The sequence below is a fragment of the Prionailurus bengalensis genome, chromosome B4, assembly GCF_016509475.1.
Source record: "Prionailurus bengalensis isolate Pbe53 chromosome B4, Fcat_Pben_1.1_paternal_pri, whole genome shotgun sequence".
NCBI lineage: Eukaryota > Metazoa > Chordata > Mammalia > Carnivora > Felidae > Prionailurus > Prionailurus bengalensis.
This window is the reverse complement of record NC_057358.1, coordinates 85,116,250-85,404,607: the sequence shown is the minus strand read 5'-3', so window position 1 is coordinate 85,404,607 and position 288,358 is coordinate 85,116,250. Positions and strand designations below refer to the sequence as shown.

At 36.9% G+C, this 288,358-nt stretch overlaps 1 non-coding gene across 1 annotated transcript; it reads right to left on the bottom strand.

The window, feature by feature from the left end:
- Positions 1-201,941: 201,941 nt before the first annotated feature.
- LOC122474154 lies at positions 201,942-202,045 on the bottom strand. Its single transcript, XR_006294836.1, has one exon. It is a non-coding gene; the product is annotated as a U6 spliceosomal RNA (small nuclear RNA).
- Positions 202,046-288,358: the final 86,313 nt, after the last annotated feature.

Here is a 288,358-nt window from a genome sequence, read left to right as displayed (position 1 = left end):
ACACTCTGGAAGAAAATATTTGTAACAGACACATCTGATAAAAGACTGTTATCCAAAATATACAACTTAAAACTCAACAATAAGAAAGCAAACAGTCTGATTGAAAAGTGTTTGTGAGGTCAGAGCCCTTATAAATAGATTTAATGCTCTTATAAAAGAGATGCCAGAGAGCTCCCTAGCCCCTTCCACTACTTGAGGACATAGTGAGAAGATGGACATCTATGAACCAGGAAATGATATCACCAGATACCAAATCTGCTGGTACCTTGATCTTCTTGGACTTTTCCAGAATGGCGAGAAATAAATTTCTGTTGTTATAAGCCATTCAGTCTGTGGTATTTTTGTTATAGCAACCTAAATGGACTAAGACAGTCATTTTGCAAAGAATTAATTTATATCAAATGCGTTGTATTCTTTTGTGCTTTTTTCCCCTTCATCTTGCTCAGTTAGAGAAGAAAAAGGAAAAAAAAACTATTTCTCAAATGAGACTAAATTCTCTAGAGAAGTTTTCTTAAACACCTGCTCACTCAGAATAAAAGACTAGGTAGCATAGGATCTTGAGTTTAGTCTCAGCACCCAGATTTATTACTCTTGTCATTTGAACCAGGAAACCTCTCTGAGCCTTAGTCTGCACATCTCTAAAACAGGGACAATTAAGACCTTAGTTATATATAGATATTTGAGAGCTTTCATGAATTGTTAATTTGTATATGTAAATATAAGATGGTATTATATTACTTGAATTGATAATATATATAATGTTTCTCAAAATGATCTCAAAGTGGCATTGGAAGGAATTAACACATTTAGAAAATACCTCTTTCCAATATCTCATAGGGGTAATTGTATAGGTGGAGAAATCAGGTTCAGTTTTTCTAAGTGTTGAAATTCAGGGTGCTTTTACTGTATAATAAAGGGCCCTGAGAATTAGCTAATACTTCCAAAGTAATCCAGTTTTCCTTCTGTAAGCCAGTCATCAAGATGGAGCCTAACTTGTTTCAAAGAGACCATATTTTCCATCAGAGGATGTTATTTTTTTCCAAACCAAGGAAAGAATACTAGTACTACTAATAATGATAATAAAAGTAGATATAATACCAATAGACAACACTTACATAGACTTTTTTCGTGTCAGACACTATCTTTAGCATTTTACATCATCGTACATTGTATTTGGGCCACCAGTCAAACGTTGTGGTCTGCCGCTGTCTGGGTTGACATTACAATTGAATTGACATCATTCATTCATTCATTCATGAATATTTATAGAGCGTCTAATATGTGTCAGACTTCTACTTAGAAAGTTGAAGCTCGATATTCCTCTTGTGCCTCACACCCCAGTTATTTTTAGTTCTGCAAAAACCTAAGCTGCTTCATTTCTCAATCTTTCACAGATTCTCATCCACAAATTAATTTGTTGTATTTCTCTGCTTCCCTGTATTCCTACTCTTTCCCTGGCACGCCTTGGACATTTTTTACATAGCCAATAAACTACCTTATATTCTCTAATTCTCTAGAGAATGCTTTTTTTCCAAGCTTAACTGAACTGGACTCAAATTTCAGGACTAACTTTGATCTGTTACCACCCAGGATATAGAATGTTCATGTAGGGATAGGCCACAAAGCACAGAGACAAGTCTTTGGGTACAGAATCATCATTTTTCTTAGCTTCCCATTAACTTCCTACATCTTTGTTTTTTGTTTTTTTGTTTTGTTTGTTTGTTTGTTTTAAACATCATCTTCATTTGGTAATTGTATCATCTGGTTCAATTTGATGTAAACTGGATTTTTTAAAAACAAAACAGGTAACAGATATAAGAGGAAGTCAGCTAATTTTATGTTTGTTTATATTCAGACAGAAAATTACAGATGACAACCATTTAAATTATTTTTCACTTTTAAAAACTTATTAGACCTGCATGCAACATCTAGTACTAGAGTCAGAGGACCATATCAATAAGCTTATGTCAAAGGCAAAGTATTTCATATACCCCATAGATAAAATCACTATCCTGCAATTTTTTTTCTATTCATGAAAGTTTCCTGCAGAACCAAAATTAATTTGTTTTAAAATGCAATCAATACATGTTAAAAGATGAACAAACCCAAAGTGAAATGAAGGGTTATTGGAAGAATAAATGATAGGGTCTTGGACTCTTGCTATCAGATCCATGCAGCAGGCAGCAAAAATAATGAGACTATTTTGTCCTAATAATAAATTAATAACTCCTAATCATGCTCACTTCTGCTTGGTTTTCCCTCTCTGAGCAAAGTCAGCACATGGTTCTCCACACTAATGGAGAGCAGCATTAACATCCCTAATACAGAATAGATGACCATCCCTTTGGGAGTTTTCTTGCAGTCACAGCAGTTTCCAAGCCTCAGAGAATGATTAAAAAAAAGAAGAAGAAGTAAAGAAAAAAAGAAAGAAAGAAGGGGTAAACACTAGCTATGGGAAAGTAATTTAAACTTTTTTCCAGCAACTTTAATTTCTGAGCTCCAAAGACCCTTTCAATTTCTTATTTTCATTCCCTTAATTGAACACACATTTATTGAACCTTTGTTTGCAAAGTAGTGATAAATGCTATGAGGTATACTACTGCAGAGGATAACACAGGAGGCAAACTACAGGAACTGAATAATTATCCCCAAACTTTCAATTCTATAACATCATGGAGAATGTCTGTTTCATTCACCAGCCTATATAACATCCAGCAGAGTGCCTACCACATTGGTGGTGCCTAATAAAGATTTGGTGAGTGAATGAATAAATTAGAAACAATGTCAGAAGGGACTGAGAAAGTCTGGATAACTCAGACAAGGGTCAGGTGCTTAGTCCCGTGCTACTCACCCACCTGAAGGCTTTAAGAAATAAGTAGCAAAGAAAGCAATTACATATTTAAATAAGGCTCAAACATGCCCTTGATGGTGAATTGAGGGTAATGTAGCTGGCAATCTGATATTAACGTACGTGTGGGTGAGAAGGACATTTACAGAGTCCCTTCCTTGCCATCGCCGGGGAAAGGTCCTAGTATATGCCTCAGACAGGGCTGCTATTTGGTTCAGAGGTAGTCTCCTGAAAGTGATCGGGAAAGAAAATTTAGGCTAATATGCATGCACACCGGTAAATTATTACTACCAAAATTATCATGCCTGCATCCTCTTAGAGAATTTAATCCTAATATCTTTGCATTAATTTTCACAAATTGGTTCCAGATTTAACAATTTTCACAGTGGTTATTTTTTCCCCTGGTGATCGCAGGAATGACTGGGAGGTTTCACTTAGGTAGTTTGAGACACGTGACTCTAAGATTTTGCTATTTGCACAGTCGAAAGTATTTCAAATTGGTGGACCCCATCTAACTTCCTACTTGTATTTCTTCTCAATAGATTATGGATAATATTTTTATATCCGTGCCTCCTCTGATTTTTCTCTTATTTTCACTGCTGTAACTTAGAATGTCCATCTTTCTATGTAATTCTTAGGGGCTTTTCTGAAGCTTCACTGAATTTACACTATAAATGGATGCTTAGAAGGCAGCTGTAGGCTGCTATGGTGGTACACATTTAATCAGCATGTCTGTCTCTTAGATCATCATTATAACAAGTGCACTGCATGAATTATCCATTAATCTTACCTGGGATCAGAATGTTTAGAGCAGAGTTACTGTGAAGTGAAATCACATCAGCTGTTTACTATTAGTCTTTTTATTGAGGTATTCAGAAGAGTTGGAAGTTTTGATTTTTGTCTTTTTTTAAAATAACTTTGAAAAGAACTCACTTGGAGAGTAAACTAGTAGTATCCTGTTGGCACAGATTATGCTTATTTTAGAACACTACATCTAAAGAAGTATTTTGCAATACATTGAAAATTAAATGATTCACTACGCCATATTTTACAGTTTTTAGTTTAATGCTTTTTGAACGCTTATTTATGGTTAACTGAAGTAGACCATACATAAAACGTATACTTGCTTAACACATAACTTCAGAAGCTACACCTAAACTATCCCTAATTTTATTGCCTAAATACATATTTTAAAATATATAGTTCATATACATGTATCTCATTTGCCCCTTTTCAAATAGCTATCCAGCTCAGGGTCAAAGGAAAAAACCTAAAGGCGAAGAGTACATACAAACTCAGGAAGCTTTCTGAGAAACAAATCCACCTTAATTACAGAAGAGGAATATAATAAAATTGAAAAAAAAATGTTAGCTGATATGTAGTGAGTACTTACACTATTTTTAGTGTTTTATATGGATTTTTCCTTTAAACTTTACAATGATACTTAGTGGTAGGTACTTCTATCATCCTTATTACAACTCAAAAATGATTCCTGGAGTATGGATCATGTACTCTCAACTGCACAGACCTCTCATCTCTAATGATTATTTCTTCCATTGTCCTTCAGCAACCCACTTCTCTGGTTATACACTTGAGGTTTTCATCACCAATCACCTTCGAAGATTCAAATTCAAGTGTTTCAGTTTTTGACTGCCATCTCTAATTCTTTTACTTAATTTTTATTTATTTATTTTTAATTTTTTCTAATATTTTATTTATTTTTGAAAGAGAGGGAGAGAGAGAGAGAGAGAGAGAAAACGAGTGGGGGAGGGGCAGAGAGAGAGAGGGAGACACAGAATCCGAATCAGGCTCCAGGCTCTGAGCTGTCAGCACAGAGCCCGATGCGGGGCTTGAACTCACAAACTGTGAGATCATGACCTGAGCCAAGTCGGATGCTTAACCAACAGAGCCACCCAGGAGCCCCAATTTTTATTTATTTTTAATGCTTATTATTTAATAAATTTTTATTTATCTTTGAGAGAGAAAGAGAGGCAGAGTCTGAGCGGGGGAGGGGCAGAGAGAGAAGGAGACACAGAATCTGAAGCAGACTGTAGGCACTGAGCTGTCAGCACAGAGTCCCATGCAGGGCTCGACCTTACCGACCATGAGATCATGACCTCAGCCAAAGTCGGACGCTCAACCAACTGAGCCACCCAGGCACCACTTTAATGTTTATTTTTTGAGAGAGAGAGAGAGAGACAGAGCATGAGTGTGGGGGGGGGGGGGGCAGAGAGAGAGAGAGAGAGAGAGACAGGGAATCTGAAGCAGGCTTCAGACTCTGAGTTGTCAGCACATAGCCTGATGTGGGGCTTGAACCCATGAACTGTGAGATCAGGACCTGCGTTAAAGTCAGATGCTTAACCAACTGAGCCACCCAGGCACCCTTACCATCTCTAATTCCAACTCACTCCCGTTTCATAATTAAGTCTGCAATAGAACAGTCTGGAGATGAGTATATCCTTTGCAAGGCTAATGCACAAATTCACAAAGTGTTTCATATTTTTATATTCGTAGCTCAGATAATTTAATATTGGAATTGTATAACTTTTTCCAAATTGATATATAGATTTACTGCAATTATAATCAAAATACCAAATAGTTACTTTATTTTTTTGAGGAACGGGAAAGCAAATATTAAATTTGTGTAAAATACAAAAGGTAAAAAATATCTAAGATATCTTTAAGAAAAAGATCAAGGTTATAATGTTTGCTCTACAAATATCAAGAAAAATTATGAAAATACCATAATTATGAGGGTTGCTGGAGGGGAGGTGGGTGGGAGCATGGGCTAAATGGGTGATAGGCATTAAGGAGGGCACTTGTTTTGATGAGCGCTGGCTGTTATATTAAGTGACGAATCACTAAATTCTACTCGTGAAAGTAATATTATACTCTATGTTAACTAACTAGAATTTAAACAAAAACTTGAAGCATTAAACAAAACAAAACAAAACAAAACAAAAACAAGAGGGGCACCTGGGTGGCTCAGTCGGTTAAGCGGGTAAGCATCCAACCTTGGCTCGGGTCATGATCTCTGGGTTCCTGATTTCTAGCCCCCTTTTGGGCTCTGTGATGACAGCTCAAAGCCTGGAGCCTGCTTGGGATTCTGTATCCCCCTATCTCTTTGCCCCTCCCCCACTTATACTCTGTCTCTCTCTCTCAAAAATAAATAAACAGTAAAAAAATTTTTTTAATTTAAAAAAATAAGAAAAAAAAGACACCAAAATTAAAAACAAGTAGTATTAGTGAATAGACAGATAAACATAGGAATGGAATAGATCAGAAGCTCAGAAATGGACCTACAAATACTAAAATTTGATTTTTAGCAATGGAAGTTCTATGAAACACTGAGGGAAATAGTCTTTTCAAAAAATATTGTTGCAAAAACTTTATATTGATAAGTAAAACACAAAATTAAATGAACCCCTACCTCACCTAATGCGCGCGTGCACGCGCACACACACACACACACACACACACACACACACTCAATTCCAGGTGAATTATGGACCTAAATGTGAAAAACACCAAATAAAATTCTATAATATTATATAGTAGTCTCTCAATACAATCTTTAGGACTTTGGGAATATCGAGTGGTTTATTAAGCAACATGCAAAAGAATTAGGCAAAAATAGAAAGATTGGTAAGTGGACTACATTAAGAACTTATGTTCATCAAAAAATAGATTTTGAAGCGTAAAAAATTATTCTACAGATAGGAAATATTTACAATACAATAACCAATGAAATCTCATATTCAGAATATGTTAAAAATTCTTAAAATGCAACAATAAAAAGACAAAATGGGAAAATGGGCAAAAATTAAAAAAAACACTTCAAAAGACGTTCAATCTCACTAGCAATCAGGGATATAAATGCAACCTACAATCATAAAACATAACTCATCAATGATTAGAAGGCAAAATCCAATAGTGCAATAATGCTAAGTATTGGTAAGGACAGAGATTTTCACGACTTGCTTGTCAGAGCATAAACCGTGAAGAGCGCTTCAGAAAACAACTGGCCATACCTAGGAGATCTGAAAGACAGACATATGACACAGGCTATGTCATACCTAGCCATAAACCCCACAGAGAGGCTTCCTTATGCTTATTAGGATACATGCACTTGAAGGGTCATGGTGTATAGTTCAAAACTACAAACAACCCAAGTGTCCACCAATGGTAAAGTAAATAAACAAATTATGGTATATCTATATGATAGAATACTAAAGAGCAATGATAAACTAAAGATGTATAAAAAATTAGTGGATTAAAAACATATTAAAAGAAAGAAGCCAACATAGCTAAGAAAAGTACTGTATGATTTCATTGTATAAAAGTCAAAAATGACAAAATTAATATCTTTTTACTGATGTGTACTTAGGTAGTAAAGCTCTAAAGTAGATTCGGGATAGTTAATGGAAGAAGAGGGGGTGGGTATGATTAGGAAGGCCTGTGTAGGAGGCTTCTGGGGACCTGCTATGTTCCAATGTCTTGATCTGAGCAGGGATGACTAGGGGTTTGTCCTCCATCAATTCGTTAAGTTAGGCATGTAAATTACACATGTTTTCTTATCTCTGTGACATATTAATAAAAAATAAAATGTAGCTGTATTAAAACAGTTATGGAAGCAAATACCACATTTTAATGTTTATAGACAACTCTTTGAAAAAAGGGTTGAAAGAGTAAGAAAGATGAGAGAGGAAGTGTCCCAAGACTGATAAGATTTGAACATAGTTACAAATCAAGGAAAGTAAAAAATATAAAGTTGTGAGCAAGGTAAAAAGACGAAGAGAATCGCATCTTGGACCTAGAGAGGATGAGAGAAGACTGGGTCAGTCAGGGTGCCGGTTGGATACCGATAGCATGTCCAAAAGGGTTCACTTGAAAGAGATGGGCTATCTACAGGGGAGTGAACAAGATTAAAGAAACAAGGATTGGTGAGGCATCCAGGGACCTGTAACAGCACAGATGCCTTATGACCCCTTGATCTGAGGGGACAAGGGAGAACATGAACATTTTAGCCAAGTCCAAGTGAGAGCTCACATTAAGAGGGGTTACCCTCTGGGCCACAGTCCATATGCAACCCCTGTTGCAGTAAAGCAGGAAAAGGGCATGGGCCAAAGCCAGTAGTGGGGAAATCTCGAATCTTCTTCCTCTCACCCTCTGATTTCCTTCTACTTGCCATTGTCCAAGCACCACAGAAACCCACAGGGCACGAGTGGCTGAGTGACGCAGTCTGAAAAGGCCGGTCTTTTGCAACTCAGAACAGAACAGAGAAAGGCAGAGAAATCATGTAGGGATGGGGAGGGGCAAATGTAGAAGAATCAGCACAGGACTGTTATTAACAGAAAAAGCTTGATTTAGAAAAGACATCCCTCCTTAGGCCAGAGAACTGTAGAAACTCATGGGTGATAATTCAGAGACAATGTTGGTAAAAGGGAAAGATAGTTAGGAGAACTCTTATCTGGTGACCTTACTCTGAATAAAGTCAACTCAGGGGTTGTTTGCCAGGGGAGGAGAAAAACAGAGGTAGATCAGGCCATTTGAGAAGATTAGAGGAAATTTGCATTTACTGTGGTAGGAAATTAAGTAGGAAGTCAATTAGGTATGGGTAAAGAACTGCTGAGTTGCACTGAAGGCAACTGAATTTTTCATATAATGACAGTTTCTCTATTTCAGTGTTTAAACAAATATTAATCAAAACCGCTTATACAGAAGTGAAAATAAGTTTTCTTAACTGTTTCTAAGACAAAAAAGTTTTGAGGGCAGAAACTGTGGTTTTATTCATACCTGCTCACACACCTCTCTCTTCCCTCACTCTCATTACAGATATCAAACACATGTGCATGTCTGCGTGTACACACACACACACACACACACACACACACACACAAACCTAACACAATATACTTCTATAGATTGGCACTTGAGATTTTAATAATCAGGAAAGGTAATTCTTACCTTAATGTATTATAATTAACTTAATACAAAAATACATATAAAGAGTGTTGGTTGGTTAAATCCTGGGTTTTAGTCCTAGTTCCACTATGTAATTTTGGTAAGTGCTATGGTCTGAATGCTTGTGCCTGTCCCCCAACTCCTAATTCATATGTTGAAATACTAATATCCAATGCGATGATATTAGTAGTCGGGACCTTTGGGAGATGCCTAAACCATGAGTGTGGAGCCATCATGAATGGGATTAATTACTTTAAAAAGTGGCTACATAGAGACCTCTAGCTCCTTCCACCCTATGAGGAAACAGAATGAAGGTGACAGTTATGAAGCAGGAAGAGGGTACTCTTGAGAAGGTGACTATGCTAGTGCCTTGATCTTGGTCTTCCCAGCTTCCAGAACTGTCAGCAATAAATTTCTGTGGTTTGTAAGCCACGCAGTGGGTGGTATTTTGTTATAGCAGCCGCAATGGACTAAAACAGTAAGTCAGGGATACATTTTCTTCAAGCTTGAAGTCAGTATGCATTTACTTTTATGAAGCCATTCTAGGTAAGACTTTATGAAATATGGTTTCTGCAGTTGATTGTTTTTATGAAAACCAGAAGTATATATGCCAAAATATGTCAAAGAGATTGGTAAAATTTGATTGATATATGCATATGTATTTTCTTTGTCTTTCTTCATCTGTTTTCTGTCTTTAACAATAAATTTGGTATTAAAGTTAAACCAAGAAAGTATTTATCTACTAATCACCTGGTATAATCAAAATTTTCTAATCTGTTATTACAGAATGTTTAGATTTTCTTTAAAAGGAAAATGATTTAGAAGAGACAATATTGACTGTGTCTCCTGCAGTAATTGGTAATCACTCCCAAATTGTCAACCAATGTATACCTGAAGTATGCTTAGCCTAGCCTCTACTGGGTAACAGTGAAAACATCAGGTCAAATTAGGCATACAGTATTTACTCAGGAGGTAAAGATGAGCAGGAATTTTTTTTGATTTCAGATATCCTAACACCAGGAATATGGCAGTAGTTGAAATGGATATTAGTCACATATTACTATTAATGTTGTACCCATAGGAATATCTTTCAAGACACTCAGAAGGCTGTGTGGCACTATATACTCACTGGAAATTGGGAGATGACATTAAGATGAGAGAGATGATCACAGGCTGTATTCTTACAGAGGAGATTCTTTATCCAGAGTTTGAGTGTATATTGTGCAAACCTTCCCTGTGGGACAGCTATGTTCAAGGCAAGATGTCAGGCACCAAGGAGAGTGCCAGCAGGAGGAACAGAGGTGGGAGTGTAGGAAAACCCCTACTCCATGACCTGTTATATTCAGAAATAATTCACTGCCTTAGGTAATTACAGGGACAGAATCCACAGTTCTTTGAATCATCCAATTATTAATATACAGCAATGAAAGAGTAGATCATAATCAGTTATTAGACATTTCTATCAATAGCCTCAAGGTAGTGAAAACCAGAGTTGGATGTCCTTGAGATGCTAGCTGAGAAGTTTTTCCATTAAGGAATGATGTAAAGCAAGAATATTCTTCCAAATGAGATAGCTCTGAGAAGATTAGTCTTTTTAACTGTGTGCCATTTAAATACAGGGCATAGTGGTGGGGTTCCAAGGGACAGGGACCGGGCAGAAAGGCAAACAGCATACTCTAATTATAAGGCTATATTTACACCAGTTTTTGGAATATGGGAAAGGCATTTGAGAATAGGCAGACTTATTTCTTATTCAATCTACTACTAATTATAAGTGCAAAATGTAATATTTTGGCATGAGTGCCTTGGCATCAAAGTGTAAAACTATTGGAATATATTTACAAGCAATGTATGTATGACAGAACTTTTCAATCAGCATCTTTATCTGCAAGCCTGATTGAATAATGAGTAGGTGGGGATCAGGAACAGGCAAAAAGTTATCTGTCATTTGACAGTATTTTTGACAATAAAAGGTGCTAGCAGCATCAAAATGTCACGTATCCTCTTTTACTAATCTTAAGCAGGCTATTTTTCCATTCTTTATCTTGGTTTTCTCATCTAAAAATTGAAATAGTTGGGTTAAATTATCTCTAAGTTATCTTTAGTTCTAAAAGACTATGGAACAGTAATTGTTTAAGGTAAACAAAACATAACTGGATCCTAAGTATGATTCTTACAGTCCACTTTTTATGTGACCAACCATAATGGATAAAATATCTCTTCTGCCAAAGTGTGTTTCTTATTATTTTTAGCAATACTTTTAGCAGTTACCAAAACTCTACCAGACTAGAGCTTGAACTCTGTACAATGCAGCGTTGACTACTTAGTTGATGTATTAATAAGGTTTTTTAAGTTTATTTTTATTTATTTTGAGAGAGAGAGAGAGAGAGAGAGAGAGAGAGAGCAAGCAGGGAAGTGGCAGAGAGAGAGGGAAACAAAACCCCAAGCAGGATCTTCACTGTCAGCACAGAGCCTGATGTGGGGTTCAAACCCGTGAACCATTAGATCATGACCTGAGCTGAAATCAAGAGTCCAACAACTTAACTGACTGAGCCACCCAAGAGCCCTTATGTATTAATAAGATCTGAAGCTATTTCATCATTTCAGTTTACCTAAGCTAGAGTCTTTTATCAGTATTTCTTTGAGTGGTTCTTCTTTTAAAAAAATTAATGTTTATTTGTTTTTGAAAGAGACAGAGAGAGTATGAGCGGGGGAGGGACAAAGAGAGAGGGAGACACAGAATCTGAAGCAGGCTGTGCTGACAGCTCAGAGCCCGATGTGGGACTCGAACTCACAAACCGCGAGATCATGACCTGAACCAAAGTTGGAAGCTTAACCAACTGTATATGAGATCATATAATTTTTGGCCTTTTGTGTCTGGCTTCTTTCACTTAGCAAGTTTACAAGGTTCATCTATGTTATAGCAGGTTATCAATACTTTGTTCCTTTTTTGTGCCTGAATAATATTCCATTGTATGTATGTACCACATTTTGTTTACCCCTATATCAGTTGATGGACATTTGGGTTAGTTTCCATTCTTTTGACTACTGTGAATAATGCTGCTATGAACACTCATATGCACGTTTTCAATTATTTTGAGTGAATGCAGTCGAATTGTTGAGTCATATGTCTAACTATGTTTAACCTACTGAGATACTGGCAAGCAAGAGCAGTGGTACCATTTTACATTCAGTATGTGTGTTTTTAAATATAATTCTCCAGGGGCACCTGGGTGGCTCAGTCAGTTTAGCCTCTGACTTTAGCTCAAGTCCTGATCTCATGGTTTGTAGGTTCGAGCCCCGCGTTGGGCTCTGTGCTGACAGCTCAGAGCCTGGAGCCTGCTTCAGATTCCGTGTCCCCCTCTCTCTCTGCCCCTCCCCTGCTCACGCTCTCTCTCTCTCAAAAATAAACATTAAAAAAATTTAAAAAATATATAATTCTCCAAACACCCTTGTAAAGTGTTTATGCTGATACGATGGCTGAGGGCTTGTGAAGTTAGGTAACTTACCCTAGGTCACCACCTATAATTTGTTGGTTACCTGACTAAACTTGGAGCTCATTAGCCACAAGGCTGAATCTCTAAAAACACAGACAGGAAACATCTCTGATATACATGTTTTTTTTTTCCCTCTGGGGATATGAAGACAACTTATAGTTTTATTTCGACATTTCTTTTGTTGTTGTAAACTGAATTAAATAGTCCAGATCAAATTTTCTGTTTTCTCTTAGTTTGGGTTACTTCTTGTTACTAATTTTGGTACAGTTGAAACTTGTTTGGATTATATAGTGCACCTATTAATTCTTTCAATCTTTTGTATCAAACACTTATTTGACAACTTTGTAGCATAATAGCTGAATATTCACTGTTAAACTTTAATACAATTCCACACTCTTTGCTCTAAAGATTTTAACTAATTTACTTAAGTTTTTAAACTAATTTTTACCTAAGAGTAGTTGTGGCCTATTTGTTTCTTTGCTGGAAAGGAGAACCTATCCATTTTAGAAGGAAGGAAATGTCATTGAAACTAAAATGCAGACATTAAGTTGAATGTTGTCATTCTAGACTCCCAGGCATCAAGGTCACACTGTTGTATTAAGAGTATCTGCTGGCCACAATGAAGTACTCCATAGGAATTTCTCCTTATAGAATTCCAAAAGTCTCCAGGTATTACTTGTGGACACTTCTTTAATGTGTTTCCCAATTCTCTTTATATATGAACTTCAAACATTCTTAGGCACATTAAGGAATTGCCTTAATTCATTTGCAGGTAACACAGAGCTCATGAAAATACATCTAATATTGTTGGGAAGAATTCAGAGCTTGTCTTACTCCTTGTATAATACATAGGGCTAGTGTAGTTATAGGAAGTTAGGGGAAATGATCACATTATATAATGATTTCTAGGGCATTGATTATTCCTATGAGAATTAATATGTAGAGAATTTCTTAAAGCCAGATATTAAGGAAGAATGGTTTCAGTAAAGTGAGGTGCAGAGAGTTGTATGAACATTATTGGCAAAAATACATATTTAGTATTTGAACAGGCAACACATTATTTTGGCTACTTATCTTGCAACCTATTTTAGTAGGTACTCAAAAAAATAACTAGGCATGATGTTAGACCCTCCAGATACACTGCCTTATTTCATATGTACATAAGAGCCGTCATCATGAAATGTGCATACAATCATACATATATGCATGCATTTATGTCATGACAATGTCTCATATAAAATAAATAATATTAAGAAAATATCAACACATTCACAACTTACATGCTTTATTATTTTATGCATAAGTGAGTTGGTTGAAATGTGGTCCTTCTCTAGCTATGTGTAAGTTTAACTTGGTGCTGAATTTTCATAAAACCCTGATTTACACTATTCTAGATGAAAGCAATGCCTTCTTCAATTGTTTTAAGAGAGGGATTTGAAAAAGTGGTGGGGTATAATCTGAAGATGGAATAGCTATGATGTTGGATGACACATCATGCTGATAATATTTTTCTGAAAATATCACCTAGCTTTGTGAGATGCTCAATGTAAGTGCAAAAAGAAAGAAAGAAAGAAAGAAAGAAAGAAAGAAAGAAAGAAAGAAAGAAAGAAAGAAAGAAAGAAAGAAAGAAAGAAAGAAAGAAAGAAAGGCAAAGATTAGGGCACAGACACCAGATCTTACTTGAAACAGATATAGTACTATTTTGCTTCCTATGTGCGTGGCATTCCATTTGAACTCCACATGCGATCTTTCTGTACCAAGTCTACATAATCAAGCCCATTGTTAGCCAGTTTTAGAGGGAAATTAGTCCCATCCTATAAATGGATTACTCTGTTTGCTGCAGTATGTGTTGAAGTGCTAACATGCATTTTCTATTTTACTCTGTGTGATTCATTGGACATATTAGGGGTTGTTTACTACAGAGAATAAAAAGGTTACTTGTGAAGTTGGCTTTAGAAAAATCCAGGTGAGGACTGGTAATGAAAAGACTTAATTACATTTCTCAGTAATCCTCGCCCCACCAGGATCACATAAGCAGGGAAAGAGTACCAAAAATGAAATCTCTACAGACATCACACATACCAAGTGAGCTTACAGACCTCCTCAGAAATCCTAGTAGGTGGTGGTGAAATGTCTTTGAACGACACAGAGAAAGAAGGCTAAAATTCGGGTGCTAAAATTTTCAACAGGAGTGCAACCACTAAATATTTCAGATTTTTCAGCATGGACATTCTGGATATGCCTTTCTTTTTAATTTAACTATATAAATTGTCATTTGCTCTCAGAGATAATCATATTCAGTGGAATGGAAAAGGTAGAGAGTATTTTTTGAATAGTTTCAGTGCCATCTATTGGCCGTTAAATTTGTTGTTTCAAGGCTAAGCCAAGGCACACCAGTTACTTTTAGATAAGGAGGAAGACATTTCACATATTCAAGATAAAAATGCATCCAGTTTGATGTTTGAAGGGTTATAAACATTACAATGTGCCTTAGGATTCTCATATGTAGTATTTCAAATCAGATAATATAATAAGGAATAAACAGAGATACAAATATTTTAAGTACTAACTCTAAGGATCCAAGTAGATTATATTTAATACCAACCACAGAATATTTTACTTGTCATAAACAAAATAAAACTAATGACTCTTCTTTATATAATGAATAATTTTCTAAAAGCCTTGTAGCTTTTACAAATGCAATGTTAATCTTCTCTTTGTCATTGTAAGCATAAAGGAAGCTATTTTGTGTCACAAAAATGGCTCAATTAATAGCATTTTCTCTTCATGCACAGATCAGAAACGAACAGAGAAAAGACTGTGAAGTAGATTTTTAAAGACGTCTTTTCTAAAGCTCCCTTTTTACATGTATATTACAATTGTTGAATTAGATAATTTGAACATTCAAATTAAAGGACATGCAATTAATTAGTTTCAGGTAAAATTATTTTCTCATTCAATTTTGCAAGCACAGCTAGTTGAATAATGAAGAGTTAAGCCTAAGAACCAGGAAGCCACACTTTTAAAATCTGTCCCTCTCTTTCTGCTTCTCATAATGAATTCTTTCATACATTTATGATCTATAAATGTCCTCATTCAGAGAGACTAAGGGGGGAGGGGAGAGAGAGAGAGAGAGGGAGAAGGAAAGAAGGGGAAGAGAGAAACATTGAGACACTTGGTAGCCATGACATACCCCAAAATAATACAATTTTTTCATGGCACAGTGAGTTAAAATTTCTCCCGCTTTGATCCCCAATCCACCTCGCTTTGGGTTTATAAATCTGTAGTTTTAAAACATCATATTTTTATATAACACTTCACTATATTGTACATTTTCCACTTGTTTCTGCCATATTAATTAACCATAGATTATTTATTACAAAATTTTAGGTTTTACAGTGAGGTGAAATATATACACGAAGGCATATGTAAAAGAGAAATTTAATGTTTGCTTTTCTAAAATGTGAACTATTATTAGTTTTCTCAGTTAATTCTTTTTAAAATTCCTATGGTGATAATTCAGTTTTACCAAAGAAATAACAAAGTCCTCACAGCATCCAAAGGATTTCTTGGGTGATTTAATTTCTGTAGATCTAAGTCTATTAGAAAATGGAGCCCCATTTTCCAATATTTTTACTATTCAAATAGATTGCTTTCATATATGGAAGATAGACAAAACAGCAACTTCAAATTGTTAATGCTACCAATTTCCTCAGGAGGGTTAGACAGACAACGAAACAGACAAAAATGACTTACAAAGTATATAGGTACTTGACTCTTGTCTATAATTTAGAGATGTTGTGACTGATTTTCATTCTCTGCTTCCCTCCAAGAATATCTTTTATGTGACCAAAGGTCTTTTTGATTTTACAGTCTATTCTCTACTCAGATAACATGTGAATAAAAATGTGCTACTCTGTGCTTGAAAATAAAACAGAACACTTAAAATCAACCCCCCAAACACACAAGAGGCCTTTCCTATCTTAAAGTAATGCTTCCTTTTTGCTGTGATGATTTTATTAGTCATGGCTTACACTGGTCCTCAAAGGTGGTCATTCTGCAGAGAGCTGGTTTCACTGCCTGGTAAGACCATGCCATCCTTGAAGGTGAACCTCAGGATTTGAGATGACTCAGCAATGTCTAGGAACTTGCTTGCATTTGGCTCATTAAAAATTAACACAGCTCAGAATATAATGGTATTTCTCATCAATGGATTGCTATTTAAGTGCTATTTGTATACACATCTTGACAAGAAACTAAGTACATAGGCTGGGAACAATTTAGACAAGAAAACTAAGATTAAAAGGGAGAATCTAGTTAAATCAGATTTTTGTACAAATGAAAAGATACATGTGCAAATATATGTGCGTTTTCTGGCTCACAACATAGATCTACTCAGTATTTTATATCAATATCTCTCCATTTTCCAGCTAACTAGAAATCCTGTTGAAGATCCAACTCTGTATTTCCTGTAGGGAAACAAGTAGCTGTAGCCACACAGATCTCATTCCCTCTATCAATCTATAATGATTAAGAATCTGAGCTCTGGAAGCAGACTACTTGGGTTTAAATCCCTACTCTGCTACCATCTCTTGTATAAACTGGAGAAAATGACACAAATTCTCTGAGCCCCAGTTTCCTTATATGTAAAATAAAAAGACTACCTTTTAGCACTGTAGAAAGATCACATATGATGGTATCTTTTAAGTACTTGTTAAGGTACTTGTTACCTGGCACAGAGAACATATGGAACAAATTCTAGCCATTTAATAAGAATAAATTGTAAGACTTAAGCTTATTTGGTTAAAAATAAAAAAAAAAAAAAAAAAGAGAAACCGTGATGAGAAAAAAGAGTGGGACACAATCAAATAACTGGATCCCAGCCTGTGAAAATCTTTCAATTCAGCTTTGTGACTCTCAAATGAGAAAGACACAAATTCATTTGTATTTTGGCTCCTCACCAAGTATAATGAGTAGTGCGGTAATGAACATAGCTGGCATTAAACTAACCAGCACCCTATGCGGTCAGGCTAAAGACATTTGAATGCACAGGTGTCCCGCATGGTAGGAACCTACAAAATCAGTGCTTTTTCTCTCGGGGCAGCCCTGGGGCTCCACTGTGATCCCTTTACCCACAACAGTGAAGGCATCCCTTACAACACTGAGGGCATTTCTCTGGAAGATCCTGCTTCTAACAACACTCATACTCTAAGGTCAACCTCTCCAGTGACCAGCAGATTCCAAGTCACAGAAAAAAAAAAGGATCATAAAGAATTTTACTTTCTTAAAAAAGAACTTTGAATAGCAAAAATGGAGAGATGAGAACTTAAAGAAAGAGACTGCTAGGGAAAGAATGGGTGGATAGGAATTCAGAAAGAAAAATCTAAGGTTCAGAGTCAGAAAGAGTGAGAGAGAAAAAAATAAAATGGTCCTAAGTCTAAGATAGCAAGAGCACAGGGGAGAGGAGAGAAGAAACAGATGAGGACGGAAGGGAAGACAATGGTGATGGGGCTAAGAAGCTTATTCTGAAAACCACATGAAGCCATTTATTTTTGTTCCATTTTGCTTCTCCTCGCTTTTGTGCCACAGTCTTTAAGTATTTCAGCTTCCATATTCTTTATAGTAACTGTATGAGGTTGGTAGATACTATTATGATTACCAGATTTATAGATGAGAAAAGTTAGGCTTAGAAATAATAATCAACTGGAAAGACACTGAGTGGCTAGTCAGTTGAGTCCCCAACTCTTGATTTCAACTCAAGTCATGATCCCAGGGTCATGGGATTGATCTCTGCCTCTGGCTCCATGCTGAGTGTGGAGCCTGCTTTAGATTCTCTCTCTTTCTCCCTCTGACCCTCTTTGCTGCTTACGTGCACTCTCCACCCCCCTCCAAAAAAAAAAAAAAAAGAAGAAAAAGAAAAAAAAATCAACTGGAAAAAGCACACAGTGGTGTTCCCCTTTCCTTTTTATTATTTTTTATAATTATATTTTTAACATTTTTATTTATTTTTGAAAGATGTAGATAGAGGGGAGGGGAGGGGCAGAGAGTGAGGGAGACACAGAATTCAAAGCAAGCTCCAGGCTCTGAGCTGTCAGCACGGAGCCCAATGTGGGGCTCAAACCCACCAACTGTGAGATAATGACCTGAGCAGAAGTCGGACACTTAACCAACTGAGCCACCCAGGCATCCCTCTCCTTTCCTCATAGATAATCAAATCCAGTCCCCCTCAAGAGATTTTATCCCATTGAAGGAACCCCAACTTTTCCCATTTAAGCCTATCCTTCACTATTCAACTATACAGGCAATGAGCCTCAGAAAACCATACTCTTCAGTTCTGGCATTTTTTAGTGTGATCAACCACTCAGTCTCAATCAATTCATAGTCTTATCTTCTAAAAATGCAACCACTGGATATTTAGAATGTTTCTGAGAGTACTTGAAATCACCTTCATTCTTTCTATTTCAATTAAGAGGCATGAGATGGAGGGTGTGTATGATTAAAAGAACTTTAAAATATTGGTTTTTAAAAGTTTATTCATTTATTATTTGAGAGAGACAGAGACAGCACGAATGGGGAAGGGGCAGAGAGAGAGGGAGAGAAAGACAGAATCCCAAGCAGCCTCCATGCTGTCAGCACAGAGTCCAACGTGAGGCTTGAACTCACAAAACCATGAGATCATGACCTGAGTCAAACCAGGAGTCGGAGGCTTAACCAACTGAGCCACCAAGGTGCCCCTAAAATGTTGTTTTTAGAGGAATATTGAAAAATTGAACCCTTTGCTTTTCCAGGTCAAGTTCATCCTCCCCTCAATGTTCCCAGAGTCACTATGTGCGCTACAGTAAGCATTATACCTGTCATTAGTAATTAATACTCAACGAAAAGCACTGGGAAAAACAAAAACATCCAAACTTGAACACTAAACTATTTTGGAATTGAAATTTTGAAAAAAAATTATTTTCAATGCTTTTTCATGATGTAGTATTTCAATAGCGTTTAGAATTTGAAATGAGTTTTGTGATTTTTTTTTAAAGTTAATTTCCATAATACCGCTGTGAAGAAAGTAGGTGTTATGTATCGTGTGATTACAATTAGGTGCCAGTTGAATATTTTAAGACACATTGTATGCACAATAGTTTCAAATTGATTATTATTAAAAGATAAGGAAATTAAAATTCATGTGCTAAGCTCCAACTAAGAGATTATATGGTCAACTTGAGACTATACTGTAAGGATCGGTATGTAGATTTTTAGGATAAACAATCTTATGACATGAAAATAGAATAAACTGTACCCTAAAACTTTAACACAATAATAATTTCCTTGAGTGCAGTTTTAGCTCTTTGATGCTGAAGTAGATCTACAACGTTATATATAATGTTATATATATCTGCTCTGGTAAAATTATCATCCCTAAATAATACTATCCCTAAATAATAATAGGGAAAGGAAAGAATGAGTAAGAGGAAGAAAAAGGAGAAGAAGGGGAGGAGAAAACGGAAGCATTACTTATAGGTCACAGAGCATTTGTAAGACCCATTACCTCATAAAAATCCTATGAAATGGGTATTATTTCTGTTTTACACATAAGGAAACTGAGGCCCAGTTTTTAAATGAGTTACCCAAGGTCATATAAATGCAACTGGAACAGCATGAAATCGGTAATGTAGGATACCATTACTTTCAATATCTCTTAAGATCCTCATGTGTATGTGTGTTTGCTAAATCACTTCAGCATCAATGAATAATCATTTTGCCATATGCTCCCAAAGTGAAATAAAAATAATGCCTATTTCCAACAGCTCATGCTTTATAACCATTTTATAACATTTAGAAAGTTTAACTAGAAACCTTTTCTCTTGGGCTGTATTCAAATGATTTATGATAATGTCCTTAGCAAAAAGACACATCATTATTGTGATTAATCTCATCTGGTGACAGTACCATTGCACAACTAAATCATCATGCTAGAAAGAAACAAAATCAGTAACTCCATTTAGCAGATTTGGTGATGATGCTTGTTCAAGTATTGCAAAATTCATATTAAATTAGTTCCATATGGCATTAAACACTGTTCATTGCCTGCTAAAGACCTCAGTATAAAAAAAATCGGTGATTTTCCATTTCTATTGCATACATGTGTTTGGACTTGTCAGTTACTTGAGATAATGCTGGCATTGAGGGAAAATCACTCTCATCAGTGCTATTCCTGAAATCATTTCTTGCCTATGATTTTCAGGTGAATAATTCTTTACCTATTTGGAAAACATACTCTTCACCAAACATGGTCTCATAGTATTCTCCATAATGCTTTAGCCTTGTCCCTAGAGGAGACAGTGTTGCTAAATTTTAAGTCTCCCACTCCCATTCTTAATCTATTACATACCAATAAACTTGGTTTTACAGCATCATTTCATTCAGTCTGATGTAAAACCCAAGTTGAAGTTCCCTGAAACGTTATATTCTTCTATTTCAAGAGAACCAAAAAGCTATCTTGTTTCAGATAAACAGAGTTAACTTTAGTGCTCACATTTTTATCTGTCCTGCCACATGTATATTATTCCTTCTTCTCCACAGCATGATTGGCACATCGCTATTATCCATTTAATGTGAATTATAGCTGATTTTATACTGAATGTCTTCACTGGAAAGTAAGCTCACTGACACAGGGTCCTGGGTCTTACTTATCTTTGACATCTTACAACCTGGCTAGACAATTTCTATTGAGTGAACAACTGTTAAATGAATAATAGTATTTATAATGGCTAATGACTAAAACACAAATGTTTACTTTGCTACGCATTTTACTTACATTACCTCATTTAATCCTTGCAGCAATCCATGAAATAGATTCTATCATTATCCTCACTACAGAAGTAAGGAAACTGAAACAAGGGACAAAGATGACATCACACACCTTTTGCACAATTAGTATAGTGGTAAAGCTAGAATTCAATGTCAAGCAGTCTGACTCCAGAGTCAAGGCCTTAACAGACTGCCCCACAACCCTGTTTTGCCACAGAGGACTTTGGCATCAGGAATTAATGATTCTTCATTACCAAGACTGATACTATGACTTTCGTCAATTACACCTGCTATGGCATTACATTGCCACTTAATACATTTTATGTATCATGTGATGGTTAATTTTACATGCCATTTTGACTGGGGCAAGGGACACCCAGAGAGCTGGTGAAACATTACTTCTGGGTATGTCTGTGAGAGTGTTTCTGGAAGAGATTAGCATCTGAATCAGGAGACTGAATAAAGAAGATCCGCCCACAGACTGAATTAAGAAGATCCGCCCCTCACCAGTGTGGGCAGGCAACATCCGCTCCAATGAGGGCCCAAATAGGACAAAAAGGCAGAGGAATGGTGAATCATCTTCTGACCTTAGACATTGGAGATCCTGGTTCTCAAGCCTTCACCCGCTGAGACTTACACCAGCAACCCCATTCTCAGGCCTTAGGTCTCAGACTGGGAATTACATGTTCAAGTCTCCCCCACCCCCACCTCTGGTCCTTAGGCCTTTCCACTCAGAGGAAATTATTCCCGGTTCTACAGCTTGTGGGAACCTCCATAAATTGCATAAGCCAATTTCCATAATAAGTCTCATCATAAACATCATAACATATCCATTGGTGCTGTTTTTTTTGGAGAACTCTGACTGACATATCATGGTTTGTGTGTTTGTTTGCTGTTTGGTAAACAAGAATCTTTTATTATCTATGCTCAGAGATGAGTAGAGTGATTAATATATTCTAAAACTGCAAATAATCCAAAATGCTCTTATATTTGGCATATTATTTAATTTTTTTGCACCCGAATTTACTTTCTAAAACTGTTTTTTAGGCTTTAAGTTTTATGTACTTAGAGTCTGGGTCTATCCTTGTCAACAAATATTCTTAGCAACTAGCATTATAGCTACAACATAAGTGCTCAAAAAATTTTGAGTTTCATGAGTAACTATTGCTACTGATGTTAGATTTTTTTCTTTTTCTTTTTTTATTTTAGAGAGAGAGAGAGAGAGAGAGAGAGAGAGAGAGAGAGAGCAGGGGAAGGGGCAGAGGGAGGGAGAGAGACTGAGAGACAGAGAGACAGAGAGACAGAGAGAAAGAGTGTTAAGCAGGCTCCATGCCAGTGAGGAGCCCAATGCAGGGCTTGGATCCCATGATCCTGGCATCATGATCTGTGCTGAAATCAAGAGTGGGACAATCAACCAACTGAGCCATCAGGTGCCTCAGTTGTGTTTTTTTTCCCTTCAAAACCAAGACAACATGAAGAGTTTGGAGGACACACTGGGATAAAATATTTGTAACAGAACAGGATCAAATTTGACAGGATGTCATTACCAAAGGAGAGGAACCAAGAGCTCTAAGTTCTACCCTTCCCACTCCAGTCAACTTTGAGATGGTCATATAGTTTCAATGCATAAAAAATGCCTATGCTGGATCCTAAACAGAGGCTATAAAATTAGAAGTTGAAAGTATAATTGCCTGCCTTATAGAGGTTAAATGTGGTCTCAGGAGAGGGTGTAAAATGATCATCCAGAATCCTATTTAGCACTAAGTTTGGTAATTATCTTATTAATTAACTCAGCTCTTCAAAGTTAGTATAAATAAATGCTTATCAGATCAACATGTACAACCCAAAAATAGAATAAGTATTTTTGAAAATGGCACTGTACTTTCTTTGATCCGGAGGACCTCTTCCATATGGACAGCTAACTGTAAAGCATCCACTGATCTAAGAAGTAGTTGTCATATCAAAAACAGGCATTAAATTCATGCTGTGATAGAAAATGCAATGTTTTGGAAGACTGCCTGATCTAATTTTTTTTCAACTCCAGAGTAGTTTTAAAAATAACAGGTAACTCTGTAGGCTGCAAGAAAAAGGGTAAAAAGAAGAGAACTATGGATGAAGACACTGCCAGTGGTCTCCACAATAACCTAGGCCCTACCCCCTGACCCAGAGTAGTGATCACAGAAACCTCCAAAGAGTTATAGATTGGAGATTTCTGAACCAATTACCAGGGTAGCATCTCATAGGAAGTAAGAGTTTAGCAGAGAGGGAGTCAGTGGATCTTCTTATGAGGAAATCAGTACACATAAAGGCAGGAAGACCTTTATATTCCACTTTCCCTTATCACCACCATTAGGCATCCACATCCTCATGAATTGCTTCATGATAACCAATCAAGACCTGCCTCCCCAGACTATATATAATGGACAAAAGTGAGTTTTGCAACAATATCAGAGTGAAGTTTGCTCACCCTTTTACCCTTTTTAGAGTCTTCCTAAAACTGCATATCCATTCTCCAATTATTGATTTGATCAGGTTAATAAATGGAACATTGATTCAAAACACAGTCTCATTAATCCTATTCCCATGGAGTTAAATCAAACTGACCCTATTTTCATCTCTAAAAGACAGTATTTGATTAGTTCAACTTGAAATCATATAGTTGGAAATATTTTGCAACTTGAAAAAAAAAACACACTCTTAAAAATCCTGGCTATAAGGGAACTTGCTTGCACCGTGCAAACACCAAACGGTGTGCTTCTACGGATCCATCCCTCTGGCGGGTCTGACTCCCTCCCGCTGCCACAGGGCCCTTCCCGAAACGGATCACCTAAGGAGAAGCAAGCTAAGCTTCCCCCCAACCCCACCACCCCGTGCACCTTGCCTATGCCAGATCCCCAGCACCACAAGCCTGGCAGTGTGCAACTAGCCCAGACAGGCCATGCCACCCCACCCCACATTGAATCCCGCCTCTAGGAGACGGGAAGAGAAGGCACACACCAGTCTGACTGTGGCCCCAGCGGTGGGCTGGGGGCAGACATCAGATCTGACTGCTGCCCCGCCCACCAACTCCAGTTATTCAAGACAACACAGGGGAAGTGCCCTGCAGGTTCTCACCACTCCAGGGACTATCCAAAATGACCAAATGGAAGAATTCCCCTCAAAAGAATCTCCAAGAAATAACAACAGCTAATGAACTGATCAAAAAGGATTTAAACACATAACAGAAAGTGAATTTAGAATAATAGTCATAAATTAATCTCTGGGCTTGAAAACAGTATAGAGGACAGCAGAGAATCTATTGCTACAGAGATCAAGGGACTAAGGAATAGTCAGGAGGAGCTAAAAAATTCTATAAACGAACTGCAAAATAAAATGGAAATGACCACAGCTCGGATTGAAGAGGCAGAGGAGAGAATAGGTGAATTAGAAGATAAAATTATGGGAAAAGAGGAAGCTGAAAAAAAGAGAGATAAAAAAATCCAGGAGTATGAGGGGAAAATTAGAGAACTAAGTGATGCACTAAAGAGAAATAATATACGCATAATTGGTATTCCAGAGGAGGAGGAGAGAGGGAAAGGTGCTGAAGGTGTACTTGAAGAAATAATAGCTGAGAACTTCGCTGAACTGAGGAAAGAGAAGGCATTGAAATCCAAGAGGCACAGAGAACTCCCTTCAGACGTAACTTGAATCGATCTTCTGCACGACATATCATAGTGAAACTGGCAAAATACAAGGATAAAGAGAAAATTCTGAAAGCAGAAAGGGATAAACATGCCCTAACATATAAAGGGAGACCTATAAGACTCGTGACCAATCTCTCTTCTGAAACTTGGCAGGCCAGAAAGGCATGGCAGGAGATCTTCAATGTGATGAACAGAAAAAATATGCAGCCGAGAATCCTTTATCCAGCAAGTCTGTCATTTAGAATAGAAGGAGAGATAAAGGTCTTCCCAAACAAAAAAAAAAAAGAAGGAATTTGTCACCACTAAACCAGCCCCACAAGAGATCCTAAGGGGGATCCTGTGAGACAAAGTCCCAGAGACATCACTACAAGCATAAAACATACAGACATCACAATGACTCTAAACCCATATCTTTCTATAATAATACTGAATGTAAATGGACTAAATGCGCCAACCAAAAGACATAGGGTATCAGAATGTATTAAAAAAACAAGACCCATCTATTTGCTGTCTACAAGAGACTCATTTTAGACCTGAGGACACCTTCAGATTGAGAGTGAGGGGATGGAGAACTATTTATCATGCCACTGGAAGTCAAAAGAAAGCTGGAGTAGCCATACTTACATCAGACAAACTAGACTTTAAATTAAAGGCTGTAACAAGAGATGAAGAAGGGCATTATATAATCATTACAGGGTCTATCCATCAGGAAGAGCTAACAATTATAAATGTCTATGCGCCAATTACGGGAGCCCCCAAATATATAAAACAATTACTCATAAACATAAGCAACTTTATTGATAAGAATGTGATAATTGCAGGAGACTTTAACACTCCACTTACAGAAATGGATAGATCATCTAGACACACGGTCAATAAAGAAACAAGGGCCCTGAATGATACATTGGATCAGATGGACTTGACAGATATATTTAGAAGTCTGCATCCCAAAGCAACAAAATATACTTTCTTCTCGAGTGCACATGGAACATTCTCCAAGATAGATCACATACTGGGTCACAAAACAGCCCTTCATAAGTATACAAGAATTGAAATGATACCATGCATACTTTCAGACCACAATGCTATGAAGCTGGAAATCAACCACAGGAAAAAGCCTGGAAAACCTCCAAAAGCATGGAGGTTAAAGAACACCCTACTAACGAATGAGTGGGTCAACCAGGCAATTAGAGAAGAAATTAAAAAATATATGGAAACAAACGAAAATGAAAATACAACAATCCAAACACTTTGGGATGCAGCGAAGGCAGTCTTGAGAGGAAAATACATTGCAATCCAGGCCTATCTTAAGAAACAAGAAAAATCCCAAATACAAAATCTAATGGCACTCCTAAAGGAAATAGAAGCAGAGCAGCAGGGGCGCCTGGGTGGCGCAGTCGGTTAAGCGTCCAACTTCAGCCAGGTCACGATCACGCGGTCCGTGAGTTCGAGCCCCGCGTCAGGCTCTGGGCTGATGGCTCAGAGCCTGGAGCCTGTTTCTGATTCTGTGTCTCCCTCTCTCTCTGCCCCTCCCCCGTTCATGCTCTGTCTCTCTCTGTCCCAAAAATAAATAAACGTTGAAAAAAAAATTAAAAAAAAAAGAAGCAGAGCAGCAAAGACAGCGTAACCCAGCAGAAGAAGAGAAATAATAAAGATCAGAGCAGAAACAAACAATATAGAATCTAAAAAAAACTGTAGAGCAGATCAACAAAACCAAGAGTTGGTTTTTTGAAAAAATAAACAACATTGATAAACCTCTAGCCAGGCTTCTCAAAAAGAAAAGGGAGATGACCCAAATAGATAAAATCATGAATGAAAATGGAATTATGACAACCAGTCCCTCAGAGATACAAGCAATTATCAGGGAATACTATGAAAAATTATATGGCAACAAACTGGACAACCGGGAAGAAATGGACAAATTCCTAAAAACCCACACACTTCCAAAACTCAATCAGGAGGAAATAGAAAGCTTGAACAGACCCATAACCAGCAAAGAAATTTAATCGGTTATCAAAAATCTCCCAACAAATAAGAGTCCAGGACCAGATGGCTTCCCAGGAATGTTCTACCAGACATTTAAAGCAGAGATAATACCTATCCTTCTCAAGCTATTCCAAAAAATAGAAAGGGAAGGAAAACTTCCAGACTCATTCTATGAAGCCAGTATTACTTTGATTCCTAAACCAGACAGAGACCCAGCAAAAAAAGAGAACTACAGGCCAATATCCCTGATGAATATGGATGCAAAAATTCTCAATAAGATACTAGCAAATCGAATTCAACAGCATATAAAAAGAATTATTCACCATGATCAAGTGGGATTCATTCTTGGGATGCAGGGCTGGTTCAACATTCTCAAATCAATCAACCTGATACATCACATTAATAAAAGAAAAGATAAAAACCATATGATCCTGTCAATCGATGCAGAAAAGGCAATTGACAAAATTCAGCAACTTTCTTAATAAAAACCTCGAGAAAGTCGGGATAGAAGGAACATACTTAAACATCATCAAAGCCATTTATGAAAAGCCCACAGCTAACATCATCCTCAATGGGGAAAAACTGAGAGCTTTTTCCCTGAGATCAGGAACACGACAGGGATGTCGACTCTCACCGCTATTGTATAACATAGTGTTGGAAGTTCTAGCATCAGCAATCAGACAACAAAAGGAAATCAAAGGCATCAAAATTGGCAAAGATGAAGTTAACCTTTCACTGTTTGCAGATGACATGATATTATACATGGAAAATCCAATAGACTCCATCAAAAGTCTGCTAGAACTGATACATGAATTCAGCAAAGTTGCAGGATACAAAATCAATGTACAGAAATCAGTTGCATTCTTATACACTAATAATGAAGCAACAGAAAGACAAATAAAGAAACTTATCCCATTCACAATTGCACCAAGAAGCATAAAATACCTAGGGATAAATCTAATCAAAGATGTAAAAGATCTGTATGCTGAAAACTATAGAAAGCTTATGAAGGAAATTGAAGAAGATATAAAGAAATGGAAAAACATTCCATGCTCATGGATTGAAAGAATAAATATTATCAAAATGTCAATACTACCCGAAGCTATCTACACATTCAATGCAATCCCAATCAAAATTGCACCAGCATTCTTCTCAAAACTAGAACAAGCAATCCTAAAATTCATATGGAACCAAAAAAGGCCCCGAATAGCCACAATAATTTTGAGGAAGAAGACCAAAGCAGGAGGCATCACAATGCCAGACTTTAGCCTCTACTACAAAGCTGTCATCATCAAGACAGCATGGTATTGGCACAAAAACAGACACATAGACCAATGGAATAGAATAGAAACCCCAGAACTAGACCCACAAACATATGGCCAACTCATCTTTGACAAAGCAGGAAAGAACATCCAGTGGAAAAAGGACAGTCTCTTTAACAAATGGTGCTGGGAGAACTGGACAGCAACATGCAGAAGATTGAAACTAGACCACTTTCTCACACCATTCACAAAAATAAATTCAAAATGGATAAAGGACCTGAATGTGAGACAGGAAACTATCAAAACCCTAGAAGAGAAAGCAGGAAAAGACCTCTCTGACCTCAGCCGTAGCAATCTCTTGCTTGACACATCCCCAAAGGCAAGGGAATTAAAAGCAAAAATGAACTATTGGGACCTCATGAACATGAAAAGCTTCTGCACAGCAAGGAAACAATCTACAAAACTAAAAGGCAACCAATGGAATGGGAAAAGATATTTGCAAGTGACATATCAGACAAAGGGCTAGTATCCAAAATCTATAAAGAGCTCACCAAACTCCACACCCGAAAAACAAATGATCCAGTGAAGAGATGGGTAGAAAACATGAATAGACACTTCTGTAAGGAAGACATCCAGATGGCCAACAGGCACATGAAAAGATGCTCAACATAGCTCCTCATCAGGGCAATACAAATCAGAACCACACTCAGATACCACCTCATGCCAGTCAGAGTGGCCAAAATGAACAAATCAGAAGACTATAGATGCTGGAGAGGATGTGGAGAAACGGGAACCCTCTTGCACTGTTGGTGGGAATGCAAATTGGTGCAGCCGCTCTGGAAAGCAGTGTGGAGGTTCCTCAGAAAATTAAAAATAGACCTACCCTATGACCCAGCAATAGCACTGCTAGGAATTTACCCAAGGGATACAGGAGTACTGATGCATAGGGGCACTTGTACCCCAATGTTTACAGCAGCACTCTCAACAATAGCCAAATTATGGAAAGAGCCTAAATGTCCATCAACTGATGAATGGATAAAGAAATTGTGGTTTATATACACAATGGACTACTACGTGGCAATGAGAAAGAATGAAACATGGCCCTTTGTAGCAATGTGGATGGAACTGGAGAGTGTTATGCTAAGTCAAATAAGCCATACAGAGAAAGACAGATACCATATGTTTTCACTCTTAGGTGGATTCTGAGAAACTTAACAGAAACCCATGGGGGAGGGGAAGGAAAAAAAAAAGAGGTTAGAGTGGGAGAGAGCCAAAGCACAAGAGACTCTAAAAACTGAGAACAAACTGAGGGTTGATGGGGGGTGGGAGGGAGGGGAGCGTGGGTGATGGGTATTGAGGAGGGCACCTTTGGGATGAGTACTGGGTGTTGCATGGAAACCAATTTGACAATAAATTTCATATATTGAAAAATAAATAAATAAAAAATAAAAACTGAAACTTATTAAAACAAAAAAAAAATTCCTGGCTATAAATATGCTAATAAAGATTGAAGAAGACCATCACAGTTGGGATATATAAATGTGAACTTCCAAGGAACTTTGAAGAAGACTAAAAATGAAGTTAATTATGGGACAAATGAAAAAATGTAGCATGAAATATTTTCTGAGTAATAAAGTCATACAGATTTATTAAAAAAGATGCGCTATGGGGTAAATTTATACAAATGTGAAAATGTCATTCTATATTGCATGAAAACATTTCCTTTCTTTCAGTTGAAGTTGTTTTCCAAATGTCCAAGTATTGCACTGCCCTCTAGTCTTTTAGAAAGGGTCCGTTTTTTTTTCCCATTGAAGTGTCAGGCTGTTCTTTTGATGAGAACATATCTTGAGGCTATTTTGCTGACACTTTATGTGATAGACTGTCCACTTCTTCCTAAGGAAAACTAAGGAAACTGGAGAATGTAGTTAGTTTAAAAAATACTAGGACATCACTGTTCCAAATGACAGTCAAATAATGGAAAATAATAAAATGAAAACTGTTAGTGATAGTTCTTTTCTCATTCAGTGTCACTATGGCCTTCTACAGTCTGTGCAAATTTCACATTTATTTAACTGGAAAAATGAGCAAGGATCATGTCACAAGCAAGATTAAAGGTCTATAGCCTTTCTTCCTACATGCCATGTGATAGCAGACACATTCCTTATTTTTTCTAAGCCTCAGTAACCTCATCTGGAAAATTAGAATGCAAAAGTACTAACTTCGTAAAGTTGGTTTGAAGACTAAATGAAATAATGTCTTTGGAACATTTAAAAGAGTTCGTGACACATCTTACTCATTTCAGAGATGTCAGACATCACTAGTATTATAATTTTGTATTTTTCTTTATGAATTACTTATTCTCCAAATTGTAGATTTGGAAGATATTTGGCATTTTAAACTCTAAGTTATTTTTAATTAAAATATTCATCTGCTAAAAAGAAAATTACATTATTTCATAATTTGTTCCCTGTAGATGCAGTTTTAAAATATAAATATTTATCTTAAATATACTAATAAGTTTGCTAAGTGAATAGGATACAATAATGACAAGAAAGAAGAAAATTTGTCGTGAAATTAAGTGGAAATTAGTACGATTTAACTCAGATAGAAAGAAGGGATATATTAGTGCATTTTCTGTCTAGAATATGTCCAGCCACAAAATATTTCAATAAGAAGAAAAGTGGCAAAGCCTGTGTAAGAAGGAAGAAGTCTAATGATGGAAAAGAAAGAAAATGTTTAGCTATTAATTCCAGAATGGAAATGAGGTGAGGACAATAGTTAGAAGTCCAGGAAATGAAATGTTTGCTGACTTTGCAAAATGAAGTTTTGAGCTAGAAATATTAGGAATATGATACACTACTCCTAAAAAACCACCACCAACAAAAGGCTTTTAAATTTGTATGTTATTGATAATATCTCTGAAAGAAAAGTTTAGGTGTTATGAAAGTGGGGAGTAAAAATGGAACTTGAAGATAAATCAGCAAACACTTACAAATTACTAAAATCAGTGAATAACTCTTTAATTGGTTCATTCATGTATGGATGAATGCATTTAGTTACTGTGGTCTTATGAATGAAATACAAAATTGACACTAGAAAGGGAACATTAGTGTAATCTCATATCCAATACTTGAATTCAGTTCCAAAAAGAGCATGGTAAGTAAAGACAAACTGAACTTAGAATTTGTCTTAGAGTTTCCACATATTGGAATTAGTGACTTAAAAATGTGTGGATTCTCCAAATATACAAAAGATGTTCCTGTCTTTTCCAGTAAGTGATAGTTACCCACCTGAAAACCAGAATCTTCAGAAGGATCTCAGTAGGGCTAGTCTATGCTTACCTAACCTTTCCCCAGGAGAGAAAGTCTTCCTATTCAATGATGTTAAGTATGCCTACACTATGACTTGTTCTTTTGTTTCTCTGTATTCCAGTATTGTAAAATTCAGACAATATTGTAGTACAATATTATCTTGCATATTTTCCCCTAGTCACAGACCACTTAGTGGCCACCTATTAAAAAATATTGTTGGTTATCTTCCAAATGCAAGACACTAAACTTGGTGCTAGAGAAAGAAATATGAACTAACAAAGTTCTAACACCCAAGAAATTGGATGAAAGTTATAGTCTAACTCAGTATCCAAAGACTGAATCCTATTCTAAAAGAGCCATGCTAATACTATCAACAATAGCCAAGTTAGGGGAAAAGTCCACGTGTATATCTACAGATGAATGGATAAAGAAGATGTGGTATATACACACAATGGAATATTATTCAGCCATCAAAAAGAATGAAATCTTGCCCTGTGCAATGACCTGGAACTGGAGCGTATTGTGCTAAGTGAAATAAGTCAGTCAGTGAAAGACAAATACCATATGATTTCACTCATTTGTGGAATTTAAGAAACAACACAGATGGACATGGGGAAGGGAAGGAAAAATAAAACAAAATAAAAACAGAGAGGAAGCCAAACCATAAAAGACTCTTAATGGTAGAGAACAAACTGAGGGTGGCTGGAGGGGAGGTGGGTAGAGGAATGGGCTACATGGGTGATGGGCATTAAGGAGGGTACTTGTGATAAGCACTTGGTGTTGTATATAAGTGATGAATTACTACATTTTACTCCTGCAACCAATACTATACTATATGTTAATTAACTTAAATTTAAATAAAAACTTGAAAAAGAAGAAAAAGGAGGCATGCTAAATAAAAGCAAAGTGCCGCATTAAAAAAAAATCCTTTTTAACATTTATTTATTTTTGAGAGACAGAGAGGAACAGCACAAATGGGAGATGGGCAGAGAGAGAAAGAGACACAAAATCCAAAGCAGGCTCCAGGCACTGGGCTGTCAGCACAGAGCCTAACACGGGGCTCAAACCCACTGACTGTGAGATCATGACCTGAACTGAAGTCAGGAACTTAACTGACTGAGCCACCCAGGCGCCCTGCTACCACAAAGTTTTGTTAGGGCAAAAATAAAGCTAATAATTTCAATAACTATAATAAGTTACATAACTGAAATATGAATAAATATGGTAGGACAAAAGGAGAAAAGACTAAAACAGGATTAGGAAACACTTGTCACAAGAGACAATATTTGAGTTAAATCTGAAATGCTAAACAGTGAGGTGTGGCTAAACAGTGAGGTGAGGCATGAATTTCTTAGAGAACATCTAAGTAGCAGGTATAGTAATTACAAACACATAGCACCACTGAGAAATTGCTGTTGTCAATTACTGTATTGCAGAGATCCCCCCAGCAGGAAATCTCTACCAGGTGACCGGAAATATGTCTGGATTTTAGATTAAGATTTGGGAAAGTCAGGGCAATAGTATAGTGATAAGATGCTCAGCCAGTGCTGAGGATAATCTTTAAGGGGTAGAAAGAGGCAGAGTACTAAGGGAAAATGAAGAGAAGCATTTGAAGAACTAGAAGAATTCTAAGAAAAATTCCTTTCTTTACGAAAAAAAGGAAAAAAAATTCAAGAAGAAGGTGGTAACTAAATGAGACAAAATCTGCACAAAGGTCACAATATTAAAAGAAATATGTGTTTATTTTGTTTTGGAAACCACAGCACAGCAAAAATTATTTGAATGGATCATAGAAATCCAAAGCGTATCATAGTCACTTGAGAAATAAAAATTTAAAAAAAGTGAAGTCTACAAAAATATACTCAATGTCAAAAAGTCATCAGGGAAACTCAAATGAAAACCACAATGAGATACCATTGTATTTCACCTGAATGGATGAAATGAAGAATTAATGATACCAAGAGATGACAAGGATGGAGAACAATGGAGCAATTAGGACTTCCACACTGTAGTAAACATGACACACTTTAAAAAATATTTAGGGGGCGCCTGGGTGGCTCAGTCGGTTGAGCGTCCGACTTCGGCTCAGGTCATGATCTCACGGTCTGTGAGTTCGAGCCCCGTGTCAGGCTCTGTGCCGACAGCTCAGAGCCTGGAGCCTGCTTCCAATTCTGTGTCTCCCCCTCTCTCCGACCCTCCCCCGTTCATGCTCTGTCTCTCTCTGTCTCAAAAAACTAAATAAATATTAAAAAAAAATTAAAAAAAAATTTAGTAGTATGTACCCAAATCCCTCACACACATACACCTTTGAACTTTTGATTCTGTTCTGAGATTCACAAAAAGAATGACTGTGTTCACGTACGCAAAATAACTGCATTACAATATTCATGACAACATTACTTATAAAAGCCTCGTGCTGAAAACAACAGTAGTGTCCATGAACAGCAGGCTAAATAAGTCACAAAATATCCATACACTGCAGTTATGCAGAACCCCGCATATACACCCCATGCAATTGATTCACGCAGACATAATGTTGACCAAAGAAGGCAGACATGAGAGTACATAATCTATGATTCCACTGAAATTAAATTATGAAATTTAAAAGAAAGCAGTAACAGTCTATGATGTTAGAAGTCAGTACAGTAGTTACCTTTGGGGGAAGTATGTACTGGTTGGTGCAGGAGGAAGACGCTGGAATGCCGGAAACGTTGATTACACACACACACACACACACACACACACACCCCATTTATATATAAATATAATGTATGTATATATTATGTATATAATGTGTTGAATACATGGATATATATGTATATGAGAAATATCCTTTTGTACAGGTATGATCAAGTTGATGCCTTACTATATGTCATTATATCTCAATAGAAAGGATAATGAAAGTAAAATAGAGGAGGTAAGGAATAATTAGAACAAGACCCTGGAGGTGGCTGAAGGGGATGGGATTAAAAGTACAAATGGAGGATTAGCATTGAAAAGGAGGAATGCTACCACTTTCTCTGAGATTTTAGGGAAGGAGATAAGCATGCGTGTGAATATCAATTTGTGGGGGGAGCGGATTTTGTTTTAAGTGAAAAGGAGTGAGAAACATAAGGAACTCAAACTACTGATCAGAGAAAACCCATGGCCCTGGGAGGTTACTGGCCTCAAATTAGCTCCCTTTGCACTAGTCCAGTGCTAGCTATTGTCAAAGCACAGAAGTCATGTTATGCCACAGCATTCCCATCAGCTACTTTAAATTTCCATTTCATTTTGCTTCATTTTCTGATAGTTATCCCTCACTTCATTTCTGCCCTAAACTCTGTCTGTAAGTTTCAAGGCTAGCCTAGAAAACCATATCCCCTTCAAACCTCTCAAAAAATGGCTCCCCAATATCAGACCAATACCCCACAATGGTGGTTGGCAGCCGATGTTAATCTTATGACCTGTTCTGGGGCTTTTCTCTCAGTATTATGAAGATACAGTGCTTTATATTAATATATTGAAATGACAGGATCTCTAAAATCATTTGTTTGGTACCTATAAAACAAAGAAATCTTCTCTAATTTTGAATTAATTTTATATTTACAACATCTATTAACCAAAAAAAAAAACCAGATCAATCTATTTCCTCTTCAGATAGTGGGTCTTAAGGAAGCCAAGAATTTCCAAAACAAAGAATTGCTTTTCTCAGCTCTGCAAGATGGGATAGTAGAACCATCTAGACTGTCTTATTGCAACCCGTCATGAGTTGGCTCAGTGAAAAGTCAGGGATATCTCTTTGAGAGGAAAACCAGAGACACTGCCTTAGCTTTTAGGAAAAGACAAATAGTCCCCTTTCAACAGAGAATGCTTTGGAGAAAGTACTTAAAAATAAATCAATCTCAGGGCACCTAGGTGGCTTAGTCAGTTAGGTATCCAACTCTTGATTTTGGCTCAGGTCATGATCTCATGGTTCATGAACTCATGCCGTACCTCAGGCTCCATCTCATGGTTCATGAGATAGAGCCCCACGTTGGGCTCTGGGCTGTCAGTGCACAGAACCTGCTTGGGATTCTCTCTTTCCCTATCTCTCTGCCCCTCCTCTGTTCACCCTCTCTCTCTCAAAATAAATAAATATTAAAAAAATAAAAATAAATAAGTCTTAACTATTCCTTGATGTTTTTGATCTCTAATTCACAATGCCTTGTCAAAATCTACAGCCAGGAAGTACAATTATTCAAATTCTGGACCTCATACAAAATATTTCTTTCCCAGATTTAGCAACACAGAGTTAATGCCTTGACTCAGCTACTAGCCAACGATAAAGGTCATCTTCTGTATAAGAAGAAATAGGTGTAGACAGAAGAAAAATCCCTCTTTGTATATAAGGGGTTTAGGGTCAATATTACATAATTGTTTGCTTATACAGGCTGCAGGAGGCATTCCTTCTATCTTAAAAATACTCCAGTTCCTGAACAGTAAGGATGTTTGTTTCCAGCTGCGATGATAATATATTCTCTGATCTCTCTCATCAGTAAAGCAAAGGTTGAGATTTCCTCTAACATTTGCTCTAGTTGATCTTCCAAATGTATTTGGAACTACCAACAAAGCTATTTCTGAAAGCTCCTAGGGTAAGCAATGGGAAATATTACTGTAATAAATCATGATTCAGACATCCAGAGACAATTGGGCTGTACTAAAGCCCTTCAAAAAGACTTGATCAGATTGAAGCAACAATGTCTGTGTACCCTACAGCTGCCAGAAAATACATCTGCAGGATTTTTTTTTTGTTATTGGAGAATAACTGGATTTTAGTCATCTGTATAGAATTTGAAACTCAACCTCTGACATTTCAGAAAAGTAGAGCTTAATATGAAAACTACATCAGTATGTTTTGTGCTAAAAACACCACAAGGCCGTACTAGGTAAAAGGGGTAAGGATAAAGATTATGCTCAAAGGGAATAACCTATAGGTGAAATAAAACATCTAGGAGTAGTGGCTGTACAAAGTCAGCAACAGCATCGGACAACAAAGAACCCTGTTCAAGGATGCCCTGGGCTCTTTATCTTTACAATAGCTCCTTATATCTATATAGCTCTCTACAGATTACAAAACACTTCAAATACATTATAGCAGCCACCTGGCTTCCATCCCCCCAAATCAGGAAAATCAAGAAGGTAAGAGAAAGGGAAACATAACTGTGGCTACATATGCCCTTTTCCTGGAAAGGCATTTTGAAATTTCTGTCTCATTTTGTTGTTGAAAAGTAAGAAAAGTTTCTCCAAGTTTCTTGAAATGACATGAGTTTTTGGTTATGTAAAACCTTGTTTCCTTGGTTATCTATATTTTTACATACCTAATTTAGGGTTTCTCCACTTTACTATCATTGGTCCTTTGGGTGGGATAATTCTTTGTTGTGGAGAGTGTTTTGTGCATTGTAGGATATTAGGCAGTGTTCCTGTTCTCTATTCACCAGATACCAGTAGCCACAAACACGCTAAGGTGTAAAAGCCACAAATGATGGCAAAATTTGCCAAGTGGATTGGGGACCAGTTCGGGGGGGATAATAACGCAAGACAAAATAGATACTTTGATTCAAATAAATTCTTATAAAATATCTACATTTTATACAAACAATTTGTAAGAATCGTTACTTAGTAAATCTGCTTACTACCCACAAAACAGAATATTGTTGATTCGTTTGCATATCAAGTGAACAGGTAAGTTCCAATGTTTATCGCTCCACTGGGCCAAATGAATCCCTTTACTACATTTTGGAAAAATTTGTTCTAACTTTTTTATGTTGGCCTACCTTTGCACTTGGAGGTTCATTCTGATACAAGGTCTTTTCAAATGTCAGATTTGGTTTTCTCATTCTTTCTACCTTTCTCATTCCTGTAGCCAAGAAGACATAATATCTGGCTACTCCTGTAGCCAGAAGAATCATGCTGAATCTTTTGATTCACATGTTTTGCTCTTTCTTTTCATGGAAACAGAACCAGTATTTGTACAATGCCTTCCAAACCAATGACAAAAGACAGATGTTCTTTCCAGAAATCAATGTATCTCGAGATAACCTGAAAATTTCAAAAATTATCTCAAGTGGAAATAGAAACTCATAAAAGATGAGTGAGAGTAAAAATTTCCAGAATTAAAATATTTGATAGAATTTTTAAAGGAATTAATGAGCATTAGGTGTAAGTAAATGTCAATTAAGCTAATTTGAAATATGGGGAGCTATTTTCAATCTTTGGTTAATATCTGAACTTGGAATAAAAATAAAATGTCAACTTGACCCTAACAGAAATGTAGCAATACAGATGAGATCATCTGGGTGGATAAGATTCCAGCAATTCAGAAATTCTAAATTTGAAGAAGTTGAAATTCATTCAAGAATTAGGTTGAGAATGAGGTGGGAATTTGAAAATGTTTTGGAGGTTTCTATTTGATAAGAGCATAAGAGACTGATGAATCAAATGAACATGAAAGTAATTTTCTTCAATAAAGCAGATGAATCGGAGGCATTAAGGAGTAAGATTTTATTTTTCATTATTTTATCTATCAAAAATTTTTAATGTTTATTTAATTCTGAGAGAGAGAGAGAGACAGACAGACAGACAGAGCATGAGCAGGGGAGGGGCAGAGAGAGGCAGAGACACAGAATCTGAAGCAGGTTCCAGGCTCTGAGCTGTTCAGAACCTGATGCGGGGCTCAAATTCATGAGTCATGAGATCATGACCTGAGCTGAAGTCAGATGCTTAACCCACTGAATTACCCAGGCACGCCTAAGATTTTTAAGGCTTCTTTATTCATTTTAAGAGAGAGAGAGGGAGAGAATGAGAGACAGGGGGAGAGAGAGAGAGAGAAAGACTCCTAAGCAGGTTCTCCACCATCAGTGCAGAGCCTGACACGGGGCTTGAATCCGAGAACTGTGAGATCATGACCTGAGCCAAAACCAAGTCAGACACCCAACCAACTGAACCACCCAGACGTCTCTAAAAAGTAAAGTTTTAATTTTGATATAGTCCCAATACTTTAGTTTTTCTCTTGTTTCCCTTGTCTCAGGAGACATATCCAGAAAGCTTTTGCTATGGCTGATATGGTCAGAGAAATTGCTGCTTGTGTTCTCTTCTAGGATTTTTCTGGTTTTAGGTCTCACATTTAGGTCCTCAATCCATTGTGAGTTTATTTTTGTGTATAGTATAAGAAAGTGGTCCAGTTTCATTATTTTGCATGTTGCTGTCCAGTTTTCCCAACATTATTCATTAAAGAGGTTGTCTTCTTCCCATTACATATTTTTACCTACTTTGTTGAATATTAACTGACCATATAACTGTGAATTTATTCTGGGTTTTCTATTCTGTTCCATTGATCTGTGTCTATTTTTGTACTGTCTGCACAGCAACAAACAAAACTGAAAGACAACCTAATGAATGGAAGGAAATATTTGCAAATGACATATCTGATAAAGGGTTAGTATCTAAAATAAATAAAGAATGTCTACAACTCAACACCAAAAAAACCCAAAATAATCCAATTTAAAAAATGGGCAAAGACATGAGCAGACATTTCCCCAAAGAAGACATCCAGATGGCCAACAAACACATGAAAAGATATTCAACATCACTTATAAAATGCAAATCAAAACCACAATGAGATATCACCTCACAGCTGTCAAAATGGCTAAAATAAAACTCTCAAGAAACAACAAATGTTGGCAGGGGTGTGGAGAAAAATGAGCTCTTGTGCACTATTTGTAGGAATGCAAACTGGTGCAGCTGCTATATGAGATTCCTCAAAAAATTAAAAAAAGAATTACCCTATGATCCAGTAATCACACTACTGGGTATTTACCCAAAGACTGCAAAAACACTAATTCAAAGGGACACATGCACCCCTATATTTATTTTAGCCTTATTTATAATAGCCCAATTATGGAAGCAGCCTGTGTATCCTTAGATGAATGGATAAAGAAGAAGATATGGTATATCTTACAATGTATATACATACAATGAAATATTACTCAGCCATAAAAAAGGATGAAATCTTGCCATTTGCAACAACATGGATGGATCTAGAGAGCATTATGCTAAGCAAAATAAACCAGTCAGAGAAAGGCAAATACCATATGATTTCATTCATATGCAGAAATTAAGAAACAAAACAAATGAACAAAAGAAAAAAAGAGAGAAAGAAACAACCTCCAAAACAGACTCTGGTTACCAGAGGGGAAGTAGGTGGGGGGATGGGCGAAATAGGTGAGGGAGATTAAGAGTACACTTACCTTGATGAGCACTGAGTGATATATGGAATTGTTGAGTCACCATATTGCTGAAACAAATATAACAGTGTGTTAACTACACTGGAATTAAAATTAAAAGGGAAAAGAAAAAGAAGGTAATAAAACTTGGGTATACATTGTCACCAATGCAGGCTACATCTTTGTACACAGGAGGCAAAAAGATCAATACAAATTTAAAAAATCTCAAAATGAAAAAAAGAGAGTTAATCTTTTTAAGTTTATTTATTTATTTTGAGTGAGTGAGTGAGTGAGAGAGAGAGAGAGAGAGAGAGAGAGGACAAGTGGAGAAGAAGCAGAGAGAGGGGCTCCCAAGCAGGCTCTTCACTGCCAGCACAGAGCCTGATGCAGGGCTCTAACTCAGGAAACATGAGATCATGACCTGAGACCAATCAAGAGTCAGACGCTTAGCCGACTGAGCCATCCAGGCATCCCGAGTAGGGTTAATCTTTTCCATTGGGACCAGGTCATATTCATTTACAAGTGCACGTGCAGTCCTGTTGCCCAGCCTTTTAGGTCCATTGAGGAAAATGCCCTACAAAGTGTCCAGCTTCTATGTTCTCTGTAAAGTTTATATCCCCTTCAATGCAATGTCCTTGTAGTTTTTAAGCAGTTTTATGTTAATTAGAGGCCTAAACCCTGCAAACATTCATTCTATGGCTGTTCAGTGCCAAATTTGGGGCTTTCCGGAAGCATGACAATATAGGGCCAAAAGGAGAGGCAGTTGCCCAAGATTCTGGTCTGGAAGATGATAGATCCAAAGCAGAGAACAGTTTAGCTTTAAGAACCAGGGCTTTATGTTGGAAAACAGAAACAAAGAAATCTCTGATTTGCTTCTCACCCTGTGAGAGAAGGGAGTCAGCCTGGACTAATGCGCCATTTTATTTTGTTGACTTACAAGATGGTCATAACAACTGTCATGCATCACTTTCTGTTCTAGGCACTTTACCAATAGTAACTTATTTCCTCCTTGAAATAAGCCTAGGAGGTCCATACTAGTTTCATCCTGATTTTACAGAAAACCTTGAGGAAATTAGAGAAGTAAAGTTGCTTACCCAGGACCCTCAGCTGACTAAACATGAAGCCAGCTTTCAAATCCAGACATTCTGGCTCTTTAGTCTATCTCCTTACATGACTATACTCTGCTGCCTGAATCAGAATAAAAATGTAACAGAAGCAGCTCGGCTCTGGCACCAGGAGCCAGACTATGAGGATGTCCTTAGTGTTCAGACAGACAGAGCGATCAAAACTCAGGAAAAAGTTTTACCATGACAGGGTGTGTGGCCAGAACCTAAAAGGAGGGGAGATTGGAAGCAGGCAGCCCTGGGAGATGAAAGAGTAGCAAAGTAAGGGAATCCAGGGGAATGGCCAAGAAATGATTTGCATACTGTGTTAAGACTACTAGCCATTGTGTCACAAGTGGTTTGGGCTGATTTAAACTAACAAAGAAGAATTTGAGGAAAATTTCCTCCTGTGAACTTCTCTTTCCCTCCCCTCAGCTTTCTAGAGCACAGCAAGGATATAGGACAAGAGAGAAAACAGATGGAATGTATCAAGTTAACATGTTTCCTCTAGCATTTTAAAAATGATTATTCATTCTTTATTCACTCTTCTCACTGGTAATTGCTTCCTTTTCTTCCAGGACTGTTCATTTGATAAAGGTATATCTTGCCTCTGAGATATTGAGAGGTTCAGGATAGAAGGTGAAAAACAAATGGAGATCCATGAAACTATAATTCTTATTACAAATAAGGTATATGAAAATAGCCCTAAAAATGTCAGTCTCAAGGCGCCTGGGTAGTTCAGGCAGTTGACTACCTGACTACTGGCTTTGGCTCAGGTCATGGGCTCGTAGTTTGTGGTATTAAGCCCCACGTCGGGCTCTGGGCTGACAGCGTGGAGCCTGCTTGGGACTCTCTACTCCCTCTCTCTCTCTGCCCCTTCTCTACTCATGTTCTCTCTCTCTCTCTCAAAATAAATATTTTCAAAAAATAAATAAAAATGTCAGTCTTGTAATATGACAAGTGAACAAAAATATCATTACCAAGGAGGGTATATCTGATACATCAGTGAACTGGGAGGCAGGTACCTAGGGCTGATCATACTAGTCTCTGTATTTTTATGTATGCAACTAATTTTCTGTAATGGTGAGTTGACGATAACTTTTAAATGACACCTCTCCTCCAGATTCTCCCTGAGTTTGGGAAAGGTAGATAAAAATACAGGGAAGTCCATTCTAGTCTGTCAATCAGGACAATGAAAAGGACATGCAAGGAACTCCTGCAGCATCTGAAACGGACCTGGTGGTGTACGTTTAGTCAGAGCACAGGCACGTGTGAGAAAATGGTCCACGTGGTAGGTGATTGTATATTTGGGGAACAATTTTATTTTCCCAATAACCTCGGGAGAACTATAGATAAAAGACAAGGACTTTAAAAAACATTTCCTCTATGCTTGGCATATTCATGGGGCAATGGTCTTGCTATAAGGGTGACTATTTAACTGAGAAAGTGTCACAGCCCAGCTGCCCCAGCAAACTTACCAAGACTTTCGTTAGCAAAGAGGTGCTGCTCCTTACTGAGAAAGTCCGCAGAAGTAAGAGTTCCTCCTTCCATATTTGATCCCATATGATTCCTTGATATCCAAGCTGGCAAAGCAATATTAGAATAAATCAAAAACTCTCCTTTTCCCTTTAACTCCCTCTGGCAGACTACCATAGATACAGTCTCTGTGGAGACCCCATCTCAAGTCACAATACCATTTGAGCACAGATCTACCTCTGTAAAGATGTGCAAAGAGAATAAAATCATTGGGATGAAAAATGCTTCAGCAATTCAAAAGAAGGGAATCAATCTGAAGAATGAAAAACTATCATTCTTTGAAATGAGGTTTCTACAAGATAGAAGGTAAGATGTTAGAAAATCTTTATATTCAGCAAGACACAAGACATTGCTAGAGGAAGACAGGCGCAAGAAGGGAAATTATGACATCAGGGAAAAAATTGCATGGAAAGGGAAAACACGATTGCAAAATTTTAAAAGGCAGTAGAAACAGCAAAAATCAATGGGAATACTACAGACAACTAGAACAATGAATTAGAAAAATTAGTTTTTTAAAAACATTACTCATAGTAAAAAGGATGGAAAATAAGCTCAGAAAAAAAAGAGGCATGGAGAAAGTATTGATTCATTAATTTATCAATTCACTTAAATATTTCTTGAGCACCCACTATTTGTAGGCATGTTCAAGTGCAGGTGATAGAATGGTGAACAGGAAAATGTCCTTGCTTCATAGAGGTTAAATTATAGTGACTGGCACTGATAATAATTGATGAGCAAATAAGTGTATAAAATAATATCAGGGAGTAGCAAATGCTATGAAAGCAACCAGAGCAAGGTAAGAGGAAGACAATGAGGGATAATGGGGTTGCCAGAGATGGCTTCTCTAAAAAGGTGACATTTGAGCAGGTAAAAGCAATAACATAAGAGGGTGAACTCTGTAGAGAGCACTCCAAGTTCAAAGACCATGAAGCAAGGACCCGTGTGTGTATATTCAAGCAGATATAGAATGCTAAAAAATGAAGTCAGAGAACGAGCCAAGGCCAGATCATTTAAATTCTGCACGATAATATTAGGAGTTTGGATTTATCATGAGAGTGATGGGAAGCCACTGGATGGTTTTAAGCAGTAGGGTGACACAATTTATATTTTAAATAGATACTCTTTGAAACAAGAAAAACACATGTCGCTGCATTAGCTTTTTTTTTCCCCTAAAAGAACTGAAAGTATAAATCAGAACTAAAGAAATTGCTGACTTACAGCAACTGAATGGAAGGAAACAAGATAGAAAGAGGGAAGGCAGTAACACTTTCCTGTGACATTTTTAACATATTCAGTAAAGAATACAAAGGGAAATAGAGGGGCTGTATTCAGGCAAATAACATAACTGTTCCTGACAAAAGGGGTGTGGGGAGAAATGATCTAAAAAGAGCTGAACTTGTATTTTGAACACATGCATCACATTTAAAAACAGAATAATGACTAATCTCTAACTCTTCTTAATATATTTGTTGGAGCCCAGAAGTAACCAAAATATGTCTCCTGGCCCTCTAAGCTTTCCCCTATCATTCATTGAATCAACAGGGTTACTGCTTAGGGCTATAATTATACAGCTTTAAGCTAGTTCTTTAAGCTTAATTCGAATGATGATATAGCAGAAAGATCATGGAGTTTGGAATCCTACAGATACAAAGTTTTAAATTCCAAATTTGTTCTTTGTTAGCTCTTAGCATTGGGCAGATAACTTAATCTCTTTGAGTATGATTTCTCCCATCAGTAAAGTGAACAAAATACAATCTAATTTACAGGAGTGTAGTAAAAATTGAATGATATAATTAGGCAAAGAGTGCTGGGCATGAATTCCCTACTTATCTTAAATGAAAAGCAATCAAGTCTCCATCTTGCTAGAGTGGTTAGTATATCCAACATTAAACTATGAATGACTACATTCCATATACAGGATTGAAGGCTAAACCCAAGAACTAAATAGCAGTAATGAAGCTTGAAATAGAATTCCATATTAAAGTTTCAGTTAATGTAGGATTTATTAGGGGGATTTCATACATCAAGATTTAGGAGCTAGAGACGTTACCTCTTTGGTGACAATGAAACCTCTGTAATCCATAATTAAAGACAGTAAATATTCAAGATTTCCCTCTCATAAGATTGAGAAGTCAGTTACATGGACTTCACTAGGCTTTTGTCTTGACACAAAAATAAAGAAAATTGCCCCAAAGAAGACGTAGAACCTTAATCCCTTTAATCTCACTCGCATCTTTGGTTTTCTGGCAAAGGAGTGGGTATAAATATAGAATGAAGCAATGGTTTTCCTTATTGAAAAAGACAATCCTAATTATCGGGAAGCTTTAAAATTAAATCTATTTTTGCTATTGAATAGTTGCTTATAAACTCTAAGCTTCATTCTATCTTTTCCTAAATATAATGTAAGATCTATTAATAATTCTTCTTGTAACATTATTAAAAATGGGAAAAATGCACATTTAAGCATGATCTGGGAAATATAAAGATACTATGAGCTATAAGGCAATATCTAAAAATTACTATTCATTTCAAAACAATATCACATAATTATTTTCCTGTCCTGTCAGCACCATTACACTAATATTTTAGACTGAGATGAAGAGTTCAAAATATATATCCTAGCATATTTGGAATTTTTGTATGAAAAAAAGGAGCCATTTTAAATCAATGGGGAATGGAAGAATCATAAAATGAATGCTGTCAGGATGTCGACTAATTATTTAGAAGAAAATAAAGTTTGATTACTAATCCTCACATATAAAAAGGAATTCTAGATGGTTTAAAACTTCAAAAATTATGTTTGGAAGGACGCATACAGAAATATTTTAATAATATTGGAGCAGAAGAATACCTTTGAGGTAATGCACCAAACCCAGAAGATACAAAGGTGAGCATGACAGACTTGACTATGTAATGATTACAAACTTTTGTATAGTAAAAGATGCCATAAATGACAAGTAACCAAAGTTTGCAAAAATAACATAAAAAAGAACTTTAACAGAGCAAAACAGGTATGAACAAATGAATAAAAAATTGCTCAAATAATGCAGACAATGCATAGACAACAATTAGGAATAGCCAATACACATATTTAACAATTTCCAGGATCAGTAACAGGGAAAGAATTCAGCAAGCCTCACTAGTCAAATGGAAATGGTATACTCAAGAACACAGCTGGACTGGCCAGAACATCATGTTGTCTTTATATCAAAAAGAGGCAGCTATACCTTTAAAGGAACCATTAAGTTCACTGCCTTCATGAAGCATCACTGCTGGCTCAATGGGGTCTTTGATTCACAGGTGTTCTCCTAAATTTCAAGGCCAGATTTACAGATGGATCAGCTAAATTAGAACTTAGTGGTGCCCACTGAACCACTACTGATGTTCAGTCTCGGTGCCAGCTATTTGTAAACAAAAATGGATGGGCTAACTCCAGTCAGTGGGCAGAACTCAAGGCAGTCTTCACGGCCCTGGCCAATACCACCCTTCATGAATCTTTTTACATTTTTATCCACACTTAAGGTGCTGCCAATATCCCAGGTGTCTTGTCTACCACTTGGAAGACCACAGAGTAGCTGATGAGATACACCCCTTTTTGGAGCCATGAACTAGGGAAACAAATCTCAGCTGGCACTCGGACAGACTTCATCATTCATGTCGATGTTTACTGTAAAGGCCCATTCTCCGATAAAACCACCTAAAATCAGGTTGCTGATCAAGCCTGCTCAGATGGCCACCATCACTTCCTAAATTCATCATCGTACTAAACATGGCAACACACCTACTTTTGTAGACAGAGTATAAAGTAAAGGACTGTATGTTTCTGGTGTAGAAACCACTTCATGCCAAACATGACTCTTGCTAAAACTTGATGCCTTTGGTTCACAGTGGGAGGTCACACTGCAAGAGTAATAGCCCCTGGCTTCTTCTGGCAAACTGACTACATGAGATTTCTGATTCCTCTCTTTAGGCTATCTGTGGTACTTCATGACTATCAACACCTTTTCCAGCCATAGTGCTGCTGTTCCAGTCTAATCAGTTAACTCTGGCTACCCAAATATGATTCTTAAATCTAGACTGTGCTCTCTGTTCTGCTTTCCAAACCATCTACAGTCTGACAGTGGTTTGCCCCTTAAAAGCCACTGAAAAACAGGCATATGTATTATGGTATTTGAGGGAAATTCATGCCCCTTATAATTTTTAGGCTGCTGGCATCATTGAGAGGTGAATGGATTTCTTGGAAATCATCTAAAAACTATTTCTGATTCTATGTACTTTATCTCTTCTGGGTCTATACCTGTTAGTAAGATAATTTAGTCACTGAATGTGACCATCCCAGGATAAGTTGATCTCCTCCTGGCTCCCTTCCTGGGTAATGACAGAGGAAAAGGGAGGATAAATGTATAAAACTATCTAGGGAGGCCTGGGTGGCTCAGTCGGTTAAGCGCTCGACTCTAGGTTTCAGCTCAGGTCATGATCTCACGGATCGTGAGTTCGAGTGCCGCATCAGGCTCTGTGCTGACAGCACAGAGCCTGCCTGAGATTCTCTCTGTCCCTCTCTCTGCCACTCCTCCACTCTCTCTGTCTCTCAGAATAAACTTAAAAAAATTAAAAAATATATAAAACTATCTTGAAAATTCAGAATTATTCCTTGATCATTCCAAGGCATGATGTTTATCTTTCTCCTACTAATAACCTCTGATGGGCCTGACTGGTATACTCTCTGGGAGGCAGCCTAAGCAAAAGAGAGGCTAGGAGATTCAAACATAATTCTAGTTCAGACACCTAGCACTCCACATCAGCCCTGGCAACTGATAAGCATCTATTGATGCTCACATGCTGCTTGCAGTATTGTGAGTAATGAAATCTTTTGTCTTTGACCTTGGAGTCTTGTGTCTTCTGCCAGCATCCATGAAAAAGTAACTGGCTAAATTAATAGCTTATAAAAAAGGTAAAATCAAATCCCAGACTGGCATATACATGAGTCTGATACCAAAAGCTGAAAAATTACTGAATTTGATTGTAAAACAAGAGATTGGGTATCCCCTGAAATCACAAACAGTACCTATTCTTTGATCACTCCAAACCACCTGGTTTATTCTCCAAAGTTGTGCTGTTTAAATGGCAATGAACTGAATTAAACCAGGAAGCCATTACTCTAAAAGAAACACCTGCATACAATGATAGGCTCACAAGTACAAATGTCATTTTTGGTTCAGTCAATATACAATATGTGCATATCCAAGAAAAATATCTTCCTGTTCTAGAAACCATTATAACTACAATTGGTACAATGTTTTAATTTTCATGATAAAGGAGTTTTAAAATTATATTTAATGATATCATTTTCTTTGATTCAAGAAAATATTGCCCAGATTAGTTTAAAAATTAGCCTTTGGATATTGCACGTTAGTTTTTTTTATATGTATATGACCACTTTATCAAAGTTTGAGTGCTACTGAAAGATTTCCCATTAAATTGAAAAAAACAAACTAAGAAAATTAACTTTCTTAGGAAACAGTCAACTCAAGGATAGCTTTTCTGAACTTCTTATATTCCACTTTTCATTTATAACTATCTTTTTTTTTCCTCCTAGATGGATGTGTAAATCCAGTCAAACTCAAAAATGTCAACTTATAACTTGTCTCCAAAAGAGAAAATATCCTTTCCTAATATTACAGTGAATTCCATCACCATAGATGGAATTTCATCATAGTGTCTATAAAGAGACAAAAAGATCACAATACAAATTGTAGGTCCTTTGTGTGTGATAGAAAGGCATAATTTGAGAATGTTGGTTTGTGCTGCCTTTTGGCTGACAAAAGTAAGTAATTCCAACAGGCATATATATAGCAGAATATAAAGGTCATTCAGAAGTGTGTGTGTGTGTGTGTGTATGTGTGTACATGAGATGAATGGAAGTCTCCAGTGTAGAAAATGTGAGTCACAACTGCCATTTTCTAAGTTAGAGGTCTCTGTACTTTAAGGCTACCATAATCATCACAGTATTAAATCCAGAGTTTTACACAGAGCATACCTACATTTTGCCTTCCAGATTAATCCAAAGCTGGCACAAATATAATCAAGCCTATGTTAGCTAGACTGCAATTTATGTATTTTATGAGAAGAAGCCTTTGTACCTCCAATACAACTCTAGTTTAAGTGATGGGTAAAATCTGATTTCATAGAGATATTCCATGCATAATTTTCATTATATGCTACTTTTATCTTGATGTAATCTCAATTCACTTTTTTCCCCAATGAAATCCAGTACCTGAACCTTGAACTAAGGCAGGAGACAATCCAGCATAATAAAAAGTTACCTAAACTTTTGTGTTCCAAATATGTTTCTCCCAGTATCCCATTAAGTCACAAGTTGTTAAATGCCTGTTGTCAATTTCAGGGTCTTTAAAAGTATTCGTTTGGAAGTACTAGGAAGGTCAAATCTCATGAGTCAATTTCATATCCCATCATAGTAAATGGAATACTGTGTTGAATCTCTTACATATAAAAAAGGTCAGTTTCACTGTAAATATCATGTCTGTCATTGAAACAAGACATTGCTTAGCTACTGACAGATGTAGTTGTTCACCTATAGGCTTCCCAAGAGTAGTTTTCTAGTCTTCCAATCTAATTCTTTCCAGTATAAATTCTGATTCAATAACAAGAGATCTATGTGGATAAGTTTTGCATATGGTGATTAAGAGTCAGAGAGCTCTGAGGAATGAATTCAGCCTCTGTTATCTAGGAACTGTGTGACCTTCAGCAAATTACTGAGTATCTCTGAAACTGACTTTCCCCATTTACAGAATGGGGATTTAAGGTCATTGTGAGAATTGCATGAGATGATGTATATAAATTACCTGACATGTTGTAAACACTGAATAAATGGTAGGTATCATTATTATGTGACATTTCCACTTTCTCTATTCCCTCCAACCAAGACACTCTTCTTTCATTGTTACCTAAAATTATCTTACCTATCTTGTAAGTTTTATCTCAAACTCAACTTTTTTTTTTAATTTTTAAAATGTCCTGAGGTGGAAGTCATTTCTCTACTCTCTCAAAGTTAGGTCAACTCAATTGAGCATATATGTATTAAAAGGAATGATATGCACCAAAAAAATGTATAATTCATTATGGTAGGTTCTAGAACTGAAATATGATTTTATTGTCTCACATAGCACCACCATAATATGTAATATTGAAAAATAAAAAAACACTAGCAATATTTGTTCTTTTGACCCCAGAAGGACACAAAAAAATCACTTATTTTTAACTTTACTCTCAAGCATTAGTATCAGGCATTTCCAATTTGTTTCCTGGAATGTATAAGAGAATCATCAAAAATGTACGAAAATGTTTTCTTCTTTCACTTTATGTCTTTCCCAGGAATACTTCTTTCATCGCCCTGCCCTCTGTTTTCCATGAGAATGTGTTCATCATTCACTGGGGTTTAAGGGAGGTGTGGTCAGGGAAGAAAAGGTCAAGAAGGATCTCCTATAGATTTATGAAAGATGAAGATGAAAGATGAAGGATGAATAACTGCTACCTGGACAGAGGAGAAAATGAACAAGATCTGGTGGGAATCACTGGGAGAGAGTTTGATTTTGTGAGGATGACAGATGATGTAACCAAACTGGCAAGAAAGAACACTTTAACCTCATGTGTTTCATTTAGCTTTTCACATGTTTAAGGGAAATTCTCTTTTTACAGAAATTTTCCCAAGAACAACGTTCAAAAATTGTGTTGAATTATTTCCATTTCCAAGGAAACTTCTGGGAAAATTTCATCTTGACAATTGGTGCACCAGTGTTTTTCAGACCCAAGACTGGAATTTCAGACCCCAGACTGCCAAGACTTGGTCTTTGGAATTAAAGCAACACCACCCTCTAGAGGACTTTGACATGTTGCAGATTCCTCTAACTTAGGAATGAACTGGGAAAGAGAAACGGGTGCTCTTCCCATCTTTGTGTGCTCAGGCCCTTAACGCAGTTTGGAAACAAAACAAAACAAAACAAAACAAAACAAAACAAAACAAAACAAAAGCCATCATCATAACACTGGTTTCCGTGATGTGAATATCTACTGATGCACATGTGTGTCCAAAAGAATCCAAGCTTGGGTGAAAAGCAGTTGACCCCTGAGATAAGTGTGGCCACTATAATACTCCAACTCTAACATACACATTACCACCGCTCCAGGGACACTTGAGATCACACTGAGAGGGCAACTATTTGAATCAGTCCCTTTCTCATATTTCTTTGCTCTTCACAACTCATTGGTAAAGACTGCCCTCATCAAATAAGCTGTAAAATGCTCCTTTTTCCACTATTTTCTGGAAGAGTTTATGAAGGCTTGACAGTTTCTTCTTTAAAAAATGGATAGAATTCATTAATGGAGCTACCTAGGCCTAGGTTTTTGTACCTAGTAAAATTTTTACTTAACTAATAAATATCTTTGTCACAGATATATTGACATTTTCTCTCTTCATGATTCAATACGTATAATTTCATTTTTCTAGGAATTTGCTCATTTCACCATGATTGCCTATTGGCATATATTGTGTTATGGTATTTCCTTATAAGATATTTTCATTTCTGTAGGGTCAGTAGCAATGTTCCTTTGTTCTGATTTGGTAATTTTTATCTTTTGTCCTTTTTATCATTGATTTTTGAGGGGAGGGTTTGTTAAGATCCTCCCTCTACAACTCAAAAGCCACAACATATATTTGGTCCTTATTTTCAGACAACATAATCTATTTCTAATGGTTGAGTAAAAAATTATTGAAATACATTATCCAGGAAGGTCAGAGAACGAGTCTGGGATATTGCACAGCCAGGACCAAAAAAAAAAAAAGCCAAGGAAAATGACTGCCTATGTCACAGGACCTGCAGATACCTATGGCAGCAGAGAATGAGTGTCCTAGGTACTACAATAGTGGACACAAGCAAACAAATGCCTTCTACTTTTGTCCTTGCCTGGAGATAAAGTCTTCCAGTGTGTAGCCATCACCTTCAGTTGCTCATTTCAGATCACACCTAATTAGTAGAACTAAGGTCACCTATGGCAACCTAGTAGGGAAGGTATCTGAAAAACCTGTTATCACTAGCTTTATAATATAGGAAATGAAAATAGAGTGAGTTGTAATAGATGCTGAGTAAGCCAACTTATATTTGTTACCATAGTGACTTCATTTGATCTGGGTACTTCCCACTCCTCTGACCATATTTCTTAACACTTTCCTCAAATGACCACCATGCTTCATTCACATTGTCCTTGATTTTTCCCCCTGTCTCAGATAACCTTACAAAACCCAGAACGCTTGTATTTTTCTGTTATTTCTGATTCAAATGCTCTTATCTTAGGTGTTGATGTCTATGCCACATCCTATAAGAAATCTTCCAAAATCATCCTGGCTAAAAACAGTCAGCTCCATCCTGAAACAGAAGTTTCTTTTTGATTCTTATCATCGATTATTATTTTATTCTTTACATGAGTTCATATTGTTAATCTGCATGCTTATTGTCTGAAAATAGCAACATAAATTAGCTTCATGAAGGCAGAGATTCTGTATATTTATACAACCAATTGCCAAGGACAGAATATAGTACATTTTAGGCCAGCATTATCCAATAGGACTTTCTGCAATGATGGAAATGTTCTTTCTATATTTACAGTCCAGTAGGATAGCCACTAGACATATATACCTACTGAGCTCTTCCAACGCAGTTAGTGCCACCAAAGAGCTGAATCTTAATTGTTATTTAATTATGATTAATATAGATTTAAATAACAGCATGTGTTTAGTGGCTACACTATTGGACACTCTAGTATTGGCTTTCAAAACTATTTGCTTAATGGAGTAGTTAATAATTAGCAAAAAGATCATGTCCATAATTCCTATACATCTGTACCCCTATTATCAGTACTCTTTAATAAGTCTATTTGTTGGCTATATAAATTGTTTCAACCTTTAACGTGCCTTCAAGAGAAATAAGGATTTCCTAAGAAGCTGACCCAAGAAAAATCAATTTTTCACTTTCATCTATGCCTCCCCTCCATTTTTAAGGAATGTATTTAGCGAAGAGCATTTCTGAACATCAGAGGCACTAACTCTATAAATATTACTCTGGAGAATAAAAACAGGACAACGATTTTAATCATCCTCTTTGTATCAAGTGATATGATATGGAAGAGCACTAAGGACTGACAGTGGCAAGAGATCAGTTTCAGAATGAGGAAGAAAAAGAAAAACACAGTGTTAGATGATATAGAAGAAGTCTGCATTCTTTGTGATTTTGTCAAAACTTTAGTTCTATAATCTACAATCCTGACTTCTCAAACATCAGTTTACTTTCGAAACAAGGCTTTTCACAGGTATTCCCACGTCCAGGGTAGTATTTTTGAAAACTTTATAGATTTGTTTCCTAGAATAAGCCAGTTTCTTTCTTTTTTTTTAAATGTTCTTTATTTTTGAGAGAGAGAGAGACAGAGTGCGATTGGGGGATGGGCAGAGAGAGAGAGAGAGAAAAAAAAAAATCCTAAGCAGGCTCCAGGCCCTGAGCTGTCAGCACAGAGCCTGATGGAGGGCTCAAACTTGTGGACCGTGAGATCACAACCTGAGCGGAAGTCAGATGCTTAGTCTACTGAGCCACCCAGGGGCTCCTAGAATAAGCCGGTTTCTTCGCATTCACCCCAAACGTTAAGGCTGTAGCTTGGGGATGGATTTAGAAAGAACAGAGATTAATTCTATACCAGAGAAGAGACTGGAAAATCCTGTTTCAAGGGAGGTAGAGGATATGTGCAATATATATGGAACTTTCTCTGTGCTGAAATCCAAGGAGAGGATGGCATGTTAGAATAAAGGAAAGAGATGGAATTCATGTCCTTATGGCCACTTGGAAACCCCAAAAGTGCCCCTTTACCAAAGGCTGCAGTTCCACAAAACTGAGCAAAAAGAGAGCCTGTTCATCCTATGTCATAGAGAATTTTGTTTGAATAGAATGCCTGTAGGTTGATTTATGTTTCAAGAAATCAGAATGCTTGCCTCACTGATTTTTAAAAGAGACTAATTAATTTATTACAGTATGTCAAAAAGGAGTGGTATTAGTAAGATTTACTAAAATATTTCATCAAAAGTACACAATTCCCACTCCAGGTCAGGACATATATAAATGTGAAAGATGTTTACTGCCTGGCAACAAAAGAAAATATTATGTCAAAGTAAAAATCATACTGTTCCACGGGGATAGTAAAAAGTGGTGAATTCAAAGAAACTTTGATAAACTAAATTCTCAAAGATAAGTGATCTCTCATAAAAGAGCAGAGAGCCTGTCAGTAGCTTTGATACATGAGGGTGAACACTTTATCTGCATGGAGTTGTATCTCACAAATATAGAAAGACCTTTTAGGAACAAAGGAAAATCACCCAGGTCTTAGATTACAGGATGGGCTAATGAAATTAACTGAAACCCAGAAAAGCTCCAAATTCATCAACAAATTGCTCAAAAACTTGTTGCAGCCATAATTAACTAAGACTGCACTGATTTTCCATCTTTAAAAACTAGAAGCCAGCAAAACAGATGAAAAGATGATTGTCAGACTGTGAACAGTTGGGAGTTGTCCATAAGGAAGATAAACAAATGAAATAAACCTAATAATTGGCACAGTTTCCTGCTTAAAGGAACTTTTCAAATGGTGGTATAGGGAAGAAGACCCCAAAAGAAAAGACAGAACTTGGAGATGAGGGAGATAGAGGCAGCTAGAATTTGGAGGGCAGACCACCAGGGAGGAGGGAGTGATAAACAAAAGTTTCAGATATTTATATAAGAACTTCCTAAAGTCTGTGGCTAAATAATATGTCAAATATCTGTGCAGTACATGGCAGGAAATTTTAAGAGTGCTCCTGGGAGCTAAGATAGGTCTGAGAATGTTTGAATACTGGCCATAAAAGTTGAGAAACCATTGTTAAACGGGCATTCAGGAGACACTTCCAGAAGGATAGTGCCTTCACAGCAGGGCTAAGCTAGATGTAGAATTAATGCTACCCTATAACTGTCTTAACAATGCTTAGATGATTTATAAGCCTTGAAAAGATATCAAGCTGATCTCCAAATAATTTAATTGTTTTCCAGCAAAAACTACAATAATTTTAAGAGGAAGAAACCAAAATTAAGTACTTCATCAAAAATATCCAGCATCCATTCCAAAAATAATAGATATATACAAAGTAGAAAAATTGATGCATTTACTAGGAGAGAAATCAGTCCATAGAAACAGACACAGAAATGATGGATGAAGAAGTAAATATAAGGAGTTCAGAACACACATGATAATTATTTTCTAGGATGTAACAAACAAAAACATGAAAACATTGAGAAAAGAAATGGAAGACACAAATTTCTAGAGATGAAAAGCACATATCTATATTTTAAAATTCACTGGATGGGATTAACAGCAGGTTGTACAATATAGAAGGAAAAACTCAGTGAGAATTATGACACTGCAAAAGAAATTATAAAAAGCAAAGCACAGAGAAATAAAAACTAAACAAATATATAAAACCTAAGGTATTTACTGGACAAACTCAAACTGCTTAATATCATTGTAATTGGAGCATCAAAAAGGGAGAAATCAGAAAAACAATATGAAATTATAATTGCTAAAAATTTTTCAAATTTTATGAAAATGAAAGCCACAGACCCAGGAAGATGAATACACAAAAACAAAGAAAAACATAGAAAGCATACTGTAATTAAATTACTAAGAACCATCAAGGAGAAACATTTTTAAACAATGAGACCAAGAAAGATATATTCCAAATAAGTGAACAGAAAATAATCATAGACTCATCATAAGAAATTACACAAGATAGAAGACATAGTAACAAAAACATTTTAAGATAAAAGCTATCACCTCAGAATTATTTATCCAGAAAAAAAAATCTTTCAAAATGAAGGTGGTCTTCCAGTCTCTGTTTAGGGTATATTAAGCTGGAGAGAGTTTACTCCTAATCCAATAACATAAAAAAAACAGATGATTTATACAAATCATAACTCTATAAAACCCATTGGAGAGCAAAAGATAGGGCCACCAACTAGCCTGACATGTAAAGACAGACAGATACCTCCAAAGACAAATGAAATACAACTACTGGCTTACCTAAGGCAGACAACAGGAGTAAAATGGGCTTCTATTATTCTGGTAAGAAATGTTTAGCTAAAATGTTTAACCAGTTGTCAAAGGCTAAATATGGTTTAGCATGAGAATTTGCAGTTATTTGAAAACTTTTATCAATGGATCTCACCAAATTCTTATGGAAAAGATGGAGAGCAGAGTAGGAGAATGGGGAAAACCACCCTTAGGTATGGACCTGAGGGAGGGTAATAGGAAAAGCACAAAGTCCTAGTAGATAAAAGTCTTAAGGGAAGCAAACTCTTACCCAGGCATTCAGCAAAAATTCTTTTTGGCTGGGGGGAAGAGAAAAAAAAAAGCCCTCTACTTCTGGGCTTCAAAATGAAACCATCCTAGACTAAACACCAGCCAAGGTGTTCTACTACTGCACAAGAGGTAGAATCACTGAAAAAGTCCTATCCCAATACCCAGGAATATAAGGCTTACCTAAAATAGGCTGAGTTGTGACAACAGAGACTACACTCCACTCCATACTGGACAAATAAGCATTGAGTAACAAGTAATAGTGGTTTATCACTGGAGAATGGACAAGAGCATGGAGAAAATCTCTCTCTGACATATAGGTTTAGAGGAAGCACCTAAAGCTGAGGGTAGAATAGAACATTGAGAAAAACGCCCTGGCAATCTAGCCCTACACTAAATATAAGGTAACACTAGAAAAATTTGAAGCTTGTAGTGATGACAAACATCAAACAAAAGTAAACAGCAAAACCCAAGCCCAACCAAATTCCTAACTAGATTAACTCAACTCAGCACACTGAAGGCAGAACAGAAAGAGAAGGCTGCCAATTTATGGCAAAAATATTACTTACCTTAGTCTCTTCTGTTCTAAAAATTATGAAACACACATACACACACAAAAAGCAAGAAACACGTGACAATCAAGGGACAATAAAGAGAAATACAGACTACTATCAAAGGCCAAATAATCAACAGAATCAGACTCAGACAGGAAATTTAAAAGGACTATGATGAAAAAGTTAAAGGCTCTAGTAGAAAAGGTAGACAACATGCATGAACAGATGGGAAATTTTAGCAAAGACATGAAAGACTTGGAAATGCTAAGGAAAAAATGCTGACTTAGTTGAAGAACGGCTTTAATGGGCTTATCAGTAGACATGGCACAGCTAAGAAAGGAATCAGTGATGCTGATATGGTCAATAGGAATTATGTACAATGCAATACAAAAAGAACAAATTAGCAGGAAAAAAGAGAGACCAGAACATTCTGTTAAGACACTATTAAACAATATAACATACATGCAATTAGAGACAGGATGGAGAAGGTGGAATATTTGAAGAGATAATGGCTGAAATTTTTCCAGAAGTAATAAAAATCATATATGCAAAAATCTCAGAGAGACCTAAGAATGGTAAATACTAAAAACAAAACAAACAAACAAAAAACCCCACACCTAAACACATCATCTTGAAACTGTTGGAAATCAGAGGTGAAAAGTAAACCCTGAAAGCAGTGGGAGAAAAAAAAGACAATTTGCACCCAATGGACAAAGATAAGAATTACAAAAGACTTCTCATAAGAAATTATGCAAGCCAAAAGACAATGTAGTGGCATCTTTGAAGTGGTGAAAGAAAAACAAAATCAAAAATTCTCTACCCAGCAAAAATATCTTTTAAAAAATGAGCGATAAGTAAAGACTTTTTAGGAAGAACAAAAACTGAGGGAACCCATTGCCAACATACACAAACAAAAAGAAAATGAACGTTTTTCATGTTGGATTTGTATGATATCAAACAGAAACTAGGTCTATACATAAAATGAACATTAGAAATGGCAAAAATGATACATTTTTTAAAAATTGATATTTTGCAGTTCTTAATAAGTCCAAAAGATAGCCGAATGTCTAATGGAAAAAATAGAAAGATATTTTGTGTCTATAACATATGTAAGAGTGAAATGTACAATTACATTAGGCCAAAGACTAGAAGAGAGGAACAGGGAATATATAGATTTATATGGGGTGGTGCAGAATTCTTACACTACTTATCAATACAAAGGAATAAACACTGTTACATAGCTTGAATGGATATGAAAAAAACATTATACCTGAGTAAAAGAAAGCCAGGCACAAAAGAGTACATGGTATATGATTCCATTTATATGAAATTCGAGAAAAGAAAAAAATAATCTTTGGTGAAAGAAATCAGAAAGTTTGTGTTGTAGACAGCTGGACTATAAGAGTGCATACAGTAATTTTCTTTACTTTTGGAAGTAGTTACATGGTCTCATGCATTTGTCAAAGTTCACCGAACCATACATTTAATTCCTGTATTTCAACATATAAATAAAAATCAACTTAAAGTTGAAAAGGTAAATAATATGCTGTCTGTGAAATAAAAACAAACTGTGGTTTACAAAAACATTTTCTTTTATTAAGAAATGTATGTGCATATCTGGTTCTAGTATCTTTACCTAGCATGAAAACTTTGTCCAAAGGCAACATTGCTTGCAGAGAGGTGATATTACAATGAATCAAAAATTTTAGACATATTCTTTTTTTCCATTTTTTTAATATTTATTTTTGAGATGGGGGAGAGGCAGAGAGAGACAGAGACAGAGACAGAGACAGAGACAGGATCTATGGCAGTCTCTGTGCTGATCGCAAGGAGACCAATGCAGAGCTTAAATTCACAAACCATGAAATCATGACCTGTGCTGAACGCTTAACCTAGTTTGCCTCCCTGGAGCCCCCCAAATTTTAGACATTTCCTAAGTATAAAACTATTCTGCAAGAATGGCAAGTCGTGAATGGACTTCTCTTCATTAAATTGCACTTAAATTTTCCTTTTCTTTTTTCTCAGTAAGACTTAACCCTGTGCCTGAAATTTAGTCTAAAGATTTTATCTATTAAGCCAGAAGCATCTGTCCCAATGTGTAATGGCAGAATGGCAGTCTTTTTTTTTTTTTTTTAAGGCATCATGCACCACACAGAGCCCAATACTGGGCTTGAACTCATAACCCTGAGACCAAGATCTGAGTCGAGATCAAGAGTTGGACACCTAACCAACTGAGCCACTGTCCCAGTGGCAGTCTATTTTAAATGATATGGCAGTAATAATAATTGTGGTAAACAATAGTTTGCTACCCCATGCTTGTTTTTGAGTGACTTCACACTGTAAATTTTGCATAATTTTGCACTACAAAGTAATTTACAAAGTAGTATAGAGTTTTAAACTTATCTTTTGCAGGGCCCCTGCATGGTCCAGTCAGTTAAGCATCTGACTCTTGGTTTTGGATCAGGTCATGATGTCATGGTTTGTGAATTCAAGCTCCATATTGGGCTCAGCACAGACAGCGCAGAGCCTGTTTGGGATTCTCCCTCTTCCTCTCTCTCTGCCCCTCCCCTGTTCACTCTCTCTGTTTCTCTCAAGATAAATAAATAAACTTAAAAAAAATATCTTTTGGGCGGGATGAGAACTGGGTGAACTCCTTGAAGCCTATCTATGTGTAACTCACATAGTCAGGGAGTTAAGAATTTGTGGTTCCAACTAAAACTAACCATATGCTTCTATCAGCTACTTTGGACTAACTGGAGGCACTGAGGAAATTGAAATCAGCATTTTGCTCAAAAAGGAATTTCATGGTTGAAAAGTCATGGACAGGGGCACCTGGGTGGCTCAGTCGGTTAAATGTTCGACTTCGGCTCAGGTCATGATCTTGCACTCTGTGAGTTCAAGCCCCATGTAGGGCTCTGTGCTGACAGCTCAGAGCCTGGAGACTGCTTCAGATTCTGTGTGTGTCTCTCTCTCTGGCCCTCCCCCCATTCATGCTCTGTCTCTCTCTGTCTCAAAAATAAATAAACGTTAAAAAAAATTTAAGAAAAAAAAGAAAAAAGTCACGGACAGAGACTGTCCAAGGTTTTAACCAAAGTTAAACCCAAGTTAGAAGGCTATGGCTTACACAGTTTAAGGGTAAAAAGAAAAACAGGTTTTAGTTGGTCAAAACAAAATTTCTGCTTAGTGAATCAACCTCATCCAGACCAATAGCATATATCAAATCATATATATGTCTAGGTCTACCTTTATCCCATACTGCTTTGCTTTACTGAAGAGAGACTGGATTTGAACTAATTATCCTGCAATATTCAAGATCAATAATTACGAGTGTTTACTAATCTAACAGGAACACATTCCACTCCTTTCTAAGAGGTAAGATGTTATTTAGGTTTTATCATAGATAGGTACATTTTATTGAGCAAAATAGCAGCACACAGGTTAGAGAGTCAAATGACTCTCAATGTTTTTATTACTAAGCAAGTTATTTCTAATCCATTTTAGGGTTTTTTATTTTTTTATAGAATTATACCAGCTTTTGGCTGAAACTTTTGAAATTTACAGTATCCATTATAATTAATCTTTGTTAATTAATGGGTAGATGATGGGAGGGATAAAGAATTTAGTTGGGGCTATTTTAGATTAGGTAAATCAGAAAACATTACTCTCAGAAGGAAACATTTAAGTAGAAACAGGATCAAAATAAAGAAGTGAGCCATAAAAACAGTTGGGAAAGGATATTTCCTGGCAGAGGAGAAAGCAAATGAAAAAGCCCTGAGCTACAATGGATTTGGCATGCTCAAGGAACAGCAATAAACAATATGGCAGGAAGTGAGTGAGTGAGAAGCTGATGACTTTGGAGAGGCAGCCATATGCCAGAGAAGTTTGGACCTAGAAAGCTATGATGAAGACATGATTTTTAAGTGTAATGGAAAACCATGGGAAGATTTTGAGCAATGGCATGATATGACCTAATTTACGTTAGACAAACATCAAATTCCTGAAACGTCTCTTTCTCTCTGGCTAATGCTAAGAAAAAAAAAACTGTAGGGAATTAGTGGAAATAGCAAAAGAGCTATCAAAACTTATCACCTCCCTCAAAATGCAAGGTGTTATAGGAGTGAAAAGGAAGGCATGATTAATTCAGCCTGTGTGGACTTAACACACTAAAAGAATGAGCAGTTAGTAGAGTCTTTGAGGTCAAACAGAAATATACAGATGAACATTGGGACTGGGAGAAATGCATCCCCAGCTAAGGGACAAGCTGAGCAAAAGGAGGATCACAGGATTAGGTGAGTTGTCATTGGTGAAAGGCTGAGGGTTAATATGATGATTGCATGTAGAGAAGAATTGGGAGATGAGATTGTTTAAGTAGATTGGAGCCAGGCTCTATTCTGGAGTTTGTGATTTATTCCTCTAGCAATAAACATTTAAAATTAATAATTTAGATGTTATCTAGTGAGAAAAATTATTTATCAACTTTTTCCAAATTTCCTGCAATATAGAATGCTTTGCTAGGCATTGGAAATACAGGAATAATATAAGACAAACTATTCCTTTAAGCTTTAATAGTTTGTCACACTTTGATTAGAATAAAGTGGCTTCCTATAAGCAATATGTCACCTTTTCTTTTTTTTAATTTTTTTAATGTTTATTTATTTTTCAAAGAGAGACAGAGAGAGGCAGAGAGAGGCAGAGCATCAGCTCTCTTTTGAGAGAGAGAGAGAGACAGAGCACAAGCAGGGGAGAGGCAGAGAGAGAGGGAGACAGAATCCAAACCAGGCTCCAGGCTTTGAGCTGTCAGCACAGAGCCCAATGTGGGGCTCAAAACCACAAGCTGCAAGATCACTACCTGAGCCAAAGTTGAAGTTGGATGCTTAACTGACTGAGTCACCCAGGTGCCCCAATATGTCACCTTTCCTATAGCTTCAGAAGATGGAATTTGCCCCCTCACTCCAGTTCTATAGTTTTTGTGGCTTTTAGAGCCACTGAGGAGTTCAGCATCAATACCCAGGGTGATATGGACTCTTACACTTCTCCCAATATTGACCCAATTCTTCCTACTCTTTATCTTCCAAGTTACCAATACATCCTGGCCTCATATGACAGTGGGGAAAATTAATTTGTATCCTCATTAAGCATCCCAGTTAAATTTGGCATCTAATCCCCTTACACAAGGTCCTCCAGTTATTTACGAAAGTACTCCAAGGAGCTGTCTTTTTTTTAATGTTATTTTTGAGAGAGAGAGAGAGAGAGAGAGAGAGAGAGAGAGAGCAGGGAAGGGGCAGAGAGAGAGAGGGAAACACAGGATCTGAAGCAGGCTCCAGGCTCTGAGCTGTCAGCACAGACCCCAACGTGGATCTGAAACCCGTGAACCATGAGATTGTGACCTGAGCCGAAGTCAGACCCTTACCTGACTGAGCCCCCAGGTACCCCCAAGGAGCTGTCTTATGCATGCTCAGGAATGGGTTCCTCAAAATTTACACTTCAGCGTATTCATTAATTCATTAGCATTCATGTCAGCAACAATAGCTCATATAGAGACCACTGTGCAGGGCGCATTCAGCCCCTGTTGGTGATTGCCACTTGTTTCAGCCCTTGGAAGGATGGCCGTACCAACTTAGGCAATATCACCACATCCTTAGCATGGAGCAGGCCTGATTCATAATTCACCACAGCACAACTCTGATGATGCTACCATTTTACTAATATTTCAGTGATGGTGTGAGGACAAAAATACAGAAATACAGCACCAAGAGTAATGTAAAACCACCTCCTAAATATGCCTGTTCTCAGGGTCCACAGGTCCAGGGCTATCCTCAGCATCCCTTAAATCCCCGCCTGGTTTGTGGGAAGATGTCAGCTCCTGCTCAAAATATGAACACACACGCACACAAATTTTTGAGAAACTACTAAGAGCACTGCATGCATATCTATGATTCCAAATTAAAAGTTAAATTGACTTGAGGAGCAGAGGGTCCCAGGTTGAGCAGAGGGTCCCCTTATAGCTCATATTTTACTCTTTGTTTCCAACTAAGCTCTTCTTGGGATGTTTCTAAATGCCACATCATTTGGAAAAAAAAATCCTATATTCTTTCCCAAAGGATTTGAAACTGTCTGATGGTCACCACAGCCTTATCACTCAGAAAATAATAATCCAAGAATGGCATATCTAAGTCCTTCATCTGAATAGGAACATATATAAGTTATTAGAAAAACCTTGTCAAATTCTGATTCACAGTCCGAGTTGTGTGGCATAAAGCACATACCTATAGCTTTTTCTTGTAGTATCACTGTAAGGGCAGAAAACTCCTTTCTCCCTTCTAGGTTTTGGCTGGTCTAATTATTAATTGATATAAGACAGATTAGCAAGAGCAAAACAAATTTTGTATGTGTAAGAGCCCATAAAACTAGGAGACTTTCTGTCAGGTAATTGAGGCTTATATAACACCCGAGCTAAGCGTGGAGGAGGGGTCTGAAGCTTCAAAGGGGCAGAAAACAATTCACAGAAAGGTACGATGACCAAATGTTTAGAAAACAAATGTGTTCCATGCCATGCAGACAAGCCTGATATAATAAATTATCTCTGGTAATAGCTCCCTTCTGGGTAGAGGTCTCCTGTCTGAATTCTTCCAGGCTGTTAAGGGGGAGGAAAAAATGCTTCATGAATCTGCTGGGCCCCAATTGTCTCCGGCTAGAAATAACCCTCATGCCAAAATGGCACATTCTGGGGTGGTGTGTTTGCTCTCCCTCATCAGCTTTGTCCGCAAATATTTGAAAGCCAGTACACAGAAAGCTACAAGTATAAGATCAGTTTACAGTTCAGTGAACTCTAAATTCTTACAAAACCAAGAAACGTTACTTCCAAAAGGGCAACAGGTTTGCAGACATGGCTTTAACTGAAAAATACACAGAGCATTGTACTTTACCTGCAAAAATAGTGTTGTTCTTAAGATAAACACTTATATTCCAGTATTGTTTTCTAGAAACATGGGAAGTGTTATATAAATAAAAGGTATATTTCCCTAAAACAAGAGTATAATTTTCTTGAAAAATGACTGGAAAGTTCCTATATCCAGAAAAATATATGGCCTTTCTTTTACACCTATCAAGATATCTTAAAACCCTTAAGATCTCTTTTTTTTTAAATCCAGGAAACTCTAGTGGACAAGTCCAGGTGCTCTAGTGGTCATACAGCAGACTCCTCCTTTTCAATCACTTGTCTGGGCAAATTTAATCTCACGTATTGTTTGTCTCCTTCACCAAAACACCAGCTCCCTAATAGCAAAGACTCTTCTTACCTGTGAGCTTCTAGACTAGCTCTGAAAAGGGTGCCTAGTGTCTAGGAGGTATGCCTGGCATGTGATGAGCTCAGCGCTTGCTTATTGAATTGCTAGATTCTGAAAGTGGTAGATTTTCCGAAAATAAGTAGTAAGTACAAATGAAGAGAAGCTCTGATTATACTCTGAACTTTATGCCTCATAGTATGTTGTAATTAGTTTTCACTGCCAGCATCTCTCTTCCTGTATTTTTGATTTAATGGATAGCTTCTACTCTAATGAAAGAACTTTCAAAAATAGACTATTAACTATATAGTAAAAATAAACTATTATTCATTTTTTCTTTTCCTACAATAATGTGCGACTCAGGAGCTACTTCAATTTGTATTCTTCTTTACCTAGCCAGAAAAAAAAATGTTTTTTTCATTTATGTTCATAGTACTTTATAATACTGCACTTGTATTATATCATTTGCTACAATATAATTTTTTGCTAATATGTTATTTTTTTCATTAGTCTTTGAATACTCCAGAAAAGCATTTTTAAAGCTCTTTTTTAAAGAAATCTCAGCACACCAAGTGTCCATCAATAGATGAATGGAGAAAGAAGAGGTGCTATGTATGTGTGTGTGTGTATTATATATATATATATAATACATATATAAATATATAATATATATATTACATATATATATTATATATATATATATATATATATGATGGAATAATGGAACATTATTCAGCCATAAAGAAGAGTGAAACCTTGTCATTTGCAATGATGTGGATGGAGCTAGAAAGTATAATGCTTTATAAGCAAAGTATGTCAGAGAAAGACAAATACCATATGATTTTACTCATGTGTGGAATTTAAGAAACAAAATAAGTAAGCAAAGGAAGAGAGAGAGGGAGAGAGAGAGAGAAACCAAGAATTTCCTGTGCCAAAAATCCCCCCCTTTTTTTGAGGTTTTGTAACTATTTTTATAATTTATTGTCAATATGGTTTCCATACAACACCCAGTGCTCATCCCAAAAGGTGCCCTCCTCAATGCCCATCACCTACTTTCCCCTCACTCCCACCCCCCATCAACCCTCAGTTTGTTCTCAGTATCCAAGAGTCTCCTATGATTTGCCTCTCTCCCTCTCTGTAACTTTTTTTTTACCCTTTCTCCTCCCCCATGGTCTTCTGTTAAGTTTCTCAAGATCCACATATGAGTGAAAACATACGGTATCTGTCTTTCTCTGACTGACGTATTTCACTTAGCATAATACCCTCCAGTTCCATCCACGTTGCTGCGAATGGCCAGATTTCATTCTTCCTCATTGCCAAATAGTAAGAATCCCCTTTCTGATTTTGTCTACCTTTGCTTTCCAAGCCATCCAAGTGGTTACTCAAGGGCAGTTTGGGAACTCCATTTTCTGTCCTCCCATTGCATCTGATGTCATGATTTTTTCCCTGTCTTAACTTCCTAAGGACCAAACACATCTTCTTATACTTCTCTCTCTACTAAGCAGTGTATGTTACAAAGATTCAAGAAATAATTGTTAAGTATATAGACAAATGTATTTGATATCGGTGTTTCACAATGTTTACATATATAATATTTGATATTATATAGATTACATATATCATATTTGGATTTCAGAAAATATATGAGTATTAGACTGAATTTTTCAAAATTTCCTTGGATACTGGATGTGAAACAGCAGTAGTATTTTCCATACTTCCTCCTTCTGTCCATGTTTAATGTTTTCTCTATTCATTTGTATTCTTGTCACTAGAAGGATAAGATTAAAGATTTGCTTTTATTTTTTGCCATTTTCTTCATATGATTTTCTCCATGTTACCATGCTGTTTCAGCTCTAGATTAGTGTTTCATTAGCAATGTCCCTTGAAACTAATTGTTGTCATTGGCCCCAAAGGTACACATTGGAATTAGGCAATGTCAATAGATTCTAGAACACAGACAGCTTTAGAATTAGGCTCTGCCTACTTATCTTTAGCAAACTGAAATTAACTGAGAGTAAAAGGAAAAAAATAGTGTTCTCATCTATGACCTACAGAGGATACTGGGAATCTAAATGTTAATTTTGCTTTTGAGTTAACAAGAAAACTTCTGTTTCCTTTGATTGTATCTCTCTTGCACAAAAAGCAAATTTTTTTTCTTGATTTACACCAACTTTAAAGTGTGTTTGCCTCTGGTATCTTGTAAATTAAAGGGCTTTTATTGTATTCTGGCATCATCACTTACTCAATGTGTCTCTTGTTTGAACGTTTAAATTTTAGTAAGGCTTAATATATTCTCAGTTACATTCAGTGTAGTGGTTTTGCCATAATACCAGTTGAAAAAAGTTATAAAATGCCTGACCATATGGTCTCTTGATGCACAACATTTAATACAAAACTCAAAGTAAACATTTCAAAAGTATTTTTGGAATCATTACCAAATGTTGATGCTACATAATAAAGACTATATGACAACACTCCAAATGTTAAGCATTCTTAAATTGAGGAGCATTTTCATAATAACAGGGAAGAACAGAGTTGTAGAAAGAAAACATACTTAGGCGTTAGACTTCACACGCATCAACTCAAATCAGGTGTGATCACTTTTAGCTGAAGATGTCACGTCTTTAAGCCTCAAGGTCATGGGATAACGATTATTTTAGGAATGATAATATGAGTATCTTTTAATTATATACTTTCAATGAAAATATTTGGTTGTGACAGAAAGGACTGATTCTCCAAAATTGTATTTGTATCAGATCATAGATTGCACCTACTTCCTACTTAAATATCTCCTGCAATTTTAACTGGTAAGTGAATTTTCTTCTTTAGTGCCTGGACTAGGTTAAATACTAATATGCTATACATAGGAAGCATATCATAAAAAACGTAATTCGCCTTTAGACTGTAACAACACAATCATATGAAATTTTCTCAACTTGGATTATATCCAGAGATCTCCAACATGATTACAGTCCTGTGCATTTTTTTGTCCGCTATTTTAGGTTATAATGTATACATAACAAAATCTAGTAAATATAAGTGTACAATTATAGGAATTTTGACAAATATATACAGTCATGTAACCATCATCACAGTCATGTTATGGAATACTTTTATCACCCTAAAAAGCTCCTTAATGTGCATTTGCAACAAATTTTCGCACTGCCATTCCAGCCCGTGAAAACCACTAAGCTATCTTAGTATAGTTTTGCCTTGTCTAGAATTTTGTATGAACAGAATTAAAAATATACAAAACATAGTCTTTTATGTTGGTTTCTTTCACTTGGTATATTCCTTTTGAGATTCATCCATACTGTTGCATATATTAATAGTTCGTTCTTGGTGGCTAGGTAGTATTTCATTATATGAATATATCATTATTTGTACATGCATTCACTAGCTGATAGCAGTTTGGACTTGTTTCCGTTTTATGGCTCTTGTGAATAAAGCTGATATGAACATCCAAGTACAAGTATTTGTTTGTGCATATGCTTCCATTTCTCTTGGATAGACACTCAGTGTTGGATTGCCAAGTCATACAGTAAGTGTGTTTAACTTTATAAAATACAGCTAACTTGTTTCCAAAGTGGCTGCCCCATTTTGTATTTTAACTAGAATATTTGAACATTATAGTTCCTCCACATCTTTACCAACACTCCCTAAATTAATCTATAGTTCCAGTATAATCTTAATCAGAATCTGAGCAGACTATTTTTTTAATAATTGACAAGCTCATTCTAAAATTTATACAAAGGAACTAGAATACAAAATACAAAGGAAATAGAATAGTGCAAACAACTTTGAAAACATTAAAGATTGGGGGAGATATACTACTTGGTTTCAAAAATTATAAAGCTTCAGTAAATAAGATATTTTGATAGTGATGTAAAGATAGACTAAAAGATCAATGGAACTACATAAAGAATCAAGAAATAAACTAAAAATATGTGATTATTTTATTTTTTGACAAAAGTTACAAGGCAATTCAGTGGAGGAAATGTAAACTGTTAACAAATGATTCTAGGATATATGGATAGTCATTTGTAAAAACAAATAAATCTCAGCCTTAATTTCATACCATATACAAAAATGTAACTCACAATGTATTATAGATGTAAATATAAGAGCTAAAACCCTGAAACCTTGAAAAAAAATAGGAGAAAATCATTGAAGACCTTTGATAAGGCAAATATTTTTAAAAATATGAGAGGAAAAGCAAAAACTATATTAAAAATAAATAATTAGACTTAATCAAAATTTAAAACTGTTGAAAAGACACAATAACAAAAAGGAAAAAGTCAAGTCAACAATTGGGAGAAAATATTTGTGAAAGATATATCTGATGAAGGATGTGTACGTAGAATATACAAATAACTCTTAACATCCAGTAATAAAAAGATGAATAACTAACTTTAGAAATGGGGTAAGATATTTAAATACACCTGCCACCAGAGAAGATATATATTTGCTAAACAAGCACAAAGAGTTCAACATCAATGATTATTAGGGAAATGAACTTCAAGATCACAAAGAGATACTACAGAATCTATAGAATGGCTAAGATTAAATACCGACCATATCAAGAGCTAGTGAAAATTCGTAGCAATTGGAAACTCTCATACGCTGCTGGCAAACATAAAAAATAGTATGCCACTTTGGAAAAATAATAGTCCAGTAGTTTCTTAAATAGTTAAGCATACACCTACTCTCTGACCCAGCCATATCACTCAAGGAATTTACCCCAGAGAAATGAAAACAATTACTCACAGTAGTCAAAAGCTGTAAACAACACAAACGTCCAACAGGTGGGTGTAAAAAAATGGTATATAATCGGACAATGAAATATTACTCAACAATAAAGAATGAACTTTTGTTATAACTGAAACATCATTGATCATTCCTAAAAGGTTATTCCATATAAAGGAAGTCAGACAAAAGAGGGTCTGTTCTAAAAATACTTTTATATAAAATTCTAGAAAAAAGAAACTAAATTATAGTGAATGAAAGCAAATCAGTGATTGATTAGGGGTGATGCTGAGAAGGGACAAGAAAAAGGGATTTCCAATGAATGTAAAGAAATTTGGGGAGTTAATAGATGTATTTATTATCCTCATTGTGTTAGTGTCCAAATTTATCAAATAGTATCCTTTAAATATGTACAGTTTATTATATGTCAATTATATATCAATAGATATAAAAATTTTGTTAATGATTTTAGATAACGTCATAATCTTTAGTAATATGAGAGAATATAATGCAATAAATGCCCTATTAAAACCTCCCTTTTAAATTCTATAAATATTCTAAAATCTCCTTTGAAGAATTTTTGTTTTTGTTTTTGTTTTTTTGGTTGTTTATTTCTTTTGCCCTTCCTGCTTTGTTTTAAGGAATGAGACACAGGTAGTTATTTTAAATGTCTCCTCTGTGTTATTTATTGGAAATTTTATAATTAGGATTAACTATTTTGGTTGGCAAGAATTTTTCATGACTTTGAACTCCCACGGGTATGTGGATATGAGTTTAAATCCAATTGACTATGGGGTGCCTGGGTGGCTCAGTCTGTTAAGCTTCAGAGTCTTTGCTTTGACTCAGGTCATAATCTCAGGGTTTGTGAGATGGAGCCCCACATTGGGCTCTGTGCTGTCAATGCAAAGCCTGCTTGGGATTCTCTCTTCCCCTCTCTCTGCCCCTCCCCCACTCAGGCTTTTTTTTCCTCTCTCTCTCAGAGTAAGTAAATAAACATTAAAAAAAAAAAACCAATTGACTAAACACTTAAAACAAACACACTTGTTGTTTGACATGGTCTGCTCATTTAATTGGTTTTGTACCTGGATAGAAGTCTTCTAAAGAACAAATCTGAGTCTTTGCACGCATCTAAAATTGGTGAGAACAAGAAGACAGAAACGTTACCTCTCTCACCAGACAGTAGACTATCCATTTGGCATCTTGCCTTGAAAGTTGCAAACTCAATTAAATGCACATATGGCCCAGAGCAGTAAGCATTTATCTTTGCCAAGACTCATTTCTCTATGGCATTTCCAAACTATGGCTAGGCTATAAACCCTTTCCATGTAATGAATTGTATTTTTTTTTTGTTTTTGCTTTTGCTTAATAATTTCAGATTGTACAATGCTTTCTTTGCCGTAAAATAATCATGGAAAAACATCAAATAGAATATCAGTACAAATTCTACAAGTGTGCTTTTCCTACTGAGGTACATTTCTTTAGGAAATCAGGTCTGGAGATATCTACCCTTAATGAGAGGTAATGGTAGAATTAATAAATCTCCCAATATTCCCTGAAGCAGCTGTTCTCCTTTGAAATAATGAGCATATGGTTTCATCATATTTTATTGATTTGATCCCCTTCAGCTAAAGAAATATTTCAGTGGAATGCAAACAACTTTCACAATTTCTGCATATTTCTCCATTTTCTTGGCTAAACACAAAGCTGATGAGCATACAAATGAAAAGCCAAAGGCAGCATTCAGATTTCTTAACCCAAAGACAAGACAAAAGATCAGATGGGACCCCTGAAATGTCTTTATTTCTGAGATGCCTACCTAAATATTTACTAGACTTTAAAAACAAAGTGGGATGGACTAAAATAAGTAATGGTATAAAGAGACCCCGTATCTTATATAGATCCAGGAATTGTCATGGTTTGAGCCAATGGTGTATATACACTGGGGAGGCAGAAAGTGACCATAACTCTCTAGCAAAGTGTATTTAGGGTTGATTCAAGGAAGTAGTTATCAAAATTATATAAAGAACTCATAGAAGGCTGGGCTGAGGTTCAATTAGGTAGAAATGAGTCGGAGTCCATTCGAAAACATATTTAAGCCCAGAAAAAAAAAATGGAAAGAGATTAGATACAGGACATAAAAAGAAAATAGCTTAATCAGCCCAAGTTTGGGTGGGAAGCAACAGAGTGAGTGGAACAACAATTAGATCAACATCAGAGGCAACAGACAGGTAACTTCCAAAGGAGATGAACTAAGGTATTTGTGAATTACTGAAAACATGTGTATCTTAATGAGTCTTACACACTACCCTCTCATGACAAGAGTCCCTTTGTAGAAGAGCTTCTCCTCCCAGCATTATATAATTTTATGGAACGAAGTTATTATTTTATTTAGAATTTCTCTCATTTTGCAATAGTGGAGTATGCTTACTTCTTCAGAGCTGGTGTGCTCTAACAAATACATAGTTGATTTAAAATATGGATTATTGAACCCCAGCTCTCAAGAGAATAGATTCAGTGAATAGGAGGTTGAGCTAAAATTTGCATTTTAATGAGCTCTTCAAAAAGATCTGGATTGAGAATTTTTCCCCTTCTGGTTTCCTGCAGGCATGTGGCTTTTGAGGCTCTAACTGAGTTCTGCAGGAGGCCATTTATGACTCTGATCTTGCTTAATTGTCAAAAACAGAGCTATTTCTATGCACATTATGCCAGAAGAAGCAAATGGTTCAGCCTAATTTATTTGTTATTCTTATGAGATATTTCAATAAAGGAAAATAGTAGGAAAATATTTTAATATAGGGTTAAAGGATGGAACTGTTAAATTCATTGTGTTCTTTGGCCATATTCTTTTGTCAGACACAGTTAGTCAGGTATCTTTGATGCAAAACTTCTCTAGGTTTTTCTCTGGCATGCCAAGATATCTAGTGAACCTCTAGGAGGAATGGTTACAGTCTAGCATTTCTGGAACACTTTGACCATAGGAGTATTCCTTTAGGAAGAGGAGTATTGACTATTATTCTTCCAGAGCTCATGTTGAGCAGAATAAACTATGGAAAATTCTAGTTTACTGACTTAAACCATTTATACATTTTTACAAATATGTAGCAATAGAAAAGAAGAGATCGCTCAGGAGTAAACGTTCAAACATTATTGCTAATTTACTATTTATAATTATATGCAATTTATTATTGCAGGAATTAGACTCAGTAAGTCATCAAGTCCAGCCAGATCAAAAAATGGCTGAATGGAACCTCAAGTAAGGTTTCTAAACCATAGTACTGGACGACACCATATTAGGGAAAGACAGGGTTGTAGCTGAAATCGATTGTCAGTAACAGCCTATCTGAGAAACAAATGTATTTAAGCTGCCTAGAAAGAGCTGCACGAGTAGGGTTGGATTGTAAATGGAAAATGTCAGTAAAGAAAACAAAACAAAACAAAACAAAACAAAACAAAACAAAACAAAACAAAAAAACAGGGTCGCCTGGGTGGCTCAGTCGGTAAGTGTCCAATTTCAGCTCAGGTCATGATCTCCCAGTTTGTGAGTTCGAGCCCCACATCCGGCTCTGTGCTGACAGCTCAGTCTGGAGCCTGCTTCAGATTCTGTGTCTCCCTCTCTCTCTGCTCCTCCCCCACTCACACTCTGTCTCTCTCTCAAAAATAAACATTAAAAAATTTTTTTTAAAGAAAAAAGAAAAAAAACAGTATATAAGCTGAGGCAAAAATGCTAAGGTATACAGAGGAAGTGAATTCCAGGAACAGAAACAAGGTTGAACAGGGTGTGGCATAGTCGATGTCATAGGATGAACATGGTGGGGTTTCATATGTCAGACATCATACTCTTAGGTAATGTATTTTCAGTGTACCTGTCCTTTATTTGATTTCTTTGAGGTCATTTCTTCCCCAGCTCCTTAAGGAAAATACATGTAGACTTTAAAAATTATAGGGGCACCTGGGTGGCTCAGTCAGTTAAGCATCTGACTTCGGTCTAGGTCATGATCTCTCAGTTCCTGAGTTCGACCCCTGCGTCCAGCTCTGTGCTGACAGCTCGGATCCTGGAGCCTGCTTCGAATTCTGTGTCTCCCTCTCTCTCTGCCCCTCTCCTGCTCACACTCTGTCTCTCTCTGTCTCAAAATATAAACATTAAAAATTTTTTTTAAAAATTCTAGACTACGCCTTATTGAGTGACTGTTATACTCTCAACCCATGTTAATCATATTTCTGTTATAAAATACCTAAAATTACCTAAAATAATACATACAATATTCATAACATATTATATAACTTATTAGATGATAGAGTATCTAATGCAATTCTCACAAAATGCCTTACAAGGTAAAGGCCAAGCGACTCATCCAAGGACAAGCTCCTCCAAACTAGGAAAATGGACTAGACTTAGGATCATGTATTTATGATGATTTCATTTAGTTATGATTTTTTTTATTTATAGGTTTTATTCTTTTATTTGTAACTTAAATAGATGTGACTACTCCATATTATATAAAGGCCCCATATTCTCTTTACAGGTGATAAAATAAAATTGTGACAAGGAAAAATGTTCATCAAAAACTTGTTATCTTAGTAGCCAATGATTTCCACAATATCTTAATTGCTTTTGTTCATTTTTTGTCTGTATACTTCACAAAATTAACTGTTAATGATATAAGATAAATCAATTATGATACTGTCCTGAAAAAAAAATTGGACAGTGAACTGTAACAGATGTAGCACACCAGCTTTCTGTTTTTCCACATTACAGTGAAAAGGGGTCATATACATCATTTGAGGGGCATGAATAATTACTCCAAATTAAAGGTGTGGCCAAGGCTTAGTAAAATTTCCCTGTAATACAACATTTCATCTTGTATTTGTACAGGCTGTTTAAACAGGCCATATCTTCCCTTCCACAGTTCATGGAAAAATTCTGTTTCCTATTAGGCTAGAAAAAAAGTCTCTGATTACACCCTATGGTTGTTTGGCATCAACACATATTCTGGATCATGACCCAGATGTTCTGATCTCAAACACGTTAGATCAAGAGCTGTTCTTGACACCGCAATTGAGAACATCTCGTGCTTTTGTTGGCTTTTTCAGTCTCCATGAGGTCAATGTTATTTTCTCTGCTTTTCAAGTGAAGAGATTGGTAGAAAGAAACTTGCTCAAGTGTCACAACCAAAGGAAGTCACTTGCAAAATTAAACTTTGAACCTAAAGCATCTGAGATACTAGCTTACCAATGACTGACGAAAGCAAAGTGCATTTCTTATGCTCTAAAACTCCTTGCTCCTTTTCAAAACAAAATATTGTAAATAAGGAGGCATACTACTTAAAAAAATTAATTTAGCCCATAATTATGAGTCTACAGATGGCAGTAGAAATTACAATAAATAAACAACTAAATGAGTATCTAAATATAGATAATTTGGGGCATAAAGCAGCTTTTCAGAATATTAAGAAATTCTAGTAATTCTTATTCTATTCTGTTATACACATAACTATCATTTTTCTCATATGAGCTCCAAATTTTGTGAAAGACATACATTCACACCATATATCACAGAGGAAAAGAAAGGAAAAATATCAAATCAAAGTGAAGCATTTATACTGTCAATACTAATTTGTAATTGAGTTTCTTCATTTAACATTAAACCAAATGGATTCATTATGAAAGGTAAGTCTTAAAATATCTTGGGTTTTCAGGACTTATAAATACCAAGAAAATCAAGACTTATTTACTTAAATCTTTCTATATTAATATGTGTAACACGAGATTTTTGTGAAACGTTTCAAGATTATAAGCAGAAGGATGATTTCTCTCAGTGATATTCGACTGACATAAAACAGATAAAGGCATCACTTGTGATGTGATTTTACATTATTATATATATTATATCTACCTATGCACACATACATACACACGCATATATATGTGACATTCTGATACAAATATTATATTTAACCAAGATATGTAATTTCTATGAATTATCAGTCTTGTAAATGTGTGATGAACAGATGACAACCCATGTGATTTAATACAAATAATAATTCTGCAATCATTCATCTTACTTTTTTTCTTCATAAGCTGCTATAAACTGTGTTGGCCCAGAAAGCATCTGGTTTTATGTGTATACATACAGCAGTTAGCTCACATCCAAAGAAAATACACAGGTGCAACAGTGACAATGAAATGAAAACAAGTGAGGGCCATTTTGCCATGTTAATAATTGCCAAAGGCTGAAATATTTAAATACTTTAATATTTAAATATTTCCTATTTGAAATAATCAATTCTCCAAAATGTGCACATAAGGGAGATTAGTTGGAACAACAGATATGCATTGAACCATAGGAGAAATGGAAGATCTATTTATGTTCAGCAATGATCTTTTGACAACGATTCACAATATTTTGATCACCTTTTGTGGACAGGAAAGAAAAATTCATCTCTGGCTGTGCATATCATTTTATTTTAAAAGGGTGGATGAAGGAAGTCTAATTCTGAACCTAATTATGAAGAAGGTATTTTGTTGATGAAGTATTTTTGTTAATAATTTTTGAATCTAAATTCTTGTGCCCTATAAGACCCAGAACTTATCCATAACCCAATACTCTTCACTGTGCTCTCCCACCAACTTGGGAAAGAAAGAACAGAATTTGATCAATTTAGGTCTTATTTACATGATGTCATCATATGCTCTTGTATTATCAATAACCAGTGACAGTGGGACTAGTGCTTACAGCATTAGAAGAGAAAAGAATATATGGACTGATATCTAAATTGTTTTATTAAATTTGATGCAGATATTTTGATAATAATGAGCACTTGTACATGGAGATTCACTGGCTGAGCTGATAAATGTTCATGGGATGCTGTAAGTGGGATACTCTCTTTAAACTCTTTAAATCCATTCCTTTCACATCCCAGTGTTCATGAGTCAACACCTAGATTATAAGCCGCCACCTCCTTCAACCCTGACACTTTCCCCTTGCACACTGGGCCTTTCCTGCAAAATAGTACCAAATGCTAATATTTCATTGCAAGCCTCCCAAACCAGACTCTTCAAACTATGACCTATAGAATTGTCACAACTCCAAGGAGAAGATCTCTATATTTTCTTAAGGTGCTCCCACAACCTCTTTGACTTAAGTAACACTTTCCCATCATACTCCATTTGCTCTCTAGTCTTCTCAAACTGCTAATGTTCTTATCCTTAGTAATCTTGGGGCTGAGATGCATGTTCTGTGCCCCTCCTCCCTCACTAATGCCTCTGCCCCAAATTCACTTCTTTATCTTCTGAAGAAAAGAAGGTCCCTTTGACATTGATAGTGTTCAACCACAGAACCCTCTTTCCTTCCTTGTTCTTATTTAGCAATTTTCATGTCACCTCTCCTTTGTCAGCAATTTATAGCTTGACTTACAAAGTTTCTTTGTGTCCCTATTACCGCGTTCTAGACATTGCCATGGTGACTTAAATGTGCCCATGAACGGTATGTTCCACACAATGGCCTTTGGGTGATTCAAATCATTCACCTCCACTACTTGCCTTTTCCTATATTTCAGCAACTCTAACCATCACATCTGGCGCTCTTGTCAACCTGTATAAAACTATAAAATTGATAACCAAACATTTCACTCTGAACGCCAAGCACTCTCTTTTCAACTTGATTATTTATGTTTTTCTTCAACAAAAACACCACGTATTTTGGTGGTCCCTTTTCTCCTTTCCTACTTAGATTTCATGGTACATCGTTTCAGTAACCCTCTTGCGAAACTAAACTCATTTGCCTTAATTTTTAATTGAACAAATCTACCCGAACCCCTGCCCTGAATGAACCTAACCATCTGTTTTCTCTGAGCCTGCACTGATTATTCCAAAACCACCGGAAAATGTCTCATTAGACAATATATTAATTCCACTATGAATTGAGAGGTAGCGATTTCAAATGAGCCCTCAGCATTGCCACATCTTTCTAATTCTCTGATAACTCACTTTTATATTCCCCACAATTACCTCAAAACTTCCCTACTATTTTTTCAAACATTGGATTATTCTTATCCTATTTATACTGAGCAAGTGACCTTGATTTCTATTTTAAAGAAATCAAAACCATCTAAGGAAAACTTCCTAATTTTATTGAAATAAAACATTCCAACCTTCCTCATCTGTACATATACTTTTTTAACTTTATCTTGTTAAGTAGAGAACCTGCCCCTCCCCCTCCCTAAGGCTGACATTTCCACCCTGTTTTGGACTCTATCCTCTCTCATCTTTAAAAACTGTAAATAATCACTTATTGTTGTAAAATTATTTAAACTTTTCTCTCAATGTATGATTCCTGTTTTTTTAATTGCTTAATCTGTACAAAAATATCTTAGTGCTTCATTTCCAGTCAGTTACTGCCCCATGATTGTCCCCTTGAAAATCAAACTTTTCTGAAGACTGGTTTATATATCTTCATATCTCCCACACCCCTGAAGCTGCTCACATCCGGATTCTGTTTCGTCTCTCCACCACAGCAAGACTTTCTAAGGATCCAGTGAATGTCACTAAATGCAATTGACATTATCAGTCCTTACCCTGATGCTAGTGGACACGTCTTTCTTGAAGCACTTTCCATTCCGTTTCTGTGACACAATACTCTCCTGGATTTCTTCTCCTTGATTCTGCATACTTTGTTAGATACTATTCTTGTACTCCTCCATAAATAGAGGTTGGTTTCTCAGGGTTTCTTCCCAGGCCCTCATGCCCCCATTATTCTTCACTGACTCTCTCATACCACAGACATGTGTTCAATTATCTTCTATATGCAGAGGACTAACATAATAATATCCCAGCTGCAGAGGGCATTTCTGATTCTCTTTATGTCATATTCATTCCACGGATAGCAGACTTACTGACTTATAATCTATATCCTAACATATTAGGACAGCATATACTGTTTTCTCTTTATTTACAATTTTAACTCACATCTTGGACAAACCTATTCTATTCTGACTGCCTGGATATTACAAGCAGACCCAAAGAACATAATTTTGGTCACTCTCTGGTAATTTCCTTCTTGTCTTTACTCAGTATTCCTACCATTTACCTCTGGATATGGCCAGGTAAGTTCACCCAGCACAAAAGAAAATGTAAAACAAAAAAATTAATAAATATTAATTTCTACTAACTACTTCTGGTAAAACAGCCATAATAGAATAAGAAAGTAGTATGATAAGAAGAGAGGGATGAGAAGTAAGATCAAACTTTGGAAAAGCTTGACAAGAGAGAAGCCTATGAGCCAAGAAAAATGAAAGAAAGGACAAGAACCTATAGCATCCTATTAAATTTTAGAGAGGAATTGTCATATGACACAACTTGGCTTTTTGTTTTAAATGAAAACTCTCCCTTTAACCACAACACACCTATCAAAATGGCAAAATCCAGAATACTGACAACACTGAATGCTGACAAGAATATGCAGCAACAGAGACTCTCATTCATTGCTGGTGGGAATGCAAAATGGTACAACCACTGTGGAAGACAGTTCAGTGGTTTCTTACCAAACTGAACATACTCTTAACATATGATCCAGTAATCATGATCTTTAATATTTATGTCAGTTGATGTTTGTAGCAACTTCATTCATAATTGCCAAAGCTTGCCATCAACCAAGATATCCTTTAGATAAACTGTGGTACATCCAGGCAATAGAATATTATTTAGAACTAAAAAGAAATAATATATCAAGCCATGGAAAGATATGGAAGAACCTCAAATACATAATGCTAAGTGAAAGAAGCCATCTGCAAAGGCTACACAATGTATGATTCCAACTATACAACATTCTAGAAAGGGCATAATTATAGAGACAGTAAAAAGATCAGTGGTTGCAGTGAATAGGGTGAGGGCAGAGAACAGGTGAAACACAGGACATGTTTACGGTAGTGAAAATACTCTATGTGTTACTCTACTGAGGTACACATGTGATTATACGTTTGTCCAAACCCATAAACCGTACAAAAGTAAGAGTGAACCCTAATATAAACTATGGATGTTAGCTATTTAAAAAAATTTTTTTAAATGCATTTTCGAGAGAGCACAAATGGGGTAGGGGCAGAGAGAGAGGAAGACACAGAATACGAAACAGGCTCCAGGCTCTGAGCTGTCAGCACAGAGCTGGACGCGGGGCTCGAACTCACGAATTGTGAGATCATGACCTGAGCTGAAGTCGAATGCTCAACCGACTGAGCCCCCCAGGTGCCCCTGGATGTTAACTATTAACACATGGTGATGTGTCAATGTAGGTTCATCAATTGTATCAAACATATCACTTTAGTGAAAGATGTTGATAATGGGGGAAGCTATGACTGTATGTGGGTGGGGGGGAGTAGATAGGAAATCTCTGTACCTTCTCTCAATTTCGCTATGAACTTAAAACTCTCTTTAAAAAAATAAAGTCTCAAAAACACAGTAAAACTCACCCTTTAGACATAGGTCTACTATGTAATTCTATTCCAGAAAACTTTTGCTCTCCCTGCTGCTTTTCCTTCCCAAACCATCTAGGAGAAGACAGCAGTTTGGCTCTCCCTTAACCACTTTCTGGAAATCTTCCCACCTTCCACATTAAAGACTATATATATTGACAAGTTCCAAATAGCCCCAGCAGGCTTCACACAAGAATATAATTCCAACGTTAAAAAGAGAAAACCAAATCACAATCTATAATTTGGCATACAGTCAAGGTTACTGAGCTTATAATGATATGGAGAGAAAATTTTCAAAGCATTGTCTGGTGATAGATGGCATAATTTTACTATTTCCTAATGCTGTTATGGCTAGTCGTGTCCCAAAAATTATGTTCAGCAAATTACTGGGGTCAAAAAGGAAGAGGAAAGCTAAGTTTATTAAAGCATATCCTAACAGACTAGTAAATGTGTTAAAAATAGACCACAAACTAGCAAACTTGCCATCCAAATGAGCAAGCTGAGGTTTTCTGGGAAGAGGTAACATACTTCCAGTAGGGTTAGTCCTTGGAAGAAAATTAAGAGTGGCTTTTACATCAAAGACTTAGTTGGTTCACAAATAAGAGGACTAAAAGAAAATAAGTGATTTTGCTAAAAATCAATTAAACAATCTGGTTTAGAGAGACATAGTGAAAATACCTCTTGCCAAACCGAAGATGTATTAGGGGAGGTGGGTAAGGACTATAAGGATTCTTTGGCTACAAAAGCCAAGCATATAGGATAAAATGAAAAGAATATTTAATTTAAAAATGCACCCTTTTATTACATTAACATATAACTTAGCAAATGAAACACGAAAAGAAGACATTTCCTTAAAAACACTAAGAAAATACACTGAAACGTATTAGTTCAAATGCTTTCTATATTCATCAGACTAAGACCACATAAAAGCTCAATAAGAACAAAACTTGCTAAATGTTGATACGTTATCTTACAGGATGATCATTTATAGCAATATTTAAATGAATAAGACACAGGTATCCTGTTAAATACATTTTGCATATTTTTATCATTATTTAATAGGTTTTTCCCAAAGACCTGAGAATAAAAATCTAGCAATTCATTCTGAGGTGTTTTCTCACTTTCCTAAGTTGTGTTCCACACAATGTCTTACCCTATGTTGATAGATGTTTATTTAAACAGCACACACTCCTGCACACAAGTACAAGTATGTATGCAGTAAGATCTCATGGTGAAACAGGTGTGGAATCTATTGTATATGCTCCCCCCTTCTTGATACACACAATAAACATGATCAATGTAACATATTGAAGAAGTTCTGTTACAGAAGTCTTGTGCTAGAACTTTGCTCAGACTATCAGTTACCAAATTAGTTTGAAGACAGACCCTTTTTACATAAGCACACCTTTACATTTTGCACGCTACATGTGATGTAGTTGGAGCTTCAAAAAGAAAATGAGTAACAAAGTTTCACAAATGGCTTTCTTTTTCCTAGAATTTACTGGGAGAAAAATGTAACTGATGGCTTCTACATAGCATAGACTCCGAGAATGATGCCAGGCTGCTTCCTAATGTAGCCAACTAGCTTCTATAAATTCTATTTTTGGCAATAAATACATATGCACATATGTAGGAAAATTCACATCAGATCCTGAAAAGTGACCAAAATTTTTATCTTACTTGTGCAATCAAAAATTTCCAAAGTTACTTAATTATGTTTTTTTTTTTGTTATGGACTGAATGTTTGTGTCCCTCCCCCTCCCCCCAAATTCATATGTTGAAGCCTAACACCGAATGTAATGGTGTTAGGAGGTGGGGTCTTCAGGAACTAATTAGGTTTAGATGAGCTCATGAAAAGTAGGATCTTCATGATGGGATTAGTGTTCTTATAAGATGGAACCGAGAGCTTGTTTTCTTTCTTTTGTGGCAGTTTGAGGTCTCAGTAAGAAGGCGGCCATCTGCAAACCAGGAAGCAGGTCCTCACCAGAATTCAACCATACTGTCACGCTCATCTCTGACCTCCCATCCTCCCAAACTGTGAGAAATACATGTCTCTTTAAAGCCATCCCATCTATGGTGTTTTGTTATATCAGCACAAGTTAACTAAGACTGCCTTTATTTGAAGACAATTTCTCTGCTTTACAATGAGCTGTTTTCATCAACTACCTATATATGTGTGAATTTGGTAATTAAAGGAGATCATATTAATAAGCCTCATTGTCCATTGATACTCATCTGACTCACATAAAAGAAAATATTGGAAAGAGGTAGCTTAGTATGGATAAAAAGTTAATCACTTCACAACTGAATGAAAATGCTACCAGCTTAGAATTTTTTATTGGGTGTTTTTTTTTCAAGCCCCAAACTTAACCACTGAAAAACTTATTTTAGGTTTTAATCTCTTTGGTATTTGATATAATGGATTTTTCTTTAAGAGAGAGACACATTCAACAAAAAGACAGAATTCGTTGTTTTTGGCTTATTTCCTCCTCCAGAGAAATAGAAAGCAATGCAAGGGCCATGTCCATTGTACGAAATTCCACATAATAAGCTCTCCCAAAAGAAACACCACTGTAAGGACTGAAAACTTCAGGTTAGAAGAACATAGCTTTAAAAGGTGCCACTAAAGATATTGAACAAGAATGTCTCAGTTTCAGGCAATCAACCCCGGGATTTTATTTTTTTAAGTTCTGCTTTAAATGTATAGGACTGACATGTTCAAAACTTTGTATGTTTAAGAAAAAAATCACTCTGAATCAAATATCATTAAAAACCTATCAGAAAAAGTGTTCATAATTTATAAATTTGCAATATGTTTATTTACTGCAGAAACAATTTAATTCATTTATTATTAAAATGGAACATTTCTATTCACATTGATACTTCTCAAGATAGAAAAACTCAATAAGAGTGCAATCCACTGAATCTGAGAGAACTATTTAGCATCTGTATCTTAGTAAAATAAGAGAAAAAATACAAGTCTAATGATATAAAAGTCTCACATCAAATAAATGTAAACCACAAAAAACTGGATTTGGTGATTAAAAATTCTAAATAGTGTTAGATGCTAGAGGAATAGGATGGTGAGGATGCTTTGACTGTAAATAACAGAAAATTGAGATTTAAAAAGCCTTAATTGGACATTACCTGAAAATTTACTAATTCACTTCACAGGATTCTCAAAAGAAGCTCAGAGATGGACAGGAAAGAATATCTCCAGGGTTGGCTTGTTTGGTGACAGGATAAGAAAATTAATGACTCAGTTTATTTCCATATCTCTGCTCTACCCCCAATACCCACACTTATTGGCTTTGCTGTTTGGATTACCCATAATTTAGACATCACACAAAAGCATGGTAATAATAACCATCATCAAAAGAGATCAACTCTTTCCGTATCTTCATTTCAGAGTGAAGAAATCTTTTCTGACGCTTCCCTCAAAACATTTCCTTCCACACAACTTTGGCTAGAATTAAATCCCATGATTGTCTTAGACAAATTAGGATTTGCTTGCTGGTGCTAGAGATGGGTCAGAATCTCTGAGTGCAAAGGAGGATGGAAATCGGCACAAAATCAACTCTTCCGGGAAGATGTCAGGGATGGAGAGATGGGTTTTCCCAGGCTACCTCAAGTGTGTATTATCCACTTCAAGTATGTTATCTACTGTTTTCAAATAATATAGTTTTATAGAATGGTTTGCATTATAATTATGAAAATAACTATCTAGATGAAATACATATAGTGACAGTCATTAGGAAAGCACTTACTGGTTTTCTACATTTGCCAAGACTCTGCTAGAAACTGGGAATAAAATGTTATTCTGATTCTTGGTGGTACAAATGTTAAAGATATCACTAGAATGTAATTTTGCTACTTATACCTTAAATTATTTTGCTTAGAGTTTGTGGTCTTTTGAGAATTAATTAAAAACAAATCACATTACAAGGAGACTGTCACTATCAGTCCTGAAACGTAGAAACACTTCATGTGGAGGATTCACATAAAAAGGACATTGTGATTTAAAGGATAATGTTACCAAATCAAACTGTTCACTACCTAAAAAAGGAAGTCTTATATACTTGTTTTATACAGTACACTCCAACTAGGCCAGTGGTACAAGGGCAAATGACAATTCACACACATGCACGCACACGCACACACACACACACACACACACACACACAGCCTTCTAAAGGAACCAAACAATATGGACAGTCAGGCAGAACAGCTGTCAAACAGTCTTGCTTCCTAAATAAATAGTAGAGTATTAATAGGCCCCAATAAGATCAGGAAATAGTAAGGTACAGTCAAGCAAAGCAATGTCTTAGGGGCTTCTTAGAGCCTTTAATATACTAATATACATTAAAAAATAGCTAATATTAATTAAGAATTTACTGAACACCACACCCTGGCATAGAGTGCTTTAAATGTTTTATTTAATCAACAAAATAATCCTATAAAGCATTTACAGTACTTTCATTTTATTTTATTTTATTTTTTATTTTTTAACTGTACTTTCCATTTAAGATAAGAACCCTGAACCCCTCTAGAAGCTGTGCTAGGGAAAAGGTTTAGCAGGAGGCAGGTAGAATTTTTCTGTAATTAGTTCAGATACAGACTCAGATTTCAGGATTTTTTCTAGAGCTGGAAGGAGGGCTTTCTATGAATAAGATTAAGATTTCCCCCAGAGAGCACCTCTGGGTTTGTTCTAGCACACACAAAATAATTGTAACCTAAATCACTGTTAAGAGGATAAAGCCATTACAAAAAAATCAAAAACCTTAGTAAAGCATCCACACAGCATGTGAACAATATGAGCACTGAGATGCCCTAGTGAACAAAAGTATATATCCCTAAGTTATTAAATACTTGATGCTTTACATTGGATGTTCAGATATAAGTCCACTAAATGATACATTTGCAAAAGCAATGTTCATTTTTAGAGTAACATCTGTGTTTTTGAGAGTTAAGATTCTTATTTTAATATAAACATTTGCTATCCGTGTTTATATCCACCTTCATAGGCTAACCCAAAATATGTTGTATATAAAAATGATGAATTGTACAATTATTATAACATGCATAAGCAAATCGGCATAGAGTTTGGCCTATTTGTAGTACTGCAGTAATGATGTAGGTATTATAATTTTACAGTGTGGTGTACCATAAGGAACTCGTTAATACAGAAATGTCACTTAAGATATTATACCTCCAAAGTCTAAATATAGCAGTCCCATAGTTGAAAAAAAATGAAAGATCAAAGTGACACAAAAGATGCTCTATATAGTTAATAATTACTGTTTGTTCTCATAAGAGTGCTTGGGGGAAAAATGCCACAAGTGATTAAAAACATAAACTTATCGTTGTACCTGAAAGTAAAGGTGAAGCAAAGAGAACATTTAAGACTTTGACACTCCTCCCAGCTTTGTAAAAGCATCCAATGTATTACTTCATAAAATTAAAAGATACACAATTGCTTTAGATACACAAAATGCTTTGCTATTGATCATATTAATATTCAGTATGCTGACATTTGCAGTACTGAATTTCAGAGGTGTAAAATAGGCTGTCTTTACAGGATTTAGAGCTACTAAGGGGTCAAATAATAAGAATGTATTTAAAACCGATTTTTTGTTAGTTTTAATCTTGAAAGTAGCTATGAACTGTGCCTTGGAGCACTTAACAATATTTAATCTGTAAAAACGTGGCAAATGGTAAATCCTCACAATAGTTTGGAAGGAACATATGTTTTACAAAAGATAAGTGTAATACGTATATTCTGCATTATATTTCACTTTTAATCTCAGGTTCTTTAGGGTGAACTGCATTTTGAATTTTAAGCATTTTGTTCAGCTCATTGCAGTAAATTCTCATGCTTCCACACTTATTACTTCTTATAGGCATTTTTTGCAAGGAAAATAATACCAATTCTTATTATCACCTTAAATTGCCTGATGAAGAATGGTCAACTTTTTTTGCTTTGCTTCTTCCTCTTAGATATGCTACTTTTAAAAGAGCCATTTGAATAGATAAAGAAATTGTGGTTTACATACACAATGGAATACTACTTGGCAATGAGAAAGAATGAAATATGGTCATTTGCAGCAACGTGGGTGGAACTGGAGAGTGTGATGCTACGTGAAATAAGCCATACAGAGAAAGACAGATGCCCTATGTTTTCCCTCTTATGTGGATCCTGAGAAACTAACAGAAGACCATGGGAGAGGGGAAGGAAAAAAAAAGTTAGAGAGGGAGAGAGCCAAACCATAAAAGACTCTTAAAAACTGAGAATAAACTGAGGGTTGATGGGGGGTGGGAGGGAGGGGAAAGTGGGTGATGGGCATTAAGGAGGGCACCTGTTGGGATGAGTACTGAGTGTTGTATGGAAATCAATTTGACAATAAGTTTCATATTAAAAAAAATAAAAGCTGTTTGACATTTGCCCCATATCAGTCTGTTTTGCACCAAGCTATTCTATGTTAATGTTTGCTAGATAAATTAGAATATGGTATTGTCAGCACATGGGATGTAACTCTATGTTACATACTTTGATCATGCCACAATGTGAATAGACTACTGGTGATTCAAGTTATATTAAGTGATTTCTGTCTCTCCAAGTATTTTCTGCAGGGATCTTTTGCATGTTATTTTTCAAAAGTTTTTTTAATGTTTATTTTTGAGACAGAGAGAGACAAAGCGTGAGTGGGGAGGGGCAGAGAGAGAGGGAGACACAGAATCCTAAGCAGGCTCCAGGCTCCGAGCTGTCAGCACAGAGCCCGACGCAGGGCTCAAACTCACCAACCATGAGATCATGACCTGAGCTGAAGTCCAAGCGACTGAGCCACCTAGGCACCCCTCATGACTTTTGACTTTTAAAAATGTATTTTGCCATTCAAATTTTTTACTTTCTAATTGGTCAATTTTTTTCTCAGAGGTTTCTTTGTTTTGTCATATGCATGAAGAGTTATAACTCAGACAAGATTATGAAGAAGTATCTCTATTTTCTTCTGCTACATTCACATTGTTTATGTGTGTATTCATTTTTATAGGTTTGTGTGTTAATTATAGTTGTGTTTGCTTTTTTATTGTTAGTTTGTTTTACATTTAAGTTTTTGCTTCATCTAGAATTTTTGTACAGGTTAGAAATGCTCTTTTTCCCCCCTCAAATGTGTATCTGAGTAGACCCAATACAATATATTGGAAACATTTCCTTCACTGATTTGAAATACACCCTTTATAATAATTTCTAGTGATTCCCATTTTTTTTTGGATTTTCCTATTATACACTTATGTTGATTACAAATAACACACTTTTAGGGGCGCCTGGGTGGCGCAGTTGGTTAAGCGTCTGACTTCAGCCAGGTCATGGTCTCGCGGTCCGTGAGTTCGAGCCCCGCGTCAGGCTCTGGGCTGATGGCTCAGAGCCTGGAGCCTGTTTCCGATTCTGTGTCTCCCTCTCTCCCTGCCCCTCCCCCGTTCATGCTCTGTCTCTCTCTGTCCCAAAAATAAATAAACATTGAAAAAAAAATTAAAAAAAAAAACAAAAACAAATAACACACTTTCCCCTTCTCTTTCTAAACTATCTCATTCTTTTCTTGCCTAATTTCACTGTTGTCTACACCCAGAATACAATAATAAGTATGGGACAGTGGATATCTTTATCTTGTTCCAGTTTTTTTTTTTAATTTTTTTTTCAACGTTTATTTATTTTTGGGACAGAGAGAGTCAGAGCCTGAACGGGGGAGGGGCAGAGAGAGAGGGAGACACAGAATCGGAAACAGGCTCCAGGCTCTGAGCCATCAGCCCAGAGCCTGACGCGGGGCTCGAACTCACAGACCGCGAGATCGTGACCTGGCTGAAGTAGGACGCTTAACCCACTGCGCCACCCAGGCGCCCCTATCTTGTTCCAGTTTTAATGACCATTTCTAATTTTATCATTAGGGTTTAGATCCATATTTTAAATGTTACTTAGATTCCTAAAAACAATGTGCTGTAAATTTCATCAATTTTTTTCAGCATCTGTGGAAATTATCAGTTTTTCTCATTTGACCTATTAATATGGTAAAATATATTAATGTTTTGCTAACACCAAACCATGTGGGCATTTGTAGAATCACCTTGCTTGGTTGTGTTCTGTGTTTCTTTTAATAAACTATTTGATCCTATTCGCAAATACTTTATTTTGCCTTAGCATCAATGCCATCAATATTTACAACAGAAATTGGTCTACAGTTGCTTTTTATGTTTATATAAGTATACTTATAAGGTTTTAATATCAATTTTGGAATACACTTTATAACAAGTGTCTGGAAGCTTTCTTTCTGTAGGTAATGTAACAGTTTAAACCTTTGCAACTTGATATCTGGCTTAAGTAACACTATCAACATCACCTGGGAGATTGCTAGACTCTTAGATCTTATGCAAAGCAACTGAAGCTGAATCTGCATTTTAATAACATCTCCAGGTGTTTTTGTAAGTTTGAGAACACTGGTATGAATAATATAGGAATTATATGTTTTTGAAGGATTAGTAGAATTCACCTGAGAAAAACACCCTAGTGCTCCATATATGTTTATATTTGGAGAGGGCAAAGGGCAGCTGTTTGACAACTTTTCTCATTTTTCAAACCCAAAGTTCATCTGTTTATTCTACCTATTCTAGAGTCAGTGCCTAATTTGTCTTTTCCTAGAAAAAGAAAAATCAAGATGTGCATGATTTTAAGCTAAGTATTTTCTTTCACTTACTCATCATAATGTTTTGCAAGTTTTTGATTTCTCTTTCTTTCTCATTATAAATTTGCTGCTTTGGGGATTTTCCCCTGTATTCTAGATTATGTTACTTGTTTACTTTTATTTTCAAGGAAGCAGACTTGTAAGTTTGTTAGTTTGATGGTTTTCTTGTTCATCAATCTCTGTGTACATATTTTATTTCTTCCCTTTGGTTTCCTTACCTTAATTAATCTTTTTCCTAATTTAAGATTATAATATCTAATATATACTTTCCTATTCTTTTCTGTTTACAATTTTCCTTTCTGCACAGACTTTACTTAACTCCCTCAATAAAAATATGTCATCTTTTCCTTACCATTTTCCCCTAGAAATCCTTTATTTTTTTTCATAGAGACATTTTATTTTTTCTACTTTTTTTAAATTTAAATTCAAGTTAGTTAACATGTTGTGTAGTATTGGTTTCAGGAGTAGAATGTAGTGATTCATCACTTACATATAACACCCAGTGCTCATCCCAACAGGTGCCCTCCTTAGTACCCATCACCTGTATAGGCCATCCTCCCCCCCCCACTTCCCCTTCCACAACCCTCAGTTTGTTCTCTGTATTTAAGAGTCTCTTATGGGTTGCCTCCCTCTCTGTTTTTTATTTTATTATTTTATTATTTTATTTTATTTTATTTTATTTTATTTTATTTTATTTTTCCTTCCCTTCCCCTTTTTTTTCTTCCCCATCTTTTTTTTCTTAAATTCCACATTCAAGTGAAATCATATGATATTTGTTTTTCTCTGACTTACTTCACTTAGCATAATACATTCTACTACCACCCACATCATTGCAAATGGCAAGTTTTCATTCTTTTTGATCACTGAGTAATATTACTGATATTTGATCACGTAGAATATATATATATATATATATTCTATATATATATATTCTATATATATATATTCTACCACCTCCTCTTCATCCCTTCATCAGTTGATGGACATCATCAGTTGGGGTCTCTCCATAGTCTGGCTGTTGTTGATAGTGCTGCTGTAAACGTTGGTGCATGTGCCCTTTGAATCAGCATTTTTGTATTCTTTGGATAAATACATAGTAGTGCAATTGTGGGGTTGCAGGGTAGTTGTATTTTTAATTTAAAAAAAATAATGTTTATTTATTTTTTGAGAGAGAGACAGACAGAGCATGAGAGGTGCAGGAGTGGAGACAGAGAGAAGGGGACACGGAATCTGAATCAGGCTCCAGGCCCAGCTGTCAGTAAAGAGTCCAATGCGGGGCTCAACTCAGAAACCACAAGATTATGACCCGAGCCAAAGTCTGATGCTTAACCAACTGAGCTACCCAAGTGCCCCTATTTTTTATTTTTTGAGGAACCCCCATACTGTTTTCCAGAGTGGCTGCACCAGTTTGCATTCCCACCAACAGTGCAAAAGAGTTCCCCTTTCTCTGCATCCCCACCAACATCTGTTGTTTCCTGAGTTAATTTTAGCCATTCTGACAGGTGTGAGGTGGTGTCTCATCATGATTTTGATTTGTATTTCCCTGATGATGTGTGTGTGTGATGTCGAGCATCTTTTCATGTGTCTGCCATCTGGAAGCCTTTGGAAAAATGTCTATTCATGGCTTCTGCCCATTTCTTCACTGGATTATTTGTTTTTTGGGTGTTGACTTTGGTAAGTTCTTTATAGATTTTGGATACTAACCCTTTACCAGATATGTCATTTGAAAATATCTTCTCCCACTCCATCAGATGCCTTTTAAATTTGCTGATTGTTTCCTTCACTGTGCAGAAGCTTTTCATCTTGGTGAGGTCCCAATGGTTCATTTTTTATTTTGTTTCTCTTGCCTCTGGAGACATGCTGAATAAGAAATTGCTGTGGCCAAGGTCAAAGAGGTTGTTGCCTGTTTTCTCCTCTAGGATTTTGATGGTTTCCTGTCTTAAATTGAGGTCTTTCATCCACTTTGAGTTGATTTTTGTGTATGGTGTAAGAAAGTGGTCCAGTTTCATTCTTGTGTAGGTCTCTCTCCAGTTTTCCCAACACCAGTTGCTGAAGAGACTTTTTTTTCCACTGGATATTCTTTCTTGCTCTGTCAAAGATTAGTTGGCCATATGTTTGTGGGTCTGTGTCTGTTCTGTTCCATTGATCTGAGTGTTTGTTTTTGGGCCGCTACCATAGTGTCTTGATGATTACAGCTTTGTAAAAGCTTGAAGGCTGGGATTGTGATGGGTTCTTTGTTTCTTCTTCAGTTTCTTTCATAAGTATTATATAGCTTTCAGCATATATATCATTTATCTCTTTAGGTAGGTTTATTCCTAGGTATCTTAAGGGGTTTTTTTTTTGGTGCAATTGTAAATGGGACTGGTTCCTTGATTTCTCTTTCTGCTGCTTCATTATTGATATATACAAATGCAACAGATTTATTCAGAGAATGTGGTCTAGTAATTTCAACAATTTGGAATTTAAGAAAGTGTCCTTCAGACTTAACATTTGGTCAATGCTTCACAGGAACTTGAAAGATTATTTCTTTTCTCTTAGGGTACAATTTAATGTGCTCATTAGCTTTATTTTATTGTTGATAGTATTTGTATCCTTAGCCTTTTCGTTTACTTGATTTGTCTTGCATTGAGAAGAGTCCCCACACCCCAAATAAAGGGTTAAGGATAAATACCCTCTGTGGCAGATTTGTCTATTTTTGTTATCTGTCTTCTGGAGGTTTTACTTTATTAGTTTTGATTCTATGTTATTTTGTGTAAAATATTTATGTCAACGATTTTGGGGATTTGGGATTTTATTTTTGTATTATGTCATAAATTCAACCTATGCATGTATTGATAGCCCAATCACTGCTTACTTTATTATTGTTGGCATTTGTTTCATTGTCTTTATAATTTCACTTTTACCTGGGGATTGTAATATAAATTTGTTTTAGATTTATGTTATGTAAGTATGGTCAACTCTCACCAACATATTGGTAAGAAATATACATTTCATACATATGTATAAAATTTGACAATATGTTTTATTTGCTAAATTAATTTATCTCAGGTACGATAATGTAATAGAATTATTACATTAGTAATATGATAGACATTACATTTTGTCTTAATTAATCATCTTAATATATATTAGATTTTTTTCTGTTTTGAATATTACCTATTTCTGCTATTTGTCATATCATCCACATGTTCTTTGGCTTTAGTTTATACATATTTTCCCTCTCATACCTTGATGGTTTATAACAGTATTTTTTATTTTCTTGTAAAAAACATTTTAATAAATTATATTTAAATTTCTATGCTTCCTCTATTATAATAGATGAAGAAAGCAGGATATATTTTTTTCTTCTGCTTATTTCTTCATGCTTTGACTTCTTGATTTTTGTATTTTTAAGTTTTCATATAGTTAAGGCTTTTAATTCTTTTCTCTTACCTTTAACTCCTGCTAATTTTTCACTTACATATTTAAAAGGATTTAGTATTTCTCCATTCCTGAACTCTTCATTTTGATATATTTCTCAGAATTTCATCATTCACTCAGTTTTCTAAAAGGTGTGTGTGTGTAGGAGCTACAGTTTTGGAATTTTAGCATGTTTGGAAATGTTTTTCTCTTGCTCTTTCACTTGAAGGCAAATCTTATGAAATTCAGTACTTTGAGGGTTTTGTGGACCTTTTATCACGGTCACCTACCATCCAATATTGAGGTGAAGGAATCTGAGATTAGTTCGCCCTTGTTGTATGTAACCTGGTAGTTTGCCAGAAAGTCCAAAGGATACTGCTCTCAGAAGACAGGAGCATTGCCAGAATACATCTCCACACTGATAATTCTGGATCAACTTTTCTTATCAAACAGCATGACTTTTAAGTCTTTTTATAATGCCATACTTTATTTCAAAAAGAAAATAAAAGCTTTCTTCTAAAATCAAATAATAAGTGATTTTATCTCAGTCTATCCTATTCTTGTAGAAATGCAAGTTAGGCATACATTGTATGTATTTGTGTTTATTTTGTATCAATTAGTTTCTCTCTGATCATTTCTAGCTTTTCGTTGTCATTTCTTTTTGATTTGTTTTATCAAGCCTATGTTTTAGGACTCTTAGTATTTTTTAATAGTGTTTCTTCTCATTTTGTTGCCTTCATTTCAATAATGATTTCTTCTCCTACACATCCCTGCAATTGGTCATGTATTTTTGCAAATTATATTGTATTTGACAGCTCTATTTTGGAATTAATGATTGTTATTTCCTTTTTTTGTTGTTATTGTCATTAGGAATGGAAATAGAGTAAGAAATATTTATTCCACCAATATGCCCATTACTTCAAAGAAAATTTACATTTATCTTTTGTCAAAATATTGAAATAAAAGATGCAAAATAAAAAAGAGAATTCCACTTCTACTGGTGATAGAGTACTCTATATTAGACTAACTCTAAGAACCACAATGAAAGCTAAAAAAAAAAAAAAGAGAGAAAGGGAGAGAGAGGAAGGGAGGAAGGGAGAGAGAAAATGATGGGAACAGAGGGGAAACGATATCTCATGTTTTCTTTTTTCTTTTATTCTCTTGCTTGCAGGCTGGATTCAGCATATTCTATGAACTGGACACTCTTATTTCTTCTTCTGTGATTTGCTGGTATGTGTCTGTTTCCCATCCCTGCCCCCCCGCCATGTGTCTATAGAAAATAAAAGCTCTTCACATTCTAGATTATTAATGATTTGTCAATTAGATTGCTGCAAATAGCTTCTCTCAGTCTGTAATTGATTATTTTACACCTTCTGGTATTGTTTTGGTGACAATAAATCTCAGATTATGATTGTAGACACATACGTCAATCTTTTTTAAATGAATTTTTTTTTGCATCTATCAAAGAAATCTCATTATACTCTTAGGTTATAATGATAATTTTCTATATTCCCCTACACGTTAAAAATAAAGTTGTACTTTTGAACTGTCTGTGGAATTAATTAATTAATTATTTTTGTATAGGATGAGAGGTAGAGATTCAGTTTTAATTTTTTTTTTTTTTTTTGCCATGGATAACCTATTATCCTGATACTATTTGCTGAATGGTACATCCTTTTCACACTCATCAGTGATGCCACCTCTGGGAATTCAAGCTGCCATGTATTCTTGGCCCTGGTTCTGAGCTCTCACGTGTAATTCTATTGGTCTAATTGTTCATCACCACACCTAGTTCACACTGGTTTAAAAACAGTCTTCTAGCTTCCACTGCTGCTTTTGAGGATCCCAAAATGTTTATAATTCCATTCCCTTTAATAATCCATTCAGCAAATAATAAGCACTTGCTACATGCCCAGAAATAGCCCAGGTACTAGAGAGAGAGTATCAATGACTAAGGTAAATTTTCTTTGAGAAGCTTACATTCCATAGAACAATCAGATAATTAACAAATAAATCTATACTATAATGTTAGACAGTGATAGATAATATATAGGAATTTAAACTAAATAAGAAGGTAAGAGAGCAAGAACAGCCTATTTTATCTTTTTAAAATTTTTTAATGTTCATTTTATTATTTTTGAGGGAGAGAGAAACAGCATGAATGGGGGAAGGGCAGAGAGAGAGGGAGACACAGAATCTGAAGCAGGCTCCAGGCTTCAAGCTGTCAGCCCAGAGCCCGACATGGGGCTCGTACTCACAAACTGTGAGATCATGACCTGAGCTGAAGTTGGACACTTAACTGACTGAGCCACCCGGGTGCCCCAAGAACAGCCTATTTTAAATAGAATCAACAGAAAAAGACTCTCTTTGGACAGAATGCTCAATTTGAGAATAATGAACTGCGAAAACAAGCCATGTGATTGTCTGTAGTAAGAATATTTCAGGTATGAGGAAGCAAGTACAAAGGCCTAGAGATGGAAATGAGTATCTTTGTGAAACCGAAGTGTGGCTGCTTTTGCTTCAGTGGAATATACAAGGGGGGAGAAGGAAAAATGAGGCCAGAGAGGGAAACAGAAACCTTATTTTAGAGGGTTTTGTAGCTTATAGTAAAGAATTTGGATTATGTTAAATGTGTTTGGGAGATTTTGGAGCAAGAGACTGATAACAATCAGTTATACATGTTAATAATATTGTTCAGGATGCTGCATGGAGACCTCTTACAGGAGAGCAAGGTTGGAAGTTGGGGACTTTTGGATGTTAAATATTCTAGCAACAGATGGTTTGGCTTAGACTAGGACAGTTGCAGTGGAGGTGGAGAGAATTAGACTTGCGATATATATTTAAGTGGATTATATAGGACATCTGAGAGAATGTGAAATATGTGGACTATGACTGAAAAGGAGCTTCGTTTTGTGAGCAATGGTTAGTTTAATTTCTGAGCTAAGAGAGACTAGGGGAGGAGCATGTATGGAGATACAGGAAATGAAAACATTATTTTTTGGGGCCTCTTAAGTTTGAGGTATCTATTAGAAATTCAGGTGGAGACACTGAGCAGGCAGTTGAATATCTGAGTTGGAGATCAGGTGGAAGGCTGGGGCCAATGGATAAGGTCACCTAAATGTGAATTAAAATTTTTTTTAATGTTTATTCATTTTTGAGAGATAGAGTGTGAGCGGGAGAGGGGCAGAGAGAGAGGGAGACACAGAATCCGAAGCAGGCTCCAGGCTCTGAGCTGTCAGCACAGAGCCCAACGCCGGGCTCGAACTCACAAACCATGAGATCATGACCTGAGCTGAAGTTGGATGCTCAACCGACTGAGCCACCCAGGAGCCCCGGGTCACCTAGATGTGAATTTAAAGAGCAGAAGTTTGGACTGGAACCCTGAGTCCTTCCAATGTTCAGAGGCAGTGAAGATGAAGCACATCCAGCCAAGGAAACTAATGGATCCAATGAAGTCAGAGGCAGACCAAGAATGCAGCTGTCTGGAAGTGGAGTCAAGAAACTGCTTCAAGGAATGGGTAGTAAATCCACTGCGTCAGATGAGCTTCAAATGTGCTAATATCTTAGAGGAAGACGTGTTCCACTCTTACCAAAAGCAGAAATGAGCAGCGTGAAGGTAAGATAGAATATCTCAGGCAGGAAACCATTTAGCTGTTTTCCAAGAAAGCATTCATTTAGGAAACTTCCTGGAATATATATCAACAAGAAGTCACAAACTCCAAAGCTGGTACACATCTCGCCTGTCATTTGCTCTAAGCAAATCCATGACATAAGGAACAAACTGTTTTAACAAGAATTGGTCTCTCTTGCATCTAGAGAAAGGATTCTCTATCACTATCCTTATTGTCTAAAAAATAATATTAACATTCCTGTTTTCCATCCAAGGTCGAATGACTCCTTCAACTTCTACATCTTCATGTTTAAATATGTTTTTTCTTTCCATTATATATTCTCTGCCTAGCGAAAACGATTTTTTAAAAATCAGTTGTAGTTCCATAAAAGTAGTATATTTCCTTTCAGAAAGTATCTTATAATTTTGCTTTGAGAGTTTAGTAAGCTCCAAACAGCATGCATGGCATGACACATAGGAAATCCAGGTTAGGTATCAACTCCTCAGCTCTGCTGTCTCTTACGTTCCAGTACCTTTCAGTACACATTCAATTATTGCTTTTCCTGTATACTTGCTGGGCTCGTAGGGAAATAAGCAAAAACTCATAAAGTCTCCCGGGCAGTGGGTAGTGGAGTTAGGAGGTCTGTCTAGCTCCAAATCTCATACTCGAATTTCAACTGCTGGAAGTGAATATTATCCACTTAATTCACATTCATTACCTACTTGATACACTCTTAGTGTTGTTCTCTAATTTGTTTCTGGACCAAGAGAACACCTCTCATTCAGAGACAAAAATCACCACTATTTTGCTCCTACCTCCTTTTAAGTGGAAAATGACCGGGAGTGTGAACTTTCTGAAGACTAGATATTTTGACAAGTCCCTTTCATATAAAAAAGAACAATACTAGGAAATAAATGACAACTTCCTAGGTAAGGTCTTCTAGAAAAGTCCAGTCATTTTTCAACTTTGGGAAGTTACATAAACCTTAAAGAAACTGACTTTTATTCGAATAAGAAGGGAAACATTTCATTACACAAGGTGCCTCATTCCAGATTACAAAACCAGGAGTCAAGAAACAGGCTCATGAGTAGATTTAGCAAATTTGAAAAATAATAAAAATAAGAGTACATGATATAAATAAAGGATACCAAACCTAATCTGACCAGTGAAGATTTGTCATGTAGATTCCAAATTTACTAGAGAGAATAGGGCCGTTTCAAAAACCATTAGCCCCAGTGGTCTCATTCCGTGGGGATAATCTACACAAAAGTAACAAGTGCGGACTTGATCACTCCTCATATCCCCAGGCTCCCACGCATCGGATAACATACTGTCTCACCTAAAAGTATCTTCTAGGGGTGCCTGAGTGGCTCAGTCAGTTAAGCAGCTGATCCTTGATTTTAGCTCAGGTCATGATCTCACGGCTTGTGGGATTGGGATTGAGCCCCATGTTGGGCTCCATGATGACAGTGTGGAGCCTGCTTTAAATTCTCTCTCTCTCTGCCCCTCCTCCCTCGCTCTTGTGCACATGAGAGCTCACTCTTTCTCTCTCAAAAATAAACAAACTTAAAACAATGTTAAAAAGTATCTTTTAATTAATAGTTTTACTTTGATCTGAGTATAAATTATAAGGGTGCCTGGGTGGCTCAGTGGGTTGAGTGTCTGACTTTGTCTCAGGTCACGATCTCACAGTTCGAATTTGAGCCCCCGGAGCAGGCTCCGCACGGACAGTGTGGAGCCTGCTTGGGATTCTCTCTCTGTCCTCTTTCTCTGCCCTTTCTCCGCTGGTGCTTTCTAAATAAATAAATAAATAAATAAATAAATAAATAAATAAGTAAGTAATAGCCTTGTCTTTTAATCATTTCAACTTTTGACACGACTTTAAAATACACAATTCTCTTGGCAGGTTGCCAACAGTTGCATACTGCGGTGACACACACTAGTTTGAGCCGTCGGTAGTGAAAGCTGCATTTATGGCATTCACCTGACAGATGATGCTATGAATTCGGGGATTCTATTTGGTGTTCAGAATCAAGGGGTAATGCCAAGGTAATGTTGCAAAAGTAAAGCAAATTTTCTGCCAGTGTATTTTTAAGGGAAAGGCTCAGTGGCTTCAGTAACTGCTCGTTTATTCAAATAACTGCTTACATCGCTGACCTTTGTTTCTTTAATTTCCATGAAGCCATCATTAAACATGGAGCAAAGACACCAACTGTTTGTAATTGGATACAGTTAGCCACATCTATGGTAAGGAGAAAAAAAAATCCTTGTGGAATTTTGCACTAAAAACCTGAAGTTCTGACTTAATCCTGAGCTCTAGTCTATATTAACGGAATGCTCCTTTTTCTCAGTAACCTGGATGTGAGATTCATGAATGGAGGTTTTCCCTGTTTTACATTTTTTTAATGTGTATTTATTTTTGAGAGAGAGAGAGAGAGACAGAGCGTGAGCAGGGGAGGGGCGGAGAGAGAGGGAGACGCAGAATCCGAAGCAGGCTCCAGGCTCTGAGCTGTCAGCGCAGAGCCCGACGCAGGGCTCCAATCCACAAATGAGATCATGACCTGAGCCAAAGTCAGACACTCAACTGACTGAGCCACCCAGGCGCCCCAATGGAGGTTTTTCTTAATCTGTGGTTCATAAAACCTCGCCCCACATTGCCAAGCACAAAGGAGCCATTTTTGTTGAAAGAATAAATTTGGAATCTATTTATATATGTAAAACTTGATTGATGATGATTGTGGCCAATGGATTTTTAAGGAGGACCAATAGCAAGACCTAAGGGAATCTATGAGGGCTGACAAGTGCATGTATTCCTCAGATTTACTAACACCGGCTTAATATCCTGGGCACCTGTTCTTTCTATACAGCAATATGTCATTTCCTGGATATTCTGTTTGTTTTCATAAAAAAATATAATGAAAATTAATTATTTTAAAGAACCACTTATGTCCTAAACCAACTAGGTTATATATTAGTTCTCCATTGTTGTCTTGGAGATGTTTGTTTTCTACATCTGGATAAAAACACTACCATGTCATTAGGAAAGTTTCATGATATAAAAAAAAAATAAGAATTCGGTTAAGTGTTGCCCTCTGTGCAAGGAGAATTAAAGTTAGGTGGCTGCTTACAGCTCTCCTAAGCAGGAAGCATGAAGTCAACATAAATAGACTGAGCTTATCATAGCACAGTATCCCAGTTCTGACTGACCCTCGTGAGTCAGTGAGGATCCTGGCCTGTCCTTTCCCATTAGGCCATAATGCACACTCTAGTTATCTAAATATTAAGTGTACATACACAAAGCATCACCTCAAGCACAAAAGAGAGGCAACCGATTGTTCTCTCATGGTATACTAGTTATTTACAGACTGACCACATGTTTATTGAGTGTTAGACTATGAGCCAGATGTTATATTACATCGGTTATGTCTACGAAATGCCATTTAAGAAATTACCAATAGTTTCTCTGCCCTTAACAGTAGGTGTGTGAAATGAGACAATCCAAAAGTTATTACAGGAACAAGTAAAATGCTGTTGGTGTCACGATAGGTATAAGATGGCATGGGGATTAAGGGAGGAAATAAATCACATTTTACTTTGATGACTAGGGAAGCCTAATATTGATTTAGTTGGGCCTTAAAGGTTGAGTAGAATTTACAGATGGAAATTTAAGGAGACATATTTTATGGAAGTAATTTGTAACTCATATATGGAGGTACTGATGAGATAGTTGAATCATCTCATGGCAAATGATGATTCATCATAGTCCCTGTTTATCTCTGGATAAAGAGAGAATGTGGCTCTGCCACAGTTTACAAAATATTCCTATACATTTGCAGAAATAATGGAATCCATTGCCTAAATTATTGATGTTCTAGGGTGGTTCTGTTAAAAAAAAAACAACAAAAAAAACTTTAATACTTCAAACCAAATAGTTATCTAGAGATTTTCCAATCCAAGTCTAATCATCTCCTATATTTAGACTATTTAATTGTTCCAAATCAAGAAGGTTAGGAGAGGAACAGAAGGATAATTTGAATTTAGTCAGTTTTGTTATTTGTTAGCTCTGGTAAATGTTCTGGTGCAGAAGGTGATAGGAAATAATGATCTTCAGTAATTGTCTATGGGTAATGGTAAGTGGCAGAATGTGGCATCTGACAGCAGAATGTTGCATCTGTGGCTGTTTCTGGGACTCCAAGATTATATTTCTATATCAAAAATAGCTTTATGTGAGCTCCACGGGTTAAAGAGTCCATGCACACATCTGTGTCTTTTAATTATCCATGCTGCAACTGTCCTGCTTTACGATGAATAAATGAGAGCTATTTTTAAATCTATATTTATGTTCCCTAAACAGACTCTCCTTGAAAGAAAAAAATTTGCAGGGCTCCTGAGCATTCTGCAAGAATTTGCTTTTGTTCTCTGAGTAAAACTTTAACGTTTCCCTGATGTTTTCAGTTTATCTTCTGGCTGTTTACAATCTGATCACAGAGTAAAAGTGTTTTCCAGGTCGCACGTGTTCTATACCAATTGACTGAATCAGTCAATTCAATCAGTATTGACTGAATATTCAGAATCATTTACTGCTTAAGGCCAAACTGATATTCTTTACTGAGGGACGGTAAGAAAATGGAGAGGTCACCCACATTTATTGATAAGAAGAGAATATTTTACAGATGCCACTTTCCTCAAATTTATCTCTTAAATTGATAAAATTATAACCTAAGTTCTAGTACAGTTACTCGTGGGATTCGATAAATTGAATTTAACATTTGTATTAAAGACCACGGTGCTAAAATTAGCCCAGACTTTTGCAAAAAAAGGATGAGGAGGAAAACAAGGGAGAGTTTTCCTTAAAATATATAAAGACATAGTAGAAAATTATAGGTTTTTAAAAAATTTTATTGTTTATTTATATTTGAGAGTGAGAGAGAGAGAGAGAGAGTCATAGCATGAGAAGCAGAGGGGCAGAGAGAGAGGGAGACAGAGAATCCAAAGCAGGCTCCAGGCTCCAAGCTGTCAGCACAGAGCCTGACACTGGGCTCGAACCCACGAACCATGAAATCACGACCTGAACCGAAGCTGGATGCTTAACCAGCTGAGCCACCCAGGCACCCCTAGTAAAACATAGTTCTTAAAAGCTCATGTTTTATGAGCACAGTGATAGACAGACTGACAATTGCAACAAAACAGAAAACCCAGAATCAAGTCTTGTCTGTCTGGAGTTGTGTCGGTTGACAGAGAGGATGTACCATGGTCAACTTCAGGAGTGGGATTATTCAACAAATGAGCTTCAGGTAATAGTTTATAGGAAAGAAAAAACTCTCAACCTCCTGCCATCAAAAATCCACTCGAAATAGACTAGTAGTTTATATTTCAAAGGCAGAAATTTAAAACTTTTAGAAGAAACTATATATTTCTCAACTTGTTGTAGGGGATGGTTTCCTAAACAAGATACATAAGGGCCAACCACAAAATAAAAATAGTAAATTTTACTTTCCTAAAATTGAGAACTTTGAAAAATTGGGTGGCTCACTATGTTGAGCACCCAACTCTTGATTTGGGTCGTGAACCCAGGATCATAGGATCCAACCTAACCCCATGTTGGGTTCTGCACTGAGCACTGAGCTTAAGCTTCTCTCTCTTGCCCTCTGCCCCTCTCCCAAATTTGTGCATGTTTTTCCTCTCTAAAAAAATAAATAAATAATAACTTTTAATTATCAAAAGTCACTTTAAACAAAGTAAATTAAATCTCTTTTTCTCCTGTTTAGTTCTCATATATTTATTTCATTATTAGATCAATCACAGAACCTAGAAGGGAGGAAGGAAAACATTGTTGGTTCATTCAAGGAAAATAGGAGAATTGCCACTGACAGGGCAAAGAGTATAATTTGGAAAATGAATTGTGGAAATATTATCAAGATTCACTGAAAGATGAATAAGTGGCAACTGAGAGGAGTGTAGAGAAAACTATCAGAAGCTCATGGTTTTTTCCAGTCCTATCCCCAAACCTGTGAGTGGAGAATGTACATGCTGAAGTTTCTAAGTGACAGCTTCATGAAGCTAGAGGTGGAGTGAGGGGAGAGGCAGGGGGGTTCTTGAAGTATTTGCCATCAACACCGACTATGGTATTTGGACAAGTGAGGAAACCAAAACCGGAGGGGCATATGGGCTGGTGAATAGGCACGGATTGAGGAAATAAAAGCTTAATGTGGACAAACAATAGGTTTAATAGTCGTAAGTAAGTCAGAAAGTACAGAAGTTCAGATCAGAAGATGGAAGTTTCAAGAGTTCTTCTGATTGTGAAGACGTGTGATGATATGTTTCCTGTTAATGTGAGTGAAGGTGGAGGATTTTGGAACTTTGGAGTTAAAAACTTACAAGTCAACAAGGTTTAAAGAGCCCCTTATGAAATCAGAGGATTATGGCTGAGACATCTTTTTATGTCACTCGAAGAGGAGCTTTAAAAATTACCTCTGAAAAGATATGAAAAAAAATTGTATTTCAGTATCCCTTCCTTTTATTTAATATGTCTCCACTTTATTGGTTTTTAAATGTCAGAGTGGCTCATTGCCCAAACTTCAACATGGGGTTCTCATTTTGTGGAGGTAACTCATTACACTTGCAACTGTTTGGTATGTGTTTGATTTAAACACATAAATCCAGAATTAAAATGAAGATATTGGCTTAAGAAGGTGGCATTTGAAAGCAGCATGAAGAGTGCAGAGGTATGCATTTGGGGTGGAAGGAGGTTGCTTGTCTCTTATCTTGAAGGTAACTAGAGTTCCCCAAAGACAGAAAAGTCAATTCATTCTAAATCAAAATAATTTAGTTGCTATTGCATTGAGTAAGCATAAAACCACCAAAAGGATCTCTAGAATGGTACATATTCTCATCTTCTACTTAAAATAATGTGTATAGCACTGTCAAATTACAAGTGTTGAGTATGTCAAGAATGTTGACAGATGATGACACATAATATGTGTAAAGCTTCTGTCACTACCTTAATGCTTCATACAAAATAATCACTTTTAGTAACAAGTCTATTTAAAATGAGTTAGCACCTTTTTAATTTAAATTTTAATTAATTAATATACAGTGCAATATTGGTTTCAGGAGTAGAATTCAGTGATTCATCACTTACATACAACACGCAATGCTCATCAAAACATGTGCCCTCCTTAAAACCCATCACCCACCTAGCCCATCACCCACCCACCTCCCTCCGTCAACCCTGTTTGTTCTCTATCATTAAAACCAATAGAGATTGGTTTGTTTCCCTCTCTTTATCCCCACCCCTTCCCATATATTTATCTGTTTTGTTTTTTTAAATTCATATATGAGTGAAATAATATTTATCTTTCTCTGATTGACTTATTTCACTTAGCATAATACATTCTAGCTCCATCGACGTCCTTGCACATGGCAAGAGTTCATTCTTTTTGACGGCTGAGTAATATTCCATTGTATATTTACATACCACATCATCTTTATCCATTCATCAGTCAATGGACATTTGAGCTTCTGCTCCATAGTTTGGCTATGTTGATAATGCTGCTATACACATCAGGGTGTATGTACCCCTTCAAATCTGTAATTTTGCAACCTTCGTATAAATACCTAATAGCACAATTGCTGGATATTAGGGCAGTTCTACTTTTAGTTTCTTCAGGAATCTCCACACTATTCTCCTGAGTGGCTGCATCAGTATGCATTCCCAACAGTGCAAGAGTGTTCCCCTTTCTCCTCATCATTGCCAAAACTTGTTGTTTGTTGTGTTGTTAATTTTAGCCATTCTGACAGATGTGAGGTGGTATCTTATCATGGTCTTGATTTGTATTTCCCTGACGATGAGAGATGTTGAGTCTGTTAGCCATCTGGATGTGTTCTTTGGAAAAGTGTGTCTTCATGTCTTCTATCCATTTCTTAACTGGGTTGTTTGTTTTTTGGATGCTGAGTTTGTTAAGTTCTTTATAGATTTTAGTTGGATATGTCATTTACAAATATCTTCTCCCATTCCATCGGATGCCTTTTAGTTTTCTTGATTGTTTCTTTTGCTGTGCAGAAGCTTTTTATCTTGATGAAGTCCTAACAGTTTATGTCTGCTTTTGTTTCCCTTGCCTTCAGCAATGTGTTTAGTAAGAAGTTGCTCTGGCTGAGGTCAAAGTGGTTGCTGCCTGCTTTTTCCTCCAGGATTTTGATGGCTTCCTGTCTCACATTTAGGTCTTTCATCCATTTTGAACTTATTTTTCTGTATGATGTTAGAAAGTGGTCCAGGTTCATTCTTCTGCATGTCGCTGTCCAGTTTTCCCAACACCATTTGTTGAAGAAACTGTCTTATTCCCATTGAATATTTTTTACTGCTTTGTTTTTTAAAAATTCTTTAATATTTATATTTGAGAGAGAGAGAGTGAGAGAGAAAGAGAGAGAGAGAATGTGGGGGGGGGGGGGCAAGGGGGATACAGAATCTGAAGCAGGCTCCAGGCTCCAAGCTGACAGCTTGGAGCCCAACACAAGGCTCAAACCCGTGAAGTGTGGGATCATGACCTGAGCTGAAGTCAAACGCTTAACCAACTGAGCCATCCAGGCACCCCTTCTTTCTTGTTTTGTTGAGGATTAGTTAACCATGTAGTTCTAGGTCTGTTTTGGGGTTCTCTATTCTGTTCCATTGATCTGTATGTCTGTTTTTGTGCCAGTACCATACTGTCTTGATGACTACAGCTTTGTAATGTAGCTTAAAATCTAGAATCATGATGCCTCCAGTTTTGTTTTTCTTTTCCAGGATTGCTTTGGCTATTTGGGGCCTTTTGTGGTTCCATACAAATTTTAGGATTGTTTGATCTAGCTCTGTGAAGAATGCTGGTATTATTTTGACAGGGATTGCCTTAAATGTGTAGACTGGTTTAGTAGATACATTTGAACAATGTTTGTTCTTTAAATCCATGAACATGGAATGTTTTTCCATTTTTTTGTGTTCTCTTCAGTTTCTTTCATAATTCTCTTATAGTTTTTAGAGTATAGATCTTTTACTTCTTTAGTTAGTTTTATTCTAGATATCTTATTTTTTTGGCGCGATTGTAAATGTTGTTGGTTCCTTGATTTCTTTTTCTGCTACTTCATTATTGGTGTATAAAAATGCAATAGATTTCTGCATATTGATTTTATCCTGCGACTTTGGTGAATTCATGTATTAGTTCTAGCAATTTTTTGGTGGAGTCTCTCACGTCTTCTACATCGAATATCATGTCATCTGCAAATAGTGAAAGTGTGACTTCTTTCTTGCTGATTAGTATGTCCTTTATTTCATTTTGTTGTCTAATTGCTGAGGATAAGATTTCCAGTACTATGTTAAATACTAATGGTGAGAGTGGTCATCCTTATCTTGTTCCTGACCAAAAAGGAAAGGATCTCAGGTTCTCCCCACTAAGGGTGAGATTAGCTGTGGGAATTTTGTATATGTCTTTATGGTGTTGAGGTATGTTCCATCTATCCCTACTTTGTTGAGGGTTTTGATCAAGAATCAATGCTGTTTTTTGTCAAACGCTTTTCCTGCCTCTATTGAAAGGATCATCTGGTTCTTATCCTTTCTTTTATTAATGTAATGTAGTACACTGATTGATTTGTGAATATTGAACCAACCTTGCAGCCTAGGAATAAATTCCACTTGGTCATGGTGAATAATTCTTTTACTATACTGTTGGATTCAATCTGCTACTATCTTGTTGAGAATTTTTGCATCCAGCTTCATCAGGGGTATTGGCCTGTAAGTCTCCTTTTTAGTGGGATCTTTGTCTCATTTTGGAATCAAGATAATGTTGGCTTCATAGAATGAGTTTGGAAACTTTACTTCCATTTCTATTTTTTGGAAGAGTTTGAGGAGAATAGGCATTACGTCTTCTTTAAATACCTAGTAGAATTCTCCTGGGAATCCATCTGGCCCAGGGTTCTTATTTCTTAGGAGATGTCTGATTACTGATTCAACTTCTTTGCTGCGTGAGGTTTGCATTTCAGTTATAGCTTTTTTTTAAATTTCAGTCTGACTAGTCTTTACGTCTTTGATCTCTGCAGCAAGGGTTTATCCGGTGTCTTCTATCCTTTTTACAAGTTCAGCTAGTAGTCTTATGATAGCTGTTCAGATATATTGCTTATATATGTTTTGAGCAAGTCCCTGGCTGTGATTTCTTCTTGACCTTTCTTTTGGGGAGAATTCCTCCATCTTGTCATTATGGGTAAGTTTCTGTCTTCCATTTGTTTTAAAAGCTTGTTATGTTTCCTGTACCTGGGAGTAATGCTATATTAAAAAGGGGTCATGCAGTGTCCAAGGCCTGGCACTTCAGGAAGTGGTTTTGGTGTATGTTGTGTGAACTCTGCTGTTCTGTTTTGGCTTCTCTTTCCCACTGGTAAGTCCTCTGCAGAGCTCCTCCTCACTTACAGTGGGGAGGGTTTGGACTTGTAACTGGGTGTGCTTTGATTTGTTTGTTAAAGTAAGCCTGGAAAAAGTGGGAAAAGGCCTGATCCCAAAGAAAGAGAAAAGGAAAGGGAACCAAGGAAACCAAACAGAGAATAAAAAACTATAGGGCTGATTCCAAAGAAAAAGAAAAGAAAGAAAAAAAAGAAAAAGAAAGAAAAAGAAAAGGAAAAAAAAGAAGCTTGATCACCCCCCCCCAAAAAAAAGAGAGAGAGGGACAAAAGGAAATTAAACAAACAAACAACCTATAAGCCTATTCGAAAGTAGGCTTAAGATAAAAAAGAAAAACAAAAAGTAAGCCTGGTCCTATTTCCACCAGAACTGCAGGTGACGCTTTGAAGCACTCTATTTTCTGTACACTTAGTGGCTGTAGGTGCTGCCTGTGCAGATCTTCTGGAGGAGAGGCCCACTGCATTGGCTCATAGTCTTGTCCCAGTAAATAAGCAGTTGCCAGGCACAAGGGAGCAAGGTATGGTGTCCACGGGTCCCACCTCCACTGGAGGCTGGTGTGTTGCTGTCTGAAATCTCACCAGGTTAGTGTCACCCCAATCTCGTGTCCCTGGACAGAGGATCTTACCTTTCCCTCTCGCTCACTGTTCAGGCAGCCCTCACAGAATAGCGAGGGCGGTCAGATCACCCTGCACCACAGCTTTCCTACATTTTTTCTTTGGCATGAAGTTCGGAATCAAAACTCAAAGTCTTAAAGGACCCAGCACTGTGCAGACTCTCTCCCCTCCTCTGGGTTAGAGCCTCTCCACACTGTGTCAGAAGTCCTTTATCCTAGAAATATAGTCCTGTACCCGCATGGTGCATGGACTCTATGGTGTAGCGCCACTAAAAGCAGCAATAAGGTTATATGCCCTCTGGGCATGCCTCTGTCCTCTGCCGGCGAAAGGCCTTTTGCTGACATCTATAGAGTCTTTTGTTCTTGGAGAGCCAAGATCCCCTCCTTCAGAAGTATTCCGGGAAGGGGAATGTTCTCTCCCAGTGTGCCCTGGAGATTCCTACACCACACCATGCACTCTGGGGCCAGCTTCCTCCTTTTCCTCAGGAGTGCACAGCATAACTCTACTCCAGAGACAGTCTTGCATGTTCAAAACCTCCAAGTTTGAGCTCCACCTGCTGTTTGTAAAAAAATCTGCAATTCTCAGTACCTCTGGCTCCCCAGTCCATGGTCCACAGAGGTATTTCTCTTGAGTGAACCTGATGCTACACTCTTTCAACCCCTCTCTCTTTCTCTCCCTTTGTCTCTCCATAGAAAGAATTCCTTGCACCTCCGTGGCACCTCCATTTTTCTTTTCCCCAGTTCACTTCCATGCACCTCGCACCTGCCACTCTCTCTCCCTCCAAACGTGGATATCATTTTGCAAGTCTGCAGATCAATTTCCTGGGTGTTCCAAGTAATCTGACTCAATACAGCTGTGTTTGAGGGTCGAGGAAAGCCCAGGGTCCCTCTATTTCTCCCCCATCTTAACTCCTCCTTCTAACATCTTTCTTTTACGTGGAGACATTTTTTTTCCCTTACACCATTCCTTAACCTTACAGCGTCGACATTCAGATTAGGAAGAATTACAAAAATGTGTTATGGCCTATCCCCTGATAGACATTGCTAGACACAATTGTTGAAGGGCATGAACTAATGCAAGAGTGTCTTTAAGAATTTACACATCCTGTACAGGACCAGTGTAGCACATTCTGACCAGATTGCAAAAGTAGAATGAAATAAGCTCAAATTTGATATTTTCCAAAATAATGGACAAGTATCTCAGCTTTAGCAGGCCATCACTTTTGTGTGTGTGTGTGTGTGTGTGTGTGTGTGTGCCCTGGATTTTTTTTTTATATTATAAAGACAAATCAAATGTGAAAGATTTTTATGGAATACATCTTTTTAGTTCTATGTAACTACACTGTTAGCATTTGCAAATGAATATGGAAAGTAAAATATATATATATTTCACTGATGAAATGAAGTGAACAATTGTAACTGTTAAATTAAAACTTCAGGGGTGCCTGGGTGGCTCGGTCGGTTAAGTGTCCGACTTTGGCTCAGGTCATGGTCTCACCGTCTGTGAGTTCAAGTCCCACTTCGGGCTCTGTACTGACAGCTCAGAGCCTAGAGCCTGCTTCAGATTCTGTGTCTCCCTCTCTCTCTGCCCCTCCCCTGCTCATGCTCTGTCTCTGTCTCAAAAATAAATAAAAACATTAAAAAAATTTAAAAAAACTGCAATGAATGTGTGAATATCTATAAATGCAGACAAACATATACTTAATGAATTGAATAAATTAAAACCCAGATTTTACAATCTGGACTTTTCTTTTTTTTAAATACTTTTTCTTAATTTAAATCCAATTTATTTAACATATAGTGTAATAATGATTTTAGGAATAGAATTTAGTGATTCATCACTTACATACAACACCCAGTGCTCATCCCTACAAGTGCCCTCCTTAATGCCCATAGCCCATTTAGCCCATCTCCCCACCCAACACCTCACCAGCAACCCTCAGTTTGCTCTCTGTATTTAAGAGTCTCTTATGTTGTATCCCCTCCCTGTTTTTATATTATTTTTGTTTCCCTTCCCTTATGTTTATGTTTTCTATCTTAAAGTCCTCATATGAGTGAAGTAATATGATACTTGCCTTTCTCTGACTAATTTTGCTTAGCATAATACCCTCCAGTTCTACCCACATAGTTGTAAATGGCAAGATTAGCAGGCCTCTCTTCATGTGTAGCTTAACCATTCAAATCTAACCCTTTGGACAAATATAATGTACTTAAAAATAACACAAGTCTTATTCAACAATATACAATGTATTTCTTAAGCACAGCAGATACATACTATCATTTGTAGCCTATCCTCCCCCCCCCATATTCTTTTCATCTGTGTTCATTCTTCATAGACCATAGCGTCCAGTGACAAAGACAGTATTAAACAAGTCAATTAATTAATAATTTAAAATTATAATAAGAGGTATGAAGAAGACAAATAAGGCCTTCTGAAACTCTATAAGATAGGGTACATAATTTAGATAGAAAGCAGGAAATAGATTTCTGAGTAAGAGATAAACTGAGACTGTAGAAAAAATAAAAGTTAGTCATTGGAAACATAGGGTGAAGTGTTGGAGGAGGGGAACTTGAGTAGTAATTGAGTGGTCCAGGAAGAAAGATCAGCATGTGCAAAGATCCGATGGTAGGAGAACACAGAACACACTTGAAAGGAAGCGTAGCAAGGAAGATAAATCACAATATGTGATGACGGGAGGAAGCGGGTAGAGCTGGAGGACACAGGTCAATTAGAGCCAGCTAAGAACCCCAACACATTCTCTCTTCCACATATGAAATCATTTTTTGCTCTTCACAACTTCCACACTCATATAACGTTCAACAAGTTCCTTCCTCTTTGGCAGGACATCCCTCCCTGTGAAATCCCCACCACAGAAACCCATGTGTGTGTGTGAGCGTATTTTTCTTAGTTATTAGTAAGCATGCTGTTGAAAACTGATGATACTAGCTCATAATTTTAATGACACATCACCTGAATATTCTTCCTTTCTAAAATAGTTTGAAAGCCCTCTGCACTGAATGCGTGTGTGTATGTATGCGTAGTGGGTTCAGAAAGTAAAATGTATAATTCAGAAAGTAAAATGTTTAATGAAAACTACTTTGGAATAAAATTCACCTATGGTAAAGTTTGTAAACATCTATGAAAAAGTTCGGCTGTAATTATGTAAAGCAATTTGGAAAAACCTTCAGATATTTGATTTATATAAGAAAGTATTGTTTAAGAACCAAACTGATTATCACCACCCGATCCCTCTAAAGGGATAACATATTTCATATTAAAGGAAAAATAAACCTCTGCACTTCTGCCTTTTATTCAAAGACTGACAGGGATGAGAGAATAGAATAAAATGAAATGTCAAAGCCTCTGCCAGCTTGTCCATGCTACTGAATGGGAAGAGTGGGCATAAATAGTCCATTGTTCTAGCAAAGGCATTGAGTCTTTGGATACACAAAATTATGCCTGGAGTCTTGCCAAGCATCATTTAAAGAACTAAATTGTTCCGGACAAGAAGGTGATTTGAGTATCTTTGAGGAAACCTAAGGTGAGGGGTAAGAAAAAGGAGAAGGTTGGTTCTAATGAAAGAGTCTTGAAAAGAAGGGGGGATGAGCAATGAGCACCTCCATGATAGAAAACCAGTTTGTTCTCAAACCTTTAATGAGATATGCTCTTCCCACAAGTGGTTTGTATAAAGCTTGTTTTATTATGTTTGCGTGTATGCCTCTGTGTGTGCGTGTGTGTGTCAGTGTGTGTATGCCTCTGTATGTGCACGTGTGCGTGTGCATGTGAGTGTGAGTGGGTGTGTGTAAAGAATCTAATAAAATAAGGTTGGACTCTATGTTCACAAAACAGTAAAGGGAAAGTGATAGCCAAGGACCATAAGATTCAAGTAAAATATATAGTTCGGAAGTAAGAAAAAGTCAGAAGCAGAACTAATTCTAAAACTGGAAGTCCCCTGGAAATTAACAGAAATCTTGGGTAAGGCCTTATAATTGCAACAGAACTAGGTTGGGACAATCACAACATCTTTAATTTCAAAGAACAATTGAATTTCATCAACTAATAAACAATACAAACTCAGAAGCTAGAATTAAAATTACCTCTCTGGCCAAAAGAAAAGCTTTTTTAAAGGATAAAACACACCTAATAATCATAGGATTACTTTATTGTCCTAAAAATATATTTCACTTTCTATGAAACAGTCCTTGAAGAGCTAATAGCATAGATATATCTTTGTTTTACAAAGCTAAGCACAGTCTTTCTATATGATCCAACAATCATGTCTTAGGTATATATACCCAAAGGAGTTAAAAAGTTATGTCCACATAAAAACCTAGCCTACAACCCAGCAATTGCACCACTCGGTATTTATCCAAAGGATACAAAAATGCTGATTTAGAAGGGCACATACACCCCAGTGTTTATAGCACTGCTATCCACAATAGTCAAGTTATGGAAAGAGCCCAAATGTCTGTCGACTGATGAATGAATAAAGAATAGGTGGTATAGATATACAATGGAATATTACTTGATGATCAAAAAGAATGAGATCTTGCCATTTGCAACAACGTGGATGGAACTAGACGCTATTATGCTAAGTGAACTAAGTCAGTCAGAGAGAGACAAAGACCATATGATTTCATTCACATGTGGAATTTAAGATACAAAACAGCTGAACATACGGGAAGGGAAGGAAAAAGAAGATAAAGACAGAAAGGGAGAAAAACCATAAGAGACTCTTAAACACGAGAATAAACTGAGGGTTGCTGGAGGGTTCTGGGTGGGAGGATGGGTGGTGGGCATTAATGAGGGCACTTGTTGGATGAGCACTGAGTGTTCATATGTAAGTGATGAATCACTAAACTCTACTCCTAAAGCCATCATTATGCTATATGTTAACTACCTTGGTTTTAATTAAAATTTTCAAAATCCAAAATAAATAAATAAACATGTAAATAACTTGCACATGACTTTTTATAGCAACTCTATTTATAAGTGCCAAAAATTGACATTTTAAAATGGCTGATATTTTCTCTGCTCTTACGTAATTTATTATTATAGATGTAATCATATAAAATGTAAGGATTAAATGAGGGCAAGCAGAAGAATAGTGAGACTTAGGAATGACTTACCTATTCAATGCATAGAAAAGGAAACGAGGTCCCAGAAAGAACAGCAAAAAAAATGTTGAACTTGCTAGCTACTGAGCTATCGTCTTTCTGCTTCAATCTTTTCCACCCTTTGCACTAAGTGGGTGACTAGTCAACTGTAAATTGTTGGAGATTGTTGTCAATCATGCATTACTCTTCCCTTCCAGGTGCTACACAACTAACAATAATTACGAGAAGAAAAATGAGGATCAGTCTCACAAACGATAAATTAGAAAAGGTTTTGGACTTGAAGCCCAAATGGAGAATCACCTTATTCCCTCTCCCTCGACTAAAGATAACCCTCTTCTACTAAGTGCCTGCATTACCTAATCAGAATATGAAGAAGCTGCATCGCAGAGACTTGAGTCATATGGGTACATGAATCATATAAGGTACAATAAAACAAGAGACCAAGACATGAGTCAGAAACGGGTGGGTGTTGGGGCACCTGGGTGCCTCAGTCGGTTGAGCGTCTGACTTCAGCTCAGGTCGTGATCTCCTGGTCCGTGAGTTCGAGCCCCGCGTCGGGCTCTGTGCTGACAGCTCAGAGCCTGGAGCCTGCTTCAGATTCTGTGTCTCCCTCTCTCACTCTCTGCGCCTCCCCCACCCATGCTCTCTCTCTCTCTCTCTCTCTCTCTGAGAAATAAATAAATTTAAAAGTTAAAAAAAATAAATGGGTGCATGTTGATAAAAATTTCCTTCCAAGGAAACAATACCAATGTGGTTTAACTGACTTATTTCTAATTATCCTTCTTGTCTGCGTTAGTCCACTAGCCACTGGTAATGTAACTGTCCAATATTCCCCACAAAAATAATTTTCTTTGCCTAGACAGACAGTTGGCTTATTGGTCATTTGAAATTAGGGTACCAAAAATTTTCATTTTACTTTAAGACTATTTCTTCTTGATTTTTAAGTGAAAACCAGATTTGAAGGATTGGACCCTTCAGCTGAAGAATTTCTCTACTTAAAGTAATTACAATTTATTTACTAGGCTAAAATCTATACACGATATCATCTGTGATTTGCTCATTTATTCAATTGGACATTATTAAAAGGGCTGAGTCTAGCAATCAGTACATGTTGGAACCTCACAGTATCTAGTGTGTACATACTTAATTATCCTATTGAAGTGAACTGAAACATCTATTTAAGTAAAGCAAACAGTATTTCCCATCATGCAGGTGGGTAGCAGTTCTAAGGAAGTGCCTGCCTAACCCAACCTTACTACTTTGTCACTGCTTACAAAACTAGACACCTGCCAGTTATTTAAACAGCTCACCAAACCAGACATGCTATTTCCAACGCATCTGCTACAGGGAATTTATCCCTAATGCGAATGAAGTTAAAAGCTTTAGGTCTTTTTAACATGGCATGCTTCACCAGTTAAATGATATTGAATCTTATATGTCGTTATTCATGACACCCTATTACTGCAACAATTCCAAATACCATTACTGGTTTTATCAATTATTTTCTGATAATTTGGAAAATTTCTGTAATTTGGAAATTCCTTAAAATTCCTTCTTTGAGGTATTTAAGATGTATGTCCTAGTCATTCTGCAGTGGAACTATAAATTCAATATCAAAATCAAATTGGACAAGATGAGACTAAAAATGAGGGATGATAAAGAATATTAATTTTTGGATGGCAATATAAGAGCAGATACAAATTAAAATATGGTTTAAAATGTGTTCGAGATTTTGATTGTCAATATACATGATAAAAGTATAAAAATGAAAGTGAAGTATATGGGAAATTGTGATTATCTACTGTGTTCAAAGGTATCAGTAGTTTTACTTCCGCTCAATGTACTCACCCATGTTGATGCACAAATTTATAATACTTTAATTCTATCCAGTTGTATTTTTAAATTTCTTGAAATGTAGAGTATGTTTTAAATTTTGTCGTTAGCAACTACAGCTTTAGGTTGAAAAAAAAATTTTTTTTAAGAGTTTTTTTTTAATTTATTTTTTTAATGTTTATTTTTGATAAAGAGAGAGCACAAGCTGGGGAGGGACAGAGAGAGAGGGAGACACAGAATCTGAAGCAGGCTCCAGGCTCTGAGCTGTCAGCACAGAGCCCGACGCGGGGCTCGAACTCACAGACCAGGAGATCACAACCTGAGCCGAAGTCAGATGCTTAACCGACTTAGCCACCCAGATGCCCCTAGGTTGAAATTTTTAAGTAATAATTCTACAAATTGAATTTGGATTAAAGTTGTATTTATTGTCCTACTGACTCTTTAAAAATGATATTTTCCTTAAAGACCCTTTGGTTATAAAATATGGATTTATTATTTTTCTAAAACAGCCAAAGTTTCTAATTCACTGATTTATTAAAACAATTTCCTGTACATAAATAAAGACAAAATCTCTCATTTGGTTATGTCTTTTTGTATTTTTGTTGTTTTTAGGTGAATGTACTTTCAGGAGGTTATTTTTATTTCTATTTTTTAATTTAGTATGTATTCATGTATTTATTTTTTCAGAGAGACAGGGACCACACGAGTGTGAGTTGGGGAGAGGAGCAGAGGGAAAGAGAGAATCTTATGCAGACTCCACACCTAGCATCAATGCAGCGTTAGACCTGACAACTGACTGAGATCATGACTTGAGCCGAAATCAAGAGTCAGACACTTAACCCACTGAGCCACCCAGGCGCTTCTCCCCCTTTTTAGGAGGTTGTTTATTTTTAAAGCATTAGCCAGAAATTTCTGAATAACTTTGTTTGATATCCACTAAACCAAGAAGAGAGAAAGTCAAATGGATATTCTTTGAAGCTATATACAGAAAAATAAAAGTGCCACATATGAACCAAAGTAGCCAGAAATCCTCAGTGGGTTTTTTTTCTTCATTTTTTAAATGTTTATTCATGTTTGAGATGGGGGAGGGGCAGAGAGAGAGGGAGACACAGAATCTGAAGCTGTCAGCACAGAGCCCTTCACAGGGTGCAAACCCACAAATCCTGAGATCAGGAACTGAGCCAAAGTCGGACGTTCTACCAACTGAGCCACCCAGGCACCCCAATCCTTGGTATTTTTAAAAGTTCCTCTAACAGTTCACAGTCAATGAAATTATAACAGAAAGTGTATTTTCCCACATGTATTTCCATTTATAAACCTAAAATAGTAACTGCTGATACATGAACTTCAGAGTTGCTGAAAAACATGCTTATTAAAATAATGAGTATTTAGAGAATGTTCCCAACATCAAAGTTATCATACATATCTTTCCTAAATTTTAATACATTAAATCTAATTTTCTCATCCCCCCTATTCATTGTTTTATTTACTGAATTGAAATAATTTCTTCTTTTGCTTTCTATTATTCCCAATTATTGTTGATAATACTGTCCAAGAAATAGTTTCTTCTTTTAAAAAAATCTGTATATAAAAATAGTTACCTAATTTTGATAATCCTTGGTACATGATTTGCTAGAGAAATGCCAAGATCATTTCATTATATAAAAACTTGACAAATATTGATAGACAGCCATGCAAAGGGCAAGCTCATATGAATTTTTATTTAACTTACTTACCAATTATCATTTTTAAAGGGCAATTCAGTGTCTGAAGAAAGAGGTTAAATTATGCTAGTTTGCAACTGATTCCTTAGCAATGAACATTAAGTAACCTCCATACTTTCAGGGAGAAGAAAAATAAGGTAAATTTTTTGCTTTACATTTTAAAGAATCTGAGGCAAATGTTTAACTAAATTTCATGGCTGAAGAGAGGTAGATTTTATACACTATTCTATTATTTGATGAAGTCCCAATAATTCACTTTTGCTTTTTTTCCCCTTGCCTCTAGAGGCGCGTCTACTAAGAAGCTGCTACAGCCGAAGTCAAAGAGGTTGCTGCCTGTGTTCTCCTCTAGGATTTTGATGGTTTCTTGTCTCACATTTAGGTCTTTCATCCATTATGAATTTATTTTGCACATGGTGTATGTAAGTGGTACAGTTTTTCTTCTGCATGTTGCTGTCCAGGTTTCCCAACACCATTTGTTGAAAAGAGTATCTTTCTTCTATTGGATATTTTTTCTTGCTTTGTCAAAGATTAGTTAACTATATAGTTGTGGGTCCATTTCTAGGTTTTCTATTCTGTTCCATTGATCTATGTGTCTGTTTTTGTGTCAGTACCATACTGTCTCATCGGCTACAGCTTTGTAATACCTCCAACTTTGTTTTTCTTTTTCAGATTGCTTTTGCTATTCAGGGTCTTTTGTGGTTCCATACAAATTTTAGAATTGTTTGTACAGATAAAAAGCTTCCACAGAGTGAAGGAAATAATCAACTAAACTAAAAGACAGCCTACAGAATGGGAGAAGATATATGCAAATGTCACATCTGATAAAGGGTTACTATCCAAAATCTATAGAAAACTCAACAAACTCAACACCCCAAAAATAAATAATCCTGTTAAGAAATGGGCTGAAGACATGAATAGATACTTTTCCAAAGAACACATGCAGATGGCCAACAGATACATGAAAAGATGCTCAACATCACTCATCATCAGGGAAATACAATTCAAGACCACAATGGGATGCCACCTCACACCTGTCAGAATGGCTAAAATTAACAGGAAACAACAGGTGTTGGCAAGGATGCAGAAAAAGGAGCACCCTCTTACACTGTTGAAAGGAATGCAAACTGGTGCAGCCACTCCAGAAAGCTTAATGAATTTTCTCAAAAAGTTAAAAATAGAACTACTCTATGACCCAGCAGTTGCACTACTGGTATTTACCCAAAGGATACAAAAATACTGATTAAAAGAGGCACATGCACACTGATGTTTATAGCAGCACTATTAACAATAGCCAAATTTATGGAAAGAGCCCAAATGTACATTGACTGACAAATGGATAAAGAAGAGGTGATATAATGGAATATTACTCAGCCATCAAAAAGAATGGAATCTTGCCATTTGCAACAACATGGATGGAGCTAGAGTGTATTATGCTAAGCAAAATAAGTCAGAAAAAGACAAACACCATATGATTTCACTCATATATGGAGTTTAAGAAACAAAACAGATGAGCATAGGGGAAGGGAAAAAAGAGAGAGGGAGGCAAACCATAAGGGACTCTTAACTATAGAGAACAAACTGAGGGTTGATGGAGGGAAGGTGGGCAGGGGATGGGCTAAATGGGTATTTAGGAGGGCACTTGTGATGAGCACTGGGTGTTGTATGTAAGTGATGAATCAGTGAATTCTATTCCTGAAACCAATATGCACTGTATGTTGACTAAAATTTAAATTTTTTTCAACGTTTTATTTATTTTTTTTTGGGACAGAGAGAGACAGAGCATGAACGGGGGAGGGGCAGAGAGAGAGGGAGACACAGAATTGGAAACAGGCTCCAGGCTCTGAGCCATCAGCCCAGAGCCTGACGCGGGGCTCGAACTCATGGACCGTGAGATCGTGACCTGGCTGAAGTCAGACACTTAACCGACTGCGCCACCCAGGCGCCCCTTGACTAAAATTTAAATAATAAAAAGAAATAGTTTTAAAATCTAAATAATTGATATATGAAAATAAAATTTTTAAAAACAAAAAATTAGTGGTGATAATCATTTCATCATTAAATATGCTTTTCAGTAATTCTAAAACCTTTGTACCAATAGCCATGCTTTTCAATATATTTGGAAAATATGCTAAAGATATATTTGATCTGTGAAATCTTTGGATAGGCTAATGTCATAATGTCTACATGAGTACCGTAAGAGTTATGCAAACAAACTCCAACCTAGCCTCAAAGTATGTGTACTGGATTAATGCTTATAATAACTTTTTAAAAACATTAAATATTATTCTATTAAACCATTTAATTAACCATAACATAAAATTAAAAATCCAACTTTTAAAATATCTTGCCAATTTTAGTTATATATTTATAGTATTATATTCATTAATTTGCTACCTATTTGCTTAAAAAGTACGACTTTTCTTGGTAAACATAAAATTGTATATTTAAACCTAATATGTACATAGAAAACTGAATAACTTGTTGGTTTTCTCAAGTTCACCTTCTCTTTTGAGGTTTCTCAATAATTATCATGGCTTCAGGAATTTTGTTCAGTGTCAGAGAATCCTTTATAATAATGACCCACCACACCTAACTTTCAGTCTGTCAATTTCTTTTTCCAATTCTTCAGAGAACTCCAGTTAACTCATCTCAGCTTTCTTGACCCAAGCCTCACAAATCATAGTTAATTAGGCAGTCATTAGATGGTCACCATTGTATCAGGGGCCTCTCCTGATCCAGTTAGCCATCGGCATGAAGTCTTGTGATATAAAATATACCTGACGCCCTTCAGAAAGCTTTGATAAGGGCAGTTTTCTCAGAGGTCTTTGGGCAATAAACATATAAACTACGCCTAGTGCCTTTCTTTGCAAGGCAATATTGTGCAAGGCAATGTTGTGCAGATTGGGTTGATTATAGAGGCCCTGCATTTGATTCTGATCTTTGTGACTTTGAGCAAATTACCTAAACTCTGAGACTTTGCTTATCTATAATAAACTCTCTGACTTTAGGCAAGTTACTTAACTTTTCGATACCAGAGTTTCTTCATGAGTAAATAAGGACAGTACCAGTATCTACTACATATTTCATGAGCTAATTGATTTATATATGGTGCTTAGCACAGGCTCTGGCATAGAGGAAACCTTTAGGCAAATACAGTTACACATTCATATTAGGAGACAACATTCTTATACAGTTCTCTGGGTTCTGAGAACTCTCCCCTAGGGAGGTCTCAAGGGCACATCATTGCTTATGGCTGGATAGAAAAGATGTAACACTGGGGTTCATTTTTAGGAAGTACAAGGGCACTTCACATGTGAGCCTCATCTGCCAACAGCCTCTCTGAAAATGTTAAGCAGATGGTGTTTTTCTATTTGCTTCACTCCTATCTCTTACCAAGTGAACTCCTATGGGAAAGTGGGGTAAATTTTCTGGGTCCCCTTAAAAAACCAAAATAGGGGTGCCTGGGTGGCTCAGTGGGTTGAACGTCCGACTTCGGCTCAGATCATGATCTCATAGCTCGTGAGTTCAAGCCCCGTGTTGGGCTCTGTGCTGACAGCACAGAACCTGGAGCCTGCTTCAGATTCTGTGTCTCCCTCTCTATCTGCCCCTAACCAACTCGCTTTCTGTGTCTGTCTCTCTTAAAAAAAATATTAAAAAAAACCCAAAATATTTCTTCGAATATAAATGAATAGTTTGGTATATTTTAATACAGCAAAGATTCCTTTGAGTTATGTCAATTTTCGGCCCCCAATTGGTGCGTGTGTGTGTGTGTGTGTGTGTATCTCAGAGTTTCATTTTACCTACCTACCTGTTGTCTATCTATCCTCTATCTTATATATTTATACAGTGTTTGTATATGTGTGTGTCTTTTTTCCTAGTCTATATATTTAGACAGCTATATTTTTTCCATAGAATTCCCAGAAGATTGGTTACTGTTATGGTTTCAGAAGCCAGGTGAAACTAGTTAGAACACTCCTACTTTCCAAATGAAAACCACTATCTTTGTATTCAGTAGACACATAACAAAAATGATGACCAGTCAGTTTCTGGTATGGTCCCTTCAAAGAAAGAACACAGACTCGGAATGCATCCTAGTTTTGAGGAGCAGTTTAACAAGCCCTGCAAGGAATCATGCAGGGGGGAAGACCTCATCTAGATGTGTTGGGGAAAGTTGAATTTGAAGTGCAAATCTTTATTCATTAATTTTATTGCTTCTGAGGTGTTTTATCTTAATCTTCTCTCTTCAATAGACAGGATCTGCTAATGCAGTCTGTAGGACAGAGTGGGAGAGAGAAATTCACTAAGATGTTATGTTCAACTCTGACGATAGAAGTTGAAAGTGGCAAAGCCTGTTGACAGTATATGTTTTCAAGTGGAACTGATTCATTTTCAGTGTGTCATCTGCTCCATTCTAAATTTTTTTCTGCTCCCAAAGTGGTAAACATTGAAACCACCTAAGGAAAATTTATTACACAAGGAAAAGCACATACATAATTTTGTCATGTGAATTAGACTCCCTGGTGTATACTCCCTTGGAGAGTAGAAGAGGTAGTTATTTGGTCTTTAGGGAAGCAAATTAAGACATAATTTTCTTGTATATGTGTCTCTGGGATACAGGACTCAAGCCGTAATTCAGATAACTCAATACATCTATCTATCCATTTAACAGTGTCTGCAGAATAAAAAAGAATTAGGAGACCTTACCAGCCAATATTATGAAATGGTCTAAAATTACCCTGACAGCAGCAAGTCAAAAAAGAAATACCATTCTTTTTCTTCCCAAATTACACAACCCTCAAGTGGCCTTTTCTACCTTTATCTCTCTAAAGCTCCCTTTGAAAATAACAGTATATAATAATTCTTTAAGAAGTGTGATATTTCTCTGGCCACACCAGCATGTAGAAGGATAGAGGTTCACAAAACCATTATTTTCCTGGATCTTCCCGATCTCCTATTATTAAAACCAGTTTTCTTCAAATTCTATCACATAGTTGAGATTTCCCAAGAAATATACAATGCATATGCCACAAATCAACCCTCTAGGCTATCATTGTGACCCTTCTCCTGCCTCAGCTAATTTTGATAATGTGATGGTTAATTTTATGTGGCCAAGTAACTGGCCACAGGGTGCTCAGATTAAACATTATTTCCAAGGGGTAACATCAAGGGCCCTCCCCACCTTCCCAATGCTCAGTGCCAGGGGGGTGAGGGTGGTACCACCTAATCCATTTAAACCACTGAGGGACTGAATAGAATAAAAGGCTAAAAAAGAAGGAAACTACCTCATTTTATTTTCTGCCTCCCTGTTTGAGCTGGGATGTCTCATCTCCTGCCCTTGGACTGGGATTTGTTCCATTGACTTCCCCAGCTGACAGGACTTCACATTTGGACTGAATTATACCACCAGCTTTCCTGGGTTTCCTGCTTTCAGACAGCAGAGCATGGGACTTGTCAGCGTCCACAGTTGTGTGAGCCAATTCCTCATAATAAAATCAATCAGTGTGTGTGTGTGTGTGTGTGTGTGTGTGTGTGTGTTCTGGTGGTTCTATTTCTCTGGAGAACCCTTATACAAATAGTGCCTTTGTCATTCTCCAGAAAAGCAGTTTGAACTGTAAAGCCAAAGCACACAGAATGCTTTGTCCCCCCAGGGCACGTGTGAAGGCTTCCTGTCCGCTAAGCCCTTGCTTTCCTGAATCTATCATGCTGCTGCTGCTTGCTTGCATGACTACCTTGAATCCTACTGCAGCTAGTCACTGAAGGTGCCACCATCTGGGCCGGTGCCAGCCAATTTCTACACTGCTGCAGCCACTGAGAGATATAAAGGTCCTTCTCTGTGCTTCTGGCATCATTTCTCATCCTTGCCCTTAAAATGGCATTATCACTCCTTGCCTTCATAACTGCTGACAGCAACATTTCGGATGCCCCATGCTCTCGATGCTTTGTGGAAGCTTTAAGAAACAGACATTTTTAGTTTTTCACCTGCATTTTTTTATTATAGGACTTTTACCCAAGGATCAAGATACAAATTTGTAAGGGCTGGATGGAGAACAACTTGAATGACAGGCATGGCGCTGTATTCAAATTTGCCCTCTAGCAGAGATCTACTGCTTTTGAACCAGACTAGTGCACTTTCCCTTTTTCTTCTTGTAGAGTATAAGGTTTCTTGGTTTTCATATAAATAAGGTCGCTGGTTGGCCAACCTACAAGAATGCCAGACATATCCAAGTATTCTTCGTTGCTAGGCTGAACACAGAAGAAATTCAAATAGGGATCTTTGATAAATGACACTCAAATAATTGCTACTGTTTACCACATGTCATATCAGACCAGTTTGGGGCAAAGCCTGGAATGATCAACTTTTTTTAGAGTACTTGATATGTGGAATAAAAAAATGAATATATAAACAAATTCAAAGTATTCCTTATTTAGATTAGTAGCCAAGGTTCTGTTTGTGATTATCTAATATTGGAAAATAAAAAGGAGGGAAATAAGTTATTTTTCTGAGAAATATTGTTTTGATTTTTCTCCCTTTTGTAAAGCAGAACTGACAGTCCCACTAATGTCAGAATTCCAGTAGGGTATTTTACCTCAAATATAAATCATGAATTGATGATAAAATTGTACTTGTCAGTATAATCCAGGCCAAAAAAAAAAAAAAAAAACACCCACATCTATTTAATAACGACGCTTTGAAAGCACATCAAAATCAGATTTTTTTTTCTTCTGCTTGTCTGCCCGGGTCTTAGGAGGAAAACACCCAATGGGAAACAATCCTCCCACAAGTAAAGGGACAGCCTTGGGAAATAGGAACTAAGAAGACTCTGGATCTGCGATTAACAGAAAAGGACTTGGCTGGGGATGGGATAGTACTGCCAGATTAGAGACTTGGAAACAGACAAGGACTGCTACGTTTGATCGTTTAGCCATCATGAAAAAATAACTGACCAGTTCCTGCTCTAGCAGCCTCCCCTTTTAGGCAAGAGCTAGCCACAAAAATTGAGTGGTATTCTAGGAAGAGGCATTATTAGCACAATGCTCGCCAAAGGCTACATACCTCTTTATGCTAAAAATATCTACAAATTAAAAGTGTCTATGTTTCCCATGACATAAGTGGGAGAATGAGCAGAAAGGATAGTAGGTGTGGCATTCCTTCTGTCTTTGGCTATAGTAATAATAATAATTAATAATAATAAAAACAGACCTCATTTTTTGTGTTTGCCGTTGTTTGTTTAAGACACCAGATAAGGTATGAATTAGCAGAAATGGAAAGTCTTTCCATGAAATTTCAAGGTAGTCCAGAACACAATCAGCAAAACCACCTCTTTCCAAGTCTTCCCAAAGTCCTAAGGATTCCCTCAAACATTCCATAGCTAGTAACCATGTTTGTAAAGTAATATTAACAGTAATAGTTTTTTTTAATGTTTCTCTCCTTTAAGAACATTTGTCTACAAATACAAAAGGTATTGATTTAAATTTCCCAAAAGAGATTTTTTAGATATATGTATTTTTAATGTTTATTTTTTGAAAGAGAGGGGAAGAGAGAGAGAGAACACACACGTGAGTGGGGGGAGGGGCAGAGAGAGGGAGACCCAGAATCCAAAGCAGGCTCCAGGCTCTGAGCTGTCAGCACAGAGCCCAACACAGGGCTCGAACCCATGAACTGCAAGATCATGACCTGAGCTGAAATCGGACACTAACCTACTGACTGAGCCACCCAGGCGCCCCCAACAGAGCTTTTATAAATGACCCAAATCATCTATAGCATCCCCAAGAGCTACAGTATTCTAAAGTAAGTGGTGTTTTTAGTTAAATGTTTAATGTTTGTTGTAATTAGCATATCAGTTAATGGTATTAATTTATGAAACATTACAGTAGATGTTTATATGCCATGTGCACATTTCATAGCATGTTGGGGCCTACTGTACGAATCAATAAGTATAAAATATTTCATTTCAGAGGTTTTTTAATGAGATGTTTGTGCCATTGTTTTAAGGTCTAAAGGTTAGAGTTCTGGTCCCAAATTTGTTCCCTCAACATGACCTACCCTTAGCAACTCACTTAACCTTTGGAGCCTCAGATTTGCCATCTATAAAGTAAGGAGTTACATGAGAGAGTCACTTCGAATTTGAAATTTTTGTCTGGGTTAGATCATAATTTTTATTTAAAAATTTACATTACAACTAGGGGCACCTGGGTGGCTCTGTCAGTTAAGCCTCCAACTTCGGCTCAGGTCATGATCTCATGGTTTGTTCAAGCCCCGCTTTGGGCTCTGTGCTGACAGCTCAGAGCCTGGAGCCTGCTTCAGATTCTGTGTCTCCCTCTCTCTCTGCCCCTCCCCTACTTACGTTCTCTCTCTCTCTCTCTCAAAAATAAATAAACATTAAAAAAAATTTTTTAAAAATAAAAATTTACATTATAACTAAATCTTATAGTCATTTTCTGCTTCTTTGTGCCTATTAGAGAAGTAAATTGACAACCATTGTGCCAGGAAGTGTCCTGGGGTCTCTCTTTATAAAAAGGTACCTTGGCCTCACAACCTCCCCAAGCGTTGTAACCATCTCCCATCCTAAATGATTCGCAAACAGGCTCTCAGGGAGCCATAGACTTCCTCAACTTTATATTGCAGAGCCCAGATTTGAAAACAGCACCACTTACCTTCTAAAACCTTGCTGCTTCTACTAAAACGGTCTTTCATTAATCATATCTCTGCTGTATTTGTGTCCAAATACTAAACCTGAATGCAATCCTCAATTGCATCATTGTTACTATGTAAAGATAGTAAAACTTTATGAGCATACACTTCACAACGCAGCCCCAGAGAAAGCACTGGAAAGAAAGCCGCAAGTATGTATTAGAGCAAACATCCAGGGTGATCTGTCAATTCAACAAAATAATGTAAACAGAAAGCCAATGCTGTGCACAGTAATAGAAGACATATGTTTTTATAGCTAACTGGCAATCTACATTGAGAGAAAATTTTGAAATATTAATCTGTATGTTTTCTTTCTGTCTTCTTTATATATCTTGAGCCTGCCTTGAAGCAGTGAGCAGCATTTACACAGAATTGAGGAGAAAGAGAATTATTAGACGAAGAGAGAGAACTCATTGGTACTCAGCGTTTTAATGTATAAACTAAGCTTTTTAGAATCAGAAAGGAATGTCTTGTAGATAACAGAACATAGGGACTCTGGGAAGCATCTCTGTTGACTATCCTTACCCTGCAGAGACTTGGTATCCTTTTCCCTTTCAGCTAGTGTGCAAGGGGGGATTACAGAAAGGAGAGATCTAGAGAAAGGAATCCTTCAAAATCTGTCTGTGAAGCTTAGACTCATCCTCAGGTGGCCCATCAGAAAACCAACCAAAGTGAAAACAGCTAAAGCTCTGAAAGCAGAGCTGTGGCATAGAATACCACCCAGGCTTCACACCGGTCTCTCTACAGTACACAAGCAAGTCAAACCAAAACAGTGCTACAAAACCTTTGTAATCTAAATTGCCATTTGAAGCACAATTCACAAAAGAGGGATGGGATATACGCTCTGAGCCTAAATACTATCAGCTCCAGTGGAAGATTTAAATGGGCAAGCAGAGGCATCCAGTATAATATTCAAAATACTCAATCCCACATTACTCAGCATCCCAAGAACGAAGAAAAATCTCAAGTCAAATGAGCAAAGACTAGAGATACAAATGCTAAGACAAGACAGATATTAGAAATATCTGCCAAGAATTTTAAAGCAGACATAAAAATGCTCTAGTAAGCAATTATTAATACTCTTGAAATCATTGGAAAAAAATAGTCTCAGCCAAAAAAAAGATAGGAGAAGGTAAACCAAATGGAGATTTTGGAAGTGAAAATTATAATAACTGAAAATTTAAAAACTTATTAGATGGGCTACAGTAGCCCATATATCCAGGATATATAAAAGATTCTCAAAACTGAAGAGTAAGGATACAACCTAGTTAAAAAACAGGGAAACGTTAAGAAATAAAAATAAATGGGCAAAGAAAAGAGTGAGAGTGAGAGAGAGAGAGAGAGAGAAACAAAAAACCAAGAAACAGACTCTTAACTATAGAGAGCAAATGAATGGTTCCCAGAAGGGAGGTAAGTGGGAAGACAGGTGATATAGGTGAAGGGGATTCAGAGCACACTTATCATGATAAAGCACTTAGTAATGTACAGAATTATTGAATCACTATATTATATATCTGAAGCTAATATAGCACTGTATGTTAACCATACTGGAATTAAAATTTAAAAGCTTAAAAAAATTCAGACACTTCCCCAAACAGCATATACAGATAGGATAAGAACATGAAAAGATGTATAATATCAGTAACCATTAATTAGATGCAACTGAAAACCATAACTTGATGTCACTTTATAGCTATTAGAATTGTTAAAGACATAAAATGTTGACTCTCACAAGTGCTGTTGAGGATGCAGAACAATCAGATCTCTCAAACAATACTTCAAAATGTAAGATGGTACATTCTGGAAAACATTTTGGCAATCTCTTATAAAGTTAAACAAACACTTATCATATGACCCAGTAATCCCACTCCTGAGTTTTTAACCTGGAGAAATAAGAACTTCTATTTGCAAAAATATGTGTATGTGAATACATGGGTATTGATGACAGCTTTCTGGAAACAATCCAAATATCTTTCAGTGGATAAATGGATAAACAGACCATGCTACATTCTTTGAATTCAATATTCCTGAACATTAAAGTGAAACATTCTAATTTTCACTCATATGTGGAACTTGAGAAACTTAACAGAAGACCACGGGGGAAGGAAAGGGGAAAAACTAGCTTCAAACAGAGAGGGAGGCAAACCATAAGAGACTCTTAAATACAGAAAACAAACTGAGGGTTGATGGAGGGGCATGGGGGAGGAGGGAAATGGGTGATGGGCATTAAGGAAGAAAAGAAAAGAAATATACTACTGAGGTCTGCTACAACTTGGATGAATTCCAAGGGAATAAGCTAAATGAAAAGAGCCAATCTTGAAATAATACACATGGAATAATCCCATTTATATAATATTCTTAAAAGAACTAAATTGTAGTGATGGACAACAGATCAGTGGTTGTTGGACATTAGGTTTCTGTGGAGAGCATGAATACAAAGGGATAGCATGAGGGAGCTCCTCTTGGGTGATGGAACATTTTTTTGAAAAATTTTTTAATGTTTATTTAATTTTGAGAGAGAGAGAGAGAGATAGCGTGCAAGCAGGGGAGGGACAGAGAGAGAGGGAGACACAGAATCCGAAGCAGGCTCCGGGCTCTGAGCTGGCAGCACAGAGCCCGACGTGAGGCCCGAACTCAGAAACTGTGAGCTCATGACCTGAGCCGAAGTCAGACACTTAACCGACCAAGCCACCCAGGTGCTCCTGATGGAACATTTTTTATTCTAATTATGGGAGTGGCTCCTTAAATATGTATGTATGATAAAATTCATAGAACTATACACACAGAAAAGACCGCATATAAAAAAGCTGATGAAATCTGAATAAGGTCTGCAGTTTAGGTAATACTATTTTTATGCTAATATTAACTACCTGGGCCCAACTATTGAACTACTGTTTTTAAAGATATCATCAGGGGGATACAGGTGAAGAGTAAATGGGAACTTGGGAGTTTTCACAATTCCGACTGAGCCTACAATTACTTCAAAATAAAAATTTTAAAAACATCTGATGCTTATATAAATATACAGTGAACTTGTGTCAGAATTATTTAGCTTATTAGTGGTGGAACTGGCAAAATGACAAAGCTGGTTCAAGAGGCTATCAGAGGCAGATGTTTTTACAGTTGACTAAATAATGGAGGCTGAAATGGAGATTACTAAGTTACATACAAAACTGTTTGAAAGGCAATGAAGCTATAACATCTGGATATACACATATTTTTATATTGAATCTCTACTGGGCAAAAATCAATTGCAAGCTCTCATTTTTCCAAGATAACATCTAGTTTTACACATCCTGGGCCCTCATCAAGATACACTAGTAAGCCAAAGTCCAAAGTCCCTAAAGAGTGAGATGGATTCTAGGTACACTTGTATATGTTGGTCTTATTTCAAACTTAAAAAAAAAATTCCTTAATACCTTCAGTCTTTTTACCTTCTGGGGGAGATATGTCAGTTGGTCTCTATTACTGTTTATAGAAGGCCTTCCAGAAATTGTTGTTTGCTTTTTACCCTTGGCTCTTTTGGAGAAAGGTGATCATCCTTGCCCTAAGAATAGCAAGTGACCATGCAAATTGGCCCCACAGTTACAACCATGTCACCTGAAAGAAGGACACTCATTAACATCCTCCCCTGAGCAGGGGTGTGTTATCGCATTCCTAAGGGAAAGGTGCTAGTGTGAAAGGAAAAGCCCCAGAGTCTGCTTTGGGAGGAAGCTGATTTTGGGAAAAGCCACTTACATTAACCGATATGGAAAATCCCAATGGCTATGAATTAATACAGTCCAATAAATGATAAAAATAGCATTTCTGAAATCAGGTTTTGTGATTAAAAAAAATGACTCTATCCACGGGTCAATTGCATTAATAGAAAGAAGGTATAGAAATGCATAATGAGCGTCAGATTCTAAAGAGAAAATAAAAACAACCTCACAATTTTGCAACAGTGAGTGGATTTGCTTTACTGCTCTATCTTTTCCAATAAAGAACATGCAGGGTTGTTGATAGACGATTGTTGCCTACCGTTTGTTATTGATCTGGGTAAAGGTACACCTATGCAAGTGAAAGTATGCTGCAAAATCTACTTGGCTGAAAGATAACTCTGAGATAACAGGAGAATTAGGCAGCGCAAGAAGCCAGCAGTGGGTACTTCAGATGTGGTGCCTTTCTAATTAAACCAGAGAATGAACATTTCATTTTTTCCCTGCTAATTGTACAAGGTTTGATTTCTCTAGAGAAATTTAGGTCTGGTAAACAGTTTCCCCGAATGCTTTGCACGCAGGTTCTAATGTATTGACATTGAAGGAATGATCCAATTATTATGTGATTAACTGTGGACTGCTGTTGGTCTTAGACTGATTACATTGATGGTTTATGAAGCAGAATCTGTATTTGGCTCAAATGGCTTCGCCTAAACTGGCAACTTCTACCCAGGGATCAGAACTACATTGAAAAAATATTGCAAGGAGAAGCACATGTAATAATTATTCAGCTAATTCCCATTGTCACTCAGAGACATGCTGTTACTAAGCAATAGTAATTACAATTGCAGCATGAGCAGTGCTGTTGCCATGTTCAAAATTAATGAATATTTTATTGTCAACACACACAAATACAGAAATATCCTGTATTTGTTGTGCAGACAAATCTTCAGTGTTTCAGCAACAGAGACAAATAAAATTTACTCCCATGCAAATTTAATTACAATATGATACATGAGAAAATGAGTGACATTTCATAAATTAGAAAGAATTAGAAATTCAAAAATGCTAATTTTTAATAAAGCCAATTAACACACTAGAATTAAATGCAATCTTTGGCTTCATCGAAATGATTTTTCCATTATTCTTCAGTGCAGCATTAAAATTCAAGACGCGAGGAAAGAAAACATTCTGGTAATACTAATTATGACAAGGAAAGAGGATGAATTCAGGTTTCCCTTCAGCGGTTATTTTTAAATAGGTGATTGATAACTAGAAAAAAATTTCTTCATCTGCTACTTCCGAATTGTCGTTCCATGTTTTGTCAATGTTCTCTACTAGTTTATTTGTAGTATCTTAGCTTGTCTGGATCTTCTAAATCCATCCTCTAATCCCTGTCTCATATGTTTCATTTAATCATGATAGATAGGGGACTAATTAAAGAAAATAAATGGTCTAATACTAAGGCCACAGAATGAAGAATGCTTCTATTGCTACTTAACAAATGGCATTTTTGGTGAATCCTTCAAAAGAAATTATTGTTGAACTTTATCCACTGTTCAGGGTATAAAATAAACAGTTACCCTTTTCTAAATTTGAGGTAGAGTCTTTTGCTACCCTATTTAAGGTACTGAGATATTTGTTTGTTTTTACTTTTGAAGGTGAGTTATAAACAAATTATCAAATTTACCAAATGTATAGAATGTATAATAGGACTCACTTTGACCTGCAAGGAACACTTCATAAAGAGGATTTATTATTTTACAAATAGGAGGGAAATGAGGTATCCTGCTGTGTTGAAACAAATTAAATGTTACGTTATATTTTGTTGTTGTTTTTAGTAATTTTAATCATATTTTTCACCCTCTGGAACACTGGAAACACTGGAAACAATTACTATCTGATATTTGATATTTATCAGTACCATGCATGTTTTCTATTTTAAACTGATATACATGTATGTATATAAATTGTTTTATGTGGATAACCACATGCTATACATATTTTTTTTCTGCAAATTGCCTTTTTTTGACCAACCTTACCTTTGTGAGATTCACCCATAGATTGGAATACATAACTCTGATTAATTCATTTTCATTGTTGAATAGTATTTAACTACATGTGTATACCTCAACATATGCATTTTCCTATTGATGAATGTTTAGTCATTTCCATGGCTTTTTATTACAAAGAATGCGGCTACAATAATTGTGGTATAAGTATTCCTTTGTATATATACACAAGGATTTTTTTAAGGCAGTTGTCTTGAAACAGGAGTATATTTATCCTTGGTGGCATCCAAAATCCTCCCAATGATATACCCATATGGGCCATTTTAAGGTATGAAGTTCCATAGCATAAGCTTCCCTAGGAACACATTCATAGTCGTCCTCATATTTTACAAAATAATTGACATTTTTATAACAGCAATTCTTCTGATCCATGAATCTGATGTATCTCTCCAATTATTTAGGTCCTCTTTAGTATGCTTCAACAGAAGTCTGTAAAATTCTTCATAAACTTCTGTCATATTTTTTGGCACATTTGGCCTCTTAAATTATAGTTTTAACTCTTTGTGCTAATATATAGGAATGTGATTGATTTCTGAATGTTGCTAGACTAATAAATGCTAAGCGTTTTTCTACGCGTCCTCTGGAGTTTCCCATGTAGGACAAACTGTCCTCAAATAATGATCACTTTGTTTTTTTCTTTTGAATCCTCAAAAGTTTTCTTTTTCTTATCTTACTTCAGTTGTTAGAATCTCCATTAAAATGTTCACATAGTGTGGGGTGCCTGGGTGGCTCAGTCAGTTAAGTGTCCGACTTTGGCTTGGGTCACAATTTCGTAGTTCCTGAGTTCGGGCCCTAGGCTGACAGCTTGGAGCCTAGAGCCTGTTTCGGATTCTCTGTACCACCCCCCCCCACTCTGACCCTCCCCTGCTCTGTCTCTGTCTCTCTCTCTCAAATATAAAATAAAACATATATTTTTTAAATGTTCACATAGTGAAATATAGGCATACCTTCACTTGGTTTTTTGTTTCTTTGTTTTGCCTTTGAATGTGTATCTGTTCAGTTTCTTTGATGATTAGGTTATTCAGCTTTTCTACTTTCGTCCTGAGTTTTCTTTAGTAAGTTATAGTTTTCTAAAGAAAATTCCATTTTGGGGGGTGAAGGGGACCAGGAGGCACAGGCTTCCAGTTATAGAATGAATAAGTCACAGGGATGAAAAGTAGAGCATAGAGAATATAGCCAAATATTACATATATTGCAATAGCATTGTATAGTGACAGATGGTAGGTACCTACACTTGGGGTGAACATAGCATAACGCATAGACTTGTTGAATCACTATGTTGTATGCCTGAAAGTAATGTAACATTGCATGTTAACTATTACTTCAATAAAAAAATAAAAAATAAAGACTCTTTTTTCCCGTTAACTTCTCAAAATAACTGGCATACAATTTCTTGTGACATAAGAGGTTGCCATAATAAGACTCCTTCTGTCTGAGCTTTAGCTGAAAGCTCAAGACAAATAAAAGAGCTACTAAGTACTTCACGTCTTAGAGTGAGTTACCCTTACGAGACTGCCAGCATTTTTTCATCTCCCACTGTTATGGCGTAAAGAGTAATGGTTAACAATGCTTGGAGGGAGCGTGCCAATGTGCTTTTCATGTCCTTCTCCCTCTGTGTGAGACAGAATCAATTTCCTTCTCCCCACCCCGTGCCTTAGGAAGTTGAGTGAAGAAGACTTAAGGAGAACCATGCCAAGAAGTTTATATGTGCCTCCTGGAGCCAAGAATATGTATGGAATGGTGTTAAATTTTCATAGGGACAAACTAAACACAAGAGAGGGTCTGGAGCTGACACCCCAATGACAGATAAGGCTGCCTTTGAACCAAAGACTCTTCCTCCAAGGGAAGGGCAAAGGTGCATGTGTCCCCAGAAGGGAGTAAGCCAAGAGTCATCTTAAAAGGAATTCAGTCCAAGAGGATCATCTGGAGGAACAATGTGACCCAACTAGAAACTCAGGTGCAGAGGGTGAGTTATAATTGGCCAGACAGAAGGGATATATATCCTCTATAAGGAGATCCCCAGTGGGGATGTCTGAAAAACACACAAAAGTGTTCGTGAAATAAATACTACATAAGAGTGCATTTGCCATACCTGGAGGCAAAATGTGTTAGGCACAAATGCATTGGTCCATTTCTTTTAGTCCCCTTTACCCTTAATGTCTTCCCTGAAGGAGTAAAACTCTGCAACTAGTCAGTTGGGAAAGGTAGAGAGAGGAAAGGGAGAAGGCAACCATCCTCCCCATTCCCACCACTTACTAAAGACTGAACCAGCCCTCGTTGGAAGAGGAAGAGAATCTTTTAAGAAGTTCAGAGCATTGACATTAAACTGGACTGGGACTCTTAATACTAAAAGTAAAGGCTATTTTATTTTCTAAAGACCAGAAAAATTATAGAACTTGCTAGAGATTTCTTTTAATGGCAAGACAGAATATGTTTCATCATATCTTTGCAAGGCAAGTGTAAGAAAACTGAAGTTTGTTTCTGCTTGCATCCAAAGAGGTCTAGTCCGTTAAATAAACTGGTACATTCTCCAGTATTGTTTTTAAAATCTCTGCTCTGTCTGTACTTATGTCCCACTTTGTCATTCATTTCATTATTTATGTATTCCCTTCTGATCAATATATTGTCCATTAATGTCAAAAATATATTTTTGGCTTTGTTGACCCTCTTTATCTTTGTTCCCTACTCCATTACCTGAGATGCTTTATATCGCCATTGGTTGAATTTCTTTGGATTTATTCTGTCATCATTCTAACTTTAGTAAACTGAACTTTAAGCTTACTGACTTTCAGTATTTCTTTTCTTCTTCCTTATGGTAAGCTTATGATAGTATACACTTCTGTCTCATGCTCATTCGCAGTCACGGCAACAACTATTCTCTAGTTTGCAATACAATTCTAGGGGTGTCTGGGAGTTTCAGGCAATTGAGCCTCAGACTCTTGATTTTGGTTTGGGTCATAATCCCAGTAACCTGGGATAAATCCCCACGTGGGGCTCTGTGCTCTCAGGATGGAGACTGCTTCAGATTCTGTCTCTTCTTCTGCCTCTCCCCCGCTTTCACCTTCCCTGTGTGCCCCCTGTGTGTGCACACTCCCTCTCAAAATAAATAAATAAACTGAAAAAAATCTACTTGGCATATCTAATTATCTAGAAGTTCCATTTTTTAAAATCTAAATTGTTTTTTTTCCTCTTTAGTTATTTTTTAAAAATTGATTTCTAACCTAACAACACTGTGGTTAAAGAAGGTTAAAGAAGGTGGTTATGATACCAATCCTTTAAACTTGGCTGAGACTTGTTTGCTGCCTTATTATACAGTTAGTTTGCAGAAATATTCTCCATGTTCTTAGGAAAAATATGTTCTCTAACTGTTGGGCAAAGGATATTTTTTTATGTCCTTCTCATTAATCATATTATTCAATGTTTTTTTTTTCCAGTCTAATCTCAAATATGGGAGAACTGTAGAAGGATACATTTGTCCTTATACTTCTGTTGATTCTGTTTTCTTTTTATTCCAGTCCTTTTTTGGGGGGCTTACCTTAATAACTAACCAACTCAAGAATCATTATAGTATCATGGGAATAGAAATTTTTACTATTAACATTAAAGTATCAAAAACTGGAAATATAGAGTGTATTCTGTGCTCTCTGAATAATATTAACCCTGTCCAGGGAAGGCACAAAGTGAGAGAAGGGAAGAACTCTTCTTGCCCTGAGTCACCTGGGTGGCTCAGTTGGTTAAGTGTCCAACTTTGGCTCAGGTCACGATCTTGCAGTTCATAGGTTCGAACCCTGCACTGGGCTCTGTGCTGACAGCTCAGAAACTGAAGCCTGCTTCAGATTTGCCCTCTCTCTCTGCCCCCCACTTGTACTTTCTCTCTCTCTCTCTCTCTCTCTCTCTCTCTCTCTCTCTCTCTCTCAAAAATAAATAAATAAGCTTTTAAAAAAAAATAAAAACAATTAAAAAAAGAATTATTCTTTCCAGACATCCAAGAGGTCATGAGGAAGTCCCAAGAAATCGTACTAGAAATACTTTTCCCCAGGCCTTGACCTTTCTAAGTGCAAGAGTTCAGACAGAATTCAGACTGCTCAAAAGAAGACTATCATGACCCCGAGCTTCCCACTTATAAGGTCCCTCAGACATCCTTTCATTTGCATTTTTATTTTTATTTTTTTAAATATGAAACTTATTTGGTTTCCATACAACACCCAGTGCTCATGCCAGCAGGTGTCCTCCTCAATGCCCATCTCCCACTTTCCCCTCCCTCCCACCCCCCATCAACCCTCAGTTGATTCTCTGTTTTTAAGAGTCTCTTATTGTTTGGCTCTCTCCCTCTCTAACTTTATCCCCCCCCCCCTCCCCCATGGTCTTCTGTTAAGTTTCTCAGGATCCACATAAGAGTGAAAATATATGGTATCTGTCTTTCTCCGTATGACTTATTTCACTTAGCATCACACTCTCCAGTTCCATCCACGTTGCTACAAAAGGCCAGATTTCATTCTCTCTCTGCCAAGTAGTATTCTATTGTGTGTATAACGACAATTTCTTTATCCATTGATCAGTTGGTGGACATTTAGGCTCTTTGATAATTTGGCTATTATTGAAAGTGCTGCTATAAGGTAGATCTATTTTAATTTAGTGCTGCTACAGCTGTTATAGGGTAGATCTATTTTTAATTTTTTGAGGAACTTCCACACTGTTTTCCAGAATGGCTGAGACAGCTTGCATTCCCACAAACAGTGCAAGAGGGTTCCCGTTTCTCCACAGCCTCGCCAGCAACTATAGTCTGATTTGTTCATTTTAGCCACTCTGACTGGCGTGAGGTGGTATCTGAGTGTGGTTTTGATTTGTATTTCCCTGACGAGGAGTGACGTTGAGCATCTTTTCATGTGCCTGTTGACTATCTGGATGTCTTCTTTAGAGAAGTATCTATTCATGTGTTCTGCCCATTTCTTCACTGGATTATTTGTTTTTTGGGTGTGGAGTTGGATGAGCTCTTTATAGATTTTGGATACTAGCCCTTTGTCCGATATGTCATTTGCAAATATCTTTTCCCATTTTGTAGGTTGCCTTTTAGTTTTGTTGATTGTTTCCTTGGCAGTGCAGAAGCTTTTTATGTTCATGAGGTCCCAATAGTTCATTTTTGCTTTTAATTCCCTTGCCTTTGGGGATGTGTCAAATAAAATTGCTGTGGCTGAGGTCAGAGAGGTTTTTTCCTGATTTCTCCTCTAGGGTTTTGATGGTTTCCTGTCTTACGTTCAGGTCCTTTAACCATTTTGAGTTTGTTTTGTTAATGGTGTAAGAAAGTGGTCTAGTTCAATCCTTCTGCATGTTGCTGTCCAGTTCTCCCAGCACCATTTGTTAAGAGACTGTCTTTTTTCCATTGGATATTCTTTCCTGCTTTGTCAAAGATTAGTTGGCCATACTTTTGTGGGTCTAATTCTGGGGTTTCTATTCTATTCTATTCCATTGGTCTATGTGTCTGTTTTTGTGCCAATACCATACTGTCTTGATTACAGCTTTGTAGTAGAGGCTAAAGTCTAGGATTGTGATGCCTCCTGCTTTGGTTTTCTTCTTCAAAATTACTTTTTGGCTATACAGGGTCTTTTGTGGTTCCATACAAATTTTAGGATTGCTTGTTTTAGCTTCGAGAAGAATGCTGGTGCAATTTTGATTGGGATTGTGTTGAATGTGTAGATAGCTTTGGGTAGTATTGACATTTTGACAATATTCTTCCAATCCATGAGCATGGAATGTTATTCCATTTCTTTGTATCTTCTTCAATTTCCTTCATAAGCTTTCTATAGCTTTCAGCATACAGATATTTTACATCTTTGGTTAGGTTTATTCCTAGGTATTTTATGATTCTTGGTGCAATTGTGAATGGGATCAGTTTCTTTATTTGTCTTTCTGTTGCTTCATTATTAGTGTATAAGAATGCTACTGATTTCTGTACATTGATTTGGTATCCTGCAACTTTGCTAAATTCATGTATCAGTAATAGCAGACTTTTGGTGGAGTCTATCGGGTTTTCCATGTATAATATCATGTCATCTGCAAAAAGTGAAAGCTTAACTTCATCTTGCCAATTTTGATGCTTTTGATTTCCTTTTGTTGTCTGATTGCTGATGCTAGAACTTCCAACACTATGTTAAACAACAGCGGTGAGACTGGACATCCCTGTCATGCTCCTGATCTCAGGGGAAAGATCTCAGTTTTTCCCCATTGAGGATGATATTAGCTGAGGGATTTTCATGAATGGCTTTTATGATGTTTAAGTATGTTCCTTCTATCCCGACTTTCTTGAGGGTTTTTATTAAGAAAGGATGCTGAATTTTGTCAAATGCTTTTTCTGCATCGATTGACAGGATCATATGGTTCTTATCTTTGCTTTTATTAATGTGATGTATCACATCGATTGATTTGAGAATGTTGAATCAGCTCTGCAGCCCAGGAATGAATCCCACTTGATCATGGTGAATAATTCTTTTTATGTGCTGTTGAATTCGATTTGCTAGTATCTTATTGAGAATTTTTGCATCCATATTCATCAGGGATATTGGCCTGTAGTTCTCTTTTTTCACTGGGTCTCTGTCTGGTTTAGGAATCAAAGTAATGCTGGTTTCATAGAATGAGTCTGGAAGTTTTCCTTCCCTTTCTATTTTTTGGAACAGCCTCAGAAGGATAGGTATTATCTCTGCTTTAAATGTCTGGTAGAATTCCCCAGGGAAGCCATCTGGTCCTGGACTCTTATTTGTTGGGAGATTTTTGATAACTGATTCAATTTCTTTGCTGGTTATGGGTCTGCTCAAGTTTTCTATTTCTTCCTGTTTGAGTTTTGGAAGTGTGTGGGTGCTTAGGAATTTGTCAGTTTCTTCCAGGTTGTCCAGTTTGTTGGCATATAATTTTTCATAATATTCCCTGAAAGTTGCTTGTATTTCTGAGGGATTGGTTGTAATAATTCCATTTTCATTCATGATCTTACCTATTTGGGTCCTCTCCCTTTTGTTGTTGAGAGGCCTGGCTAGAGGTTTATCAATTTTGTTTATTTTTTCAAAAAACCAACTCTTGGTTTCATTGATCTGCTCTACAGTTTTTTTTAGAATCTATATTGTTTATTTCTGCTCTGATCTTTATTCTTTTTCTTCTTCTTCTGGGTTTGGGGTGTTTTTGCTGTTCTGCTTCTATTTTCTTTAGATGTGCCATTAGATTTTGTATTTGGGATTTTTCTTGTTTCTTGAGATAGGCCTGGATTGCAATGTATTTTCCTCTCAGGACTGCCTTCGCTGCATCCCAAAGCATTTGGATTGTTGTATTTTCATTTTCGTTTGTTTCCATATATTTTTTAATTTCTTCTCTAATTGCTTGGTTGACCCATTCATTCTTTAGGAGGGTGTTCTTTAATCTCCATGCTTTTGGAGGTTTTCCAGACTTCTTCCTGTGGTTGATTTCAAGCTTCATCGCATTGTGGTCTGAAAGTGTACATGGTATGATCTAATTCTTTTATACTTATGAAGGGCTGACCCAGTATGTGATCTATCTTGGAGAATTTTCCATGTGCACTCTAGAAGAAAGTATATTCTGTTGCTTTGGGATGCCGAGTTCTAAATATACCTGTCAAGTCCATCTAATCCAATGAATCATTAGGGCCCTTGTTTCTTTACTGACCCTGTGTCTAGATGATCTATCCATTGTTGTAAGTGGGGTATTAAATTCCCCTGAAATTACCACATTCTTATCAATAAGGTTGCTTATGTTTGTGATTAATTGTTTTATATATTTGGGGGCTTCTGTATTCGGTGCATAGACATTTATAATTGTTAGCTTCCTGATGCATAGACCACATAATTATTATATAATGCCCTTCTTCATCTCTTGTTACAGCCTTTAATTTAAAGTCTAGTTTGTCTGATATAAGTCTGGCTACTCCAGATTTCTTTTGAGGTCCAGTAGCATGATAGACAGTTCTCCATCCCCTCCCTCTCAATCTGAAGGTGTCCTCAGGTCTAAAATGAGTCTCTTGTAGACAGCAAATAGATGGGTCTTATTTTTTTTTATCCATTCTGATAACCTATGTCTAGGTTGGAGCATTTAGTCCATTTACATTCAGTGTTATTATAGAAAGATGTGGGTTTAGAGTCATTGTGATGTCTGTAGGTTTCATACTTGTAGTGATGTCTCTGGTACATTGTGGTCCTTGCAACATTTCACTCAGAGTCCCCCTTAGGATCTCTTGTAAGGCTGGTTTAGTGGTGACGAATTCCTTCAGCTTTTGTTTGCTTGGGAAAACCTTTATCTCTCCTTCTATTCTGAATGACAGGCTTGCTGGATAAAGGATTCTCGGCTGCATATTTTTTTCTGTTCATCACATTGAACATTTCCTGCCATTCCTTTCTGGCCTGCCAAGTTTCAGTAGATAGGTCTGCTACTACCCTTGTATGTTTACCTTTGTATGTTAGGGCCTGTTTATCCCTAGCTGCTTTCAGAAGTCTCTCTTTATCCTTGTATTTTGCCAGTTTCACTATGATATGTCATGCAGAAGATCGATTCAAGTTACGTCTGAAGAGAGGTCTCTGTGCCTCTTGGATTTCATTGCTTTTTTCCTTCCCCAGATCAGGGAAGTTCTCAGCTATGATTTGTTCAAGTACACCTTCCGCCCTTTTCTCTCACTCTTCTTCTGGAATTCCTATGATACAGATATTGTTCTGTTTGATTGCATCACTTAGTTCTCTAATTCTCCCCTCATACTCCTGGAATTTTTTTTATCTTTTTCTCAGCTTCCTCTTTTTCCATAATTTTATCTTCTAATTCACCTATTCTCGCCTCTGCCTCTTCAATCCGAGGTATGGTTGCCTCCATTTTATTTTGCACCTCATTTATAGCATTTTTTAGCTCCTCATGACTATTTCTTAGTCCCTTGATCTCTGTAGCAATATATTCTCTGATGTCCTCTATACTTTTTTCAAGCCCAGCAATTAATTTTATGACTATTACTCTAAATTCTTGTTCTGTTATATTGCTTAAATTGTTTTTGATCAATTCGTTAGCTGTTGCTACTTCCTGGAGTTTCTTTTGAGGAGAATTCTTCCATTTCATCATTTTGGATAATCCCTGGGGTGGTGCGGAACTGCAGGGCACTTTCCCTGTGCTGTCTGGAGTAACTTGTGTTGGTGGGCGGGGCCACAGTCAGACCTGATGTCTGTCCCCAGCCCACCGCTGGGGCCACAGTCAGACAGGAGTGTGCCTTCTCTTCCCCTCTCCCAGGGACAGGACTCACTGTGGAGTGGTGTGGCCGTTGTCTGGGCTACTTGCAGGCTGCCAGGCTTGTGATGCTGCTTCTATGGGATCTTGCATATTAGCGGGGGTTGATCCTCAAGGTGCACAGGGGTGGGAGGGGGAGGCTTAGCTCGCTTTGCCCTATGAGAGGGGCCCTGCAGCACCAGGAGGGAGGCAGACCGCTGGAGGGATGGATCCACAGAAGCACAGCATTGGCTGTTTGCGCGTGCAAGCAAGTTCGGGGACAGGAACTGGTTCCCTTTGGAATTTCGGCTGGGGGATGAGAGAGGGAGATAGCGCTGGCCAGTGCCTTTGTTCTCCCATTGAGCTGAGCTCTGCCTTCTGGGGCTCAGCAACGCTCCCTTCTGATGTCCTCTCGCCCTCCCCACTCTCTGAGAGCAGAGCTGTTGACTTTTAACATTCTAGATGTTAAGTCCCGCTGGCTGTCAGAACTCATGCAGTCCGGCCCCTCTGCTTTTGCCAGCCAGACTTGGGGATTCTGCCTTGCCAGGCAGGCTGCTCCTCCACCACCCTGGCTCCCTCCCACCAGTCCGTGTAGTGTGCACTGCCTCTCCGCCCTTCCTACCCTCTTCTGTGGGCCTCTTGTGTACACTTGGCTCCAGACAGTCCATTCTGCTAATCTTCTGGTGGTTTTCTGGGTTATTTGGGCAGATGTGGGTATAATCTAAGTGATCAGCAGGACGAGGTGAGCCCAGCAGCCTCCTATGCCACCATCTTCTCCCATTGGTTCATATTTATTTCCTAGAACTCACAGCATAGACTCCATGACCTCTCTTGAGACTACTAGGTATAGTCTCATTGGGTACATGAGTGTACCCATATGGTAATGCTGTGTTTAACATTTTGGGAAACTGAAGACTGATTTCAATATTCCACCGTAGTATGATATCTTATTTGTTTTCTTACTTGGAATGTTCTCACTCTACATTTTATTCAAGAGGTGTTAGTAATCAGATGAAGTATATAGTCAAGGTACAAATAGTATTCGTAAGAAGTGTTTTATTTTCTATTTTGCCTTATATTAACTTTATTACTATTGGAAATGATGACTGTTAACATTAGAAAAAAATAGAAATTTGGGAACTGAGAGTATGGAACGGAGGGATTATTCAGAAATAAATATGAGCCAAAACAGGAAAACAAAGTAAAAACAAACAAATCACCAGGATCTTAAAATACAGATAATCAAAAGAAAAAGGCAAAAAAAAAACCCTGAAAAAATCCTCATATATTGAACAATGGGTTAATTTTCTTAATATAAATATTTTGCAACTCACTGAAAAAATAGATACACATCCCATAAATATTAAGATTGGAGATTGGCAAGGATTTCATTGTAAGATATACAAATAGGTAAAAAAAACATTTTTCAACATTCAAATTTACTTCAAATTATTAAAATGCAAATTAAAGCAGCAACCAAATGAAGTTTTTAGCCAATAACTGGAAAAATTTGATCATACCCAGTTCTGGTGTGGAAAGAAAACCAGCTCTCACTGCTCACTGGTAATGCCTGCTGCACAGGGTACAGTTCCAAATTAAAAAATTATATACCTTGTCAATCTGTTTATCTGTGTAAACACATACATACCTGTCTTGGAATACATATACATACTGATTTTTATTAACCCTGGGAATATAAAGTCTTTATAATCAGAACACTAAAATGAGGTCCCTTATAAGCTACTCATAGATACTAATGTCATAAAATTTAATTATAATATTTCAACATAGTCAGGAACTTGTCAATCCAATCCAATAATTTAGGAAGGGTGTGAGAATGCTAATGGAGCCTAATTGGTGGCCTGCTGGGTTCAGCTTCGCTTTGGTAGGTGGCACTAAAGCATTGGTATCTATTTTGGTTGTATTGCATTTTTTAAAATAGAATTTATTGTCAAGTCAGTTAACATACAGTACAGTGTGCTCCTGGCTTCAGGAGTAAATTGCCGTGGTTCATCGCTCACATACAACACCCAGTGCTCATCCCAACAAGTGCCCTCCTCAAAGCCCATCACCCATTTCCCCCCGTCCTCCCTCCCATCAACCTTGTCTGTCAGTTCTCTGTATTTAAGAGTCTCTTATGGTATTGCATTTTTGGAGGAACCTTGTGAGTGCATCTTTCTGCACTCAGTGATTTTAGTTAGCATACCAATGGAGTCAGAAGCTTTTGTTTACCAAAAACATCTAAGTTTCTCTTTTTTTCCTGGTCTGGCTACTCTCTGAGCTGGAATTACAACTGTATATATAATTTATAGTTTTCATAGCTCTTTCAATGCATTATCTCATTTAATGCTCCTAAAAACTTTGGGAGGCAGTTCTCACACTCTGTTTCTATCTAGGAAATGAAATTTAATTAGTTTTAGAAAGCACAATTGGTTCGTCAAGGCTACTTTGTCCAATGTCACAATTACTAAAGGGCAGTATTAAAATTCAAATCAGTTTCTCCTGACTCCACCTTCATGCCCACTTTCCACTATACATTTCATCTTGTTCAGCTTTTTGAGGCCGTGAGTACAGGAATGTCTCCATTTTATGGAAGAGAGGTGTTTTTAGGTTTTTTTTTTTTTTTTTGGTTTCGTTTTTTGTTTTTTGTAATTAAATGATTTACAAATGAGCCATTATAAGAGTGAGTAGAGATTGCACTATTCCTAACAACACCTAGAAACCAGGATTCCTAACTCTCTACTCTGCTTTGTCCTCATGCTGCCTCTGGGGATAAACTGACAGCCCCTAGAGATACCACTCAAGTTTTTGAGGTTCTTTGGGACACTCCCACCCCTTCCAAATAGCTTAATAAAACACGTGCTGCCAGCACAATCCTCAGTACTCAGGCAAAGCCAACACCCTTAATTCTTTTTTTAAAAAAACTATAATGATGAATATGTGTAGCAGTCGACTTGGACTTCATGCCTAACCAGGTGGGGATTAAAAAAATAATAATTTCAGCAAAAAGTGAGAAAGCATTTTCCTTGTTCACTTCATAAGAGTTTAATCTGAAATGATCTCTAAAAAACCCCAGAAATTGCTTAAAATAAAATCCCATTTTCAAGTAAACAGAAGATGTTTGTGTTTGTACATAAACTACTTTTGTACAGAAAGAATACAAGGTATCTTACAATGATATATAAATTAAATAAGAGAGCACAGATTAATTTAGAAGGAAAATAATAAGGTGTAAAATTAGCCAGAGAATAGGGAGTGAGTATTTTTTTGATGCATACACTGCAAATTTGGTCAGTTTTTTAAAAATTTTTTTAAACGTTTGTTTATTTTTGAGAGAGAGATTGAGAATGCACAAGTGGGTAAGAGGAAGAGAGAGAAGAAGACACAGAATCTGAAGCAGTCTCCAGGCTCTGAGCTCAGCACCGAACCCAATGTGGGTCTTGAATGCACAAACTGTGAGATCATGACCTGAGCTGAAGTTGGTCGTTTAACTGACTGAGCCACCCAGGCGCCCCTAGGTCAAAGTTTTAATTGGAGAGATGGTTATCAAAAACCTTTTTTTCTTTTTTTAATGTGTGGTCCAACTTTGTCTAGTGTGATAAATCAGCAAAGGAAATTGCACTTTGGGGGATACACAATAAAACCTACAGTGAGGAGATGCCTTTTATTCATGATTAAAAATATTATTCTGCAACTTTGAATTTGTTTAGTATAGCTGCTGAAGTTGGAAAGGGTTAAAGTGTTAAGGATAAGCCCTGACTCTGAACTGCACACAAGAGATTCACTCAAGCACCAGCCAGAATACAAAATATAAAAACAACAAAAAATATAGAAGTAATTACATCATTCTGGGCACCTTGGTGGCTTAGTTAAGTGCCTGACTTTGGCCGAGATCATGATCTTATGGTTGGGGAGGTCACACCCTGCATCAGGCTTGGTGCTGACAGCTTCAGTCTTCCATCCTTTCTCTCTGCCCCTCCCCCACTCACACCCTCTCTCAAAAATAAACATTAAGTTTCTTTTTAAAAGAAGTACTTATGTCATCCAAATATGCTGACAGCCTGTTCCTCTAAGTAGGGTTAAGTCCTTCTGCAGCTCCCAGGAGAATAACTGTGGTAAATAATCGAATCTCAAAGGAAGGTGGGCAGACATTGGGGACAGTGAGGTTTTTTTTTTTAATGTTGATTTATTTTTGAGAGAGACAGAGACAGAATGCGGGTGGGTTAGGGGCAGAGAGAGAGGGAGACATGGAATCCGAAGCAGGTTCCAGGCTCTGAGCCACCAGCAAAGAGCCCTACGTGGGGCTCGAACCCACCAGCCATGAGATCACGACCTGAGCTGAAGTTGGATGTTCAACTGACTGAGCCACCCAGGCACCCCCAGGACAATGAGTTCTTAACAGCTGACTTGGATGATCCTTCTAGTGGCATTTTCTTGCTGAGTGTGTTTTCATAAACCACTGAATTTCTAAGTAATCTAGAGCATCAGGTGTTCTCCGTTTGTTGTCCACTGGGCCCCACCACTACGGCATTCACTACGGTAAGGGTTCTGCTTATATGAAATTTGGAAAGGAGAAGAGAAAGGAGACCCCGTTAATATCCTCTGGAGGCAACTGCAGGTAGATACCTGGGCAGAAGATAAAGTTTTGAGAATCATCTATATCTGCTTTGGGTGTCAGCAAAGACTGGAAACTGCAGAGATGATGGAGGCTTACCAAGGCTTCCAGGTGAGTACCTGCATGTTACCTGCCTCTAACAGCTTTGTGCCCATGCCTGCCAGCAGCCTTGCAAGCCATTAATTCTCTGTATTAAAATCCTTACTGTTCGGAATATCTGGAACAGTTTTTGTTTCCTGGGTCAATCTAACATTCACCATATGTGCTTATGAGAATACTTCCTAGAAAACTACTACATAATTCTCAGTGTCCATGAAATAAAAGAGAACGATGGACTCAAGAGACAAACAACTATTCGTCATGCAAGACACTTTTCCCTCAACAGTGTTCTTCAAACAAACAAAAGTTTCAGAGTGCTACTTTTCTAAACGTCTCACAATAGAGGCTTGGGTTCATGGGAAGGTGGCATGGAAGGAAACAGGCATCATAATGCTATCATGACACTCTGCTCTGTTGACACAGCCTGTCCCAAGAACACATTTTGGGATATCGAACTGAATGGAATAGTCTAGTCTTCCAGAGGGGCTTTGCTTGGCTCAGCCTTGATAAATATCTGTTGATATTTACAGATTAGATTATACTGGAGAGCATGTTAACCTAGAATGCATTTTGAATTACCAGTTAAATATAGGTTCATGGGCTTTAAAGACAACCAACCTAGATGTAATCCTACCTATATCTGAAGAAGACTGAAGAGCCTGACAGGATTGAACTCATGGTTAGAAATTCTCCCCCTTTTCTTGGAAGTTGCAAAAGTAAGACCTGCATGAAAAATCATGACTCTCCTGAAAAACTTGTTTTACACCCTTTCCAGCACAAGAATACTTGGGCAATCCAGGCCTATTGACAACTCTGATTTAAATGAAAGTTCTAATGAATTTACTTATGCAGCTTTCTTTGGAAGATATGAATACTCTTAAGAAGCATGGCTCATATTACAGTATTTTGTATCAAAAATTCTTTATTACCTTGGGGCGCTTGGGTGGCTCACTAGGTTAAGCGTCCGACTTCAGCTCAGGTCACGATCTCGCAGTCCGTGAGTTCGAGCCCCGCGTCGGGCTCTGCGCTGATGGCTCAGAGCCTGGAGCCTGCTTCCGATTCTGTGTCTCTCTCTCTCTCTGCCCCTCCCCCGTTCATGCTGTGTCTCTCTCTGTCTCAAAAATAAATAAATGTTAAAAAAAATTCTTTATTACCTAAATTTTAAAAGTAGACATTCGTCGTGGATTGCCTCCATGAATAATATAAAAAAGACACCTTTATAGAAATTAGAACACTATCAACCAGTGTTCTTCCTGCGTATAGACACAATCTCATTGGTGGGAATTTAGATTGTTGCCATTTAAAGCTTCTAGGGGCACCTGGGTGGCTCAATCAGTTAAGCCTCTGACTAGAGATTTCAGCTCAGGTCATGATCTTACAGTTCATGAGATGGAGCCCACATTGGGCTCTGTGCTGACAGCGTGGAGCATGGTTGGGATTCTCACTCTCCCCCTCTCTCTTCCCCTCCCCTCTCATGCTCTCTCCTTCTCTCTCTCAAAATAAATAAACATCAAAATTTTTTTTTAAATGCTTCTAAAGACAAAAGAGGCTTGGTTTCATTTCTCAAAGTAACAGGGTCAATTTACTCAATCATTCAGAAATATTTCTTGCATACCTACTATGTGTCAGACATTGTGTTTACATTCCAGGACACAGCAATGAGCAAAACAGACAAAACTATCTGCTCTCCCATTCTAGTGGCAGAGGTACAAAATAAGTTGAAGTAAGTAGAGTAAGTTACATGTTAGAGGATAGTGGGAGGCACTGAAAAAACTTGGGAGGAAAATGGAATGGGGAATGGCAGGGACAGGAGCGGCAACTTTCAACAGGATTATGAAAGGAAGCCTCAATGATATGAGCTTTTAAAAAGCCATGCAGATCTATGTGGAAGGAACATGCCACAAAGAGGAAACAGCTGGTGCAAGAGCCCAGCAGTGGGAATGTGCACATATGTTTGACAAGCAACAAGGTCAGTGACTGTGGTATGGGATATGATGGTCAAGTATGAAGAGGTGGGATCTGAGAGGTTATCAGAAGCCAGATGATGATGGGGCTTATAGACCCCCAATTTTAAGGATGTTGGAATTTATTCTCGACTTACGCCGACTTGGGTGGCCACTGGAGAACTTAGAGCAGCCAAGTGATACTATCTGATTCACATTTTATTTATTTTTATTTTTTTTATGAAATTTATTGACAAATTGGTTTCCATACAACACCCAGTGCTCATCCCAAAAGGTGCCCTCCTCAATACCCATCACCCACCCTCTCCTCCCTCCCACCCCCCATCAACCCTCAGTTTGTTCTCAGTTTTTAACAGTCTCTTATGCTTTGGCTCTCTCCCATTCTAACCTCTTTTTTTTTTTCCTTCCCCTCCCCCATGGGTTCCTGTTAAGTTTCTCAGGATCCACATAAGAGTGAAACCATATGGTATCTGTCTTTCTCTGTATGGCTTATTTCACTTAGCATCACACTCTCCAGTTCCATCCACGTTGCTACAAAAGGCCATATTTCATTCTTTCTCATTGCCACATAGTACTCCATTGTGTATATAAACCACAATTTCTTTATCCATTCATCAGTTGATGGACATTTAGGCTCTTTCCATAATTTGGCTATTGTTGAGAGTGCTGCTATGAACATTGGGGTACAAGTGGCCCTATGCGTCAGTACTCCTGTATCCCTTGGATAAATTCCTAGCAGTGCTATTGCTGGGTCATAGGGTAGGTCTATTTTTAATTTTCTGAGGAACCTCCACACTGCTTTCCAGAGCGGCTGCACCAATTTGCATTCCCACCAACAGTGCAAGAGGGTTCCCGTTTCTCCACATCCTCTCCAGCATCTATAGTCTCCTGATTTGTTCATTTTGGCCACCCTGACTGGCGTGAGGTGATACCTGAGTGTGGTTTTGATTTGTATTTCCCTGATAAGGAGCGACGCTGAACATCTTTTCATGTGCCTGTTGGCCATCCGGATGTCTTCTTTAGAGAAGCGTCTATTCATGTTTTCTGCCCATTTCTTCACTGGGTTATTTGTTTTTCGGGTGTGGAGTTTGCTGAGCTCTTTATAGATTTTGGATACTAGCCCTTTGTCCGATATGTCATTTGCGAATATCTTTTCCCATTCCGTTGGTTGCCTTTTAGTTTTGTTGGTTGTTTCCTTTGCTGTGCAGAAGCTTTTTATCTTCATAAGGTCCCAGTAATTCACTTTTGCTTTTAATTCCCTTGCCTTTGGGGATGTGTCGAGTAAGAGATTGCTACGGCTGAGGTCAGAGAGGTCTTTTCCTGCTTTCTCCTCTAAGGTTTTGATGGTTTCCTGCCTCACATTCAGGTCTTTCATCCATTTTGAGTTTATTTTTGTGAATGGTGTGAGAAAGTGGTCTAGTTTCAACCTTCTGCATGTTGCTGTCCAGTTCTCCCAGCACCATTTGTTAAAGAGGCTGTCTTTTTTCCATTGGATGTTCTTTCCTGCTTTGTCAAAGATGAGTTGGCCATACGTTTGTGGGTCTAGTTCTGGGGTTTCTATTCTATTCCATTGGTCTATGTGTCTGTTTTTGTGCCACTGATTCACATTTTAACTAGATCTCTCTGACTGCTGGGTTGAGAACGGGAAGCAAGCATTTCTAGGCACATCACTTCACATTTGTCTCATCGAAATTCTCTCACTTTTTCTTCCTGGCATCTGTTTGACACCCACTACTATATAATGTCTGCTTGAAAAAGAGCTCTATCAAGTAGCTTTATATTTCACATTGTATTCCTTCCTCCAGCTTCATTATGAAGTGTTAAATATGATTGGACTCAGCAACCAGAAGCCCTCGCTATTAACACTTTTACATACTAGTGTGTAACAAATGTGTTAAACATTTATGCTATGATTTTAGGTGATAAATGAGGGTAGTCGATCATATAGACATGCACATACCCACTCTAATCTCAAATATATGAACATAATGTACAAAGGAAGAAAGATCAAATAGGAATATCCCAAATGTCCAAAAAGGTATTTTCTTTTTCCCCCTCCAACTTTCAGTATATTGGAATTCATGTGAGGAAACAAAAATTGTTAGAGGGTGCAAGAAGTCATACTCTACACATATACTATTATATGTTGAGTTCTCTGAAAGCAGACACTGAGAAGTTTGGGGTACAAGATGTTTATCAGGGATCAACACCTATGAAAGGAAAGTGGCGGGTGGAGAAGCAAGACTGAGAAGAGGGGTAAGTCACACCACAATGCAGGTCTGACAATCTCAGCCAAGCTGGTAAGAAATTCTGAACCAAAAATTACCTATAAGACTTGTCCTACTGCTTTTCCACCAAAATGAGCTGGTCTTTCCGTCCTCACCTCAGTCAGCCACTGGCTGAAGGTATGGCCTCAGATGAGACCGTTTTCTGGAGTAAGGTATACCCTGAGCAGCTAAGAGAGCTGACTGAGTCCTTTCTTGAAGGGTGGCACATTTTTGTGTTTCCCATGCACAGATGTCTTGTGACAAAACATGCCTTACACAAGCCAGGTGACAGCACTGTCTCCCTAGCCTCTCATTTCACAGCCATTCTCTGAGTAGAAAAAAATAATTAAAACTGAGCAAAAAGATTCCTGCATCAAAAGCAAATAGAAGAAAAGGACTCTAATCTCTTAGGCATCTCTAGGTGGAGGGGAGAGGGAGAGAAGGGATGATTTCACATATTGTAATGACTCATGCAGGAAGCAAGAGTGGTATGAGGAACTAAGGTACTGGGAAGTTATTAGAAACAGAAGAGGTGGGGCGCCTGGGTGGCGCAGTCGGTTAAGCCTCCGACTTCAGCCAGGTCACGATCTCGCGGTCCGTGAGTTCGAGCCCCGCGTCAGGCTCTGGGCTGATGGCTCAGAGCCTGGAGCCTGTTTCCGATTCTGTGTCTCCCTCTCTCTCTGCCCCTCCCCCGTTCATGCTCTGTCTCTCTCTGTCCCAAAAATAAATAAACGTTGAAAAAAAAAATTAAAAAAAAAAAAGGAACAGAAGAGGTAAGTAGTCTGACACCCGCTTTCTTCATTTATCTTCTATAATGGCTTGTGACCCTATAAATCTCTTGTAACAGATCTGGCCAAAGACAAAGACAATCCCTACAAACCTAAAACCACATTTTCAGGGCTTAGCTTTGCTAGGTCTCTCTTTAGCATTTGATACATTTTATTACACATTTTCTTTTCTTAGTTACACGCCAACACACTCTCCTACTTTGCTGCTCTCTCTTTGTGAGCTCCTTCTCAGCTTTTTTGTTCATTCCTCATTCTCCTTCTAAGACCAAAGTTTACTCAGAGCTATTTCCTACATCCCTTCCCTTCTCTCTCTGTATTAAACCCCACATGATACCATTATTTTGCATTGAGTTGCACGGCACCTCCATAAGATGACTCCAGCCAGTCTTTTGAGTCCCAAACTTGTATATGAAAGTTGTCTTTGAAATTTTCACATACTTAACATGTGCAAAACTGAACATTTACTCCTTAATCCCCACTTCAATACACAATAGCTCTTCTCACATCTTCCCCAATATTCTTGTAACCAGAACACCCAATTTTTAAAGCCAGAAATCCAATACTTAGCATATGAATTCCTTTTCCCTCTATGGTCACGACAACCACTGTAGGACACATCATCATCAGATCTTATCCAGACTCCTATAATCTTCCTACTCTTTTCCCACCAAAATCCATTCTCTAAAGAGTAGCCGGAATCATATTTTTAATTTGCAAATATGATCAAATTCAAAACCTTCTAAGGAGTCCCCATTGCATTTTATATAAAAATTCAATTTTTTTTACCATGACTTACAAGTACCTGCATAATCTGGCTCTAGGTTGACGCTTCGTCTTTATTTCTTACTCTTCTTCCTTGAATTCACTCTGTCCACACACACTGACTTTCTCTTTCTCTAACACACTGAGTTCTTTCCCATTTTTTAACTTTGGCAAATTCTATTTCTTTTATAGACTGCTCCTTCTCACTTTACATGTTTACAGCCATATTATTTCTTTAAATAGGCCTCTGTTGAGAATTTATTCTTAAATAGCCTCCTTATGTTACTTTATCTGTTCCCTTCCTGTAGATCACTTACCAAAACTACAGATTTTACATTTATTAGTTTGTTTAATCACCTAATATCTGTCTCCCCTAGTAGAGTGTAAGCCCCATGAGGCCCAGGAAAGTATCTTTCTATTTTCCCTACCTGTATTCTCCACAATTAGCACCATTAACTCACACCCGGTAGGTCCCCAGTAAGTATCTGTTAGATGAATTAATAAAGTCTTTAAACTATATAGACATGAAGAAATAACATCTTAATCCTTTCAGTTTAGAAAGATAAAATGTCTTGCAAATTTTTGTAAGTGGTGACAATGCAATACAGAAAGTTTGAGGACCTCTTTGGGCCAGGACAAGTCTCTATCATATCTCATCCAGATGACTTCAAAAGCCTCCTTAGCGATCTCTTCACTTTCTCCCCGTCCTTACTAAAATTCACTCTCCACAGAGTAGCCACATCTGAGACTCATATGTAATTTGAATCTAGTCTTTTGCCATGTTCAAAGGAAAGGGAAAAAGGCAATGCAAAAATAAAGTATAACTTAAGAGAAAGTCTTCAGTGACTACTTATACCCATTTAGTTGTTTCCCTTCAAACCCCTTGAGTTTCTTAGTCCCTGAGAGAAAGATTACTGTGGACAGACTTTCTAAAGTCAGTACTGGTGGCTTCCTTGAAAATCAGTTAAAGTCAATACTGAAATGGCAGTGAGAAGCAGCACAGATACAGTCTCTGAAGGGAACTCATCAGTGTATATCCCTTAGTGTCAAAGACACGCAGACAAGCTCAAGTGACTTTAATTAAGGTCTCCCTAGGCTCCCCAACAGGTAAAGCCTTCCCAGCATCCGTAGCACCATAGCACTGTAGGTAAGTAATTTGCCAACCAGGGTAAGTGTTAAGACACTGCAGCCCCAGTGTAGCTATATAATCCTTAGAAGTAATTAGTAAGAGATTATAACCTATTATTCTGCATTCACAGTAAAAACATCTTGTTATCATAGCAATGGCCTAGATATGTGTTAATTTGACACCTACTGAACAAAAATCAACACATCAAAAAACGTAGAACCAGACTTGTGTTTTAATATCATAGTGTCTCCTATGATGGATAATGACATTTAAATGTAGCACTCCTTAATGTATTGTTCGATCATCATGCGCCATAATTAGTAAAAAGCAAGCAGCATTTTCTTTGAAAAGAAACAAAGATTTAAAAAAAAAAAAAGCCAAAACCATATGGACTACAGCAATACTAGGCAAAGAACAAGAAAGTTTATTAAGAGTCTGGAGTTTTAATTTTTTTTTTTTTTAATTTTTTTTTCCAACGTTTATTTATTTTTGGGACAGAGAGAGAGACAGAGCATGAAAGGGGGAGGGGCAGAGAGAGAGGGAGACACAGAACCAGAAACAGGCTCCAGGCTCTGAGCCATCAGCCCAGAGCCTGACGCGGGGCTCGAACTCACGGACCGCGAGATCGTGACCTGGCTGAAGTCGGACGCTTAGCCGACTGCGCCACCCAGGCGCCCCTAATATTTATTTTGGAGAGAAAGAGAGAGACAGAGTGTGATAGGGCAAGGGGCAGAGAGAGGAGACACAGAATCCAAAGCAGGCTCCAGGCTCTGAGCTGTCAGCATAGAGCCAGATGTGGGGCTCAAACCCATGAACTGCGAGATCATGACCTGAGCCGAAGTTGGAGGCTTAACTGACTGAGCCACCCAGGCGCCCCAAGAGTCTGGAGTTTTAAATTTATGTTGGATGCCAAATTTGCAAATATCTTTCAAGAATTGTCATCCATTACCCTTTATAACAATCCTGTAAGGAAGTTTGGTGCTTATTAACATCACAATTTTACAGACGAAGAAGAAAATAGAGATTCAGAGAGGGTAAGTGAGCTGTGTAGGGTTTCTTAGGATGTCGATATTGGCAGGGAATGGATTAAAGCCCAGAATCTTTCTCCTTTCCAGAATAGCAAGCCTTACTGGCTCTCTGGGGTTCCTTTCTTAAGCAGAATATACATGGCAAGCATCTATGAACATTTACAATGTATAAGAACTTTTAGAAAGTAGTTTTCTCAATGCAAAAAGTTCTTCAAAAAGAATGATTTTCTAGATAGGTATAACAGAAGTCTCAGGGAATTTCGGCATGAAAATTTCTCATTAATTCTATAATCCGCCACTTATTAAATTATTTGTCCTTGGGCAAAACAACTTCTCTGTGACTCTGTTTCTTCACTTCTAAAATTGATACAGCAACAGAAGCTACTTTCCAGGATTGTGGGAAAACAAAAGAAATAATTCACTGAAAGGTCAACAAATAACTCTTTGAGACACGCCTTGAGTGTCTATTATGCGGCAAGCACTCCAAATACTAAGATTCAGGGACCTGGTCTCCATCCAAGAATGTAGCACTACTGAAAAGTTTAAGTTTCTGACCTTGACATTTTTTTTATTTTTAAAATTTTTTTTTTAACGTTTATTTATTTTTGAGACAGAGAGAGAGAGACAGAGCATGAACGGGGGAGGAGCAGAGAGAGAGGGAGACACAGAATCGGAAGCAGGCTCCAGGCTCTGAGCCATCAGCCCAGAGCCTGACGCGGGGCTCAAACTCACGGACTGAGAGATCGCAAGATCGCGAGATCGTGACCTGAGCTGAAGTCGGAGGCTTAACCAACTGAGCCACCCAGGCGCCCCTGACTTTGACATTTGAGCAACCACTTGTCCTAAGGAAATGTAAAAATGGAGCGGCCTAAATTGTCTCATCTCAGGCACATATTTCCTCAGTAAATCAACCCTTAGTTCTGAATGAGGGATTAAGACAAATATAGAGTACAAGGCAGCTTTGAAGGTAATTCAAAGTTTGAAAACTATTTAATTTTCTAAGAAAAGAGACATGTAAATAACAGTAAGCAAGCAGCTCCAAATAGAATATTCCAGGAAAACCCATGCAGGTGAGTATAAAGGCTAAAAATAACAAATCAAGCTAGACAACTACTATTTAGATTACTATGAATGAATGCACAAAATCTTTATCTAGAAATGTGTGACTGATAAAATAGAAAAAATCAACTCATTCTTTTTAACAAAAAAAAATGCAAAATCCTCACAGAAACAAAAGCATACTAGAATTTGCTTCAAAATTCCTTTCCTCTATAAGTAATTTTTTAAAGAAACTTTTTGATCAGGTAAGATTTATTATTCCTCTTTCTGCAAAATATACTCCTGAATTTTAGCATCTAATTTATCCATCTAATTTATTCATTTAGCATCTAATTTATTCATTATAAATTTTGTACCTCAAAAATGCCAAGTGATTTTAAAAATACTTTTTTCATAAGTACTATACTAGTTACCTTTGCAGCAATTGATTCCAAAACTTAGTGGCTGAAAACCATAAACATTCAGTAGTTCAGAGTTTCAGGTATTCAAGAACAGATTAGCAGGGCATGTGCCATTAAACTGCAGTCAGGATGTTGGTAGGGGCTTCAGTCACCTGAAAGATTTATGTGTGCTATAGAAATTGCATGCAAGATGATGTATTCACATGTCTGCTGGCAGGAGGTCCCAGGTGGCCCCACACATGAGCCTCACCAGAGCCTGCCTGAATGTCCTCAAAGCATGTCATCTGGCTCTGTGATCCAAGAGTGATCTAAGGGAAAGGAAGGCAGAAGCTACAATGTCTCTAATGGCCAGTCTCTGAAGTCTCATGTGGTCCCCTCCTCTTTTTGTATCTATTCATAAGTGAATCACTAAACCCAGCCCACACCCTGGAGGATGTGATTTGGTGCCACTTCGAAAAAAGGAGGAGCATCAAAAAATTTGTGGACATATTTTAAACTATCAGGTTTTTAAAAATTATTTTAGAGCTATTTCTAGCATTTGACCATTAGAAGGAGTTGAGTAGATGTTGATAACACCCAATTCTGTCTTATCAGTTCTCTATTAGACTATGCAGGGGATTGGGGCGCCTCCATGGCTCAGTCGGTTAAGTGTCCGACTTCAGCTCAGGTCATGATCTCACAGTCTGTGAGTTTGAGCCCTGCGTCAGGCTCTGTGCTGACAGCTCAGAGCCTGGAGCCTGTTTCAGATTCTGTGTCTTCCTTTTTCTCTGACCCTCCCCTGTTCATGCTCTGTCTCTCTCTGTCTCAAAAATAAATAAACGTTAAAAACAAATTAAAAAAAAAAAGACCATGCAGGGGATTGACTCAGAGCCCCAATTCTGGAGCCTGACTGCCCTGGTCAAAACCTTGGCTCTACTACATATGTACTAGCTGTATAATCCTGGGTAAACCACTTAACTAACCAGTGCCTCAGTGTTTTCTCTTCAACCAGGAGCTAATTATAGGTCTTATCTTTAGTCTTTTTGGGAGGACACAATGAGTGAATGGGAATAAAGCACTTAGAATACTGCTGGCCACATTGTGAACACTCAATAAGTTTTAAGGAGTGTTCTTGAGTTGGTTGGTGTTAATAATAATAGTTCAACTTGTGTAGTAATAAGTTTACTTCCAGAGTCAGAAATATATTTTTCTTTATCAAAAATAGAAGATTTTGAATTGAACTATTAGGCAACAAACAAGGCTTACCCAAACAGCGCAACTGATTACTCAGTGTTTAAAAAATCACCTTGGGGGCCCTTGGGTGGCTTAGTGCTTTAAGTGTCTGACTCTTGATCTTGGCTCAGGTCATGATCTCACAAGCTTGGATTTTCTCTGAGTATGGCGCCTGCTTTGGATTCACTATTTCCCTATCCTTCTGCCCCTCCCCTGCTCATGCATTTGTGTACACACATACACACTCTCCTAAACAAATAAACAAACAAACAAACATCATTTTGAGAATATTTCATCACTTACTATTCCACCAGGATTTGCTGTCTTTGCTGGGACTGATTTTCTTTAGGGTATTTTGTTTCCTATAAGTGGTTTTATATTTACCCCTCCAGGATAAGGATATTTATTCATCTCAAATAGTTGAATCAAGTGAAAACAATGCTGTCTGAAATTAGTTTGGTTAATTTGTTTTTCTCTTTCCAAAAGCTTGTATCTCAGCTCTACCTGAATGTACTTGGTTTTTATTCTTTTGACAAGCTTATCCCCTACTAAGCTGTGTTTCTTTACAGCTTGATTGCAGTGTGTCAAAACTGCTGGGCTCTAATCATGAACCTCTTTTCAAAGATTCAGTTGCTTCCCAGTAGCTGAATACTTACATCCATCCACTGACTGTTACTGTCAGCCTCCTGCTGCCTCCTCATGTGAGGGGTTCCCAAACTCTTTTTACTTTAGCAGCTTAATGAGCACTTTGAGTTGTGAAGAGTATTTTCTCTTGTGAAGCCAGGGCCATAAATCCCTCCAAGTCTCCCCTCCACCCATATTAGGGCAGAGGAAGCTTCCTCTCACCCCCGCCCTCCCACCATTCTTTCCCCTGGCAGATCAACCAAATTCTCTCAGCTCTTCTGAACCAGCCATTACCAATCCTGCAATCTCAATCTCTCTGCTTCCTGTTCAGAACCAAATGTAATTTTTCTAGGAGCAATTTCTGACAGCAGATCTGTCATACACCAAGATGATCAGATTGGGGAAGCCCTTCCAAGACTGTAGAGTAGAAAAATATGCTGTGCAAAAGAAAGGGTTTACCTGAAAACTTGTATCTTTGAGCTCTCCGTTCACTTCTTCCTGAGAGTATCTGGGGGTTTTTCCTAAGGCAAAAGAAGATATGAAATCATATTTCTATCCTACAATTTGCAAAGCTTTTGGTATTGTTAGGTATGTACTACTTAGTAACTTTAGTTTTCATCTCCATTTCTGCCTCCTGTGCTATATCTACTTCCGCCTTTTGAACATACACACACTTTTTCCCAAAGTGGCATCACAATACAGAATATTCCTTAATTTGCTGCTTTCTAAAACTAATATGTGGTGCTACATCTATCCCATTAGTACCAGCAACGCACATGGGATTTGTAATTGTGCTGGTATGCATACAGATCATCTCCTCTATGCAGCACAGTGTTAAATTGAGCAAATTACTTCATCTTTTTAACCCTTGCCTAACTGTAAGATGGGGATAGCATCTACCTCATAGGGTGGGATTAAATATAATAAAGTAAGCACTTATCACACTGCCTAGCAGTGTGGATAGAGATCAGTGTATTTCAGCTATTAATTTAATTGTTACTGTTATATCACTATTATCAAACAAATTTGTGTCATTTTTTTAAAACGAATAAAAATAGTATTCTATATTATAAACAAGAATCTTAGGGTATCCAACCAATTTCCATTTTTTTTAAATTTTATTTAAATCCAAGTTAGTGAACATATAGCGTAATAATGGTTTCGGGAGTAGGATTTAGTGATTCATCACTTATATACAACACCCAGTGCTCATCCCAACAAGTGCCTTCCTTAATGCCCATCACCCCACCCAACACCCGTCCAGCAATTCTCAGGTTGTTCTCTGTACTTAAGAGTCTCTTGTGGTTGGCCTCCCTCTCTGTTTTTATCTGATGTTTTCTTCCCCTCCACTATGTTCATCTGTTTTGTTTCTTAAATTCCACATATGAGTGAGATCATATGGTATTTATCTTTCTCTGACATTTCTTATTTCCTATAGCATAATACACTCTAGTTCCATCCACGTTGTTGCAAATGGCAAAATTTCATTCTTTATGATTGTTGAGTAATAATCCAGTGTGTGTGTGTGTACACATATACACATGTATGTGTGTGTGTATATATACATATATATATATATATATATATATATATATATATATATACACACCACACACACCGCATCTTCTTTATAGATTTTGGTTACTAACCCTTTATCTGATATGCCATTTGCAAATATCTTCTCCCATTCCATCAGTTGCCTTTGGTTTTGTTGATCATTTCCTTAACTGTGCAGAAGCTTTTTATCTTGATGAGGTCCCAATAGTTCATTTTTGCTTTTGTTTCCCTTGCCTCTGTAGACATGTCTAGTAAGAAGTTGCTGTGGCTGAGGTCAAAGAGGTTACTGCCTGTTTTTTTCCTGTAGGAGTTTGGTAGTTTTCTGTCCTACACTTGAGGTCTTTCATCCATTTTGAGTTTATTCCTGTGTATGGTATCAGAAAGTGGTCCAGGTTTCTTCTTCTGCATGTTGCTGTCCGGTTTTCCCAACACCATTTTTGAAGAGACTGTCTTTTTTCCATTGGATATTCTTTCCTGCCTTGTTGAAGATTAGTTGGCCATACGTTTGTGGGTCCATTTCTGGGTTCTCTATTCTGTTCCATTGATCTGAGTGTCTTTTTTTGTGCCAGTACCATACTGTTTGGTGATTACAGCTTTGTAATAAACTTGAAGTCTGGAATTGTGATGCATTCAGCTTTGATTTTCTTATTTTCAAGATTACTTTAGCATTTGGGATCTTTTCTTGTTCCATACAAATTTTAGTATTGTTTGTTCTAGCTCTGTGAAGGATGCTGGTGTTATTTTGATAAGGATTGCAAGGAATACATAGATTGCTTTGGGTAGTATCAACATTTTAACGATATTTGTTATTGTGATCCATGAGAATGGAATGTTTTTCCCATTTATTTGTGTCTTCTTCAATTTATTTCATAAAATTTCTATAGTTTTCAGCATACAGATCTTCAATCAATTTCCCATTTATGGTTCTTTAGATGGTTTCTAATTTTTCAATATTAGAAAATGTGATGATGGACAGTCTCACATGGTCCTCTCTGTACACTTATGGCTATTTTTCTGTTTTCAATATCACTCCAAATTCTCCGTAACCCTGGAGACTGTGCACAGAAATTAAGAATTTTTTTTCTTCTTACTAAAATGTTCCTCTTGCATACCCTATGCCTGGCCTGGGCATGAGAGTAAAGTTGTAACCACACCCAACTATTGAACATTGCTCCCAGCTCTGCCCCAACAAGAAGACTGGCCAGAGAACCCAGAGAGCCATGAAGCCCATTCTACAGCGCTGCTCATGCAAGGAGCCAAGCCAGCAGCCCTGCCAAACTGTTGAGCAGTGTTCTGTCCCCACATAACCAGAGAGTCTGAAGAGAGACCTTGGGCAGCCTCTAAGCCTGACCAATGGAACTGCCCACCATAGAGGCCAGCCTACAACTCTGCCCAGTGGTGGAACCCAGTCAGTGATTCCACCCAATGGTGAAACATAGCCTGCAGTCCTGCTTATACAGAGAGCTCAGATGGAAACCCCAAGGGACCACAGAGCACAGTCTTCAACCTCACTCAACTCTACAGCTAGAGGCCTAGCTTGACCAGAGAGCCCAGCCAGCAGCCTAATCCAAATGAAGCATAGCCAATGGCCTAACCTGATGGTGAATCCCAGTCTGAGGCCCTATTCAACTTTGGCACATAGCCTCAGGCCCCATATGATGCCAAAGCCCTGCCTGTGGCTCTGCCTGAACAGGGAGTCAGCCTGGGGCTGTGCCTGAGTGGAAAGAGAATCAGTGGTGCCATCAGGGTCACAGAGCACAGCCTGAGGTCACACCTGACCAGAAGGGATTGAAGAGGCCAGCTAACAGCCCCACCTGATGATGGAGGATAGCCAGCAGCCCTGCCTGATCAGTGGCCCAAAGATACTTGAGTGTGTATCTTTGCCAGCAGGCCCACCCAACCACAGAGCCCAGCCAGCAACATCCCATTCCCATATCAGAACACTGGCAATGGACTTGCCCAAGATTCTGATAGCAAATCCAGCCTTCCCATGGACACTATTAGCTAACCCAACCAACTCAAGCTGAGCTGATTGTACCCCTCTGCCAAAGTGAACCTATAAAGTCTGGAAGAGGAGACTACTTATCCAAATGTGTAGATACCAACACAAAGACATAAGGATCACAAAAAGGTAAACATGACACTACCCAAGGGAACTAATAAAGTTCCAATAAGTGACCCTAAAGAAATGGTGATTTATGAACTCTCTGAGAAAGAATTCAGAATAATCTTCTTAAAGAAGTTCAGTGGACTGTAAGAACACACCGACAACTAAACAAAATTAGGGAAAAAAATGGATAAGCAAGCTGAGGAGATCAACAAATTAAGAAAAAACACACAACAAAAACAGAAGCCATAGAACTGAAGAATACAGTGAGTGAAATTAAAAATTCAATGGAGAGCTTCAATAGCAGCTTTGACCAAGCAAAAAGAAAAATCAATATTCAGGTATTAGAAGAATTAATACTGTTAAAATGTCCATATTGCACAAAGCCATCTACGTATTCAATGCAATCCTTATGAAAAATCCAATGATATTTTTTTACAGATATAGAAAACAAAACCCTATAATTCATGTGGAACTACAAAAATCCCAAATAGCAAAAGAAGTCTTCAGAAAAAACAAAACTGGACATGCATTTGACCCTTGAACAACACAGGTTTGAATTGTGTGGGTCTACTTACAAATAGATTTTTTACAGCACAGTACTGTAAATTTAATTTCTCTTCATTATTTTTTAATGGCATTGCATTTTATCCAGCTTACTTTACTGTGAGAATACAGTATATAATACATATAACATACAAATACATGTTAATTGATTGTTTATGTAAGACTTCTGTCAATAGTCAACTCGTAAGTTTTGGGGTAGTCAAAAATTATACATAGATTTTTGACTGCATGGGGGGTCAGTGCCCCTATCCTCCACATTGTTCCAAGGATCAATTGTGTATGTCTTAGCTATATATAAAAAGGGTAATGATTACCTAATTTTCCCATTTGGGGCAACAAAAACATAATTTTTAAAAAGTATTGGGTAGCACAAAATATTGAACAATACAATGAAAATATAAAATGAGAAAAAATAATAAGTATAATCATTAAAAAATAGCTGATGTTAATATTTTTATGTATTTATTTTAATGTACTTTTTTTTCCTTTTAGTATTACAAAAGAACTTAGAATTCGGCACAGAATTAATGGTCAATAAATATTACATGTACTGTTCATAGCTGTGGACATCTGAGTTCTGAATCGCACAATGAAAGGGTGTATCTAAACCAGGGACTTGTCCAGAGCATTATTTGATACATACATACATACATACATACATACATTATTTATTTATTACAGCAGTTTTAGGTTGAGAGGAAAGTACAGAGATTTCCTATAGCCTCCTGCTGCCAGATATGAACGGCCCCCCTCACTATAAAAAACCAGCACCGATGTAGTACATGTTACAATTTTGATATTTATTTTTTATTTTATTTTTATTTTAAATTTAATATTATTTTTTATTGATACATCATAATCGCCCAAAGTCTAGAGTTTATGTTAGCATTCACTCTTGGCATATATCTGAGTTTTGGCAAATGTATAATGACATTATAGTACCATAGAGAATAACTTCACTGCCCCCAAATCCTCTGTGCTCTACTTATCACCTTATCCCCTACTCCTACCCCCTGACAATAAATTACTCTTTTACTGGCTGTATAGTTTTACCTTTTTCAGAATGTCATAATAGTTGGAATCATAAAGCATGTAGCCTTTTCAGATTGGTTTCTTTCACATTGTAATATGTATTTAAGTATATGCATAAGTAATATACATGTATTTTTTATGGCTTGCTAGCTTACTTCTTTTTAACAGTGAACAATAATCCATTGTCTGGATGAACCATAGTTTGTATATCTATTAACCTACTGGAGAACATCGTATTTTATTGCAAGACTGGGCAATTGTGAATAAAGTTGCTATAAACATTCATGTGCAGGTTTTTGTGTGGACATGTTTTCAACTTTTCTGAGTAAATTCTGAGGAGTGCAATGGCTGGATTGTATGGGAAGAGTATATTTAATCTTGTAAAAAACTACCTAACTGTTTTCCAGAGTGATTATACTTTTGCATTTCTCCAAGTGAAGAATAAAAGTTGCCGTTGCTCCACATCCTTGCCAGTATTTTGTGGTGTTTTCGATTTTGGCCAATAGAAGTGTGTAGGGGCATCTCACTGTTGTTTTAATTTGCAATTCCTTAATGACGTATGAAGTTGAACATAATTTCATATGCTTATTTGCCACTTGCACAGCTTCTTTGGTGAAGTGTCTGTTCAAGACATTTTCCCATTTTTTAGTTGGGTAGTTAATTTTCTTATTGTTGAATTTCAGAAGTTTTTGTATATTTTATATAACATTTCCCTCAGTCTATAGCTTGTATTATATTTATCTTGCAAGTGTCTTTTGTAGGAAAAATGTGTTTAATTTTAATGAAATTCAGCTTATCAATTATTTTTCATATTGTGGCTTTGATGTTGTATCTAAACAAGCATCCCCATATCCAAGGTCATCTAGATTTTCTTCTATGTTATTTTCTAAAAGTTTTGCAGTTTTATCATTAACATTGAGATGTATGATCAATTTTGAGTTAAATTTTGTTAAGGATGTAATGTCTGTGTCTAGATTCATTTTTTGCAAGTGGATGTCCAGTTGTTCCAGAACCACTTGTTGAACAGACTATCTTTACTCCACTGTATCTAGATGCTGCTCTTTTGTCAAAGATTAGTTAACTATATTTATGGGAGTCTGTTTCTGGACTCTCTGTACTGTCCCATTGACTTGTTTGTCTATTTTTTTCACTAATCCAACACTATCTTGATTACATTAGCTTTATAATGTATCTTGAGGTCGAGTACTGTCAGCTCTCCAGCTTTGTTTTTCTCCTTTGATACTGTGTTGATTATTCTGGGTCGTTGCCTCTCCATATAAACTTTAGAATCTGTCAATATCCACAAAATAATTTGGGGAGATTTATATTGAGATTATATTAAATCTATAGACCAATTTGGGAAGAATGGACATCTTGACAATATCAAGTCCACGAATTTCATGAGCATGAAATATATCTCCATTTATTTAGTTCTTTGATTTTGTTTATTGGAGTTTTGCGGCCTTTATATATATAAAATGTATATATATATATACAATGTATATATATACAATGTATATATCCTATATATGTCCTATATATATCCTGTATATATGTGTGTGTGTATATATATATATATATATATATATATACTTTTTAGATTTATATCTAAATATTTGGGGGGGTCTAATGTAAATGGAATTTTGTTTTCAATTTCAAATTCTACCTGTTCATTGTTGGGATATAGGAAAGCTATGACTACTTTTGTATATTAACTTTGTATCCTGCAACCTTGTTAAAATTGCTTATTAGTTCCAAGAGTATTTTTGTCAATTGTCTCAGGTTTTCTATGTAAACAGTCATGTCATGTGTAAACAAAGATGGTTTTATTTATTCCTTTTCAATTAGTAAGACATTTATTTCTTTTTCTTGTCTTAATGCATTATCCAGGACTTTCCACTACAATGTTGAAAAAGAGTTGTCAGAGGGGACATCCATACCTTGTTCCTGATATTAGTGGGAATGCTTCTAGTTCCTCCCATTAAGTATAATGTTCACAGGTTTTTAGTGGATGTTTTTTCAAGTGAAGAAGTTCCTCTCTATTCCTAATGTACTGACAGCTTTTAAGAATGGGTGTTGGGTTTTGTCAAATGCTTTTTCTTCATTTACTGATATGATCAAATAATTTTTTTCTTTTTTTAGCCGGATGTGGTGGATTATATGAATTGATTTTCAAATGTTAATGTTGAACCAGACTTGCAAACTTGGGATAAATTACACTTGGGTGTGATGTACAGTTATTTTTTTATATTGTGTTGAATTCAATTTGCTAATATTTTGTTGTGGGTTTTGCACCTACATTCATGAGAAATACTGGTTTGCAAGGTTTTTTTTTTCTGGTAATGTCTTTAGTTTTGCCATTAGGGTAATGCTGGCCTCATAGAATGATTTAGAAAGTATTCCCTCTGCTTTTATCTTCTGGAAGAGATTATGGAGGATTGGTATAATTTTTTTGTTAAATGTTTGATAGAATTACCCAGTGAACCATCTGGGTCTGGTGCTTTCTGTTTTGGAAAATTATTGTTTATTGATTCAATTTCTTTAGTTGATATGTACCTATTCAAATAGCCTATTTCTTTCATGTGTGTGTTTGGCAGATTGTGTCTTTCAAAGAATTGTTCCGTTTCATCTTTTTGTTTAATGTATGGGCATGGAATTGTTAATAATATTCCTTTTTTATCCTTTAATGGCCATGGGATCAGTAATGATGTTCCCCTTTTTATTTCTGGTATTAGTGATTTGTGTCTTCTTTCTTAGGTAGTCTGACTAGAGGCTTATTCATTTCATTGATGCTTTCAAATAACCAGCTTTTGGTTTTACTGATTTTCTGTATTGTTTTTTTCAATTTCACTGAATTCTGTTATAATATATATAATTTCTTTCTTCTGTTTACTTTGCAATTAATTTTTCCTTTTTCAAGTTTTATACACGAAAGTTTAGATTATTGACTTTAGGTCTGTCTTCTTTCCAATATATCATTCCATGCTATAAATTTCCCTCTAAGTACTACTTTTACTGCATCTCCCCAATTTTGATAAGTTGATTTTCATTTTTACTAAGTTCAAAATATTTTAAAATTATCTTTAGATTTATTCTTTGACATATGTGTTATTTATAAGTGTTTTGTTTAATCTGCAATTTTGGATTTTTCTAGCTATCTCTCTACTATTGATTTCTAGTTGAATTCCATTGTGGTCTAAGATCCGACATTATATCACTTCTATTCTTTTAAATTTGTTAAGGTATGGGAGTTCCTGACTAGCTCAGTTAAGCATCTGACTCTTGATTTTAGCTTTTGTCATGATCTTGTGATTCATGGGTTCCAGCTCCACATCAGGCTCTGCACTGACAGCATGGAGACTGCTTGGGATTCTCTTTCTCCCTCTCTGCCCCTCCCCTGCTCTCGCTGTCTCAAAATAAATTGAAAAATTTTAAAAGATTAAAAAATTAAATTTGTCAAGGAATGTTTTGTGGCCCAGAGTATCTCTTATCTCAATGACTGTTCCATGTGAGTTTCAGAAGAATGTGAATCCTGCTGTTGTTAGATGAAGTAGCCAATAAATGTAAATTATATCCAGTTGATTGATGGCACTGTTGAGTTCAATTATGTCCTTACTGGTTTTTTTTATTATTATATCTGTCAATTTACAAAAGAGAAATGTTGAAATCTCCAACTATAGTAGTGGATTCATCTATTTCTACTTCCAGTTTTATCAGTTTTTGCTTCACATATTTTGACACTCTTTTTTAAGAGTATACACATTAGGTATTATTATACCTTTCGGAGAACTGAACCCCTTATCATTATGTAATGTCTCCTTTTACCCCTAATAACTTTCCTTGCTTTGAAGTCTATTTTCTCTGAAATTAATATAGTTACTCCTGCTTTCTTTTAATTATTATTAGCATGGTATATTTTTCTCTACCCCTTTACTTTTAATCAACAAGTATCTTTATATTTAAAATGGATTTCTTGAACATAACATACAGTTGCATCTTGTTTTCTTAATCCACTCTCTCAAGTCATGTTTTTTACTTGGTGCACTTACACTACTGATGTTTAAAGTTATTACTGACATATTTGAATTAATATCTAACACACTTGTTATTCCTTTCTAACCCTTGCATTTGTTCTTGGTACATATTTTTTTCTTCCACTTGTATTCCCTTTGTGGTGTTAACTGAACATTGTATATAATTCCATTTTTTTTCACTCCTTTCTTAGCATATCATTTATTTATTATTTACTGTACTTTTTTAGTAGTTACCTTAGAGTTTGCAACATACATAATGGAAGGACTTTATAATACCAAAATAATCATAATACTCCCTTCTGTCTCTTATATTATTGCTATCATTCACTACACTTATATATGAGCATATATATATATATATATATATATATGTATATATATATATACACACACACACACATGTACCCAAATACATACATCTATATACACACATAATTGAACATATTGTTGCTCTTATTATTTTAAGCTAATTGTTATCTTACATGTTAATTAAGAATAAGAAAAATAAAAGTTTTGTTTTACTTTCTCTTATTCCTTCTCCAGTATTCTTCCTTCCTTTAGGTAGATCCAAGTTTCTGACCTATATCTTTTCCTTCTCTCAGAAGAACTTCTTTAAATATTTCTTGGAAAGCAGGTCCACTGTCAATAAATTCCCTCAATATTGTTTGAGAAAGTTTTTATGCCTTCTTTGTTTTTGAAGGATAGTTTTGCAGGGTACATATTCCTGGGTTGGTGGTCTTTTTCTCTCAATACTTTAAATACTTCACTGTATTCTCTTCTTGCTTTTATAGTTTTATAGTTTATAGAATTTGGATGTAATTTTTTTTTTTAAATTTTTTTAACGTTTATTTATTTTTGAGACAGAGAGAGACAGAGCATGAACAGGGGAGGGTCAAAGAGAGGGAGACACAGAATCTGAAACAGGCTCCAGGCTCTGAGCTGTCAGCACAGAGCCCGACGCGGGGCTCGAACTCACGGACCACGAGATCATGACCTGAGCCGAAGTCGGCCGCTTAACTGACTGAGCCACCCAGGCGCCCCTGGATGTAATTCTTATCCTTGCTCCTTTACAGATAAGGTATTTTTTTTCTTTTTGGCTTCTTTCAAGACTTTTTCTTTATCTTTAATTTTTTGTAGCTTGAAAACGATATGCCTAGATGTAGTTTTTTTGTTTTGTTTTTTGCATATGTCCTGCTTGTTGCTCTATGAGCTTCCCGAATCTGTGGTTTGGTGTTTGGCATCAATTTAATAAAATTATAAGTCAGTAATGCTTCAAATATTTTGTCTGTTACCTTTTCCCTTTCTTTTCTTTCTGGAATTCTCATTGTTTATGAATTACACACTTTAAAGTTGTCTCACAGTTCTTGGACATTCTGTTTTGTCCATGTTCTCTTTCTGCTTTACTATTTTAAAAGTTTCTGTTGACGTGTCTTCAAGCTCAGAAATTCTTTCCTTTGTACCCAGTCTACCAATAAGCCAATCAAGGGCATTCTTCATTTGTTTCAGTGTACACCAGTATGAAGAAAAGCTTTGCAACAGGCACAGGTTTCAAGTTCTGCCATCTCTGTCTGAACTTGCATAGGTTACTTACTCGCTGTGAACATCAAATGTTTCCTTTAAAAACTGGATGAAGGATTTTAAATAATGTTTACAAACTATCCAGTAAGGGGTCTTAAATATATTGAGTGCTAGGTAAATGGTAAATGTGTCATTACTATCATATTTTGTAGTAGTAGCACCATATTGTAACCTCTCTTTGGTAGTCAATACTGACAGAGGAACTTCCAATGCTAAAATTGGAGAAGTATTCAGGCTTTCTTACCACTCTAATTACAAGCACAATTAGACCATCCATAGGTAATTATTATGCACCTGCCATATGCTGAATCTTGAGGAAAACAAGAAGAGACATATAAGCCCTTCCAACGTGGCCTGAACTCAACATTTTCAAACTTGAATTTGTATTTTTTTACTCCAAGGTTCTTTATCTCAGTGAATCACACCACTACACAAGCCAGAAATCTAAAGGCATCCATGATTCTATCCTCTTTCTCACCCCCAATATCTAATCCATCAACAAGTCTTGCTGATTGAATTCTAAATATCTCTCTAGTGTCCCCCCAAAATTCATATTCACCCAGAACCTGTAAATATAACTTTATTTGGAAATAGGTATTTACAAATATAATAAAACTAAGATGAGTTCATATTAAATTAAGATTGTCCATAATGCAATGATTCACATTCTTATAAGAGGGAAATTTGGATACAGATGCATGAGGAAGAAAGCCATATGGAGACAGAGGAAGAGATTGGAGGGATACATCTACAAACCAAGAAATTAAGGATTTTATGTAACCACCAGAAGCAAATAGAGACAAGGTACGATTCTTTCCTCAAGAGCATGACACTACCAACACTTTTATTTCAGACTTCCAGCATCTAAAACTGTTTTAAGCCACTCAATCTGTGGCATTTTGTTATAGCAGACCTAAGAAACTAATACACTATCCATCACGTACTTCAGACTACTATCATCTCACATGTAATGCTGCAGAAGCTCTCTGCCTTAACCTATCAAAATCTGAGGCAAACATTAAGTAATGATGTTTGATTTTTGAGGTGACATCCCAGGGCAGGGAGGTTGAGGATATAGCAAAGTGAGAGTGAGAAGGATAGGAAGTAATTTAAGGTGATGCATTATCATGTTGTCTTCATCATGGTAAGTCACAAAGCAGACATACCTAGTTGCTCAACCACATGAATTATCTCTAGGCATAATATTCAAAGAAAATGTGTCAAGGTATAGTCCATAGGAAAGAGGAAAGAGAGATAATTCATTTGGCTTCTTCCTATCTTCTGTTTGCCAATGATCAAAGTGACATCACAAAGAGCTAACTCTCAAACACTTTGGAGTACCATTATCTGTCCTCTGTGGTTCACATACTCTGAAGTAGACCTCCTACAAATACAGACTTAGCTGGAAAAGCTGGAAACTCAGAGCATGAGGCTAACTGATTTGGTTTTTCAGCAGTTACCAAAAGGAAAGACTGGGCCTTCTACTTAGCAGACCCCAGGGATTACAACCACAAAGGGCCCAAGACACTGAAGTTAGAGTGAAGCAACTAGCTGAAGGTGTGAGAGAGGATGGTACAGAGGGAGGTGTATAAGAGGTATCTGATATACATCTTAACAGTACTTTCTACAACTACTGATATCCAACAATTCCAGTATCTACACTGTGGCCATTATAACCTTTATAGGATATAATATGCTTTACTTAGAATCCTTCAATGATTTTCCATTGCTCTTAGGATGATCTCTTAGTCTGTTGGGCTGCCATAATGGATATCATAGACTATGTGACTTAACAGAAATTTATTTTTTATAGTTCTGGAGGCTGGAAGTACAGTGGGCTTTGGTGAGGACTCTTGTCCTGGTTTGCAGATGACCATCCTCTGGGTGTGTCCTCACATGGCAGAGAGGGAGGGGCAAAGAAGAGAAAGGGGAGGGGGGTGGGAAGGAAGGACAGAAAGAGATTGAAAACAAACTTCTGGTATCTCTTAAAGAGCACTAAACCCATCAAGAGGATCCTCTCTTATGATGTCATCTAAACCTGCTTTCCTCCTATGGTTCCACCTCCCAACATCATTACATTAGGGTTTAGGGCTTTAACATATGGATTTTGGAGGACATAGCATTCAGTCCATCACAGACAAAGACCGAAGTCTTTTCTATGACCTACATGGTTTGGATTCTATTGCCTCAAGTCACCGTGGCCCTCTGCTCTCTGCACTACAGCCATGATGCTACACTTTCATTTCCCTGCACTTGCCACTCTATCTTCCACCATAAGAGCTTTGCATATACTGCCTGGGTCTGGAATGTTCTTTCCCATCTTCCAACCTCACTTTTCCTAGTTAACTCCTACTATTCTTTCAGATTCATAGCCAATCTTAATTTCTTTAGGGAAAACTTTTCTTACCCACCTGGTCTCCTAAGTTTTCCCTATCACATGGTCTCATATCCATGTACCTCATCTTTCTTGTACTTACCACGGATAGGTTTTAATGTATCCGTGCACTCTGTGATTAACTTCTGGATCTCCCAATATAATATGAGCTCCACAAGGACATAAAACTGTTTTCTTGTGGAGATGTTTTACCATCACCATCATAAACCTAGAATGTAGCACTGACGGTGTCTGCTGCATGGTAGACTAGACATTCAAAAAATGTTCCTTGAATAAATTCCTTCAAGGGTTTAAGAACTAGTTTTTCAGACAAGTGATATCCATAAAAGATAATATATACAAATTTGATTTGATATTTAAGTGTTAAAATAAAAACTCATGCCAAGATCTACAATAGTGTAGAAGAAAGCATACTCCTGAAGGATAAGGCAACTTGAAGCTACCAAAGAGGATCTGAGAGTGGAACTAGGAAGTGAAGAAACAATGAAGTTTAGATAATCAGAAAGGAGGGAGTAGGGCTTTCTCTGATGAAATATGCTAGTGTTAGTTATTATTTTTTTTAATTTTTTTCTCTTTGGCCATGAACCATAAACCTGTGCTTTTCCTATGAGTGATGTTATTTTAGTATAATATTTCTTTCTGGTAATTCTCAACCTACCACTGTGATATAATTTATTTACTTTGTTAGAGTGGAAAAAATTAGGCATTTGTAATAAATATGCCATAAACCCATTGTAAATAATAACTTTATGTACCACTACTACCTCATATTTCACATAATTCCATTTGCATAGCAGTCTTTATGTTAGTTATATAATCATAGAAATACCAGACAGTAAGAATACAATTCAAAAGTCATGCTATTAAAAGAAACTTATACTGAAGGATACAGCTAAAACACTATTATACTTAGACGATTATATGTGTCTGTTATTTTTATGATTGTTGGTATTTTAAGAAGTGATATATTTCAAATAAAATTTGGGAAGAATCATTTTGTTATGATACAATCAATTATTCAGACTAAAATTAACCAATACACCATGACACATATTTGAAAGATATATTTCAAATTGAATTTTGGTATTTCAAATTGTAATTTCCTAGAAAATTAAAATGTAGCACATGTTTTATAACAAGGGCCTATCAAGCATGTTGACACCATGAATTCCTCTGCTTGTTCTGCACCAAATTCTCTCTCTTCAATGCTAAACATCTGAGCTTTCCCACAGTCTTAGTTTTCCCAATTTACCCCTTCTCCAATCTCACCTTCACCTTATTCTTTTGAGTGAACATAAATCTTCATGTTCCCAAATATAAGAGTGATTCCTCTGTCAGTGATTCTTTTCTGATCTGGTATTGAACCAGTGACTTGAGAAGTCCCAAAGACCCTCCTACCAGGATATTATTTTCACAGGTGTCACACACACCTGCAGAAACCTAAGATATGGGATTGCCTTTGGAACTGGGTGACAGGCAAAGGTTATAAAAGAGCTGAGGAAATTGTTATCAAAATCTATGTTGAAAAAAACACACACAAAAAGCAACTGTTTGTAGAGTCCAGAAGTTGAAATGATATATGATATAGAAAATATACGTAATTGTGAATCTGCTAAGGTTATGACTAGGCAAAATGTTTGAAATTTGAGTTGTCTTCTTTTAACGGTATGTAATGAAATGCAGGAAAAAAGAGATGAGCTAAGAAGAGAACTGCTAAGTTTTCAAGCAAAAATAGAATACAGAGAAGCCAAGATCTCTGAGTTGGAAAATAAAAACTATTTCACATCTCCATTGCTTATAGACAAAAAAAAATATTCTCAGAGAAAGAAATTGTTCCAGAGTAAACATCCCATCAAGGTTATATGACCTTTGAAATAATCAAGACAATGTCTATTAGACCCTCTCATTTTGACAGAAGACCTCTTAGAATCGTAAAGTTGTGATTTCAGGAAAGCCTAATTCCAAAATACTTCCTTTTTTAAAAAATATTTTTTTAATGTTTATTTATTTTTGAGACAGAGAGAGACAGAGCATGAACAGGGGAGGGTCAGAGAGAGGGAGACACAGAATCCAAAGCAGGTTCCAGGCTCTGAGCTGTCAGCACAGAGCCCAATGTGGGGCTTGAACTCATGGACCATGAGATCTTGACCTGAGCCAAAGTCGGATGCTTAACCAACTGAGCCACCTAGGCGCCCCTCCAAAATACTTCTAAAGATGACTAGGAAAGGAGATCTCAAAAAGAAAAGAATTGTGTATGTGGCTTTTGTCTAATGGAGTAGAATATAATCTAATTCATAGAAAACCTATGGCATTTAAAAAAAAGGATATATCAGGAACAGAGACAGCTCACAAGCAGAATTAGATTCTGGGCTCTACCTCTATAGGCAGGAAGCTAGATGAGTAACCTACTCAGCTATTTTTTATGAGAGAGAAAAGATTTCTCAGAGGGCGGAGTCAAGAGTTGTGAAGCACAGTGGACTAGAGAACCACTCAGGAAGCAAAGTTGGATCTAATAAAGGAACAGTCCTTGAGATAGCAATAGGCATAGGGAGATCTGGCTATATTTCAGAATTGCTATGATCCAGTGACTCTATGCCTCCTGCTCTCTGAATGGGACTGTCTATTGCCGATGTAGAGAGGTGCCAGTCCTTTCCAACACAAATGAAGCCCAATGTGTACATGAACACAGCTGACACCACCTAAAGTAGCATCGAGTCATCCCAGATGAGCTCAGCTCCTCTTACAAGCAAATAGATGATCATGTGTTAAGCAACTGAGTTTTAGGGGCAGTCTGTTATGGAGCAACAGATAATAGAAATACCTGCTATCTCAAACTCCTAGGCATACCCTATTGTGTATTCTGTTTTCTGTGTCTTTCAAAAATGAAGATTTCTCAGCCATTTTGCAGTTTAACCTATAATGCCAATGATAACTCTATTGTATCTCTCCATAAAAGACGATAAGCACTTGGGGCGCCTGGGTGACTCAGTCCTTTGTCTCCGACTTCAGCTCACATCATGATCTCACGGTTAGTGAGTCTGAGCCCCGCATCGGACTCTGTGATGACAGCTCAGAACCTGGAGCCTGCTTCCAATTCTGTACCAACCTCTCTCTTTGCCCCTCCCTCACTTGCCCTCTCCCCACTCTCTCTGCAAAATAAATATAAATTTTTAAAAAGATGGTAAGCACTTAATGCAAAACTTAGATCTTATTTTATTTTCTATTCTTAGCACCCAATATAGTATTGGCATAGAGTAGGAATGTTATGAATTTGAATGTGAATGAATGGCAGTAACTTTTTCATATGCCCAATACTAGATTTTGATTTGTTATTAAGCATTAATGATAACAATTAAAATAATTTATCTCAGGAGGACAACCATTTTTTTCATTACATTAATACAATTTATATTAAAATATTTAATTATGCATAGGATCTTACTATTATTTTAATATTTGAATGCAGTCTGTGGAAAATTCAGGTCTAGAGATATTTTGTTCTAAATCCCAGATCTTATCTAGTGATATCCTTGTTTTAGAACAAGGGTATCTTTGGTTCTAAAACCCAAGATAAAGGTTGTGTCTAAGGGATACTTCACAATTAAAAATATTTTGTAATAAGCAAAAAGTGCCCTTATTAAAGCCCTCCACAATAAAGGACACATGTAACAGTAAGAAATTCACTCGTGTTAGGTTCCCAGAACTTAAGAGTCTTTCCAGATCCCATGTCTTTAATTCCCTACCCCTGGCTCCAAATCCTCCCAGTTTCCATCATGAGGTTCATTACTGAAAGTTAAATAGTGCAGTAGTTAAGCCCCTGGCCTCTCAAATCCAAATGTGCAAGTTTAACACATGGCTCTGACACTTTCTAGCTGCAGGATTTAGAACATGTTACTTCACGTGTCAACATTTCACTTCTCTCCTCTGCTAAATGGGTACAGAAATTGTACTTACCTAAGTATTTGAAGATTATATTTACAAATGGTGAAAAGCACTTAGCAGAGAAACTGCCACTTGGCCAACATTCCACAAATGTTAGCTCTTACTATTGCAAAGAGTAGGCTTTTTGAGTCTGCTTTCCAGTAAGTACTTTGGTTGACCATTTGTTCCTCACTGATTTTGGATTCAGTCTCATAATTCCATGGAAGATTTAATATTTGGAAAGGAAGTTTGGATAACATATATCTTATTTTAATCCCTTCAAATACCAGGAAAAATTATGTTGATTTTTTATTTTATTTTTTTAGAAGGGAGACAGTATATTGGCAATGGCTGCCAGGCTATTACTGGCCACTTGTTATGGTTGAGAGTCTTTCCACCACATATCAGTGAAGAGCGAATCTAGAACAGAAAGCTGCCTCTCTTCTGGCATTATTTTATTTCATTTCTGGCATTATGTTTGTGGCATATCAATGTGGATATATTTGTCTATGCTCCAAACAGAGATGCCTGAGAGATGGTTTCCAAGATAGTGTCATGATTATTTGAAACTAACATGTGCTCATTATAATCAGTCATACCAACCTAGTCTTCCCAGTCTTATTTTGATTTTTGCATTATTTTTCTTTTGTTTTTAACTTTTATGTCATAGTAGCACTGTTAGTTGTCTACTGAACATTTACTCTTATCTTCCTAATAGAGTCTTGATTTTGTTCATAGGACTGTGCTTAATGTACGTTGAAACCGTGTCTAAACATAGAAACAACTATATTCAATTTTTTTTTCAACGTTTATTTATTTTTTGGGACAGAGAGAGACAGAGCATGAACGGGGGAGGGGCAGAGAGAGAGGGAGACACAGAATCGGAAACAGGCTCCAGGCTCTGAGCCATCAGCCCAGAGCCTGATGCAGGGCTCAAACTCACAGACTGCGAGATCGTGACCTGGCTGAAGTCGGACACTTAACTGACTGCGCCACCCAGGCGCCCCAGAAACAACTATATTCAACTGTGATTTGTTGAAGCCAATCATGGGATGCCTCTTCTCTTCTTAGTGATTGGTTTTGGCATGGATGCAATATAATTCCAGCCAATAAAATATGAGGGAAGTCTATTCAGGTTCTTTTGTGAAAGACAATGCTAGAAATAAAAAAGTGAAACATAGGAGGAAGTACCCCTTCCACTGAATGTTGCATTATCTGATTATTGTGACCAAAACTGGGATAATTGTATTGAGTTCTTGAAAGATCAATGACACAGTGAGTGTGGCAGGGTAGGAAGTTAACAAACTGGGACCTTGATGACATTATTCAGGAGATGAATTTATCAATCCTGGAGGTACTTGCCTCTGAGGTCTTTTGACTATGTAGATTAGTATACAGTTGATCCTTGAACAACAGAAGTTTGAACTGCATGGATCCATTTACATGTGGATTTTTTTCCAGTAAATATAATATAGTACTATAAATGTATTTTCTCTTCCTTATGGTTTTTGTAATAACATTTTCTTTTCTCTAGCTTACTTTATTATAAGAATACAGTGTAAAATACATATAAGATACAAATATGTGTTGACTATTTTATCCCTAAGGCTTCTGGTCAACAGTATGCTATTATGGTTAAATTTGGGGGCAGCCAAAAGTTATATGCAGATTTTTTTTACCGTGTGGGTGGTTGTTCAAGGGTCAACTGTATTTATTTTCATCATTCTTTAAATATGAGTGGAAATTTTCTGCTCTTGGAAGTTTAAAAATTCCTGAAGGACAGTTTTTTAAAAACCTATACTAAATATTATCTCAAAAACTTTTTAATGTTACTTCTATGGAGAATATGAGACTATGTAATTTTATTAACAAATAAATTTTATTAACAAATAATTCCAAGAAAACTGGCTCATGGAGCAAACAGGAAAGGGGTCTTTATGAACCTGCTACAGCATCCTGTTCTATTGAATATTTTTGTCCATTTTTGTCAAGAGGAAAAGCAGATTTATACTACCTGGAGACTGAAATCTAAACTTTGTTCATTTTTCAAGGCCATTGGTGATATTTGCTTATTGTTCCTGTCATATTTCTCATTATATAATATATGTTATATATATGTATTATGATATATGTATATTTATATATTATGCATTATCTTATATTATATACATCATATATGCTAACAGAATCCCAAATGTGGCCTGTTGTTACACACATTCATGTCTCCCACATGCTGTTTTTTTAGTCTCAAATATGCTTCCTGTTTTTATTGAAATAGTCGATGTTTCTGATGTTCTGTCCAGATCCTTTCTTAATGAGTGGGTGGACGGAACCCTCAACTTCTGTGCTATTGGCTCACAGCTGTCCTCTTCTCTGGAGAATTGTCCTTGGCTGAACAGGAGCTGCCTTGGCTAGGAAATTAACTCCACTTCCTGAAGTGGCAACCTGAACTACTGAGGTGATAACCAATTAGTGACTGTCATCAGGGTACAAAAAATGGCACTTTTGCTTCAAGATAGAAGCAAATAGTGCAATTCATGCTTCAGAATGCCCCATGGACTAGACTGATGCTAATCTCTAATAGAATCTGAATCCTTATTTAGTTTTCTTCTACACTATCCTGTTTCCTTCTTTCCCCTGCTCCTGAGAGCCCTCCTCAGGAGAATTCAATTTCATAGGAATCTTCATCTGACAACCTGCTTCTAAGAAAACAGACCTAAGGTAGTACCCTTGGATAAATTCTGAGTATCCTTAAAGATTCAGTCTAGGGTCATTTAATGTATATAAATTATTAAAATTGTTCTAAGAAAGCAGCAGGCACTCTCTCCCCTATGTTCACATAATTAATATATCAGCACTTAAAGCACTGTTTTAAACAAATTAAAATCCCTTGCTAATCTTCCCTTCACACTATAGATTCTGAGAAGGAAAGAATTGAATCTACTAAATATGTGCATTCTCCATAACACAATGTATGACCAAAAAAGCGGCTTAAGAAAAATTTGAATAATGAAAAAAATGATTTACATTTCTTGAAAATAAGTGTTAAACAATGGATAATAGAACAAAGATTTAAAACTTTCAATAAATATTTACCCAAACCAGCAAAATGAATTTACAAAGTACAAATGTAAAATCTTTATAAAGTTTAAAGAATTATTCATAATAATAATTTTAAACTTATCAGTACTAGGTTGGTTTTGATTCTTAAATTTTTCTCATCATTATGGATCATATTTTCCTGCTTCTTTGCATGCCTAGAAGTTTTTAGTTTATATTAGAAATTTTATTGCAAAAACACCTAACAGCCAATAGACAAACAGCAAAATATGTTTACTTCTTATTAATGTTTCTAGGAAAAAATCCATAGTTCCATTTCTGATAAGCTATTGTGTTTTAAAAATTTCTAAATGTATATTTCTGGCTCCAGATTCTCCTTTTTAAAAAAAAATTTTTTAAATGTTTATTTCTGAGACAGAGAGCGACAGAGCATGAGTGGGGGAGGGGCAGAGAGAGAGGGAGACACAGAATCCGAAACAGGCTCCAGGCTCTGAGCTGTCAGCACAGAGCCCAATGTGGGGTTCAAAACCAGAAGCTGCAAGATCACTGCCTGAGCCAAAGTTGAAGTTGGATGCTTAACTGACTGAGTCACCCAGGTGCCCCAATATGTCACCTTTTCTATAGCTTCAGAAGATGGAATTTGCCCCCTCACTCCAGTTCGATAGTTTTTGTGGCTTTGTTTTGGAGTTTTAAAGTCAGTCGCTCAACCAACTGAGCCACCCAGGCACCCCAGATTCTCCTTTGAGCTACTAACTCAACATATCCAATTGCATATTTGTCAACTCCACCTGTATTGACTAAAGTTTGCCCCAACTTTGCTCTACCCACATCATTCCTGTCTCCCCATTTCAGTCAAGGGCACCACTGTACACATTGGTGCTTGAATATTCAGAGTCATTATTGACCCTGCCATTTAAGTGCCTCACCTCTTCTTACTACACCTAGTCCATTAGCAAGGATGCCTGGAATTTTTTTATTAGATGATACACAGAATCACTTTTACTTCTTTTAGTGCTGGATCATTTTGTTTTCTTCTAGGTTATAGTTAAATGATTTGAAAAGAGTTTAATCCTTTCCGATCTTGCTCTTCAGATTGGATAGGCAGGAGGGAAGTAGTGTTCAATGAAGGTCTGAGTATTCTTCAATACCAAGGCACAGCCCATCTGTGTACTGGTAAGTAACGGATCTGTAATTTGAACATGTACACCAAATCCTGAGCTCCTGATTCTGAAGCCTACCTTCTTTTCATTACACCATACTGCTTCCTCCCTTTTTCTCTCAACTTTCACCACCTTTGAAAGTCTGGAGTACAATTCAGTAGATGATCTTCATCACACTTTTGCACTTGACCTCGAAGATGAACATTTCCCCATCCTGGATTTGCAGAAGACTATGCTTAATTTGTTTCCTTTGCTTTCTACAGATCATCAAAACTTTACATTTATCCTAACTGAATTTTATCATGTTAGATTCAATACATTGAATGGCTATAGCTTGTCCAAACATTTTGAAACCCACATTCCAATTTCTAATTCACAGTTCCTTTGAACTTTATACCATCAGCAATTTAAAAAAAAATTTTTTAACATTTATTTATTTTTGAGACAGAGAGAGAGAGAGAGAGCATGAACGGAGGGTCAGAGAAAGAGGGAGACACAGAATCTGAAACAGGCTCCAGGCTCTGAGCTGTCAGCACAGAGCCCCACGCAGGGCTCGAACCCACAGACCGTGAGATCATGACCTGAGCCGAAGTCGGACGCTTAACCGACTGAGCCACCCAGGCACCCCTCATCAGCAATTTTTATAAGTTACCCTTTTATATTTGCTTCCTAGTTATTGACAAAAGTATGGAATAGGACAGGATTAAGAAAAGTGTAAAAAAGCTTCTTTTGAGTTATCTAATCCACCAAATTATACAACCATCCCAACAGCATTTCTCCATTTTTTCTCTGACTAAAATAAAAAGTCTCTGCTGGATATTTTACTGGAATATAGTCTCATTATATACACTATATTTGACTTATCCTCCCATCTAGAAACTAATTTCAAGTCACTTGCCATGGCCAAACTGAAAGTATGCCATAAATCTCACCTGGTTTTACAAGTGGACTACTTTACTATCTTTCTTAAATGTCAGTGAGAAATATTTTTCACTGATATATTTTAAAATCATTAAAAGTGATATTAAACATAAACTTAGTTAAATCACAGCATTAGCTCAGCCATCTGTTTTATATATGGTGTAATTTTAAAGAGTCCACTGATTGTTTCATGAACTTGCATACATATCTGTCTTCTTTAAGAACATGAGCCTGTGGTCAAGAGTGAGAGGCAAAAGAGCTGGATTCTACTCCCAATTCCGCCAATAACTATCTTAGTGATGGTATTATATCATCACTAATGGGGTTTCATTTGATTCATTTATAAAGTGAAAACAATTTACCGTATTAGTATTTCCCAAAGTGTCCCTACAATTTCAATTCCAGAGTTTAATAGAAATTGCTGAAAATATGATGCCTATGGTAAAATAGTTTTGGGCAATGTGAATAGATTTCTTCACTATGGGATTATCAGAGTCTTAGAATTAAAATGATTCGTTGAACAAAGAACTATGCCAGTGTTTTCCAAGCTTACTAAAACACACAACACTTCTACACAGATTATTTGTTGGGTAGAGTATATGCTAGGAAATGTAAAAGATCTTAAGTATTAAAGATCCAAGTATTATTTCTGCTTCAAAGGATTCTACAATTACCATATATTCTGAACCCACTCAATCAAAGTACAAGATCCAAAATTTTTATCAGAAAGACAAAACCCAGGCACACTGAACAAAAAAGGATGGCACCAGTAGACTTAAACAAAATTAAAATTTGGATTTTGAAGTATTTAGTGGTGTATGGATTATGAGTGTACTAATGGCAAAAGGCTGTCCCATAAGTAGAAGCAAACTCAATTATTGCCACCAAAAAGTTGCTGTGATGGTTCTGAGTGACTTTGTGTTATTGTTGTGAGGTTAAAATAGCATTCAAATAGGAAAGGAAGACATAAAATAGCATTCAAATAGGAAAGGAAGACTAAATTTATGATAGGCTTGATGAAAAATGTATATAAAATAACTTATCGAAAACATATGGTTAAAAAGAAAGAAAACTGGCAACGTACAATGTTTTAATTAAATATTGTGACAGATGGCATTGGCCTGCTTAAACAGTATGCTAACAGAGTTCTTAAAATTTCCATGTTTTTCTGTAGACTTCTCACCTTCCTCTTAAGTTTCTATCGAATACAGATTATTAAGAGAAGAAAAGTAAAAGCTAGAAGGCACATAGATGAACATGATTTCTTACAAGACATATTGTACTTGTTAAACTCTAATATATGTTTGTGACATAGTTCAAACTATCTTCCTATGGGCATCTGTTCTCAGTTTAAAAATGGAGCTCTGTGATGGGTGATGAGATGAGATTGCAACTTTAAGGATTACTGTAAATATTAAAATAATAAAAGAATGCCAAGTTTCTCTGTAAGTAAAGTAAAAACCCAAACCATATGCTGCTATAGTTATTCATATAATGATAGTTTTTTTTTTCAGTGACAAGTAGGTATGGATAAATCAGGTAATCAGATGGATTTTTTGATAACTAAAATGGTATGTAGCATGAAAACCACAAATGTAAAGAATTTCATAGCCACTTTTCTTTCACTTGTTTCAACAATTATCTGACTCTAATATTGATTCTGTATATAATGTCCTAGTGTCATATTCTGACTTTTGAGTTGTCTCCTTATAATGGTGTCCTTTGTAAAGTGAATGACACTTGAGAACAATTTATCTTTATGAACTTCTCACCTAAATGCAAGGAACATATCATTGCAAAAGGTCAACTATAAATGTCTACTTTCCTCAGAAATAAAGAAACATTATGAACTCAATACACTATAAAATTTTAAATTGCATATTAACACACTAAACCATTCCATTCCAAAAAATGCTTTCCGTACAATTTAAGGGAGCAGCATTCAAAGCTTTCAGAACCTCCTCTTAATCTGTTTTCTAATCCCATAATTTACTCTTCTATAATTTACAGGACACTCTTGTTTTGTACCTCTCTCAAAACACATGCCTAGGATCTTGTATATCTAGTCAAGTAATGTGTGGAATACTTCTAATGGTAAGGTTTTTTTTTTTACTGACATCTATATCAAAAGTGATACCAAGGTAAGCTTTATCGTGAAAACTGGGACAAGAAATTCACTAGAGCTCAAACTTACCTTTATATGCCATTGTTCATGATCTGCTTTCCTTCAGTAACATAGAGTCATTGTAGTATTGTATCAATGACTTTCTACTTAGTCTCCTTACATAAACTTTCATTTTTAATTTTTTATGTAAATTTTCTTAAAGAAGCAAATATGTATGTTAAAAGTCTAGTTAAATAACTATTTAAATTCAAATTTTGATGTTTTATTCTTTTTTAATGGCTGTACCATAATTTGACTTTTAAAAAATTCTATTCAGTTTTCTTATTTTAATTCCAGTATAGTTAACCCTGTATAGTGTTGTATTATTTTCAGGTGTACAATATAGTGATTCAACAATTCTATACATTACTCATTGCTCATCATGATAAGTGTACTCTTCAATCCTTATCACCTCCCCTCCTACCTCCCTTCTGGTATCCATCAGTTTGCTTTCTATAGTTAAGAGTCTGTTTCTTGGTATGTCTCTTTTTTTCCCTTTGTTCATTTTTTTTCTTAAATTCCACATATGAGTAAAATCATATGGTATTTGTCTTTCTCTGACTTATTTCATTTACCATTATTCTCTCTAGTTCCACCCATGTTGCTGCAAATGGCAAGATTTCACTCTTTTTATGGTTGAATACTGTTTCATCGAATACACGCGCACGCGCGCGCGCGCGCACACACACACACACACACACACACACACACACCACTTCTTTATCCATTCATCTATCAGTAGAAATATGGGCTGCTTCCAAAAAAATGGCTGTTGTAAACAATGTTGCAATTAACATAGGGGAGTATATATTCTTTTGAATTACTGTTTTTATATTCTCTGCATAAATACCAGTAGTGTGATTACTGGATTGTAGCATAGTTTTATTTTTAACTTTTTAAAAAATCTCCATACTGTTTTTCACAGTGGCTGTATCAGTTTGCATTCCCATCAGCAGTGTAAAAGGGTTCCTTTTTCTCCACATCTTCACCAATACTTGTTGTTTCTTTTTTTATTTTTATTTTATCCATTCTGACAGGTGTGAGGTAATATCTCATTATGGTATTGATTTGCATCTCCCTAATGGTAAGTGGTGTTGAGCATCTTTTCATGTGTCTGTTGGCCATCTGGATGTCTTCATTGAAGAAATATCTGTTCATGTCTTCTGCCTATTTTTAATTGGATTATTTTTTAGTATTGAATTGTATAAGTTTTTTATATATTTTGGATACTAAATCTTTATTGGCTGTGTCATTTGCAAATATCTTTTCCCATTCATCAAGTTAACTTTTTAGCTTTGTTGCTTGTTTCCTTCACTGTGTAGAAGCTTTTTATTTTGATATAGTCCCAATAGTTTCTTGTTTTTATTTCCTTTGCTTAAGGAGACATTTCTAGAAAAATTTTGCCATGGCCAATGTCAGAGAAATTACTGCCTGTGCTTCTTCTTGGAATTTTATGGTTTCAGGTCTCACATTTAGGCCTTTAATCCATTATGAGTTTATTTTTGTGTATGATGTAAAACAGTGGTCCAGTTTAATTCTTTTACATGCAGCTGTCAAGTTTTACCAACACCATTTGTTGAAGAGACTTTGTCCCATTGCATATTCTCTCCTCATTTGTTAAAGATTAATTGACCACATAATCATGCGTTTGTTTCTGGGTTTTCTTTCCTGTTCTACTGATATATGTCTACTTTTGTGACAGTACCATACTATTTTGATTACTATGGTTTTGTATTATAACTTGAAATATACCTCGTTTGTTTTCCTTTTTCAAGACTGCTTTGGCCATTCATGTTTGTGTGTGTGTGTGTGTGTGTGTGCTTATAGAAATTTTAGAATTATTTGTTCTAATTCTGTGAAGAATGCTATTGGTATTTTGATAGGGATTTATTAAATCTGTAGATTGCTCTGGGTAGTACAATATTTTAACAATATTTGTTCTTCCAATCCATGAGCATAGAATATCTTTCCATTTCTTTGTGTTGTCTTCAATTTCCTTCATAAGTGGTTTATAGTTTTCAGAGTACAGGTCTTTCACCACCTTGGTTAAGTTTATTACTATGCATTTTTTTTTATTTTTGGTACAGTTGTAAATGGAATTGTTCTCTTAATTTCTCTTTTTGTTGTTTCATTATTAGTGTATAGAAATTCAACAGATTTCTGTACATTGACTTTATATCCTGTGAAATTACTGAATTCCTTTATCAGTTCTAGTAGTTTTTTTGGTGGAGTCTTTAGAGTTTTCTATATATAGTATTATGACATCTGCAAATAATGGAAATTTTACTTATCCTTACCATTTTGGATGCATTGTATTCCTTTTTCTTGTCTGATTCCTGTGACTAGGACTTCTGGTACCATGTTGAATAAAAATGGTGAGAGTGGACTTCCTTTTCTTGTTCCTCATCTTAGGGGGAAAACTTTAAGTTTTCACCATTGAGTATGATGGTAGATGTGGGTTTTTCATATGCCCTTTTTTATGTTGAGGTACAGTCCCTCTAAACTTACTCTGTTGAGGGTTTTTTATCATGAATGGATATTATACTTCGTCAAATTCTTTTTCTGCATCTATTGAAATGATCATATGGTTTTTACTCTTTCTCTTGTTAATGTGATGTATCCCAGTGATTGTTTTGCAAATATTGAACCACCCTTGAATCCTAGGAATAAATCCTCCTTGAGTGTGATGAATGATATTTTTACTTGTTTGTTTGCTTTTTAGAAAGAGGGCCCCAGTAGGGAAGAAAGGCAGAGGGAGAGAGAGAGAATGCAATCAGGGAGGAGGGGCAGAGGGAGAGGGAGAAAGAGTGAGAAAGAAAGAGAGAGATAATGTTAACCAGGCTCCATGCTGAGCGCAGAGCATAACACAGGGCTTGATCAGAAAAGCCTGAGCAGAAAAGAAGAGTTGGACATTCAACCAACGGAGTCATCCAGGCGCCTCAATGAATATTTTCAATGTATTGTTGGATTCAGTTTGCTAGCATTTTGTTGAGGACTTTTGCATCTATATTCATCAGAGATATTGGCCTGTATTTATCTTTAAAAAATTTTTTTTGTATGTCTTCATCTGCTTTTGGTATCAGGGTAATGCAGGCTTCATAGAATGAATGTGGAAGATTTCATTCCTCTTCCATGTTTTGGAATAGTTTGGGAATAGGTATTAACTCACATTAAATGTTTGGTAGAATTCATCAGTGAAGCTATCTGGCCCTGGACTTTTTTTTGTTGGGAGTTTTTTGATTACGGATTCAATTTCATTGCTGGTAATCCATCTGTTGAAATGTTCTATTTCTTTCTGATTCAATTTTGTGAGGTTATGTGTCTAGAAATTTATCCATTTCTACTAGGTTGTCCAAATTGTTGGCATATTACTTTTCATAACATCCCTCTTATAATTCTTTGTATTTCTGTAGTGTAAGCTGTTATTTCTCCTCTTTCATTTCTGATTTTGAGTCTTCTCATATTTTTTTGATGAATCTGGCTAAAAGTTTATCAATTTTGTTGATCTTTTCAAAGAACCAGCTCCTGGTTTCATTGATCTGTTCTTTTGGTGTTTTCAGTTTTGATTTCATTTATTTCTGATTTAATATTTATAATTTCCTTTCTTCTGCCTGTTTTGGGTTTTGTTTGTTGTTCTTTTTCTATTTCCTTTGAGGGAGACCTGTATTGCCAGAAACTTCCCTCTTAGAACAGCTTTGGCTGCATTCCAAAGATTTTTGAACCATTGTGTTTTCATTTTCATTTGTCTCCATGCATTTTTTAAAATTTCCTCTTCAATTTCTTCATTGATCCATTCATTCTTTAGTTACATGTTATTTAACCTCCAAGTATTTGTGTTCTTCCCAGGCTTTTTTCTTGTGGTTGATATCTAGTGTCATACCATTATGGTCAGAAAAGATGCATGGAAAAACTTTGATCTTTTTAAATTTATTGATACTTATTTTGTGACTTAATATGTGACCAATTCTGGAGAATGTTCCATGTGCACTTGAAAGAATGTGTATTATGTTGTTTTAGTATGGACTGTTCTGAATATATGTGTTAAATCCATCTAGTCCATGAGTTATTCAAAACCACTGTTTCCTTGTTGATTTTCTTTTGGGTGATCTGTCCATGGATATAAGTGGGGTGTCCATGGATATAAGAGTCTCCTACTATTACTGTAATAATATCTGTTATTTTATATTAACTGTTTTAAGTATTTGGGTGCTTCCAGTTTAGGTGTATAAATATTTACAATTGTTATATCTTCCTGTTGGATTGTCCCTTGAATAATTATATAGTGGGTTTCTTTGTCTCTTGTTACAATCCCTGTTTAAGGGTTGTTTTGTCCAATATAAATATTGCTACCCTGGCTTTTTTCCACAACTATTTGCATGATAAATGTTTCTCCATTCCCTCACTTTCAAGCTGCATGTATCTTAGGTCTGAAATGAGTCTCTTGTAGGCAGCATGTATATGGGTCTTATGTTTTTTTTAATCCATTACATCACCCTATGTCATTTTATTGAAGTGTTTAGCCCATTTGCTTTCAAAGTAATTATTGCTGGGTATTTATTTATTGCCATCTTGCTACTTGTTTTATGGTTGTTTCTGTAGTTTTTCTCTGTTCCTTTCTTCTCGTACTCTCTTCTGTCATGTTTATTTGGTTTTCTTTAGTGATATACTTGGATTCCTTTCTCTATATTTTACTTATCTATTACTGATTGTTGAATGGTGGTTAACATTTGGTTTGTATATTACATCTTCTGCATACAGCAGTCTATACTAAGTTGATGGTTGTTTATGTTTGAAATCATTTACTCCTCTCCTCCTCCTACTTTAGGTATATGGTGTCATACTTTACACCCTTTTGTTTTGTGAGTCCTTGACTTATTTTTACAGATACACTTATTTTTACTGCTTTTGTGTTTCCTACTTAATTTATTTTTGCTTATGAGTCTTTTCTTTCCACTCAAAGTGTCCCTTTATCATTTCTTGTAGGGTTGTTTTAGTGATCATGAATTTCTTTAACTTTTGTTTGTCTGGGAAACTCTTTATCTCTCCTTCTATTCGAAATGACAGCCTTGATGGATAAAGTTTTCTTGGCTACAGATTTTCTCCTTTCAGCACTTTGAATATATAATTCCATTCCCTCTGGCCTTCAGAGTTTCTGCTGAAAAATCAGCTGATAGCCTTACGGGGGTTTCCCTACTATGTAGTGCTTTCTTTTATCTTGATGCTTTTAAAATTCTCTTTCTTACTATTTTTTTACCATCTTAATTACTATGTGTCTTGATGTGAACCTCCTTGGTTGATTTTGTTGGGGACTCTCTGTGCATCCTGCATCTGGATTTGTTTCCTTCCTCAGATTTATAAAGTATTCAACTATTATTTCTTCAAATTAAAATTTCTGCCTCTTTTTCTTTCTCTTCTTCTGGGATTCCTTTAATGCAAATGCTATTATGCTCAGTGGTGTCATTGAGTTCCCTAAGCCTATTCCTGTTTTACATATTTTTTTCTCTCACCTGCTCAGCTTGGTTACTTTCCATTAGTCTGTCCTTCTGGTTGCTGATTCCTCCTTCTGTTTCATCTAGTATACTATTTATTCCATCTAGTATATATTTTTTTAATTTTTATTTATTTTTTTTTCAACATTTATTTATTTTTGGGACAGAGAGAGACAGAGCATGAACGGGGGAGGGGCAGAGAGAGAGGGAGACACAGAATCGGAAACAAGCTCCAGGCTCTGAGCCATCAGTCCAGAGCCCGACGCGGGGCTCGCACTCACGGACCGCGAGATCGTGACCTGGCTGAAGTCGGACGCTTAACCGACTGCGCCACCCAGGCGCCCCTAGTATATTTTTAATTTCATTTATTGTGTTCATCTCTGATTAGTTCTTTTTTGTGTTATTGCTAAGGGTCTCAATGATGTCCTCCACTCTTTTCTCAAGTCCAGTAAATACCTTCATTATCATTACTTTAAATTCTCTATCAGGCATATTACTTATTATCTGTTTCACTTTGTTCTCTCACTGTGATTTTTGTCCTATTCTTTCATTTGGGACATATTCCCCTGTCTCCTTATTTTGTCTAATTCTTTGTGTCTGTTTCTGTGTGTTAGGATAGAGAACTATGTTTCCTGCACTTGAAAGTAAGGGTTTATGAAGAAGAGGTCCTATAGTGCCCTGCCATGCAGGGTCCACTGTTCACCAGATCATGGTACTTCAAGGGTGTCTCCTCTATGTGATGCCCTGCTGTTGTGGCTGAGCTGCTTTTTTCTTCAGTCCAGTCTGCAATGGCTCTCTTTTCTTCTTATGGACAATGTTTGGTTTTATGGTGTTAGTGGGACAGTCTGGGAACACTTTGGGCTTTGGTTGAGTCAGACCAGGCATTTGCCAGAGATGTAGTAGCACCAAACTGCAGGGTGATTTTCCTGTGTTGTCTCCTGAGAAGCTCTCAAGGGTGGGCAGGCCCTACAGTCAGACCTATTGTTTGCCTCCAGTCCATTGCTAGGTCCTGTATCTAACCGATGTGTGTGGTTCTTTCCCTCTCTCTGAGGCAGGAGTCACTTAGAGTGGTGCTGGCCACTGTCATGGCTGCTTGCACACTGTCAGGCCTGTGGTGCCACCCTGTATGGGCTCTGGCCAAGACAGTATTGGAAAGGGCAGATCCACTGAAGCACAGCATATGGGTATTGCAGCATGGAACAGTGCTAGCCAGCTTTGTGTGCCCCCTAGTCCTCTGGGGAAGGGGCTCTGCAGCACTGGGACTGAAGGAGATTGCTGGAAGCACAGGGTGGGTGGGCAAGGTGACAGTATTAGCAAGTTAGAATAGGAATCCGGGAGGTGGCAGTGTGTTTACACTGCTGTGCAGGGGATGGAAATGGCACCTTCCAGTTCCTTTGCTCCTGGGGGAGTTCCCAGTAAATTTTTTTTCTTGGTAGGATTCACTCTGAGGTTAGTAAATAACTCCCTCTCCCATATGATCTCTCTAGGCACCTTTCATACTGATGTTTCTGTCTTGTATCTCCATGGGCTATTTGTTGTGCTGTCTCTTTAACAGTGAGAACTCAGTTTCTTGTAGCCCATCAGCTCTTCCACAGCTTTCTCTGCTGATTTTTTTTTAATTCCAGGTTTAAAATCCCACTTGTTGTTAGAACTCATGAAATCTAGCCCCTCTGGTTTTCAAAGCCAAACATTATGGGAATCTGTCTTCCTTGAATTGTGGGGGGTTTGTTTCTAGTATGGGGGCCTATCTCTTTTCCCTCCCTGTACTGTGGTGTGCCTTTCTCCTATAGACAGTCGTGCAAGTCTGTTTAGTTTCCAACCACATCTTCATCCTTCCTACCCTCTTCAATGTGACCTTTTCTCTAGATTTAATTGTGGAGTTAATTCTGCCAGTCTTTGGGTCATTTTCTGGTTATTTACACAGATGTGAGTGTTACCTAGTTGTATCTGTGGAACAAGGTAAGCCTAAGGTCCTCCTACCCTGCCATCTTCCCCCAGAAGTCTTCTGATATGTTTTATCCTTACTGCATAGTAAAATTTAAATGGATGACTTTATGTTTCAGACCTTAGGCTGTGTTATGATATTTACAGAAGGGTCCTTATTCACCTAACTCTTTTGTCAATGAATATTTACGAGTACCAGTTATATACCCAAAGTAGATGCAACCCATGCACTCATGGAACTCAGATCTAGAGGAATTCCAAGTGGTGGAGTTTCCTCAAGAATTTTAAAATGGAAATATACAATCCAGTAATTCCACTTCTGAGTATTTATCAGAAATACTAATTCAGAAAGATATATGCACCCCCATGTTTATTGCAGCATTATTTACAATAGCGAAGATATGGAAACAACTTAAGTGTCCATCAATAGATGAATGGATAAAGAAGGTGTGGTATATATGTATAATGGATTACCACTCAGCCATAAAAAAGAATGAAATCTTGCCATTTGAAACAACATGGATGGACCTAGAGGGTATTATGCTAGGTGAAATAAGTCACACAGAAATACAAATATATGTGGAACCTAAAAACCAAAACAAATGAACAAATAGACAAAAAAGAAAAAGAAAACAAATTCTCAAACACAGAAAACAAACTGGTTGGTTGCCAAAGGGGAGGGGGAAGGGAAATGGGTGAAATAGGTGAAGGGGATTAAGGGGAGCAAACTTCCTGTTATGAAATAAATGTTACAGAGATAAAAAGTATAGCATAGGGAATATAGTTAGTAATACTGTCATAACTTTGTATGGTAACAGATGGTAACTACACATATGCTGAGCATTTTACAATGTACATAAATGTCAAATCACTATGTTGTATACCTGAAACTAATATAATATTGTACATCAACAATATTTCATTGGAAATTTATGTTTTAATGAAATGAAAGTTACTCCCTCCCAAGTTATATCATGTATCCAAGGGTAAATATTTTTTTTACCAGAATGAGAAAGATTTTAACACCAACCTGTCACTAATTTTTAGAAAAAAAAATTCATCGCTGAGAAACATTGTTCACATAAATAACTAGATGGGATTGGAAAGAGTTTCATAATAGCAATATAACATGACTCTTTAAACTCCTTTTGAGTTATATGCCAAAAATTTCAGTAATAAATTATAAAAAATTATGTTTAATGATCTATAAGCTGACGACTCAATTGGTTCTCTTTTAATTTTGTTGAAAGGAAACAATTAGAAGCCACTGTGCTTGCAGAGAGATTTATTTTCTAATCATTAGTGGCATTTACCTTCTCAACATCAACATCAATATTTAAAATTATCCCTGTATTTGGCACCCTGGAGGATTTACATTTTGGAGTCGCTGTACAATTGTTAGATTCACAGTGCATAAGGGCTGCTTTTGTGACCTAGACAACCTAGTGTAAGAAGGGATGTGATAAAAAGAAAACCAGAATAATTCAAGTACATTCTCAAGCAGCTTAGCTTTAGGAATAGCACTTGTGAAAATTGGGAATTTGGAAATTGATTCTCTGAGAACTACATGAGCCCTCCCACCTCTTTGTAAAATCTTCATGTGCCCCCAGAGATATGTATACCTTTTGCAGAAAGCTGATAATCTAGGATAGTTACTGAAAATTAAGATGTTTAAAACCTAGCCTCAGGGACCTATTCCATAGGTCTCTTATGGGGCCAGCCAGGAATCTTTTTTTTTTTTTAATAAACTCACACCAGATGATTCTGATACAGGTTATTCATAGACTGCTTTGCAAAATCAAAAACAAAAGCAAAACAAAAACCACAAACATTTGTGTGGAGAAAGTATATGCTTAAATAATAACACTAGATAACAGTTATTGATTGCTTTGCCCATAGAGCTGCTATATGCTACATGTTTTAATATTTGTTTATTAAATCCTTACAACTCTATAATGTAGGTATTACTATTACCCATTACATTTTACAATTAAATATACTGAGTTGCTGAGAAGTTAAATCATGTGTGTAAGATATACAATAAAGAGAAATGGGAGGTTATGTGAGAAAACATGAGGTTGGAAGAGAGTCAAGGTATGGATAATCTAGAAATTCCAGGTTGAGAAGTCTATGGGAATCTATAGAAGGGTTTTATATAGGAAAATCATATACTTATACTCATCATACTAAATGAAGAAATAGATTCTGCATTTCTAGCAAGTTCTCAGATGATGCTGATACTGCCAGTCTATGGATCACAGTTTAAGTGACATGGGGTCAAAATCATGTGGTTCAATATGGCAGCCACTAGCCACTGAAATAATTAAAGTTAAATAAAATTGAAACTTAGTTCTTCAGAAACATCAGCCACATTGCAAGAGCACAATAGCCGAAGCAAAGATATATATATATATATATATATATATATATATATATATATAATATTTCCTTCATAGCAGAAAGTGATAATGTTGAGTTTAAAGAATATTGAAATATTTCATGGAGAAAACAGTGATATTTAATTTTAAAAAACATTTTAATGTTTATTTATCTTTGAGAGGGAGAGAGACGGAGAGCAAGTGGGGGAGGGGCAGAGAGAGAGGGAGACACAGAATTCGAGGCAGGGTCCAGGCTCTGAGCTGTCAGCACAGAGCCCAACGTGGGGCTTGAACCCATAAACTGAGAGATTGTGACCTGAGCTGAAGTTGGATCCCTTAACTAACTATGCCACCCAGGTGCCCCTAAAAACAGTGATACTTTCATCAAATAGAACATAACAGATCTCAAGCCTGACTGGATATGGGAAAAAGTAGGAAAAATGGAGGAGGTAAGGCTGACTCTTAGATTTTTGAACTGCATAGAAAAATGAGAAACAAAATATCAGGCATAATTTGGGAGATGATAAATTCTATTTTAAATATATTGAGATATAGGTATCTATGAAATATCCAGATTGAGATATACATTAGAGTTAGTTGTGTATATAGGTATGGAATTTAGGAGAAATTTGGGATTTAAAATATAAAGGTTTGAGGGGCACCTGGATGGCTCAGTCAGTTGAGTGCCTGATTCCTGATTCCAGCTCAGGTCATGATCTCATGATTCATGAGATCAAGCCCTGAATCAGGCTCCATGCTGACAGTGCTGAGCCTGTTTGAGATTCTCTCTCCGTGTTTCTCTCTAGTCCTCCTCTGCTTTCAGTCTTTCTCTATCGAAGTAAATAAAAAAACTTAAAAAAAAAATTTAAAGTTTGAAAGTAATCATTTCAACAATGGGTAGATCATCCAGACAACACTGGGACTTAAACTACACATTAGATCAGATGAACCTAATATTTATAGAACATGCCATCCAAAATCAGTAGAAAACCCATTCTTCTCAAGTGTACATGGAACATTCTCTAGAACAGATGTTATGAGATCACAAAACAAGCCTTAATAAATTTGATTGAAACCATATTAAGCCTCTTTGGCAACCACCACAATGTCTTGAAACTACAGATCAATTATTAATAGAAGACTGGAAAATTCACAAACATGTGGATATGAAACAACATGGTACTGAAATCAAAAGAAAAATTAAAGGGGCGCCTGGTGGGCCAGTCAGTTAAGCATCCAACTTCAGGTCATAATCTCATGATTCATGACTTTGAGCCCGGTGTGGGCTCTGTGCTGACACCTCAGAGCCTGGAGCCTCTTTCAGAATCTGTGACCTCCTCTTTCTCTGCCCCTCCCCCACTCATATTCTGTCTCTGTCTCCCTCTCAAAAAATAAATAAATGTTAAAAAAATTAAAAGAGACTGATGGGAAGATGGTGGTGTAGGAGGACCCTGGGCTTACCCGCCTCCTGCGGATAACTTGGATTCCACCCACACCTGCCTAAATAACCCAGAAAACCGCCAGAAGACTAGCAGAATGGAGTCTCCGGACCCAAGCGCAGACAAGAGGCCCACGGAAGAGGGTAGGAAGGGCAGAGAGGCGGTGCGCGCTACACGGCCTGGCGGGAGGGAGCCGGGGCAGACGGGTGGCCCGCCGGCCAAGCAGAGGGCCCCAGTCTGGCTGGCAAAAGCGGAGGGGTTGGACGGAGTGTGTTCGGACAGCAAGTGGGACTTAACATCTGGAATGTTATAAGCTAAGAGCTCTGCTCAGAGAGCGAGAGGGCTGGAGGACAACGGGAGGGAGAGTTGTTGAGCCCCGGATGACAGAGCGCAGCTTGGCGGGGAGCAAAGGGGCTTGCCAACGCCATCTCCCTTGCCCATTCCCCAGCCAAAATCCCAAAGGGAACCAGTTCCTGCCAGGGAAATTGCTTGCACCTTGAAAACACCCAACGCTGTGCTTCTGCGGATCCATCCCTCCGACAGTGGGTCTGACTCCCTCCCAGTGCTGCAGGGCCCCTCCCAAAGTGGATCACAGAAGGAAAAGCAAGCTGAGCCTACCTCTACTGCCCCCATGCACCTTGCTGATCCACCCCAGCTAATACGCCAGATCCCCAGCACCACAAGCCTGGCAGTGTGCAAGTAGCCCAGATAGGCCACGCCACCCCACAGTGAATCCTGCCCCTAGGAGAGGGAAAGAGAAGGCACACACCAGTCTGACTGTGGCCCCAGCGGTGGGCTGGGGGCAGACATCAGGTCTGACTGGGGCCCCCTTGCGTATTCAAGACAGCACAGGGGAAGTGCCCCACAGTTCCGCACCACTCCAGGGACTATCTAAAATGACAAAACGTAAGATTTCTCCTCAAAAAAATGTCCCGAAAATAATGACAGCTAATGAACTGATCAAAAACGATTTAAACAATATAACAGAAAGTGAATTTAGAATAATAGTCATAAAATTAATCGTTGGGCTTGAAAACAGTATACAGGACAGCAGAGAATCTATTGCTACAGAGATCAAGGGACTAAGGAACAGCCAGGAGGAGCTAAAAAATGCTATCAACGAGTTGCAAAATAAAATGGACATGACCATGGCTCAACTGAAAAGGCAGAGGAGAGAATAGGTGAACTGGAAGATAAAATTATGGAAAAAGAAGAAGCTGAGAAAAAGAGAGATAAAAAAAATCCAGGAGTATGAGGGGAAAATTAGAGAACTAAGTGATGCACTAAAGAGAAATAATCTACGCCTAATTGGTATTCCAGAGGAGGAAGAGAGAGGGAAAGGTGCTGAAGGTGTACTTGAAGAAATAATAGCTGAGAACTTCCCTGATCTGGGGAAGGAAAAAGGCATTGAAATCCAAGAGGCACAGAGAACTCCCTTCAGATGTAACTTGAATTGATCTTCTGCACGACATACCATAGTGAAACTGGCAAAATACAAGGATAAAGAGAAAATTCTGAAAGCAGCTAGGGATAAACGTGCTCTAACATATAAAGGGAGACCGATAACACTCATGACAGATCTCTCTACTGAAACTTGGCAGGCCAAAAAGGAATGGCAGGAAATCTTCAATGTGATGAAGAGAAAAAATATGCAGCCAAGAATCTTCTATCCAGCAAGTCTGTCATTTAGAATAGAAGGAGCGATAAAAGTCTTCCCAAACAAACAAAAACTGAAGGAATTCATCACCACTAAACCAGCCCTACAAGAGATCCTAAGGAGGATCCTGTGAGAAAAAGTACCAGAGACATTGCTACAAGCATGAAACCTACAGACATCACAATGACTCTAAACCCTTATCTTTCTATAATAACACTGAACGTAAATGGACTAAATGCACCAACCAAAAGACATAGGGTATCAGAATGGATAAAAAAAAAAACAAGACCCATCTATTTGCTGTCTATAAGAGACTCATTTTAGACCTGAGGATACTTTCAGATTGAAAGTGAGGGGATGGAGAAATATTTATTGTGCTACTGGAAGTCAAAAGATAGCTGGAGTAGCCATATTTATATCAGACAAACTAGACTTTCAATTAAAGGCTGTAACAAGAGATGAAGAAGGACATTATATAATAAATACAGGGTCTATCCATCAAGAAGAACTAACAATTATAAATGTCTATGTGCCAAATACGGGAGCCACAAATATATAAAACAATTAATCACAAACATAAGCAACCTTATTGTCAAGAATGTGGTAATTGCAGGGGACTTTAATACCCCACTTACAACAATGGATAGATCATCTAGACACATGGTCAATAAAGAAACAAGGGCCCTGAATGATACATTGGATCAGAAGGACTTGACTGATATATTTAGAACTCTGCATCTCAAAGCAACAGAATATACTTTCTTCTCAAGTGCACATGGAACATTCTCCAAGATAGATCATATACTGGGTCACAACACAGCCCTTCATAAGTATACAAGTATTGAGATCATACCATGCATACTTTCAGACCACAATGCTATGAAGCTGGAAATCAACCACAGGAAAAAGTCTGGAAAACCTCCAAAAGCATGGAGGTTAAAGAACACCCTACCAAAGAATGAGTGGGTCAACCAGGCAATTAGAGAAGAAATTAAAAAATATATGGAAACAAACGAAAATGAAAATACAACAATCCAAACATTTTGGGAGGCAGCGAAGGCAGTCCTGAGAGGAAAATACATTGCATTCCAGGTCTATCTCAAGAAACAAGAAAAATCCCAAATACAAAATCCAACAGCACACCTAAATGAAATAGAAGCAGAACAGCAAAGACACCCCAAACCCAGCAGAAGAAGAGAAATAATAAAGATCAGAGCAGAAATAAACAATATAGAATCTAAAAAAACTATAGAGCAGATCAATGAAACCAAGAGTTGGTTTTTTGAAAAAATAAACAAAATTGATAAACCTCTAGCCAGACATCTCAAAAAGAAAAGGGAGATGACCCAAACAGATAAAATCATGAATGAAAATGAATTATGACAACCAATCCCTCAGAAATACAAGCAACTTTCAGGGAATACTGTGAAAAATTATATGCCAACAAACTGGACAACCTGGAAGAAATGGACAAATTCCTAAACACCCACACACTTCCAAAATTCAAACTGGAGGAAATAGAAAGCTTGAAAAGTCCAGGACCAGATGGCTTCCCTGGGGAATTCTACCAGACATTTAAAGCAGAGATAATACCTATCCTTCTCAAGCTGTTCCAAAAAATAAAAAGGGAAGGAAAACTTCCAGACTCATTCTATGAAGCCAGTATTACTTTGATTCCTAAACCAGACAGAGACCCAGTAAAAAAAGAGAACTACAGGCCAATATCCCTGATGAATATGGATGCAAAAATTCTCAATAAGATACTAGCAAATCGAATTCAACGGCATATAAAAAGAATTATTCACCATGATCAATTGGGATTCATTCCTGGGATGCAGGGCTGGTTCAACATTCGCAAATCAATCAACGTGATACATCACATTAACAAAAGAAAAGATAAGAACCATATGATCCTGTCAATTGATGCAGAAAAAGCATTTGACAAAATTCAGCAAACTTTCTCAATAAAAACCTCGAGAAAGTCAGGATAGAAGGAACATACTTAAACATCATCAAAGCCATTTATGAAAAGCCCACAGCTAATATCATCCTCAATGGGGAAAAACTGAGAGCTTTCCCCTGAGATCAGGAGCACGACAGGGATGTCCAGTCTCACCGCTGTTGTTTAACATAGTGTTGGAAGTGCTAACATCAGCAATCAGACAACGAAATGAAATCAAAGCATCAAAATTGGCAAAGATGAAGTCAAGCTTTCACTTTTTGCGGATGACATGATATTATACATGGAAAACCCGATACACTCCACCAAAAGTCTGCTACAACTGATACATGAAATCAGAAAAGTTGCAGGACACAAAATCAATGTACAGATATCAGTGGCATTCTTATACACTAACAATGAAGCAACAGAAACACAAATAACAAAACTGATCCCATTCATAATTGCACCAAGAACCACAAAATACCTAGGAATAAATCTAACCAAAGATATAAAAGATCTGTATGCTGAAAACTATAGACAGTTCATGAAGGAAATTGAAGAAGATATAAAGAAATGGAAAAACATCCGTGCTCATGGGTTGGAAGAATATTGTTAAAATGTCAATGCTACCCAAAGCTATCTATACATTCAATGCAATCCTAATCAAAATTGCACCAGCATTCTTCTCGAAGCTAGAACAAGCAATCCTAAAATTCATATGGAACCACAAAAGGCCCCGAATAGCCAAAGTAATTTTGAAGAAGAAGACCAAAGCAGGAGGCATCACAATCCCAGACTTTAGCCTCTACTACAAAGCTGTCATCATCAAGACAGCATGGTATTGGCACAAAAACAGACACATAGACCAATGGAATAGAATAGAAACCCCAGAACTAGACCCACAAACGTATGGCCAACTCATCTTTGACAAAGCAGGAAAGAACATCCAATGGAAAAAAGACAGTTTCTTTAACAAATGGTGCTGGGAGAAATGGACAGCAACATGCAGAAGGTTGAAACTAGACCACTTTCTCACACCATTCACAAAAATAAACTCAAAATGGATAAAGGACCTGAATGTGAGACAGGAAACCATCAAAACCTTAGAGGAGAAAGCAGGAAAAGACCTCTCTGACCTCAGCCGTAGCAATCTCTTACTCGACACATCCCCAAAGGTAAGGGAATTAAAAGCAAAAGTGAATTACTGGGACCTTATGAAGATAAAAAGCTTCTGCACAGCAAAGGAAACAACCAACAAAACTAAAAGGCAACCAATGGAATGGGAAAAGATATTTGCAAATGACATATCGGACAAAGGGCTAGTATCCAAAATCTATAAAGAGCTCACCAAACTCCACACCCGAAAAACAAATAACCCAGTGAAGAAATGGGCAGAAAACATGAAAAGACACTTCTCTAAAGAAGACATCCGGATGGCCAACAGGCACATGAAAAGATGTTCAGCGTCGCTCCTTATCAGGGAAATACAAATCAAAACCACACTCAGGTATCACCTCACGCCAGTCAGGGTGGCCAAAATGAACAAATCAGGAGACTATAGATGCTGGAGAGGATGTGGAGAAACGGGAACCCTCTTGCACTGTTGGTGGGAATGCAAATTGGTGCAGCCGCTCTGGAAAGCAGTGTGGAGGTTCCTCAGAAAATTAAAAATAGACCTACCCTATGACCCAGCAATAGCACTGCTAGGAATTTATCCAAGGGATACAGGAGTACTGACGCATAGGGCCACTTGTACCCCAATGTTCATAGCAGCACTCTCAACAATAGCCAAATTATGGAAAGAGCCTAAATGTCCATCAACTGATGAATGGATAAAGAAATTGTGGTTTATATACACAATGGAGTACTACGTGGCAATGAGAAAGAATGAAATATGGCCTTTTGTAGCAACGTGGATGGAACTGGAGAGTGTGATGCTAAGTGAAATAAGCCATACAGAGAAAGACAGATACCATATGGTTTCACTCTTATGTGGATCCTGAGAAACTTAACAGGAACCCATGGGGGAGGGGAAGGAAAAAAAAAAAGAGGTTAGAATGGGAGAGAGCCAAAGCATAAGAGACTGTTAAAAACTGAGAACAAACTGAGGGTTGATGGGGGGTGGGAGGGAGGAGAGGGTGGGTGATGGGTATTGAGGAGGGCACCTTTTGGGATGAGCACTGGGTGTTGTATGGAAACGAATTTGACAATAAATTTCATATATTTAAAAAAAAAACCTGAGAACAAACTGAGGGTTGATGGGGGGTGGGAGGGAGGGGAAGGTAGGTGATGGGTATTGAAGAGGGCATCTTTTGGGATGAGCACTGGGTGTTGTATGCAAACAAATTTGACAATAAATTTCATGTATTACAAACAATTAAAAGAAAAATAAAAAATATCTGAGGCAAATGAAAGTAGAAATACAACATGTCAACATGTACATGATACAGCAAAATCAGTCCAAGGAGAGAAGTTCAAAGTGATAAAAGTCTAACATTAAGAAAAAAATAGGGGTTCCTGGGGGGCTCAGTCAGTTAAGCATCCAATTTTGGCTCAGGTCATGATCTCACGGTTTACGTGTTCGACACCCACGTTAGGCTCTGTGCTGACAGCTTGGAGCTTGGAGCCTGCTTTGGATTCTGTGTCTCCCATCTCTCTGCCCCTCCTCTGCTCACACTCTCTCTCGATCTCTCTCAAAAACACACATTAAAAATTTTTTTTTAAAAGAAAAAAGAAATAGTAAAAATTAACAACCTAACTATACACCTCAAGGAACTAGGGAAAGGACAAATAGATTAAAGACTTGAATGTAAGACCTGAGCACAAAATTCCCTAGGAGAAATGTAGGGAATAAGCTCCTTGATATAGGCCTTGGCAATGATTTTTGGCTTTAACACCAAAGGCACAAATAAATGGTGAGACTACATCAAACTAAAGGGCTTCTGCAGGACAAAGGAAACCATTAACAAAATGAAAAGACGTGGGCAAAAATATTTGCAAGTCACATATCTGACAAGAGGTTAATATCCAAATTACATAAAGAACTCATACAACTTATAGCAAAAAATCAAACATTCTGATTAAGAAATGGGCAGAGGAACTGGATAGGTTTTTTCCAAAGAAGACATACAAATATCCAACAAGTGGGTAAAAAAAGGTGCTCAACATCACTAATCATCAGGAAATGCAAACCAAAATCATAATGAGATAGTTACATCACCTTATCCCTGTTAGAATTGCAATTATCAAAAAGACAAGAGATACGTGTTGGCAAAGTGTGAAGAATAGGAACTCTGGTGCGCTAGTGGTAGGTACGTAAATTGATATGCCCACTATGAAAAACAGTATGGAATGTTAAAAATTAAAAATAGAACTACTGTGTGATTCAAAGATTCCATTCCTGAGTGTATATCTGAAGGAAATCAAATCGTCATCTCTAAAAGATACCTGCATCCCTCATATTTATTGCAGCATTAATAACAATAGCTAAGACATGAAAATAATGTTAAATATCCATTGAGAAGTGAATGTGTAAAGAAAATGGGAATATGTACACAATAGAAGGTTATTCAGCCATAAAAATGAAAGAAACCCTGCCTTTGGCAACAACATGGATGGACCTTGAGGGGCCTTCTGCTAAGTGAAATAAGTCTGACAGACGAAGACAAGTACTTTATTATCTTACTTCTATGAGGTATCTAAGAAAAAAACAAACAAACAAAAACCATCTCAGACACAGAGAACAGATTGCTGGCTGCTGGAGTTGAGGGTTAGGAGGTGGGTGAAAAGGGTAAATGTGATCAAAAGGCACAAATTTCCAGTTTTAAGATAAGTTTTGGGGAGGTAAGGTACAGCATGGTGATTACAGTTAGTAATACTGTATCACAGGGGCACCTGGGTGGCTCGGTCGGTTGAGCGTCTGACTCTTGGTTTCAGCTCAGGTCATGATCTCACAGTTTCTGAGTGTGAGCCCCACATTCGGGTCTGTGCTGACAGCTCGGAACATACTACATCAAATCACTATAGTCTATATCTTTAATTAATATAATGTTATCTGTCAGTTATATCCCAATAAAACTGGGAAAAAAAGAATCCAATACAAAAATTCTTTGGACCTTATTTTGGTGGAGGTTATGAATTAAATCCACTGAACTTTTATGTTTAAGGTAAAATTCACACAACACCATTTTATAATTCAGGGGTATATAGTACATTCACAAGGTGCGATCACCACTCTCTAAAACCTTTCATCACCTGAAAACATCTTTTCCCCATTAATTAATCATTCACAATTTCTCCTCTCTCCAGCCTCTGACAACCACTTTCTACTTTCTGAATCTGTAGATGCACCTATTTTGGATAGTTCATATAAATGGAATCCTACAATATGTAAACTTCTGACCGTGGCTTCTTTCATTTAGCATAATATGTTCAAGGTTCATCCAAGTCATAGCATGTATCATGACTTCTCTTTCAGGACGAATCATATTTCATTATATGTATATATCACAATTTATTTTGAATGAAAATTCTCAGGATACATGAACACCCCCCACCAAAGACAATGCATGTAGTCCCTTAAAGACAATGTGTGGAATATCAAGGGCTCACCGGTCACAGATCACAACTTCCAAACATGACTGTGACATTGGTTAAGGCCCTATGGTGTGAGGATAATAGTAAAAGAAGAGACCAGGGACAGAATGCTGGAAAACACCAATATTTAATGAGTGGGTAGAGGAAGAGAAGCCTAAATAGATGTCGGAAGAATCGATTAGAGAGATACAATGAAAGAGCCCAAACAAGACTTCAAAAAAGTGACATGAGACATGTTGTCATATGTAGAATAAGAAAAAAAGAACACAACGTTTCCCATCAAATTTAGCAAAAGAGAGCATTAAAATGATTAAACTGAGGTCATAAAGACAGAGGCTAGATGGCCATCATTTGAGAAAAAATAGACAAGGAAGAGTATGTAGGAAATGCAAACAACTCATTCTAGAGACTTAACCGTGAAGGACAAAGAGGCTTGCTGCTAGTGCAGGGCTGAAGACATAAGAGTAGTTTTGAAGATGTGAGGATACAGAGTATTTTTATACTCTGAAAGAAATAAAAGGATGAATAGAGTATTGACGGGAGCTGATAAAAAACTCAAGAAAATAGAAAGGTAGGAATTCCAAGGCTCAAAGGAAGTTAGCTATATAATTATTGAATTAATATAGGATCCGGACAAGATTTGGGTTAAAGGAAAAGATGTCTAGGGCTAAAATTCTGCCTAATAGGTAAGTGCCAGCTGGTCAATAGATGACAGTGAGGAAGAGGAATAGAAGGTGATGTTTCTGGATTACATAATCCTGAAATGATTAGGAATTTCTACAAGAGTGTTCAAAGGAGCATGCTGAGAAAGTGAGGAACTACGATAATGATAAGCCAGACCTATAAGAAACAACTAAATTAGAAAGCATACTTTGAGTCAGCCATTTAACAAGTCTTTTGAGTGCTTACTCTTTACTGGGAAACACACTAAAAACTTAAGTTATAATTAAGGATCTTTCAGTTGTTCTCAACCAATGATAGTACTTAAGGGAAGGGTGTCCATAAAAATAACTGAAGAATTTACAGAAGGCCTAGAAGCATATAGATATATAGATGTCCTTTCTGGGAAATTAAAAACATTTTTTAAGTTTTTATTTATTTATTTTCAAAGGGGGGGGGGGTGCACAGAGAGAGAAAGGAAGACAGAGAATCCCAAGCAGGATCCACACTGCCAGTGCAGAGCCCAATGCTAGGCTTGAACTCACAAACTGTTAGATCATGACATGAGCAAAATCAAGAGTCAGATGCTTAAATTAGTGAGCCACCAGGGCATACCTAAAAAAAAATTTTTTGAATCAGCTTTTATTGTTTTCATTTTAATGGTACCAGATTTCTTTGTTAGAGTGATTACTAGTAATTAGCTATGAGATGCTGGAAAAAAGCACAATCTGTCTTATACACAGAAAGAGAAGCAATATCATAAAATACCTACAAAGAAATAAAAATCTCTAATAAAAATATATAAAGTGCTATGGAAAGAGAGAATCAGAGTGTTCACTATGTCTAAATGTAGAGAAGGGAAAGTTACAAGTAGGAGGAGCCTTCTATGTTGAGTCTCATCCAATGTATTTTCTAGGTTTAGAAAGGAGCAGCAGCCGGTGGAAGCCACTGTGAGAATCATGAGGTCAGAACACTAGCCTGAAGTCATATTTTGAGGGCATTACAAGGATGTTATTTGTACTTATCCCTACAAGAGATTCTGGGGTTGAGGGTGGAGATTGGAGATGTTAAACAAAGAAGCAAATGAAATAATGAAGTTTATCTTTGAAAATGTTCACTTTGCCACAGTGTAAAGAACTGGTTATTGAGGGGACACTGGAGGGAAGAACATCTTGTAAAAAGATTGTTGAAAGTATTACACTAGGGATGTAATAAGCAGCTGGGTGGTTCTGTCGGTTAAGCTTCCGACTTCGGCTCAGGTCATGATGTCACAGTTTGTGAGTTTGAGCCCTGCATTGGGCTCTCTGCTGTCAGCACAGAGTGTGCTTCAGATCCTCTGTCCCCCTCTTTCTCTGCCCTTCCCCCCCCCTTTGCCTCTCCTCCTTCTGCCTCTCTACTTGCCCCGCCCCTGCTCTTGCTCTCCCCGCCCCCCAAAATAAATAAACATTTAAAAAAAGAAATTATGACACTAGAGCTGATAAAATAGAGCAGACACTATGGAAATGGGGGTAGAGGACAAGGATTTGGGGAAGACTTGAGAAATATAGTGACGATGTTTTGAGTAGCAGAAAGAGTCGAGAAGGGCTCCATGTTCCTTAACACAAACAACTGAACAGATAGATGGTGCTGACACTGACCGAGGTAAGAGAGTCTGAAGAAATAAACTCCTCGGGCCGCCTGTGTGGCTCAGTGGGTTAAGCATCTGACTTCGGCTCAGGTCATGATCTCATGGTCGTGAGTTCGAGCCCTGCATCAGGTTCTGTGCTGACAGCTCAGAGCCTGGAGCCTGCTTCCGATTCTGTGTCTCCCTCTCTCTCTGACCCTCCCCCACTCATGCTCTGTCTCTCTCTGTCTCAAAAATAAATAAACATTAAAAGAAATTAAAAAAAAAGAAATTCCTCAAGGCCAGGGTAACGTGTTAAATCAAACCATTAAGTAAAATAATGCTAACATTAGACATTTTATATATACATATTTTTTGTCACATACGTAGACAATTGATTATTCCACAGATGAGTTAAGGCCATATGTCTGACTTGCTGACAATTCACACTGCTGTCTTTTAGCTTTCAGAGAAGTTAAGCTGCAAATGATGTGAGCCATTCTCTAGCTCACTTTGCACATAACATAAATCAGAAGGTGCACAGTCTGTCAGGAGAGTTCTGGGAAATATGGATATAAAGGAACTCCTCCTCCTGCCTTCTTCCTCATCCCCCTTTGTCTGCCTAAGGCATGAAGATTGATCAGACGTTTACAGCAGCAACTGCCAAGGTCTTATTCATCGCGGTGTGAGGGTGATTGCCGTGCTCCTCCAACAAAAGCAAAATGGCAGCATTTAAATGAACTGACACATCAGATCTCCTCAGCTGTTCTTTCAAAGTAATACATTCATCAGGGGATAAACAAGGTATTGTCCCCCTGACAAAATTTTAGAAGGACTGCATCAGAGAAATCTCCTGAAATTACTCCTATTGAATTTAAACCGGGGCCTGACATTTTTCAAAAAGGACAGTATGTCTCAGAAATTTTTAGCTGTTGCTTTTTTCATCTTTCTAAAGAAGAAATTGATTAGTAATCTGACTCTGCAGAATATGGTGAGTCTCATCCAAGGTGTTTACCATTTATACATTAAATTACTACCCAATATGAGCACGGTGGAAAAGAAAGAAATATTAAAAAGCCTCAGTTCATTCTTCCCTCGAAAAGAACAAAAATTTGTACCAAATAAACAAAAGTACAATGTTTGTGTCAGAACAACCAACAATACTTTCAGATAAGCTCATGACATAGTTCAACACATGAAAATGGTTGTTTTTGAGTGTGTGGGAGTTTTCATGCACTATGATGAATATAAATCTACAATTACAAATTACACAAAATACAAAGATATACTCTAAGGATATGTACAGATTACATACAAATAAATCAACATTTGTTTCAATAAGACATCCCCCCATTTTTTTTTACTTTTACTTAACCTCTTCTTAATAAAAAAGTAAAGTTTTCATTTATTTACTTGGTATATATCAAAGTGTTATCAGAAGACTTTCCTATTAGATACAACTTGGTGATAACATAAAATAGCAACTTATTAATGACCTTCAATATAGAGGGGTCAAAATCCCATAGTTTGTTATCAACTGCATAAAGAAGAACAGAGTAGATGCTAAATGTTCTCATCACAAAAAAGAAAGGGTAATTATTTGATGTGATGGAGGCATTAGCTAACTGCTAATTGTTTTGCAATATGTAAGTGCATCAAATAAACATATTCTATACCTTAAACTTATACAATGTTATATGTCAGTTATATCTCAATAGAGCTGAGGAAAAAAATAGAACAAAAAGTGTATGAAAACCTTGTGCAGTAGAAATGTGATTGACTTTATTTCACAGCAGATAAATTTTTTTAAGACAGTTACGGTAATTTCATCACCCTTGCCAGTAATTGCTTCAGGCCCAGTTTTTTAAATGATGCATGAAACCTGCTAAGGGGTGTAGAGACATGTGTCTTGTTCTTTTTAAAAATATATGGAATGGTTCGTGAATTTGCGTGCGTCATCCTTGCATAGGAGTCATGCTAATCTCTGTATTATTCTGAAAAGCAATATATGACAAGACAATCTCTCGTGCGTATCTTCTCTGATATATGAAAAGATGCCATCTTCCTACCAGCTTAATGATGAAGACGCCATTTCTTTTGTTTATTTTGAGAGAGAAAGAGAAAGAGAGCACAGCGGGGAATGGGCAAAGAGGAGGGACAGAATCCCAAGCAGGCTCCATGCAATCAGTGCAGAGCCTGCTGCGAGGCTTGAACTCACAAACTGTGAGATCGTGACCTGAGCTGCAGTCGAGGGTCAGATGCTTAACTGACTGCACCACCTACATGCCTCAAATGATGAAGACACCATTAAGGAAAATAAGAGAAAAAAAGGGAGAAAAAATGTGAGTCTCTGATATCATCCTTGAATAGCTGAATCAACCAACACTAGAGTCTATTCTAACTCTTACTATGATGTGAAATAATGACTCTCCATACTGTTTAAGCTTATTGTCGTCAAAGTTTGCTATTTCTTGTAGCCGAAAACACACTAACCAATATATGGAGAGGTATGAGGAAGTATTAAACAATCTAGAGAAGAGATGCAAAACGAGAACACCAAGCTGTTCAAGAGGATGGCTTTAGTGCACAATTTTGTTGTCTGTAGAAGTCACAAGGAGATGAATTTCAGCTTCATATAAAACTTGTCAGAGCTGTCTAAAAAGGCACATTTGCCCTAAGACGTAATAAATTCTCTCTCACCAGAGTTTGGCCAATCACTTCTTAGTTATGCTCCAAATTAGAGAAATTAGACTATATACCTCATAGTCATCCCAACACTGGGATTTTTCTTTGTTACTGTGAAAGTTGAAAGAAACATTACTCAAGGGGGGAGGGTGGCAAAGTCTAGACCTAAAGCTTAACTATAAAACAATCTTCCTTTTGTTGTCTACTTTAGGGAAACTGCCCTTATATTTTCAGTTCTCTAAACTATGTATTTGTTGAATCTTTGCTAAGTTTCTAGACTGTGTTAGTAATTGTGAGACTAAAATTTTTTTTTCAACGTTTATTTATTTTTGGGACAGAGAGAGAGACAGAGCATGAACGGGGGAGGGTCAGAGAGAGAGGGAGACACAGAATCGGAAACAGGCTCCAGGCTCTGAGCCATCAGCCCAGAGCCCGACGCGGGGCTCAAACTCACGGACCGCGAGATCGTGACCTGGCTGAAGTCGGACGCTTAACCGACTGCGCCATCCAGGCGCCCCAATTGTGAGACTAAAAATACTGCTTAATTACTACATTAAAGTTTTTAATTTGTAACTGGGATATATTTCCATTCAGTGAAAATAAACTCAGACATATAAATTGAGTGTCAAAATTTGTGATAGAAATAATAAAGGGTTTGATTAAAACAGCAAGCAGGAAAATCAATATGAGCTAAAATAGTTGACCTTGAGCTTGACTTTAGGAGTGGGTGAAAACTTACCAAGTGCTGATCTTGACAACATATGCATAAATGTCATATAATAGTGTCATTAACAATAGAGTCAAATGGATATAATGTCACTTTGAGTCAGTACTAATTATGCAATTGTCAATACTAGGTCTCACTATATGGAAGTATTAAATAAAATGTCAGAACTATGCCAGAGTTAAAATCAAGATACAAATTTAATTTTGTCTTTGTCATTTTGGGGAAAAGTCTACTTTTAATAGCAGGTATAGAACTCATAAACTAGAAACCGTTACACTTATTTCAAAAGAAACGTTTTTTTTTTTTTCCTGTTGATACCATTTGGGAGAAATAACATTTCCAGCAATGTTCTTCTTCCTCACCTTCTCTCCCACGTTATTTATGGTTTACAAAGAAGATCTTGATTGTTTACTGTGATTATTTCGTAAGGTGACATTTCTGTATTTGACCTGACCTTTGCACAGGACATAAAGAAGCTGAATACTGCAAAAGCTCTTACAAACAACAGTGTGTTTTTGGATTGTTGGAGAGTGTAACAAAATTAACCAGGAGAGTACAGTAGAGAGATTCAATAAATTAAACCAGTAATGAGAGAACTACATGGAAACTCCAGCAGGAGTTGTTTATCTACCTTCAAATCTAATAAATCACATTAATTAAAAAGAGAGAGAGATCCTGGTTTTTACTGAAGTAAGTTCTCTGATTTCCCTGCTGCCAGGTACATTAGTCCACTTACCATGTGTGGAGTTTTTAAGAAGGAATAAATGGAGAAAGCACAGCACAAAAAGGCAGAAAGAAAAAAGGTAGGGCCAATCATAATCCCGCGGGGTTACTAACGATTCTATAAATCATCTGATCCAACGTGACCTCCTGCTGTTACCAGCAGAAACACTGCTCTCATTTGCATTTTAAAAAAAATTTTCTGTTTTACAAGTGGTGAAAGAAAGATGAGTTCGGCTAAGAGTTCATTATCTCTCCCACACCCCTCCCGCCACACATGGGTTTCGGTGAAAGAAAGCATTTGCAAAATATGTTCTTATACTGTGCTCCCTTTGCCTTGCATGTGGCCGAATTAATTTCAAACCATTCCATTTTTAACATAAAATCACATCTCAAGAGAATGGACCTACTTCCAGGAAATCAAAAAGTCTGTTCCTCAAGTGCATACTTCTGCCAACTGACCTGTTCCAAGTTCACCATCTCAAGCATAGGGCAAAAAATATACAATGATCATGTGTTTTCTTTGAACCGCAGGTATGAGTTTCTTTAGAATAAGGAAATACAAAGCTGTCTACTCTCCTTTCTGTGAGGGTTTCACTGAGCAAGGATTTGTGGTTTGATAACTTTGGTTCGCCATTTCAACTTCAAAGAAAAATCACAAACCCACCAAAAGCTTCCCCTGCAATTTACACATCTTTCTGAAAGATTATGCGATGATGTTTCAGCGATGTTTCTTGCATGAAAATGTGCCCTGTTGGATATAAGGTAATAAATTTCCAATTTCTTATTTTAAAAGCAATGTTTTCATGAAGTATTTAAGCATAAGTAGCATTAACATACTTTACACTTTACACCTGAAGGTGAAATGCAGGCAAATAGCTTTTAAGGAGGGAAAAATACTATCCCATTATTTGGATAGTTTCTCATTAAAACTTAAATATTGGCAACACAGGTTTTTCTAGTTTGTCTATTTTTTGGTATTAGAGAGATATGGTTGTAAGTCTTTATCAGGTTTTTCTTTTTCAGATGTTTTCTCAGAACACATTCCCCTTCAGCAAACTCAGGTCTAACCACCTGAGTCTTAAAGAAAACACACCTGGGCCCAAAGCTGCTTGCAGGTACTGGTTTATTCTTACTTTTTCCTTCTCAATCCGTTTATTTAAAAAGATGTCTAACTCACAGCCCTCCGTTGTTTTGATTTTTCCTTCTCAACCTAATACAACCTGGTTTCTTTCTCTACCTTTTAATGAAATGGCTTTACTAAGGATACTAAAAACTTCCATTTTGCCAAAACCAATGGATATTTTTGTTTTTACTTTAATCTCTCTCCAACCCTTAAACTGATTGACGCACAGTCTGAGAAAACTTCCTAATGTCACATACAACTTTCTTTCCTGGTTCTTTTTTTTTTTTAATTTTTTTTTAACATTTACTTATTTTTGAGACAGAGAGAGACAGGGCATGAACGGGGGAGGGGCAGAGAGAGAGGGAGACACAGAATCAGAAGCAGGCTCCAGGCTCTGAGCCATCAGCCCAGAGCCTGACACGGGGCTCCAACTCATGGACCGTGAGATCGTGACCTGAGCTGAAGTCAGACGCTCAACTGACTGAGCCACCCAGGCGCCCCTCTTTCCTGGTTCTCATGAAAACCTTTTAACTTATTCACTCATTTACTCAACAAATTCTGTTGAATGCGACTGAAGGTCAAGTTCTCTTTCCTGGCTCCTCAGCTATCTCTACTCCTTAAATGTTGAAGTCCTCAATCTTGCTTTCCCCAGGAAACACATTTACCTAGATCGGTTCAGCCAAAACCACTGGTAATGATTCTAAAACTCAATTCTCCAGCAAGACCTCACTCTTACTATTCCCAGTTTCAGGACCCTCTTTATGTTGATGTTCAAGATACCATGTACTAACTAAGAATTGTTGTAAAAATAAAATGTTTAAGATATTTCTTCTACTTTATCCCTTTATATTTTTCTAATTATCTTACAAAAACAAATTCAAAAGTGTGAGATTACAAAATAAAAAGTCAATGTCCTCCTAGTGTAAAAAGAAAAGGCAGTATCACAAGAAGAGTGGGGAATATTAAGACAGAAATTATAAAAATTTAGGAAAATTTTCTAGCGCCATGCACGAAATATGTAACTTTTGAGAATTTGCATTTTTTTAATCTTGCAAAATAGTGGGTAACCATCCCTGAGCTTACACAGATCTACACAATGTTTCCAAATATCATACTGCACAGTTGCATAGTAGCCCAACACATAATGTCTTAGCCATGTCTCTAGTACTAAAAGCTCAGATGGTTTTACAGGTTTCTATTACTGCACTTAATATTCTTGTATGCATAATTTTGCAGTATTCATGTAAAGGAAATTCTAAGATAAATTTCTTTTTATTCTGGCTTTTTGAGATCTAATTGACAAATAAAATCTGTATATACTGTATGTCTTGTACATTTTGTACAAGGTACAACTTGATTTTTTGATATCCTCATACATTATAAAATGATTACCACAAACAAGTTAACTAAAACATCCGTCACTTCTCATACTTTTTTGTTGTGTTAGAACACTTAAGATCTACTCCCTTAGCAAATTCTAAGTATACATTAGAGCATTACCAGTTATGCCGCCAAGCTGTAACATTGGATTTTCAGAAATTATTCCATCTTATTACTAAAAAGTATACACTTTAATCGCTATTTTGCCATTTCTTCCACTCCCGAACTCTTGCAACCATCATTCATTCTACTTTCTGGTTCTGTAAGTTTGGCTTTTTTTCAGATTCTACATATAAGTGGAATCATCTGGTATTTGTCTTTTGGTGTCCGGCTTATTTCACTTAGAGTAACAGCTTCGAAGGTTATCCATGTTATTACAAAGAGCAGGATTTCCCCTTTTCATGGGTTAATAGTATCTCAATATAATGTATTCATTATAATATATAATGAGATATATACCTCACATTTTCTTTCTCCATTCACTTGTTGACCCTTAGGTTGTTTCTATATATTAGCTGTTATCAATAATGTTGCAATACACAGGAGAGTGCAACTATTTCTTCAAGGCCATGATTTCATTTCCTTTGGATATATACTCAGAAGTAGGAGTGGTGGTAGGATAATTACCAAAAATGGTAATTCTATTTTTGATTTCTTGAGGAACTTCTGTACTGGTTTCCATAATGTTTGTACCAATTTATATTCCCACCAACAGTGCACAAGTGTTCCTCCTCTCCATAGTCTCACCAATACTTTCATTTTTTTGTCTGTCTTTTTGAGACTAGACATCCTAACAGGTGCGAGGGGATATCTCTTTGTAATTTTGATTTGGATTTCCCCGATGATTAGTGATGTTGACTTTTTCATATACTTGTTGGCCATTGGTATATATTCTTGGGGAAAGCTTCTATTCAAGTCCCTTGTCCATTTTTCAATCAGGTTTTTATTTGTTTCGTTTGGGGTTTTGGCTCTTAAGTTGTAGAAGTTCTTTATATATTTTGGATATGAACCCCACATAGTTTGTAAATATTTTCTCTCATTTGGTAGGTCTCCTTTTCATTCTGTTCACTGTTTCCTTTGTTGCACAAAAACTTTTTAGTTTGATATAGTCCCACTTGTTTATTTTTGCTTATGTTGCCTGTTCTTTTGGTGTCAGATAAAAAATACTATTACCAAGACCTCTGTCAAGGAGCTTTTTCCCTCTTTTCTTCTAGGAATTTTACAATATCAAGTCTTACATATAAGTCTCTAATCCATGTTGACTTATTTTTGTATATGGTGCAAAAATAAGGATTCAATGTCATTCTTTTACATGAGGCTATCCAGTTTCCCAACACCGTTTATTAGAGACTATCCTTTCTCCATTGTGTATTCCTGGCACCCTTGTTAGAGATTAGTTGACTGTGTATGTGTGGGATTATTTCTGGGCATTCAATTCTGTTCCATTGGCCTCTGTGTTTGTTTTTATTTTTTAAATTTTTTTAACGTTTTTATTTATTTTTGAGACAGAGAGAGACAGAGCATGAACGGGGGAGGGGCAGAGAGAGAGGGAGACACAGAATCCAAAGCAGGCTCCAGGCTCTGAGCCATCAGCCCAGAGCCCGACGCGGGGCTCGAACTCACAGACTGTGAGATCGTGACCTGAGCCGAAGTCGGACACTTAACCGACCTAGCCACCCAGGCGCCCCTGGTCTATGTGTTTGTTTTTAATGCCAGTACCATACCGCTTTGATTACTGTAACTCTGCAATATGGTGAATTTATTGGTTCAAAGGATATGGACATCTATTGTTAATTCCAAAAGGATTGTATTAATTAACCTCACACTAAAATCACCTGGAACTTCTGTTTCTCAACACTCTTGCAAATATTTAGTAATTTTTTTTAACTTTTGCTAATCTGATAGGTGAAAAAATGGTGCCTCATTTTGATTTGCATTTCTTTAATATTAAAAAAGGTTGAGTGACATAATTTATTTACTATTAATTCATATTTTGTTATTCTGGAGTCTAATTGTATGTTATTTAATTTCCCTTGGTTATTTTAAATATTTTTTATACATTTACACTCAAATCAAATCGTGAATTCTACAGATACAAGGAATGGTGTATTGAATACCAATCCTAAAATAGTACTTGAACAAACTAATTATAGTTTATTGAAAGTAATTACTATTCTGTACAGATTTTTTAATAAAGGTAGTTGGAAAATGTATTGGTACAATATTAATTTGGCCAGAAATTATAAAAATCCTTTCCAACTGTAAGATATCATGACATATAAAGAATATTCTGATTGCATGAATTTGGGGCAAAACTAATATTTAAGGTTGGACTTGAAAAGGTAACAGCACATTTTCATGGCTGTTGAAAAAAAGCACATGTCTTTGCACATGTCTTTGCAGCAGATTTTGTCACAAGAGTGTTGAGTTGAACGGACTGTGTGCAGAGTTAGCAAACATGGGAAAAATCAGCCCATTGCGGCCTAGAGGAACAGAGAAGAATTATGAGCAAGGGGCCAGAAAACAGAAGATAGAAGCTGGCTAATGCACAAAACTTAAATATAATACAATTTCATAAGTGATGAACCCTTTTGAAATGCATTGTTCTACAAGGGTCCTTTAAAAAATAAGTACCACTTATTATTTAATAACAGAAATCTCAGTATAGCCACAAAACATATTAACTTTAACATTTTCCTGATCTTTTCAATAACTTCCTATATAAATCATTTTACATCATTTACCATAAAGACAAACTGAAACAAAATGCAGACTTTGAATTTCTTTTAATTTATTGTGCATAGGGTTCATGCTCTATACTACTTTCTAGATATTTTCCTATGTATATTAGGAATGCTCTAAGAGGAAATCAGATTATTAGAGATTTTGTGGAAATTGCCATCCCCGTATCATTTCTTGGGAGATTAGATCGATGCCTTTAAAGGAAGCTGCAGAAATCTGAACCAGGATTTAGATTCAGATCTCTGACCCTCAACATTTAAATGTATCTATAAGGAATTAGACCATAAAATGGTACATCTCACCATTTTTTTTTCTATTCTGACTTTCACCAACCAAAGGCTTTATCATCATATATAGTAACTTAAGGTTCTTATTGTGATAATCTGTTGGCCTTTTTCTTTTTGTACAAATAAGAAAAGTGATGATGAATTATATTCTTGAAACTGTACAAATAAATGTTTCAGGACTGCAATAAAACTGAACAGATAAAACTGTGTCTCTCAACTATAGTAAGTCATAGATGTTTTTAGGCAATTCATGTTCTTCCTATTGCCCTTGAAACCAGGGTGTGTAAAATGTATATAAAACCTGGAAAAGTGTTTATTCACTTCCTTCATTCTAAGAGAAAACTCCTTTCAGCTGTGACCCTGATAGGAATGTATTTCTGTGCAGGGGAGCCAGGGGTTGGTAAATTACAGAAAGCACATAATGATTTAGAAAATGTACAGGAACTGTGTGTTCAGGGAATCAGGTTAAAGATAGCCACCTACTTTGCTAAAGCTACACCCATCCACTGTGCTGGAAACCACATGTCAGTAAAATTTCTATCTCTCACAGTTTTCAATTTAATGATGGGTTGAAGAAAGAAGAAATTTGCTTAATTTTTCTCACCCACTGTTTCAGTTTCCTTTAGGATAGAAGGAACAACTTGATATGCTGGGAAGAAAGTTAATCAGTACATTAGCAACACAGCAGAGACATACAGGTAAAGCGTGAACCCTTGCTTCTGTCCTCTGCAAGTTTCCAAATGTCGAGATGTTTAGTACCGTGTTGACTAAATATTGGTCTTACTGAAATTTTTCATTTGTAAGTTTTTGTATCATATAGATTTTGTCCAACATGTCTGCATTACACCTGGTTGCTGGTGTGGGAGAAAAATAAGGTACTCCATTGTGGATAAATGACCATGACTGGATTGAAGGAGGCATGTAAAGGTTCATCAGGTACCAAAGTGACGGTTAATAAAGTGAAGCTAGTTGACATCTCAATTGTCCGTGTTTAGTAGCCACAACTCTGTTCATCAGTCATTTCTGAGTAATGATTTGGCTTAAATCACAATAATATCAAAATTTTATTCAGGAGACAAAAAATGTGCCTTTGTGGGATAATGTAATTGGAAAGGAAAAAAAAAGTGCCTTCTAACCGACACAAGCCAATGACAGCTAACCCAAGGGAAGTTCTCTTTGGCACATCGATAATCTTGTTTTTTATAAGGCTGGTGTTTATTTTATCTGCTGTGCGAATGTGCTCAGGAACTCCAGGACTCTAATTAGTGAATAGAGGTCTTCACTAATTGACAAAATCAGGCATAGTGCCTCATAATCAACTGACAAATCCCACTTGTTAATGAAAACCAGCATTTACTGAGTATCTACAGTGAATGCTTACAGAATGAAATAGAAATTAAAATAAACATGACAAAAACAGGTTCTAAGTTCTACCATTTTATGATCTACAGCTAACAGAAACACTCTAAGACAACTAGTTAAACTAAAAGATTTCCTTTAAGTTCCTGTATATTGTCGTTACTCTCCTTTGGTTATTCCTTTTCATTGTAGGTGTCCTTAAGAAAAATATCCAGGTGGACATCAAAAGGTATGGGGTCATGTGGCAACAGATGTAGACACACAAGTCTCATTGGATACAAAATACTTGCAGCGGTGCCTGGGTGGCTCAGTTGGTTCTGACTCTTAATTTCAGTTTAGGCCATGATCTCATGGTGGTGAGATCCAGCCCCATGTCTGGCTCCGCACAGAGTGTGGAGCCTGCTTGGGATTCTCCTTCCTCCTCTCTGTCTGCCCCTTCCCCACTTGTTCTCTCCCTCTCTCAAAACAAACAAATAAATTTTTTTAAAGGAAAGAAAATACTTGCAAATGCAAATGTTAAACGTCATGAGCTATGGAGGCCTTAAGGAAGGCATAGCCGAAAAGAAACAAAAGAAAAAAAGAGGCATATATGTACAAGTGTGTGTCAGAGAAAGGGAAAAGAGTGAAAGTAAAAAATTATGCTAATCAAAGTTTTTATAGCCTTAAATAAGCAATATTCATCTTTCTACAGAAGCTGAACATGTTGGAGAGTTCTATGTGACAAAGAACTGAGGCTAGTCACTAGCCAGTCACCAGCAAGCAAGAGAGTTCCTCAATCCTCAGTTTGGAAATCAGATCCTTCTTCAGTTGAGTCTTCAGTTGAGAACCTAACTCTGGCTGGCCCGTGACTGCAGCCTGTGAAAGACTACACAGAGGACTGAGCTAAGTCATGCTTAGATTCCTGACTCGCAGAAATGATGAGATTGCAAACACATGTTGTTTTAAGCCATTTAGGTGTATATAATGTAAATTGTTAGGCACCAATAGTTGATACAGATTCCAAGCTCCTTAAATGTAGACACTGTGACTGATAATGTATTTTCCCAGCTCCTAACAGAGTTCCTGATCAGAACCTATATTCAGTAAATATTTTAATAAAACCAATGTCAACTTCCCACAAATAAAATGAAGGGTTTTAGTCCTTGCCATGTGCACGAATGGAATTTTAGGTTACCTTTTAATTCCCAATTTCAAGAAGCGTATCCTTGTGATATAAGATGTCTAACCCTATTTGTTGCTTTCAAAGGAAAATTGCAATCGGGTAGATTTGATGAATAATAAAGGCCATGATGGAAAGCATTTCTTCATTCTGAGTCATTTTGCAGAGGTTTTGTTAGCTTCAGGGTTTTTAAAAATATAACCACACACCACTTGCTAATGTATTCACTACGAAGTCAAACAGAATTCCCACTGACTGAGATGCATTTAAAAGGTAACTTTTAAAGACAATATTCAGTGAACAAGAAAATCTTTTCCTTTGTAGCCTCTGGAACCAAAGACAGTATCACTACCCTGTGTCTTTTTCTTATAAAAATGTATTTAGTTCTCGTAATAGTGAGGTATTGGCTTTTAAAGAAAAGGCCCTCTATCTGGGCAAATAAAGGGAGAAATCTGGATGCAATGTATACAACTCCAGGTAGGCAAAGGAAGTGTTTAGTTACCCAGACAGATTTCAGTAGAGCAAACGTGAGCAGGAGGAAAAAGAAGTGGGTAACAGTCAACTCTTAACATGCTTTTTTTGCATTTTGAAAACATCAAACGGTTGTTAATTTGCAGAGTCACTCAATCCTGGGGCCAGTTGTGTAGGCCAGTTTAACACAAATGTCAGTTTGGGATTGACTTGGAAGTGGTGGTAAGGCCAGTCAGTGTAAGTTCAGCCCTAGCTTTACACTTAGAGAACTTATTTTGTTTGTCTTGAAAAGTAGTAATGCAAGAGCCTTAATGGTTCTGGGTCCATATCTGCAAATAGACTCAGGACATTTGCATGTTCTTCTATTCCTAACACTGCAAGGGAATTTTAGCCAAAGGGAAAGAAACCCTCAGATCTGTGAAAGGGCAACCCTTAATGTACCTGTTAAGGGGGTAGGGATGTCTGCAGTAGTTGTAACAACTAGCACAACACAGCTATCTCATCCTCTCTTAACTCAAATGTCTTATTATCTAGAAGGAATATTTTTGTAATTGATGTCAACAATTTCAAGATTTTTTTTACTATTAGCGTTTACTTTCAAATATAGAAACACTATGGCAGAGCCTGTTAACTCCACTCTGATTACAAATAAATGCAAAATTTTGTCTGACAATGTTATGACATAACATCATGCTAGTGTTTATTTTAAAATCATTTCCTTTTATGAGATCATCTTGAAATCTTCAAAAAAGGTTTGTACGTTGTGCTTAATTTTGTTGACATCTAAAGAGATGTTCTTTCGTCTGGCAAAGAGCAATTTTTCAATTGTCAATCAAGACTTTGTAAATTGGGCTCCAAATATTTATCTCTCTGGAATTTCAATGGTTATAAGGAAGAGAAATGAGATTACATATTCATGTGGCAGTTAAAACACAAAAGTTTCAAAAATACTCTAAGGCATTCTCCCTTTTATTCAACTCTTTAAAAGAGAAGAATTTAAGCAGTGAAACCATCATCAGTTTAATTAACATAGGAAATGTCTAAGGCAAAGTAAGCAATCTGGGACCTAATAAAAATGCCATAACTGAGTAAAAAGAAAAACAACCCTCAACTTGCTTTGGCATAATCAGGTGTGGATTTTCCTGAGCATATATTGTGCACAATGAAGCCTTGATTAGAACCATCTACAATACCTAGCAGAACTCCCTAATATTCTCATGGTAGAAAAAGCAAACAAAAGAGCTTCAGGGAAAGCTTGGAAGTAAATAAAACTCCAAGATAATAAGGAAATATGTCTTCTATTTTAGAACAGAGATGGAAGGATATGTTTCATTTGAGGAGAGTGTAGAGCTAAAATTCACATGTGCTCACTACCATGATTAAAAAGATTAATCTTTGTCTTTTTAAAAATCAAATGTGCATACTTAGTGGGAACATATAATAACAGATTCCCTTCAGAATGCCTCATCCAAACCTTCCTTAAAATTAGCCCCAGATAAGCTATGAAATACCAATCAATAAGTACTTGTTGATTGATTGGTCATAAGCATACATAAATGAATGACTATTACCTACAAAATGACTCAGTGGCTACGAAGGCTCGCATGATTCCAATAATATCTCCCACACTTGGCCCACCTTATAAGCGAAATAGGGATTGTACACATGTCTATCTCGTGGAGTTGAAATAATAAATACTAGAATTAATAAGTGTAAAGCATTTAGAGTTGTGCCTGAAATAATCTGTGCCCAGTGAATGTGAGACTTCAGATGTATGGAAGAACAGAGGAAGAAGTCATTAAATTAGCCTTGGGGATACCAGAAAGCTTCAGAAAGGAGGATGCGTTTGAAATATAAATAGGATGTCCTTACCAAGGAAAGAAGATGAGGAAATCTTAACCACACTACTCTCCCTCTATTTAAGTCCTTCAGACAGCTTTCCAAAGCTATGTGTACATGTATGTGTGTAATGTATGTGACACCACACACATATATAGACAATATGTAAATATCCTAATTTTGCTTTAAAGTCCCATCCTGGCCTGGTTGGTTAGACTTTGCTAATTATGCACACTCATCTGTCATGCTTCTCACCCTGGCCGTCCTCTGACCTTATCTCCATTCCAAGTGCATTTATTTTTCACCATCGTACTCTGCACGTCTCTAACATGAGTTCCTCTTCCTACTGCTTTTTCTTTGAAAACTCGTACTCATCATTTCAGGTCTTAGCTTCATAGCATTGCCCCTATGAAGCCTTAAGGATCTTTCTAGATTAAGTTGGATGAGCCTATTTATTTCCAGTGGACCTGTATACATGTATATATTTTCTATTGACATGCAACCAATTACCACAAACTTAGCATTTAAATAAGATCCATTTATTATCTCATAGTCTGGAGGATGGAAGTCTGAGCAGGCTTGACTCTATTCTCTGAGGACTCACAGGCTGATTAAAGTGTTGGCTAACCTGGCTGGACTCTTCTTCAAAAGCCCCAGGGGAGAATCAGCTTCCAAGTTCATTCAGATTGTTGGCAGAATTCAGGGTCTCATGGTTTTGAGACTGAAGTTCTCCTTTCCTTGCTGGCTGTCAATGAGGAGCCACTTTCATGGCTAGAGGCCTCCTACCTGGTAGCCTCCTCCATCTCCAAATCAGCAATTGTATATGAAATCCTTCTCCTGCTTTCAATATCTCTGACTTCCCCTGTTGCCACAGCCAGAGAATATGCTCTGCTTTTATTTATTTTTTTTAACGTTTATTTACTTTTGGGACAGAGAGAGACAGAGCATGAACGGGGGAGGGGCAGAGAGAGAGGGAGACACAGAATCGGAAACAGGCTCCAGGCTCTGAGCCATCAGCCCAGAGCCTGACGCGGGGCTCGAACTCACGGACCGCGAGATTGTGACCTGGCTGTAGTCGGACGCTTAACCGACTGCGCCACCCAGGCGCCCCATGCTCTGCTTTTAAAGGGCCTAAATAATTAGATTGGGCCTACCAGATACTCTCTAATTGGCCCAAACCAACTGATTAAAAACCTTACTTAAATGTGTATAAATTCCTTTCACCATAATATAATCATAAGGAGAGTGATATGTCATCATACTCATAGAAGAATATGATTTTTTAAAAATTGTTTATTTGAACTTGTTTTGGTAATAACACTGTGAGATTATTTTAAATGCAACTATTTTTCAAAAAGTGAAAATTGGTTTCCATATTTAAGGCAACAAGTGGGATCTCTTCTGTTTTGAAACCACCATTAAAAAGGCAGTGTTTTCAATGGAGTATTACTTGGCAATCAAAAAGAAAAGAATGAAGTCTTGCCATGTACAACTACAAGGATGGAACTAGAGGGTATTATACTAAGGGAAATTAGTCAGACAAAGACAAATATCATATGACTTCATTCATATGAGGACTTTAAGAGACAAAGATGAACATAAGGGAAGGGAAGCAAAAATAATACAAAAACAGGGAGGGGGACAAAGACTCTTAAATATGGAGAACAAACAGAGGGTTACTGGATGGATTGTGGGAAGGGGGACGGGCTAAATGGGTAAGGGGCATTAAGGAATCTACTCCTGAAATCATTGTTGCACTATATGCTAACTAATTTGGATGTAAATTTAAAAAATAAATTTAAAAAGGCAGTATTTTAAGAAATATATACTGTATATATATGTATATATGTACATATATAGTATACAGTATATATAGTATATAGTACTATATGTATAGTATATATATATTAAGTATACTATATATATGTATATATACTATATATATAAGTATATCTAAGTATATATATACTATGTTAGGTATATTATATATATGTATATATACTTACATATATACAAGTATACTTATATACTTATATATATATACATATATATGTATACTTATATACTTATATATGTATATATATAACAATATAACTATACTTCTATATATATAAGTATATATAGTATATATATACTTATATATATAGTATATATATATGCACTATATATATACTATATATAGTGTATATAGAGTATATATAGTGTATATATATAGTATATATATAGTATATATATATAGTATATATATACTTATATATAAGTATACTTATATATATATAGTATACTATATATATAGTATAGTATATATATAAGTATATATATACTTATATATAAAACATGATGTGTTTTATAGAATGGATACATAGCTAAGTGCTGGTCTGAATATGTTAGAAACATTTATGTGTTAAAATCACACTGGAAACCAAATTTTCGTTTTCATAAAAAGTAGCTTGAAATAAAAAGGAACTTGCTAGTAAACCCAATGAACTTTTACACGTATGATTTTAAAAAATTCCCAGCACCACCCTCCCACACTTGGAAAAAAAGTGGTAGATTTGCATAGAACCGTTACATGATAGCTCACTTCTGTACAGTATGGAAGCTGGCTTTCTAGTCAATGTGAAATTCCTGAAGTACATCTTTTGAAGACTTTTCTACTAAAATTACCCATATCAAATACCCACCCATACTTAAAGGAAGGAGATTATACAAAGATTAGGGTCACTGGGGGTCATTATAAGAATTCGGTCCACTACAGACATCATATGCCCTCTTCTATGCTTTTTGTTTTTAACATTTACTTATTTTTTTTGAGTCAGAGAGACAGAGCATTAACGGGGGAGGGTCAGAGAGAGGGAGACACAGAATCTGAAACAGGCTCCAGGCTCTGAGCTGTCAGCACAGAGCCTGACGTGGGGCTGGAACTCATGGACCGTGAGATCATGACCTGAGCCAAAGTCGGATGCTTAACCACTGAGCCACCCAGGCGCCCCTATGCTTATTTTTATTATATTTAGCAAGCTGTAATTTAGTACTTACTATGTACCAGACACTGTCCTGCTATTTTAGGAGAATACTATTATTATGCCCATTTTTCAAAGGAGAAAAAGAGAGACACACTGAGGTTACATCACCTGACCAAGATCACACAGCTGTAAAAATAGGAGTTTCAAACCCAGTCAGGCTGGCTCTGGAGTCTGTGCTCTTAACCTTATACTATGCTCTACACAGCTAGAGTGAGACTTTTATGACAGTTTATCTCTCCTGTTTATCATACTATCTAAATTTACTTCAATACATGACATTTAAGTATGTTATAAATCATATTAAACCTTTTCTAAGTATTTTTTTCAAAGAATGCTATTGAGCAACCATGGCTTGATTTGTGTCATATTAAGCAACTATGACACCATATATGCCACTGACACAGGCCAGGCATGATTCTAAGATGGTGGGGAGAGAACACTTAAAATTGTACATCAAGATATACAAATAGGGGCACCTGGGTGGCTCATTCGGTTGAGAGTCCGACTTTGGCTCAGGTCATGATCTCCCGGTTCATGGGTTTGAGCCCCATGTCAGGCTCTGTGCTGACATCTCAGAGCCTGGAGCCTGCTTCAGATGCTGTGTCTCCCTCTCTCTCTTTGCCCCTCCCTTGCTTACTCTGTCTCTCTCTCAAAAAATAAAAACATTTAAAAAATTTTTTAAAAAAGATATACAAATAAATACCCACATACAATATGTTATGGTAAGTGTCATAATAAAATTAAATTATATCATCAGGTGATTTAAGGGGATAGGTGCTGAAAATATGATGTCTGCTTTCCTATATTTGAGTTCCACATCTGATCATTTCATATAAAATAGTAATTTGGGAAATGACTTGAATAAAAGTGAAATCCTAAGAGCTAAAACATTAACTAATCAAGAAATTAAATTTAAAGTTCTCTCAGCATCCTATTCTCTTTGTTACACTTTGAAATTAATCATATTCCCATAGGCAGAAAAGCTAATATAGGTAAGATCAGCAAACAGGGATCTGCCCCAGTTGCTACTGTTTGTGAATATATTACTTTCCCTAGGTGGAGTTTGAGTGGAAGTACTTCAAATCACATCAGCACTGAAATTAGTCTTCTTGATTAATGTCATGTTTTATAACAAGCATTTGTAAAGCAGTGAGCCTTTGCCACTATAAAATGGGGCATCTGTTAATATGTGTTTATATCTGCTCATCGATTAAATGTAATTATGTTTCCCTATGGTTTTCAACCAAAGAAGATTTACATGTAAATGTATGGATTCTTTTGAGATTAGTGAAAATTCTGCATAAAGAGGAAAGGAGGAGGAACCAAATGAAGTTAGCATTTATTAAGTAATTATTATGTGCCAGGTAGTTTTGATATATTATCCCATTTAAACCTCACAATATCTGCATGACATTTCTAGTATAATCCCTAGTTTACAAATAAAACCCCCTGAGGCTTAATGCAGTTAAGATAATTGTTTGAGATCATGCTATTTACATCTAGCTCATTCATGCCTAGCATTAACCACCTGTAGGCATCTAAAAAGTGTGTATGTCAACAGATTTTGGAATAAATATTCTCAGTTTGCTACTTGCAGAGGGTGCTTTAATTTTTTTTTTTTTAATTTCTCACTTTAGCGTGACTCACAAACACCGTGTGAGTAGAATTCTCTGGCTGGTACATCCGGTCCAGACAAGCAAATGCTCCTATAGTTTTCACTCAGACATTAGCGCTGCCTCTACCCTGTCTCTTCTGTTCTGATGATAACTCTGATAACCTCCTGGCTCCACCTTCACAACCCAGTTCCAACTGTCTGATAAAAATGGTAAAAAGGAACAAATGATTCAAGTTTAAGGGCTTTATTTTCCCTGGGATTCAGCTGAGGGCTGAACTATATGCCCCACCCCAAATTATACATATATTGAAGCCATGATCCAAATGGTCCAGTAATCATTAAGAAAACAGTTTAACAACCAAAATGCAACTTGAAAATAAGCAAATGTGTACCTGCATTTCTCAATATGAAAATCATATTTAGATCACAGCAATGCTTAGTAATAGCCCCTTTCCATCCATCCTCTTTAATGACATAAGTGCCTTTCTTCAAATTATCTGAAAAATTCCCACTGAAGCCTTAGTATATGCATGCTTTATTTTTATGGTATTCCTTTCCCTTTTTAAAATGTGCATGAGGGATAAAAGAGGAAGAATTTTTCTTACAACTTAACCCTCAGAGGAGGAGGTGAAGGGAACAAAATTGGAAGCAAAGCAAGGATCCATTTTCTAGGTGGAGAAGGGAAAAGTTAGAAATAATCTAATATTAATAATTTACAGAATTCATTACTTCATGAGTGTATATTTACCCAGAAATCTGAACAATGAAAATATCCAAACAATGAAACTCCACAAAATATTTTAACAGCTTTATTAATGTATATAATATATACAGTTCAGCCATCAGGGTTTACTAATTCAATGTTTACTATATTCACAGATGTCTAACCATTAGCACAATCTAATTTTCAACATCTTTCTTATCCCCCCCCCCAAAATAAGCAGACCATAGAGGATTTTTATGGCAGTGAAAACTATTCTGTATGATGCTATAATGGTGGGTACATGTCATTACACATTTATCAAACCCATAGAATGCAGAACACTGAGAGTGAACCCTCATGCAAACTATGGACTTTGGGTGGTAATAATGTGTCAATATAAGTTCACCAATTGTAATAAATGAACAACTCTGGTGCAGGATGTTAATAATGTGGGAGGCTATATGCATGGGGAGGAGTAGATGGAAAAAACTCTGTACCTGCCACTCAATTTTGCTGTGAAGCAGACACTGCTCTAAAAAATAAAGTCTATTAAAAAAAAAAAAAGAAACTATATCCATCAGCAGTAACTCCCCATCTCTCTATCCCCGTAGCTCTTGGCAACCACAAATCTACTTTGTCTTTATAGATTTTACCTTTCCCAGCAATTTCATATATGGTTATCTTAATGAGATAACTATTACACAAATGTAAGTAATAGAAAATTACTTGCTAAATTGATGGGATGCACTTCTGGGTTGCTCCGGAAAAGAGCCAGCTTCTTAGATTAAAATCTCTCAATACTTCCTCCAAAAGGCACACTCATCAACAAACAGGGCAAATGAAACCACACAAAACTGCCTTCTCTGACATCACCTGGACACAGAGGGTGTCACAGTCCTTCAAATGCATATAAGGAAAGAAATTAACACCAAATTCTAGCAGACATAATTGGACCTCACTCCACAGGCGTGATGGAAATTGGGTGTGCCTGAAGAGATGGGGTAGCCAGAAGATCTCAGACAAAATCATATCCAGAATGGCAAGGCCTAATTCCAAAACAGGTGTGAGATCTGAGCACTGGCTATAAAAAAGTACTTGAAAATATGTAGGAACTGAAGAGGCAAATTGGAAAAATGAACTCTTCTGGAAAAGAATGAAGTGAATAACACTATAAGACAAGACAAACCTTCCACATTGTGAAAAAGAAAGATTTTATTTCCTTCTCAGAAATGTCTATGCCTTTTATTATTCTTTATTGCCATCCTGCACTGTATGCAGAACATTGCTGAATAAAAGTAGTGGGACCAGATACCTTGCCTTGTTCCCAGTCTCAGTGGGAAAGTGTTCAGCGTGATGCTCGCTGTTGGGTTTAGTTGATGCCCTTAATTACTTTGAGAAGTATTTTCGCTCATGGTTTATTGAGATTTTATCATGAATGAGTTTAAATATAAGCAAATGTACTTTTTTCCAGCATCTATTGACATGATCATATTCATATATATTTGTCCTTTATTCTGCCATTATGATGAATATAATGAGTGACTGACCAAAGTTAATTCAACTTTGCAACTCTGGAATAAATGATACTTGGTCATGATAAATTATTTGGTAACAGGAAAAAATATATATTTATTTTAATTAAGAATATGTATTAAGTAGATCTATAAAAACATAATATATATCAATAAATATTTTTGTACCTATGTTTTTAGAGTATGTTTTTGGTTTTATTGTAGTTTTCTTGTAATGTTGCATCATTTTACTATCAGCATAAAGTGTATTGGCAAACATTCTCCCCCATAGTGCTTTTTCCAAGGATTTTCAGTAGGGTTAGAATTATTTTGTTCTCAAATATTTGGTAGAATTTACCAGGAAAGCCATCTGGACCTAGATTACCTCTGTGGAGAACTTTTCAATTAAGAATTTAATATCTTTAATAAGAATAGGCCCATTCAGTTTTCTTTTTTTAAAAAAAATTAATGTTTATTTTTGAGAGGGAACGTGTGCAGGGGGGAGGCAGAGACAGAGGCAGACAAAGAATCTGAAGCAGGCTCCAGGTTCTGAGCTGTCAGCACAGAACCCGATGTGGGGCTCGAACTCAAGATCTGTGAGATCATGACCTGAGCAGAAGTCGGATGCTTAACTGACTGAACCACCCAGGTACCCCTAGCTTTCCATTCATTCTTCTGCCAAATTTGCTATTTTGTCTTTTTTTCAATACCTTTAAGTTGTCAATTTTATTAGCCCAGAGCCCCTGTGTTTGATAACCTACAGCAACACTGCTCTTGCTCACTAGTAGAGGAAGGAGGGAAAAGAGAAGGCTAAATCTATTACCTTCCCAGTGGGCCAACAGATGGGTATAAAAGAGTAGCTGATAAGTGTGTGTGTGTGTGTAGAAAATTTGATTCAGAATATAATTATGAATTGACAGCTTGCTGCAGTTCTAGTTCCCCAAAAAGCAGATACTGATCTAGACATTAGCACGAGGAACAGGGATTGGGGCAAAGAAATCAGTTAACCTGTGACTCAGTCCCAATCAAATTCTCAGGTGAGCCCCTGGGGAGTTCTGGAACTAAGATGGACCTTAAAAGCTCTCCTAACTTGGGGACTGAGTATTGAGTCTTACGAGTGCTACACTGATCAGCCATTGACGTGGGCTGCCTCTGGAAGGAGATACGATCTTGGGTGAGGCAATCCTCTTCTTTAAGGGCAGTTCCCCTAAAGAGCTGGCAGCTGAAGGTCAATTCTCCCACGCTCAGCAGCTATGGGAATTAGTACTTCAGTTATGGAAAGCAAGTCTAGGCAATGCATCCCAGTGTCCATCCCACAGCCGCCTTAAATTGATACCATTGACAGTTCAGGTCACTCTAAAATGTTTATCATGCGATGCTCTATACCCATTTTTGTATATCTGCTTATGAACATGCTCACATGTGAAAACAATTCATCGACAAACTCAGCTCAAGTTGTAGAGAAAATGCACAGCCAAAAGTTACTAGTGTCATGCAAACCAGGCTGTCTGTTCCCCAGATAAAAGTATAATCATAAGGAATTGGCCTGCCATTAATTTTTAATATGCTATCTAATTTAGGCAGTATATCAAGGATCCTTGTTGAGTCACAAAGTAATATCTCTCCCTGAAACTTGTTAGAGGTTGCTAAATATTATGCTGCTGAGGCTAATAAAGTGATTTGGTATAAATCCCTAAAGAACAGTTCTAATAAATGATGTATTATTTATTCTATTAGTATTATTTGCTCTCCAACTCCCCAGTGCTAATAATTCCAGCAGGCTTCCTTTTCTTCTATAAACAACAGATCTCAAACAATAAGGAAGAGAGACTCTGTGCCCCAAATCAGAATCAATAGGCATAGTCCAGTAAAGACTGTTTGACTCATTCTGATGAATTTCTCATTTAAGGAAGGTTTAAAAAAATGGCTTATTCCCAGCTATCACAAAAATAACTATGCTCCACCAAGTGTCATCAAAGCATTTAAATAAATAATGCCATTTCAGCATAAAGAATAAAGTTCTCCTCACTTGTTTCCATTTTCAGATGTGTTAGGAATGTGTCTCTTCACAGGAAAGGAGAGGGACAATTAATGTATACTGCACTATAATTGCACAGGCAGTCCCTTTCACATGCATGGCCTCTCACCGACTTTGTTCTCTATTCTAATTCCAGAGGCTGTGGGAACGGAAAAGTAATATTGTTGTTGGTTCTTGTGGGCAACATTAACACCTTCACGTTTTGGAACTAAGGGAAAGGCACTCTGCCATAGACCAGTTTAATGTCATCTAATTTCACCATCACCTTCATGGTCTCAGCTGATACATACATCTAGACTATGATACAGTAAGTGGAGATGACAGTCTGTTGAAAGATAACTGACTGTGTATATTAGATATGCATCTGAACAACAGCACAGACTCCTTACCAGTAGGAAAATAGGTGCTCTCTAATAGAAAGATTGAGAGTCATAAGCTTTTGGATCTGTTAAGGGCAATGGAGGATGCGGGGGTAGAATTATGCCCTCAGATGATTCCTCCTTTGGGCACAGTGTTCATTAACATTACACTCTCTATTCTCTCCTTGCTCCTCTCTGGGGAGGCAGAAAGACATTCACAATTGCTAAATTTGCGAAGAATAAATTGGGCATTTTCGGCTGAGTTCTGCCCTTCTTTCTCTTGGGAGCTGACAACAAGCTTCCTTGGTCACTCCAACAGTCTGTGGAAGGAGGCCCACCAGTTTAGTGCTATCTGCAACCATGTGGATAGTTCTAACTCAGAAACACAGCAGGAGGAAGTTGACCTGCTTGTATACATAATCACATACTCCAAATTGGCATGTACCAAAAATAAGCTGATATTTTAAAACACCATCTGTATTCCTTTATCTGTGAATTAGTTCAGAACCTAATTATGGAAGAAGAGTGTATTGCTCCCTCTCGCACCAAGATTCCCAACCTTTCTTGCTTGGGCCGGGAACCTTGAGAAATGAAACACTAGAGTGAAATGGAAGACGAAATGTATATATGGAAACGTTTTGGGAGGGGCCAAGGCACAATCTCAGGCTTGGGCTTTGCTGTTTGGGTGGGGTGTCTTGAAATTGCATTTTTCTTTTTTTCTTTTTTTGAGATGTACAAGGGGTTAGATTTTAATTGCTAGGACATGAGGAAGAGATGTTAAACTTTGAGGAATGTTGTATTTTGACTTTGGTGGATGAAAATAGGTTAGGGCAGCTTCCTCCACAGGCTAACAATTGGGTGTTTTTAGACACTGGGGCCAAAGCAAAGAGTGCTGGCCTCGGTAGAGATCTGGCCACAGTCAAATTCCTAGCCACACTGGGGCCTGACGACAGAGTCCCACCAGGAGGCCCTCAGCAGGTTGCAGATGACCTCAGCTCACTATAAAAAGTAGGTACAAATTTCCAAAGTAGTCGTGGCTGAGGCAACATTCCATCGCTATAGGTCTTCCAGGTCTTACTGGCACTGTTGGACAGAATGATATTTCCTGCTTTATGGTGAAATTTCACTTTACGGTGAAAATGAGCAGATTCTTCTAGTGTTATAGAGAGCACTAATGAGGTTTAAGTTTGTCATGCCATGCCTGAACAGGCTTCCAACATTATCCTCTTCTAGATGTTTTGAACTGTGTTTGGAGTGTAGCAAGGGAAACATGCTGGGGTTAGCCTTGGATTTATGAGGTTTGCCCACAAACTCACTTTGGTTCTTGACTCATTAATCATAATATAATTAAAATGACAAACATTCTCAGGGAAACAATTCTGGGGCCCCAAAAATAACTTTAGACAGGAGGGCATGGCAGTAATAATAGTGGTTCAAGAACTAATCTTGCTGCAGAAGAAACACGCTGTGGCACTAGATGGAGTCTACACTCAATACCAGAAGCAGTAGAAATCAAGAGGCTTTGAATACACGATACAAGTGGCTAGAAAGGCATCTTAATTAAGTTCTGTTATATGGGATTGTCCTTGATGTGAATTTCTCAACGTTGTGTACAGACAATAATGGCTCTTTCGTCATTCTCTCAGAGAGAAAACAGTATGCACGGGAAGAGCCCTACCCCGAGATTTGCAAATTGGTAGTACCTTCATTACCTTCTTGCTGGAAGATTTATGGAGTTTACATTTCTAGGTAGTGGAGTACAGACAACTGGTATGGACTGACCAGCGTCCTTCTATCTTTCTCTCACAGAGCACTGAAGCTCTGCCATGGTCTTTGGTTAACACTGGCTCCTGGCAAAATAATTTTGTGTGGGATGATAACTCTAGGGACTACAGATAAATTGTTTTTCAATCTGGTGGGTGTGGAGCCAGTGGTGTAATACTATTGTTTCGTATGAATACTTTGGATTTTTTAAAGTGAGGTGCATTAGAGACTTGACATTACAAATTCTGAAGCCCTGAATGAAGGAACTATACTATACCTATTCCTCTGAGATCTCAGAAGGCAGCTGCCGAAAGAAGACCAACTCTACCCAGGCATCCAGAATCCCTCTGCTGACAGAGCTGAATAATAAATTTGGAAGGATAGCTTGGGTCTTAATTACAACTTAGAATTTTCAAACTTCAAACATTTAATTCCACAGGGAGAATAATTTGATATCAGACTTTAATTCATTTGGATGTTACTATATTTTGACTTTAACTTGAAAAGAGATTTAATCTTTGAACTTCAGTTTTGCCTTGGGACTTTTCTAGTAGTGGGGGGTCTTTATATTCAGATTTGGGGTATTTCTATGGTGTTGCCATCTCCCTACTAGAGAAATCTTATACTTTCTATTTTCCTGTTGTCATTAAATCTCATCAAAGAACCTCTGACATGCTATGGGAGAACACAACTGAACATCGTCTAGAAATGGAAACAAAATAAGGAATGACTTTTCAGCTTTGGATTGAGACTGGCCTTAAAGTTGATTTACTTAATGAAATGTACATATCCATTTCAGGGTATTCTAGAGGCAAATTTTACAGTGGTCCAGGGGTCCCAGGAGAATCCGAAAGGATAGGCAATAAGAATTTGGAAAATAAACTCATGAAGATAAGGGAGGACTATCTGATAACTGGTGCATTTTCTCCTCTGTGGGCTACGCATGACATTACCATTTGAATGTAATGGTTTAAGAAAAAAAGTAATCTGTGAAATTTGGGAGTGAATGCTTACTTCCCATTCATGATGTTTCCTTCCATGCGGGTGCAGAACTACCCTACAGCCTCTTTGTGAACTTTCACTCACTCTACTCCAAAGAAATCTGAGCAAACTAAGTGATTGGCAAGTTGGAGAAGACTGAGCTTAAGTGTGCTTACCACCTCTCTGAGATTCTAACTGTGAGAGTGAGTTGCTTTCAGGGAACAAGCTTTCTCCTTAGTGTCTCTCGACTAGTTAATAGTTGGGCTGTATCCTTGCTGGGCGTGGGAAAGGATAGAAGAAAGGGGAGAAAAGAAATGGGAGGCAACAGGGGTGGGGGTGGAAGATATGTCCCAGTCCTTTGTACAAATCTGCCTAACCCTAGGATTTGGCATCGGCAGTTTAACACTTAATATAAATATCGTTGATTCTTGTCCCCTATCACTTGTTGATTTATTCCCCAATTTTCTCAGAACTGGGTTCAGGGAAAGGGCTGTGAAACACTTTACTTAACCCTCTTGAAGACTCCCAATTGGATCAGGACTGACTTCTATATTTGCTAGTAATGTGATCTTACCAGGTAAGATCTGAAACCTAGTAAAAGCTGTAAAACTAAAAATGTATAGCCTACTTGACTGCAAGGGTAGTGAATATTAAACAAACGTTAGGGGATTACTAAACAGGGCATAATTTTAGACTTGTGGACAAAGGGGCTTGTTAACACATCACCACAAAAAAAAAAAAAAAAAAAGAAAGAAAGAAAGAAAGATTAATCCAGCCTCAAGTAGAGTTGGTCATTTTCAGGTCCTCTCATAAAGGATGAAATCAGCTCAGAATCGCCTCTGTGGGCAGGCTATAGAGCAAAGTGAAGATCAAGGGACCAGCCAAGCCTGTTCATTCCTTCTTGCAAACCCACCAGCCATGGAAAAGACTTGTTGCTCTAGGGAAGAGTGAGTGAGCATCACACAGAGCACAGGCGGCCAGGAATGTTATTCTAATGGAAATTCTTTCACATGGAAACAGGAGTGGAGATTAAGTATCACCATCAATGATATATAGGCACTGAATATGCATATTAAATGAAGGAAAATGATTTTTTAAGACTACTCAATGCAAATATTTTGCAACCTTAGTACTTGAAGATTCAGACTTATCATCCTGTGAACATTTCCTGGCCGTTATATGAATACATTAGAACTTTTCAATCACACTAAATAAAAGGAAATGTAACATCAATGTGAATTTCCTTTGATTCCTGTATTTTTTCAGAGAAGGAAGAGAAAGATTGATGTATTACTTCATGTCTAATCTAATTACTAGAGAGGATATTTAAAATAATGCATTAGTGTTTAACCCAATTGTTTGACATAGTAAATGAGTTTTGGGGGTTTTGTTGTCGTTTTTGACAGAGAATGTCCTCCCCACCCCTGACAGCAAATGCATTTCTAGGCAAAACAGATTCATCTGTTTATTGCAATTTGTATTTTTAAACAAATCATTTGTAGAAGAATACAGGGCAGAACAGAACTGAAGTTGGATTGTATTAGACTGGAATCCAGGAAGACTGTACCACATGATGGTCCACCTGAACAGATAAGGAAATTGAGGCCACAAGATATGTGATCTGCCTAAGGCCACTCCCCTTATTAAAGGAAGATTCAGAGAAGGAATCCAGCTTTACAGACACAGCAACACACTCTTCCCTCTATGCAGCCTCTGAGAACTGGCTCAGTTCTGAAGCAATGTTTTCATTTGTTTGTTACTAGTTTCATTTTTATGCCTAGACTTTTCACCTTTACTTAGTTTTATGATAGAAACCATTAGAGTATTTCACTCATATATGGAATTTAAGAAACAAAACAAACAATCATAGGGGACAAAAAGAGAGAGACAAACCAAGAAACAGACTCTTAACCGTAGAGAACAAACTGATGGTTATCAGAGGGGAGGAAGTAGGGAGTTGGGTGAAACAAGTGATAGGAATTAAGGAGCACACTTTTCCTGATGAGCACCTGGTGTTGTATGTAAGGTTTTTTTTTTTTTAATGTTTATTCATTTTTGAGAGACAGAGACACAGCGTGTGTGGGGGAGGAGCAGAGAGAGAGGGAGACACGGAATCTGAAGCAGGCTCCAGGCTCTGAGCTGTCAGCACAGAGCCTGATGTGGGGCTCCAACCTACAAACCATGAGATCATGACCTGAGCCAAAGTCAGATGTTTAACCAACTGAGCCACCCAGGCGCCCCAAGAATCACTAAACTGTACACCCGAAACATATACTATACTGAATATTAACTGGAATTTAAATAAAAACTTTGTGGGGCGCCTGGGTGGCGCAGTCGGTTAAGCGTCCGACTTCAGCCAGGTCACGATCTCGCGGTCCGTGAGTTCGAGCCCCGCGTCAGGCTCTGGGCTGATGGCTCAGAGCCTGGAGCCTGCTTCCGATTCTGTGTTTCCCTCTCTCTCTGCCCCTCCCCCGTTCATGCTCTGTCTCTCTCTGTCCCAAAAATAAATAAACGTTGAAAAAAAAAATTAAAAAAAAAAATAAATAAATAAAAACTTTGTAAAAAAAAAAAGAAATCAATAGAGGAAGGAGAAAGACTTAAGGGCCCTTTTTCCTGAAAAATATATATATATTTTAAATTTTTCTCACCTCATTTAGGAAATTCCTTTAGAAACTTGCATAACCAGGTTCAGCCACTCTGATACCGGGTAGAAGTCACCTCAGTATGAAGAAAGAAGATATTGCCCCAAAGATAAACTATGCCCTAAAACTATCATTCAGTAGTTCAAATGCATTTTTTAAAACTTTACATAAAAGTTTAAACTTGTACAAAAGGAGAATGATATGGAATAATATAAAGAACTCCCATGTGCCCATCACTCAGTTTCCACCATTACCAACATACGGCCAATCTTATTTCATCTATGTTCCTGCCTGAGGTTACTTTGAAGCAAAGCTTAGCTATGAAAGCATTTTCAGCATGTATCTCTAAGAGATAAGGACTCTTTTCTTATTTTTTAACACAATCACAGTAACATCACACTTAGAATGTTAACAAAAATTGCTTTAAATTATCAAATTACCTGATTGTCTCACACATGTTTTTAATGGTCTGTTTAGTTTAATCAAGATCAAAATAAGATCTATTGCAACTAGTTATCTCTCTTTTACTTATTTTCCTCCTTCTCTTGAATTACTTTTCTTTAAAAGATTGAGTCATTTGTCCTGAAGCATCTCCTATACCCCAGAATTTGTTGATTGCCTCCCATGATTAATATGCTGCTCTGTCATCTCCATTTCCTGTAACATGACAGACTTCTAAGATCAAATTCAGGTCTGATTTTCGGCAAGCATGCTTCATAGGTGGCCGTATAAAGTTTCATAAAAGGCACATAAAATTTCACTGTCTCATTTCGAGACATTAGAGTTACTAATGGTCATAGCATAGATCTATTCTATTCTAATTCTATAATTTTCCTTAATTCAAATATTTACATACAAAAATTTCTCAAGATTTGCTTACCCTGAGATGTAGATTGCACAGGAAAAGCAGAATGACTGTTGAATTCTTCCCTATTATGTTAGTTATCTGTGGCTGCCTAACAAAAGACTCCAAACTTAGTGCCTTGCCTTAAAATAGCAGACATACAGATGGCCAACAGACACTGAAAGGATGCTCTCATCACCAATAATCAGAAAAATGCAAATCAAAACCACAATGAGACATCACCTCACACCAAACTGGCTAATACCAAAATATAAGAAATAACAAGTGTTGTGGAGGATGTGGAGAAAAGGAACCCTCATGCACTGGTGGTGGGAATGTAAGTTGGCACAACTACTGTGGAAAACAGTATGGAGGTTTCTTAAAAAATGAAAAATGGGGGGCGCCTGGGTGGCGCAGTCAGTTAAGTGTCCGACTTCAGCCAGGTCACGATCTTGCGGTTCGTGAGTTCGAGCCCCGCGTCAGGCTCTGGGCTGATGGCTCGGAGCCTGGAGCCTGCTTCCGATTCTGTGTCTCCCTCTCTCTCTGCCCCTCCCCCATTCATGCTCTGTCTCTCTCTGTCCCAAAAATAAATAAACGTAGAAAAAAAATTTTTTTTAAAAAAAATGAAAAATGGAAGGAGAACCTGGGTGGCTCAGTTGAGGGACTGACTTCAGCTCACGTCATGATCTCATGGGTTCATGGGTTTGAGCCCCACGTTCAGCTTTGCGCTGACAGCGTGGAATCTGCTTTGGGTTCTCTGTCTCCCTCTTTCTTTGTTGTTCCCCAGCTTGTGCTATCTCTCTCAAAAATAAACATTAAAAAATTTTAAAAACAAAACATAAAGTGAAAAATGGAAATAACATACAACCCAGTAATTCCACTACTGGATATTTACCCAAAGAAGATGAAAACACTAACTTCAAAAGATATATGCACCCCTATGTATATTGCAGCATTATTTACAATAGCTAAGATATGGAAGCCACCCAAACAGTCATCAATAGATGAATGGATCAAAAAGATGTGTGTGTGTGTGCGCGTGTGTGTGTGCGTGTGTATGTGTGTGTGCATAATGAAATATTACTCAGCCATAAAAAGGAATGAGATCTTGCCATTTGTGACAACATGGGTGGATCTAGATGCTATTATGCTAAGTGAAATAAATCAGAGAAAGACAAACACCATGATTTCACTTATATGTGGACTCAAAAACAAACAAACAGGATCATAAATACAGAGAATTGACAGTTGCCCAAGGGATGGGTTTTGGAAGGATGGGAGAAATAGACAAAGGGGGTTGAGAGGTACAAAGTTCCAGTTATAAAATAAGTAAGTCAAGGGAATGAAAAATAGAGCATAGGGAATACAGTCAATAATATTTTAGCAACAGCGTTTGGGGACAGATGACAACTGCACCTATTGTGGTGAGCATTTGCTTAAGTACAGAATTCTCAAGTCACTGTGTAGTATACCTGGAACTAATATGACATTGTATGCCAACTATACTTCAATAAAAAGTCAACAATATTATTATCTCTCACAGTTCTAGGAGTTGGCTATACTCAGCTCATTGATTCACATTTGGAATTTCTTGTGTGATTGTAGTCAGTAATTGGGGGTGGAGTTATCTTGAAAGTATATCCTCACTCCCATGCATGGTGGTTAATGGCGATTAACCACTGGGACATCAGATAGGCCTGCCTGCTGGAACACCTATGCATGTCTACTCCATATGGCTTGGGCTTTCTCTAACATGGTGGTTGCTTTCTAACAATGGCTGTACCATTTTTTTATGATATAGCCCTAGAAATCACAGACCACAGTCACATACCCATCAGATTGAGCAGAGGGAACATGGATCTCACATCTCAATGGAAGGAATGTCTGTCATATAGTAAGAAGATCACATGGAATGATAGCTGTTGTCGACAGCCTTTTGGAAAAAACAATTTGCTACATTTTATCAGCTTTTGCAATAATTAGCTGTTATAGCTTTCACCAAAGTTGATTGAATCAGTTATTGTTATCATTACGAACATATGGAAGTAAATACATTTGATGTATTCTAACCCATGGCAGTTTTGTTTTTATTCATGTGTATATTCATTCCTCTTTGGCAAGTGAGAGCCTCTTTAAATGGGCACCTTACTGCTTTCAATGCAACTCTACCAGCTTTTGAAAATCTCTTTGTTTTCAGATATGACATGACATTCCAGGCTTATCTTGAACAGTTCTTATCCTGGAATAGGAATCAGCTATTTCTCCAAAAGTTTCAGTTTTGTTGGTTGGTTTGTTTGTTTTTAGGTGAAATACAAGTTCCTTCTGGTATTTCAAAACTCCAGTTTTTACTAATCTCTTTGATCTTATATCTCTAGCTCATTTTTCTCATGTCAAAAATCCTAATTCCCAATAATGTGAACATAATTATGTATGTTTTATTTTTACAAATACACCAATCTCAAAATAAACACCAACAAAATTACTGAAAATCATCAAATTTCTTATTCTCAAATTTTTATTTTTTGTGTATGTCTCCTAAAAGACTCAAAATCAAACTCTTGTGTTTTAAAGCCACTTGAAATAACTCTTTTCTGTGATTATATCACCATCTCCATACAGAGTTAGGTTCACATGCTTCATCATTTTAGGAATTTCATTTTTAAAGTTTAATTTAACTAGTGGTGGAAAATATTTACACAGTGCTAAAATCAAATCTGCCCAAGAAGGTATATAAGAGGGAAGACTAACATTTATTCCTATCCCTTCTGCTGTCTTCATCTTCCCCCCAGTGAGAACTTTTATTTTCAGTATTGGTTTATATTTTTAATATGAGGAGATACATGTATTTTTTTATTTCATCCTCTTTCTTAGGTAAGTAGATGCATGTAATACATGCCTTCCCCTTTTTTCCCCCACTTAAGAGTAAATTTGGGGGTCACTGCACAGCAACCTATAAAAATACTCCTTTCTTTTACAACTGCATAAATCTTTGTTTGACTGCACCATTGTTTATTCAACTGAAACCCTACTGAGGACATCTGGGTTGTTTCCAGTCTTTGGCTATTACAAAAAGGTCGGCCGTGAATAGCGTAATAACCATGTGTTGTTTTGTATTTTTGCCAGTGTTTTTTAAGATCGTTAGAAATGGAAGTTTACATTCATATGCAGTTTTTCTGGATAGTGCCAAATTCCCTTCAATAGGTAATGTAATAGTTAGCTTTTCCAGCAGCAAATGTGACACTGCTCATTTTCCACGGCCTTATCAAACATAGTATGTGGTCAAACTTTTCCGTTTTTGCCAATCTGATAGGTTTTTATTTTATTTTATTTTTTAAAAATGTAATGTTTATTTTTGAGAGCTAGAGAGAGAGAGAGCATGAGTGGGGGAGGAACAAAGAGAGAGGAAGACACAGAAACCAAAGCAGGCGCCAGGCTCTGAGCTGTCCACACAGAGCCCCATGCAGAGCTGGAACCCATGAACCATGAAATCATGACAAGAGCCAAAGTCAGACGCTTAACCAACTGCGCCTCCCAGGTGCCCCAGTTTTAAAAAAAATTTTAAACTGTCTTGCTCTTCAAAGAGGCGCATTTAAATATCCAACAGGAAGATAAGTTCCTGTCTTAACTAAAGGGAATTTTATTTTTTTTTATAAATTTTTTTTTCAACGTTTATTTATTTTTGGGACAGAGAGAGACAGAGCATGAACGGGGGAGGGGCAGAGAGAGAGGGAGACACAGAATCGGAAACAGGCTCCAGGTTCTGAGCCATCAGCCCAGAGCCTGACGCGGGGCTCGAACTCCCCGACCGCGAGATCGTGACCTGGCTGAAGTCGGACGCTTAACCGACTGCGCCACCCAGGCGCCCCAACTAAAAGGAATTTTAAAAAGAGGAGTAATTGTCTTCCCATGACTATTCAGCAGTAAGTATCGTGTTGTGTTTCATTGCACATTATCTAATTAAATACATAGCCATGGTCTTCTGCAGTTAACAGAACAGGACAAGAACCTGTTTCTGGGATTCATTTGATTGCAATTTGTCCTCCTATGTACCCCTTGTCAGACAACTCCTAGTTCGAGATATTACTTAGTAAAACTAGGTTGACCCTGGGCAGGTGGCTAAATCGGCGGATTGTCAACCAGCCTCAGGGGGTGTGACCTCCTCCCCACCTGGCACACCTCTGAGTCAGTATGCTGGATCCACACAAACGGACCTAACAACCTGCACCAGCCAGCTTCAGAGCCTTATCCTGACAAGTTAATTTTCTCCCATTTTACTACTTAACCTTCCTATAACCCCAATCTGTGCTAGGTTTGATGATCAGGACTTTGGTGACCCCATAGTGATACAGCTTCTCCACCTCATTTGTCTTCCATTTTTAATGAATGAAGAGAGAGGGAAGAACAAGGAGAAGTAAAAGAAAACAAATATTTTTATTGCATGGATTTTTACTTAGCTAGTCATGCATGTTTTGCACAGTGATAGCAGAGTCCCAATTTGAACTATAGTTTCTATTTAGAATTAACCCTGAAGTTGAAAAAGAAACTGCTTTCCCTTCCTATTCTCTACCCTTGCTTTTTGCCTAGTGTTGATTATCCCCCCCTTTCTCTACTCTTCTGTTCCCAATTAAGCTCAGGCAAGGATCTCCTTTTTATTTTGTACTTTATTTTATTTTGTAGCTATTGGATAGTATACTAGCTGAATGGCGGCAAGCTGAGTCAGGTCTTTCTTTAACTGTTTAAGACAATAGATGGCATTTGTTCAGGTATGAGCCATTTCCGGTTACTCTTAAAATAGGGACTTGCTTTAAATAAGCTTTCAGGAGATAGGTGTATAATTTAAGAAATTGGAATTGGAGATGGAAAATGCATTAGCAAGGTTTACAACTTATTCATAATTCTTATTAGATTCTAGGCTTAGAATTTAATGCTATTGTCCCAGGACTACAGTCTTTTTATCATATGGCATGCAACTTTTTGCTTCAATTATAGCAGTTGTAAACGAAACCAAATAGAAACATGTCAACTAAAGTATCCCAAATATATGTGTGTATACACACACAGAATTTTGTTGGTATGGGAAAGAGCTGGCTAATGTCTTACAAACATACCTTTTTGTGAAATCTTTATCAATGACAAAAAAAGTCCTCTGTTCTGAAATTCTCAAAATCAATCAGTTAAACAAATGAAAATTTAACCTTCCGCAGTTTCATTGGCAAATGCAGCTCAACCAGCCACTTTCAAGAAATACTATCTACCATGTTATTTTATCAACAGGAAACTGACACTTTAATACATGTGCCTTTGAGGATGATATAAAACAGAGAGTTGAATTTTACTGATGGGCTTTCCAGGATTTGAAACATGTATTTACAGCCTGACTAAGGAGAATAAGCTATATTTAGCCAGATACAAGTCATGGGGAGCAGTATCAGTCAGGTATTGGTTGTATGCCCTATAGTTTCTTGTTGACTAGTCAGGAAGAGTATTTTATCTGCTCAGATCCCTCTCCTCACATGCTCAAGGGAGAGACACAGTGTGGATTAAGATCTCATTTAGTTTGTAAGTTATTTATTTCCACACCTATCTGAAAATGCTTGTGAATTATAACTCACTTCGGAATAAACTACTTATTTTTTACATCCTTTCTACCCCCTCCTCCACACTGGCAAACTTACTTACATACATACATACACAAAGTATCACTGAGGCTAGCTAGAAGCAATGTCCTTGAAATAAATTGCAAGCTATGGGTTTTATGCTGTAAAAGTAAAGGAAACAAAAGGAAAAAAGTCACTTTGGTCACTGAGGAAATAGAAAGTTTTCACAAAGAAACAATAAAGAATGGGAATAATCAAGCCTCTGAACTCTGGCTATCTCTGCCCATCATACTGGGAATTTGTCTAACACACACTTAAGCAGTCTATCCACTCTATGGGTTATGACAAGGTAAGGGACTGGAGCAGCAGCACTTGCAAAATGACGTTCCTAAGACGGCGACAATCTTAACATCGTCACCAGGTGAGTAGCTGAAAATGTGGAAATAATTTCTCTCAGGAAATCTCTACATCAAAACTTTTACCTTTCTCCTGTCTGCTTTCTGTACCTTGAAATTAACAGACATCTAGAATGAATTTGGCATTTGCTGTGGCAATGGCCACTGCATCCCAGAGTGCTGGAAGTGTGATGGGGAGGAGGAGGGTCCCGACGGCTCCGATGAGGCCGAGACCACGTGCAATCAGTAAGCAGAGGCCCGGAGGTTTTTGCAGACACCTAGCAAGTTAGAGGCTGACCAGCTAGAAGGACTTCACCTGAGCCCAGGGGAAGGAGCTGGGTGCGACCACCTCTCCTGCATGACGGGATGGCCCCGTTCCATGCTTCCTGGGCAGCAGCAGGACACTGGTAGCCTCCACCCCCTGAGTCTCTGGCCCTCCTGAAGCTGGCCATCCCCATCTGGAGGCCATCTGCTCCTAAGCCTCACATGACCCGACACCACAGATGTCTTGCTTGCTAAGCGGCCATCAAACACCTTCATTCTTTTATTCGACAGACATTTCTCTTTTTATTAATTTGTGAACTCATAAATTAAAGTGGGTTGGATTTCTGGGGCAGGAAAAAAAATTAATTCTTTAAAGGGAAGAGTGGAATCTTGTTACAATGACTCAAGCAGAAATTAAATACCTGTAGACAAAAATTATATTTAGATGAAATTTATTCAATATGTGTTTCATTAAAGAAGTCTGCATGTATAGACAAATGACTATGATACTTGCATATTTGCATGGTTTGGTGATGAGATGTCTGCCTCCCTTTTATTTTATATGTTATGATGATTGCAGTTACACACCCCCCCATCCAATATTCTCCATCACCATTTTCCTCTGTCAAGACACATATACTTCTTCACTGGCTCACATTTGTGTTTGTTGCTCTCTTGTGTCTTAGAGACAGACTTTTTTTCTCTGTCACACACATATGCCCTAGCTTTGGCATGTATACCTTTATTAAAATCAGGAGGAGCTACTCTCATATCCATTCTCATAGGTTTTTTATGGGTTGTGTTTTGTTTGTTTTTAAGATTGTGGTACAAAAGAAAAAATAATACTATAATAATATTCTTCCTGCCAATGGGTGCATAAAATGATATGGGAGATGTAACTCCTCAGGAAGAGATGAGGTTTTTTGAGTGGGACTTTCATGGAGAGCTCTTGGTTGATGGCATAATAATGAAAGTAATTTACTAAAAGCACTTTAATTCAAACATGTACAACCAAATGTACAGATTCCTCTAATAAATATTCATAAGATTTAATTTAATATTATTTCAATGCTTTTTAAATGGCCTCTTAGAACACAAGTTAATGAAGTTCCTAACTATGAATTCATTTCATCTATCCATGAATAATAACTCATATTTTTGAGGATTCCTATGTGTTCTACAAAGTGCTCATTGCTTCACATGCATTATCTCAATTTTATTCACCTGCCTTTTATTCTTTTTTTTTCCCCCTCTTCTTCCTAAAATCATAATATAGGTTCACTCTCCAGGAAAAAGATTACTCTCTATACAGGACAGAGAAAATTTGGCAGATTTGCAGCTCATAAAAAGATTAAATCACTTAAACTCAAAGCTTATTTAAAGCTTAGTATGATTCAGGGTATTGAAATAAAAGAAGCCACCAGATGGGTAAAGACGTAGTGGTGTCTAAAGCAATAGCATAGGAATATCCTGACCCAAAAAGTCATAGTAACTTTTATATGGACCAACTAATCATATATATAAATATATATGATATATATATATATATATCATATAATCTGTTTAAAGCATAATCTGTTTTTATAGTGTTGATCTTTTGCTTTGTATGGAAGGTAATATTGTCCTTGCAAATTGTGATAATTCGTTACGCTAGGTATCTAAAGATTTTCACATGCAAATTTGTGTTAAATAACATGTATATTTTGATATAGGTAACTTTCCATTTAATCCTCTGCAAGCATTACTTTTGCTTAATGTTTACCTTTCTTTATGACAAATTTCTTCAGTTTATCTACCTATGCTTGTTTATTTGTTTGTTTGTTTGAGAGAGAGCACAAGTTGGATAGAGGGGCAGAGGGAGATAGAGAATCTCAAGCGGGCTCATTGCTCAGCATGAAGCCTGATGCACCAATCCCAGGACCCTGGTGTCATGATATAAATGGAAACCAAGAGTCCAACACTCAATCAATTGAGCCACCTAGGTGCCCCTGCCTACCTATGCTCTTGATTATCCAGCTATTCTAACAGGTGGTTCTCTGACCATAAAATGAAAGTAAATTAGTCATTTATACTAACTGCTTTTTTGTTTAAAAAATACTAATAAAAACTGATCCAATATATTAAAATTGGCTCATTATTATGTTTTGTATACCTATTGGGTTAGAAGTTTTTATTATGAAAATATCTACCCTTAAAATGGCTTGGATCACCTAGTCTTTATAATCTCATCTTAATTAATATGTGTGAGGGAGAAAACAGTATTTTTTTCACTTCATAGGCTGAGCCTTTTATAAAATCCTGAGGATAAAATTCAATGGAGCATCTGCTATAGATGAGAGTTTCTGTAAAGTAATGGGTCCTTTTGTTCCTATTTTGTTATAAAAAGGTCATGTTGATTTGCAGAGGGAATTATTTTATATTCATTATATCATTAAGCATATTTGAAAAATAAGAGGCTATTAGTGTCCCTAAATGCTTCAAAAATTCAATGGAATAACCATCCTGCTCAGTACATTTTCCATTAGGCATGATACAAGTAGTTAAATACAGTATTTCATCCTAAAAGGGGCAGTCTACATCCTGAGAACATTAGGTACCAAGACAGGCAAAGAATAATTTATGCTGCTCAAGAAAGAATTTATTTGGTTTGATAAGTTGGAATCTCATTTGTACAATTTAACCAAATATATTAAAGAAGGATTAATTTTCTCAAGTCAGCAGTTATGTCACTAAGCTGGCCCCTGAATGCTTGGTTTGTTGACTTTCCAATAATGATCCAGCTAGCCAGTCTTTACCCTTCTTTGTCTTTCAATTTAGTGTATCTTTATCTCTTACAGGGGGGAGACTATGTGTTAATAGCAAATATTTTTGAACAGCAAATTTTCACTTTTAATATATTTGCTAAATAGGCTCTCTTTATTTTCCCAGTCTCTATGTATATGACTTTTTCCAGTCAGAAATAACACATTTCTTATTGTAATATATCTTCTTCTGCCCTTTCAGATAAAGATTTAAACAAAAACTAAAGAAAAACCATTTAAAAATTCCAACAGTCCTACCAAAACATTCTTCCTCCAAATATCTTTTCTACTTAGGAAACTAGGGGAAAGCTTATCTTGGTCTAACTCCAAACTAAATTCTTAACTTTTTAAAATGTACCTTAATGTAATGGTCTACTTATCAATCCATCACTTAGTGCATCTGCTTAGATATGGGCAGGTGGTCTCCTTCAGAAATGCCATTAGATAATGGTAATGATCGCAATTAGATGCTAATGATCTCGGTCATTTACAACATGCAGAGTCGTTTGTATAAATGATTTTTTATAAGTATGGCATGGAGTTGGTAAGAAATCAAAAGGTACTTCTTTCTTAGTTTACTTCTTTTTAGGTTGCAATTGCTCTAGCTCGGTGAGATCAGTTAGTCTTGGGTTTGGAAAAGTTTCTTGCATCTTCCTATTCAATAAGGCAAATGATGTAATTCTTTTCAGGGCGGTAGGGGGCTTGTACCAAATCCAGTATATATGTCCACCTCCCATCCAAGACTCTGCCACATGCCTCTCTTCCTGGTTGGCTGAAGGGCCCCAGTGACTGTTCAAGCTGTTCTCATGGTCATAAAGCCCTGGCAACCACAAACACTTCATCTCCTGACAAAACTATAGCCGCAAACTCTTCACGGGTGAGACCTGATCATCTCTACCACATGGTCTCTGGTTCGCACAACAGCTGCCCTGAGAGTCTACATAAAACAAACTGCCTGTGCAGACAGGTTAACATCATGGGGGTCAGACTTTGGCCAATAAGAGACAAGAGACAGGAAGGAAGAGGAACCAGCAAGTAAATTTTACTCCTTTCTCTTGTGAGACTTCACCTGTGACCCAGGAACTGATTGTGTTTTCTTGAGAAGCTGTGGCCAGCCTGGTAATGCCCTGCTGTATCGTTGTGTTCTTTTCTTTCTTGTCTCATTTCTCTTTTCTCTTACTTCTGCTTCCCTGAGATGGTGTTCTCAATCAAATCTTAGCATATAATAAACTCTATTTTTAAGAAAGTCAGGCTGAAACCGAACTCTTGAAGTAACTGTTCACATGTATTTCCATTTGCTTGTCCTAGAAACTGAGACATTTACCTTTTCCAAAAATGACCAACCCCAATCTCTAGCCCTTCCCGAGATAAAACCGATTAACCGACATTCCAATAATTGGCTGTTATCTAGTTACCACACTTTCCAAATGAATGCCTGGGAAAATGTTGCTGAACCAAAGGGTTGTTTTTAATTTATCACATGTTATGATTTATAGCATGGCTAGGTTACCCATATCATATTTGATTTTTAAAAGTACAATATAAATTGTAAAATGAGCTATAATATCCTCATGTGAAATCTAAAAGACACAGGGCATTCTGACTCATATGAATCATGTGAATTCACAGGGCATTCACCTCATGTGAGTCAATCCCGTAACATGTACTTTAAAAATGTGTCAGTGTTTCTTTCTTAAATAAATATGTTCTGCAAAGGATTTTCACATACAAGATCCACATAATTAACCTGAGACATAGATAAGATACATTAATATGTATCAGTTTACCTGAGGTTTACCTCAGGTTAAACTGCAGCTCAGAGTGGTTAACTGAGTTTCCAGAGTTGGCAAGTAGGAAAAATAAGATACAAAATTACTTTTATTTTGGACCCTTTGCTCTTTATACCCTGTCATGCTGCTTTAACTCACTAAATAGGGAGAGGGAGTATAGCATTCTAAAGAGTAATTTGGATATAACAAGATTCCTGAATAGAAATATATTGTGTACCTGCAAAGAAATGAGCTTTTCTCACAAACCACATAGCAATAGATAACATTATTTTAGACTCACACAAGTGTATGCAAATTTGATTTCTATCTTTTCCCCCTAACACATGAGAAAATTTAACTATTTAAAGAAAGTCTGTGGTGAATTCCTGGGTAATATCTCCTTTGGTAGTATCATCTAGCTGCCAACACCGTGTAAAGGTAAAATGGTTTGCTTCAGAGAGAAGTCCTTAAGGGTTCCCAACATTTCAGCTGAATTCAGTCCTTGGGCAGATACTGAACCAATGATTTCTACGATTCTGAGATTAATTGATTATATTTGTGAGAAAATATGTATTAAGTAAACATTTGTTTACATTTGAAAAATGACAAGAAATTGGAACGAATAGGCACTTTTCTGAACGCAAAAGTTAATGATGGGAATCCTCAAATAAATTTACTTAACTTTTTTAGGATTTTGAAAAGGAATTGCACAGCGAAATCTATGCCTTTTCAGAATCATACAAAGCCCTTCCAGGTGGTCAAATATGAATCAGTAAGGGAAGATGCAGGAAGCCGCGAGAGCATGTGTGTGTCACTTTGGGCAAAATTAAAATACCATGTTCTTGGAAAATTGACCAAAAGGATTAGAAGGATTGGTTTTGTACCATCCATTATGTTTCATAGTGAACATTCACTGTAAACTATTCTCTGAAAATATAAGACCACTGTGCTATTGAGGTAGAAACAAACACTAGGTTTTACCCAGAAGGAAACAAAGATACAAGAAGTTCCAGATCCTTAGAGAACCGCCCCCCCCCTTGAGACACCTATGTTGACTTCTTCCTGAAATTTTGCTCCCCTTTCTTAGCAAAGTACACAATCTAGTTTATATATTCAGAAAATCAACTTTAAGTTCCTAGAGGAATAGATTTTCTTTTTTTTATTTAAAAAAAAATTTTTTTTTCAACGTTTATTTTTTTTTGGGACAGAGAGAGATAGAGCATGAACAGGGGAGGGGCAGAGAGAGAGGGAGACACAGAATCGGAAACAGGCTCCAGGCTCTGAGCCATCAGCCCAGAGCCCAACGCGGGGCTCGAACTCATGGACCGCGAGATCGTGACCTGTCTGAAGTCGGACGCTTAACCGACTGCGCCACCCAGGCGCCCCTGAGGAATAGATTTTCAATGCAGAGCATGAAAACTGAGTGATATATGTATCGATTCACAAAGTGTATTCCTTTGCAGAAGATAGACTTTTTGACCAAGTCCTAGATCTTAGAAGTTAAAAGCATCCATTAGAAAAACAGTCTTCCTATCAATGTATGCTGATTCTACTTTAATGGTTATAATCATCAAAAATGGGGTAAGTCAAAACTTAAAAAAGGTGCCATCTATAAATATTATCAGCAGGCTCTGGGGATTATCACAATCTTTCCCTCATAACCACAAGGATCAGCTAGTCTGTCTAACAGTAACGAAATGTCCAGCATTGGAAACTGTGTCTTCCAACAAATGAACACATGGCTTTCAGATCTAGAAAAGGAGACATGTAGATATCATGTGGCAGATTTATACTCATCCTCATTGAGTACTGGTGCCTCAGAGGCTGAGTTACTTTTGAAAATATGCTAATTTGTTAAAATGATGGGATATATAATCATAAACATAAAATATTACACTTTGTGTATTAACTATTCCCAGGAGGAGTAACTAGCACATTAGGGAATGAACTTTAAATTTTAAAATATCTCAGGGCACCTGGGTGGCTCAGTTAGTTGAGTATCTGACTCCTGATTTCCGATCAGGTCATGATCCCAGGGTCTTGGGGTCAAGTTCTGTGTTGGGCGTGGAGCCTGCTTAAGATTCTCTCCCTCTTCCCCTGCCTGTCCCCTTCCGGTGTATGCATATGTACATGCTCTCTCTCTCTCTCTCTCTCAAAAAAAATTTTTTTAAATATCTCAATAACTCTTCATATGCACATGCATTTTAATAAGCACAAATGTCAATTTCTAGGCTGCTTCTAAAAGTAGATTGAAAAAATTATCAAACAATGGCATAAGCTAAAAGATGGAAGCTACAAATTTTGATAGATGCTTACAGCTTAGAAAGCTAAGGCTTTCACTTGAACATTCCTTCACAAAGAGCCTCCTTCATGCTGTATATGCTTCAGAAGTAAGTATAAACTTCGCTTACAAACAGAGTGCTACTTTCTAACTGCCAAGGTAATAGGCTTCCTTTACCCTTATGGCATCAGATCACTTCTGAAGACGTGTTTCCTGTCTGGGATGCTATATTTTATGAAGGACATTTCTTATCTATAATGCAATGGCAGGTGTGAGAAACCGGTGGGAGACCGAGGTTATTTTAAAAAGCAACACACATGTTTATTGAGTGTTCCTCAGCAGTGAGAGGCATGGAGCTAGACCCCGGTACCACTGCTTATCACTCTGAAAAGCAGAGAAGGGTTAAATTCTCTACATCCATTTCTTCCACCATGAAATTAGGACATCAATAGTATGTGTTAAATATGAAGGATCATCAGAAGGTGGCATGAAGTAAACCCCCTCTACCATGCAGAACATTGTTTAGCATATATTTACCTCTTAGATTTTCTAAGAGGCAACTAGGCAAAGAAGAGACAACTTGTTAAAGGAAAAAATGAGACCAAATGGCTGTAATCTAATTCTTGTTAGACTGCTATGTAGGACAGCTAGTTGATATGAGTGATAAAGACAGAACTAGGATCCCAGGATGGCTTTTTGAAACAGGTGTAATACAACATAAAGAATAATAAAATTCTAAAACCTGGGTCTCTGCAGAAATAGGAAGATAGGACATGCTTATAGAACCAAGGTTGCCATCAGGAGGTATCCAAACATGGGTTAGAGGACTCTTGGTCAGAGAGGTTACAGGAGTTACTCCTGCTTAAGAAGTCTGAATTGCCTTATGACTAATGCACATTTGTTTATCCAAATTCATTACAAATTCTTTTTTTAAAAAATATTGGGGCGCCTGGGTGGCGCAGTCGGTTAAGCGTCCGACTTCAGCCAGGTCACGATCTCTCGGTCCGTGAGTTCGAGCCCCGCGTCGGGCTCTGGGCTGATGGCTCAGAGCCTGGAGCCTGTTTCCGATTCTGTGTCTCCCTCTCTCTCTGCCCCTCCCCCATTCATGCTCTGTCTCTCTCCGTCCCAAAAATAAATAAACGTTGAAAAAAAAATTTAAAAAAAATATATTTATTTATTTATTTTTGAAAGAGAGAGATAGAAAGCAGGGGAGGGGCAGAGAGCAAGAGAGGGAGGCAGAGAATCCCAAGCAGGCTCTGCACCGTCAGCACAGAACCTGATGTGGAGCTCGAACTCACAAACCATGAGATCATGACCTGAGCTGAAATGAAGAGTCGGACGTTTAACCCACTGAGCCACCCAGGTGCCCCCAAATTCTCTTGAAAGAAAAATACGTATCTTATTTTTATATAGTCTATATAAAAGTAGTGTTTAAGAAAATGAACACCTGTTAAAGAATCAATTTGAATAAGCAGAGATGACAATGGTTACTTTTGTTAACCACAGTCTGATGAAAGACGTCATCACTATATTTTATCTATTCCGAATACACATATTTTTCACATGTTAACATTTCTGAAATGGAGATGCCTCTCAATGGTATCATAACTTGTGGGCTTTTTCTTTACCCGTGGTACATAAAATAATGGTACATTTTACAATGACGGTTATCTTAGATTTGATGAAATACACTATTTTGTGCATCTTTGAAGTGCTGGGTAGTAAGTGCTTTACATGCATTATCTCATTGAATTATCATAATAACCCTTAGGTGGGTATTGTTATCACTACTTTACAGGTCTGGTTTTGAGAGGTAAGGAAAATGCCTAAGATCCATCACACAGCTAGTAAAAATGAATACAGAATTCAACTGAGAATTGTGTGATTATAAAGTTCATGCTGTTAGCCAGTTCACTAACATGCTCTTCTAAGAAAGGTTTGGATAAAGATTTTTTTTTTCAGGAAGAAAAACTGCTAAAGTCTCAAAGACACTTCTATTCATTTACTAATGCTTCTCACGCTCCTTGTATATGGGTCAGAACCTGAAGCTTCAGGGCCGACCAGCACTGGGAGCAGCTGGATCATTTAGTGTTGATTCCCAGAGCTAATCTAACATGAAAACACAATTGAATGTGGAGGTGAATCTAAGAAGCCAGAGCAATGTTGAAGAAAATTGTTTTCTTTTAAAAATGAGGTAGGATATTTGTTCAATCCCTTTTTGACAATATTTTCGTATAGTCTAAAATCCCTGATGATAATTGTTAGAGAAAAAAAAAACTTCCCAAATGTATATACTTTTATACCTTAAGAAAATAACTTTGCTATAGTCTTAAAATTGCCAAATTGACAACATAATTTCTAAAACAGAATTTTTAAATTAACTAGAAAGGCCTTTCAAAAAATATTTATATTAACATGACAATTTTTGATCATGAAATCTCAGGATTTTGAGAAATATTTTTAAATAACAAGAGACAACAGGATTGGTTATGAAATTCCTCTTTAAACTGCCTTAATATTTGCTACTGTAAAGGTATAATATAATCTTGGTTTTACAACAATTTCAATATCAAACTGAGGCAATAATAAACTGAGAGTTAGGACCAAACGAAGAATTCAGGAAAAAATATCACAACAAGAGTGGCACCAATAAAATCTATTTGCGAAGGTACACAATATCGACTGCTATTTTAACATGCATAATCATTATATTCTGGGTTGTTCCCAAATTACTACTTCAAGACATACCGAAGGGCTGAAAATCATTGTGCTTTAATAGCAATTCAATATGAAGTGAACAAAAAAGTACAACATAGTCCATTTTAGTGGTCTTATCCTCACTTTAGCTACTCAAGATGAAATGTGTGCTCTCAAAATGCTAAACGATCTTAGAAAAAGTACTGAACATGTATTTCTTTATTCCATGACTCCTGACTAAACTAAATTTTACTCTTTCACCTAACTCCATGTCAAATCCTCATTTAGGAGGCTTTTCTTTCATGGATCCTTCCTAATTTCTGGTAGCCAGAGCAAAGTCATTCTTTATCCATTCTTAATAAATTAAAAGTGATTATTATGACTGAAAAGAATTTGCACTTCTAAAAAGAATTCCTCATCTTATAAGACTATACAAGTTTTATATAGATGTTTAGGTATAATATATAATATATACCTAAACATTTATATAAACATTTATAAAAACATTATACCTAAACATTTATATATATAATATATACCTATTATAATATACATATAAATATTATATATAGTAAAAATGGAGACAGAATATATATTTATATATAATTTTATATAATTATATAATTATATATTAATATACAAATAATATATAAATAATATATATTTCATATAATATATACATAGGTATAATATATAACATATACCTAAACCTTTATATAAACATTTAAAGAAACATTAAACCTAAACATTTATATAAAACTTGTATACTTTTATAAGATGAGGAATATACAAATGTATATTATATATTATAAAATATAAATATATTTAATATGTAAAATGTTACAAAGAATGCACACACAGCTATATACATGCACCTTGAAAATATTAGCATATTACAAGAAAACTTAAAGCCACCTTTTAAAAACCACAACTAACCTGAGAACACTCTTCAGATCTCACTAAATAACATTCATGTGCACTGCTCCAACACTTTCGTTCCTTTCTGCATTAGATATATAGTATTTTCTAAATGTGAGCATGTGCTTTATGATAATTATACCACATTGAAGAGATCCATCTGAAACTTGCATTGTTCTTTCAAAAGCTCATCTATTTTTTTCCAGAGCAATCCGTAAGTTTCACTTTTTAAAAACTTCTCCAAAAGTATTCCATGGCATGAATGTGCCATAATTTATAAAATGTATTTAACAGTTTTATTTTGATAGCTATTTATGTTGTTTCCATTTACCTTTTGGTTTTATATTTCAGATAATGCTGGAACACTTTTTTTTTTTAAATACGGGAACATTCTTGGTCATGCCACATATTGCTATATGTGCAGGAATTTCTCCAGACTAAGTATTTGAAGGGTAATTATTTGAAATTAAGAATGTTTAATTTTTTTTCCTAGAAACTATCCAATTGCCCTGCAGAATTACTCTATATAATCACAGGCAATATAGAGAGCACCTGTTCCCACACTGTTGTTAACACATGGTACTCAAAGAAATTAAATTTGTTGGTTGCCAGTCTGATGAGTAAAAATGGCAGCTCATTCTGTCAGTTGGCATTTCACCAACGGCCAGTAAGTGGAATTGGTTTTTCCTGAGCCCTACTCCTGTCTTCTTCTCACCTGAATTTTAACTGTTTTTGTGCTTTTTTTCTTAGATATTTGTTAAAGTTCTTATGCTGTGTGTTGTAATTTTTTTTATGAGCTTGTCACTTATTCTCTAACTTTGTAGTGTTTTTGTCTTTGAAATTGTTTTGACCTAAACAAACTTATCTACTTTTATGCATTTTCTTGTGTTTTTTAGAAGAATATCTTCCCTGTTCTAAGGTCACAGAGACATTTTCCTGTTTTTCTTGCAATATATTTATACACATTTCATTTTTGTTGTTCTTCTTTTTATATATTGGTCTTTGGTTCACCTAGAACACATTTTTATGAATCTTCAGGGTATTATTTTTCCAAGTGGATAGAAAATTATCCCAATTTCATCTTATTCAAGTCCCTATTTTATTAACTGATCTGAAAATACATTTTTAGTATAATTAAATTTCTATACATCCATTTCTAGACAGGTGTTTGCAGTCTATTAAATATCTCAACTTATTATTTACATTTTACTTTTTTTTTAAGTTTATTTATTTTGAGAGAGTAAGAGAGAGAGCAGCAGAGAGAGGGTGAGAGAGAATCCAAAGCAGCCTCCACACTGTCAGCACAGAGCCCAACACGGAGCTTGATCCCACAAATTGCACGATCATGACCTGAGCTGAAACCAAGAGTTGGTCACTGAACCAACTGAGCCACCCAGGTGCCCCTATTTTCATTTTCAGTTATGTTTTGATATCTGATAGGACATCTGTTATTCTTCATACCTTTTTTTTTTTACTATTCTTCTGCATTTTCCTTTCCATATAGATTTATTTTCAAAACTAAAACTTTAGAATATTGATATTTCACATTCACAAGCATGATAGCTCTATTTATTCAGATCTTTTGGGTCCATTTTTAAAGTTCTGTATTTTCAGCATGAAGGGTTTGCATATCGTTCTTATAAGGTTTATTCTTATGACTTTTTATATTCTTATTTGAATGGAAAGTTTTTAAAACAAATTTCTGTTTATTTGTAAAAAGTGATTTTGGGGGCGCCTGGGTGGCTCAATGAGTTAAGCATCTGACTTTGGCTCGGGTCATGAACTTAAGCCCCGCATCAGGCTCTATGCTGACAGCTTGGAGCCTGGAGCCTGCTTCAGATTCTGTGTCTCCCTCTCTCTCTTCCCCTTCCCCACTTGTACTCTGTCTCTGTCTCTCTCTCAAAAATAAATAAACATTAAAAGAAAAAACCTTTAAGTTATGTTTATACTTTGATTTTATATAAGATCACTTTGTCAGTTAATTATGTTGGATTTTTTCATGTATAGGACAGTATTGTCCACATAGGAGAATACTTTTGTATTTTTCTTACCAATATTTATTTTTCATTTTTTATTGTTCATATTGCAGAGTCTAGGATCTTGAGTAAAGGATAAGATACAGTGCTTTTCTTGTTCCTGACTTTATGAAATCCTTCTAATTTTGAGATGTAGTGCATGAGTGCATTGATGCTATGCCAAATGCTAAGTTCAAATCCTGACTTCATGAGTCACTAGCTATGTGGCCTTGAGCCAGTTTTAATTTCCCTATGCCTCAAGAAGAAATGCCTACCTCACAGGACTGTTATGAGGATCAAGTGAGTGAACATATGGACAGTGCTTAGAACAGTGCCTGGCACACAGGACGTGCTATGTAAATGTTAGCTATTATTATTCCTGTCTTGACATTAAATATGATGCTTGATATAAAAGTTGATGCCCTTAGGTCTAGACATAAGTCTCTGGGATTTGAACCATCTATTAGCAAATATTATCAGAAAGAATTGCACAGCATTGGTATTAGCACTCAAATTGTACCTTGAATAGAGTGCACTGAAGCAATTAGGGGTGCAATCTTAAAAAAGGAGTGGGGAGAAAGGTATTTATTCTGTTTATTGAATTTCAGGTACGTCCCAGGAACTGCACGAGATCAATGGAATTATTCCCGGTAACCACCTTTACAGAGCTGCAATCTTACTTTCCAAGCAAAGGTAAGGTAACAAACAAGGTCACCCATGAGGTTGAGACAATATTCAAATCCTGGTTGCAGTTCTATAGATTGAGTAAACTCCAGGATTTGCAGGTTCTACTAATCTCATAGATGACACCAAGGGTCTGTGGATCTTTCTTCTCCTTCCTGTATTTGAGGGCAGCTCACTGTCAAAAAGAGAGGTGCTCATCCTGTTAAAACATAAGCACCCTGCGAGCAGAACCTGAGTCGGTCTCAAAACGCAGTGCCCAGAATAGTGCAAGATCTAAAGGCATCAAAACTACTTTTTATATTGTTTGAAAAGGAAACATACATGTTTAGGTCAAACTGAAGATTCTCATATATTGCACTAACAAAATAACCATATAGTTTCCTTTCTGAAAGATTATCTCTGTCATTTTCATGTTGATAACAGTTTTACATTTTTAAATTTTCAGTTCTGTGTTGACAGGAAAGCTGTCAAAAACACAGGCAGCATACAAGGAATTTTTCCACACTTAGAACTCGAGACTTCCAGTTATATATAGATCTGCCTTAAACTGTAGGTAGTTCACTTCCACTTTTCTTTTTTTCTTTTGGACAGAAAAACTGTAGTTGCCTTTTTGTGGAAACCAAATTATTTTCTGAAAGGTGTTTTTGTTAAAAAAATTAGGTAAATACAAAATATTGGGATGATGTTTGATAAAATTCTGGTGGCGAGATATCATTTAATAAATGAAGTTACAATAACATTTATTGGGCACAACACCGTAGAGATTAGCATCTTTAGTTATTCCAATTTGACTTGGGAAGAAATTGAAGCACAGACTTGTTAGATAATTTCCTCAAGGTCACTCAACAAGTAAATGGCAGATGAAATTGAAACCCCGAGGCACTGACTCCAGAATCCTCATTCCTACTGTTATGTTACAAGATAGTTAAAATGTTGTAACTTTGTTTCCTTCCTCAATGTATATTTAACACATAGAAGAATGTATCTTAAATCACTACTAGTGAGGCTACATTTGCTTCCACAAGGATGGCTATAAATTCAGGGAGAAATGCTATTCCACACATTTCCTGTACATTCGCAGCAGGCGCAGAGGGCTTCCATTATACACCAACTCCCATCTCTAACAATATTCATGTTTTTAATTTTTAAAAAATTTGTTAATGTTTATTTTTGAGAGAGAGAGAGAGAGAGAGAAAGAGAGAGAGCGTGCGCGAGCGCCGGGGAGGGGCAGAGAGAGAGGGAGACACCGAATCCGAAGCAGGCTCCAGGCTCTGAGCTGTCAGCACAGAGCCTGAAGCAGGGCTTGAACTCACGGATGGTGAGATCACAACCTGAGCCAAAGTCAGATGCTTAACCAACTGAGCCATCCAGGGGCCACTCATTTGTTTTCTAAAGATGCATAAATAAATATTTATTTATGCATATTTAATTTTCATCTTTACAGCGTATGGTCTAGCTACTGTGTTAGCTTGTCCTGCATAACAAAGTTCCTCCAAAACGTGCTGCTGCTTTTTTTCTGCAGGGAGGAAATGGAGCCCCCCTCTTGGAGTAAACAATCACTTGGCAGCATAAGTTATTTTAATGGACATCTCTTTACACCGAGCCTTTGCCATCTGTTTCACTCTCTAATTATAAATGCAGGAAGAACACAATTCACAATTGTGTCTATAAAGAAAAATATAACGGACTTAAATGTAGGTTTATATCACTGCATCTGTTCAGTGGTTTTAAATTCAGAGGAACAAAAGGGCAGGAAACTTTTCTTTCTCTTCTCAATCCAATTAGCATTGACAAGAATTCATAGCACAAAGTTACCAAGATTGGTTCTCCCAGCAAAAATTGGAAAACTACCATATTAATCTTGATCTGTGTTGTACTTTATATTTTTTTTCTCTGATTCTAATCGTGGTACAGAAATTATCACTTGTTTTTAGAGGATAGGCAGAAAAGTCACGTGATTTTCACTAGCAGAACAGCTCAAGGACAAGTGTGATTTGGAAGAAGGACTTCTGTCATCTAGATGTAATTAATTTAGTCAAGAGAAAAGGCAAAACACTCCCTTCCCCATTCATAATGTTCTGTTTGATAAAGCTCACAAACCTGTGACTGGATGGGAATCTTCAATCTAGGCCATTTGGTAACTGAGTAATAATGCTTCCTCAACCTGATGCCTCAGGCTAGAGTCACAGCCTAACTAGGAGGAGATTAAATAAAGCAAGATTGCATATGCAAAACTGGGTCACTCACTTCACATTTTGTAGGTTCAATTTAGTACAGCAGTATCTTGTGTCTATGGTGGCTTAAATGTCTTTTCTTAATTGTGACAGCTGCATTCTCTTGATACATCAATTAGTCCCTGAAACACAGAATTTGCTTAGACCCCCTAACCAGTCCTGTTATTATCAATGTCAGATCAAACTAGAGTGAGGTATGTAGAAACAATTTAAATTACCCAAAGATGCAGACACTAATCACTAAGGCACTAGGATGTCTTAACTTTTTGGGACCACTAGCGCAATATCATAGAATACTACAACTTACTCAGTGGCAAGCCCACTCATCAGCTTATAGCTCAAATACACACTGGAAAACTCTGCGTAAAACACAGAGAAGTACAGGGGCGCCTGGGTGGCTCAGTCGGTTAAACATCATACTCTTAATTTCAGCTCAGGTCATCATCTCATAGTTGTGAGATCAAGCCCCGTAGTGGGCTCTGTGCTGAGTGTGGGGCCTGCTTGAGATTCTCTCTCTCTCTCTCTCTCTCTCTCTCTCTCTCTCTCTCTCTCCTCTCTATCTTCTCTCTTCCTCTCTCTCCCTCTTCCCCTACCCCACTTGTGCTCATTCTCTTTCAAACTAAGTAAAAAAAACAAAAACAAAAAACAAACCATAGCGAAGTACAGGAAGTATATTGTTTTTCTCACTATTACACCAAAATAAAACTCATAAAACCATAAATAGCTAAGGAAATCACCAAAATTGAATAACTTGTACCCATAAACACACATTTGCCACCCTATCAATGTTCTGACTAAAAATAAAGAGAAAATATATAACTCAGGGTTTTTTTTCCAAATCTACATTTTCATTTTTCCCCACGCCCATAAATGCTTCTTCCTTCTAAGTTTTTTTTAATATTTATTTTATTTTTTTTAGAGAAAGAGAGAGAGAAAGAAAAAGCGTGAGCAGGGGAGGGGCAGAGAGAGAGGGAGACACAGAATCCAAAGCAGGTTCCGGGCTCTGAGCTGTCACCACAGAGCCCCACGCAGGGCTTGACCTGAGTTGAATTCAGATACTTAACTGACTTAGCCACCCAGGCACCCTGATGCTTTTTCCTTCTAAATCCCTCACACATATAAGAGGGTCACTCTACCTATGAGCCAATAATGTAGGGATTATCACCCCATGTTCCCAGGCTATTATCTGGAGTGCGAATGCTATGAAATGGAGATGGGAGCAGTACATTCATTCAGCCTGTTAAGGTTAATAACCCAATGATTTACAAGACATGATATGTCTGAAGTCAACTGAATTCATTGTCTCATTAAACAATGCAGACAGGTTTGAAAATATTATCCTCCAGTGCTTTGCACTTGCATCTGCCCCATTACATTTTCATTAGTGGGCCTCAAAAAAGTCGTATGCAGGTAGCTAATTGATATTTTTGAAAGAAGATACGAACCCTTAGTTTTGATAATATTAGGGAGATAGTATGAGAAAGCAGCGGGGCACACTTCACATGCTTGCAGAAAATTTTACATGCGATAATTTTTATCTTCTTTTCAACTTTAGCCACATTAACAGACATGAAACCTGTTTATCCACCCTTAATTTACCACCCCGGTCTCCAGTCTCTGCTCTCCAAACACCAAGATCCCTGACCAAAAAGGTCCACAAAGTGGCCTGGAAAAGAAGCCTATTACTGGAGACAATGTGGCAGAGTTTCCTTTCCTCACAGCCTAGCAACGTGCAAAATCATGGATAATGACGAAGACACAAAGTTTTCAAAACTCAGCTGAAGAGTTCCTTCTATTGAATGTATTCTGCCAGCTCTCCTTTTATTCATGATTTGTCTTAAGTATCTGTTAGATCATGTTATTATTCTTTTTAACTTTTTTAATGTTTATTTCTGAGAGAGAGAGAGAGAGAGAGAGACTATGAATGAATGAGGAGGGGCAGAGAGAGAGGAAGACACAGAATCCAAAGCAGGCTCAGGCTCTGAGCTGTCAACACACAGCCCAATGCAGGGCTTGAACCCACAGAGTGCAAGACCATGACCTGAGCCAAAGTCAGACGCTTAACCAACTGAGCCACCCAGGCACTCCTCATTTCTCTTTTCTTTTTGATAACTCTGGGATAGGGGCTTATCAATTTTATTCTTTCAGAGAACAAGCTCTTAGTTTCATTGATGTGTTGTACTTGTTTTTTTTATTTCTCTATCAATTATTCCTGCTCTAATCTTTATTATTTCCCTTCTGCTGGCTTTAGGCTTCATTTGTTGTTCCTTTTCAAGCACCTTCAGGTGTAAGATTAGGTTGTGTATTTGAGACTTCCCTTGCATCTTGAGGTACTTTGCTGTTATGACCACCTTTGCTGCATCCCAAAGTTTTTGGACTGTGGTGTTTTCATTTTCACTTGCTTCCATGTATTTTTTAAAGTTTCTTCTTTGATTACCTGGTTAAGCCATACATTCTTTAGTAGGATGTTCTTTAACCTCCATGTTTTTGTGGTCTTTCCAAATTTTTTTCTTGTTGTTGACTTCCAGTTTCATAGTGTTGTGGTCTGAAAATATGCATAGTATGATCTCAATTTTTTTTATACTTGTTGAGTCCTGATTTGTGACACATCCTGTGATCTATTCTGGAGAATGTTCCATGTGCGCTTGAAAAGAATGTGTATTCTGCTGTTTTCAGATGAAATGTTCTGAATAGATCTGTTAAGTCCATCTGGTCCAGTGTGCCATGCGAAGCCATTGTTTCCTTGTTGATTTACTGCTTTGATGATCTGTCCACTGTTGTAAATGGGGTGTTAAAGTCCCTTATTATTGTATTATTATCAACGAGCTTATGTTTGTTATTAATTGATTTATATATTTGGGAGTTCCACATTGGGGGCATAAATATTTACAATTGTTAGATCTTCTTGTTGGATAGACCCCTTTATTATGATATAGTGCCCTTCTTCATTTCTTGTTACAGTATTTGGTTTAAAATCCAGTTTGTCTGAAGTAAGTATGGCTCTGGCCTTCTTTTGACATCCATTAGCATGATAGATGATTCTCCATCCCCTCACTTTCTATCTGCAGGTGTCTTTAGGTCTAAAATGAGTCTTTTTGTAGGCACAATGGGATATTTTTTTAAATCTATTCTGATACTCTGTCTTTTGATTGCAACACTTAGTCCATTTACATGCAACGTGAATATTGATAGATATAAATTTAGTGCCATTGTATTACTTGTAAAGTCATTATTTCTGGAGATTTTCTCTGTTCCTTTCTAGACTTTGTTGCTTTTGGCCTTTCTGTCCTACTCATGGAGTCCCCTTTAATATTTGTTGCACAGCTGGTTTAGTGGTCACAAACTCCTTTAGTTTTTGTTTGTCTGGAAAACACTTTATCTCTCCTACTCTGAATGACAGCCTTGCTGAATAAAGTATTCTTGTCTGCATATTTTTCCCATGTAGCACACTGAATATATCATGCCACTCATTTCTGTCCTGACAGGTTTCTGTGCAGACATCTGCTGCTAACCTGATTTGTCTTCCTGTGTAGGTTAGGGATTTCTTTTCCCTTAATGCTTTCGGGATTCTCTCCTACCTCTGTTTTTACAAATTTTACTATGATATGTCTTGGTGTTGGCCAGTTTGGTTGATTTTGATGAGAGTTCTCTGTGCATCCTGGATTTGGATGTCTGTTTCTTTCCCCAGATTAGGGAAGCTTTCAGGTATATTTACTCCAATAAACCTGTCCCTTTCCCCCTCTATTTTTCTGGGACTCCTAGGATATGAATGTTATTACACTATGGAGTCACTGAATTCACTAAGTCTATGTTAGTAGTCCAATATTTTTCTTTTCCCCTTCTTTTCAGCTTCATCATTTTCCATAATTTTATCTTTTATATCACTATTCCTTCCTAGGTTTCTTCCATCCTTGTGGTCATTACACTAGTCAGTTTTGCATCTCGATTACAATATTTTTTTATTTTTGCTTGACTAGTTCTTAGTTCTTTGAGGAAAGGGTCTCTCTGGTTTCTTCTATGCCTTTTCAAGCCCAGCTAGTATCCTTATGATTGCTGTTTTAAATTCTAGTTCAGGCATATTACTTCTATCTATTTTGATTTCCTCCCTGGTTGTGTCCTCCTGTTCTTTCTTTTGGGATGAATTCCTCCTTCTTGGCATTTTGTCTAGGTCTATGTCCTTGGTGTGTTAGCAAAGCCTATACCTGGTCGAATTTCCACTAGAGCTGAAGCTCTGTAGCATTCTATGATCAGTAGACCTGGCGCATATGAGGAGTTTGTGCTGGTCTTCTGGGGGAGGGGCGTGCTGCTGCTCCAGCTCTCAGTCAGAGTTGCCCTAGTGAAAAAAAAGCACCTGCAGAGCACAATGGGGCAGGACTTGCTGTAAGTGGCTCAAGCCTCCCCTGTATGTGCTGTACTGCTCACTGAAGTCTGTCCATGCTGATGGGAGCAGTGAAAAATGGCCTTGGCTTGCTCTCTTCCCCCGAGAGGGGACTTCACACCTGCCACTGTTCAGGAAGCTCTCACAGAAGAGTGAACATTCACCCCTCTTGTGACCCAGGCTTCTGTCAGATCCCTGCCTTCACCCTGTGTCTGAGCCATCTGCCTGACTAGCGGTACAGTGCTCCTGTGTTTATTTCTGGTACATGGCTGGATTTCAAACTCCAAATTTTAGGGATCTGGTGGGGCACTGATCCACTGGGGGAAGGCCCAACCATGCTGTGGCATGTACTGGTTTGTCCTAGAAGCACAATTGCTCAGGGGCTTGGATATTATGGCAAAGCATAGCAAAAAGAGGGCATCCAGGTTAACTGCCCTCAGCAGGCATCTCTGCTCATTTGCTAATGAACAGAGCAGCTCAGTGGCACCTGCTGGCTCTTCTGTCCCCTGAAAGGCAGTGCCATTGCCTCTCCCAAATGCACCCCAAGAAGGGGAACAGTCTCTCCCAGTGTGACCCAGGGTATCCTCAGTGCACGGTGTCCGCTTCTGGGCCTTTGTGCTCCTGGGCCTTTGCCCTCTTTTATAGGAGCACATTTGCACCTGCCAGACTCTACCTAAAACTTCAGACTTTCAGCTCCACTGCTTGTAAAAACTTCTGATAATCAGCTCCTCTCATTTTCCCAGTCATTGGTTTTGGGGACATTTCTTGTGCAATTGCCTGTGTGTTGCTTTCTCTCTCTCTCTCTCTCTCTTACTCACTCACTCACTCTCTCTCTCACTCTCTTTCTCCTGTCTCTGTGATCAGGGTTCCCTCCCCTCCGCAGCACTCATGATTCTTTTCTCTCCCAAATCACATCTCTGTACTTCCTACCTTCCATGATTTGGCCTCTTTTCTCCCTCTAGTTGTGCAGTTTGTTCTCTCAGTCCTCAGATTGATTTCCTTGCTGTGCAGAAAGATTTGATAATTATCTAGCTGTGTTCGAGGGATGAGGCAAGCATAAGGTCCTCCTACTACTCTGCCATCTTAATGCCCATGATTCTGAAGAAAGTTCTTTAACAGAGACTTAGAAAGCATATTCCATCGTCAAGGTCTTTATTATAGAAAGCAGAATCTTCTTGAGCTAAGTTAACAAGAAAGGGAATTATTTCAGGATAATAATGTAACTTAAAGGATTTCTGCAAGGGCCAGGAAATCAAGCTTGGTTGCTACATAGCCAAGGAAGAGTCACATATCTTGAAGAAATACACAATATACCACAGCACAGGAAATGTCCAATGGGAACCCACTGCGACCAATGTCCACTCCTCTGTTCCCATGTTGTTACTGGAGATCATACACTAGAGCTTGCAACACAAGAGCCACAGCTAAGATTTCCCTGGACGGTACCTCAGGTTGTCCACTTTCGCCTTTCTATTTTTACCTAGGTGCTTCTCTAATCTAGCTCATGAGGGGAGGCCAGGACTAATAATTCTGAAAAATATAGATTTTAGCTTTGTAAACTCCATTGTACAGAAAAGAAGTCTACAAAGAGTTCAGCAGATATTATATGAACCAACCTGAAAAATATGCCTCTTCTATCTGATATCCCTAAATGTGACCTCCACATTATGGGTATATAGCATAAAATGTAGTTGTAATAATTTTTGAACAACATCCTAAAAATGCTCCACTAAGCTATGAATTCCATCAGATCATTCTGTGGGTCGATTCTTGATTTTTAGCACCTGGCATAAAATGTGTACATATTAAATAAATGCATTCTAAATAGTAGATTATGAAACTCTAGAACTCAAGGGACTCTAACTCCTTATTTTAACACAATCAGGAAAAACAAAAGGGATACAGGATAATATAAATATCATGATAGATGAAGGCATGAATCTGACTTTCAGGGAAAGTCTATCATTTATAAACCTAGAGTTTATTTTATGACAAACTGCTGTTCTAAGATGTTTGGGTGTAGATACCCAACAGGCATAAATAATAGAGCATCTGAAAGCAAAGAGACTAATGAGCATTTTTTAAAGATAATTAATATTCTATGGAGTAAATAATACAGACTTAAAAATACAATATAGTGTGTTAAGAGAATCGGACATTTAAACCTTGAATGCTGATTTAGGATTGATGAAAATTATTATGTTTAGACAGTGGTAGCTGTTTCCTCCTTCTCAACTTTCACCACCTTTTAATCACCAGAATACACTTTATAAGGGTTCTTAGTATTTCCATAACCTGAGTTTTCCATATTATAAAGTAGGATTAGACTGTCAAGATCACTAATCTTTTTACATAGACAACATAAGAGAATATTTAATTCTACATTAGGGAAAAGGCAACTGATATTTTTTAAACATATAAGACATACTTCTGGTTCCCAGTTCTGCATGAAAAGATTCTGCAAGGAGCCACTCTATCCTAACAAGTAAAAAGCTGAATATCCTGAAAAAATCAACAACTCTCCTATGACCCAGATGAGAGGTGAGGATACAGGGCAAACTACATTGGAAAGATCCACAAGCAAATCCAGAAAATAACAACTCACCAGAGCAGAGATTCACGAGCGAAAACCATGAAAAACAAAACAAACAAACAAACAAAAAAAAAAAACACAGAGATTTACTTCCAGGAGCTCAACGAGGTTCCCACAGTATGCAGGAGAAAAACCCCCTCATGCTTCTGGCAGAGGAAGGGGAAAGGAACCATTTTGAAATAAGCCAACGTGCTCTCTGTTCTTAAGAGAGCCCCGACCTCAGGAAAAACTAATTAACCAGAACCAAAGCTGCCAGGGTTTTATCAGAGCCTAACTCACCTTGGGGAAAGGAAACACCCAACTCCAGCCCACACTAGCCATCCCCTTCCACGTAAGAAGAGATAATAAAAATTAAAAACACTTGTGAAGTTCACAGTCCAGAGGCATAGGCTCCCTAGAAGACTGAGACCTAATCGTAGGACTATGGATGGAACTTTTTCCCTCCCCACACCTCACCTCACAACCACATTACTGATGGCTTACTTACAGTAGTTCCTTTTACCTGGTACACTACGTCTTGCAATGAAGACAGAATTACAAGGTATTACCAAAGGGCAAAAAAACACAATTGGAAGAAACAGAGCAAGCATCGAAACCAGACATGGTAGGGATGTTAGAATTCTCAGACTGTGAGTTTAAAACAATTATGAGCATGCAAGAACAAATGGGCAATGTAAGCAGAGACATGGAAATCCTAAGAAAGAACCAAAATGAAACCCTAGAGATCAAAACACTGTAACAAAAATGAAAAATCCTCTGATGGGCTTATTGGTAGATTGGACACAGCTGAGAAAAGACTCGGCACTTGAGGATATCTCAATAGAAACCCCCCAAACTGAAAAGCAAAGAGAACAACAAAAACTGAGAAAAGCAGAGCAGAATATCCAAGTTCTGTAGGACAACTTAAAAAGGCATAACATACTTTTTTTAAGTTTTTTTTTATGTTTATTCATTTTTGAGACAGAGAGAGAGAGAGAGAGAGAGACAGAGCATGAGCGGGGGAGGGGCAGAGAGAGAGGGAGACACAGAATCGGAAGCAGGCTCCAGGCTCCAAGCTGTCAGCACAGAGCCTGACAAGGGGCTCAAACCCACCAACTGCGAGATCGTGACCGAGCCAAAGTCGGCTGCTTAACCGACTGAGCCACCCAGGTGCCCCAAGGCATAACATTACATTTAATGGGAACACCAGAAGGGAAAAAAGAGAGAGAAGGGAATAGAAGAAATAGTTGAAACAATGGCTGGAAAGTTCACCCAAATTAATGTCAAGACACTAAACTACAGAGGCAGGAAGCTCAGAGAACTAACTACAAGCAGAATAAATGCCAAAAACAAAACAAACAAAAAACCCTTACACCTAGGCATATCATTTTCAAAGTACAAAAAATCAGAGATAAAAAAAGTCTTGAAAGAAGCCGGGGGTGGGGTGGAGGTGGGGAAGAACCACCTTCCTTATGTAGGAACAAAGATAACAATTGTATTCAAATTCTCTTTAGAAATCATGCAAGAATAAAGGAGTCAACATTTAAAGTGCTGAGAGGAAAGAACCACCTATCTAGAATTTGGTACTCTGAAAAATTGTTCTTCAGGAGTGAAGGCCAAAGAAAGACTTTCTCAGACAAACCAAAGATGGAGGAATATGTTGCCAGCAGACCTGCCTTGCAAAAACATTAAAAGAAGTTTTTTAAAGAGAAGGAAAATAAATACAGTTCAGATACTTGATCTGCATGAAGAAAGCAGGAGCATTAAAGGATTAAGTGAAGGTAAAACAAAACTTTCATTTTTCTTATTATCAATTGATCTAACATAATGGTGTGTTCAAAATAATAGCGACCATGGATTTGATTATGTTTGCTTATGTACATATCATATAAATGTACACATACACATACATATGCTTATGTATGCTTATATATAAATGAAATGACTGACAGCAATAATATAAGGGCCAAGAGGAAAACACTTAGAAATATTTTCTTATTGTAAGGTACTGGGGCACCTAGGTGGCTCAGTTGGTTAAGCATCCGACTTCAGCTCAGGTCATGATTTCACGGTCTGCGAGTTCAAGCCCCTCCTTGGGCTCTGTGCTGACAGCTCAGAGCTCGGAGCCTGCTTCAGATTCTGTGTTGCCTTCTCTCTGCCCCTCCCCCACTCATGCCTCTGTCTCTGTCTCTCTCTCTCAAATGTAAATAAACATTAAAAGTATTTTTTAATAAAAAAATTTTAAAAAGGCACTTACTCTACCAGTGAATGGTATTTTTATTTAAAAGTAGACTTGTATTAGTTATAAATGTATATTGCAAACTGTAGGGTAACCACTAAAAAATATTTTTAAAAATCTAATGGATTGGCGTCCTGGCTGGCTCAGTCAGTGGAGCGTGCAACTCTTTATTTTGGGGTTGTGTGTTCAAGCCTCATGCTGGATGTGGAGATTAGTTAAAAATAAAATCTTAAAAAAAGTATAGTGGATATGCTTAAAAAAAGGAGAGAAAATGGGATTTTTAAAATGTTAAATTAAAACCACAAAAGGTAGAAAAAAGTTAAGACAAAAATAGAAATAAAGAAGGGGAGGTTTTACATGTGTGGGGGCAGGTGTATATGGGAAATCTTCGTACATTTCTCATAATTTTGTCGTGAACTTAAAACTGCTCTAAAAAATCAGCTTCTTTAATAATGAAAGTATAAGATAACAGATAAAAATCTTTATTTCTGTATGTTTACATGGAAATTCCAAAATAATTTCCATTCAATGTTTATTGATAATAAAAGCATTTAAGCAAATATATGCAATTCTTATTATCAAATGAGACATTCTTTGGAATTTTTTCCTACACTATTACTTTGAATTAGCCTTTGATCACAAAGTACATTATGTTAACATGCTCTTCTTATCCCACATCCAGTAGGTGGCACTCTTTCTTTTGCACTTAGAACCAAATAGAATAAAAGTAAGGATGGATAGATAAGGAGCAGAGCAAACCTCATCACTCTAAAATGCACTGTACATTTTCAGCTAAGTAGTTAAACGAATAGCTGAGTCTGTGAACCCAGCAGATATTCCAAACTTAAAGCTGAAGCAACCTTGTTGTTGACAATAATACAGGTCACTGGGACACCTGGGAAAATGGAGTCACTGGGTTGTCTGATCTGACAGGAAATTATTGCAGAGCTCTGTGATGTTTCAATGCCTCAGGCCATAGAACAAATTTGTAGCGGATCCAAGAGTAAGTTCAAGAGTCAAAATGATGCCAAAATATAAATCTTTTCATCAAACCCTTCCTGAAGTTGTAAAAAATAAAAAAAGTGATTTAAGTTTTTCATCTCTTTTCATTTTCCATTTTTAATGCCATGGAGATTTGATAATAAGCAGCAAAACAATAAAAATATAAATGATGAGATAAATACAACAAAGAGTAAGTGCCACATATTGCCTCTTGAGGAGTTTAAAGTACATTTATGGATATCATCTCATACTGAGAGATGATACTTAATTTTTCAAAGCCTTAGAAAGTAACTTTAATCATATTTGAAATATGCACATTTTGTTCTATTCTTTTGGTCTGAAAGGAGTCAACATTCTACTCATCATCTTTTTCTTTCTTAGCATTTTCTTTGTCTAGCCCCACTTCAAACTTGGTTGGGTGGTAATTTATCCTTTGGAAGGAGAGGTGCATATTTATTTCCACCTTGGTAAGGGTTGTTTTTTCTTTTTCCTTAACACCCCAGATTTCATATTTGTTTCATTGTGTCTATCTCATTCCTAAAACATTATTTCTGGAATAAGATAAGGTAAAAATCAATAAATCAACCATTGTGGATAGATGGCCTACCAGACTTTAATTCCCAACACATTGATCACACAAATCCTTCTCTTCGTGTACTTAGTTTTTTATTATCGTTCACTAGACCATGACTGAGTGCCCCTAGGCAAGAGACATGTTTTATTCATCTTTATTCTATCTGCAAGGCACAGCGCAAGACTTACACGTGGTAGGTATTCATATTTATTTAATGATTGAGCAAATTAATGAATTAACTCAATCAAATTTCATTTTCCTTCAGGTTTATGCCTCATAGACTTTCCAATATTTATTCCCATAATATACAGGAGTTTATTTCCATACTTTAGTACCTAACATTCCTAGTATTTCTAATTCTATTAACTCCAAAATTGTCCTGGTAACAATAAAGCCTATGCCCTTCATTTTTGTCATAGTCCATTCTTCCAACTATTAAAAAAATAATAATAATCCAACAGGTAAACATATGTTTCATGTTAATTTCACCATACCTCCTGTTACTCTTTGTTCACATACTGGCCCCAAGTACATCCCCATGGCTGGAGAAGAGAGGAGTAAACAGAGTAAACAAAGATTTATTCTATTCTATACACTAATGGCCGTATACTGTGGGGCATGTTGCCTTTTCAGAGGGACATTTCACGATTCAACTTAAGTCCTCAAATTATACAGTAAGTTAGAAGTTCAGATAAAAAGTTGTATAAATACAAAAATAAATTTATTTTTTGCCATTGGTTATAATTTATTGCTTGGGCTGTATTTCATTTCATTTCATTTCATTTCATTTCATTTCATTTCATTTCATTTCATTTCAATTCAAGTTAGTTAACACACAGTGTAGTCTTGGCTTCAGGAGTAGAACCCAGTGATCTATCTCTTACATATGACACCCAGTGCTCATGCGAAAAACCGCCCTCCTTAATGTCTGTCACCCATCCAACCTATCCCCCTACTCACCACCCCCCTTACAGCAACCCTCAACTTGTCCTCCATATCCAAGACTCTCTTACAGTTGCCTCCTTATGTTTTTATCTTATTTTTCCTTCCCTTCCCCTAGATTCATCCGTTGAGTTTCTCAAATTCCACATATGAGTGAAATCATGAATCTGTCTTCCTCTGACTGACTTGTTTTGCTTAGCATAATAACCCCCAGTTCCCTCCACGTTGTTGAGGATGGCAAGATTTCATTCTTTTTCACTGCCAAGTGGTATTACAAAACTAAAATTTTAAGCTGTTTTGTAAATGTTCAAAGAAAATTGACATTATTTTTATGAATTCAAGAGCCACCTACCCTTCTAATTAGGTTATTGTATTTCTCACTAAGTTTTCACTGATAAACAGGATTAGTCTGTCTGGTTTAACCTTAAAAACTGCCTTTCTGCAAGTTGAGTATGGAGAAGTATTACCATTAGATATCTTCCATCTTTGTCATCTGTATTCAGTGTTCACATGGTTGATTCCACACATGATCACAGCCTCTACAGATGAGAAAACCACAGGTAGCACTCTAGTTTCAAGTATATAGGAAGAAATCCATCCGTATGGGGAGGTTATCAGGTTTAGTTTTCTTGAATTCATAAAAGAATTATATTATTTAATTTAATATTCTATTTTTTTCCTTTTGGGCACTTTGGGTAATTAGTGCCTAATTCTAGTCTTGACTCTTCCTTGGTGCCCTGTGTTAGTTTAAAAAAATAAACTTCCTCAATATTTTTTTTTCATTTTGTTTTCTCTCCAGATTAGTAAACTTTCTGCTGTGGTTTTACTATCGATAAAGAAATAAATTAAACAATAAAATTCAAAGTGGATATTTAAGTATATTATGCCACTTACATAGAATATTTGGGAAGTATTAAAGGATTTAGATGCACCACACTTATTGAGTTTCTACTACTGATGTTATTCAAATTGGTGGCTTGATTGCTATTTGTATGAAGATGATTAGGACAAATTTCTTTCCCAGTTGCCAGTCTTCCTTTCCCAAAGTTTCTGAGATGGCAATGAACATTAGTTGCCACTGTGTTCACCATTTTTCTGGCTTTGAGCTATATAGCTTGGGAACAGTTGAGCGTATTTTTTACTGTAGACGTCTTAAACGACGGGTGAGTTTGTGGACATGGAAATAATTTTTCTAGACAACTGTACTTCATATGGGAAGGGAAAAAACTAACATATTCAAAAGTTAGATATGTTTTTTGTTGCACTATATTAAGAATGTAATGGGTCCATGCCTCTTTATTTATTGGTTTACAATAGGATACACGTAATAAAAATAACACTTTACTAACTTCAGTGGGTTTCCTGTCAATGAGAAAGTAGATGGCTTAGGAGAGTGGAAAAGCTTAGAAAACTTAGACCAAGACAAAAAAAAAAAAAAGGAAAGAAAGAAAAGAAAACGTAGACCAACATAAGGAAGCCCATAGATGCTGAAGAGACCTGATTGGTTCTTAGAAGAACAGTTTCCTTAGAAGACAAATGTAGTTATAATGTACCTTATAAAAAAGTTGAGGATAGGCAGTGTGCTACTTAGCTTGGGATGTAACCCAGGTATTAACCAAGAATGCCCAAGACAGGAGTGGTCAGCTAAAATACTAACAAGCATGTACAGTTGAGTAGTGAGAAGATAGCATTCTAAGGAAGCCTGTACTCTAGAGGTGGGTAATATATTGGTTTCTACTATCTGTATCTTAATTGGCATCCAAAGCCTCCTGGTTAATATACTAAATGTTGGTAAAATATATTGACTTGTTGGATAAATATAAGACAGGGATTCTCATAAGTGAAATTAAAATTTTTCAAGAGAGGGTCATTGTATAAAAATATTTTAGAGACTCTCCCCATGCTTGTATAACCAAGGTATAAGAAGGCAGCTAGGTCTATTTCCTTTATCTTGAAGAATGCTTTGGGCTGAATCTGTAAATAGTCCTATAGCCAACTGTAAACTGTGAAGTGTTTTTGCCAAATTCTAACAATATGACTTACAGAATCCTGCCTTGAAATTTCAGTGTTTGCTCAAATCTACCACTCAGGTGAAGTAGTGACAAAAATATGTAAAGGAAACAAGACCTAGGACTTCCTTGATTTAACAGAAAAAAATCATATCAACCTTTTATTCTGCGTCTGTATGTAGGGCAAAACCTGCTTTCAGAATTACTTTAATAACCTGATCACAAGGTGGTGGATGGGTTAGCTATTATCACTCAAAATTTCTTCAGTGAGCATCTATCATCTACCAAAAAGAACTTAAGAGTTGAGCATAACCAAATTACATTAGGTCAGTTCACAATAGTAGTTATTAAGGATAGAGAGAAAAACAAAAGGATCAGCAGAATGTGTGGAGGACTAGACAGAGCCCAGGTTCCTCCTCCTCACCTTCACAGCTTAAATAGCTTCCTTTTCTACAATTGAAAAACAGAAAGATTTGCTCTGAGAAACCAAACCAAGGTATCTCAGACTTCTGGACAAGATGAGGGCAAGTTTAAGACCTGGGTTTAGAAGATGGGTAAATTTATATCTACATGCTGAATGGAGGGATCCCCTGTACTTTCCTAAGATTTTACAGTGGTTGGATACCCAGTGCTGGGCCCTAGGAGGCTATAATTTGGCTTATCATCCAAAGTTTGAGGTCTTTCTTTGACTATGCATCCTTTCCCAAGAGAAAAGAGCTCCAGACTTTGAAATTTGGGGTCTCATGGTCAGGTTCCTATTCCAGTAATCCTAATGTGAAATCCAATAGGAGTTTATAAACTAACAAAGCTTACGCTCCATTTTTCCAATTGTTTTTCTCATTCCTAGAAATTACTCAATGGTCAAACATCTCCAGATAAGTGTAATAAAGTTTCCAACATGAATGAACAGGTAAATGCAAACAGATGAAAACAAAACTCAGAAGAAATAGACTCAGGAAAAGTACAGGCAGCAAATAGAAGACATTTTAAAAAATATATAACTTTGGGGCAAGAGATTTTCACCCATGAAAGGCAAATAGGATGCTTTTTTAGAAAGTAATGATCAGAGTGTAAAAAATAACTAAAGTATTAAAATTATGATACATTTTAAACATCAAAAAAGGTTGAGAAAATCATCTACATAGTACAACAAAGGGCAAGATATATAAAACAAATTTAAGAATTTGATATCTAATATCTAGCTAATAGAAATTCTTGTAGAAAGAGGACAGGAAGAGATAGAAGGAGAGAGAAAGAGAGGGAGAGAGAAAGAGAGAGAGAGAGAGGAAGAGAGAGAAAGGGAGGGAGGAAGAAGGAGGATATAAGGAAAATATTTTTAAAAAAATTATCAGAACAGAAAGGCTGAATTGAGAAACTGTCCAGAAAAAAAAAGAAAAGAAAAAAGGTGAAAAAAAGTACTTTTTTCAGGGGACATCACAATGAAATCTCAAAAGTGTATAGGGGAAAAGATCTCAAATACTTCCAGAGGGTTATAAAAAAACAGAGGGTCAAGGGTATAATACATGCAATGTCAGAATATTGTAGGCCATAAACTTGGGAAATTAGAAACCAATGGTATAATGACTTCAAAATCTGAAGGAGAATTATTTCTAACTTCAGGGTGTTACACCATGACACAATTCAATCACAAATGAATAAAAAAATGAATAAAATGGGGCGCCTGGGTGGCGCAGTCGGTTAAGCGTCCGACTTCAGCCAGGTCACGATCTCGCGGTCCGTGAGTTCAAGCCCCGCGTCCGGCTCTGGGCTGATGGCTCGGAGCCTGGAGCCTGTTTCTGGTTCTGTGTCTCCCTCTCTCTATGCCCCTCCCCCGTTCATGCTCTGTCTCTCTCTGTCCCAAAAATAAATAAAAAACGTTGAAAAAAATTAAAAAAAATGAATAAAATATTTCAAACATGCAAGGGCTCAAAAATACATTTTTCAAAACCTGATTCTCAGAAAGCTAAGAGAAAATGAGCTCCAAAATATGGGATTAACTCAAGAGAAAAGGAAGCATGGGATCCAAAACGGGATCACTCAACACAGGAGAAATACCAGGGCAATGATACTAAAAGCAAAGGGTATGATACTGAATGGAAGTGTTAAGGTGACAGTGGTGTAGCAAGCCTACAGAGCAATTAGTTAAGACTGGCCTAGGAAGAAATTAGCATGGCCTCATGCACAGCACAGGATGATGGTATGGCCAACTAGGCTGAGGATGACCAATCGGGACTGCCGTAAAGGCACAATCCCCATGATGCAGACAGCTCAGATAGGATCAAAATGGATCCTCACAGAGGCATCATAGTAGTCCCTCTGTAAAGCACTAGGCATAATTTTCTCAGTCATATCTATATTTGCAGTTGGCATATATTTTAAGGCATTGATTATCAAGTTAGGCTGTTTATTTTACAAATCTTGTGGCTAGATAAGGGTATAGAAATAGAAAAAAAAATGGGCTTAACATTACTATATTCTGGAAATACTAATCTGTATCAAGTTAATTCCAGTACATTTAAGGTACATAATTGCCTTTCTTGTTAAACTTTAGCTTAAAAAGTCCATAAACCACATATAAGACCTATTAAATCTTAGGGGAAAAAATGTGAATGATAATAACTTCCTTTCAGTTTCTAACACACTAAAGGCCCATTATCATATTTAAAATACAATAAAGAATAATAGGGACACCTGGGTGGCTCAGTTGGTTAAGCTATCAACTTCTGTTTCAGCTCAGGTCTTAATCGCATGGTTTGTGTGTGAGTTTGAGCCCTGCATTGGGTTCCACGCTGACAGTGTGGAACCTACTTGGGATTCTCCCTCCCTCTCTCCCTGCCTCTCCACTGTCTCTCTTTCTCTTTCAAAAATAAATAAATAAACTTAATTAATTAAAAAGGAATAAAATAAAGAATAATATTCTTCTGTATATATTTTAGAAGTTTAAACATCTCATGTATTATGTCACTGATTCCATTTTCTGGGGTTTTATGTGTGAAAAAAATCTGTAGTAAAATACAATAATTTTTAAAAGGCATTATAATTAAAGTAATTGAATAAAAATGATAATGATATTTTTCAGGAAATTATTCATTGTCAATTTATCTAAACTTGGGTCTTCCTGCTCTTTCACCGTTTTAAAATACTTCTTACTCACTAATAACTGTATTTCAAACTAGAGTATTATGAAAGAGATCCATTTTATACAACTTAATTTAATTTTTAATTTTAACTTATTATTCTACTTCAATTTCATGTTAAAGAATTCATTTTTAGCAGTTTAGGGGAAAATATCAGGTGTGAGAGATTCATAGAAGCTAGTGGTCAAAATGAAGCTTTTGGATTATCCCTGAATCCAGCAATCCTTTATTATTTTTTAACATGTTTATTTATTTTTGAGAGAGAGAGAGAGAAAGAGCATGAGTGGTGGAGGGGCATAGAGACAAGGAGACATGGAATCTCAAACAGGCTCCAGGCTCTGAGCTGTCAGCACAGAGCCTGATCTGGGGCTCAAAACCAAGAACTGTGAGATGAGCCGAAGTCAGACGCTTAACCAACTGAGCCACCCAGCCGTCCCCCAGCAATCCTTTGTTTCCTTGCATTCTTTTCCTTTTTTTCCACCCCAAATCGCCCCCCAAACTGGGACTTTAGTATGGCAGGTACAGATGTTTATATAGCATTTTCTATTATTATAAGTGGATGAGGATATATTTTCTCCTTACAGTAATGGATTGAATTCATCTTTTTGAATTATCAAGCAAAGCCTATTTGAAAAACATAGGATTTTTGCAGACTTCTTACAATGACCCTTATCATCAATGAAATTGCAAGCCTCAAAAACCAGGAGAACTCACATTGACCCTGTTATTACCTCTAGATAGAAATAGTTGTCTTTTGCTGTGAGGTATTCCCACCCCCCCACAAAAAAAGAAGGCATCATTAAACAAGGACATATACCACAGTTTGCCTATTAGATTAGTAAAAAATAAATGCACTTTGAAAACCTCATTTAAACTGAATGTACAAAATGGGGGAGGATTCAAATTCACTGTGATTAGGAGTATTAATTGATCTCAATAGTATTTTGGCAATTGCATAATGCAAAATGTAAGATATTAGGTTTATAGAATACTGTTATTTATAGAAACAAAAAATGGGGACATAATGTCTATTCAGACACATTAAGTAAACTGTAGTATATTCAAACAATGGAGTACTATGTTATAATTTAAAATAAAAAGGTATTAAAATAAAATAAAAAGGTATATTCACTCCTATAAAAGGGCTTTCATAATATATCAGTACATAGAAAAGTTCAAAGAATGTATTTTTTTCTGAAAGTATACACACAAAACTCTTAACATTGATGCACTGGGGAGTGATATTTCATGCACTTTTAATTTTATCTAATATTCTGATTCATGTGGACAATGATCATTTATTATTTAAATAATTTAACCAACAAGAATTATATGCTGTAAAACTGAAGAAACTTGAAATTTCTCATGAAATCCTATTAATTGTGATATTTTTCATGAAGCCATGGTAATTTTACACAAAATAGTATGTTTCCTAAGAATTGCTCAAGATTTTACAATGGTTTTTACAAATAGTGCTGATGTATTTGTCAGTGAAGCAAAAATCTCACTGACTTGGAAAAGCTTACAAGTGTGGTGATTAAACACAAGAACATAAAGAGAGTTCCCTGTATTATTTGTTCATCCCACTTCTTCAGAAAGACAATAAGCCTCCAGTTCCCATCATGTAGAGTATACTGAATTTATTTCTTTGTTTTCCTAATTGACCCCTTTTTATTTATGGGTATGGACATGAACAAATTTTTGATAGTTTTAGATTATGCTCTCTAAAATATGAATTCCTATTCAAATCCTCAAATTAAAAGAGTATCATGCTATTTATTGACTTTGAAGCTTTCATAGAATAAATATAAAATTAGAAAAGATTATAGTTATTCTTGGATGTTTGGAGAACTGCCAAAAATTAAAGGAAGCCAGCTCTCTCTTCACTGTTTTGAGACCAGTGACTCTTCCCCTTTTGTTTGTTTGTAGATTAAGTTGAGAATATAATGAAACCTATGGACCGGACCCTCTTCCTGGAAAAATGTTCTTATGCATATATAAAAATTATTTTTATATAATTTCAAATGTTCACAGAGTCCCCTGAAGCACAAGTTCTTAATGGATAAATTAGAACCAGTGGGTGAAGCTAAGAGAGAAGCTGACTTCATTTCTACATTGGAGTTTCTCACAAAGTAGAATTTTCCAGTGATGTGTGTTGCTTCATTAAGTACTCAGTGAGGATTGTTAAGTATATTTTTGAAGCAGGTTGAGAAAAATGGTATAGAAGCAATTCCAACCTCCAATCTGAAGTTTGGCAAGATGACCTCAGGGAGTACTTTAACGGTAATATTTCATTATTGGATTTTAAATAAAAATAGTGTATTTAATCCAATAGGTAGGATTCAAGAACACAAAGGGAATAAAAATACATATGACTTTCTCTATTTTCTCATCCCAAAGACAATACATGTTTTTGGTGTTCTCTTGGTCCTTCTTGGGACTTTTGTTTCAAAATGGTGGCCTGACCACAAGCTATATCTCTTTCCATCCCTACAACTTCTTAAAATTGATAGTAAAGAAAATAAAGAGGTATAAATTCCACAGTAATGAAGAAAATGGTGAAGATGCAATCAATGTGCAAGAAACTCAGATGTTTTTGGAAGACAGAAGGAAAAAGGACAAGCCAGAATGGCACTAGACACTAGAGTAAGGGAAGAAGGATACTGCAGGAGACAGAGTCAAGGAGAGATTTAACCTGCTCAAAAAACCTCTAGAGTGACTCTGACTCACAGACTGTGAGCAAGCAGAGAGTAGGAGTCTCCCACTACCACATGCAGGACCCTTGCTACCAGGCACATAGCTTCGCATGAAATCACAGGGTTCTTCTCTAAAGAAACTGCATCCTATATCTCTGCATATCCAGAACTCTGCATGAGAAACTGTAGAGCAAAACTCTCCTTATTCTGGTATTTAGAAGCTTTCTAGTTTGACGGGCCTTCCCACTCACTCACGCCAATATAAAATCTCCTGAACTTTACACATACACAGCACTTCCAATTTATCCCTTGAAAGTGAGCACAAAATCAATATTCAACATACATTGGAGGATATCAACAACATGAGAGAGAAAACCAATAGAAACATAATTTGTGTATCACGATGATGAAAATTTGTTTAAGACAAAATAGGTTTTTTTTCAGTGAGACTAAATAAGATAATAGAATCCACAAAATAAGAATGGTATGCTATGAAAAACAAATGATCAGTAAACAAGAAGTTGTTTTTAGAAATTAAAAAAATACTTACGATTATTTAATTAAAAGATGAAATCAATTGTCAAAAAAACCCTTCTAGAATGTATAAAGAGAACATATGAGATAAAAGATAAAATGCAAAAGGACCTAGTCAAAAAGTGATCCTTCAAAAGCGATCCTTCAAAAAAGCGATCCTTCAAAAGAATAAAAAGGTAAAAACTAAAAGTGCAAGGCAATTTTAACAGTAGTTTTAAACTAAAAACCAATGTTCATCGCTATGTCTCCCAGTGCTTAGGAATATTTGTTGAACAATGACAGGCATCTTAATAGGGTTTTTACTATGTACAAAAATAAAACTGTGATCAACTCAATCCTGGAGTTTTTACAAGTCACCAAATAGCACATATGTCAGTCTAATGTGGCTGAGAATTCAGTATTAAAGGAGGGAAAGGTGAGGGGTGCCTGGGTGTCTCAGTCGGTTTAAGCGGCCAACACTTGATTTCTGCTCAGGTCATGAAATCATGGTTATTTGAGTTCAAGCCCCACATAGGACACTGCGTGGATAGCGCAGATCCTGTTCAATATTCTCTTTCTCTTTCTCTTTCTCTCTCTGCCTCTCTCTCTCTCTCCCTCTCAAAATAAATAAATAAACTTTACAGGAGAGAAAGGTGAGTGATTCTAGGAAGAAGCATTACCACAAAGCTCTGGCGTGGACAAATGAAAACTGCCTACTGCCCTTATGGTGATCATTAAAATATTTAATGAGCACCAGCTCGTTGAATAGATGCATGAATCAACAAGCACAGATACCAGCTCTAAACAACCAGTACGAGCGAACCTGGCTGTGTCATTCCTGCTGGTACAAACAGTGAAGGGCAAGTTCTTTGGCTTAACTGGATGGAAAGTTCAGATGTTTGGTGTCCAACCCACAGTTTTTATTTTTTTTTATTTTTTATTTTTTTTTTTTTCTGAAATTTATTGACAAATTGGTTTCCATACAACACCCAGTGCTCATCCCAAAAGGTGCCCTCCTCAATACCCATCACCCACCCTCTCCTCCCTCCCACCCCCCATCAACCCTCAGTTTGTTCTCAGTTTTTAACAGTCTCTTATGCTTTGGCTCTCTCCCATTCTAACCTCTTTTTTTTTTTTTTTTTTTTCCTTCCCCTCCCCCATGGGTTCCTGTTAAGTTTCTCAGGATCCACATAAGAGTGAAACCATATGGTATCTGTCTTTCTCTGTATGGCTTATTTCACTTAGCATCACACTCTCCAGTTCCATCCACGTTGCTACAAAAGGCCATATTTCATTTTTTCTCATTGCCATGTAATATTCCATTGTGTATATAAACCACAATTTCTTTATCCATTCATCAGTTGATGGACATTTAGGCTCTTTCCATAATTTGGCTATTGTTGAGAGTGCTGCTATGAACATTGGGGTACAAGTGGCCCTATGCATCAGTGCTCCTGTATCCCTTGGATAAATTCCTAGCAGTGCTATTGCTGGGTCATAGGGTAGGTCTATTTTTAATTTTCTGAGGAACCTCCACACTGCTTTCCAGAGCGGCTGCACCAATTTGCATTCCCACCAACAGTGCAAGAGGGTTCCCGTTTCTCCACATCCTCTCCAGCATCTATAGTCTCCTGTTTTGTTCATTTTGGCCACTCTGACTGGCGTGAGGTGATACCTGAGTGTGGTTTTGATTTGTATTTCCCTGATAAGGAGCGACGCTGAACATCTTTTCATGTGCCTGTTGGCCATCCGGATGTCTTCTTGAGAGAAGTGTCTATTCATGTTTTCTGCCCATTTCTTCACTGGGTTATTTGTTTTTCGGGTGTGGAGTTTGGTGAGCTCTTTATAGATTTTGGATACTAGCCCTTTGTCCGATATGTCATTTGCGAATATCTTTTCCCATTCCGTTGGTTGCCTTTTAGTTTTGTTGGTTGTTTCCTTTGCTGTGCAGAAGCTTTTTATCTTCATAAGGTCCCAGTAATTCACTTTTGCTTTTAATTCCCTTGCCTTTGGGGATGTGTCGAGTAAGAGATTGCTACGGCTGAGGTCAGAGAGGTCTTTTCCTGCTTTCTCCTCTAAGGTTTTGATGGTTTCCTGTCTCACATTTAGGTCCTTTATCCATTTTGAGTTTATTTTTGTGAATGGTGTGAGAAAGTGGTCTAGTTTCAACCTTCTGCATGTTGCTGTCCAGTTCTCCCAGCACCATTTGTTAAAGAGGCTGTCTTTTTTCCATTGGATGTTCTTTCCTGCTTTGTCAAAGATGAGTTGGCCATACGTTTGTGGGTCTAGTTCTGGGGTTTCTATTCTATTCCATTGGTCTATGTGTCTGTTTTGGTGCCAATACCATGCTGTCTTGATGATGACAGCTTTGTAGTAGAGGCTAAAGTCTGGGATTGTGATGCCTCCTGCTTTGGTCTTCTTCTTCAAAATTACTTTGGCTATTCGGGGCCTTTTGTGGTTCCATATGAATTTTAGGATTGCTTGTTCTAGTTTCGAGAAGAATGCTGGTGCAATTTTGATTGGGATTGCATTGAATGTGTAGATAGCTTTGGGTAGTATTGACATTTTGACAATATTTATTTTTCCAATCCATGAGCAGGGAATGTCTTTCCATTTCTTTAAATCTTCTTCAATTTCCTTCAGAAGCTTTCTATAGTTTTCAGCATACAGATCCTTTACATCTTTGGTTAGATTTATTCCTAGGTATTTTATGCTTCTTGGTGCAATTGTGAATGGGATCAGTTTCTTTATTTGTCTTTCTGTTGCTTCATTGTTAGTGTATAAGAATGCAACTGATTTCTGTACATTGATTTTGTATCCTGCAACTTTGCTGAATTCCTGTATCAGTTCTAGCAGACTTTTGGTGGAGTCTATCGGATTTTCCATGTATAATATCATGTCATCTGCAAAAAGCGAAAGCTTGACTTCATCTTTGCCAATTTGGATGCCTTTGATTTCCTTTTGTTGTCTGATTGCTGATGCTAGAACTTCCAGCACTATGTTAAACAGCAGCGGTGAGAGTGGGCATCCTTGTCGTGTTCCTGATCTCAGGGAAAAAGCTTTCAGTTTTTCCCCGTTGAGGATGATGTTAGCTGTGGGCTTTTCATAAATGGCTTTTATGATCTTTAAGTATGTTCCTTCTATCCCGACTTTCTCAAGGGTTTTTATTAAGAAAGGGTGCTGGATTTTGTCGAAGGCCTTTTCTGCATCGATTGACAGGATCATATGGTTCTTCTCTCTTTTTTTGTTAATGTGATGTATCACGTTGATTGATTTGCGAATGTTGAACCAGCCCTGCATCCCAGGAATGAATCCCACTTGATCATGGTGAATAATTCTTTTTATATGCCGTTGAATTCGATTTGCTAGTATCTTATTGAGAATTTTTGCATCCATATTCATCAGGGATATTGGCCTGTAGTTCTCTTTTTTTACTGGGTCTCTGGTTTAGGAATCAAAGTAATACTGGCTTCATAGAATGAGTCTGGAAGTTTTCCTTCCCTTTCTATTTCTTGGAATAGCTTGAGAAGGATAGGTATTATCTCTGCTTTAAACGTCTGGTAGAACTCCCCTGGGAAGCCATCTGGTCCTGGACTCTTATTTGTTGGGAGATTTTTGATAACCGATTCAATTTCTTCGCTGGTTATGGGTCTGTTCAAGCTTTCTATTTCCTCCTGATTGAGTTTTGGAAGCGTGTGGGTGTTCAGGAATTCGTCCATTTCTTCCAGGTTGTCCAATTTGTTGGCATATAAGTTTTCATAGTATTCCCTGATAGTTGTTTGTATCTCTGAGGGATTGGTTGTAATAATTCCATTTTCATTCATGATTTTATCTATTTGGGTCATCTCCCTTTTCTTTTTGAGAAGCCTGGCTAGAGGTTTGTCAATTTTGTTTATTTTTTCAAAAAACCAACTCTTGGTTTCGTTGATCTGCTCTACAGTTTTTTTAGTTTCTATATTGTTTATTTCTGCTCTGATCTTTATTATTTCTCTTCTTCTGCTGGGCTTAGGCTGCCTTTGCTGTTCTGCTTCTAGTTCCTTTAGGTGTGCTGTTAGATTTTGTATTTGGGATTTTTCTTGTTTCTTGAGATAGGCCTGGATTGCAATGTATTTTCCTCTCAGGACTGCCTTTGCTGCGTCCCAAAGCGTTTGGATTGTTGTATTTTCATTTTCGTTTGTTTCCATATATTTTTTAATTTCTTCTCTAATTGCCTGGTTGACCCACTCATTCGTTAGTAGGGTGTTCTTTAACCTCCATGCTTTTGGAGGTTTTCCAGACTTTTTCCTGTGGTTGATTTCAAGCTTCATGGCATTGTGGTCTGAAAGTAAGCATGGTATAATTTCAATTCTTGTAAACTTATGAAGGGCTGTTTTGTGACCCAGTATATGATCTATCTTGGAGAATGTTCCATGTGCACTCGAGAAGAAAGTATATTCTGTTGCTTTGGGATGCAGAGTTCTAAATATATCTGTCAAGTCCATCTGATCCAATGTCTCATTCAGGGCCCTTGTTTCTTTATTGACCGTGTGTCTAGATGATCTATCCATTTCTGTAAGTGGTGTATTAAAGTCCCCTGCAATGACCACATTCTTATCAATAAGGTTGCTTGTGTTTATGAGTAATTGTTTTATATATTTCGGGGCTCCGGTATTCGGCACATAGACATTGATAATTGTTAGCTCTTCCTGATGGATAGACCCTGTAACTATTATATAATGTCCTTCTTCATCTCTTGTTACAGCCTTTAATTTAAAGTCTAGTTTGTCTGATATAAGTATGGCTACTCCAGCTTTCTTTTGGCTTCCAGTCGCATGATAAATAGTTCTCCATCCCCTCACTCTCAATCTAAAGGTGTCCTCAGGTCTAAAATGAGTCTCTTGTAGACAGCAAATAGATGGGTCTTGTTTTTTTATCCATTCTGATACCCTATGTCTTTTGGTTGGCGCATTTAATCCATTTACATTCAGTGTTATTATAGAAAGATACGGGTTTAGAGTCATTGTGATGTCTGTATGTTTTATGCTTATAGTGATGTCTCTGGGACTTTGTCTCACAGGGTCCCCCTTAGGATCTCTTGTAGGGCTGGTTTAGTGGTGACAAATTCCTTCAGTTTTTGTTTGTTTGGGAAGACCTTTATCTCTCCTTCTATTCTAAATGACAGACTTGCTGGATAAAGGATTCTTGGCTGCATATTTTTTCTGTCTAGCACCCTGAAAATCTCTTGCCAATTCTTTCTGGCCTGCCAAGTTTCAAGAGAGAGATCAGTCACGAGTCTTATAGGTCTCCCTTTATATGTGAGGGCACGTTTACCCCTTGCTGCTTTCAGAATTTTCTCCTTTATCCTTGTATTTTGCCAGTTTCACTATGATATGTCGTGCAGAAGATCGATTCAAGTTACGTCTGAAGGGAGTTCTCTGTGCCTCTTGGATTTCAATGCCTTTTTCCTTCCCCAGTTCAGGGAAGTTCTCAGCTATGATTTCTTCAAGTACCCCTTCAGCACCTTTCCCTCTCTCTTCCTCCTCTGGGATACCAATTATGCGTATATTATTTCTTTGTAGTGTATCACTTAATTCTCTAATTTTCCCCTCATACTCCTGGATTTTTTTATCTCTCTTTTTCTCAGCTTCCTCTTTTTCCATAACTTTATCTTCTAGTTCACCTATTCTCTCCTCTGCCTCTTCAAGCCGAGCTGTGGTGGTTTCCATTTTGTTATGCATTTCGTTTAAAGCGTTTTTCAGCTCCTCGTGACTGTTCCTTAGTCCCTTGATCTCTGTAGCAAGAGATTCTCTGCTGTCCTGTATACTGTTTTCAAGCCCAGCGATTAAGTTTATGACTATTATTCTAAATTCACTTTCTGTTATGTTATTTAAGTCCTTTTTGATCAGCTCATTAGCTGTTGTTATTTCCTGGAGATCCTTCTGAGGGGAGTTCTTCCGCTTGGTCATTTTGGATAGTCCCTGGCGTGGTGAGGACCTGCAGAGCACTTCCCCTGTGCTGTGGTGTATATCTGGAGTTGTTGGGCGGGGCCGCAGTCAGACCTGATGTCTGCCCCCAAGCCCACCGCTGGGGCCACAGTCAGACTGGTGTGTGCCTTCTCTTCCCCTCTCCTAGGGGCGGGATTCACTGTGGGGTGGTGTGGCTCGTCTGGGCTACTTGCACCCTGCCAGGCTTGTGATGCTGGGGATCTGGCGTATTAGCTGGGGTGGGTAGGCAAGGTGCTCGGGGGCAGGAGGGGCAGGCTTAGATCGCTTCTCCTTAGGTGATCCACTTCAGGAGGGGCCCTGTGGCAGCGGGAGGGAGTCATATCCGCTGCCGGAGGTTTGGCTCCGCAGAAGCGCAGAGTTGGGTGTTTGCGCGGAGTGAGCAAGTTCCCTGGCAGGAACCGGTTCCCTTTGGGATTTCGGCTGGGGGATGGGCGGGGGAGATGGCGCTGGCGATCGCCTTTGTTCCCCACCAAACTGAGCTCTGTCGTCAGGGGGCTCAGCAGCTCTCCCTCCCTTTGTCCTCCAGCCTTCCCGCTTTCCGAGCAGAGCTGTTAATTTCTGACCTCCCAGACGCTAAGTTGCGCTTGCTGTCGGAACACAGTCCGTCAGGCCCCTCCGCTTTTGCAAGCCCGACTCGGGGGCTCTGCTTGGCCGGCGAGCCGCCCCTCCGCCCCGGCTCCCTCCCGCCAGTCCGTGGAGCGCGCACCGCCTCGCCGCCCTTCCTACCCTCTTCCGTGGGCCTCTCGTCTGCGTTTGGCTCCGGCGACTCTGTTCTGCTAATCCTCTGGCGGTTTTCTGGGTTATTTAGGCAGGTGTAGATGGAATCTAAGTGATCAGCAGGACGTGCGGTGAGCCCAGCGTCCTCCTAAGCCGCCATCTTGCCGCAACTCCCAACCCACAGTTTTTAAAATGAGCAAATATGAGCTGAGAAAAATGAAAATAATAAAAACTAGAGAAAAAAAGATGAGGTAGCTTTGTTGTTTTAAGGCATGTGGTCTTATGAAAGGAGAAAAACATTTTTTTTTAAGAAAGAACATAAGTATCTACATGGTAATCTTCATTGGGTTAGAAATGTACACACACACACACACACACACACACACACACACATGAAGATACCTGGAAGTCTTCAGTTTTAAACTCACGAAAAGGTTTCACATGTTTGTACCACTGGGCAAAGAAATTATGGACTTTATTTTAAGAGATGCCTAAACAGATGCCTAATTTACCTTTCAGTGGAGGTTTTGATGGTAGGGTCTCAGGGTTTCTTGGACACCAGAGGGAGCAAGAGAAAAGAAAAGGGTTAGAAGAGATGCTAGAAACAAAGATGTATCAAGGGCCCACCATAGTTCAGGTACTATACTCTATCTACCCTGGAGATTCAGAGATGAATTATTGAGATGATACACAAAAAAAAGCACTCATAAGAGCAATGAGAGGGGTAAATTTAGGGTGATGGAACAAAGGGGAAAAATTAATCTATTCTTAGAAACAAGACAGCCCTGCCAGAACCTTCAAATATGATTACTGTACACAACAAAAGAGCAAGAGTTATTAATTTCTTACTAACCTGAGAACTGGCAAAAATAGGTTTGTGCTCAGTTTCGAATGAATTACTTAAATGAGCAATAATAGAATTTATGTTTAAATTCAGTTTAAAGGGTAGTAAATTTACTATAGGCAACTTCATTTGCATATTTTAAATCACAATTTTTTTTCAAAAATGAGTTTTTTTTAAACTTGAATCTGTGCTGAATGCGTTTCAGTTGGTGGAATCTCAGCACAGTGAATAAATGCGATTCAAAATTTCTATTTTCAAAAAATGACTTATTAAAAGTGTCCAATTAAAGAAATGATAAATTTGGTTGCATATAAAAATAATCATATATTTCACACTCCTTATACAACATGTTCATTTAATTTAACTTAATGATCCTATTGATTATCTAATTGAAATTGGAGGCACAATCGAGGTAAGTTCTTAAATCTTAAATTATCATTGTTATTATTAAATCGGGCTTTTGGTTGAATTTTGTTATTTACAAGTAAGGAAATAACTACCTGATCCTTCATACAGTGTTTTTCGGTGTCCTTATTACTGTCTTCTGCACAATGAGAGGGCAAGACAATCTAACATATTAGAGAAGATCTAGACTTTATCCAACAGAGGGCAGTCAGACATACAGGAGGCAAACAAGTCAGTAAATTATTATATTACATTGCAGCAATTCACAGAGATTTCGGAGATTATAAGAAAGAGGAAGAAAGGAAGAAATGACACGACCCTTTCAATAAATAAATCATTGGTTAACTTTGCTGAAATTGTTAAGCAAGTGAGTTTATTATTTTTTAAACAATTTTTTATGTTTATGTTTGAGAGGGAGAGAGAAAGGCAGAGCACAAGCTGGGTAGGGGCAGAGAGAGGGATACACAAAACCCAAAGCAAGCTCCAGGTTCTGAGCAGTCAGCACAGAGTCCAATGCGGGGCTTGAACCCGTGAACCATGCAATCATGACCTGAGCCAAAGCCAGACTCTCAACTGACTGAGCCACCCAGTCACCCCACAAGTGAGTTTAATAAACAATTCACTCCTTTCTAAATTTAAATGGTTTAACATTGGAATACACACACACACACACACACACACACACACACACACACACACGTTAGAATATAAACCTTAAAAGGAAATGGGAAAATGGGAAATCATTTTCAATCAAAAGGACCAAGTGTTAAAAACTTTATCTTTATGTGCAAACACAATTTTGGGTTACCTATAAAGGCTAAGTAGTGAATCAGCAGCATAAATAATTCTTCATTAAACAAAAACTAGAGAGAGCTGAAAGTAAAATGACAGATAAGATTAGCCATTTCTCATAAAATATCTTGAAGAAGAACCTTGGGTTAATAGGAAAAGTCAAGAATCTGGAAGCCTGGGTTTTTCCCTGACTACTATCCACTGGGTATATGCCAACTGTTAAGTTGGCCAATCTGCCTAGACTTCAGTTGTCTCTTATGAAAACTTATGGAGTTTGTAACATAAACAATTCCTAAATCTGGCTGGTTATCAGAAATCTTGCTTTGCCAGTCTCCAGATCTGCTGAATTAGAACTGAATCTCCAGAAACAGAGCTCGAAAATGTTAATACATACGCATGTATGTGTACAACATACAACATATACACATATACATACAACTTTATATATACACACATGCATGTGTATGTGAAATTCTAGGTAATTATAATGATCAGCCACTATTATAAACATTGGGCAAAATGATGCCTAGGTTTCCTTTTTCACTTGAAAATTGCAAGCCTTTATGATTATTTATGCAACACTTAGTTGGTATGTTAAGATGCGAGATATTTTTCTGGCCTGACACTAAAAAAAAAAAAAAAAAAACAAGAAGAACAACAACAACAATAGAAATCAAATCACTTAAAAAAGCTGAACTAAAAAAGAAAATCAATTTGGAGACAGTTTTCAATATTCTCATGTATATTTGTTATTTTTTTCACTTTTCCTTAGAACATTCATTTTTTTAATTGAATATTGTCATTACTACTTTTGATATTATGTGACAGCAAATGATTATGTACATAATTATGTTGACTTTATTATTATTATTATGTTGCTGTTGTTGTATCTTGAATTTTCAATAGCTAATTGCCGCAGGAATGACATTAGCATATATGCCCTAACTCCAGGGGAAGTGGAAGAATTTCTCTTGCATGAATTACAATGTCATCAGCACAACTGAAATTCTACTTTAGGATAAGGCAGGAGAAACCAAATTTAACCCAACAGCAATATCTGAAGAAAGAGAAATGGATTCTGGAAATGATCGGTAAATTACTTTTGGTGTAAAGCTTATCTTTTTACAATCTCCCTCCAAATAGGAGGATTCACAAGTTTAACTCTACCTTAGATACATCAAAGAAAACTTTCTTGTAAGTCACCTGAACTATCTAGTCACGTCTAGTGAAAGAAGACGTAGCATAACTTCATTTTTGGTGAAGATAACATTTTTTTGCTATACAACTTGATCACAAGGGCATGTCAGTACTTGTGTTATGTTAGTGCTCTAGGAAGTAGTATAGATTGTTGTGGGATTTTAACATAGTAACTGACACAGGAGATGAGATGCCTCATTACAAATGAATGACTAATAACCTTAGAATATTGAAGGACAATCAATGCAATGGTATTCTTTGTGAATCTCCTGCTTTGGTCACTACGGTATTTTGCAATCAGATTCTACGTAATTTTTCCTCAAGAAGATATGAGAATGTTTGATTTCTAGTGATTTCATGTGACATAGCACTTTCTGTTTCTAAAGAACAGAGCAGAGTGTAGCAAGAAATCATATGCTATATAACTGGTTTCCCTTAGCTTATCACATTCTCTATTACCATTCTCGGTTACCATTCTCTATCCCTTCCCCCTTATAGTCTCTTTCTCTGATGTTGTTAAAAAGGTGTTCTGTATTTATTGGACTAGCACTTAAAATACACATTTCTGTTCCCAGATAATGCTTTGAAAATTATTCTCAGATAATGGCAGCCAAAATATAATTCTGAAATTCCAAAAGAACTAGACCAAATATCAATAGTAATTCAGTTATTCTCTTGTCTCATTTTAAAGTGATTATTTAAAAATTATTAATTATTAAAAATGAAAACAACTTCTAAGCAGCTCTTTTGCCAGCTGTTCAGGTTGATTTCACACACACACACACACATACACACACACACACACACACACACACATTTTTGGTTTGGGGGAGAAAGCTACAATGTTTTATTCCATGCACTTTTTTGAAAGCATTTAGAGCCAACCAGCCCCCCCGAAATGAAGTACTCAACCATTTCAGAAGGTGAGCAGAAAAACGTTTAACTATTGAGATCAATAGCACTCCTATATTACATCTGATTTATGGCATATCCTGAAGCAACTGCCAGTATAACTGACAATTTTAGAATTAATCTCATAATAAGAGATTAAGAAAGTGAACATTTTACACTATCAAGTAACTTTGTGAGGCATGCTCATTTTATGTTAACTTGACCCTCCTGAATTACCTACTTAGTATACTAGTCTCTATTAACTTGGCTGTTAGGAATATCAAACCTACAGAAACAAACTTTAGTGTTCAGATTAGGTCATTGTCTGAACCATGTACTGCATATCAAAACTGCTCAAATAATTTAGTTTTGACATAAATATATACCCTTAATACAAGGTGTCTAATTAAGTTCTGAGCTGATGATGGTATTCTTTCTTCTTAGCTTTAAGGTTCGATCTTTGATCCTGATTCACAGAAGGGCTCATACACCCTTACCCCGTCATACTCATCTTGAAGAGGTGTACATACTTGGTATTTTCTCTGCTCTTCAATTTCTATTTACTCTATGTGCTATACTACAAGTGGTATAAAAGCCAGATTTTGGCTTTCCATTTGGGACAAATGGTGACTCTTTAGTTTTTCAAGTATAGTGAGATGCCTGATCCTCATCACATGAATAAAGAGAAACAACCTAGTTGTTGAAGAACCTCCACAAAACATCTAGACGCCTCATCCTCCTACCAACTTCTCTAATTTCACATCAGTACAATGTGAGGAAAAGGCAACTTAGCAAATATGAAAACTTTAGACTATATGTATTCTAAAAATAATCTTAAACAGATATTCTGGAAGTTCATTCTGTGTGTCATAATGGGTGTTTGTGTTTTGGTTTTTGTTTTAGTGGACAAGAACTGAAGCTTTGGCTGCACTAAATGGCTGATTTCTCCACAGAAATTATTTTCATCCCTAATTTCTCAGATTGTGTGATATGCCACACCAACCATAATGTTCCTGTGAAGATTCAGTCAACTGTGACTCTACCAGATGACTGCACTCTAATTTAGCACCCTATGGAACCCAATTCTGAGTCACGAATCAAAAAAAGGCATGTTAATTCTCAGGCTCCTGAAATTTATATTCTCTGTTTTCTTCTTTCTCCTATCTTTTCTCCTCCTTTTCCCAAATGTTTTGGAGAGAAAAATCCAGAAGCTCTTGTAGTATAGAGAAATACAAACAAATTTGAATCTACTGAAGAGATAGAGAGTTCTTGGCCAAATCCAGAAGGTGAACCAAAGTGTTAGGACAAGACATTACTATATCTTTAGGAAAGCACTTCTCTGATGGTGTGGGCAGAAGAGATGTGAGAGCATCCAACACATCCTGTATATATACTTGCTTCGAGGTCTAGAAAGTCATCATTAATATGCAAACCTGTTATGCATAAGCATGAAGTTGTTATATCATTTTATGTTTTAAAAGGAAGTAGATACAAAGTGATGAATTTGGAAAAGCACAGTGTAGGTTTCCCAATACCATTTCGATTCTACTTTCCCTTCAGGTTTATACAGCAGAATAATCTTGTATTCTTAAAGTCTGGAAAGGGTCTCCAGACAGTTTACATCTTCTATCTCATTAATTCTTGAACTATCAAAGGGTGGACTAAACCTATGTCTTATCGATATTAGAACATAGTGGTGAAGTTCCTAAGCTCTGGAATCAGATTGTCATGACCAAATTCAAGCTCTTCTACGTGCTGTGTTACTTTGGGCAAGTTACTTCATTATTCCAAGATTCAGTTTGCTTATCTGTAAAATGGGAACAAAGTAACTTCATCCTAAGATTATTGTGAGCTAAACCATTCAAGTACAAATGCTATGCCTGCATTTAATAATTACTTATTAAGCATTACTATATAATTTTTCTTTATACAAATACTCTAATGCTTACCATCAAAAGCAGGGGAAAATTCCTTAGCATCTGGGCCAATCAAAATCAAACTGGATAATCAGTTTTGAGCTGACTTTAAGTCATAAAATATCATGGCTATGAAGCCAAAAAACCCGTTAAATAGAGGCAGTGTGTTAGTGAAAAAAGAAAAAAAAAGGAAAAACAGGAGAATTGGTGCCAAGCAAGTATTTTTTAGCTCCAGTTTCTCCAATTACCAGCTATGTGACCTTGAGTAAGTCACTTAATCTCTGAGGCTCAACTTTCTCATATGTAAAAAGGATTAACACACATATATCAGACATTTGTCATGGGAATTAAAGGAGATCATTTATGTAAAATTAAAAATATGAATGTTAAATTGAGTAAGATGAATTTCTTTCATTTTAGGAGAAAATAAAAAACAGATACAAATAAATCTAACACAAATGCCATGCTCAGCCTAAAACTTCCCTCTTCTGTGGATCCTTCTTTGCTTCTCCAGTTTTCTCTTCTCCAGACCAGTGATGTTTAATCTTGCCTCTTTTGTGATATTCAGGCATATCTTACCCATCAATCTCATAATTAATTTTTTATGAGTCATGGCCTATAGAAATAAAACATGTTTTCGATATACCCACCCCCAGGCACAGAGACAAACAGTGAATAGTGCTCAGAAAATTATCTTTTTAATAGCTGATTGAATATGTAAATGAAAGAATGCCCTCTCTTGACATTAAAGATAGGGAGATTTCATTCCTTCCAACGTGTGGCCAAGGAAAAAATTCAATACACTGTTTAGCTGATATTGTTCCTTCTACATATATGTCTACAGCTGGATGATTCTTGGTATTGTCATAGTTAGAAATTGACATGCTAACATTCCAGAGTCAAGTAGACATCTCTTTTGTTGGGTGAATAAAGACGCCAGCCTGCTGGTGGGGCTGAAGCTGCACAGCTATCTGGAAAGAAAACTTGGAATCCTTTATCTAGTAGGGCCAGAAAAGGGGCATGAGCTTCGTGAATATGGCACTCTTACAGCTGTGTTAGAACAAAGCTGGCTGCAAATCAAACCCTGTGCTTGTCTGCCCGTTCTTCTGGAAGAGTTTATTGTTACATCAGCTAGAAGAGACAGACAAGGATTTTAAAAGACAAGCAGAAGAGAAGACAGAATGTCATTTAAAACACATTTCCAGACTCCTTCTCAAGTGAAAACCCAGTAACTTCGAGTGGACCTATGCCAACAATGTGTAAGCATTTCTATACATGACCAGATCATTCTCATCTCATCTTGGCTTCAGTCACATGTGAACCATAAAGCCTGTACTGTCTAGGATACTGTAAGCAGAGAATCAGCCCTTACACTCAAGTGGAACAGATTTGGGTTGAGAGTCCTGGTTAACTCATAAACAATTTATGCACTAAAGCATTTAGCAATTCTTGATTAAAGATTCAAATCCTTATAGCTCTTTGCCAAAGAAATGTAGTTTCACTGTTTTCAATAACCATGCTTCGGAAATCTTGGAAAAAAATCCTACTTCACAGCTAGATAAGATTTTAATATTTAATCAGCTAACCTAAAAAAAGTGCTTATGAAGAAAAACCTTAGTATTGATAAGTGTATGAAATGCTTTATATAAATCTCTTCAAAATATCCCTCCAAACTAAGAAGAAACAGGTTTGGTAGTGACACTGGCTAGGAAATTCAAACCAATTTTGAAAAAAAAAAAAAAAAGAAACCTATCAGACTGAATGTCAGAAAATTAATTATAATTTTTCCTTAATATGTAGCTAATTATGGTTCTGCAAATTCTAAGTCTTCCACATTTGACAATGCTGAATCAGTGTAAGCAATCAATTCTTCTTTAAGATTGTTTTTATTACCCCCGAAGTCTTCGCAATCTATCTGACCCAACCCTTCCCTTCCAATTTAATGTAACCGGTGAAATTCCATTGTGTGGAGTGTCAGAGTTGCAAGAGCGATGGCTAAATCAAAGACCTACCGGAAAAAAATCTGTTAAAAATCTGGAAAGAGGCCCAAAACAAACAAGCCAAGCCAATATACTCAACTGTAAGATTTGACTCCACTCAAGGCTTTTCAAGATCAAGGGCTTGGTCTCAATAATCTTTTAATTCTCAGGACTTAGGACAGACCTCTACGTTTAGTAAAATCTCAAAAGATTTTGCTTAAGAGCATGAAGGAACTGATTAAAAATTTCACTAAAATAAAAATGTTGTCAGCTCAATATATGCTTATAAAGCCAGTATCAATACTGGAAGAATGTTAAATACATTACTCTATTCTTTACATCTTGACTTTAAATACCCCACCACAAGGTTGAAATGTGTCTTTGCAGTAAGCCTACCTTAAGTGAGCAGAACAGAGATTAAAGGTGGAAGGAATGAGAACAGCCACTTGGGGTCGGGATGTGTAAATGAAGTAAAAGCAGACATGAAGAGGGAGCCCCAAGCACTCCAAAGGAGGAAAAAAGTAAGTAGCAGAACTTAGTTTTATCATAAAATCAACCTTATTCATGAAGAATTCCCTAAGGGATTTTTTTCAAATAACAATCAATGAAAAGATCTTTAAAGAAGAAAAAAAGAAATGAATCACTTTAATTCAATCCAATAAAAGCTTTTCTTTATTTTCTGAGTAATAGATTCCCTTTTCAGGCCCTCCAAGGCCAAGTCTCTGTAGTCAGCATAAAGTGAAGTTGAGCAATTATTTGTTGAATTTTAATTTAAACAGTGGTAGATCAGAATAATTTAGGTCAATTATGATCAAGGATTCATGTCCGCGGAATAGCCTCCAGTATCTGAGTTAATGATCCCCTCCCTCAGTGTGGTAGTGAAAAGAACATTCGATAAGAGGTCCGGAGAGCTGGATGCTTTTTTTCAAATTCACCCATTAACTATCAACTGTTAATCTGTCTGGGCAATACTGTTAGAATCTGATCACTGTAGATAATACTTGCACAACTGAATTATTTTGATGAACAATGAAACATTATATGTAAATAACTATATATATATATATATAAAGGGCTAAAAAGAAATGTAAATACCATGAATTCATTGTGGACTCCCTCCCCATGTCATCCCATACACTCTATAGAGAACTATACCTGAACTTTGCTTCAGGAAGATATTATAAGAGATATTTCCTTCAGGAAGATATAATAAGAAATAAGGCTGAAAAACAAGTGTTTGATATTAAAATATAAAAGCAAATGTATTAGAAAAAAGCATGCTCGAGTGCACACGCATTACTATAAAACAAAGCACTTTTTGGAAAAACCATTTCTTAAATAGTGTTCGGATTCTTTTAGGGCATATAAATACATGTATGGTTTAACATTTTATGATAATAATGTATAATTTTTCATTTATTCATAATAAGTGGCCTTATTTTGTTCAATGGAACTGAACTTTGTTTCCATTTTACTAATGCTAAAATTTTATAAAACCAACCTTTTAGCTCAGTATGTTCAAGTTCATATTCCATAAAAGCAGCTCTTTTAAAAGGTGAAAATGTCATTATACATTTGGTGTTCAATGAGTACTTAGAGATATGAAATGCTTGCTTTTGTTACCGTTAGGAATAAAAATAGTTAACACGCTAAGCCATGCAAATATTGGCAGTAATATAAGGCCTTGTTTAGAAATTGTGGCTGCAGGGACGACTGGGTGGCTCAGTTGGTTAAGCATTTGACTCTTGATTTCAGCTCAGGTCCTGGTCTTGCAGTCATGAGACTGAGCCCTGTGTCGGGCTCTGCGCTGACAGCATGGAGCCTGCTGAGGATTCTCTCTCTCATTCTCTCTCTCTCTCCCTCTCTCTCTCTCTCTCTCTCTCTCTCTCTCCCTCCCTCTCAAACTAAATAAATAAACA